Source organism: Podarcis filfolensis, assembly GCF_964270895.1.
Source record: "Podarcis filfolensis genome assembly, chromosome: 2".
In the NCBI taxonomy this organism is placed as follows: domain Eukaryota; kingdom Metazoa; phylum Chordata; class Lepidosauria; order Squamata; family Lacertidae; genus Podarcis; species Podarcis filfolensis.
This window is the reverse complement of record NC_139605.1, coordinates 118,082,901-118,340,113: the sequence shown is the minus strand read 5'-3', so window position 1 is coordinate 118,340,113 and position 257,213 is coordinate 118,082,901. Positions and strand designations below refer to the sequence as shown.

The 257,213-nt window shown below is 45.0% G+C and overlaps 4 protein-coding genes and 2 long non-coding RNA genes across 8 annotated transcripts; 2 read left to right on the top strand and 4 right to left on the bottom strand.

The window, feature by feature from the left end:
* Positions 1–4,076: 4,076 nt before the first annotated feature.
* LOC310758143 (keratin, type II cuticular Hb6-like) lies at positions 4,077–14,389 on the top strand (the record flags this gene model as incomplete). Its single annotated transcript, XM_083604074.1, has 9 exons — positions 4,077–4,349; positions 6,466–6,674; positions 7,690–7,750; positions 7,899–7,994; positions 8,929–9,093; positions 9,786–9,911; positions 11,344–11,564; positions 12,987–13,018; positions 14,097–14,389. The coding sequence occupies 9 exons, from the start codon at positions 4,077–4,079 to the stop codon at positions 14,387–14,389; spliced, it is 1,476 nt and encodes a 491-aa protein (XP_083460200.1).
* Positions 14,390–24,260: 9,871 nt separating this feature from the next.
* On the bottom strand, positions 24,261–47,421 carry LOC310755894 (keratin, type II cytoskeletal cochleal-like). Its single transcript, XM_083599308.1, has 9 exons — positions 46,438–47,421; positions 44,794–45,002; positions 36,687–36,747; positions 33,715–33,810; positions 31,481–31,645; positions 30,561–30,686; positions 27,584–27,804; positions 26,641–26,675; positions 24,261–25,381 (listed from the first exon to the last, which is right to left on the bottom strand). The coding sequence occupies exons 1-9, from the start codon at positions 46,843–46,845 to the stop codon at positions 25,194–25,196; spliced, it is 1,509 nt and encodes a 502-aa protein (XP_083455434.1). The 5' UTR covers positions 46,846–47,421; the 3' UTR covers positions 24,261–25,193.
* A 4,471-nt stretch (positions 47,422–51,892) lies between these two features.
* Positions 51,893–96,128, bottom strand: LOC310756004. Its single transcript, XR_014544631.1, has 2 exons — positions 94,750–96,128; positions 51,893–52,007 (listed from the first exon to the last, which is right to left on the bottom strand). It is a non-coding gene; the product is annotated as an uncharacterized lncRNA (long non-coding RNA).
* LOC310755842 (uncharacterized protein) lies at positions 90,587–142,270 on the top strand. The gene is made up of 9 exons (XM_083599179.1): positions 90,587–91,591; positions 105,234–105,448; positions 118,540–118,600; positions 121,518–121,613; positions 130,027–130,194; positions 131,293–131,418; positions 134,465–134,685; positions 135,947–136,002; positions 136,994–142,270. The coding sequence occupies exons 1-9, from the start codon at positions 91,253–91,255 to the stop codon at positions 139,402–139,404; spliced, it is 3,693 nt and encodes a 1,230-aa protein (XP_083455305.1). The 5' UTR covers positions 90,587–91,252; the 3' UTR covers positions 139,405–142,270.
* A 5,248-nt stretch (positions 142,271–147,518) lies between these two features.
* On the bottom strand, positions 147,519–176,699 carry LOC310756026. 2 transcript variants are annotated; one of them, XR_014544659.1, is made up of 4 exons: positions 176,571–176,699; positions 153,949–154,086; positions 151,128–151,251; positions 147,519–148,294 (listed from the first exon to the last, which is right to left on the bottom strand). It is a non-coding gene; the product is annotated as an uncharacterized lncRNA (long non-coding RNA). The 2 variants fall into 2 exon arrangements; XR_014544660.1 differs by lacking the exon at positions 147,519–148,294 and having other exon boundaries at positions 150,123–151,251.
* Positions 176,700–194,782: 18,083 nt separating this feature from the next.
* Positions 194,783–234,680, bottom strand: FAIM2 (Fas apoptotic inhibitory molecule 2). 2 transcript variants are annotated; one of them, XM_083599471.1, is made up of 12 exons: positions 234,274–234,680; positions 229,993–230,182; positions 220,735–220,835; positions 219,874–219,938; positions 216,725–216,778; positions 213,653–213,703; positions 212,197–212,236; positions 210,489–210,526; positions 208,616–208,703; positions 207,480–207,575; positions 202,422–202,475; positions 194,783–197,343 (listed from the first exon to the last, which is right to left on the bottom strand). In XM_083599471.1, the coding sequence occupies exons 1-12, from the start codon at positions 234,286–234,288 to the stop codon at positions 197,194–197,196; spliced, it is 942 nt and encodes a 313-aa protein (XP_083455597.1). In that variant the 5' UTR covers positions 234,289–234,680; the 3' UTR covers positions 194,783–197,193. The 2 variants fall into 2 exon arrangements, with proteins under 2 accessions (XP_083455597.1, XP_083455598.1); XM_083599472.1 differs by lacking the exons at positions 229,993–230,182; positions 234,274–234,680 and adding an exon at positions 228,206–228,341.
* Between the last annotated feature and the right edge of the window lie 22,533 nt (positions 234,681–257,213).

Sequence of the window (257,213 nt, the reverse complement as noted above, 5' to 3'; positions counted from 1 at the left end):
AAAGAATTATTCTTCAGAAACATCTGGAGGACCAGATGTTCCCATCCCTGATCCGAAGAGGTGGGGTGGGGAGCTTGTATACTCCTCCCCAGTAATCATTGTATATTTTGAGTACACACACACGCACACGCACACACGCGCGCGCACACACACACACACACACACACAATCAACAGAAACCCAACTCTGATTGTAAGGGCACCTTTTGGACTGCCCTGAGAAATAAATGATAGGCTGTATAGATTTTTATGGTGAATGTGTCATATCACAATTGCACTTGAATGGGAGAAGTTAATATCTTGAAATTGTGCAAGTATCATTGCGAAACATTAAGTAGGGCAGTATCATTTGCAACATCAACACCTCTAGCCATTGTTAGCAACTTGCTTGCTAGCCCAGCAGTACTAAATTTCTGTGATGTGTGAAGCATTCAGAGAAGTGCAGCTTCGCATTACTGTCCTCCAAGATGGAGAAAAAACAATGGAAACTAAGAGGGTATGCTCAAGATCACATGCATTAATAGATAGGAGAGAGGTGCTACTATTATGCTTACGACTACATGAAAAATATAGGCACACAAGACCCTTATAAATTTTGCTGATGTTTAGGGATGGGAGACAGATTTGATTTTGTTTGCATTTTGATGAAAAACTACCCAATTCATGCTTCTCGGACCAATACACGAACCGAAACACAGCTACCCATCGAAATGCACACTTCTCTGAGTTTTACAAAGCAGTTCTCCAATGAAACAATGTGCATATATGTTAAGGAAAAGTGCACACAAGCATTGATGTAATTAGTAAAAATGGCATACAAAAATGCATTGCATTAGGGAACTTGCTTGAAAAAATACGTGGATTAGGAGAAATGTGCTCTAGAGTGATGCCAATTTTTCACGAGCATTAAAATAAATAAATAAATCCAAAGATGACTGTGGAAACAGAGAGAAGGAGAGAATTTAAGATTGGAAAAGGGAGATCCATCTGTCTCTAATAATGTTTCTTCCTTTGCCTTGAAATCCCCGTAAAGCTTTCGTGTGCTTGAGTTTTGCTTTACCTGAAATTCAATGGCAATATTATTGAAACATTTTAAAGCTTTTTTGGAATTTCCTGTGGATGTCTTACTTTCTCAAACTGCCCATTACATGAAATTCGCAGGCAACTCTAGCCCCTTGACCAATGATAGCCATAGATGCAGTCCATGCACAGAGCAAAGAATGGGGCAGTTGCAGTGGCGTAGCGTGGAGGGTGCAGGGGGGGCCGGCCGCACCGGGCGCAACATCTGGGGTTAGGGCAAATCCATGGGTTAGGGGGCGCAAATCCACGGGTTAGGGGGCGCAAATTACTTGCCTTGCCCCGGGTGCTGACAACCCACGCTACGCCACTGGGCAGTTGCACTAACCCCAACCCTGATGCAACGTAGCTGGCTCAGCGTCAATACCTGGCCTCTGTGCTCTATGCATGTACAATTACTCATGTAGAGGGGCTTCACACTATCAGGAGGGCTGTGCAAACGGGGGGGTCCCAACCACAGAAACATGTGAAGGGGCTTCTCTTCCCAACTAATCTAGAGATTAAAACACGGACGTCATTAGCGACTGCTCAGATAAAAACAGATGCAAGTGAATATATTATTTGATAATATATTAGTATTTGATATACAAATAAGGAGAGACCTGAAAGCATCTTCCAGATGAAGGGACAGAATTGGCTTCGGGATGTGTGCATCTTTCAAGGTCAATCTGACTTGGCATCCTTTAAACGGTGATGGGCTATTCCCTCTTGCAATTTAAAGGCTCTAATGCAATTAGATTAGGCACATAGGAAGCAACCTTCTACGACGTCGTGCTGTTAGTCCATCTAGACCTGTATTGTCATGGCTCTCCAGGACCTAGGACTGAAAGGTCTTTCCCATAAGCTGAAACCTTATTCTTTTAACTGAAGATGCCAGGGATGGAACCTGAGACCTTCTGCATGCAAAGCAGGTGTTCTACTATGCTATGAAGACTGGGTCTTGAGAGTACACATACACAAACACAACCCAAGACGTTTTGCTGCTTGGAGTGAGGATGAAAAGGCACCCACCCTATTCTACACACACACGCAGACTGACCGACCGACCGTCATATCATACTTCAACACTGATGGCAGGGCAGGGCCCTTCAGCACCTGAGGGCAGCAGCCTAGCTTGTGGGGACAGAGGGCAGGCTGAATGTCATACTCTTCCAGCAGTGGAGTATGGCCAGAGGGCTTAGGAGTAGGGCAGGCGGGCTGCTACCACTTTACTACACACACAGAGAGAGAGAGAGAGAGAGAGAGAGAGAGAGAGAGAGAGAGATCTGTTGGGACACAGAGATCACATGTACCCTCTGAGACAGTCCTACCCCACATCACCCTTTAGCCTGGGAAGAAGTAACTCCAATAACTGGGCCTGGAGCCCACATGCTAGAGACCTCCTATGCCCCTTTCTGAAAGGCAAGTTCCCCTCACAGCTTAAATAATCCTGAAGGGGTAGGAGAATTTGGCTTCAGTGAAGCAGAGCAAAAAGGTAAAGGTAAACATACCCCTGACCATTAGGTCCAGCCGTGGACGACTCTGAAGTTGCGGCGCTCATCTCACTTTACTGGCCGAGGGAGCCGACGTTTGTCCGCAGACAGTTTTACCGGGTCATGTGGCCAGCATGACTAAGCCGCTTCTGGAGAACCAGAGCAGCGCATGGAAACGCCGTTTACCTTCCCGCCAGAGTGGTACCTATTTATCTACTTGCACTTTGGTGTGCTTTCGAACTGCTAGGTGGGCAGGAGCTGGGACCGAGCAATGGGAGCTCACTGCATTGTGGGGATTTGAACCGCCAACCTTCTGATCGGCAAGCCCTAGGCTCTGTGATTTAGAGCACAGCGCCACCCGCGTCCCTGAAGCAGAGCATAGGGTGGCCCATATTTAGACCCCAGGCTGAAGAGGAATGAGAGACAGGGGGGAGTTAAATGCTACATACAGTAAGAGATGATACTAATACAGTGAAGGCAACATCTGTCAGCTACTTATTGGGGGTGAAGAGGGGTCTCCACTGAGAGTGACCCTATAAATCTGCGGCATGATGTGTTGATGGCCGCAGTTTTCAGGGAGACTGTGTGAAATCCATGCCTGTCATTGCATTCCTAATCCTGTTTCCACTTCACAAAGACTCTGCTTCTTCAGCAGCTTAGAGGGATTTTGCAAAAGGTCCCATTATGTTGCACAGCAATGACTTTGCTACATCAAAGCAACCTTTCATCTCCAGGCAGCACATCTGATAATTAAGCCTCCCAACATTTTTGGGTGTGTGTGTGTGTGTGTGTGTGTGTGAAGATCATAGAACCTTAGAGCTGGAAGGGACCCAAGGGTCATCTAGTCTAACCCCCTCATTATCTTTGCTAAGAGGTCTATAAACTGAGATGCAGAGGTCACACAGCCAACTGCTGACAAAACCAGGAAGGGGTGTCAACTTCAAATCCCAACTTCTTGATATCCGTGTCATAATTACAAGTCTAGTTTCCTCCATGTATAAAAAGGGGAAGGTGGAATCAGCCCTTTTAATACAGCATTGTAGGTGCTGTAAAAAAAAAAAGGCCTTTGTGAAATCCCTAAAACTCTTTTTCATCTACCAGGTGATCAGCCATCAAACAGTGTGGATGAGGACATGGGGAGTTGGTTCCCTAAATGTCCCAAGCTAATAAATGTCAGAGAAGTTGCTTTCTCTTCCATTTCAATGCTGGCCAAACCCAGCTGTCCCAAACAGATATAAAGGGAGCGTTTCCCCGCAGTAAACCACACTACCTCTGCCTCTTTTGCTTTGCAGTTTCGCTTCCCCCTTTCTTCTTCCAACTTCTGCTCTCCTACGAAACCATGTCTTGCCACTCAAACTCTGCATGTGGCCCCAGGAATTTCAGCTCCTGCTCAGCTGTCCTGCATCCTGCAGGTTATGCTTCCCGGATGAGCACTTCCTGCTCTGCTAAGGTCACTGAGATCAGCTATGGAGGAGAGGGTCATTTTAGTAGCAGGAGCCTGGGTGGCGCCGGTTCATGTGGCCCCAGGATGGCTGCCAACAGTTGCCTGCCTCCGCGGTGTGGATATAGCTGTCATGGTGCCGGCATTGGATACGGCTATTGTGGCACTGGATACGGCTACGGTTTCAGGCGCTCTGGAGTCTGCCCACCCTGTTCACCTGGCATCACCCCCGTCACTTGCAACGAGACGCTGCTTCAACCTCTCAACCTGGGGATCGATGCCACAGCCCAAGCAGCAAAATGCCAAGAGAAGAATGAGCTCCAGTTCCTCAACAGCAAGTTTGCCTGTTTCATTGACAAGGTGAGTCATGGAAGGGCTATAGCTCAGTGGTAGAGCTCCTGAATTGCATGCAGAAGGTCCATCCTAGCTTCAATCCCTGGCATCTCCACATAGCACAGGAATGTCCATTACCTTGGAGAGAGACACTGCAATACTGACCTAGCTGTACCAATGGTGTCACGGTCCGGGTTATAGGCAGTCGGAGTCCCGGCTTGGTACGTCGGGACTGGGGTAGAGGTCGGGAAGCAGGAATCAGCAGTCCAGGGGTCAGGAAGCCAAGAGTCCACAAATCAGGAAACCAGGAGTCAGGAAGCCAAGGGTCCAAGAGCCAGGATGCCAGGAAGCCAAAGCACAGCTAGGTGGGTAGCGTGTTGCTGTGGCAAAGAGCCAGAGGGAAATGCTGGTCTTATTACCCCTCCTGGCCCTTGACACCAGGTGCTACGCGTCTTCTGTCAAGCCTCACCTGTGTGGCAGCGCCTTGCCCTTCCAGGCCAAACTCAGGAAGGCCCCAGTCCTGCGAGGCCCTACCAGTCACAGGGCCTGGCTCCTGCACGCACTCCTGACAAATGTTCTGACTCTGCATAAGGCTGGTATGTTCAAAGAGTTTGGCAGGGAATGTATACAGAATGCTTGTACCTGCGATTGGAATATCCAGCATCACTCTTTGGATATATTTCAGAAGCAGCCAAAGTCACATCACGGATGATCTGAATCTAAGCTGGCCTGTTACTTGCAGCAGGGTGGAGGAGGCAGGTGGCATCTCATCAGCTTCCTCTGTGTGTTGTGAAGACAGTGCCACAAAACGCGCTGTTGGAGATTGATCAATATGTCTTTTCAAAAGGAGGAGAGAAAATAGAGTGCCGTTGCACTCATGTAGGTTTCCCAGAGGCATCCAGCTGGTCATCAGGAAGCAAAATGTTGGACCAAAAAGGCCTTTGTTCTGATCATCCACATGGCACTTCTGACATTCTTCTGCATATAGTAGGGCTGGAGAGCCTGATGTCCTCCAGATGCTGGACTACACCTCCCATCATCCCTGACTATTGAGCAGGCTGGCTGGAACTGATAGGAGCTGGAGTACAACATCTGGAGGGCTACAGGCTCCCCTTTCCTGATACAGGGGATAATGGTAGCTAAATTAAGCCTGCTAGATTAGACAGGCCTTTGATCTGACCCAGGTTGCTCTTCAGCAATTAGCACTGGGATAGCAGATTGAGCAGACCCACAAGTCAGCTGGGCACAGTCTTCCTCTCTATGGGAAGACCCGTTGTATAGCTAATAAAATGTTAGTCATTGTTTCTCAGTTTGCATCTATACCTATAACTCAGCACATGCACATTTTATGCAAATGGGTGTCCCTTATTTAGTGATGCATTTCATCTTGTTTGGCAATGAGCATGTAGTCATTCTGCACCAGCAGGGCTTTTCTTATGCTTTCAATGGTGAGGTGAATGTGTTGTTGTTGCTTAGTCGTTTAGTCGTGTCCGACTCTTCGTGACCCCATGGAGCAGAGCACGCCAGGCACTCCTGTCTTCCACTGCCTCCCGCAGTTTGGTCAAACTCATGCTGGTAGCTTCGAGAACACTGTCCAACCATCTCGTCCTCTGTCGTCCCCTTCTCCTTGTGCCCCCAATCTTTCCCAGTATCAGGGTCTTTTCCAGGGAGTCTTCTCTTTTCATGAGGTGGCCAAAGTATTGGAGCCTCAGCTTCAGGATCTATCCTTCCAGTGAGCACTCAGGGCTGATTTCCTTAAGCATGGATAGGTTTGATCTTCTTGCAGTCCATGGGACTCTCAAGAGTCTCCTCCAGCACCAGAATTCAAAAGCATCCATTCTTCGGCGATCAGCCTTCTTTATGGTCCAGCTCTCACTTCCATACATCACTACTGGGAAAACCATAGCTTTTACTATACGGACCTTTGTTGGCAAGGTGACGTCTCTACTTTTTAAGATGCTGTCTAGGTTTGTCATTGCTTTACAGTTCTGCAAAACCCACTGAGCTTAACGGGACTCAGACCTGCACCTGGACCCCTGGAATGACCCTCTTTGCCTTTCATATTGGAATCAGTTCTGATTCAGCCCTAAAATTAAACACTCCTGTCCTGGTGGGGAGAAATATTGTTTCCTTTGATTGACAGGTTCGATTCTTAGAGCAGCAGAATCTGATGCTGAAGACGAAATGGGACTTCTTGCAAGAGAGGAAGTGCTGCAAAAGTAACATGGAGCCCATGTTTAATGAGTACATTGCCAACCTGAAGAAAGAGCTGGAGTGCTTGGAATGTGAGAGGGCACAGCTGCAGGCGGAAATGAAAAACTGGAGCGACACCCTTGAGTGCAACAGGAAGAAGTGAGTGAGATCCATCATCTCAGCCTGCTAGCAGAAGGACATGCTGAAATGCAGAGCCCAAACCAGACCTGTGCAGTCCAAATGCAGTCATAAGTTACGTATGGTGGCCCACCAGCAGATCAGTAAATGGTGGCTACCTCTGGTCATGCCTCTTTTGGCCTTGTGTGAAATCTTCCTTGCCAGCTGTGTGACACATCTGGAGTCCTGTTCATTACAGAAGACATGGGGGGATGGAAGGCAGAATGGGCAAGAGAAGCCACAACTCTGCCTCATGTGCCAATGCTCTGGGGCAGAGACAGAGAGCCTGTAGCTCTCCAGATGTTGTTGGAATCCAACTCCCACTTGTCCCAGTCAGGGATGATGGGAGCTGTAGCCCATCAGCATCTGCAGGGTATTACATTGACTAACCCTATAGGCCAGCTCTCTCTTTTGTCATTTGTCAAGCCTAGAGTTCACTCAGCATTAAGCAAAGTCAGTCTTCAAAGGTCATCCCAAAATGAACATGAGCAGAATAATTTTGGATGAGATATGCACAAGTACCTGATAAGCACCACCTGTAAATACCATATTTTTCCATGTATAAGACTAGGATTTTTTCCTTAAAAATAATGTAAAAAATTAGGGGGCGTCTTATACATGGGGCCATCTCCCCCAATTTTCTTAAATATGAGTCCCCCAAAATAGGGGGCATCTTATACATGGGGGGGCGTCTTATAGAGGGAAAAATACAGTGTTTCACTCTTTGCCTGGGTTGCCCCTTTACTTTAACGATCTTGTTTCAGATGCCCAAATCCCCTGAATTTTTGTTACATTTCTTTTTCATGCATCTACTTGTTTTTATGCTGCTATTTTATTGATTTTTGGTTTTCTTTTTGTTTTAATGACATTGCTTGTTTTATTTTATACTGTAAATGGTTTACAGGTTTTTAAAATATCAAGCAGTCTGTAAATGGTTTTATAATAAATAAAATAAACATTCAGGTGTGAGGCTAAATTGTTTCACTTACCTCATCAGGTTCGAAGAGGAGTGTCACCGCCGCACATGTGCTGAAAATGAGTATGTGACTATTAAAAAGGCAAGTGGCAAGTCTTCCAAAATATGGCATTTGTTTCTAGACCTGAGTGGGTTTTAGCACTATTCTTGTCCTAGCACCTTGAATGGTAATTGTTAAGAGTCATGGCTTCTTATCAATATTTCTTCATTTCATTCTCATGTTCCTGTAGGAGGTGGATTGTGTTTTCATGGACAAGTCAGAAAAGGAGACTAAAGTGGACGCCTTGAGGAAAGACATCTCCTTTTTCAGAGCTACCTTTGAGGAGGTAAGGCACTTTCCCATTCCATACAGAGATGGAAAACCCGTGGGGTTTTTGAACCACAGCTTCTATCCCTTGTAACAGGTTGTAGCCCAAAAGGCAAACACAAAGATTTTTGAATTGGGGTAAGAGCTGAGAAAGAAAACCATGTTAGAACTAGATCAGACAGACATATTCTTGACCTCTCAGGCAGAAAGCAGAAGCTTTGGTGTGAGCCTCGATGTAGCTGAGAGAACATTTGGATTCTTTTTGATGCCAAGACCATCAACTGCTATTACTGCCCATGATATTCAACCAGCTCAAGGCAAATCAAACATTTCTTCAGCTGTGTGGAGGCCCCAACTATTCAGATGCAGCAGTGGGTGATAACAGCATGGTGGGTGTGGGTGACTTAGGCCCAGGGTCTTCTGTTGAGGTTCATGGGACAACTTCATAATCTTGCGTGGAATAAAATGTGATTGATTAGAGGAGACTATAAGGTAAAGAGGAGCAGGAGCAGGAGGGGGCATTCTAGACTGGGTTGAGCTCATGACATTAAGGCCATTTTAGTGCAAATCCCCCACACCTTAAATCATGCTCACAGAATAATAGGAAGGTAGTATGGGTGGTTGACCTTTAGCACCATCAACTCTTATCAGGGCAGCTGAAGATTCAAAACCAGCCTGGTTCTGGCCGGTTGTTCTTGACCTCCCATCATCCCAGGCCTTGCTAGCTAGGGCTGAGTCCAGGAACATCTGGAAGATGTTGGCTACCTCTGTCCCAAACAGGCCACCAAAGGCATCCTCCCACATTGGCTAGAGAACATGAAGTGGGGTGTGGAATCAGGTATATTCAAAGGAATTCTTCCATCTTCTCTGAAAAGCGCAGGCCACATCTGGAGGCAATTTCATGAAAGTAAAACTCCATAATATTGACAAGCAGTGTTCTGTCCCTCTGACAGGAAATCCGCGAGCTGCAGTCTTGCATTTCGGACACCTGTGTCACAGTGCAGATGGACAACAGCCGAGGCCTGAATATGGACTGTGTCATTGAGGAATTCCGGCGTCGGTATGAAGATATTGCCTCTCGGAGCCGGGCTGAGGCTGAAGCTTGGTGCCATTGCCAGGTGAACCCTGTGGTGGAAATATCTAGCATGCCTTAAGGCAGGAATGGGAAACTTCTCTCATTCCATACGGTGGACATACAGCTTCCACATTTCTGTCTTCAGCAGTGGAGAGTTGTGCCTTTGCATTTTGCTGGGTTTAAGACAGAACTGTGTTTCCCACATGCAAAGATGTGTACAGTGTCAATAAACTGGAGAAGGAGGGGGAGGGAGAACAACTGGTGGCTGGGAGGAATCACTGGGCATTGGGACCTGGCAGAATGAGGCACTGCAGGGAGAGCAGATTCTCCTGTGGCTGGGAAGCACGAGATAAGACAAGGAAAATGAGTGATGGTATAAATAGAAGTGGCTCGTGGTATGGGAAGCAATCTAGAGAAGGGAGTTCCCTCAAGGATGGGTGGATGTCAAAGGATGCTATAGGGCTGCTGTTCAGTTTCCATTGTTTTGAAGTATCTCCCTTTGCTAGAGCTATTTGCCCTGATATTCATTCACAGCCTCCTCTCTAGATTGCTTTGAGGTGGGGCCTTTCCATCCACTTCTCCTTGGCCTCTATCTCTTCCCACTGAGGCCACATACATTGGCTAGAACTGCGCAGTAAGAGCTGGGCTTCTGAAGAGGAAACAGGGGGATGATTGTGTGACTTCCCCCACCACACCCGGCTTTCAGTGGTTCCAACGTCTTCTCTTTCGCCTTAGTATCAAGAGTTGAAAACGACTGCGGCCAAACACTGTGACAACCTGCGTAGCGTCAAGGAAGAACTTAGTGAGCTGACCCGGATGGTCCACAGGCTGGAGGCAGAAGTTTCAAATGTCAAAGCCCAGGTAAGACGGGACAGTGTTGACTTTTGGAAGTCACAATTGTGAGGTTAGCTGCAGATTAGAAACGTGTAATTGAAGTACCACAGCTGATTACCAAGGAACCAAGTGACTTCAAGTTCAGTCGAGCAGGAATTTTCTTTGATCACAACAGATCACTACTGGGTATGGAGTTCAGCATGTGGAATAAATGATACTCTCATCTTTTTTTAAAAAAAAAAGTTCCAATTTTTTAGTCCTTAATACTGCTTGAAAACAATTCCAGGTAAAATTGTAGGAGATCTGATATGAATAAATAGTACGGAGGTAGGGGTGGGAATTCTCTTAAATGAAACTAAGAGTGTTAAGCTTAGTTAAGCAGACTGTCTCATCAGAGTGGTGCATGCTCTAGTTATCTCCTGCTTGGACTACTGCAATGCGCTCTATGTGGGGCTACCTTTGAAGGTGACCCGGAAACTACAACTAATCCAGAATGCGGCAGCTAGACTGGTGACTGGGATTGGCTGCCGGGACTACATAACACCGGTCCTGAGATATCTGCATTGGCTCCCAGTACGTTTCCGAGCACAATTCAAAGTGTTGGTGCTGACCTTTAAAGCCCTAAATGGCCTCGGTCCAGTATACCTGAAGGAGCGTCTCCACCCCCATCGTTCAGCCTGGACACTGAGGTCCAGCGCCAAGGACCTTCTGGAGGTTCCCTAACTGTGAGAAGTGAGGTTACAGGGAACCAGACAGAGGGCCTTCTCGGTAGTGGCACCCGCCCTGTGGAACGCCCTCCCATCAGATGTCAAGGAAATAAGCAGCTATCCTATTTTTAAAAGACATCTGAAGGCAGCCCTATTTAGGGAAGTTTTTAATATTTAATGCTGTATTATATTTAACACTTGATTGGGAGCCGCCCAGAATGGCTGGGAAACTCAGCCAGATTATTATTATTATTATTATTATTATTATTATTATTATTATCATCATCATCATCATCATCATCATCAACATCATTATTATTATAGTTAGGAAACATAGATCTGAATTAGGCCATTGTTCTTTGATGAGAGGCTGAGCAAGGGGTGGGAGATTTATTCAGTTTTTATGCATACCAAAGAATAGGACATTAGAATTGATGGACCAATGGCCTGATCCAGCAAAGCTCCGCCCCCCTTGAGTTTAACCATTTTGAAAAGGAATGATCACAGTGTGGGAAAGAATATACAAAGCAATAATTAACCTATCACTTCATCAGCTCACAAAATCTCCAGGGGAACTCCTGAATTGTTGTGGAATATGCAGAGAAATTATTGGTGTCCCTCAAAACCACTCCTTCTAGTTCTTTAGAGTTTGCAACTAATAAGGCATTACATTAACTAGGCAAACCACAGTCCAGGGACCAATATAGCTGAGTTCATGTGCTGTTATGATGCTGTTGCCTTTGCCACCACAGAAAGCAAAACTGGAAGAGGAGGTGGCTGCAGCTGAGGAGCGTGGGGAGATAGCCGTGAAAGATGCCAAATGCAAGTTGGCTGAGCTGGAAGATGCCTTGCACAAGGCCAAGCAGGATATGGCCTGCCAGCTGCGAGAGTACCAGGAGCTGATGAACGTCAAGCTGGCCCTGGATATTGAGATTGCCACCTACAGGAAGCTGCTGGAAGGAGAGGAATGCAGGTGAGCACCATAGGACTGGGTGAATTAGCACACCGGCTGCACTGCAGCACAGTCTAGAGCCCACCAAGCACAAAGTAGCACACTAGCTATGTATTGTGTACATGAGGCTGGATAAATGCATTGTGTGTGTTTTTTGTGCCCGCCCACAACTGCAAAAAGGAGGATATCAAGCACCTGGAAGAGCGTAATGCATGGTGCTCAAAGAGCTGATATAAGTACAGTAAATAAATAGGTAAAGGGGGTAAAGGGGACCCCTGACCGTTAGGTCCAGTCGTGACCAACTCTGGGGTTGCGGCGCTCATCCCGCTTTATTGGCCGAGGGAGCCGGCGTACAGCTTCCGGGTCATGTGGCAAGCAGGACTAAGCCGCTTCTGGCAAACCAGAGCAGCGCACGGAAACGCCGTTTACCTTCCCGCCGGAGCGGTACCTATTTATCTACCTGCACTTTGATGTGCTTTTGAACTGCTAGGTTGGCAGGAGCAGGGACTGAGCAACGGGAGCTCACCCCGTCGCGGGGACTCGAACCGCCGACCTTCTGATCGGCAAGTCCTAGGCTCTGTGGTTTAACCCACAGCGCCACCCGCGTCCACAGTAAATAAATACATATCATCAATAAAGAATAGCTGTATGGGGCATGCTTGACTCAATGGGACAGAAGTTGTTCGATATCACTGTTAAGTCTCCATAGGAGAAGGAAACAGATGAAATCACTAAACCATTATTGAATCCTTGTGGATTTGTCTAAATAGTTGCAGGCTTTTAAAAGTTGTTTGAGTTCCTTTAACAGCAATCTGCAATGCAGAAGTACAGTAGGCTACGTTTTCCTATCACTTCACTGGCCAAAAGTGGAGGCTGGCCCATTAGCCTTGTAGAAATGGATTTAGACACTAGGAGAGGATACATTGTTCAGTTATTATCCTTCCTTGCTGGTGGAACCAGCAAGGAAGAGTGACAGTGGCACTTAGCAGCTGCCTTACACCAGATCAGACTGTTTGTCTGCTCAAGTCTAGCATTGCCTACTGGCAGCAGCTCTTGAGAGCCTCAGGAGGAGGATATCTTCCCCATTATCTGCTACTCAATTTAAAAAAAAGAAAAAGAAAGGCAAGCTGGAGATGACAGGATTCGAACCTGGGGCCTTTTGCAAGCAAAGCAAGCTCCCTGCCATTGAGCTACAAGACTCCTTGCTCTGCCCCATGGTGCCTTGGAGGGTATAGGAAGAAGCTATGGGTGAATCATTGGTGGCCATTGTCAGAAAGCCCCATAGAGAGGTCATGAGATGAGAAACAAGCTGGCAGGGCCATTCTACATCCTTCATGTGTGATATCAGGCCAAGATTTTTCAGCTGATGAATGATGCATAGCAGTGATGGTGATTTCCTAGCAAAGAACCCATTTATTTACCATTTACTGATTTGCTTTTTAGGTTGGGTGAGGGAGAATGTGCTGTGAACATCTGTAAGTATTATGATGACCCCCTTCTTGGGTGATATTGGGGGTGATGGTTATTAGAGAAGTGAGATATGATCGTGTTTTCATCATGAGTATGGTGGGGGGCCCAAGGAAAAGTGACAGGGGCCCAAGCTATGAGACAATGACTTCTGTGAGGCCAGAGAGTTGAAGGCCAGACAGTGGTGCAATTAGAAAAGTTTAGACTCTGGAAAAGTGGTTTTATGGGGGGCTCTTTACTTGGTACTTAGGAGGATTCCCCTCATTAGGGGAAATGTGCATATTTTTTAATTTTACTGTCATTATGACATTTCTGTGTCCCACTTCATAAGAAAACCCTAGAGCGGTTCAGAAATATGAAGATACAAAATACACGCCCTTAAATATCAAATTCATTAGATGTTACTCCAAAATGTGGGGGCCCTGACCTCTGCCCTAACGTCCCCTCCCCCTGGTCTCCTAGAACCAGTAGAGGTATGAAGAGGACAGAGCTAACACAGGCAAAGTCTCAGATTGCTTGGGAAGCACCGAGGGGAGCAGGAGGCTTAAGGAACTGTAGGAAGGTGGGGACCTCAGTCCTCACAACTACCCCATTGGGGTAAGATCTACCAGGGAGAGTTGCTCTGCTCACTGGGCCTGGTCTCTCGAGCTGTCTTGCTTCTTTGAATGAAGAGTTAACTTCACTGAGGCCGTGTGATTTATTGCTGACCTGCTCCCGACAGTTTTGTGAGTTCACACAGTTATGGAACTCACTCCACGGAAGAGAGTGATGGACACCAACTTGGAAAGCTTCAAAAGAGGATTGGACAAATTCATAGATAGGGCTAGCAATGACTACTAGCTATACGAGTTATGCTCTGCCTCAACAGTTTTAGGCAGTAATGTTTCTGAATACCAACAGCTGGAAGCCAAAGGGGGGGATAGGGCTCCTGTGCTCAGATCCTGCATGAGGTCAGGTTTATGGCTGGCCACTGTGAGAACAGGATTCTGCCTAGATAGGCCATCAGCCTGATTCAGCAGGCTATTCTTATGTTCTTGTGACTTGACCTCTAACCACCATGTTGCTTTTCTCCCTCTTCCACACCAGCTGTGCGAAGGAGCCAGGGTGCAGTTGTGTGCGACACCGACCCACGACCTGTGTGTGGGCCCCGCGGCAAGATCACGACAACCTGTGGCCCTCGAGTGACAACCTGTGGGCCAGGCAGAGATTTGTGTGTGGATGCCATGCATCCTTGCAGGGATGGGGTGACATCTGTTCCTCCCTGTGGCCCACCTTGCGGAGAACCATGCCCCCCTCCACGGGGTTTCAGTTGTGGGAGTGGCAGGGGCTCCAGCGTTAAGTTCGTAGCCCCTTCTGGCTACTGCGGACGAAGATACTAGGAAGGTCAATAGGCAGCTGGCACCGCGGATGACCAATAATGGCAACCTCCCCCTATTACTGCCTACCAATAGCAAATACTCAAAACAGCAGATTTGCCAAACAAACCCCTTTGCAGATGTTACAAATGCCCTGCTGTCAATCTGGTATTTATTCAGAAATACTAAAGTGATGGCTCCCACCATACATTTCTACAAGCTGTATGAACTACCAATCTTGCTTAATGACTTGGCTGTTGCAGCACAAATGTGTCTTCTTGGTAGCTATAGTAAATTGGCTTAGGGCCACAGAACACAGCTGTACCATCTATGGATACTGGGAGCTATTTTGCAATTTTCACCCTCCTCTTGCTGTTGGATGGCAGGGTCTCCCTCCGTTAACCTGTCAGTTTGGCTGTGTGGTTTCAGTCTTTGCACTCCTACCAGCCAAAATAATCACTTGAAGCCCAAACCTGATCAAAGAGCTTGTCTTCCCAGGACGTAATACTTGTGATTAAGTATAAAGATGGCCAGAAACTCCTGTGTGGGTGAAAACATACATGTTGTTGTTGTTGTTTAGTCTTTTAGTCATGTCCGACTCTTCATGACCCCATGAACCAGAGCACGCCAGGCACTCCTGTCTTCCGCTGCCTCCTGCTGTTTGGTCAAACTCATGTTGGTAGCTTCGAGAACACTGTCCAACCATCTCGTCCTCTGTCGTCCCCTTCTCCTTGTGCCCTCAATCTTTCCCAGTATCAGGGTCTTTTCCAGGGAGTCTTCTCTTCTCATGATGTGGCCAAAGTATTGGAGTCTCAGCTTCTGGATCTGTCCTTCCAGTGAGCACTCAGGGCTGATTTCCTTAAGAATGGATAGGTTTGATCTTCTTGCAGTCCATGGGACTCTCAAGAGTCTCCTCCAGCACCATAACTCAAAAGCATCAATTCTTCGGAGATCAGCCTTCTTTATGGTCCAGCTCTCACTTCCATACATCATCCATACATCACTACTGGGAAAACCATAGCTTTAACAAAAAAAACTCCATGGACAAAAACAACAGAAAACATACATGTTCTTTTCTAAATATTCCAACTGGCATTAACATAGAAGAATGATCAATTTTCATTCCCTGTAACAAGGATGGATAAACTTATGGCCTTCCAGATGTTGCTGGACTACAGCTCCCATTGTCTTTGCCCCCTGGGGCTGATGGGAATTGGCGTCCAATAACAATTCAAGGGCTACAGGTTCTCCATCTCTGCCCTCCAATGTGCATAATGAGACAAGTGTGCCATTCTACCTCCAACTGGCTGCCCTAAGTGCTTCTGTATAATACATTTCTGCATGCATTTCGTTTCCCATCCTATTTTGGAATTCTGTTTCTAATAAATGGATTGTGCTGAGCATAAAAAAAAATAAAAAATAAAAAAATGGTTTGAGGGATTCCATGTTTTCCCCCTCTTCATTATTGCCAGACTATTGTCCCTATAAAGGGAAGGATAAAGCACTTAAGTGTAAGTGTGTGTGTGCGCACGTGTGCACAGAGCCGTCTTTCCCATTGGTCTTAGTGGTTCGTTGCGCCAGGTCGCCTGCCTCTCAGGGGCGCCCTAGCAAGTGGGGGAGCTGTGCAGCTTTGCCAGCAGCCTCCCCTTTCCCTGTACGCCCGCCAGCTGCGCCCCACCAACTATATGGCTGGTGGGCGCACAGCTTCCCTCCCAAGCCTCTGCATCTGCTAAAGACAGCTCTGTTCCCAGTCGTTGTCCTCCTGCTTCCTGGAGAAAGGCGGCACGCAGCCTTCCCAGGCTGCCTTCTCGGGTGCCCCAATGCTGGAGAGCATGTTCGCCAGCATGTTTTCCTGCTTGATCACCACCACCACGCCGGGGATCAGGGCAGTAAAGGAGGCAGAGGACATTTTTCACCACCACTCCCTTGTTTTAGAGTTGTCGGGGGGGGGGGGTGGAGGGATCTTTGCACTACGGTGCCGGATGTGCTTAAGATGGCCCTCTGTGTGTGTGTGTTATTTGTTTAGAAAAAAAGATGACTAAGGGCCCTAAGGTATGCTTGTGGACCTGGATAAAAAGGACTGCCAAAAACTCCCATTGATGTGATGAAATTCTTTTTTTGGCTTGGGGTTTTACTAGCAAGCAAGCAAGCATGAATTTCTGCATGAGTAGAATGTGGTAAAATGAGGATTTTGATGCTATTGCAGAGGGGAGAAATAATGCAAAGATATGACGGCCAGATACAAAATGTGATGGCTATGTAAGTTACATCTGCTGAAATACAGCTATTGAAGGTGCAGAATCCCACCTGAGAAGCAAGCAAACACTGTGGCAAACCACACATGCATCAGTTCCTGAATTATTTTAAGAATTCTTTCCGGTTAAATCTGAATTTACAGGACATAGTGAAGAATTCAACAAAGAAAGAGAAGCAGAATAGAGGGAAATCTAATCCAGAGTTGTAAAACCTATGGACTTCCACATGTGACTGAAATTGAGATCCCATCAGCCCCAGCCAACATAACTAAGATCTGGGAAGCTACAGGCTGCCCCGATCCTTGCTAATTTTCTTTAGCAGTTCCTGAAATATGCTGGCTTTGAGCAAATAATAGTTTCACTAGACCCAACTGACCTCTCAGGGTTCTTGTGTTGATGCCTCCTATGTATGCTGCCTGACCTCGCAGGAGAAAAGGTCAGATTAGAAGCAAATGGAAACTAAATGCAATATATCCTTTTCTAAATATTGTACATGGTTTTATGTTCTGGAGCCGATCCAGAGCAGTTTGTCCTGGGAGCAAAATATTTCATGACTGTCAGAGGAAATATCTGGGGGTTTTTTTTAACCCCTTGTCGAAATGAGATTCTAGGGCAGACACCATTTTATCAGACATTGGCTGAAGTCTGTAGATGAATATCACAAAACACCTGTGTGTTCTGAAGCCTGGCCAAATTTAGAGGTGTGACCTCTAGTGGTTGTACTAGAGTGGAGCAGGCAGGAGGGGTAGCCCCTAACATGTAAATATAATGATACATCCCAAAGACGCCACAGTCTCTGTTGACTTCCATTCCAAGGAAAGGGAACCCTGGGTAAAAGCTGGAGACCCTGGAGCTTTTCATCGCTTGGAGACTGTGATGTGTGGAACAATTTGTTGTGTACAATATCTACCAGTCCCAGACTCAAAATACTGAAGCCAAAATGACTGGCTGAGTGATAGTTAATTTGTAGACATTTCTAATTACACAGTTGGATGAAATCAGGATCTCTTATGCTAAAATCATGGGAATGAAACTGGCTGAGGGGAAGAAGAACACGTCTGGTCCATGAAGCAGCTTTCCAAGGGATTTTCTCATTTTCTTTTGACTCCAGTGCCTTGCAGATTTTCTTGGCAAGAACACAAAGGAAACAAGTAAGGACAACGCTATGATGCTAAGTAGAGAGTTATGCTGGCACATACAGCAATTAGGAACTTTTCTCACCCAAATCTCACACACAGTCTTGGAACAGAGATTGTCATATATGGGTGGGAAAGGCAAGCACAGAACAAGCAGAGTTAACACAAAGAAGGCGGCAGGTTCTAGACATAAGAGCGCTGCTAATAGGACCAAAGACACATCTGGCCCTAAAAATGATCTTTCAGCAACTCCTGACACTGCTGAAACCTATGATCCATGCTATCTCTCCTGGGTTCCCTCCCCAAGACCAGAGACACCAAAGTAATTTGCTGTCCCTGAATGTCCAACCTTTGTTCAAGAGTACAGTGGTATCTTGGGTTAAGAACTTAATTCATTCTGGAAGTCCGTTCTTAACCTGACACTGTTCTTAACCTGAAGTGCCACTTTAGCTAATGGGGCCTCCTGCTGCCGCCATGCCGCCAGAGCACGATTTCTGTTCTCATGCTGAAGCAAAGTTCTCAAACCGAGCTACTATTTCTGGGTTAGTGGGGTCTGTAACCTGAAGCGTCTGTAACCTGAAGCGTATGTAACCCAAGGAACCACTGTAAAAAGGTAAAGGGACCCCTGACCATTAGGTCCAGTCGTGACCGACTCTGGGGTTGCGGCGCTCATCTCGCTTTATTGGCCGAGGGAGCCGGCGTACAGCTTCCGGGTCATGTGGCCAGCATGACTAAGACACTTCTGGCGAACCAGAGCAGTGCATGGAAACGCCGTTTACCTTCCCGCTGGAGCGGTACCTATTTATCTACTTGCAGTTTGACATGCTTTCGAACTGCTAGGTTGGCAGGAGCAGGGACCGAGCAACAGGAGCTCACCCCGTCGTGGGAATTTGAACCGCCGACCTTCTGATCGGCAAGTCCTAGGCTCTGTGGTTTAGCCCACAGCGCCACCCGCGTCCCTTGAAGCGCCTGTAACCTGAAGCGTCTGTAACCCTTGAACCTGAAGCATCTGTAACCTGAAGCATATGTAACCCGAGGTACCACTGTAGTTTGCTGCTAAATCATAGTTGGGTGAGACCTAGCCAGTTCTCTGATGGGCATTTACAGTGGTCATGCAACCAGTGGCAGAGCAACATGCTGCAGCCCCTGGAACAGAGAACAGGTGGGGGCATGGCTGGCGCATGTCCCAGGGGTGTGGCGTGTGGCAAGCGGTGCAGGGCGTGGCACCCACGGGGGCATGGCGAGCAGCGGAGGGGCGTGGTGCATAACCTGCGGGGGTGTGGTGCACATCCAGGGTTGTGGAGTGTGTGCCGTGCATCCCGGGGTGTGTGTGGCCGCGATGGCACCCTTTCCCCAAATGGTGCCCAGGGCAGTGTGCTCCCCTGCCCCCCTTTGTACGCCAGTGCATACAACAAGGACTGGGAGGGGGAGAGCCAGTCCTTGTTGCATGACCACTGTAAATAGGCCCAATTGGACTACAATTCCCATCAGCCCCAGATAGCATGGCTAGAGCAGACCTACCCGTGAGACAGAAGCAACCGTTTTGCTTCTATAGCCTCTCTCTGTAAATATCAAATTAAAAAGGATGGTAAGAAACCTTCCCTTGTCTATATACTTTCCTGGGCAACCAGCCGGGAGTTGCTTACAGCATCCTGGCGTACAGCTTTGTTGGGGCTACTTCTGCTTCCATATGTGCCACTAGCACTAGTGGTGCTGCAGTAAAACTGCTGGCACATTTGCAAAGCTAAGCAGGGTCCAGTATGGTTTCAAATTGGATGGGGGACTGTGTGTTTGGATGGGGTTGGACTAGAGGACTCCAACTCTGTGATTGTATGATCCTTCTATAATTATTCAAGAAGGGTGTGGGGGCAGCAGAAGCAGGATGACAACAAAAATTATCTCATTTGCCTTTCCCAGCTTTCCCACAAGTTTTAAATGTAATAATTGCATTGTCATTAGTATCAGCACGATTCTCCCCACATCCCCAGGCCCCCAGGTAGAGGCAAGAGGCATAGGTAAGGATGGTGAAGTAATCCTAGCATGTTAGAGCCTGCAAAGCAAAGTTCTGAATTTACAAGTTTAATAAACATAATAGCTGATGTGCTCCGGCCTGAAATCCTTCTCACACCATGTAGCAAGTTTGATATTACAGTGGCACCTTGGTTCTCAAACGCCTTGGTACTCAAACAACATGGAACCCAAACACTGCAAACCAGGAAGTAAGTGTTCCGGTTTGTGAACTTTTTTCAGAAGCCGAACATGCTCCATTTTTATTGCCACACTTCTGGTTTGAGTGTTACGCTGAGGTCTATCTGTTTTTGCTATTCATTTTGCGTTTTTGCTTCTGCGGCTCTTTTTGTTTTGTTTTTGTGACTGTGTGGAACCCCAGTTCAGCTACAGATTGATTGTGTGATGGCAGTACATTGATTATTGCTTTCATTTTATGGATCAATGGTCTCGTTAGATGTTAAAATTCATGTTAAATGGCTATTTCTGGGGTTGTTTTCAAAAGTCTGGAACAGATTAATCCGTTTTGCATTACTTTCTATGGAAAAGAGCGCCTTGGTTTTGGAACGCTTTGGTTTTGGAACAGATTTCCGGAACGGATTAAGTTTGAGAGCCAAGGTACCACTGTAATTGGCTCCCAACTTGCCAAACAAAGGCTTGTAATTAGATTCCCAGATATGAGCCACAAGCTCATAAACAGACCATTGGGCAGTCACTGTTGGTGGGGTAGGGTTGGCAGTGGTGCTGAGTGCCTGGCTTCCTGATGCTGAGCATCACTGAATCTAATGGAAAAGGAGAGGGGTGAGGAGTTCAGCGTGGTGCGGACACAGTGGCAGGAGCATCAGACTGGCTCTAACACCGCACCGACACCATGCAGGGCTTACTGTGCCTTGCCCTCCCCACCCCACCCCACCCCAGTAAGTGGGTGTGAGGCGGATTTGCAGTAGACAATGCAACCTTAATTCATTTCTTTACCCTTCACTTTATACGAGGGGTCAGCAAACTTTTTCAGCAGGGGGCCGGTCCACTGTCCCTCAGACCCTGTGGGGGGCCGGACTATATTTTGAAAAAAATAATGAACAAATTCCTATGCCCCACAAATAACCCAGAGATGCATTTTAAATAAAAGCACACATTCTACTCATGTAAAAACACACTGATTCCCAGACCGTCCGTGGGCCGGATTTAGAAGGCGATTGGGCCGGATCCGGCCCCCAGGCCTTAGTTTGCCTACCCCTCCTTTATACTGCTCTTTATTATTATGGGTACCTCCATAGTCCACTTACTCTTTCTCCACAAAACAGGCTCAAACAGCCCCACAGGTCTCAACTCTAATACAGATAAAATTCCATTTCACCCCTACTATTCCTACAAAGACCTTTTAGGTGCTTTAATAATATTATCATGCCTCCTCTTCCTAACTCTTTTTTTACCAAATCTTCTAGGAGACCCGGAAAACTTCTCCCCTGCAAACCCCCAGTTACCCCACCACATATTAAACTTACGCAATCCTTCGCTCAATCCCTAATAAACTAGGTGGCGTTCTAGCCCTTCTATTCTCAATCCTTATCCTATTAATTATACCCATAACCCACCTATCAAAACAACGTACTTTATCCTATCGCCCGCTATCCCAAGCACTATTTTGACTTTTAATCAAGCCACTACCTTCTTATCTCAATCCTCCTTCTGAAATATGGGAATAATAATATTGGCCTATTTCGCAGGGGGGTTGCAAGGATTCCTGCAATGATATGCTGTTGGAATGGAATACACAGGATGAAACAGTTAAATCAGCTATGATCAAGTGGGCACAAGATATTGGTCATAACATTATGTTTGAGGACTGGGAACGGTTGTGGACCACCGGTATAAAATTTACGGCATGTAATGCCTTAAAAGAAAATATTATGAAAATGATTTATAGGTGGTACATGACTCCAGTCAAGCTCGCAAAAATTTACCACTTGCCTGATAATAAGTGTTGGAAATGTAAAGAGTCTGAAGGTACATTCTTTCACCTTTGGTGGACATGCCCAAGGATTAAGGCTTTCTGGGAAGTGATTTATAATGAAATGAAAAAGGTATTTAAATATACCTTTCTGAAGAAACCAGAGGCCTTTCTCCTGGGCATGGTCGGCCAATTGGTGTTAAAGAAGGACAGAACATTTTTTATGTATGCTACAACAGCAGCAAGAATACTCATTGCAAAGTATTGGAAGACAGAAGATCTACCCACCGTGGAAGAATGGCAGATGAAGGTTATAGATTATATGGGACTGGCAGAAATGACCGGCAGAATCTGAGACCAGGGAATAGAGACAGCGGAAGAAGATTGGAAGAAATTTAAGGACTATCTTAGGAAACATTGTAAAATTATTGAAGGTTAGAACGATGTTGATTCAGAAATTAAGTGGTTATAAGCTGTAATGATTATGTGATCAAGAAAAGAAAGGTTAAAAATTATATAGAAATTAGGGGAAGGATTTGCTGAATTGAATTAATTAGAGATTGGAATACAGAAAGGGGAGGTATGAGGAGGTCGGGAAAGTAAGTTTTATGAATATAAGGGATTGAAATTATACTTGTTGTTGTATGTGTTTTGTATGTATTTTTACTGTTTCTGTTTTTTGTTTTCTCTATTTTATATAAACTTTTAAAACTTTAATAAATATCTTAAAAAAAAAAGAAAGAAAGGGGGAAAAAAAGGATTCCTGCAATGATATATATGAAATGTCACAAGTAGGCCAGGTATCCTCAGTGGTCCTGTTTAACTGGAGATATTAAGCATGCAAACCAATAATTCTTTCTTGCTTGGACTTCTTTGAATGTTTGGTGTAAAATAAGAATAGAAGTGTTTGCAGTTAGTGAACATGGTATGCCCATAGCTGTCAACCGTCCCTTATTTGGTGGGAAACTCCCTTATCCCAGCGCCGTGTCCCGCTGCTGTCCCTTATTGATGATGTCCCTTAAATTTCCCGGGTTTCAAAGGAAGCAGCTCCTCTCCCTCCCTCCCTGCCGGCCAGGGAGGAGGGAGGCTCCAACTGTGTTGCTTGGCTGCCCGCCCCCCCCCCCACTCTGGCCTCCTCTCACCAACCTCGGCCCCTGGGAGCCCCTCCCTGCTGGGACTGGTGGGAGCCTCGGGCCCTGCCGCCGCCATCTGCCTCGCAGCCGCCGAACAGAGCGTCCCTGCCTGGGGCCTCCCCTCTGCCCGCTGCCGCTACCGCTCCTGCTGGGCCGTATTGCGGCTGTGCCACCGAAGGACCCGAATGAGTTGGGCAGCCTGGCGCGGCCTATGAATTGCTGAGGAGCCTTGAGAGGAGAACGAGGGCAACCATAGAGAAAGCAGTTCAGAGAGAGGAGGAGGAGGCAGAGGCGCGGGCAGGTGTCCCTAGGGCTAACCATAGAGGGGGAAAGCAGAGGAAGAACCGCAAGCGCTTTCCCCATAGATTTGTAGTGGTAGACTAGCATAGATGGTCTGATCTGCGGGTTTACTTTGGGCACTATTCCCCCCCCCCTCTTCCTCCCACCCCACCTGATGGAACTGAGAGCTGCAGATGGAGCACGAGAGAAAAGATACAGAACTGCAGCAGCATCTTCGTAGCTTGGACTTCGTTTTGCGCGAAAAGCGGTTGCTGCTTGTAGTTATTTAATTGCAGTGTTTCATCAGCTGGTGTCTTGAGCAGCAACCTCTGGAAACGAAGGGCTAAAAACCGGCGCTGCTCTCCAAAATTATCTGGTCCCTTTTAACTTCGTATTTCAGCTGGTTGCCGAAAATCCCTTATTTTGGCTGCTGATCCCTTATTTTCGAGGCTGCTGGTCCCTTATTTTCAAATCTGTAAGTTGACAGCTATGGGTATGCCACAGATGTTTGGGACTTGCATGAGCCCTAAGCAGCTTGCCCAGGGGTCAGGGATGCTGGGAGTCTGAATTTTCCCTGACATTTTTGTAATTTCCACCCGGACACTGCCAGAGACAGCAGTATTCTGGATATGTTTGGGAAATTCTGGAAGTAATGCAACCCTATGCTGTGTGAATCATCTTGTAATGAATTTCAGAAATAGACCTTTCTGTTGTTTTCTCAGTGAAGTCATTGCTCCAGCTCTCCAATCCTAGATTTCTGAATAAGTTACCGTATTTTTCCATCTATAAGACGCCCCCTATTTTGGGAGACTCAAATTTAAGTTGACGGGGGGAGATGGCCCAGAGTATAAGACGCCCCCCTAATTTTTGACATTATTTTTTAGGGAGAAAACCTAGTCTTATACGCAGGAAAATATGGTAATTTATTGCTCACTTACCCCCCTTCCCACTACAAGCACTCACTAAAGTTATAGCTCAACTGTGACATATAAAGAGTTAAAATGGTGTCTTGAAATCCATGATTTTTTAAAAAAGCAGAATGTGAGAACATGTGGCCCCATCTGAGATCTGGATACTCTTAAGTGGTTGTGACTACAATGTGGAGTAGAAGGAAAAAGCCATCACGAAACAGAATATAATTCAGAGAAGAATTTTATTTTTTGTGACTTCCACATTTTCTCCCCCAAGAAAATTGGGAGGGGGTGGTAATCGATTTCTGCATCCAAAACAGAGGACATGGAAATTGCCTGTATAGTTTGGAATTTCATTTTCCAATTATACTTCGCTCTCAGTTAAACCAACAGTGAAACTCCCCTTGATCTCAATGGGAGCAGCACCACAATTTAAGCCAGGGATGGGGAACCTGTGGAGCCACCCCATAATAGCAGTGCACTATAAGTATACTTGTTTCAAAAGTGCCGGAATGGGGAACTCTTTAGAATTCATTGGCTATACTTGCTGGGGCTGATGGGAGCTGTAGTCCACAACACCTAGAGGACTGGAGAACCATTTTGGTTCAACAGGCCAGATCTTTATCTCCCACCATCCTACAGGCCAACTTTGACAGGTGGGTGTTCCCTGTCAAAGTTAGTCCGTGGAACTTTGGGGTAAGCTATAGCAACAGAGCAGGATTGAACTCCCTGGACATCAGCTGATGAGCAGGCAATCCAGTCCTGATTTATGCAGGTTCAGATGCCCATGAGACCCTTTCCAGCATGAGCAGCTGAGCCAGCCATGTTGCTACCTGGGCCAAACCTGACATCACATACGATGTCTGATGTAGGGCAGGTGGACATGGTTTTGGGGAAAGGGTCTCATGGGCCAATTCTGGCTGGGGGTTCCCCATTCCTGAATTAGGCTGTTGATGTGGGAGGTGGGATAATGCACTTGCAGAATATGGCACCATCATTTCATTCATTACTGCTGGATTTAGTAGTCAGTTTGGTTCTTGGGAGATAATGATCTCATCTTCCCTGTCTCTTCTTTACTTTATCTACCTCTGTTCTGGGGGAAGGGGTGGGAGGAATGGAGATGTGTTCAGGCAGTGATGACCTTGGTTTTCTGAGCTTAGTTTCTGACACTTCGTCTGGATGTGCTTGTTGTCACACTGTACGATGATTTCATGGCACCTGAGCCACCTCCAGAGGAGAAGCTGAGGCCGCCGCTGCCCATTCCACTTCCCAAGCCGATTCCTCCTCCGAAACCATAGCCACCTCCGCTGCCATAGGAGCCACCAGAACTGGAGTTGAGCACAGCTGTAGGACACCAGGGAAACCGCGTATTAAGCTTTGATACAGTAACAGTGTGGCCTCTTTTTGGGGAAATGAATTTCCAACAACAAGGGACTGTTTCCAATAACATGGAATGGGTTTATTAACTAGGGCTCAGCAGAAACTGCCCATTACCTTTTCTATGAGCTTTTGGGCACTCTTTGCAAAAACATTTCAATTGTCCCACCTTCCTCCCACATCCAGCTAATATTCCTTTTTCTAAGAGATGACATCATCTTGTCAAATCTGACTGGCTACATAGCGCTGCAGTTGTTATCCAGCTCACTGAGTGATCCCTGAGGGACTAGGGTTACCCATGTGACCAATCCAGGAAGCAGCCACCAAGCGAAAAACATTTCTGATTGTGGTTATATGCTATTCATTTCAATAGCAATCTAGGCCCCAACTGGCACTCCTAAAGGTAAAGGTACCCCTGACAGTAAGGTCCAGTTGTGGACAACTCTGGGGTTGTGGCACTCATTTCACTTTAGTGTCCGAGGGAGCTGGTGTTTGTCCACGGACAGCTTCCGTGTCATGTGGCCAGCATGACTAAGCCGCTTCTGGCGAACCAGAGCAGCACATGGAAATGCCGTTTACCTTCCTGCCGGAGTGGTACCTATTTATCTACTTGTACTTTGACGTGCTTTCGAACTGCTAGGTTGGCAGGAGCAGGGACCGAGCAACGGAAGCTCACCCCGTTGCAGGGATTCAAACCGCCGACCTTCTGTTTGGCAAGCCCTAGGATCTGTGGTTTAGACCACAATGCCACCAGCGTCCAACTGACAGTCCTACCAGGTAGCAAAGAAGGGTATCTCCCCTACAACTGCAGAACCTCTAATGATGAAGGAGGAATATATTTTAAATAGTTTTATACACAGAATTTGGTGGTTCTGACCAGATCAAGCTTTGCTCACATTGAGTCAATTCTTATATTGAGCAACCGCTTATATCCAAACAGCTTGTGCATTTTTGGTTTGGTTTGGCCAACTTAATTATACACAAAATAATTTGCATTAAAATTATATGGTTATATGTATAAAAGAGTCAGACCTGATGCTGCATTATATTTGTGTATATTCATATTAATACACACATATAGCATATGTATTAAGATTCTACCTCTTCTCTATCTGCTAAGCAGTGCTTACAGTAGGCTGTGCTTGCCAAATAGTCCGGATGTATTATGAACAATTGTGGTAGAACGGGAAAGGAAGGGAGAGAAGAGGTGGGAAAAACAAACTTACTCATGCTCATAGAACCAGCTCCATCACCAGCCAGCCTATTGAGAAAAGAAATCAAGAGCTCCAGTTAGTTCTTAGCTTTTAATGCCTGAAGGATTATAGATCTTGGCAACAGAAAGGGAACACAAAATAAATGGTTGACTATATAAAATATTCAAAAGAGACAGCTGTGTGCCTGTAAATAGCGACCGATAATTAATGGACACGTTCCAGTCCTGGGGGGAACCATTTGGAACCGCCCTGCTGGACCAGGCTACAAGTCCACTTAGCCCTCCAATCTTCTCTTTCCAGTGCCAACCAGCTTGGTCAAATGGCCTGCAAGTGGAAAGGCAAAATTGAAGTAATAACAAGCCTTGCACAAGCCTTAGTGGCATGTGAACTGTGGAAGCACAGGGGGTAAAGAACAGTCTTGTCCCAAATCAAGAGATCTCAGCCAGGCAACTTTATGACTTTTCGTGGATCAATTGATCAGTCACATTTGTGTGAATTTGCAAATGGGTAAAACCAGCAGTTTGAACGCAAGAAGCAAAATTTGCTTTTGGATGATGTGTGCATGCACTAGAGCAGACAGCAGATTAGAAAGGCTACGCAAGACATTAAAACAGAGTGATGCCCCTCCTAAGATCTTACAGGGCACACCACCTGCACTGCTTTAAAAGTACATGTCTTTAAAAGCAATTATCTATTTTAAAATTTTGCTGCTTGGGAACACCTCTTTAGCTTATTGCTTTTAAAATAAACAGTGGGTTTTATCCCATAACAGTAATACCCAGAGGAGACACATTAACATGAATGATCGTGACTAACTGAGATCCATTCATTTGACTGGGTCTGCTGAGCAGGACCTAGCTGGATGCAGCCCAGTTGAGGCTAACCAATTGATGGATCAAACATTGCAGCCCTAGTGAAGAGGTTAGATGATTTGAGCATGGCATCTGGCACTCACCGGCTCTCCTCTCCTTCCAGCAGCTTCCTGTAGGTGGCAATCTCAATATCCAGGGCCAGCTTGACATTCATCAGCTCCTGGTACTCCCTCAGCTGGCGGGCCATCTCTTGTTTGGCTTTGTTGAGAGCAGCCTCCAGCTCTGCTAGCTTGGCCTTGGCATCTTTGATAGCCATCTCCCCACGTTCCTCTGCCTCAGCAATGGCAGCCTCAAGTTTAGCACGCTGGAGGAAAAAACCAAGGCATAAGAAGTCCTGCCTCTCCATCTCTCTGCCCCAAAGGAAAAAGAGCAGCCCAAATGGCAGAGGGTATGAATTGCATGCAGAAGGTTCCAGGTTCAACCCCCAGTGACATCTCCAGTCAAAATGGTCAATAATCAGGTAACCAGAAGGACCCTCTGCCTGAGAGCATGGAAAACCACTGCCAGTAGGGTGGGCTCACAAGCCTCTCCATAGAGCGAGGAGAAAAGAGGGCATCAATTGGCATAACCTTTGCATGTGCTAATTGGTATGCATAGCTCACCATTGTAGGGACGACTGTGGCTGGGTTACCAGTGTGTGCCCGCTCAGCCTGCTGTCCTGGCACTAACTGTGGGTGGGCAACTTCGTGTCCCCTCCCTGTTCAGGGCTCTTTCTCTTCCAACTTGACTTGGGTTGTACAGTTCTCCAAACACAAGACTGCCTTCTGCAACTTGGGACATACTAACCCACCAGACAGAATGGAAAGCACTGGCCTAGATGGGCCTGTCGTATGACAATGCAAAGTGGCCTCCTATTGCTACATGCCACCTGTTCCAGTCTCCACAGCAGTGAGCAGCTAACAGGACCAGTGGTCAGGGATTATGGGAACTGTAGTCCCCAAACATCTGGATGGCCAAGTTTGCCTGTGCCTGCCCTAAGCTACTGAAGGTAATGGGGCCTTTTGTCCAGCTGTCCTTTGTCAACAACAAATTGTCGCTGTTTTTTTGTGTTGAATATATGCTACATGGTAATTTATGGACCTAATAGGTATCTAAAGCCATTTGCACATAACAAAATATGTACATCATAGGAGCCTCCACAACACAAAACACTGTCGCTGTATGTAGGTTTTATTTTATTTGTTTTTTATCTTATATTTTGGAAATGTACATCCAGGTTTTTTCCCTTTAATTTTTTTTTGGGGGGGGGCAAGAGAGTGGGGCCCTAAGCTACAGCTTGTTTAGCTTATATGTAAATCTGGCACTGCCAATCCATTGATCTTGGCTTTATCTGTGATAAATAGGTCCCACCTATTGTTGCCTGCTAAAATTTCCCTTTGTTGTGCTAATAATAATATAATAATAATTTATTATTTATACCCCGCCCATCTGGCTGGGCTTCCCCAGCCACTCTGGGCGGCTTCCAAAAAATATTAAAATACTAAAATACATCAAACATTAAAAGCTTCCCTAAACAGGGCTGCCTTCAGATGTCTTCTAAAAGTCTGGTAGCTGTTCTTCTCTTTGACATCTGGTGGGAGGGCATTCCACAGGGAGGGTGCCACTACCAAGAAGGCCCTCTGCCTGGTTCCCTGTAACTTGGCTTCTAGCAGTGAGGGAACTGCCAGAAGGCCCTCGGTGCTGGACCTCAGTGTCTGGGTAGAACGATGGGGGTGGAGACGCTTCTTCAGATATACTGGACCAAGGCTGTTTGGCTCATTACCGTAATGGCTCATTACCCCAGGCTAACACCTCATACAGTCCTGACTTAATTGACTTTTGATACTTGGATACTTGGTTCATAACAATATATATTGCAACAGGGGAGTGCATGTCCATGCTGCAACAACTGCTTACAGTCAGATTGCTGCTTGTAGGAGGCAAAGATGACTGAGACTAAGATGACTAGCCAACTGCATTGCTGCCAATGACTCATTTATTTCTTGCACTCCCATTGCTCTGTTATCAGTACTAGACTCTCCTGTAATGCAATGTAAAGCGTGCAATGCAAATATAAAGGAGAGGAAGGGCGTACTGCTGAGCATCTGGGCTTCCATTCATTATTCAGAGGTGGTGAATTGGGTCTCACTGTTTGCTTCGGTGTGGATGTTTGCTGGAGCCACCCTGCCCTAAAGCCAAACAAACACTATGGGGAGTGATTCACAATGGCTTATCTCCCCAGCTTTTGAGCAAGCAAGCTTTCTGGTTAATTCATCATGAAATATCCAGTCCTTGAGGGTACTCAGCAGCACAATTACTGTACTTTTAAAAAAAATACAAAAAACCAACATGTCATTCACTCAGCGAACTGCCAATGATTGACAGAAGACAGAAGGAAAGAGTAGTAAACTTCCTGGCCAGAACTGTCATGGAACCAACATTCATAGGAGACCTGCAGGATCAGGCCAAAAGGCTACCTTATATAGTGGCCAATGCAATGCCTGTTAATGAGAAACCCACAACTTTAAACTGAAATTACAGTTCTTGAGCACGGGTAGGCAAACAAAGGCCCGGGGGCTGGATCTGGCCCAATCGCCTTCTAAATCTGGCCCGTGGACAGTCCAGGAATCAGCATGTTTTTACATGAGTGGAATGTGTACTTTTATTTAAAATGCATCTCTGGGTTACTTGTGGGGCATAGGAATTCATTCTTCTTCTTTTTTCAAAATACAGTCCTGCCCCGCACAAGGTCTGAGGGACGGTGGACTGGCCCCCTGCTGAAAACATTTGCTGACCCCTGTTCTTGAGGGGGGCATCAGTTTCTTCCAGGGGTGGAGGAAAGGGAACTCTCTCTCTCTCTCTCTCTCTCTCTCTCTCTCTCTCACACACACACACACACACACACACACACACACACACACACACACCAAGTTGGCAATTATAGAAGCACAAAGTCACAAGAGGTGTGGGGAGTGGGGCCTGTTTGGCCTATGCAGGGACATCCCCATAATTCATTTAAGTCAGTGTGTGTGTGTGTTGTATCACGGAAAACCCCACAAAGAGTTCTTTCCAGCTACTCACATGATTTTTCATATTCTCAATCTCAGCCTGCAGTCTCAGCATAGTGCGGTTAATCTCAGCAATCTCGTTCTTCGTGTTCCGCAGGTCATCGCCATGCTTCCCAGCACTGGCTTGCAGGGCTTCATACTGAGATTAACAGAGAGGAGAGATGCTGCTGAAGGTGCAGGTGGGATTTGTTGCAGCAAAACAGTCTCCCTTCCTCACCACAGGCTCTTCTTTCTGGTGACAGGGCCAGTGCCAAAGACACATGGTACCTATAGGGCGGCATTTAACTAAATAATGTGCTAGTGCAAGAGGATATCTCCTGGCACCATTGCCAAGTCTAGGGGGTGGGCACAGGGAGAGGAGAGGAAGAGAGCATTCTGTTGCACAAGGATAAATTTGCACTGATGGAAATTTTTTGCTTATTACTGCAGTGAATTCAACCCATTGTATGCACTCAGGAAGAGTTAATGTGTTTGTGGAAAGAGGAAAATGAGTACAGAGAGAGATTACAAAAAGGACGTTACCCTTCCATTGTTACAAAGATCAGCTCATCTGTCTCTTTGATTATTTGTGTGAAGTATCCTGAGTGCGTTAGCCAACAGGCATCACACAATAACACAATGCAGAGGAGGATGAGGAACAATTGGTTAAGGTGGAAATTATGACATCACAATGGGCAGATCAGAGAGCTTGCAACTATACACTTCCATTACAGAAGTCCTGGAGGCTTTAAAAGGTAGGTGTGATCATTGGGGGGTGGAGTCTCCTTTGCGGATAAGGCAGCTCCTCAACAAGATCAAATCAGGGAATGCAGCAAATGTGAAATGTCATTGACTTCTCATTAGTCAAGACTGTAATTGGTAACCAACTCATTATGGGAGGATATTATTCATATCCCCAAACAGTTGTTTCCTTCCTTTGCCACTATGGCTCACCTTGCTTTGATACCAACTTTCTGCCTCAATCCTGCTCTTATTGGCAATCTCCTCATATTGAGCTTTGACTTCAGCAATGATGCTATCCAAGTCCAGGTTTCGGTTGTTGTCCATCTGAAGCACCACGGAAGTATCGGAGATCTGGTTCTGCAGCTCACGCAGTTCCTGGAAAATGAAAGAGATGTGCATTCATGGTCTGTTATCCTTCTTAACATCCTGCCTTTCCTTCAGATCAGGAACCATTAGTAACAAAATTAAAGTCTGGCGGGTAGAGGGAGAGACACCCCCCCCCCGGCAATTTCAGCAGGCATGCAGTGGGAGGGGAGAAGCCCTGTTGTGCAAGCAGAAGACCTTACACAAAGCTTCTGCTGACAGGACTTGTTAAGGGAATCCCATCCTCTATCATTTTCATCTCCCTTGGCTTATTTTCAATTTGCATTTAAAGTCTTAAGGGCATTTCTTCTTAGTGGCCGTATTGCAAGGGAGGAAGGGCACTCTGCTACTACATTTTCCTTGCCCCTGCAAATCACTGAATAGTTCCCCACTTTTGCCGGAATTAATGGCCATGTGAAAGTGTGTGCCAATTTAACCCAGGTTCCATTGACACAGAATGATATCAGGAGCAGATTTGGAGCCCAACATTTTTCAGGGTAATCCTGATTCCACCTGGGGGAGAATCTGGAACCAACTCTTAAAGCACAGGTGGGTCCTCCAAATGTTGCTAGACTACAACTCCCATCATCCCTGACCATTAACCATGCTGACTGAGGTTGATGGGAGATGAAGTCCAACAACACCATGAACACCCTCTCGTTCAAATTATAACTCAAAATGTGCCAATTTCAGCACACCAACTTTAACTTCCCTTTTGGGGTGCCTGTGGTGATAACTGACTGATTCATCTGTTCAGTTCACCACAAGGTTAACATAGCTGCTTGCACGCAGCATTTTAAAGTTGTTGCAAAATGGTGGACATAATATCCAGATAAACCATTATTGCATCTTTATTGGTTATGTGGCTTAGCATGCACAGAGAATAATGGGGACAAATGTCCCACTGAAGCCCAGACACCAGTTTCAATTATCAACTGGTACAGGCTCAGAGGTATTATCTCCCCCTGTTCCTGCAATGTGGCCTATACTGAGTTCATCCTGCCACAAGAATATCAATATTAAGTCATTAAACCAACAAGATCTGCAAACTTCTCTTGACTTTCATCTGCTGCAGATGAGAAACATGTGAGGAAACCAACCGGATATGCTAAGCAAGGGCTAATTGTCTTCTTCGCTACAATACATTACTTAACAATACTTTTTTGTTGTGAACACAACAAAAAGTAAATACAGATGACTAGAATGATATGCCTTCAATGTTTGTTGCTTTCATCACAGAGAACAAATAACCATCATTTGCATTCAGTGGCTTATATAGCAACATATATTGCACCTGGATTTTCCAGTCTAAATTTCTTTAGACTTGATCATTCTCATTTTGAACAAAGTGCTGCTGTTCACAAAAGCCTTTTAATCCTAACCCTTCATGTGTCTTTGCATGCAGCCCCATTGGGGCTCCTATCCATTGGGGCTCCTATCCAAATGGCAGGATCAACCATGATCCTGCGAAACATGGCCCCTAACCACAAGTCTAAAAGAGTTTTCTGCTGTTTGAAGAACAAGCAAAACTTCTGCTGAAAATTTCTACCCACCCACCTGGGGCATTTAGGTTTTAGCTTCTTGGTTCAAAAAGGAAACAATGTCTGCTTGTTACATTTTCATTTGGCCTTTAAGAGCATTGATCGTCTTCATCATCAAAGTCTTCAAACATTCTTTCATGCCTTGATGGGTATATTTAGTGCCTTGAAAGGACGCATGCAAACATAACCATGTTCTTGTCTTTTTCCTAACCAATGTTAGAATATTTAAGTCAGGGCTGAGCAAAAATATTCCCTCCCATTTTAAGAGCTCAATTTGAGAAGGCTTCATCTGCAGAAGCTTCCAGCATTCAATCCATGGCATCTCCAGGTAGGGCTAGGAAAGGCTACAGTGTGAAACTCTGGAGAACTGCAGAGACCTTCACCATCCTAGTGCCCTCCAGCTATTTTGATTTACAACTCCTGTCACCCCTGACCATTGGCCATGCTAGCTGGGAGGCTGATGTGAGTTGGAATCCAACAACATCTGGAGGGCACCAGATTGGAAAAGGATATCCTAAATGGTGGAAAGAGCATACTTACATTTTCATAGAGTGCCCTCAGGAAGTTTATCTCATCAGTCATTCCATCCACCCTGGCCTCCAACTCCACCTTGTTCATGTAGGATGCGTCAACATCCTAAAAACACAATCAGAAAACCAAGTTTGATAACATAAAGGCACATATTTACATGTATGGTGGGAGTGTCACTGATTGGCAGTTTGAGAGAGATGGTGTTCCTAGCACTTAATCTAATAACAAAGCAAGAATTGATACCAACCCCTTTGTTAGCATTACTGGGGATATGGGATGGGGCCAAATGCAGATGGTTTGAATAAAGAATAGATTCTCTAATTATTGTCAGGATGGTTATTGCAAGAAAATATTTAGAGGGATCAAATAAGGATTTATGGTACAGTCAAATCTGGTCCATAGCTATTGCTGAAAAATAGGAAATAGGAAATTTTCAGTTTTAAGTGAGACTGTCGTAATACATCAAGGAAAATATCCTGATATTTATAAATAAAATAATTATGGTTTTTCACAGGGACTGTGAACAAAATTACCCACATTTGTATTGTGTGTGTTTTTAATTTTAATTCTGCTTGTCTTTCATTATTCTTGTGTATTATTGAAGTATATGGTCTTCCTTAAATACATAAAGAAAACCAAGTACAGTGAATGAGATTTCACTGGAGTGAGGACTACGATGAAGAGAAAACTATTGTCAACTTGTGCAACTGATGGAGAATTCCACCTCCATGTACCAAGAGTTAATCACCCTCGGAATGAAAACCATTGTGCCCTGCTCTTAATATGAACTGTCCTAGTCCATCATCATCATCAACATTATCATCCTTTTATTTGTATGCCGCCTTTCCATAGTTGAAACTATGCTTAGGGCGGCTTACAACATGACAAGATCTACATAATTACAAACATAACAGAAGTCATGAACAATAAAACACGTCAAAAAATCCACAACCTAATGGAAACAATTTCCACACAAATCATAAAATCTAAAACTAAAGATACCAACAATAATATCAATAACAGCAATAGCTCTCTAACCCCCCGTAAACAATACTCCAGCCCCGGAATCTGCTCAACAGCCACAGCTTTTGTAGCTGGAGTCAGTCAGCACTCCACTCTCCCAGGCCAGATGGGAAAAGGCCAATAAGGCAGGGTGCAGGTCTTCCAGGGCTCACAGCCAAGATGGTCTCATTTAAAACAACAAAGATAAAAATTAAAAACAGTTTAAAAGAGGAGCTCTCGGTGCTAAGCCGCAGCCGCAGTCCTTGTGAAGCCTGTCAAGCCCCGCCCCAAGACAGGTGGAAAGAGGCAAGGGCGGGGCCCTTCAGGCCCTCAGCAGGCAGTCCAGGGGTTGCCAACCTTTTTTGGGTCTGTAGGTGCATTTCCAACCTGGATAAATTCTCCTAGGCACCACACCACACATCAACCAAGCACACAACAGTTACCATATTTTTCGCCCTATAAGACACACTTTCCCCCCTCCAAAAATGAAGGGGAAATATGTGTGCGTCCTATGGGGTGAATGCAGGCTTTCGCTGAAGCCTGGAGAGTGAGAGGGGTCTGTGCGCACCGACCCCTCTCGCTCTCCAGGCTTCAGGAAGCTATCCACAAACCTTGGGAGCCTTGGACAGCAGCCTGCAGCCCGAAACCTGGGGAGCACAGTGGAGCGCACCCCGGGCTTCGGGCAGCTCTCCGCAAGCCTTGGGAGCCCGGCACGACTTCCCGCTGGGCTCCCAAGGCTTGTGGACAGCAGCCTGCAGCCCGAAGCCTGGGGCGCCCTGAGCAGCATGCCCCGGGCTTTGGGCAGATATCCGCAAGCCTGGGGAGACCGGCGGGAGTTCCCGCCAGGCTCCCCAGGCTTGTGGATAGCAGCCTGTTCTGGGGGCTGGGGTTGGGGGAAGCTCGGGCTTCCCCCGCCCCAGCCCCGTGCTTGGGGGGGGGATAATTTTTTTCTTTATTCCCCCCCAAAAAAAACCTAGGTGCACCCTATGGGCCGGTGTGCCCTATGGGGCGTAAAATACGGTAATTTCAAGACTAACTTCAGTGGGAGGAGGAGACACTGTGGGCTCCAGGGAAGGCTCTGGGGGCACATTTGTGCCCACCGTCACCACGTTGGCTGCCTTTACCCTAGTTTGTTTCCAACATTGCCAACGGCCAGTTTGACTTTGGGTAAGTCACCTTCCCTCTTTGTGTGTCTTTTATTATTCTCCTTGTCTATCTTGTCTGTTTGATTTGTAAACAAAGGGAAGAGAAAGGCCATGTCTACACAATGGAAAATGTACTTTGGGTGTCCAGCCCAAATAATAAGGAAGTGAGTGCAATATTCAGTGTGATTCAGTGCATCAGAGGTGCCCAACAATTCTTTCTTTACTGAAAATGATCTTCAAAGGTGTTAGAGCATCCTTCCCCCAGTAGAAGTCGAAGTCTGCAGCACACTGATCACTCTGAGAAACGATTCTCTGGCCTTCCCATCTCCCCCACCTTCCATGAACGTAAGCCTGATCTTTGTTAAGGTTGTTTTTTCAGAATCTTTGCTGCATTCAGTTCTAGCTCCTACAAAGAGCAAGTGGAGCAGTGATACAAAAACTCTACTACTTAATATTGCAGGTGGGGAGAACATCACTGAATGCTTCTCATGGGGCAAGAGGAAGACCCTATGTATGGGAAGCTAGCATATCAGGGAGAAGGCAAGTCTAATTTTCTATGTGCATTGTGGGTTTTTCCAATATGGACCAACACTTAGCTATGTGACCCCTCAGCTCCACTTTGTAGTGCACTGTCTCAAAACAGTTTTGCCACCTCCTTCACTTTAGCAGATCTCAATTCATAGAGAGCTGCATAAATACTACTGGAAAAGCTTGCAGCATTAGCATCTTGAGTGTGACCATCAAGGCACACAACCAGCCAGCCATAGGTTTTGAGTCAGAACACATATGATTACCAGTGACGCTGTGAGTAAAAAAACAGTTATGGTTTCTCACCTTCTTGAGCACAACAAAGTCATTTTCTGCTGTTGTGCGCTTGTTGATTTCATCTTCGTATCTGTTAGAAAAAGGGAATTAAAATACATCATTTAAATGTACGTGTAGGTTAGTAGAATCATAGAACTCTAGAGTTGGAAGGGACCCTGGGGGGTCATCTAGTCCAGCCCTTGCAATGCAGGAATATGCAGCTCTTGCATACATGGATCGAACCTGCAACCTTGTCGTTATCAGCACCACAGTCTAACCAACTGAACTAACAAGGTAAAAATCATGGCACACAAACTCCAGATTGCAGTTCTGTTCTCAAGCAAATCATGACCATTAACCGTATTTCATCCCCCTTCCCTTTCAGTGACAACCAACTTTCTCTCTTTCCCTCTCCTCCCTTTGCAGAAAAACAACTGTACTTTGTAAAATATTCCTTCATACCAGATTCATCAATCCTGAAAGCTACTAATTAAGTTGGGCTGCAGAGTTTAAAGGGTGCAATCCTGTGGCTCCTGGGAGAGCATTCTTTTCCACCTTTTCAAACTTGGAGATGGAGCCCTGGATGTTTGATCCAGCCTCCCTGCCACCAGGGAAAGTGGCAACAACCTGGCCCAAATAAACGTAAGATTTCTGACACTGGTATGGCCAGAATGGATGTGTGCTAGGTGTGGTTCAGGGATGTGTTGGTGTGTTCCCACTAAGTTGGTTGTTCCCACTAAGTTGGTCCAAAGCTCTCTTGGGAATTTCCCTCCTGGTATCCCCAATGAAACAAAAAAGAAAAGAAAACCCCTGAGAAATGGATAGAGAATTGCAGGAGCACCTCCAGCCTGCTTGTGAGAGTCCAGCAAGGCTGAGGGTGAAACCACCTTTGAATTTCTCTGCCCACCAGTCTTGGCACTTTGTCAAATCAAATAAATTCTAGGCACCAATTACCTGCAATATGCAACATCAATATAGCATTCTGGTTTAGCCTTTGTTACTTGGCTGTCAAAATCATTCAGTGGAGCCCCTATTTTCTCTGGTTCTACAATTTGAGCCAACTTGACAAATACGAACACAACAAACATCTGTACTTTTCATTTTCAGGAGCAAAACTGATCTGTTCATAATTGCAAAGGTGTGCCCTAAATCTAGGAAGCCAGTTATTTTGGATTTGGAAGCGGGGGGGAGATTGAGGGAGAGAAAGATGTTGCTCTAAGAAATACTTTTGCATAGCTAGACCAATTTCACAGCGTGGGGGGAAATGCAAAAGATGGAAGAGCAAGATGGATGGAAAAAGTGTGATGATGAACAATAAAAAAAAAAACCTTTGTGAAAATTAGATACCCTAAGTTTCCTGACATGGGCAAAAGAACATGAAAATAGTGCTGTGGTTTGCAGTGGCCACAATTTATTCTGCTCTTAGCCAAGAAGAAACACTATTCAGACTCCACACTGACAAACACAAGATTGAGCAGGTACAAAATGGATGATAACTAATCAGGCAACCATCCTCCTGAGAAGCATCTAAGGATTAGAGTTGACCTTCAACTATGTAAGAGTCAAGAATGTGGCACTGTTTCAAAGAGAGAGGAAGAAACAGTCGTCCCCTCCCTCCTCTCCACTCTTGAAGACGGATAACTGGTTTGGCAATGGCCCTTGAGCATAAATACCAGAGGACTGGAATGGATTTCAGTTTCCATAATTGGTCAATACTGTTGCAAAACCCCAAAGGCAAAAGATAGAACAATAATATTCTCTGCCCCTTCAGTGCAGCCAGAGCTGCATTTGTGGGGCTGTTCCTATTTGCATTTCAGATGCCCACCAGTGTCTTTTCATGAGGTTATTGGCAAGAGAGAGAGAGAGAGAGTTCAAAGGCCTTTGTGCAAAGATAGTGCAGTTAAGGGCAGGCCTTCCTCTGTGTCGTTTACAGCATTCATGTAAACGGACTTTGCTTTTATTCCACAGCCATCATGACTTCAAAGTACTTCATATCCCCCTCTCTATTGTCTTGTTGGTGCTTGTTGAACAGTTTCCTCTTTCAACAAGCCTTCCCAGTGGAGATTGCTATCCTATCTGGCCTCTTGCAAATAACCGATTTTATATATGCAATATTTTAACTTTTTATATGTATGTTTTTAGTGTCTTGTAAGTCACTTTGAGATGCACTACAGGAAGCAATTCATAAATTGCTACTACTACTACTACTACTACTACTTTTGTTTTTGGGAAATTATTTCCACAATATATATAATATCAAATCTAACCTAGAACCCTTGGCTATTGAGCCAGCATAGATCGCATAGATTCCCACCACCCTTTTGATTTTAAAATACCTTGCCCTTCCCTGAAGGAGCTTGTGTGGCACATATTAGTCTCAAGAACAACTCTTCAACATTGCTTAGAATGTAAAAGGAGCTTCAGGCTGAAGACCCTTCTCGTCCAGCACCCTGATCTCACAGTGGCCAACTAGATGTCTATGAGAAGTCCACAAGAGGCACATGGTCACAACACCTCTCTCCCCACTGGTGCTCCTCAGCAACTGATATTCGGAGGCAAAGGGGTCTCTGGTGGTGGAGGAAGAACACAGGCAGCATGGCTAGTAGTCTTCTCCTCCATGAATTGGTCTGACCCCACTTTAAAGCTATCCAAGATTGTGGCTATCACGGGAAGAACACCCTCTTGGGCCACAGGCTGACAGATGCTGCATGCACACAAGTGATCTGGTGAACAGGATTTCTTTGAAATACGAAGCAGCACTTTCACAACTAAATGTTCTTCCATGTGGTCACTGATCAGCTGAGCACAGGTCCTGCTCAGGTATCAAAATTTGGCAACCTTTATATGCATTCTGTGAATAAGACATGAATGGAGTTCAGAGATCAAGGGTGGGATTGGGGGGGCAGAAGGTAGACTAGGGGCTTACTGGTAGATCTCTGAGTGATTTCCAGCAGATCACTAAGAGTTTCTACTACCAACTGCTAAAACAGTAGCAACTCCCTCACTCTCATACCTACGTTCTTCTGAATTAGGCTGCTGAAATGAAAAAAGGTTAAGGGGAAAACCAGGAGTGGATTTGTGAGTCATCAGACTGTACACCCAGTTCTGGCCCTGAAAACATATTTCTGGATGGATCATGTGCTTAGGGGCACCCTGTTCTTTAATTCTATGTTTGCTCCTTATCCCTCTAGCAAATAACAGAGTGGATCTCACTCACTATCTTGCGCTCTGCCCACCCCTGAAAGTAAAGAAAGGCTACCCTGAGCAACTTCAGTATAAGGCGTGATAAAATTGTACTAAACTAAATGGATTGAATCTTGGCTTGACTCTCAGTGGAAGCAGCAGCCCCTGAGTTCTCCTCAGGGCACATCCCACCGGTGAATAGGATAAGGTGATTTTTGTCTATTCCTCCTTCCCCACACCATGTGGACTAAGGTGCTGAACGCTGCAGGGGAGACGAAGAGCAAAAGGTACTTCCCTTTGAAAAACCTAGGTCTCCCACATCTACAGATGGACAAATCTGTCAATTTTGGTTTCTCCACATTTCCAAAGAAAATCGTCACAAAAATTCACCAGCATTTCCATGAGAATTTCTCCAAAGAGGCACCTTTCTGCAGAGCAGTTTTCCCAAATGCAAGACATTTCTGCATGTTATTTTCACAAATGCATTCATTTTTATGCACACTTGTATGTGCATTTTTGAACATGTAACTTGGCAGGGGAACAGCATTGCCTGATTCGGAGAAGTGTGAGTTTTGTCTTTCGGTTTGCATTGTATTTCGTAAACAACACATATGGGAAGTTCACCTTAAACTGATTCAAATTACTCCCCTGTCTTTTTAGATATTACCCATGTCTGTTTCCCCAAGAATATTGTTGGCAGCCTGAGCGCAGCTAAAGTTGTCTTCACACAACTTTATCCCTGTTTGAAATCATCCCTGTTTGAAATCACAAGGCAAGAAATATGAGACTGTTTCAAATTCACTTATCTCAGGAAAAAAACAAACTACTCCACAAATCTATATCACTTTTATATGATGTTCATTGTCATGGGTCTCTCTTCCTTCCCCCAAAACATTGTGGGAGCTGTAGTTTTGCTGAGAATTCTCTACATTGCATATCTTCAAGTACACCCTTCTCACAGAACTATGTATCCCAGGGCTGACTGTTGAAAAAGAATGACTTTTATACCAGTTTAAATATGCATTATAGATATGCCCTTGGTTCAGGAAAACGCCCTTTGATTATAAAGCATTGGCAGCTGTTTCAAAGGGGTAATTCAGATGATTAATAATATAGCAACCCTAACCAAGCCCTGCCCAGGGTCACTGTCTCTCTGCACCCCCCCCCCAGTTATCCTAGCTATGCATAATACGGCTGCACCTGGAGAAGGATTACTAGTTATTGACTTTTCTCCTCTATGGGTCACACCCTGGGGGTTTATCAGTACTGTTTGCTTTCCGTTCCGGTCTGAGCCAGTTTGCCAACTCATATATATTTTAAAGCACTATAGGTGGGGCGGGGGTTAGGGTGAGGAATTGGTTCCCATTGAGACTTCCTCTAGGAGCATGAAGGACCTCTTGTACAAGATCAAACTGCCAACCTTTGCTCCGCTCGTCTCCATGGAACTCTTTTTAATAACACCAGGTGTGTTCCTTTGTGAACTGCAAAGTTTGTCGACAGATACAACGTTTAAACTCCCCCCGCCCCCCAGCCTTGCAGCAATTCTTTGCCAAGGGAGAGGGAAAGCCAGGGAGGGGGGGGAGAGCTACCTTTCACTCACTCGAATTTTCCTCTTTGAATTAATTGCACAAAGCAGCTAATCTCAATTGTTAGAGGACACGAAATGCACACACATTGCTTTTTAAGTGCGTGGCCGTGCAAGAACACAGCATATGGGTACACAGTGAAAGCGTAACAGCTGAAACTTGATTTACTAAAGCTTTAAAACACTGGATATGTGATAGAGCAGGAGCTTGGTTTAAGTTCTGTAGATTCATGGTGCGGCATAGTAGTTAAGAGGGCTGGGGAGTGGTCTGGGGAAAGCTGAGCGAAAATCCTCACTCAACCTTGAAGCTGGCTGGGCAAGCTGGGACCAGTTTCTCTCTCTTGGCTTAGCCCACCTTGAGGGGACAAATAATGGGGGCGGCTACAGATGGAATAAAACAACCAAGCTGGAAGGGCAGGGGTAAAAAGCTATCTAACCCAACTCTGTGTTGTGACTGTGTGGGGAAAACTTTTGATCCACAACCTCACAGATGACACCTGACCCTCCTAATCCAAACCAGAGAGAGGGAGAGGGAGGGAGGGAGGGAGAGAGAGAGAGAGAGAGAGAGAGAGAGAGAGAGAGAGAGAGAGAGACTGTGACAACAGCCCCAGAAGAGTCGTGCAACTAATCCAAAGGCACATAATGCAAAAGGAAGTAAAACACCCTCACAACCACAACCACACACACAACAATCTGCAGACCACAACGGAATCCAGAAGCCAAATCTTGTTAAAACTGCTGCTAGGGTAGACGTGAGCAAGCTTTTAACCTTAAGGTCACTGCACCTCTCTAATAAGTTATGTATACCAGGAAATTATTAGAAGATGGAGGTGTTTAAGCCCATAAACCCGCTGGAAATTCCTTCTCCTGCCATATGCCAAAAAAGCTAGCAGGATCAGAGAAGAAGACTTTAACCTAGTCCAGCAGGACTGCTTTTCATGCGCAGAGAGCTACAGGTGTGGGTAAGGGTAGCATATGGGTGAGGGCAGGATTCAGACATGTGATTTCCCCTCTGCAGCCTGAAATGTTGAAGTCCATAGTGGGCTGTGCCACACCCAGGTACTATTTCGGCATGAGGAAATCAGCCCTAAGGCTTGATATTTAAAAGGCAAATCAGGAGAGCTTAATGATGCTCATATGACATGCATGCAGGCCCATTGGGATTAAACCATATATTCTTTCTAAATTTTTGACACATACCCACACCATTTCCACTGCTGTTTAATGTTCTTGCACTTTAACAAAAGAGTAAGCCTGAATCTGAAGTCTCTCCTCTAATATGTTATTGCTTCTTATGTGGCTCTAGAGTCCTCTCATGTCTCCTTATAAGAAATACCTCTCAATTTGATATCACAAATCTGTTTTTATCAGTACAGTCCTGCTGCCCATCCCAGATCGACTCCAGAAGATTTCCACGACTAGTTTCTAGCAAGGTAACAGCCTGCTTTTTAACCAACCAATACCTGCTATACCACCGTCGGAGAGCCGGTGACCTTCCAGATGTGGTTGGACTCCCAACTCAGCAACATCAGCCCCAGGAAGTATAGCCATTGGCCAATGATAAGGTTTGATGGGAATTGTAGTCCAGCAATACTTGAATGATTGCAGATTTCCTAGCCTTGCGTTTTCCTTGGGCTTTTTGTGGTAATTGCCAATGTATTACATTACTGCATTCTAATACTTTTCTTTTTAAAAAAATAAATAAATAAATTGCTTTTGTAAACTAAACTGCTTTGATACATTTTGATGGTAGAGTGGTATATAAGTATTTTTATAGTAAAATAAATAAATAAAATTCAACTAGGGTGGGGACAAGTTTGTTCAATCATTCTTCCTTGAACTAATGTAGATAAAAACTGTGGATGCAGCCACCATGGATTTCCATGAACACAGAAACACTGGGGTGCAAACCTTTCGAAACTCCAAATGTTGATGAACCATAACTCTGGCCAACAAGATCTATGGTCAGGGATGATGTAGTTCAGAAACCCTGAAGTCCTGCAAGTACCCAACACTGGCTGAAGCAAAGTCATTCTGCTGCTATCCTGTTCCATACCTTTAAGTATATGACATTTATTTAACACCCTTATCTTAAGCAAAATATGTGTCCACATGAATGCACTCTGAGGTCCTGCCCCAAGGATGGGGAGCAGGAGCAGGTACAATAAGGGACCGTGCAGTGTGTGGCTTCCAATGAGAAGAGTCTAACAAGGTTACAATCAAACCATTGCATCAATATTCAGTTTGGGACACTCAGTGCCAGGCAGGCAGGCTTCTGGCATCCATGCAAGAAGGAAAGGGATCACAACGAGACACTAAAAGGCTACCAGATCTTGGATGCTTTCAATCAAGGGTGATGAACCTGTGGCCCTCCAGATGTTGCAGGACTCCAGCTTCCATCAGCCCCAGCCAGCATGGCCAATAGACAGGGATTATGGGAGCTGTAGTCCAGGAACAACTGATAGCCCAAAGGTTCCCCACCCCTGCACTTACCTGGGCCCTTGAAAACACTCCAGGATTATGAATGCCTGATGTTGCCTGTGATAGGTTTATTGAATACCCAGTGCAGTTTCTTAAAAAGTTTATGCATCTTTTGCATGCTTCGGAAGATGCAGCAAACCCTCATACTGAGGTTGCAATTCTCCACTCATTTACCTGGGAGGAAGTCCCACTGAACTCAATAGTTTGTAGTTTTGAGCAGACACTTGCATGCTCACACTGTGAACAGCATGAGAATCATCTCAGGGTATCTCTGCATACACCTGCTTAGAAGTAACCCCTAGCAAGCTCAGTGGGGCTTGCAGCAGTCAGGGGGGAAAGAGGACATGGCTTCTACACCTTTGCAGGTTGCATTAGGTCACATCCACACCACAGATATAATGCACATTTAATGCATGTGGCTTCCTCCAAGGAATCCTGGGAACTGTGGTTTGTTAAGAGTGATGGGAACTGTAGCTCTGTGGGATAAATTACAGTCCCCAAGATTCTCTGGGGAAAGCCATGTGCTTTAAATGTATGTTGTGTATGTGCCCTTAGAATAGGGGTATTCAACAGGTGTAGCTTGCCTTGCCAGCTAAATCTGCCGAAATTCTTTCTTTGGTATTAACTATTAAAAGTGCAGGAATCCTGACCTCTCTTTTTGCACCTGACAAGCCTAGTGGGACTTACTTTGGAATATACGTGCAGAGGCTCACAGTGCACAATTACGGTTGCTTGGGAGTTGTTCCCACTGAAATCAATGGGATTTGCTCTCAAAAGAAATGTGCATAGGATCGAAGCTTTAAGCTCTCCCATTTAGAGCAAGGTGATGCTTTGTGAATGGGCACCTGAACCTGCTCATCTCTGCAAAAACCGTTATGAATACATTACTTGTTCTTGAAATCCTCAACAAGATCCTGCATGTTCTTCAGCTCTCCCTCCAGGCGTCCCTTGTCGTTCACCAGGGTATCCAGCTGCCTCCGCAGGTTGCTGATGTAGGCTTCAAAGAAGGCAGGGATGTTGCTCCGTGTGGTCTTCTGCTCCTGCAGGAGGTTCCACTTGGTCTCCAGCATCTTGTTTTGCTGCTCAAGGAATCGGACCTGAAAAAAGCCCCCGAGGCAAATTCCATAAAGCCTGTCATTCTGCCAGCAGGACTCGAAATACCACAAAACAGTAGAAGATTATGGCCCTTCATGGCTCTCAGCTCTTAGATGTGGGGGTAGATGGGGCTGGGGGAAGGAGTCCTCCAAGGAATGTAGATAGATGAGGGCGTGGGAGGAAGGATTATTTGTGGGAGAGGAACAGCTAAAACTGCAACACTCTGGGTAAAACTATGCTGAAAATGGAGATTTTTCATATCAAGTATTTGCATTTATCAGGTGAGTGAGATCCAGAGCACAGTGTAAATAGTAGAATCTTGGATTCAGGTACATGTCTTGCAGAACTTTTGACTTCCGATATTTATTTAGATTTCTTTTGATCTACATCAAGATTGATTAACTATACCTTTTACTGCATTTCCCCCTCAAAACAACCCAGTTAAGGCTGTGACTGATCACTGATTCTACCCCCTGCCCCAGGACCATCGTGCCTAAGCTCACAGTCTGCTGACTGCATCACACTTGCGATGGGGGAGGGATATGAATACACAAAGTTACTGGGGCTCATTGTGTGTGCGTGTGGACATAATACTTCACAGGGAGTCAGTGTGGGCTGACTATTAAACTCAACACATTTCCTTTTGGGTAAGTAATGCAAACTCTATTGCAATGTGCCATGAAGGTTACAGGTAATGAATGCTTGTGATATACCACAGGGTAACAAATAAGATACTCCCAGGTATCTGAGAGAACTTAAAAAGAAAAAAAAATGGTCCAGGAGCTAGAAGCAGATGTAATAAAACATTTATTAAAAATAAATAAATGGATGATAGGCTATATCTCCATGGGGTTGCAGTCTGCCCTCTTTTACCTTATAAAGTGTGGTGCACTTTAACAGAGGTTTATTGATCAATCATTAAAAGAGGTGAAGCTTCAGATTCATTGACATTTTTTAAAAAAATAATTATTTAACCTATCAAATCCTTTAACCACCTTAATTTCAGACGTCAGGTTCAGAGAACTGAAGCTGTAGCAAGCAAAAGATCATTGTATGTATGTTTTACTTTGGATCCCCTTCTCACTCCACTTTCCCCAGTGTGGGGTGTGCTGGTCACCGTCTTCACATGAGAGAGTAAAAGCCATCATGTTGAAGCTGTGACTCCAACACACCCTGCTATTAACCAGGCAGTGAATAAGGAATATCACCAAGAAAGCAATGGCAGGTCATGTTGGTCATCGAGTTACAAATCAAAAGCAGAGAACAAAGACCAGATGCTGCTTCAAATAAAACATCTAGCAGAGCCACACTTGAGCTTACAACAAAAGACCACACTTCTAAGCAGAGCACAGCCATGACCGCATGAGGCCTATAGAGAAGCTCCTATGGATTGCTGGGACACTAGAGAAGGATCAGAATAAGCTACGTATAGCTCACCTTATCGATGAAGGATGCAAACTTGTTGTTGAGGGTCTTGATCTGTTCCTTCTCCTCCTTGCGCACCTTCTGGATGGTGGGGTCGATTTCCAGGTTGAGGGGCGACAAGAGGTTCTGGTTGATGGTGACCTCTTGAATGCCTGCGGGCGAGAACCCTCCACCATACATCCCTCCATGTCTGCTGGAACCGAGGGCACCGTAGGATGACTGGACGCTGTAGGAGCTGGCGGGAGCAATCCTCCTGACGCCAGAACCCAAGTTGTAGAGGCTGGAGCTGCCAAAGCCCCCCGGCTTGCTAAAACTGCCGCCGCCTCCGATTCCACGAGATGAAGAGACGGAGCTGACTCTGACCTGGGTGAACCCACCGGACCCGGCCGCTGAGCGGGAGCTGTAACCAAATTTCGACATGGCCTATTCAAGCAGGGCTTTCCTTATTTTGGAGAGAGAGAGGGGGTGGGAAGAAACAGCAAGTGAGGCTCGGAGGAGTTAAAGAGAGAAGCGTCCCTCTGAACCTGCAGGCTGGCACTTCCTCTCCTTTTATCCGTTAGAAAGAGCTTGGGGGCAGAGCAGGGATCGTTTTACTGCCTGGACTGGGTGTGTCTGGCGGCCGTCCCACTCCTTGCCTTCAACCTGCTGAGCGTACACAGGAGAAACACAGCCACAGAAACCCTATCGGCTCCACTCCCTGCACCTTGCACTCGCCCCACCTTTGCTCAGAGGCGGCTTTCGCCCTTTGTTGCTGCACAGAGAGAGCAGCTTGCACTTTGAATACTTCCATAGCCTTAGGACATTCTCCCTTCCCTCCTCGACTTGTCCATGTTCGTGTGGGAGTCAGGGAAGGGTGCCGCAGTTATCGCACATTTTTTCCAACCTCTTGCTGCGAGCAAAAAAATTAAAAGGCAGACAAAGCCAGGGTGGGTGAGGGAGACTAGAAAATCAGGTGAACAAAATGTGATGGGAGAGTTGTATTTCAAATGTTGCTTCACATTTGACATTTCACTTCTGCGCTATTTTTCTGAGGCTTTATTATTATTATTTTTAAAAAGAGGATTCACTTATCTTGTAGAGTTCATATCAAGGTTACCATTCCAAGCACAATTACCAGGAAGTAAGAGGCAATGTCCACACCGAAGCAGAAGGAAGCTGGCTGAAGGGTGTGGGAGGGCGTGGGGAATTCTGGAATGTCCCTCTTTGGCCAGCAAGTAGGGAGAGGGTATCTTCCCAAATGCCTCCTCCCACTGGAAACAAGCAAGGTAGAAAATCAGCAAATCGGGGAGACATTTTCTCTGTCTGCTGTCTCCCTGCTGCATTATTTTTCTAAGCACAAGGAGTCCATTGTTTGCTTGTTTTCATGTTGGGGAACGTCCAGGGAATGCAAATTCTTATCTCTCCACTCTGACATGATAAAGCCTTCCACCTTTGGATTTTTATCACCTTGTTCTGTTGCCTGGGCCCAGACATGCTGCACATCCCCACGCAGGGGTATTCCCTGCTATGTTCAATAGGATTCAGCAAGTCAGCTTAGAATTTCAGACTTAGTGCCATTGAACTCATTGGGTTCTGCTTCTAAGCAGGGCTGATCCAAGACATTTTGCTGCCTGAAAAAGAGCAAGCAACTGACCCAAGACAAGGTGCTAACAGTACCTTGTCTAGCTGGGAATATTAGAAAGCAGCCAAGTAAAAATTAAGTGATAATTTGCATACATGGGGCGACAATAGGTGCATTCTGAGTACACGTGGCATCCCAGCCAGGGTGGGTTTTCTTTAGCTCATCAACTCTTTTATCTACCACCTTCACAGTTAACCATTTGGATGCTGTTACTAAGGAAGTCAGATTATCCTCCACCGGGGCCAGGGCCTTCTCAGTGATGGCTCCGACCTGGTGGAATGCTCTGTCCCACAAGACCAGGGCCCTGCAGGATTTAACTTCCTGTAAGAAAGAGCTATTCCGCCTGGCTTTCAGTTTGAACTTAGCCTGATCTTTTATTCCCCTTCCTTCCCTCCCCTTCCCTTTTTATGAAGATTACCCACTCTGGGATCCCACAGCTAATTCTCCCCTGGTCTCCTCGCTGGCCCAAATAGGACTAATTTAGCCAGCTAGCCCTGGTGATCATCTAATGTTTATGGGATGGATTTCCCCCCTAAATTGATTTTTGAATTCTGAATTTATTGTTAGTCACGTTTTATACTGTATTTTATGCTTTTTTTTTGTTGGATCAATTAAAGTGTTTTAAATTTGTTGTTAGCCAACCTGAGCCCGGTTTTCTGAACCAGGAAGGGCAGGGTATAAATAAAATATTATTATTATTATTATTATTATTATTATTATTATTATTATTATTATTCCTACTCCTACTACTACTATTACTGCTATATCCCATGGGCAGGTGTCAATATGTCTTTATTTCATTTTGCTTGCTGCAGGCTAGGCTGAGAGATTCCCACTTTTCCACAGCCACCAAGTCAGACTGGAACTTAGATTCCCAAATGTAAACACCCGGTCTACTATAGTACACTGGCTGTGAGAGCCAACATGAACAATGAAGTTCTTTGTATCTGATCTACACTGAGACGGAAGGAACAGACAAACTGCTCTAGTGCAGCTGAACTGGGGGCCTTGCATCCTTTCATGTCTGGGCTTTCAACCTTGCAGGAGGCTTTCTGAGGCTTACATCCCAGAAATGTGTCCCAGATATCCCATTTGCAACATGTAAATAAGTGTCCCAACCTCCAAGCTGTATTTGAAGCGCTGTGCCAGGAAGAGTAAAGGAATTACTGGTCACAATCTGTTCTCATTGAAACCTAATGTTCGCAAATGATCACTCTAATAATACAGTAATCACCACCATGTGCTCAAACATCTCACTTTGTGTTATTAGGGCAGATTCATGCCATACCTTTGAAGGACACCCAATACACATTTAAAGCATGTGTCTTCCCCCAAAGATTCCAATCTTTAGCATTTAATCAGAATAAACAGCAAGTGGGTGTTCTGTGGATTGTCGTTTGTTCCGATGTAGCACTAAAGAACAGATTTTTTTTTTTTTGAGAAAGCAGTGGAACAAAGGCAGAACTGCTTGGACCCATGGCTAGAAAGCACAGGTCAAGTGGAAAAGCGCTTGGACTCATGATTTCTAGGCACAAATTAAGCGGAAATATGGATGAGTCCTTAGACTGTAAAAATGACAGCAAAAAAAGACAACAAAAAAAACAAAATTCAAAATTTGGCTCTGTAATTCGGAATTTATGTGATGTGATTTAATTTGATGTGATTGGCCAGTTAATAAAAATTATTAAAAAAAAATAGACTGTAAAAATGGGACAAGGGGGAATTGTGATGCACTTAGGGTTGCCAGCTTCTTTTGATACAAGTCTTTGTTTCTGTGCTTTTAAGCAAAGGAGTTGTGGGAGCATGTTTAACCCTGCCCCTCATCTTGCACAGCTCCTTTCCCACCCCCTGGTGTGCAAAGGGACATCATTCATTATGTGCTATGCTGGAAGTTATATGAAATTCCAAGGGCAAACTGTTTAAAGAAAACTCTAGAGCTGGCTGATTTGACAAGGATAGCTCAGTTGTTTGGAGAGTGGTGCTGATAGTGCCAAGGTTGCAAGTTTGATCCCCGTGAGGGACAGCTGCATATCCCTGCATTGCACGAGGCTGGACTACATGATCCTCAGTGTCCCTTCCAACTCTAGGATTCTAAGATTTGATTTGATTAATAATAATAATAATAATAATAATAATAATAATAATAATAATTATTATTATTATTATTTCTCACAGTGGCTGACCAGATGCCTGTGGCAAGCAGAACCTGGGCACAAGAACATTCTCCTCTCCTGTATTTTTGAGAAACTAGGATTCAGAAGCATTAATTCCCCCCATCCATGGAGGCAGAGCTTAGCCATCATGGTTTGTAGCTATTGATCATCCTCTGTGAATTTGTCTAATCCTCTCTAAAAGACACCCAAGTTTGCGCCATCAGTGCTCCTTGTAGGGGTGGCTGAATAACTTAACTATGTGCTATATGAAGACGTGCTTTCTATTTGTCCTGAAGCTTCCATCATTTTACTTGATGGGATGTTCACAAATTCTAGCGTTGTGAGGGAAACGTTTCTCCATTTACTTTCTATAAACTTCCATCATCATGTTACCTCTTACTCACATTTTATCTAAACGAAGAAGTCCCAAATGCTGCAACTTTTCCACACATACTTATCATGGCTTGCCTTTGCCTTGATAAGGGTCCCTCCAGACAGAGACAGTGGCAGAGCATATGTCTGCACTGCCCAGGGCAAGCGCGCTCCCAAGGGGGGCAGAGTGTGCTCCCAAGGGGCGTGGGACATGGAGGGTGCCCTCCCAGGCACGGAATGGCTGCTCAGGTGCACAGAGTGGTGCGTGCGCCCTGCAGCCAGGGGCGGAGTGAGTCACCGATGGCGGACATTCAGCGCACCGCCCGCCCCTGACTCCCAAGCCTCCCCTGAGCTGTCAAAACCAAGGGGGGAGGAAGGGATGCCACTGGCAAAGTGGCGCAGCTCCCCCACCTTCCCCAGATGGCTCAGGGTAGGCTTGGGAGTCGTTGGCGAGTGGCGTGCCAAATGTCACTCCCCCCCCTCAGCGAAGACACCCGGGGGGCGGCCTGTCCCCACTGCACCCCCTGCACCCTCTGCCCCTGCCTCCAGATGACCTGTTTATTGAGTAGTCATCTTGATTTACTTGACCATCGCACAGGCGGAGATGAGATTATACCTGGTCTTTATTGTGCATTCATTCTGATTTGTTTCTGGGGAGGTTATATGACAATGAGCATTTGTCTGTATTCATCCCAATTTGCTTGCACAGAAATTCACAAGCCTTCCTGCTTGTAATTGGTTTATTCCATACTTTTCAATGCATTTCCCTGTCACTTTCCAAACTGCAAAAATAGCTCTTTTCCAATGAGCCCTATAATCTATTTTAACTGTGCAAACCTAACTTTCAGGTACCGTATTTTTTGCTCTATAGAGTGCACCGGACCATAGGGCACACCTAGTTTTTTTTTGGGGGGGGAAATAAAGGAAACCAATTTTATTGCGGATATCTGCCCGAAGCCCGGGGTGCGCTGCGCTGCGCTCCCTGGCTTCAGGCTGCAGGCTGCTGTCCGCAAGCCTTGGGAGCCCGGCGGGAACTCCCGCCAAGTTCCCAAGGCTTGCAGATAGCTTCAGCGAAAACCTGCATTCGCTCCATAGGACGCACACACATTTCCCCTTCATTTTTGGAGGGGGAAAAGTGTGTCCTATAGAGCGAAAAATACAGTATATGCTTGAATCCCACCCACAAAACAGTGACCATCTGGAGACATGTCGAGCTGATGTGTGCCTGCTTTAGGTGGAATGTGGTAGCGATGCATTCCTCTCATAAATCAAGCCAGCCTCACTTGGGTAGGTTAAAAAATCAGACAGGAATTTGCCCTGGGAAGTCTCAGGCCAATGCCATTATCAGAAGCAATGTTTCTCTGTGTTGTTTATAAGCCATGGTAACTCGGCTGTGTAGAGCACCCCACAGATGTGACCTTGCAGGCCTCTTCCTCCTGCAAGACAGAGAGTAATGCTTAGAAAAGATATCAAAGCTACAGGAGCAGCTTTTTGAACAAAGGTGTGCTTTTCTCTACAGTGTGTTATCTTCATACATAACCAAGCAGCAGCACTGTCTCCTAGGGACCATGTTCTTTTGCCCCCCCCCCATATTTTTGGGATAGGGGCCAGTGGCCCCCAATGTCCTAAAAGCACAAGCCATAGTGTGGAGCCAAGCTCAGCATTCTTCCAGTGGCTGTTGGCCATTGAGCCATGTGGCCGTCACGTTCAGCTCCACCCCGAGCTCCTCCTGGTGTCCTGATATCACGTTCATGACATTGGGACGTTGCAACGTCACACGTACATCTCCCCCAATCACCCTGGTGCCTCTGTAGTCCTAGTTCCTTCTTAGGGACGTGGGTGGCGCTGTGGTCTAAACCACTGAGCCTCTTTGGCTTGCCAATCGGAAGGTCAGCGGTTCGAATCCCCATGACGGGGTGAGCTCCTGTTGCTCTGTCCCAGCTCCTGCCAACCTAGCAGTTCGAAAGCATGCCAGTGGAAGTAGATAAATAGGTACCACTATGGCTGGAAGGTAAACAGCATTTCTGTGTGCTGCTCTGGTTTCCATTACTGTGTTCCGTTGTGCCAGAAGTGGTTTAGTCATGCTGGCCACATGACCCGGAAAGCTGTCTGTGGACAAACACTGGCTCTCTTTGCCGGAAAGTGAGATGAGCGCCGTAACCCCATAGTCACCTTTGACTGGACTTAACTGTCCAGGGGTTCTTTACCTTTACCTTTACCTAGTTCCTTCCATGAACATAAGGGTTTGGGAGGGGAGGATGGAAGAGAACAGGAACCCTTTCTGAGACTAAGCAAACACCAAGGCATGCAAGCTGAAGTCTGGTCCCTGAAGATCTCTGCATTAACACAGCCCAGTGCAAGACAGCCCAAATTTTGTTATGCTCCACTGCAAAACAAGAGTTTTATCTGGAGGCAAAATCTGGTTAGGCAGTAGGTGTAGCCCTTTGGCATGCGCTAAATCCCTAAGCTTCTTTGCACACCTGCTTTGTTGTATTGTGTTTTCCCTAAGAAAGGCAGTGTAAGGTGTTGAGAACAAAGGAAGGAAGGTGCCTGAGCAAAAACTGTTGGTAGTAAATCAATGTCCAACAGTGAAATAGCCAAGCGTCATCTGCAACAGTGCCCAAAGTTTACAACCTTGTAAAAACAAGGCATATGCGTGGCCCTTGGTTTACGGCAGAAAGCCACTGAATATTTTCTATTGGCCATACATGAGCAAACACTCCAAGATATTCCTATGATTAACCAGTAACAAGGCCTTTAGCTAGAGAAATTCCTGTGTCTCAGAACCACACCTCTTAAGGGGAACTCTGAAAGCTTATCATAGGTCCAGGGTTCCTCAATGAGAAGCCCAGTAATAGCAGATAATCATCTGTAGATAGATAGCTTTTCCATACTATGACGTATCCCTCTGAAATGCAGACGCTCCAAATGTTCCTATTTTCCAGGGACATTTCTGATTTAGAGAAGCCTTCCTGGTTTCTGATTTGATCCTGGTATGTCCCACTTTTCCTTAGGATGTCCCTATTTTCATTGGAGAAATGTTGGAGAAATGTCCTGTATACCTGAAGGAGCGTCTCCACCCCCAGAATTCAGCCAGGACACTGAGGTCCAGCGCCGAGGGCCTTCTGGCAGTTCCCTCATTGCAAGAAGTAAGGTTACAGGAAACCAGACAGAGGACCTTCTCAGTAGTGGCGCCCACCCTGTGGAACACCCTCCCTTCAGATGTGAAGGAAATAAGCAGCTATCCTATTTTTAAAAGACATCTGAAGGCAGCCCTGTTCAGGGAAGTTTTTAATATTTAACGCTGGATTGTTTTTAACACTTGATTGGGAGCTGCCCAGAGTGGCTGGGGAAACTCAGCCAGATGGGCGGGGTATAAATAATAAATTATTATTATTATTATTATTATTATTATTATTATTATTATTATTATTAGACGGTATGGAATTATCCGGCCCCTGAGCCATCTGAAGGCAAACCTGTATAGGGAAGTTTTTAAAAAATGTTTAATGTTTTAGTATGTTTTTATATGTGTTGGAAGCTGTCCAGAGTAGCTGAGGCAACCCAGTCAGATGTGTAGGGTATAAATAGTAAAATTATCATTATGGAATGGGATGTCCCTATTTTCACTGGAGAAATGTTGGGCGGTATGGAAATGAGAAAAGGGTGTGCCTGAGGCCTTGCTTTCACTTCACATGGATCACTTGTGAAGCCCCACATGCCTAGACTGTGCCAGGCATGCACTGAGTGTGTACCCTAAAATATGTCCCAGAATCCTCTGTAACGCTGACAGGTTACATAGCAGACACTGAAAGGTTATGGGCAGACCTGTTGGTGTAGAAAATGTTCCCTGAAGGCACCAAACTTTGTAAAGGACTGTTCTATGCAATTTTCATTCATGACTCAGGCAACACTACGCAGGAGTCATACCAAATAGGCACAGTCTCTTTCGAACCATTTATTTCCTTTGTCACACCCACAACATACATTTAAAGCACTCTTATAGACCTTAAACAGTCATGGCTAACACTCAAGAATTCTGGGAACTGTAGTTTGCTATGCATGCTGAGAGGTATTAGAAGTCACCACCCAGAACTACAGTTCCCAGCATCCTTCACAGACTGTACTTTCCAGGATACTTTGAGGCAAACGTGTGGTGTAGGCATGACCTCCCTCCATCTCTCCCTTCTTTAGCACTAGGGCAAGACTAGAGAGTAAAGATTCAGTGCCCATGCAACCCAGAGTATCCATCTTAGGCCAGCTTCTCCCCTAACTGCCCCAAAGATATCTCACCACCACCACAGTGCATCAGGAGTCACATGTGAGGAACTGAATGCTCTGGCTGCCCACTATTTTAGGTTTTAAAATTATCTTACCCCAAAATGAGAGTGACAGTGAACTAAGCCAATATGACTCTAGTTTGGGGGTCACAGAGCCAATGAAAGAAGTTAGGATGTGGGCTGAGGGAGAATGGCCTTCCCCTTGTTATTTAAATTGCCTTATTGGCCCTGCAACTTCCAAGCTAGTGTCTGCTTGACACAGCTCACTGCCAATTTTGCCCTGGAGTTAGCAAAAGTTTCATTCTTATACACAGTCATACCTCTTGTTACGTTCGGTTCAGGTTACGTCTTTTCAGGTTGCGTTCCGTGGTGACCCGAAAGTCCCAGAAAGAGTTACTTCTGAGTTTCGCCACTCACACATGCGCAAACGCGCAAAATGACGTCACGCGCATGTGCAGAAGTGGCAAATCACGACCCGCGCATGCGCAGACCCGGGTTGCGTTCCTTTCAGGTTGCGAACAGGGCTCCAGAATGGATCCCATTCGTAACCAGAGGTACCACTGTACATAGAACTCTAAGGCTGCCATTGCACAGCCCCCATTGGAGGATTCATGGTGCTGCATCACAATACAGTGGAACCTCGGAAGCCGAACGCCTTGAAACTCGTACGTTTCGGCTCCTGAGCGATCAAAAACTGGGAGTGAGTGTTCCGGTTTTCGAACGACTGTCGGAAGCCGAACGTCCAGCTTCCTCACTGCGAGAAGTGAGGTTACAGGGAACCAGGCAGCGGGCCTTCAGGGCCTTCTCCAGGCAAAATTCTGTGGACACTCGAACACTTACAATCCCTGCCAAATATCTATTCAAACTTGTGTACATAAAGTGAGAAACGATATGTTGGATGTGGTTAAGAAATACATGCCCGGAAATGCTAAAGCATGCTTCTCCTCTATTTCCAAGCTTTCCTCCACATCTATAACAACAAATGTTTTCCTTTTGAAATGAAAGCCAAGACTTTAACATGAACTTAAAAGCCAAAGATGACTAGCAGATATGTGACCCCAGAGTGCTGTGGAAAACTGCTGGGGAAAATACAATACGTTAGATAAGTTATCTTGGATAGCAGCCAGTCTTGGGCTTTGGGAATCCTTTCTAACATGATTTGCTTTAAAAAGGAATAAAAGAAAAAAGATAATGGATTAAAAAACAGGCAATAAAGGGGAATGGGAAAGGAATGAAGATGAAGTAAGAAATAATTTATTTAGGCTGTAATTCTGCATTCTGAATAAGCAGAGTCTTTTCAGGTCTCACTGGGACCTAGAGTTGACAAACATTTTGGGGTATATTTTGAGTCTCCCATTTTGGAGAGAGACACCGTTTCCTAGCCATTGCAGGTTCTTGTTCGATATGCATACCAAATTTCTGATCTCTAGCTGACGTGCAAGTACTCTAACATTGTCTATTTATGATAAACTGAGAGCGTTTGCAGATGACCTAGTATTAACTTTACAAGAGCCAGACACTAGTACGAAAAGAGTTTTAGAGCTAATACAAGTATTTGGTCAAGTAGCAGGTTTTAAGCTGAATAAACAGAAAACGAAAGTACTGGAGAAAAATCTAACAGTTGCTGAAAGAGAGAGGTTTCATAGTGAAACTGGATTAATGGTAGCAAAGAAAGTGAAATACCTGGGGATTAATTTGACATCTAAGAATGTGAACTTATTTAAAGACAATTATGAGAAATGCTGGACAGAAGTTAAGAAAGATTTAGAAATATGGTCAAATTTGAGACTTTCCTTGTTAGGCCGAATTGCTGTTATTAAGATGAATGTTTTGCCGAGAATGTTGTTTTTGTTTCAAACATTGCAGATTGTGGATAAAATGGACTGTTTCAAGAGGTGGCAGAAAGACATATCTAGATTTGTCTGGCAGGGCAAAAAGCCCAGAATAAAATTTAAGATATTAACTGATGCAAAAGAAAGAGGGGGGTTTGCCCTGCCAGATTTAAAACTGTATTATGAATCAGCGGCTTTTTGCTGGCTGAAAAACTGGCTACTTCTTGAAAACACAGACATTTTGGATCTGGAAGGGTTTAATAACAGGTTTGGTTGGCATGCATATATATGGTATGACAAGGTAAAAATTCACAAAGGCTTCAAAAACCATATTGTTAGGAAAGCACTATATAATGTTTGGATTCGGTATAAAGATCTGTTGGAAAACAAAACCCCCACGTGGCTGTCACCAATGGAAGCTAAGGAAGTGAAAAAACTTAATATGGAATCTAAATGGCCAAAATATTGGGAAATTATAGAACAAGAGGAGGGAAAAGTGAAACTACAGAGTTATGAGAAATTGAAGTCTAAAGTAAGAGACTGGCTTCATTATTACCAGATAAATGAAGTATTCAAACAGGACAGGAAAATTGGCTTCCAGGTGGAGAGATCAAAATTAGAAACAGAACTGTTGGAACCCAATACTAAGAATTTGTCAAGAATGTACAACTTGCTGTTGAAATGGAATACACAGGATGAGACGGTTAAATCAGCTATGATTAAATGGGCACAAGACATTGGTCATGATATTATGTTTGCTGACTGGGAACAGTTATGGACCACCGGTATAAAGTTTACGGCATGTAATGCCTTAAGAGAGAATATTATGAAAATGATTTATAGGTGGTACATGACCCCAGTCAAGCTTGCAAAAATCTATCATTTGCCCAATAATAATTGCTGGAAATGCAATGAAACTGAAGGCACCTTTTACCACCTTTGGTGGACGTGCCCAAGGATCAAGGTCTTCTGGGAAATGATCTATAATGAAATTTTAAGAAGGTACTTAAGTGTACCTTTCATAAGAAACCAGAGGCCTTTCTCCTGGGCATGGCAGGCCAATTGGTGTCAAGGAAAGATAGGACGTTCTTTATGTATGCTACAACAGCAGCAAGAGTTCTTTTAGCAAAGTATTGGAAGACACAAGAACTACCCACGCTGGAAGAGTGGCAGACGAAGGTGATAGACTATATGGGATTGGCCGAGATGACTGGCAGAATCCGCGACCAAGGAAAAGAGACGGTGGAAGAAGATTGGAAGAAATTTAAAGTTTATCTTAAGAACTGTTGTAAAATTAATGAGTGCTAAAATGTCATGGGTAATGTAAAACAGAATTGCAGCGATAAACAATTGGGTAAGAGAAAAAGGATTAAAGAAAGTGAATTATAAGTAATTGAAATTAGGGGTTGCTGGAAAGGTTTAAAACAGGGATGCAGAAAAGGGAGGTATGGGGAAGTCGTTGAAACAAGGTTTAAGGAAAAGAGGTTATGAAATTATACGTGTTTTTATAGAATCATAGAATCATAGAATCATAGAGTTGGAAGAGACCACAAGGGCCATCGAGTCCAACCCCCTGCCAAGCAGGAAACACCATCAGAGCACTCCTGACATATGGTTGTCAAGCCTCTGCTTAAAGACCTCCAAAGAAGGAGACTCCACCACACTCCTTGGCAGCAAATTCCACTGTCGAACAGCTCTTACTGTCAGGAAGTTCTTCCTAATGTTTAGGTGGAATCTTCTTTCTTGTAGTTTGGATCCATTGCTCCGTGTCCGCTTCTCTGGAGCAGCAGAAAACAACCTTTCTCCCTCCTCTATGTGACATCCTTTTATATATTTGAACATGGCTATCATATCACCCCTTAACCTCCTCTTCTCCAGGCTAAACATGCCCAGCTCCCTTAGCCGTTCCTCATAAGGCATCGTTTCCAGGCCTTTGACCATTTTGGTTGCCCTCCTCTGGACACATTCCAGTTTGTCAGTGTCCTTCTTGAACTGTGGTGCCCAGAACTGGACACAGTACTCCAGGTGAGGTCTGACCAGAGCAGAATACAGTGGCACTATTACTTGCCTTGATCTAGATGCTATACTCCTATTGATGCAGCCCAGAATTGCATTGGCTTTTTTAGCTGCCGCGTCACACTGTTGGCTCATGTCAAGTTTGTGGTCAACCAAGACTCCTAGATCCTTTTCACATGTACTGCTCTCAAGCCAGGTGTCACCCATCTTGTATTTGTGCCTCTCATTTTTTTTGCCCAAGTACAATACTTTACATTTCTCCCTGTTAAAATTCATCTTGTTTGTTTTGGCCCAGTTCTCTAATCTGTCAAGGTCGTTTTGAAGTGTGATCCTGTCCTCTGGGGTGTTAGCCACCCCTCCCAGTTTGGTGTCATCTGCAAATTTGATCAGGATGCCCTTGAGTCCATCATCCAAGTCGTTGATAAAGATGTTGAATAAGACCGGGCCCAAGACAGAACCCTGTGGCACCCCACTAGTCACTCTTCTCCAGGATGAAGAGGAACCATTGATGAGCACCCTTTGGGTTCGGTCAGTCAGCCAGTTACAAATCCACTGAGTGGTAGCATAGTCAAGACCACATTTTACCAGCTTCTTTACAAGAATATCATGGGGCACCTTGTCAAATGCCTTGCTGAAATCAAGGTAGGCTACATCCACTGCATTCCCTTCATCTACCAGGCTTGTAATTCTGTTAAAAAACGAGATCAGGTTAGTCTGACATGACTTATTTTTCAGAAATCCATGCTGACTATTAGTGATCACAGCATTCCTTTCTAGGTGCTCACAGACTGTTTGCTTAATGATCTGCTCCAGAATCTTCCCTGGTACTGATGTCAGACTGACTGGGCGGTAATTATTTGGGTCCTCTCTTTCCCCCTTTTTGAAAATAGGGACAACATTTGCCCTCCTCCAGTCTGCCGGGACTTCGCCTGTTCTCCAGGAATTCTCAAAGATGACTGCCAGTGGTTCTGAAATCACATCTGCCAGTTCTTTTAATACTCTTGGATGCAGTTCATCTGGCCCTGGAGACTTGAATACATCTAGACTAGCCAAGTATTCTTGTACTATCTCCTTAGTTATTCTGGGCTGTTTCTCCTCTGCTGAATCATTTGCTCCAAATGTTTGTTTGTTTATGTATTGTCATCTGTATTGTGTTTTAATATATGTTGGAAAATTAATAAAAATTTATATATATAAAAAATAACATTGTCTATTTATGGCCCAGGTGAGCCCACCTCCTTAGCTGTGTTCAGTGGCAAACTTTGTCCCTTTAATTTTGCGGTGTCTGTAGGTGGAGCTGCAGTGTCTCAATGCTATGGCAGGGGAGCCTGAAGATCACACCTGAGCACTGCTGCTATGGAGTAATGACTGCAGAGCCTAAGTAGAAGATGTTGCAAGACTGTTCTAGTCCTCTGCATTATAACCGGCTTTACAGTGATGGTACTATACTGCTGAGTGGGTGCTGTGCTGCAGTTAGGGTTGCCAACCTTCTGGGCACCATGTCTCTGAATGCTTCTCTTATCCCTTTCCAGGGTCAATTTCCCCCCATTCTCAATAGGCAAAGTGCACATATGTCCACACATGCATACACACACACAGAGAGAGCTCCATTATTTGCCTTTCCAAAGGGCCTGGGTGTCAGGAACGTCCCTTCCCAAAGCGACAGCAAAAACTCCGGAGAAGAAGGGGGGCAGGCTGAGGGGAGTAGAGGGTTGATTCCTCCCCACATTGAGAGTGATGCCTGCTCCTCCCATTTGGGAAAGCAGGCTATAAATCCTCAAGACAGCACAGAGCAGACAGAGCCTGCTTCAGAGGAACAGCCGCTGTTAGATTTGGCTCAAGAGGAGGAGGAGGAGCAGCCTGCCCCTGAGTCTCCTCCTAGTAGGCGGAAGAGTAGAGTAAAGCCACAAGGCCAGCCTAGCAGGAGGTGGGGCAACTGGTGGAGGATATCCTGCTGGCATCGACAGTGTCAACCAGTGGGTCCAACTGCCTCATCAGGGGAGGATTGAGCCAGGAGAGCTTGGACTGAAACTGCTATGTAATTACTAAATAAATCTAAGAGTAATAAACCTGCCAGCTTGCCATGTCTTGGTGTGTGAGAGACATCGTAAATCTGGACACTGGGTAAAAGCCCTATCTGGGAGCATTAAGATTTACAGTGGTGGACTGCACAGTAAAAACCCCAGCAACACAAATACATTGATCCAAGCATGAAGCTTTACAGTGTTACATAGGATGGCAACATAATCACCAGCAGAGGCCCATGATTTGATGGTAGTTTTGTGGGGACCCATAAAAGTTATGAGGAACCATAAGAATCAAGGCCTTGGATCCATACTTTTGTGCTACCACTATCTTCAAATGCACCTGGCTAGTTCAGTCAATGGAGACAGGTGTGATTTGTGATTTGATCGTAGATTATTGTTGTAGGCCTCTGCAATCTCTGCCATCAGTAGCAAGATTCCAGGGCTGTGTTTCCGTGGGGAAACCAAGGCACAGCGGAGACTATTGTCTTTAAGAGATATGGTTTCTTTTACACATATTAACACCTGGACCTTAGTATGGAGCAGCGGCGTAGCGTGGGTTGTCAGCACCCGGGGCAAGGCAAGTAATTTGTGCCCCCTTACCCGGGGCAAGGCAAGTAATTTGAGCCCCCTAACCCCTAACCTGCCGCCGCTGCCAGCTTCTTCTTGCTGCTGCCTGGGCTGGGCTGGTGTGGTTCTCTCCCGCGCTCAGCGCTGCGCTGGGCGGCCGCTGCACTGTCCCTCCCCCAGATAGTCCCTCGCTCTCTCTCCGCACCGCACGCCTGGCACCCACCCCCTCCACAGTGGGCAGCGACCCGGCGGCTCAGCTCGGATTCGCACAGCCAGCACTGCAGTGAGAGAGAGTGAGTGAGCCAGGTAGGGGCAGAGAGCTGCGAGTGCGAGCGCGCCCCCCCCCAGATGTTGCGCCCGGTGCGGCCGGGCCCCCCTGCACCCCCACGCTACGCCACTGGTATGGAGAGCATCACATCCTAAGAATGACTCTGGTTGCTCCTCTCATAGCATGGCGTTCTGCCCACTTCCTGCTCCTCCTTCTCAGAAACCAGTGCTCCCAAAACCTTTGTTGTATAAGGACACCTTATTTTCCTGTGCTGACAGTCACACTCACACTCACACTATTATCCTGGCAACCTCCTCTCAGCTTTGCTATTGTCTTCTGCTAACTATCACTGTCTGACGCTGAATGTCTCACCTTTCATCAGGATAAGGGCACTGCCTTTGTTCTTTGATAGCACCTCTCTAAGCCAATCTCCTGAGGAAGCTGGCTTGGCTTCAAACCCCACATTAACAAATTTCAGAAATTATGGGGAGAAACTGGCACCCAGGAATTTTAGAGGATCCTTAACCCCCCTGCAAACCCATAATATATAACTTGTATATGTAGAATCATAGAATCATAGAGTTGGAAGAGACCACAAGGGCCATCGAGTCCAACCCCCTGCCAAGCAGGAAACACCATCAGAGCACTCCTGACATATGGTTGTCAAGCCTCTGCTTAAAGACCTCCAAAGAAGGAGACTCCACCACACTCCTTGGCAGCAAATTCCACTGTCGAACAGCTCTTACTGTCAGGAAGTTCTTCCTAATGTTTAGGTGGAATCTTCTTTCTTGTAGTTTGGATCCATTGCTCCATGTCAGCTTCTCTGGAGCAGCAGAAAACAACCTTTCTCCCTCCTCTATGTGACATCCTTTTATATATTTGAACATGGCTATCATATCACCCCTTAACCTCATCTTCTCCAGGCTAAACATGCCCAGCTCCCTTAGCCGTTCCTCATAAGGCATCGTTTCCAGGCCTTTGACCATTTTGGTTGCCCTCCTCTGGACACATTCCAGTTTGTCAGTGTCCTTCTTGAACTGTGGTGCCCAGAACTGGACACAGTACTCCAGGTGAGGTCTGACCAGAGCAGAATACAGTGGCACTATTACTTGCCTTGATCTAGATGCTATACTCCTATTGATGCAGCCCAGAATTGCATTGGCTTTTTTAGCTGCCGCGTCACACTGTTGGCTCATGTCAAGTTTGTGGTCAACCAAGACTCCTAGATCCTTTTCACATGTATTGCTCTCAAGCCAGGTGTCACCCATCTTGTATTTGTGCCTCTCATTTTTTTTGCCCAAGTGCAATACTTTACATTTCTCCCTGTTAAAATTCATCTTGTTTGTTTTTGCCCAGTTCTCTAATCTGTCAAGGTCGTTTTGAAGTGTGATCCTGTCCTCTGGGGTGTTAGCCACCCATCCCAGTTTGGTGTCATCTGCAAATTTGATCAGGATGCCCTTGAGTCCATCATCCAAGTCATTGATAAAGATGTTGAATAAGACCGGTACTTTCTCTTTGGCACACCATCTCTCATCACTGCATCTCTCCACCCCATATTTATTTCTCTAACATTTCATTCTCTCTTCCAAGTCAACACCCCTGCCTGGCAGCTTCTCAAGTGCCAATCTGAGCCTTGACAAACCCACAGAGCTGAAAGAGGAGGTTGGGAAGAGCATCACTCTGCCAGCTTCCTTCTTCAACAAAAGGTGACCACCCTCAATGCCTGATGTAAAGGAGTGAGAGGCCTTGTGGGTACATTGTGGATACATTGCGCATTGTTCCCATGAAAACCACACTGGAAACCCCAGGATAAAAAAACAAAACAGCCCTGGTGCATTAGATCAAAGGTTGTACAAATCTTTCTGTTTTCATTCCTGGCTGTGAAACTGATGCCCCTCCTTCACTTTTTGCCTGTGGAATCTGGCATTCACTGGTATACTGCCTATAAATAAAGAGATTGCATTAACTTTTATGGTTAGTTGTTGATGATAGCCCTGTCTTCTGCAAGTTTCTCAAACTCTTTTCTAACCACTGCAGATCATGGTCATTATCTCCATATCCATTGCAGAAGTCTATTAGCTAATTATGTGTCATGGGGAAAATCTGGTTTGGTGTCTATCCAGGGCAATTTGTGAGATTATCCAGGTGGATCCCTGCAGGATTCTTCACAGGAATGACATTTCTCCCTGGACAAGGTGGGTGTGATATTCCTTCACACAAGGTGAACTATGGCAGAGAAGGAAACTCTGTGTGTGTGGTTACTATTAAGATAGCGAGGGCAGTAATTAGAGATAATTGATTCTAATATATGGATGTACAGGCCTCCGGGACTCTAGATGTCTCAACTAAGAGGAAAACCATCATTACCTGTACAGCAAATTCTGAAAACAGAAGCTAATGACGTCCACAGAGGAAACTCCCCTCCCAGAAGCATATCCAGAGATGGGCAACAAATGGAGTCTTCCTTGCTTGAAAGGGAACCACAGATGGTTAGACAATAATATATATGGTATAGTGTTGTCATTCTACTTTGACCATCTCTGAAGAGGTTTCCCTGCCTCGCAAGCAGGAAAAATGTCTAGTCTCTAGTACCAACGTCTTTCATTTACCCATAGAGTACAAATGAATCTTTAAAAATACAAATGGGACCTGAAACAAAACAATGCAATATGACTTGCTCCTGATCAGAGTTCCAGGATACTCCATTCCATCCTCCTCCTCTTGGTTATCTGTTCTCCACCTGCTCTCCCTAAGTAAAAAAATCAGTCAGCACTGTGTGTCAAGTGTGCATGCTTAATTCTTATTGGACTGGTAGGGGTGGAGGGTTTGGCATGTAGGGTTTTTTCTAAATAGTTCTCTTTTAATGCTGTTTAAAACACCTTAGGGGTCCCACAAGCCTGCTGATATCTCCCCTCTCGGAAGTGGATGGTGGGATTTTGTGACACAAGAATCTGCACTTGAATACAGTCATACTCAGGTTGAATGTGCTTCGGGATGAGCGCGTTCGAGTTGCGCTCTGCGGCAACCCGGAAGTAATGGAGCACGTTATTTCCTGGTTTCGCCACTTGCACATGCACAGACGCTCAAAATGACGTAATGCGCATGCACAGAAGCGCCAAAACGTGACCCGCGCACGCGCAGACACAGGTTCCGTTTGCTTCTAGATGCGACCGGAGCTCCGGAACGGATCCCATTCGCATCTAGAGGTACCACTGTAATGAGTTTGCTAGGGGACAAGATAATACCCTGTTGCCCCCCTTCCCCCCGCCAGCAGAACTGCCAAGGGACCAAAAAATAGCCTTACAATGTTGTTCTCTGACACTGGCCCCAGAAATAGGATTGGAACCATTGTTAAACAGTATTCCCAAATGTCCATCTCAACAAGTCTGTGCAGCAGGATACCATGGCACATAGGAGCTAACTCCTAGGGGTCATGGTCCCTTCACACACACCCATAAAATATTTGAGGGGGCTGCCCTCCAAAGTTGAGGACCATTGCCATTCAAATGGTGTGCATGCACCACATCATGTGTTCGATTATGTAAGGTGGGGCTTACCTGCCCCCCTATATTTTATTCAAGTTAACACCTCTGCCATCGCAAATGGTCTCAGAGACCACTGAGAGATCAGAGAAGAATAGTGTTCCCCCATGAGTACATGACATCAGCAAAGGACTTCACAAAGCATGTTGATGCAGATACACGTGTGATACATCAGGGTTCGTTTTTGTGCCAAGTTTTAATGTGTTTAGCTAAAACATGGATGGTGGAAAATCCAGATCTTAGGGTTCAAAAGCCACCCCTAAATGTGTGCGCTGCCATGCCAGAATTAATTTCAGAAAGTCTCCTAATTAGAGGAAAGAATTGTTGGGCAGAGCAAACCGAGAGAATAATAAAGGAATGAAACAGGGGGAATCCCTTCGTCTCTCATTTCAGTTCAGTAGAATATGCAGACAGGAACAATGTGTTTCCCCACACAATTCTATCATCCATGTTTTCTCCACAATCCTTTTCTGTTTGCAAAAACATCGAGGGCTGCATTGTATTAAATTCTGTTCAGAGTAGAGCTATTGAAATTAATGGACCCAAGTTAGCCATGTCTATTAACTTGACCAGGTCTACCCTGAGTCGGATTAGCACTGAATACAACTCCAAGGCTCCTTGACAGGAGGGATCAAGCGGTTTTGAGCCAGAACTCTAGGCAACCGCTCCTTTGTTGGTTATTACTTTGGCAGAATAAGGAAACAGAACACAATGCAGTCACCCCAGGAATCTCTCTCCTGTTCACTCGAGCCAGTATTTTTACATTTCAAGGACCAAGAGGATCCATGATGATGGTGTTGCCTTTGTGCTTGCCCCGGCACTCCCTTTAATATCTTCTTGATCTGTAAATACCCAATTAGAGAAATATCAGAAGATTGTACTACCCTTTCCTCCAAGGTAAACTCCAAATGTGGGAATGCTGCACCCAGGTCCGTGCCATACCCTGCCCCCATGCTGCTCTTATTGACCCAGTGTTCATTTTTATTTTAGAGGAGTGTGCTTGTTTCTTTTCCTTGGAGTTGGAAGTACAGCTATTTGGGTGCTGCAAGTTTCCACTGTGGATTTTCCTGTGCAAATGGGTAGATGCAGAGGCGTTTGGATCTCAGAATGTTTTCCCAGGTATTGTAGGGACATAACAAACACAGTGTGTGGTACAGCGGGAGAGGCTCTGGAATGCAATAAACCAGAAGATCTGGTGCCTGTTTACAGCTCTGCTTGTTTGACCTGGGATCAGTTGTTTCCCTTCAGTGTAGAATAAGAACAGAAGTCTTCTTTATTTACATAATCAGCCTCCTCTTAGGCTTCTGTAGCAGTAGTTGAGGTGGCTAAACCCTCAGTTGGTAGAGCATGAGACTCTTAATCCCAGGTTCAAGGGTAAGAGCCCTGTGTCAGACAACAAGATTCCTGCATTGCAGAAGTTTGGACTAGATGACCCTTATGGTTCCTTCCAACTCTACAATTCTATGATCTCTTCATCTCCTTGGGAGTAAGCCTTGTCACAAATACACTGTTACGGGTTTGGTTTTCCAGATTATTGTGAATTAGCTTATCAGATATGCAGATGACACAACCTTGATGGCAGAAAGTGAGGAGGAATTAAAGAACCTTTGAATGAGGGTGAAAGACGAGAGCGCAAAATATGGTCTGAAGCTCAACATCAAAAAAATTAAGATCATGGCCACTGGTCCCATCACCTCCTGGCAAATAGAAATGGAGGCAGTGAGAGATTTTACTTTCTTGGGCTCCGTGATCACTGCAGATGGTGACAGCAGCCACGAAATTAAAAGACACCTGCTTCTTGGGAGAATGACCGCTCCCCGCTTAAAACGGGGGGCGCCCTTTGCGTGGACGCGTGCAGCCCCTAGATCTGGAGCGGCTCCATCAGCATAGGCTTGGCTTTGCCTTCCCTCAGGTGGGATACCTGGAGGTCTCCGCCTACCTCAGTCAGTTGTCCAATCCCACCTGGGGGAAGCGTTGCCAAGGAGACCAGGCCAGGTAGGAGAGGGACTACCTGCCCACACAATAGAGGGAGGATCTTACCTGGGAATCCTCACTTGGCTCCAGAGCTTCTCCCACCCTACCCACCCTCAGTTAATGTCCTATTTTGCAGGTTAACTTTTCTTACAGGTTTTGCAGGTTAACTTTTCTTCACAGGTATGCGGGCGCTGCTACGTTAAGGTCGCTGTTAAAGGGCCGGAAAGGAATTTCCCTGCATTGGCAGGTTTCGCCTTTCCCGTAGCAAAACGTCACAACTTTGGCGGTATCAGGCCTTGGGCGGAATCCTTTTGTCCATCTTCCTCTTTGCAGCGGCGATACCAGGGTTCCCCGTTAAAGGGGTTTTCTGAAGGGAGGCTTTGACCGTACGCCGAAAGGTCGTCATTGCTCTCCCCTGCGGCGGCGGCGTTACGGGGGCGGCTATCTCTGCTTCAACATATGTTCTCCAGAGCCGGCCCATCCCCCCCACACACACTGGATAACCCTGATGCTCCCTAGGTCCCCGGCTGGGGACTGGGGAGGGAGAACGCCCAATGCCTGAGCCAAGGTCTACCCACATTTGAAATTTAATAAAGTTGTGGCCAATTTAATCCCATAGCACGTTGTCTTGAGTCGTTATTCCACATGACGGGGGGACCGCGCGGGATCTGGGGACTCCGCCTGTCCACGCAAAAGCAATGACAAACCTAGACATGACTAAACGACTAAACAACAACAACAACAATGTTATTGCAAAACCTTGCAGCTGATGGTAAACATTAGGAGCATAATGGTCCTTCCACTTTCTCTCCAGCCTTTGTAATAACACGCCCATCAGATATTAGAGAGGACCCCGTGAGACAGCTGGAAGCAGCTTGAATTTACATAGACAATAATATATATATATATATATGCTAAGTCCATAATTGCCAAGGATTGCAGTTTACATATACAGGTTTGGCAAGGTGGAGATTGTGATGTATGCAACATGAAATGATGGAATTCATAATTGCCAGAAGATGTTATTGTTTTGCACTCTTATTTCTCAGAGTGAGGGAATTTTTGCAGGGTGAGTTTCCTTTTTAGAAAAACAAAACAAGCTTCTTCTGTAGAAAAATACCACTAGAGATTTCTAGCATTTTTATAGTCAAGTAGTATACTAGAAGCAGGTAATATAAGTCCCCTGCAACCCCCAAAGCCGCAAAAAGTTTGGCTTTGGACATTACAAAAAAGGTTGGGAGAAAAGCAGGAAGTTTGAGGCACTTACATTTTCTGTTTTCTGAACATTTCAAAGTATCTTAGCAAAGACAAAGAACAGTATAACGATCCTTTAGACTATCAAGGGTCAAGATGCCGACTGATGTGTGGGATGCTCCTCCTATGAAGCTCTACTAAAAAATTCCAATTTTTATTGAAGGAGAAACCCTAAAAGTTACCTCTGATTTCACTTTATGCAGAATTTCAGTGTCAATTCTCTGCACCAAGCCTAGAGAGAGCACCTTTTAACACACTGAAGCAGTATGTCTGCAATGCACCAGTGAAAAAAAGGCTTTTGATGAAGAGGATTAGGTGAGTGCATAAATAACACAGGTGTATGAATGTGGGACGCGGGTGGCGCTGTGGTCTAAACCACTGAGCCTCTTGGGCTTGCTGATCAGAAGCTCGGTGCTTTGAATCCCCGTGATGGGGTGAGCTCCCGTTGCTCAGTCCCAGCTCCTGCCAACCTAGCAGTTCGAAAGCGTGTCAGAGTGCAAGTAGATAAATAGGTACCACTCTGGCAGGACGGTAAACGGTGTTTCCGTGTGCTGCTCTGGTTCGCCAGAAGTGGCTTAGTCATGCTGGCCACATGACCTGGAAGCTGCCTGCGGACAAACACCGGCTTCCTTGGCCACTAAAGCAAGATGAGCACCGCAACCCCAGAGTCGTTCGCGACTGGACTTAACTGTCAGGGATCCTTTACCTTTTTTATGAATGTGATAGCCAAAAGCACCACCTCCACTTGCAGAGACAGGCAGTATATCACTGATCACCTGATGGCAGTGCTTGATGAACGAGAAGGATGCATGCCCTGTTTGGACCCTACCTGAGAAATCTAGATGTTGATTGTTAGAAAACAGCACTGGACGGCACAGAACATTAGAATGGCACATGGCAATGTTTTTGATATTGTGTAACATTAAAGCCCCTGTTACTAATCTTTAAGAGAGCTACTCCATTTTCCACCAGCTGAAGAGCTGCACCATAGATTGCTACAGAGAAAATGATGAATGAAAAACAAGAGAATCAACAGCAACCTCCCTTCCTCTGCACGCTCTCCAGTCCAGCACCACAACTGCAACAACTCAAGCAGAATGCTTGGAAGTATCTCTGCAAACATGCGTGAGTAAAGCACTTCTGTTGAAAAGGCAGACTTCACTTAAACACATATGGGACTGATTTACTTGTGTACCTTACAAATATGGTGAATTTGTTATAAAGACTGTTGTGACATTCCTGAACCAATGAGGACTCAACCCACCAACAAATACGTATGATGGCCACCAGGTGGTTGGTCAATTCCCTATCTTGGTTGTCAACTTTAGGTTGCAGAATGGAGAGATCACTGGATGCTCACATTTAGCCTGAGGCAATGTGCTCCTCTGATCCTATCTCCCATCAAGATCTAGTCAGTCAGTTGAGAAAGTACATGTTGACAACTCAGCTGTTCTTTGTGGTTGACCCACAATGGTGAAACTCCCTTCTCCTCTGGACTCACCCATGGCTGAGCCTGAAGGCAGAACAATATGTTCAGGTGTAGCTCTGTGACTCCTTTGAGAGTATTTCCCCCTTGAATTAAGACTCAGGGGTGCCCAAACTTTTTTCAAAGAGGACCAGATTTGATGATCTGAACATGCGTGAGGGCCAACCAGAGTTGTTGAGCTTTTTTCAGATTTAACCCCAGAGTTTTTGAGCTTTTGAGCTTTTTTATGTGACATATACTGCCACAGAGGCCAGATTAAATCGACCGTCGGGCCGAATTAGGCCCCCCGAAACGGTCTTTGGACATGCCTGAATTAAGCGGAAGTGATAAGGCTGCAGTCGGAAGTAGAAGACCAACATAGTGGAAGATGTGTGCTAAAACTCTTTCCCTTTGCAATGTGTTTCCTGTGAGAAAGCACACATACCCAGCTGCTTTCCCCCCTAATAGGGAAAAGAAATGTATACTTCTATATTTCCCCCACATGGGTAAAAAAGCAGCTTTCAGATGTGGTTTTTCAGCAAGAAATAAACATAGGAAGACATTTTTAAAAGCCCGCTTTGTTGTCTCCTATTTCAAACTGGAACCTCAGAGGCTGCGTTGTGGGGTGGGAGTTTAAAGTCCAGCAACACACCTCCATCACAGAAATACACACCACATCACCTCCCTTCTGATAGTGAAAATTGGCTGGTTCTAATCTTCATGTTCAAGTGGCTACAAATGTAAACTGCCACCAAGGCCTTTTATTTGTCCTGGTTGCCCACAAAGACCTGTAGGAATCCACAAGGAAATAATGTCAGGTTACAAAGGATTCTCTGATAGCTTTTAGAATCCAGACAACTTGTTAACTGAGCAATCGTCCCAATTTCTTTGCAGAAAGGTTGTGGGGATCTTAGAGAACTTTGACTACACATTGAGCATTTATTGTGAATTGTATATGGGGAGTTTAGATGAGTCAAGCAAATGTTACTCCATACTTGCCAGTGCATTCCCACCACTTTCCTTATTGCAAATCGTCCTGTTTTCGGGTGTAGGTGGTTGGGTGGCTTGTTGTTCAAGAGTTTCAAATCACCCTTAACTGTTCAACTTGAATATGCCAGTATTTGATTGAATCCTAATTGAAAATCACAACTGTCTGGAAGCATCCATCTGTTTGAGATAGTTACGTACCACAATTCCCAGGGTTCATGTAGCATAGTTAGGGATGTTGCTATCATTGCTATATTATTCTAAGGTATTAAAAAGTAACAAATGTTCTTAAAAATATACTGTTCCTTCCCTTCTTCCTTTTAATCTGGAATATATTAAATTGTAGGCTTAGAAACTTTTCTCTATTGGAAGTTCTTTCCTTCCCAACCCCTTCTTTGAAATCTGAAATGGCGCCCTTGAGAGTCAACAGGCCTTTGTATTCTGCAGAGTTGCTCAAGGCATAAATTGCTAGCCAAGAATTAATTTGGCCCCAGGGCTTGAAAACTGTATAAAGATTATGAATCAGATTATGGAAATGAATTGAAATGGATTAGATAATCTTATGAAGGCTTTTCTGTGGTTATAAACTGGTGATGAACACATCCATTCGCACATACAGACACTGACGAAGCAAAATTCTTGCTAAAATCCTCAGAGGTATTAACCTATCAAAGACTTTTTGAATTTTGTGGGACTTTTATTACTGCAGAACTTTCACAAAACCTTTTTTGCTTCATTTGGAAGTTCTCAGATGTATTGCATAAGGAGAAATCTCTGATTTGCCTCTAAAATGCTTTTTAGGTGAAAAAGGGTGATACAAAAAAAAGGGGCTCTATCTGCCAACGTTATCTTCCCTGGCCCACAAAAATTCATTAGTTTTATCAGGGAATGATTTGAGTACTTGATATTTCTATGGATGATGCAAGAATTGGCATTGCTTTTGAGACCCTTTCTACTGTTTTCCATGAACACTTACTAAACTACACACAGGTCCCACTTTATGAACATTTGCTATGCAAAAATTCATTTATCCGAACACGAGGAATTAGTACCCAAACCTCGCTATACACAGCACAGTTTCAGATAGCCAATCAGGGAGCATTTGTTACTTCCTTGTTTGAGGAACAGAGGGAGGAAGGGAAGGGAAATGATCAGACAAATCAGAGAGCATTTTTTTCTGGGATTTTGTGTGGGGTGATGGCTTGGGGTGGTGGCGTCAAAATTCCATGGTCAGGAATGCATTAGAAAATTTTCAATAGGAATCAATGGAAATAGTCAACTCATTATGCGAACACTCATCTAATGAACAATTTCTAGGGAACAAATTGTGTTTGGTAGGTGGGAACTGAGTGTACTGGAAATCCTGCCATCCTCTGCACTGCCTTGATACCAAGATATATATTTACTTATTCTAAGTAAGTCTCCATTCTCCCTCTTATGAATTCATTTCAAGCAAGAGTGCTCTCTCAACCAAACTGTCATTCATTTTAAGGAGATAAAGGTAAAGGTAAAGGGACCCCTGATCATTAGGTCCAGTAATGGCTGACTCCAAGGTTGCTGCGCTCATCTCTCTTTATTGGCCGAGTGAGCCAGCGTGCAGCTTCTGGTTCATGTGGCCAGCATGACTAAGCTGCTTCTGGCAAACCAGAGCAGTGTATGGAAACACCGTTTACCTTCCCGCCGGAGTGGTACCTATTTATCTATTTGCACTTTGAGGTGCTTTCAAACTGCTAGGTTGGCAGGAGCTGGGACCGAGCAACGGGAGCTCACCCCGTCACGGGGATTCGAACTGCCAACATTCTGATTGGCAAGCCCTAGGCTCAGTGGTTTAACCCACAGCGCCACCCGCATCCCTTTAAGGAGATGTTGTTGTTGTTTAGTCGTTTAGTCATGTCTGACTCTTCGTGACCCCATGCCCTTAAAACATTTTTCCTTTTGAAGATCTCTGCCTCTTAAGCCTCTTTCAAATGTTAACTTGACAGATAATAAACACAACTCTGATTTGTGCCTCTCTCTTACAGCTGCTTAACTCATGAACCTTCAAGCCAAACATGCCCACCTGTCCTATTTAGCAGCCCACTGGGGGCTTATTAAACCTCCTGGTTTGCTGCCTGCCTGGGACTGCAAAACAGGAAAGTTGTCAAATGCTTAGCATGGCACGATACATGGCTGGTGGACAGTGCTGGTCTTCTTGAGCCACAAACTGTTTAGTCCTGGTGTGTAGCAATAAACTGTCTTTCACACACTTCATTCACAACAGATTACATGCATCCTCAATCTGCCCTGATCCTCTCCTAGCTCCCAGCCAAGGAAATGACTCTCCTTTAGCCACATCCATCCTTCTGCATGTGTCATCAGTTCCTCCCTAACTATCTAAAGAACAATTATAGCAGTAATTAGAAAGAATGAGGTGGAGAAGGCTGCTCCTTGAATGGGTGGTCTGCCAGGGACTGAAAAAAAGGGGGCCAGAACTGATGCAAATAAGGAATAGGTAGGACTATCCCTGTTCAGACTTGCATGTTTGCTGGAAAGATCCTACTGATATGGACACACCAGTGTAAACACTTGGAGGAGAAGGTTATCAGTACCTATTAGACTCAGGGTGTGGTGTGTGAGAAAATAAATAATTGGATGAAATGGACTGGGGAGGGGTCTGGCTCCTTCTGAGAAAAGATGGTAGGGGGAGTTTTGGCAGGGAGATGGGATCAGGGCAAGGATGGAGTGGAACTGTGTTCACTCTGGATTCTAAAGCAACCCAGTTCACAGTTGCTGGACTTAAACATGGATCAGAACACAGCTAATAGTTTGATTATATGGCTCCACAAACTTTGTGATGCAGATTCCATTTCTAAAAAATGTATACAAAAATGCATTATTTATGGTGGAAATGCCTTTATTAATTTTGTCTTTTTGTGCTGTAAACTGCCCTGTGATCTCTGGGTGAAGGGTGGTATATTTAAACAACAACAACGTGATCCCTCCCTCCCTCTGGAACCTGAAAATTCATTTTATCCCATATTTCACAAAACTGCATTGTGTCAGAACTCCTCAATCCTAGGGAACACTGAACACTGCAGTCAGCAAAGCTTCCCTAGAGGTTGTGCTCCCCTATAGGCTGTCCACCCCTATAATAGTCTTCAAGCCTAGAACAGTCTTCATTTCCCTATATTGTTTTCTCTCATCCTTGCCCCCACCCTATTCAAAATGATTTGAGGAAGTGTGATTTGTCTGAACAGAACAAAGTATGAAACACTATTTGAATTGCTAGATGTGTGCCATGTATTTTTTCACTGTAGAATTTTGCTCATATCACTCTAAAGGTAAAGGTAAAGAGACCCCTGACCGTTAAGTCCAGTCGTGGACGACTCTGGAGTCGCAGCACTCATCTCGCTTTACTGGCCAAGGGAGCCAGCGTACAGCTTCTGGGTCATGTGGCCAGCATGACTAAGCCGCTTCTGGCGAACCAGAGCAGCGCACGGAAACACCATTTGCCTTCCTGCCAGAGCAGTACCTATTTATCTACTTGCACTTTGACGTGCTTTCGAACTGTTAGGTTGGCAGGAGCAGGGACCGAGCAACAGGAGCTCAACCCATCGCGGGGATTCGAACTGCCGACCTTCTGATCAGCAAGCCCTAGGCTCTGTGGTTTAGACCACAGCACCACCTGCGTCCCCATATCACTCTAGACCCAATTTATTTTGGCTCATATGCACATTTGTAACTGGACAAATGACTCCTGTTCATCTCCATCCAGGATGGTGGTTCTGCTTCTTGACTCTGAGCAATGGCTGTAAAGAGACTGCAGTACTTCAGTGTGCTAATCATGAACCAAATACAGCCTGGTGCCTGTGACAGACTTGGACAGCAGGTGGCACCAGATGTGGCTGCAGTGAATTGTACCACTGCAGGAAGTCATCGCAGGTGTGTTGTGATTCAGCACACCAGACAATATCTCCAGGTTCTTAGAGCAGGAGGCAATTCGAGAGAGTTCATTTTATTTTATTTTTTATTAAAAGAGCTTGGCAGTGGTAAGCTGGGAAGCAAACACAGCACTCTCGATCTCCCATTCTTTCTCCAGTGACCTCAGGAAAGGAACATGGTGTTCTCTTTCTATCTAATTTTCATTCAACCCTTCTTTCAAAAGGTTCAGGGCAGCACACATGGCTCCAGTCGTAAATCTTCACAATGACTCCTTGACCAGTGATTGACACAAGAAAACCTGGTGACTTGAATGGGGATGTGACTCCAAGTCTCCCTGGTTGAAGACCAACACTCTAACACAGGCATAGGCAACCTTTGGCCCTCCAGATGTTTTCGCCTACAACTCCCATGATCCCTAGCTAACAGGACCAGCAGTCAGGGATGATGGGAATTGTAGTCCAAAACATCAGGAGGCCCGAAGGTTGCCTATGCCTGCTCTAACAAGTGCACTACACTGGCTTTCTAATGGCTGCTTTTTCTGGTAAGCTGGGTTGTCCCACTTTATTCTCACAACAAGAGAGAGGCTCTTCTGAAGTCACCCTGTGCACTTCAGGGCTCGGTGGAGATTTAAACTGAGCTCGCCTAAGTCCAACATTCTGACAACTACATCACCCTGATAATAGTCTCACATCCTGGTCCACGTAGGTAATCTGGAGGCAAGAAAAAACCAATATACAGTAAGTCCCTTTAGTCATGGAAAAGTAGTCTTCAGTATACCATTTCATCAGGCTGCCTTGGTGGGAGAGATAGGAAGCAGGGTTCATTGCCTCCGCTTTGCTGGAGGACCAGCTCCATCAGGGACCTCCTGCCTCTGAACTGTGCCAGCTGATCATAGAATTGTGGCGCTGGAAGGGACCACGAGGGTCATCAAGTCCAACTCTCTGAAATGCAGGTATCGATTTAAGAACAACTGTCTAGAAATTGGTTCCTGAGTTTTGAGCTTTATTTTCACCTTCCCTCCTTGTCCCCTTTCTCTTAAGTGTTGTATTATTATTGTTATTATTATTATTATTATTTATTTGAGTATAAGCCTGCAGGTATGGAGTGCCTTGTTTTGATTTCATATAAGCCACTCTGGGAGCCTCTTTGGCTGAAGACCAGGGTAAGATAAAGGTAAAGGGACCCTTGACCATTAGGTCCAGTTGTGGCCGACTCAGGGTTGCGGCACTCATCTATCTTTATTGGCCGAGGGAGCCGGCATACAGCTTCCGGGTCATGTGGCCAGCATGAGTAAGCCTCTTCTGGCGAACCAGAGCAGTGCACGGAAACGCCGTTTACCTTCCCGCCGGAGCGGTACCTATTTATCTACTTGCACGTTACCATGCTTTCGAACTGCTAGGTTGGCAGGAGCAGGGACCGAGCAACGGGAGCTCACCCCGTCGCAGGGATTCGAACCGCCGACCTTCTGATCAGCAAGTTCTAGGCTCTGTGGTTTAACCCACAGCGCCACCTGTGTACAACTGCTCTAATTAAATAATAATACATTAATACTCCAAAATCCCCAGAGTGGACCAACCAAAACATCAGAAAAGTGAAGCAAGCTTTTGAGTTCTCCAGAACTCTTCATCAGGCAAGAAGTCACACAAAGCAGGGGGTGACATGAAACATATTGTGTAACACCTTGCCTGATGAAGAGTTCAGGAGAACTCGAAAGCTGGCACTCCTACACATACTTAGCTGAACAATGGTGCTTACTTATGAGTAGTCATGCATAGGATTCCACTATTAACTTATTAATTTAATATAAATTGGATTCTTAAGATGCAGGTAGCCACCTAGGCCCATGATTCCTCAGTGAGCACTGAATGATGTTCCATTCAAAACCACGTAGTTATGTCTACTGCTGTATCAACAGTTTTATACTTTGCAAACATAAAACCACAACCTCATTCTTGGCAATAATGTTTCACCCTGCTACGTGCTAGGTAGCTGAGAGGCCAGTAAAACAGCCCGAGGAGTGTCCGTGATGCAGAAGTGGAAACGTACTATCCTTTGTAAAAGCAACATCTCAGGTGCAGCTTCAGTTTTCAATTGATGGACGGGAAAGATGAAAGTGGTACCAGAACCTATCACCCAGTGCCTACAACTTAGCAATACAAAATCAACACAGTGCATTATATACAAGTACAGTGGTACCTCAGGTTAAGAACTTAATTCGTTAGGAGGTCCGTTCGTAACCTGAAACTGTTCTTAACCTGAAGCACCACTTTAGCTAATGGGGCCTCCTGCTGCTGTCACACCGCCAAAGCATGATTTCTGTTCTCATCCTGAAGCTAAGTTCTTAACCCGAGGTATTATTTCTGGGTTAGTGGAGTCTGTAACCTGAAGTGTCTGTAACCTCAAGCATATGTAACCCAAGGTACCACTGTATAACAATACTTCTAGCATTGCTCTTTAGAGACATGTCCCTCTGCCTTAGGCTCTATTGACATTGCATGACAACCAACCACAATGTGAAAACCTTGTATGAATTAAGGCAGGGGTCGGCAAGGTTTTACTTGCCTGGGCAGGTCTGGGCCGGATCGCGTGCGCACAAGCAATTTCCAGCGTCTGGACATGCGCAGACATGATTTCCGACGTCTTGGGCATGCGCAGATGCGATTTCCGGTGCCACGGAAGTGAGTTCCCACACCACACCGCGTCAGTTTAGCACAGCACGCGGGGACTCGCCAAGCGGGCGGCTCAGTTTGGGGGCAGCTCGTGGGCTGGTTAAACTGCCCCCGTGGGCCGCTTGTGGCCCATGGGCCACAGGTTGCTGACCCCTGAATTAAAGCAAACCAATTAAATTCAAAGGAACCACGAAAGATGTCAGATGCTCATCACATCACACGGGTGCTCTCCTTTCAAAGAAATTGAGACTTTTCAGTTCTACTGTGGCCCTTATCCACACATGTAGGGGGTATGGGGCCAGCCCCACCCCAAACAGTTATATATGTACTGGCCCCACCCTCTGAAGGAGCCTGTCTACCTGTATGCAGAGCCTTTCACAGAAATTGAGCCCTTGAAAAAGGCTTCTATTTGTGTTCAAGCTAACATGGGAAGGAATCCCCTTTAGAAATGGTTGAAAGCGGAACATAAGAAAGTTGTGGTCTGAGCAGTTAGTGACTGGGATGTTAGAGGAACGGGAGCATGCATGGATTTTAATTACTGTTCTGGCATAACATCTGAACAGGGCTTGTTGGATCACTGCACAAATTATGAGCTCATATTTTTGGTCTGTGTGCAGCAAGTTTCAAGATGGATACCTTGAAACACATATGATCTGCAAGCAGGTACAACCCAGAGCCTCATAAATATCTATGTATTCTCATAAACGAGAGACTTCTCAGAGACTTATCCACTGTAAAGTAAAGCAACTGTTCGTAGTATCTGCTATAACATGTAAGACCATGGCAGGGGGAAAAAAGCCACAATAAAGTATATCGTTAGCAAACAAGGTGATGTAATGTTGGCAAGATGAATCCCACGTTCAGTTACATCATGTGAAACCGGCGGGTGTAGATGTTTTGAGGTTTGGCCAGATTCAATATAGGATTCTTCCAAGAGAGACACAGTGGGGGGAGGGAAGACTGTGATTCATTAGTCCTGTCTGATGGCCTATGAGCAATGCAGGTTGGATGCTTGAGTAGTTTAAGAAAATGAAGTCAAACAGATTTAAAAGAAGCAACGCTTGATCCCGTTCATTATGATTTGGAAGAAGAAGAGAAGAAGAAGAGTTTGGATTTGATATCCCGCTTTATCACTACCCTAAGGAGTCTCAAAGCGGCTAACAATCTCCTTTCCCTTCCTCCCCCACAACAAACACTCTGTGAGGTGAGTGAGGCTGAGAGACTTCAGAGAAGTGTGACTGGCCCAAGGTCACCCAGCAGCTGCATGTGGAGGAGCAGGGAATCAAACCCGGTTCACCAGATTACGAGTCCCCCACTCTTAACCACTACACCACGCTAGCAAGTCACCCTGAATTCAATGGGACAAAGGCCAGTAATAGTCATTACATGATCTTTGGGGCTGCTGATACAAGTGGCAGTCTCTCTCCCTCTCCGCCCCCCAGCCTCTTTCTAGTAGCATATAGTAAAATGAATTATATGGAATGTGACATGATGACATCACCACATTTGGAGTTTCCCCACCTCCTCCACAGCAACCAAGGAAGTGATGAAAGAGAAACTTGAAAATGCAATGATGTCACCATCACACATTATTATTATTATTATTATTATTATTGCCAATTCTATACCACTTTATATTTTGAAGGGGAAAAAATCTCAAAGCGGTTTACAACACAATAAAACAGCAAATAATGCAATCCAGAATAAAAGATTACCGAAGACAGCCAAATATAAAGTTTACATTCAAAGCAACCTAATTAACAGGAAACGAAAATATTATCTTAAAGATTTCAAAAGAAAACATTACAAAGGAGGTCAACTACAGAATGCACATTTAAAACTGCATAATCAACAAGAGAATAAAAAAAATTATCCTAGGCACAAAGCATGGGTAGGCAACCTAAGGCCCGGGGGCCGGATCCGGCCCAATCGCCTTCTCAATCCGGCCCACGGTCGGTCCAGGAATCAGCATGTTTTTACATGAGTAGAATGTGCCCTTTTATTTAAAATGCATCTCTGGGTTATTTGTAGGGCCTGCCTGGTGTTTTTACATGAGTAGAATGTGTGCTTTTATTTAAAATGCATCTCTGGGTTATTTGTGGGGCATAGGAATTCATTCATTATTATTATTTTCAAAATATAGTCCGGCCCCCCACAAGGTCTGAGGGACAGTGGACTGGACCCCTGCTGAAAAAGTTTGCTGACCCCTGGCATAGAGCATACCTACTGCTGTTGCTGCCAATCCTGCCAACGATGGTTCAATGGGGGAATGTCTATGGAAGCGCAGGCTCAGAGATCTGGGTCTGTACTAAGAGATAGCCAAGATGGAGATTTTGCTTCACATTGGTGGGGGAGGAGACAGGATGAGATGTGGTGGTCCTGTTTTCAGTGGCACTTGTGTGTTTCCCAAAATATCCCGTTCTGGCCATGCATCCCCCTCCTACACTGATGTCTGGAGGAAGTGACAAGCCATGGGGGTTAACCTGTGTGCGCACACAACAAAACTTCATTCAGATGACACGGAGAGACAGTTAGGTGAGAGTTCAGTCTTTCTAGAGTTATATTTTAAACCCTGTTTGGGAGGAACAGCTCCTGGCTGTTCATGTGGTTTTTGCAGGTTTAGGCTGGCATGCTTGCAGCCTCTTCTTGGATAATACAGCAATTCATGCTGTAGTAACATTCGATTTGAACCACTATAATGACTGTGTTTTATGTGAGGCTGCCTCCAGTGCCGGTGTGAGGCTATTTTGCACCCTGAGCAAAGCTAATTACTTGCACCCCCACAAAAACGCCTGTTAACTTTAATTTTCAAAAGCAGATGAAAAGCACAAATTTGAAATTGCTGAATTTATCTGAAATTGCAATAATACATTATGCAACAATATTTGACTATCTTTCTCAAATACAAACAAAAATGTTTTAGCTCACAAATCATTTTGAATAATCTTGTGAATTGTGATGTTGAAATTAAAATTTTCAATTTCAGGCACGTCAAAATCTCACTTTGCATGCCTTTTCCCTTGCAAATTTTGTCACTGGTTCCTTCAGGTCAACTACTTATACTTGAGCATGTTCAGCTGATACAGTTGCCAAGCCCACTAGTCGTTTTTGCAACATTTGTTGAGCATAGGTTTTTATGTCTGAGCTTTGAGAAACTGTGTTCTTCACTTCCCACTGAAAATTAAGGGTGTCTCTAAAGTTCACAGGACAAATATTCAGCATCAATATCTTTGTTTCCAGTGTGCACCAATTATTATTTTTTTAATTGTTGCAGGGCTTAAGTATTTCTGTTGTTGTTGATACTGTATGCAAGGAAGTCAGTTAGGAAATTATCTTGTTGTAGTTGTTGAACTCTCCCTTCAACAGCATAGCAGAAACCTACTTTGAATTTCTGTTTTGCATCTTGCAGTGACTCTTCTTGGGCCTCAAACTGTTTCTTTCTCCTTTTTATAACTTGCTCTGTCGCATCAACCCAAACTTGCTGAAAATCCTTCTCACACTTCTTGCAAGAAGTTTTGTAAGGAGAACTACATGAATTATTGTGAAAAAGCACGAAGAAGGAGTTTATTTAGGATTGGGATTTTATAGCAATAACCATTAAAATAAAATGCAAAATCAGAAAGGAAGTTAAAAAAACCATTAGTTTTGGATGATGGAAGTCCTGAGCTGTGATAGCCAAAGGTTTGTTATATTGTATAACATGGGATGTTATGTTTGGAAAGCATGTGCAAAAACACATAAAAATTATATATTACATAATCCTTATCACACATGCAGCCGAGCTAATTATTAGTCACTTGCAATTGGCTTGTAGCTGACTTTAAATCACCTTCTTTATTTTTGCTTGTAAACCTTTTAGGCTTGTGTTATTAAAGATCTCTAAACCATCATATATACTATCAAGAGGATATCTTAATGGTTTCAAAGCATTGATCGGACTCTCCCATCTTATTTTGTTATGCCTAGAACTGATACATCACAAGTTAGAATTTTCCAATGTTGAGTTGATGCTGAGAAATAATTATTGATCTGTTGGACCTAACTGAAGAAACTAGTTGCTTCCTCTGTGTGTTTTCCAGAAATATCTCCAAACAAGTTGAAATCCTCCCGGAATGTGAAACCTGCCACCAGCAATAGAATCCAATAATGGAGCACAAGAATGTGAGAAAATTATCTTTAAATAGAGGACGGGCTGCCTTTGGTGACAGGTTTCATATTCTGGGAGGATTTCAACTTGTTTGTGGTAGTTTAGCCCATATAATCTCCCAAAGAAATTGGAAAGCAATAATGACACCAATTAGACAGGGATGAAGTATTTAATCTCATCAGTCTATTCACATTCATAATATAATGCATTTTTGCATGTTATTTCCACTGCCATTTAATGCACACTTTTCTCATAATACCTGCATGTTTTGTTTTAGTTGAAGAACCACATAGCAGAATTAAGAGAAGGAAGGATTTTGAAGGATAGGTGCATTTTGGTTCGTGTATTGATCTCAGAAGTGTGAATTAAAATATTTTCTCTTTAAAATTCAAACAAAAAATGAATTTCTTCCCCATTTTCATTAACCATGTTATCTCGGTTGCACTGAGGGGTATTTGAAGAATTTGATCTTTGTGAATTGCAATGAATTCCAAATCTGTTATTGAGAGGGAAATATGATCCATCTATAAATATTATTATTCAACCACTGTGGTTGAAAAGCAGTATACTAGATATACCCGGAAACTACAACTAATCCAGAACGCGGCAGCCAGACTGGTGACTGGGAGTGGCCGCCGAGACCATATAACACCAGTCTTGAAAGACCTATATTGGCTCCCAGTAATTTTCCGAGCACAATTCAAAGTGTTGGTGCTGACCTTTAAAGCCCTAAACGGCCTCGGTCCAGTATATCTGAAGGAGCATCTCCACCCCCATCGTTCTACCCGGACACTGAGGTCCAGCTCCAAGGGCCTTCTGGCGGTTCCCTCACTGCGAGAAGCCAAGTTACAGGGAACCAGGCAGAGGGCCTTCTCGATAGTGGTGCCGTCCCTGTGGAATGCCCTCCCACCAGATGTCAAAGAGAACAACTACCAGACTTTTAGAAGACATCTGAAGGCAGCCCTGTTTAGGGAAGCTTTTAATGTTTGATGTATTACAGTATTTTAATGTTTTTTTGGAAGCCGGCCAGAGTGGCTGGGGAAGCCCAGCCAGATGGGCGTGGTATAAATAATAATAATAATAATAATAATAATAATAATAATTAATTAATAAATAAATAAATAAATAAAATCATATTGAGATGCGCACACACATTGCACAATAGTTCTGAGACAGCTCCATTGCAGTCAGGGCACTTAGGTTCCCCGGTTGTTTTAGATGGTAGTTCCAGATTTCCACACACAATGACGCTACGCCAGTTTTCCTTCCTGGCTTCTTCCTGGGTTCTGACTCTCCCATCCTTTTACCAAATGTCGCCAATTAGGGCTAGGACATTCATGCCTTTGCAAATTGCACTGAATATCTGACACAGATAGATAGGGGTGGCGGTGTAAACAGGAAAGGTGGGGGAACACCCTTTTAAGAAGTTATCACTCCCAAAGCATCAGGGCTGAAAACAATTAAAAACAAAGCAAAACAGGAAATTCCATGTCTCTAACATATTGCCCTGCCTTTCCCCCTACCACAAAACACCTTGAGAAGTTATAGGACAGGCTAGGTTTGCCATAAGGTATGAGTCAATATCTTCCTGCCATAAAACATTTTCTGAAATTTGAAGTACAGCCCAGCCTTGAAGAGAGAATGGGAAGGCTTGAAGGGAACTCAAGGGAAACGGAAGAGAAAATCATGCATACAGTATATCTGGAGCAATTTGAATGAATGAATTAAATTTTAAAAACAGAGACTTTGTGGGAGTTTGGACCCACAAAGGATTGCTCCCATTTTGCCTACTTACCAAGGGTAGCCCCAATATTTTGATAATTGTGCTTGCAATCATTATAGTGAGTTTATGGTGGTGTCCACACATTATATCCAGCAAGTATAGAGTCTGCATACCTGTGAACACAATGACCGCTCCCCGCATAAAACGGGGGGCGCCCTTTCTGTGGACGCGCACAGCCCCTAGATTTGGAATGGCTTCATCAACACAGGCTTGGCTTTGCCTTCCCCCAGGTGGGATACCTGGAGGTCTCCACCTACCTCAGTCAGTTGTCCAATCCTGCCTGGGGAAGCGTTGCAAAGGAGACCAGGCCAGATAGGGGAGGGACTACCTGCCCACACAATAGAGGGAGGATCTTACCTGTGAATCCTCACTTGGCTCCAGAGCTTCTCCCACCCTACCCACGCTCCGTTAAGTCTTATTTTGCAGGTTAACTTTTCTTCACAGGTATGCAGGCGCTGCTACGTCAAGGTCGCTGTTAAAGGGCCGGAAAGGAATTCCTCTGCATTGGCAGGTTTTGCCTTTCCCGTAGCAAAACGTCACAACTTTGGCGGTATCAGGCCTTGGGTGGAATCCTTTAGTCTATCTTCCTCTTTGCAGCAGCGATACCAGGGTTCCCCGTTAAAGGGGTTTCTGAAGGGAGGCTTTGACCGTACGCCGAGAGGTCGTCGTTGCGGCGGCGGCGGCATAACGGGGGCGGCTATCTCTGCTTCAACATATGTTCTCCAGAGCCGGCCCATCCCCCACACACACACACTGGATAACCCTGATGCTCCCTAGGTCCCCGGCTGGGGACTGGGGAGGGAGAACGCCCAATGCCTGAGCCAAGGTCTACCCACATTTGAAATTTAATAAAGTTGCGGCCAATTTAATCCCATAGCATGTTGTCTTGAGTTGTTATTCCACATGACGAGGGGGGGCCACCTGGGATCTGTGGGACTCTGACTGTCCAAGCAAATAGCTGAGGTACATACTCAAAGTTATTCAAATATAACATTCAATAAATGTGCAGATAATGTACCTGTGTACGCAGCAGCTGAGCTGCATAAATCAATGAATATTCTTTCACACAAACAGATATGCATGTGTAGCTTGTACCTGTCAGCAGCGAACTTTGTTTGTCTTGCCAAAGTGGTACATGCTCTAGTTATCTCCCGCTTGGACTACTGCAGTGTGCTCTACGTGGCGCTACCTTTGAATGTGACCTGGGAACTACAACTAATCCAGAATGTGGCAGCTACACTGGTGACTGGGACTGACTGCCGAGACCATACAACCCTGGTCCTGAAAGACCTACATTGGCTCCCGGTACATTTCCAAGCACAATTCAAAGTGTTGGTGCTGACCTTTAAAGCCCTAAACGGTCTTGGCTCAGTATACCTGAAGGAGTGTCTCCACCCCATCACTCAGCCCGGACACTGAGGTCCAGCTCTGAGGGCCTTCTGGTGGTTCCCTCACTGTGAGAAGTGAGGTTACAGAGAACCAGGCAGAGGGCCTTCTTGGTAGTGGCACCCGCCCTGTGGAAGGCCCTTCCATCAGATGTCAAGGAAATAAACAACTATATGACTTTTAGAAGACATCTGAAGGTATCCCTGTTTAGGGACGTTTTAAATGTTTGATGTTTTATCGTGTTTTTACTATTCTGCTGGGAGCCACCCAGAGTGGCTGGGAAAACCCAGCCAGATGGGCGGGATATAAATCATAAATCATGATTATGATTATGTTCAGTGTAACCAGTGAAATAGCACCCATTTTATGATACCCTCAGCCCTCTCTTAAAATCCCAAATGTGCCCAATGGTCCAAAGAGGTTGGTAACTCCTGTTGTAGGACACATGCATGTAAAAGCACACATGCAGCTCTCTTGGTTTGGTCATGGTGCGGATAATGCCAAGTTTGCAAGTTCAGTCCCCATATGTGACAGCTGCATATTCCTGCATTGCAGAGAGTTAGATTAGATCAGGCATAGGCAAACTCCGGCCCTCCAGATGTTTGGGACTACAATTCCCATCATCCCTGAACACTGTTAGCTAGGGATGATGGGAATTGTAGTCCTAAACATCTGGAGGGCCGGAGTTTGCCTATGCCTGGATTAGGTGATCCTCAGGTTCCCTTCCAACCCTATGATATGAACACAAACACACATAGTACAGCGACTACCTTTTCATATGCTGCATCTGGTAAGATTTGTTTTGAACTGCTGATACCATTTTGTAGGACAACTGTGTGTTTTCTATCATATCTGTAACAAAACGCCCCGTTTGCTTTTAAAATCAATGCAGGTGATTGATTTACAGCTGCCAGCAAAGACCTTCAACAATCCGTAAGCAGTTGTGAGGTGAAAATTCTGGTAGTGATCCAGTGTGAAAATAGGCATGTTACAAGTGTGATTTTCATCTGTGAAATTTCAGAAGGTATTATACAAAGTGTGGGAAATAGAACGCATAAGATCGAAAAGTATAGAGTATTGGCTGCAACAATGAAGCTTATGGAAATGGAGCAAGTTGAGAAAAGGCCTATGGGAGTCATCTTGGTCACCCTACAAGGATCCTAGAATGAAAAACCTAACTTCATTCCTATCTCGATATTATATGCTGAGGGTAACAAACCTCACCCTGATCATTATGGCCAGGAATGGAATGGGAAGAGCATCATGAGAACATTTCAAAAGAACGAGAGGAATGAAGAGTATTTTTAATGCTCCTATCCACAAAGCAAGAGTCAAAGAGAAAACTCACGTATGAGGGTCATGAATTGAAGAAAGATTGGATTAGAGACAAAGGAGGTAATGGAGACTTGAAAGATTTGTTGTAGAAGTTGGAAAGGAGTAAATTTACCCCATGTTGGTTCCCTACAGAAAGCCCCTTCTGCCCAGAGGAGAAGCTAAAGAAGAACGAGAATTTTGGAGTGAGGAAACTGAGAGGAGAAACGGAGAGATTTAGACTAAGAAGAAAAATCCCAAAAGGAGCAGACTCATAGAACAGAACGAAGGAGGCAACAGTGGCATTCTCACCCACCTCCAGCCAGCCTAGCCTCCAGGGGTAGCTCATCCTGTTTTGCCACCTGAGGCGAAACAGGAACATGCTGCCTCCTGCCCCTGCACCACCATGATCCACCATCCCCTTCTGCCACTGCTGGAATGTTCCAGTTCTTGCCCAAACTCAATGAGAGCCAGGGCATTCTGCAAGGCATTGCCACTCACTGGAATGCCGCCCTCTTGGAAGTAGTGGATCAGGCTGGGCACCACCTCTTGCACTTCTACTGCCTGAAGTGGGTGCCTCACCCCACCTCATGGTTCGGCAGGCTCTACTAGCAGCTCAATACTGGTGACTCCCCACTTGCACGGGTGTTATGTTCCAGGAACCCACACAGATTAGTGAAATGGGCGTAAGTGGGGAATCCTCAGGCTCACGAAGAGACCCTTCCCAGAGCCCAAAGAGGACATCCTCTTCAAACTCCAGGGAGGGTCTCCTTGTGAGCTGGAGGGGCAGTGGGTTTTTCTTGAGGGAAAACTAAAAATCAATATTGTTTATGAACATATTGTTGGAGCTATCAGTTTGAAGGACCCATTATGGGACAAGAGGCCTGGCCACTTTGGCCTACTGACCTTGTTTCATAAGTGCTGCTTTGCAGGGCTTCTGCTGGTGCCAAGCCACAAATGGCTAACCATTCTTGCCTTTGGAAAGCTATCGGTCTGCCAAACTTCAGTCAGATCTTTACAATGAGTATTAATTATAATTGGTTCAAGACAGCTTTGGGCCATAGTTTTGCAAAAAGAGAGATAATCCCCTCCTTTCTCTGCAAGTTCAAACTGGCAAGACAAAAAAAATAATAATGTGCCCAGTTTTGAAAGGGCGTTTTCACAGGGAAGAGTTGTGCCAATTTCTTTTCCTTCTCATTCTGCTTTAATCAGAATCTGGGATAGGGGGAGAAGCTTCCACACTTCTGAATTTTATGGGAGGAATTCAACGTGGTGCTATGGTGGAATCATCAGCACAAGAATTTCCACTTGCCAGAAGGAATGAATGCCCCTTTCCTCTCCCTGCAAGCAGTTCTGTTGGTTCTCCAGACACCCATCCCAAGTTAGTTTGGGGAAATATGTGAAAGCCATGGGGGAAGAGTGGGGTGGGGAGCCTGGCTGTGCTATTGGAAGTCCTTGTTCTGGCTTCCACCACAATGACCCATGAGTTGAATTTGGCCCTAAGGATTAACATCCTCTGTATCTCATTCAGACCACTGGGTGGTAAATGACTGAAATGTGCTTACTTTGTATATGCAAAGACCCTTCTATTTCTCCACCTGCTTCACCTCACTGAGCATGCACAGAAATCACAAAGTGCAGCTTTTGGAATTGTACACCCACAGAAAATGTAGTGTTGTGCAATTGCCGCCATCTGTCCACATGTCTAATTCCTGCAGCACCTGTGGATGGTGGGATGACAGCACCTGAAATTTTGTTTTCATAGTGTAACAGGGCTTGTGCTCCTTAAAAAAAGCTGACATACATCTACGATCTGTTGTACAGATTGGCTGTACAATAACTCTTGCAGAACTTCACTTGAGGGTTGTATTCAAAGTAGTGCGAGCACCCTGTTCTGTCAGCGCAAGGATTTCTGCTTGCACAATGGAACTAACCCACCTCCCCCAATGAGCTCCCTAAATCTCTTCTCAGGGTTCCCCCAAGCTTCCAGAGTAGATGTGGGGAGGGTGTGGGGCAGGTGTGGGGCGGGAGAAGAAAACAGGGCAAGTTCTGTTGTACAAATGGAAATCCTTGCACTGATAGGATGTGCTAGTTGGATGCTGCCGTTATTGTTGTTGTTTTGTTATGTCATAGTAGAAAAGGCAATAAAATCGTAAACTGGTAAGATTGGTTTTTCAGTTGTGTGGGAGACCTGGCTTGCTAGTAAGATTTTTTAAAAGAAGCTTTGGTAACTGTGAGGGTTTGCATACTTTTCCAATGCAATGAACAAACGTTAGGGCAGCAGTACTGAAATCTGATAGGTTTGGCTTTTCAGTCTTGCAGGAGACCTGCACTCTCTCTCTCTCACTGTCTCTCTATATCATGGGTAGGCAAACTAAGGCCCGAGGGCCAGATCCGGCCCATTCGCCTTCTAAATCCAGCCCACAGATGGTCTGGGAATCAGCGGGTTTTACATGAGTAGAATGTGTCATTTTATTTCAAATGCATCTCTGGGTTATTTGTGGGGCATAGGAATTCATTCTTTTTCTTCTCCTTTTTTCAAAATATAGTCTGGCCCCCACAAGGTCTAAAGGGCAGAGGATCGGCCCCCTGCTGAAAAAATTTGCTAACCCCTGCTCTATATGTATGGTAACTGAGGATCAAGCTGGATTGTGCCCTTCTGTAGACATCTCTTGATGCTCAAAACAATCAAATACTTATGTGCCTACTTTTTTGTCATTCCCCCCGCCATAACAAAGAAATCAAAGCTCTCTTATTGTCCCCATGATGAAACTCCTCGATCACTGCTTGCAGCAGTATTTTCAGTGACCCTTGGGCTAAAGTGAAAGCAAAAAAGGCAACTTGCTATGGTTGCCCGTGAAAATAAAATGGTGATGAACCAAACTGGGGCACAGGAGGCATGATAGTAAGCCACACTGCCGAGAAGCATCACATAAAGGTAAAGGGACCCCTGACCGTTAGGTCCAGTCGCGGATGACTCTGGGGTTGCAGCACTCATCTCGCTTTACTGGCTGAGGGAGCTGGTGTACAGCTCCCGGGTCATGTGGCCAACATGACTAAGCCGCTTCTGGCAAACCAGAGCAGCACACGGAAATGCCATTTACCTTCCCGCCGGAGTGGTACCCATTTATCTACTTGCACTTTGACGTGCTTTCGAACTGCTAGGTTGGCAGGAGCAGGGACCGAGCAATGGGAGCTCACCCCCATCGCGAGGATTCGAATCGCCAACCTTACTGATGAGTTTTGCTTTGAACCAGATTTGAAACAGCCAATTTTTGTGACCATGCTGGTCATTACTATACTTTCTTCCCACTTGAGGGGAAACTCATGTAATGCTAGGCCTGGGTGGGGGGCACTGGGATATGTTCAACTCCAGCAGGATGTTGTGATGATACACAAAAACAAATGCCCAAAACACTGTAAATATGAAATAAATGGCTGGAATGGCATTGCCCAGAGGAATAAGCAGTGCAAATAATATTTGTCCTGTGTCATAAGAATTTACCAAACTAATTTGGAACATCCCAAACTGAGGCCAGTCCAACTGAGGAACCAGTTCACACTCCTCCTCAGCAATACGCCTAATAGTTGTTTTCCTCTTAAATATTTCCTAGCCACTTCATAAGTGTTGGCAGACATTTCCCCTTAAATACCACAGCAGTGAAGTGAATGTAAACAGATAATTACATCTATTTCTTTACTACAAAGGGCTAGACGGAATGAGATTAGCTTCTCCAACAAAGTGTAGCTCTGGTTGGGCCTACCCTTCGTGTAATTGGCTGTCCCCCTTAATAATCTCCAAGCACTTAACGGTGTCTCTATTTTCCTGGGACAATGCTGAATTTACAGAAGCTGTCCTGGTTTCTGTTTTAATCCCAGAATGTCCCACTTTCCCCTATTTTCATCTGAGAAAAGTTGGAGGGTATGGAATAGGATTTCCCCAGGGCTTTTTTTTCATCTGGAACTCACAGAAACACAATTCTGGCCCCTCTCAGGTGGGTGCCATTATAAGAGAACAAGAGTGCGCCAGATTGTGGCCATTGAAATCACATGCATGAGATGGAAATGGCATCTTCATCCAGAAAAATCAGCACCTTCTAATTGTGGCAAGTGCGCCACACAAGCCAAAGAATTACATAGAATATGTACTCTTGGTTTGCCTTTGCATTTTGCTATGTGCATTTTATATCTATATAGCTAATATATATTTCTCATATTTCTATTTTTAAAAAATGCCTTTTGACACTTTAATTGAACCACAAATACATCACAATATTTGGAAAAGTGCAAAATCTGCACATTAGCCCAAGAGGTGCGACTCAGGCCAGTTTATACTGGCATTTGAATTCCCCAAGCACCCCTAGTGTATGTTGGCTTGTGGCCGTGTGTTAGTACCAGTGCTATTCCCCCCTTAAAAATGTTTAGGGGTACTCTCATTTCCTACTCATAATGAAATACTGCCCCTCAATGAAGCCAAACTTAGATTCACAAAATGTTTAGGGGTATGCGTAACCCTCCATCCCCCCCCCCGGGGGGGAAGCACTGGTTAGTATCCATACCCTTGCATGGAATGATTCTTTACTTTTCACTTTGCTGCATTTAAAATGAACTCACAACCGCCTTGTTTTAACTACGAGACAAAAGGAGATAGAAGGCCCTTGTGATTATCTCTTAGCATTCAAACAGCCTGAAAAGGAATGAACTGGAAATGCTAAATCACTCCTTAATCAGTGCATAGTTTTACCACATGTTTCTTTTGATTCACTCGGGATTTGGGTCATAATTGAGAAAACATCCTGGCATGTTCTACTCTCGGCCAGTTGCTCTTGTGTGATCTTTCAGCCAACCTTCCAAAACTCTCTTTTTCCATTTAAGACTGAGGAAGCCTCTCCACCCTCACCGTGTGTGCATCTAGATGGTTGCAAAGTGAGTAATTTTTGCTTTGAGTTGTTGTTTTTTCCCCCTTTTTCAACTACAAGTGCCTGTGCATGTGCGCTCACCTCACAAACAAAACTACAAAAGGCAGGCGGGAAGGAGGAAGGGAGGAGGAGAGAGAAAGCCAACAGGTTGATCTGGATTACATCAACAGTCACACCCTCCTTACTTTATGAACATAGCAGAACAGGTGTTTGTAATTCATTAGCTAAACTGAGCTCAGCGCAGACAGGAATTGAAATCTGCTCTGCTCCCTGGTGTGCTTCTTCTCTTTCTCAGTAGTACCTACTGCTTCATCCGGCCTCCTTGTAGCCGCAATGACTAGCCACTCGAGGGACTTCCGGAGCCGTAGCAACAGCAGCTCTTTCGCTTCGCCAGGAGGCTCTTTTAGCATGCGGAGAGAGCGTTCTTGCTCCCCTTCTTCAAGGTATGGGGCCTGCAGCAGCCCCACCATGGGGGTGAGCACCAGCAGGAACAACTTCAGCTCTTCGAGCCTCACCGGACACAGCCGCTGCTCTTACCCAAAGGTTTCGGTCAACAAACGGCTCCTGACTCCGCTACACCTGGATATAGATCCCTCCTTGCAGGAGATAAAGACCAAGGAGAAAGATGAGATCAGGACGCTCAATAACCAATTCGCCGCCTTAATTGGAAAGGTAAGATTGTATACTATTATTTGAATGGGAAGGTAAGATGACGCCTCTCTTTGTATTGACCAGTGTGCAAGACAGTGTGAGAGAGCTGCTTTAGGTGGTTGATTCAGGTGGCTGCTTCAGGTGGCAGCTTTAGGGTACCATTGTAGGGTGGCAAGTTATCACCTGTGTATGTTGCTGTAATTTCAGGCCTCTGCTTCAGGTACCAGGACAGCTCTGGCACAGTCCAAAAACTATCAGTATCTAATGCCACACAATATAACTTCCAAGATTTTATTTCTAGTCTTACTAGTCCAAAGCCAACAGCAGTTGTGAAGTACTGTTGTCAGTCCTCAGGTGTAATAGGTGGGGGTAGCCTTGCTCTGTGTGTTTATGGGGGATGGATAGTTGCTGTTTACAGGTTTTTAAATAACTGAATAAGAACAAATAGGTTCTCCAGCTTAGGAGACTAAAAGCGTATAGCGTCAAACGAATATAATTAGATTTGTAATAATGGCTAGGCATCAATAAGAGCCCTGCTGGTTCAGGCTGAAGGTCCATCTAGTCTAGCATCTGTTCTCACAGCAGCCAATCAGAGGCCTGTGGGAGACTCATAAGCAGAACATGAGTGCAACAGTACCCTGCCTACTTGTGATCCCTGGCAACTGGTATTCAGAGGCAAACTGCCTCTGATAGTGGAGGTACAACATAGCCAACATAAGTAGCCACTGATAGCCTTTCTCTCCATGCCTTTGATTTCCTTGTATTCCTCTTCCGAAGCTGTCAAAGTTGGTGGCCTTTGACACTTCATGTGGCAGTGGATTCCATCGTTTAACTATAGACTCTGTGCAAAAGTACTTCCTTTTGCCTGTGCTCCCACCATTGACCTGCACCAGATCCCGTGCTTCTAATGTTATGAGAGAGGGGTGATAGACTTCTCTCTATCCACTTCCTTCATAGCATGCATAATTTTTATGATAATGTGCCTTTACTTGCCTTTTCCCTGCCCCTCCCCCCAGGACTAAGGAAGGCCCAATCATCATAACCTTTCCTCATAGGGGGGTTGCTCCAGTCCTTCCATAGCCTTAAAAGTGGCCCACAATTTTTTAAAGAGCTACATAAACACACCCACAGTGGGATGGTACAGAAGAGGAAGCATGGGGTGGGAGGGAATATTTGCAAACAGAACAAAAGGTCACAAACCTTCAGACACATGGGGAGAGTGGCTATGTCACTCACTATTCACAAGTAACGTTGCAGGCATTATGTAATACGTGACCAGAGTCACATAAACATTTAAAGCACATTTATACCATGGCTTCCATTGAAGAATCCTGAGAGCTGTGTTTTTCCCCTTTAAATATATGTTTTGGATATGATTCATGTTGCATAGAGTAAAATTTCAGTCAGAGCGGAGATGAAAGGTGATGCAACCACCATTTTCCTTAAAAGGAGATGACTAGGTGTTATGTGACGAATGATAACAACTGTCTATTAGTGCATTCAAAATAGTCGCATGAAAGGCCCCCAGGGTGACAAAAATGCACTTCTGAGGATCTCTGTTGAGCAGCTTCCCAGGGAGTTATGGGGATTGTAGTTTCAGGAGAATTCTGTTAAAGATCCTAACCATCCCACTCACAGAGATGCAGCAACTACATACCCTCCAACATGCAGCTATGCAACTATGGGTACTTGGGAAGGTAATGTCTATTAAACAAGTTTTCAGTCAGCAGGATAGATTCAGCTTCTTAGTTTGTACCTTGTCAGCTGCTCTATTAGCATCTGAACGATTTGAAGAGAAGAGCAAAGAGGACTCAAAAGTTGCCATTCAGGCATCCCTTCCTACCCTCTAGCTAGCCCTTCATCCCTCACTGTTGCCACTGGAAATAAAAGAGGCATGAGGATAGAGGCATGAAGATATAAGATAACAGAATTCTAGACTGTACCACTTCAGAATGTGGTGGGGTGCCATGTTCTCAAATGCATTCCAAAATTAAAAGTTCCAAACATGTAATAAACTAACAAATCCTAGAGAATATTCCTGATGTCCTAGTTTACTTCATGGAGGGAGCTATTTATTTGTGTTGCTGGGGGGAGCATTCAAAAACATGTCCCCTACATACCACCCTACTGTCTGAAGTGGATTAAAGAAAAGGTTTCATTCATTCATTCATTCATTCATTCATCATGCTTTTCTGCAGCCTGTTCTAGGCACCTAACAAAATCGTCAGGACTATAATACAGTCAAACCTCGGGTTAAAGACGCTTCAGGTTAAATCTTTTCAGGTTGCGTCCCGTGGCGACCCGGAAGTACTGGAAAGGGTTACTTCTGGGTTTCGCTGCTCGCACATGCGCAGACACTCAAAATGACGTCACGCGCATGTGCAGAAGTGGTGAATCGCGACCTGCGCACGCGCTGACATGGGTTGCATTCTGCTCATGTTGCGAACGGGGCTCCGGAGCAGATCCCATTCGCAACCAGAGGTACCACTGTAATTATAATAGTACAAACATGATACAAACAGTAGAAGCAGCAAATTAATAAAGTCCATGCACTAATAATGAGAAAAAAAGGCAGTGGGTGAATAAAACCCATGAGCTCCCAAAAAACCATTCAATCAAAATGCTGAATATTTATTTATTGCATGTATATTCCATTTTTCCTCCAAGAAGCACAAGGGTGGCATATATAGGTCCCTCCCCCCTCACAACAGCCCTATGAGATAGGTTAGTCGAACAGCTGATAGCTGGCCCAAGGTCACCTTAGAAGCTTCATGGCTGAACGTAGAATCTGGTTTCCCAGGTTCTAGTACTTGAGAGTATGGAACAGCCATTATCTGATGCCAAAATATAGTAAGTACCTAGGAAAGGAGTTCCACAATATTGGTGCTATCACCCAGAAGGCACCTTCTCTCTCTGTTAGCCATGATTTGCCTAATGTCAGAGGGCAACAGCATCTGGAACAGAAGGGCCTGTGACAATCTTTGTTGAGGGGCAGCTTCATGGAGGTGAAGATGGTATTTCAGATACTCAAACCTATGCCGTTTCAGGCTTTAAAGGCCCAAACCAGGACCTTAACTGGGGATGGAAATGAACTGGCAAGCGCAGAAGGTCTTTCGATGCAAACACCTCTATCTTCCAGCACATTCTGCTCAAGGTGTACAATAGGTATAAGGCCTTACCTCTGATGACAGGAAGGTCCTTTGCCAGGCACCACATATAGCCTTATGAAGTTAGGAAAACACCAAGTGATCTTCCTTGGTACTTTCAGCAGGGAAAAGCACATGGGTACTTTTCATAGATCACAGGAGAGGTCCTTTAGATTTGACCAGAATGAAAGCCTTTAGAAGTTTGAAGAAGAAATGTTACTGCAGCAGCATACAATTACCTCCCCACCACCTCTCTCCTGTGGTATACTAAGACCTCATAGGCAAGACAGAAGGTTGTTTTCAAAGCGAAATAGTTGAACTACCCAAGGCAGGTTCCTGCAAAGCCCTCATGTTCCGTAAACAGATGGTAATCTCCTCAAGGATTGCTTCACTGAAGTGTCTAATGTAGGCAGCAAGTGCCAATCTTAAAACCAAGAAAATCACACACACACACACACACACACACACACACACACACACTGGCACCACTGTGATTTCATTTTAAGAGACACTGTTTATTCCTCAGTTATGTGAATACTACACCCAGTGTTTATGACATGCAAATGGATAAATGTGCAGGCATGTTCTCTGTTGTGTGAGCTATTGGAGACAAATGCAACTGAACTTTGATCTGGCTTTTTGACCATATATGGATTTTTAAACTCATTCCTGAAGAAACAGGAGGCACACTGGGAGCCAAAGTGATCGCCCTCAATGGTGTCAAATTGTGTTGGTCCTTAGTTCCATGGAGATGTATCTGGGATTACTCCATGAAGAAAGAACAATGGTTGACAGCTGTCCTTGAAAGGCAGCTTGCCCGCCGCTGCAGATCTTTCCCTGGAATATAAAGCTACAAGGGAGGGTGCTGGGAATGTTTGAGGGTACAATCACAGCTCATCAGGGGCAGGTCTGGACACCAGCCTGCATGTACAACCCTCACCAGAATCCTCTGCAACACACATTGTTTTTGTGGGTCTGGAAGTCAAAGTACATGTTAATAAGGACTGAAAGGCAGCTGCCAATCAAAGTCTTTCCTCCCATGCCTCTCTACTACAACTTTCGTTAACCTGGTGCCCTCCAGATGTTTTGGGCTAAGGCTGATGGGAGTTGTAACCCAAAATTTCTGGAGGAAACCATGTTGGAAAAGGGTGATTGGCTGTAATCTTTAGAAAATGCATAACACAATAGATGATGCTCAGAGATTCCATGCAACAGCGTCCCTTCATCAGGTGCTGCCTTTTTTGCAGGGGGGGGGGGGCGTGGATAGGAAAACAGAGCATGACACCATCGAGTCAGGCATCTTCTTTAAATGTTACAGGCAGTATAAGAGGAAACAGATGTGTAGCTGTAGCTCTCACTGGCAGAAGATGCACATTCTGTCTAACATGTAGTTTGGGGTCCTTAAATTCAGATTGTAGCAGCTCCTTCCCTGGAGGCCACTTCCTATAATCATTTCTCACATGGAGAACAGAAACAAATCAGCAGAACCAGCCAATCACTGATTTAGTGGACAGCTATTTCTATGATTGGAGAAGTCACCCTGCCCACTTTCCACCTCTTGCGATCAAGATTTGTGTGCTATATCTGAGATCAGCCAGTTCATACGTCTTTACGCAAAAGTGCCTGGCTGGAATTCTTTAAGTTTCGGGAAGTGGGAGGGATGAGCACTGAGTTATCTTGGCAAGCCAGTCTTTCTCAATCTCTGTTCGCCGTGTATAAAATGAGTATGCCTGCCACCAGGAGTTGTTGGAGGAGATAAAAGAGTTGTAACGCATTTTGGACATTTAAATTACCATAGAAACTATTCAGTCTAATACTGCCCCACCACCACCAAATGGGCATGATACAAATGACTTTGTAATCCAACGCTCAGCACTGCTGCACCAGCAAAACTGTACATGATGCCCTTCAGCTACATTGCAGTATCACAGTGCTAGGCAGAATCGCTCTGGGGTTGGCACTTAAGCCCAGTCTCAGCATGTCAGTGTTGAAAAAATTCTCCTGTCTCCAGTGTGGCATCAAGCAACTTCACTTCTGCAGCCGTAATAGGGCTGGGCACTAGCTATGCTATGAGATAGTCCAGCTTCATAGGAAAGAAATGGTTGGTGAAATTCTGCCAGCCTGATGTAACAGTAGCAGGGTTATAAGTATAGAGGCAAATTTTCAAATAATTACTTACATTTCAGAGAAAGTAAGCCGATTGTGTTGTTGTTTAGTCGTTAATCATGTCCGACTCTTCATGATCCCATGGACCAGAGCACGCCAGGCACTTCTGTCTTCCACTGCCTCCCGCAGTTTGGTCAAACTCATGCTGGTAGCTTCGAGAACACTGTCCAACCATCTTGTCCTCTGTCGTCCCCTTCTCCTTGTGCCCTCCATCTTTCCGAACATCAGGGTCTTTTCCAGGGAGTCTTCTCTTCTCATGAGGTGGCCAAAGGATTGGAGTCTCAGCTTCAGGATCTGTCCTTCCAGTGAGCACTCAGGGCTGATTTCCTTCCGAATGGAGAGGTTTGATCTTCTTGCAGTCCATGGGACTCTCAAGAGTCTCCTCCAGCACCATAATTCAAAGGAATCAATTCTTTGGCGATCAGCCTTCTTTATGGTCCAGCTCTCACTTCCATACATCACTACTGGGAAAACCATGGCTTTAACTATATGGACCTTTGTTGGTAAGGTGATGTCTCTGCTTTTTAAGATGCTGTCTAGGTTTGTCATTGCTTTTATCCCAAGAAGCAGGCATCTTTTAATTTCGTGGCTGCTGTCACCGTCTGAAGTGATCATGGAACCCAAGAAAGTAAAATCTCTCACTGCCTCCATTTCTTCCCCTTCTATTTGCCAAGAGGTGATGGGCCCAGTGGCCATGATCTTCGTTTTTTTGATGTTGAGCTTCAAATCATATTTTGTGCTCTCCTCTTTCACCCTCATTAAAAGGTTCTTTAATTCCTCCTCACTTTCTGCCATCAATGTTGTGTCATCTGCATATCTGAGGTTGTTGATATTTCTTCCGGCAATCTTAATTCCGGCTAGGGATTCATCCAGCCCAGCCTTTCGCATGATGAATTCTGCATATAAGTTAAATAAGCAGGGAGACAATATACAGCCTTGTCGTACACTTTTCCCAACTTTGAACCAAATCAGTTGTTCCATATCTAGTTCTAACTGTAGCTTCTTGTCCCACATAGAGATTTCTCAGGAGACAGATGAGGTGATCAGGAACTCCCATTTCTTTAAGAACTTGCCATAGTTTGCTGTGGTCAACACAGTCAAAGGCTTTTGCATAGTCAATGAAGCAGAAGTAGATGTCTTTCTGGAACTTTCTAGCTTTCTCCATAACCCAGCACATGTTTGCAATTTGGTCTCTGGTTCCTCTGCCTCTTCTAAATCCAGCTTGCACTTCTGGGAGTTCTCGGTCCACATACTGCTTGAGCCTTCCTTGTAGAATTTTAAGCATAACCTTGCTAGCGTGTGAAATGAGTGCAGTTGTGAGGTAGTTGGCGCATTCCAGCTAAATCTCCCCAAATAAATTATTCCGTTAATTTCCTTTTCCAGATTACCCAAATCTCCTTTAATTAATTAAAATCGCAGTTAGTTCCCCACCCTGCTCCAAAATCACTTTCCCTTTTACTTTGTACCCCTATTCATTGTCAGTCATCTCACTGTTATCCCTTCTGCTGCTTTAAAAATTGAATTAAGAAGAAATAAGTTGCATGATTCCTTTCAGGTGGCGGGAGGAATCGTACTATGAGGCAAGTTGGCTGGTGGGTGTCTGTCTATCTTTTTAAACTTAATTAAGCAAAAGGAAAGCCTTCAGCCAGGGACCAGCCAACCATTAGACAGAGCGAGGGAGCTGCCTCAGGTAGCAGATGCTGGAGAACAGGGAGCACCAGGGAGCTGCTGGAGACCAGAGACATGTAGGTCAAGTAGTCTGTAAGATAAGCTGCTGCTCTCAGGAACAGACTGCCCTGCCCTGATGCCAGTGTTGAAATTGGATTCTGGCGGTAGCCGTATTGGTTTTTGTATGTGGAGTGTGGGGGGGCTTCTTGTTCTTTGCCAAGAGCATCAAAATGCATTGGGGCAGCATTGCCACTGTCAACTGTGTGAATTGTCATAGAATTCTAGAGTTGGAAGAAGACCCTGAGGGTTATCTAGTCCAACCCCCTGAAATGCAGGGTTCTCAACTAAAGCATCCATGACAGATGGCCACCCAACCTCTGCCCAAGAACCTCCAGTGAAAGAGACCCCAGCACCTTCTGAGCCAGTCCCTTCCACTGTCTAGCAGCTCTTGCCAACAGAAAATTCCTCCTTTCAGATTGTAACCTCAAAGGTGGAATCTCCTTCCTGATTGAAACCTCAGACACTCCCAAGAAACAATGCTGCCTCCTTTTCCATCCCTTGACCCTGGAAATGGAACTGAAATGGGGTTGTTTCCCACCCAGGGCACTTTGAGGATTCATTTGTGGCTTGCCTTTAAATTAAGGTGACCACTTATCTTCTCATCTTTTCTCATCCTGTTTTTCCAGTATTGGCCACATGGAAAGAGGGCATCTCCCTGGGCGCCCCTCGAAATACAGGGCTGTTTGGTATGAAAAGAGACTGCTTGGCCATACTGGGTGGCAACACTCAAAGCATCCTTCTCTGAAGCGCTGGAGAGCCTTGTAGATTGACTACCAGCAAGCTAGACAGGCCAGCAGCCTGAGTCATACAAGGCAGCTATGTGTATTCAGAGAAGCATTTGGGGAGAGTTTTTCATGCCAGAATCAGGCATATATTAAGGCTGTTAAACCCAAAGCATAACAGATCAGTGATGCATCAAGTTTGGGCAAGGGTTAGAATGTCACACTGCCTATGTAAGGGCATGTCACTGCTCAGTAGTCATCACAGAATGTACTACTCTTTGGCTAGAAACTCAGAAAATCTGAATTTTATCTTCTATAAATCAGCTAGCTGTATGATAATGATCCTAGGCTGGATTCACAAAGCAGAGATTAATTAACTCTGGAATTGGAGGTGTCTCCTTTTTCTTTCTCTTGGTCTATATGCGTACTCCATTTCCTTCCAAGTTTGTGTCTCTCTTTAACTGGAGCTGTTTTTGAACTTGTGCTCCTTTTATGCCTGTACAAGAGATTGCTCAATAGGACAACCATCTTCTTTGGAGCCTCTAGGTGCTGTATAATAATGCTATCAGACATCTCTCCTTGGTTGTTCATTGGCAGTTCCAAACAAACATTGGAAGCAGGAACCAATGGTGGTAATTAAATAAGGAAGAGGTTGCCAAAAGAGGGGGTGAATTCTCTATCATGTGCAATCTTTGGATAAAGAGAAGCAGATGCTCTTTAGAAAGATAATACTCTCTAAACACAGGTTGACAGGCTTGTTAGCACAGCAGCTTGAGCTAAAGCCAATAATCAAGAAATGCAGACATGCTTTGATGAAAACTTAACATGTGAGGCTTGCACTGAAGTTTATAGGAGCTGCCATTTTCCTTCTTGACTCATTGCAAACTTGTTCAAATCTTCATCTGTTGAACTCAATGCAAGAACTGCCAGTGGGTTGTTATTTATAGAGGCTTGTTTAATACATTTTTATTGTTTGCTGTGTAGCAATATGTTCACAAACTAGGGGCTTCGTTTTCTCCCTGAAGAAGAAAGGGGGAAGCTAGGTGGAGGATGTTTGGTGAAGTAGAACTGCAACTCTTTGAGGAGACCCAGTGAATGGATTTTGATTTAGCTATGCGCAGTCATGGCTACCTAAGCCCATGTCACCTCTGCTGATTTCCTTTCACTTCAGTTTGTGGAGTCACGTCACTGATACAGATGGGGAGAACATAGTTTGAGTTTGCATGTGAGTCCACCTAATTGAAACTACCTGAACTGAAATAAAACAATACTTCAAATTCTCACTTTTCTGAATTTTACGACTTAGTTCTCCAACTGAGAAATGTATACATTTTTTCTGGATCAGGTTAAAAGGTGTATACAGGAATGCATTATATTGGGAGAAATTGCATGCAAAAAAGTGTATATTAGAAGAAATGTACTCTAAAACGCTGGTGAATTTTCACGAGGATCTTTCATTTAAAAAACTTTCAAACTGATGTGGAAATGTGGGGAACTGAAGACTGGATACATGAGAAACCGAGATAAACCAACATTGACAGATCCACCCTCTGCTAGTCACTGATCTGTGCTGAAATCAGCCTGGATTCTGCTTATCTAATGCTACCAGTGAACCCCATTTAGGTTGTTTTGCAGTGGTGGGTTTCAAAATCTGAAGCCAGATTAAGTAATACTGTAGACTGAAGCAGCTGTAAAACGTCAGCATGGGATTACTGAAAACCGCAGTTGTGTGGCAGCGGTAAGAAAACTTGCACAGCTGGAATGAAATTGTGCCCCCACCCCAAAGAAGAGAGGCATCTTATTTGCATAAGATAAGATGCAGAAAGTGACACTCCTGCTGTACCTTATCTGATACACGCAAGAGATAAACATCCTTACCTCTCCACCAAGCCCTTTGCACAGAAGTTGGGAGAAGGAAGAAACAGCAAGTGTTCCTCAGCCTCATGCCAATTCCTTATCTCATCCAAACTTGGATGTAAGACTCTTCTTCCTGCTCAAGCTTTGAGCAAGTACAGAGCGAAGGCTAAGTTGCCCTTCCCTTGCAATGCAATTGGGAGAAAGGAAGAAACAGTAAGACAAACACCTGTATCGTTTTCTTCCCTTCAACAAACAGTCTTTGGGTGTCTGCTGGGTGTTGTTCCTCCTTGCCAGAGACCAAGGGGCACTCGCCTCTGGTACTCTGGCCAGTGAAATTGTGGGTGCCTGTCCATAACTTCTTCTTTGACATGCACAAGTTGATATTGGTTCATGGCTTTTATATTCTCTAGCCCAACCAGCAATTATGGGTTGCATCCAACTGTAATTCTATAAATACGGGAGCACAGGAAGCTGGTCCATCAAGCTGAGTATTGTCTACACTGACTGGCAGTGCCTCTCCAAGATTTCAGACAGGGTTCTCTCCCAGCCTCACCTGGAGATGATGGGGATTGAACCTGAACCTTCTGCTTGCAAAGCAGATGCTCTACCTTTTCATTTTAATAAATGGGCCTAAGTAAGCCGTGCTTGTTAATTTCAGTGGGTCTGTTCTAAACAGGATGAGCACCGGATACAGTCTTATGTAATTTGCATTGCAGAGCCAGTTGTGATAACCCAATGGATCACTAGGAAGCATGGATCTTTTTTCTTTTCTTTTTTTGGAATAATTTTTATTAATTTTTAACATATAAATTATAATACATATCACAAAACTTCACATCTTATACAATCTATTTTTGTTTTTTGTTTTTTTAAATAAATTTTTATTAGAGTTTTACAAGAGAAAAAAAATAAAGATTTACAGAATAAAAAAAAGAAAAACCACAAATAAAAATGGACAATACAAAATAGAAAACGCACAAAATACACAAAAAACAGCTAAATAAGAAAAAAAAGAAATTAAAAAGATAAAACAAATCCATTTTTCTCAATATCCTCAAAGTCATATGCTTGTATCCTTGACCTCCTCACACCTCCCCCCTTTTGTGTTCCCATTTACATACTTAATTCAGCAAATTCTTACCCTTTTTCAAATATCTTAACTTTGTGTCATAACATATTATACCTCAATATTTTCAACCATTTATCAATACATTTTTTACATAATCTTATTAACTTTTGTCACTAGTTACCACTTATTACCAATCCAAGCATAATTTTAACATTCATTAATTTTACAGTATTTCCAAAGATAGTCTTGCAAAAATCTATCATTTGCCCGATAATAAATGTTGGAAGTGTAAAGAAAATGAAGGAACATTTTTTCACCTTTGGTGGACGTGCCCAAAGATTAAGGCTTTCTGGGAGATGATCTATAACGAAATGAAAAAAATATTTAAATATACATTCCTTAAGAAGCCAGAGGCCTTTCTCTTGGGCATGGTCGGCCAATTGGTGCCAAAGAAGGACAGAACTTTCTTTATGTATGCAACAACAGCAGCAAGAATTCTCATCGCAAAGTATTGGAAGACACAAGAGCTACCCACCCTGGAAGAGTGGCAGATGAAGCTGATGGACTATATGGAATTGGCGGAAATGACTGGCAGAATCCGAGACCTGGGAGAAGAGTTGGTGGAAGAAGACTGGAAGAAATATACAATCTATTTTTGGACTTCCATCAGCACCTCTGATGATCCACCATTCTTACCACTTCTTCTGCATTTCTTAAATTCATATTGCCTTTAAATACCTTAGCTAACCATCCTCCCCTTTATCTATTTTTGCAATAATTCAAATAATTCACCTCACAAAACTTCTTGCAAACCTACAAACGTAATCTGATCATCACAATTACTTTTAAAATAGTCCGTAAATTTACTCCAGTCTTCTGTGAATCTCTGGTCCCACAGATTTTGAATTCTTTCTGTTAATTTATCTAATTCTGCATAGTTCATCAATTTCATCCTCCATTCTTCTTTCGTCGGTAATTCTTCTTGCCTCCATTTTTGTGCCAATAATATTCTTGCTGCCGTCGTTGCATATGAAAACAGCTTAAAATCTTTTCTATTTACATCACCTCCTACAATGCCCAGTAGAAAAGCTTCTGGTTTCCTTATAAATGTATATTTCAACATTTTTTTCATCTCATTATATATCATTTCCCATAAGTTTTTCACCTAGGAAGCATGGATGTAATGTTTGTATTTACCCCCTCACATTGTACTATTGAAAAGTTGAGTTTCGGATGAGGTTCAAAGGATGAGAAAGTTGTTTTTTTCCCTGTCCATGAACTATCCATTATTTTGTATTTCAGGATTCAGATTATTATCATTGTGCACTTTGGAAGGGCTTAGGACACCTATTTGTGGTGTGGCAGTCATGTAAAAGTTCATTGTAGGTTGTCTACAGTCACCTATAATACCCTGTTGTACAGTGAGGCATGCTTTACTATACCATCAAGGTTACCACACATTTCAGCTTGGTTGCAAGGTACAGTAAAGTTCAGGTGGCTGTGTGGCCAGAGGCCAGAAGTGATTGGCTCTCTCACACAAATTATCAACTGGGTTGATCTCTGGTCTCTCCTCCTTTCTGGTTCCTTTCCATTCTGTACAGTTCTAGAATAAGATGAGGGGTTTTTTTAAAAAAAAAAAAACACAAGAGAAAGGGCTTTTGCTCTTGGCATAGTTCTCATACCTGTGGAGGAAAGTGTGCCTACACCTTCAAAAGATATCGATCCAGAAACTTGCCCAGAGGCTTCTGGTACTACCCTCTTGGGTAAGATGCTCGCTACATCTTTTGAAACGAAACCTCAGTGATGGAGGCTTTGGCAGTTCTCAGCTGTAGGATTTGTGTGGAGAGAGCTGCACTACGGAAGGAGCAGCTGTTAATTAGTGCTTTTGAAAAATCTGAAAAATGCTTTAAAGTTTCTTGGAAGTGCTTCATGAAGCACAAAGCCAAGCTGCCTTTATCTTTACTTTAAAGAGTATTTGGTGCAGATACTGAAGAGACTTTTGAGGCAAGTAACACTGTACCGAAACAGACAAATGGTCCTGGAAATATTCACAGTGTGGTGTGCTAGGCAGAGATCTAGATAAATGCACAAATGTTAATCAGTCTGAGTGTTCCTTATCTTGAATATTGTCAGGTATGGGAGGGAGGGAGGGAGGTATCAGATCCCCAAGGCCATGGAAGTGGCTGAAAGTGATTGGATCTGTAAGGGACTGGAGAGTGGAAAGCATATCTTGCAGTTCCTAAGCAACACTGAAAGTTGTTGTCTTCATTTCTCCTCATCTCTGCACCCCCAAAAGGCTTTCAAACAGATGGCTTTCCATTCAAGGGCAACTACAGAAAGTACGAAGGCAACAGTGGCAGCACATATAGCTCTATTTGTAAGTTAGGGTCGTGCCTCCATTTTGTGTGATGGGTGAGCCATACCAAGATTGGGGCAATTAAAACAAAACAAAAAATGAAAATATCATGCCATTCTATAATGGACGTACATTACGTGTACGCAATGGGGGTTTATCTAGAAAAATAGGTGCCACACTTTTTAACAAAAACAACAACCCCCATAAAGTGCCGGTACTGTGTAACCTTGAGTACCCCCTGAAAAGAAAAGGAAAAAACACTGCCTGTACAGTACAATGCAATATACTTAAATGAAATAGTTACATTACAGGTAGGAGACTATTTGGTCCTGGATGGCATCCAAAAGTTTACACATAAACAAACCCACACAGTAAAAGGGTGTTAATTTCAGATGTCTTCATATGTTTGTTACTGATATAATTTGGGGTAATGGTTTTGCACTGTGCAACAAAACTTAGGTGTAATGTGGGTTGGCGGGGTTGCTGTTGCTGCTTTATCAAAAGGCTGGATAAGAATTTTGAGGACTTATTTTGGATATAGTAACTCCTGTATTAGTGATGAAAGGTAGACAAGAGGATCACCGTCGTCTAATCTTTCCGTTTATTGACAACCTCACAGGTCCAGAGCCTAGAACAGCACAACCAAGTCCTTCTCACGAGATGGAACTTTTTGAAAGAACAAGACAACTCCCTTTCTGAGTTGGATATCAAACTCCTCTACGACCAGTACATGAACAGGCTGAACCTAGAGGTTCGATCAATTGATGCAGAAAAAGAACAGCTGGATTCAGAACTTGATGAAGTGTTGGATGCCATGGACGCCTTCCGTAACAAGTAAGTCTTCTCTTCTTTCTCTGGTATTGGGAGCTTGTGGCCCTCCAGATATTACTGGACTACAACTCCCATCATCCCAGTCCATGGGCCACGATCAGGTTCCCCACTCCTGTTCTAGGTCTTTCACATGTTTTGTGGGCAGATTTATAAAGCATCTCTCTCCTCCTTGTCTCTTAATTCATATCTTTCTGCATATTCTGTGCACCCCTCAAAGATTACACCTTCATACTTCACATCTGTATCCACTCCAGATAGTTCTGTATTGAGATGAGATGTCATAACAGAGAGAGAGTGTTTCTAGAGGGCTTGTAAAATGAAAGATAACCATTCTGTCCTGTGCTCGAGAGGCAAGAATTCTCCAACAGACCTTTGGTTGACGTACAGAAGACTGCTTCCACCACTGCCCCTAATACATATTTTTATTCTCTAAAGTAAAAACCATGCACTTGCATGGTTGCACAACATAGGAGTTGAGGAGAAAATGTGGTGAGAGTTCAGCAGTGCCAGTGTTGTTGAAGCACTGCAGAAGACTTCTTCCTCTTCTTCTTCTTCTTCTTCTTCTTCTTCTTCTTCTTCTTCTTCTTCTTCTTCTTCTTCGCCAATCACTTTGCCTTGACAGTGAGTCCATAAGTGACTGTGGAGGCCAATTCTGGATCCACACGTCCTTCCACAGTGGGGACAGGTTTCCAGACTGGTGTTCATCATGGTGAGGGTTTGCCAAATGTGCCTTCCTCTTAGCACATTTCTCCCTTTGGTCCTGAGTTTGAGCATCTTCAAAGTCCATGACACCTTTGGTAAAGGCTGTTCTCCAATTGGAGCGCTCGCAGGCCAGTGTTTCCCAATTGTTGGTGTTTATACTACATTTTTAAAGATTTGTCTTAAAACTCTTTTGTTGACCACCAGGATTACGCTTTCCATTTTTAAGTTCAGAATAGAGCAGTTGCTTTGGAAGACAATAATTGGGCATCCAAACAAGGTGACCAGTCCAACACAGTTGATGTTGAAGAATCATTGCTTTGACACTGGTGATCTTTGCTTCTTCCAGTACACTGGCATAGTTTGCCTGTCTTCCCAAGTGATATGTAAACAATTCTGGAGACACCATTGATGGACTCTTTTGAGGAGTTGGAGATGGTGTTTATAAGTGGTCCATGTTTCACAAGCATACAGTAAGGTTGGTAGTACAATAGCTTTGTAAATACGGCATAGTAGGGTCCTAGCACAACAGCAATGGCCACAAGCTCATTGCGCCAGCATTGAGCCTCCTCTTTTGTTGAGATCTGCTCAGCTGGGCACCCAATATCAGATTGCCAATGCATGAAGAGATTTGTTCTCTTTTGAGAAACAAACAAAACCCCTAATTTTAGACTTGGCTTTGTGAACCGTATTTTAATGTCCTGTTCCAATTGTTGGCTTGATTGCTAGATAATGCATGTTGGCTGAATGTGCAAAGTTCAGCCAAATGAAAAGGAAACATGAGAAGCAAAGAGAGCTTAATGCGTAATTAATTATGTGTAAATGTAGTCTACTTACCCTTCAGTCTCACTCCTCCTACAACATTCAGCTATTCTTTCTCTCTGTTCCTTCCTGGAGTCTGCACTCTTCTGATACCAGCCTGATATTAGTACTTCTATTTCCTGCCCAAATTCCTTTTCCTTGGCAGCTTCCTGATTCTAGGACTCCCCACCCAACAGTCAGTTTTTCCTATTCTGTTAGTATATTCACAAGTGACTTAAGGATGCACTTATTTAGTCAGTCATTGTTTTACTTTCATTTCATTTCCCTCCTTATCTTGTCCTGTTATAATTAGATTGTAAGGCTTCAGGCAGGGTTTGAGACAGACAGATAGATAGATAGATGATAGATAGATGATAGAGATAGATGATAGAGATAGATAGATGGATAGATAGATGATAGATGATCTAGCAGTTATAGGAGTTGTAAATAAAAATGGATAAATAATAATATACCTACCTGTGAATAGTCTTAAAAATAAAAAGATACATAGATGCAGCCATCTCTGTCATAAGCCCTATTTGCAAGCAAGTATTCTCAAGGTCACACCAACCTAGATAAAAGAGGAATTGGATTGCCAGATGGAATAGTGGGTGATTTGATGCTGCAGAATGAGGCCGGTAGGATTTTTGACACCATATCTTTCACATCCATTTGGCAGAGCAGACACAAATCGTGGAACAAAGATCTTGAGAATGGGGATGTAGATCTGGGAGATCATCCAGGTGACCCTATGATCCCAACAATCCAGATGTTCAGGGTCATTTAGGTTAAACCATTGGTATGAGAAGACATTCCCAGTTCCTAAAGATAAAGCCATCTGGATGTTTTCCTAGATCTGCTTTCCCGCTCCTAAGATCTTTATTTTTATTACTCTTGAGCAGGTTGGAATATTTATTACTTTTACTTTCACTGAAGCAAGAGAAACATGCCAGGATCCAGTTTGAGAACTTTGAAAAGATATCCCCTGACACCATCAGTCATTAAGCAAAGTAATGAGGCTGTCGTTATTACACAATGGCAATGTTTCCCAAGGGAAACAACAACCAAAAAAAAAAAAAACAGAATATGCCAGCAACATATTTAACTGTAGAGTTAAAACCTGTGAAATTTCCTTTTAAAGATATTATTGTTGTTCTTTTCATAACAACATCTGAGAGTGAATTAAATGTTTCTGTCCGAGGGCCATGCATTTCAAATTGATTCTTAGGGCTTCTGATCACTTTTCCAATTGACTATAGGTTTCTCTCAGTTTTGGACCAGCAAGTTTTATTTAGAGATGTCATGAAAATCATGATTTTCTTTTTCTTTTCTTTTTTTTAAATAATATTTATTACTTTTAAAAGTTACAAAAAAGGAGAAGAAAGAAAAAGAAAGACAAAAAAGAAGAAAAACACAGAAGAGAAGAAAAGCAAAAACAATACAATACAATATATAAACAATACAAAACCCAACCTGAACCCGTTAAACTAAACACATAAATAAAGCAAAACAAAAACAATTTAAAAACATCCCTCTTTTTCCATACTCTATCCTTCATTCCCTTGTTTCCTCGACTTCCTCACACCTCCCTTTTTGTATCCCACTTCTAGTACTTGTTTCAGCAAATCCTTTCCATCTTTCTCTATTTTCTATCATATTATAGATAACATATTTTTTAACCTTATTTCCCATTAAGGCTAAATTACTTATATGTACTTAACTTCTTATAGCATTTCTGCTAAATCCATAAAATATCATTCCACCATTTTTCTAGCAGTCATTATTTTTACAATATTTCTAAATATACACTTTAAATTTTCCAGTCTTCTTCCACCATCTCCTCTCCCTGGTTTCGGATTCTGCCAGTCCTTTCCGTCAGTTCCATATAGTCCATCAACCTGGAGATCTTATGTCCGAGGCTCTTAAATCTATTCCAAGTCCCTTCTGCAGATCTTCTTCATATTCTTTAATGCTCAGGAGCAAATCTCGGGAAAACTCCAACCTAGCAGTACTTTTATTCCTTCTGGACAATTCAGCCAAATTTCCATGGTTAAAACTAAAGTCCATAAAGAGTTTCAAGACGTATTTCAGGATTCCTCCAAATCTAGAGGCCCCCAAAACTTCAGGCTCCTCCAAACCGAAGCCCATGTCCCAAAAGTCAGTCAATCCCTGGATAAAGGGATCTTTCCAACTTTCCTTTTTCAGTCCAAGCCGGGGTCCAAACCTCAAAATCTGACTTTTGCTAGATTCAATCATGAAAGACCTCAATTTATAATCCTCAATTTGCTTCTGAGAAACCAAGGATCCCGCTTGTACTACTTTAGGTTTCACAACAACAGCATTCTCCTTTTCCTCCACCATTTGTCCTACCAAGGTATACTCCTGTGTCAAGTCCTGAATTGTTTCTTTGTTAGTACTCGCTTTTTGACTCAAATTAGTCACTTTCTGATCCAAGTTATCGATTTTAAAAATCGTGTCATCTGTCTTTTTATGAAGCTGTTCCAGCAAGTAGTTTATCTTATATAATACAGTCACAATAGTTTCTCCTATCAACATTTTGAATAGTCCAAGGTCAATCTCTGGTTCTCAGAATCCTTATCTTGCAGCTGGAGATCTCCCTGTTACACTCCTGTAACAGTTTCACATGCTCCCTCTAGAGGGAAACAGTATCCACTTGTATCAATTCTTTCTAGCACAACTCGAGCAAATAAAAATAGTTTCGATTTTCAGTTACTCTTTCCTCCTTTTTTAAACGCAGAAGAGGACAATGAAAACAGTATCTTTCTTATTTAGCTAGCTGTCAAATACGTTCTGTCAATGAACATTCCCCAAACGTCATCTGGCAGCCCTTTTCCAGGTTCAGAGCAGTGGTAATTTGATTTTCACTCTCTCCTGCAGGCTCACTAGATCCAAGACTTCCCCCCTCTTCTCCTGCTTCCAAGGGGGGTTTTGTATTTTTGACCGATGGAAATTTAATCCTTTGTCAAAAACTTTCAGAGACTTTAGCTTGTAGCGTCTTTGCTTCAATCTATTTACAAAAGCGGAAGGCGGACTTCCTGTTTAGAACCTTCCCGCTTCAGTGCCAAATTAAAGCATTTCAAAATCCAATTTTCTGTTCTACTCACGGGTAGTTGTTTAATATCCAATTGTCCACAGGAAAAAGTCAGCGCTCTCCGGCAGCAGCAATGCGGCTTCAATCCGTGAAAGAAGCGGTCGATTCAAAGCACCACGCCACTCACCCCACGTCACTCCGGATCCCCAAAATAGGGTTTCCCCGCGAGTAGGGGAGGCGCAAAGGGTGCCAGCCGAATCCCAAGTTCACAGGCTTCTCCTGCCTGTGATTTCCATGGGTCTCCGCCTTCGCCGTGGCGGTCAGACCCTACCTTTCACGGAGCAAGTTCCTCCCGATCGGAGGAGCTCCGCCATTGCCGGAGGCGCCAACCCGGAAGTGAAAATCATGATTTTCTGCTTGGAAAACATTATAGGTAGAAAATATGTGGGTGCTGGTGGCGGGCTGGGACTAGATGCGTAAAGTGTTGCACAGTTAAACCAATTGCCAATAATATGCATGCAACAATCATTTTCAGACAGTCCTCTCCTCTTTTCTACTTCTTTTCTTCCTTTATTCCTTGCATAATATTGATTCCAAGCTGCATTACATGTAGGGCTGCACCAATTACTGTATTTTTTGCTCTATAAGATGCACTTTTCCCTTCCTAAAAAGTAAGGGGAAATGTGTGTGCATCTTTTGGAGTGAATGCAGGCTGCGCAGCTATCCCTGAAGCCAGGAGAGCAAGAGGGATTGGTGCGCACCGATTCCTCTTGCTCTCCTGGCTTCAGGGATAGCCACGTGAAGCCTCTTCAGGGCAATGGGAGGAATGTTGCCCCTCCCCTGAAGAGGCTTGGCATGGCTATCCCTGAAGCCAGGGAGGGGCGCTGCGCAGCTCTCGCTCTCTGTGCAGCGCCCCTTCTGTGAAGCAGGAGGAGAAACGGAAAGGGCTCCATTTCTCCTGCCGCTTCACTGAAGGGGCGCTGTGCAGAGAGGGAGAGAAGTTTTTTCTTGTTCTCCTCCTCTAAAACTAGGCGCGTCTTATGGTTGGGTGCATCTTATAGAGCGAAAAATACGGTATGCTCCTGTTTTGGTTTTTGGTCTAGAAATAGTGCTTTCAGTAGAAATAGCCCCCCAAAAAACACTTTACTTGTAAGAAATATACACCTTTTCTAAACAGAGCTGAACTAAAACGGAGGCTTTTTGTGCAAAAAGACTTGGAAAATGTGCGGTTTCCCATTTTGGCAATTGTTCAGCCCTGTGAAATGGATTTAAACTGTTCATCTCAGAGGGATGGCAGGAAGCTTTTCTCTTGCTCTGATTTCGTTTTTTGCGATCAGCATAGAGCCAGATTTGGTTGGCTTTGGTATCATCTGGAAGCCTGTATGTAACAAGAGATGCCACTGTAGGTAGATATCTGTTGGATCAGTCTCCAGCTATTGCAGTTGGTGCCAACATATTCCAAGTTTACCAAATCCATATACAGTAGTACCTTGGTTCTCAAACTTAATCCATTCTGGAAGTCCATTGCAAAACCAGAGCGTTCCAAAACCAAGGCACGCTTTCCCATAGAAAGTAATGCAAAATGGATTAATCCATTCCAGACTTTTAAAAGCAACCCCCAAAACAGCAATTTAACATGAATTTTACTAACAAGACCATTGATACACAAAATTAAAGCAATAATGTACTGCAGTCACTCACTCACTCACTCAGTCAGTAGCTGAACTGGGTTCCACAAAGTCACAAAAATGAAAAAGAGCCACAAAAACAAAAATGCAAAATAAATAGCAAAAACAGAAGACAGACCTCAGCGTAACACTCAAAACGGAAGTGTGGCACTCATAACGGAGCACGTTCGGCTTCTGAAAAAAGTTCGCAAACTGGAACACCTGCTTCTAGGTTTGCAGTGTTTGGGTTCCAAGTTGTTTGAGTACCAAGGAGTTTGAGAACCAAAGTGCCACTGTATTCAAATATAATGTGTTAACTCTGAAAGCTGTGCTTTTGCTTTTACACATTTATTAATGTTGTTGTAAAAAATTATCTCAAAAACCTGAAGCCATGCTAAAGGGACTTTCTCCTAATATAGCACTGCACTTCAGCTCAAACCAGCTTGACTTGTTACTGGATTGTTCAAAGGCCCCAGTCTACTGTCACAAAAGAAAGCATATTCTGAGTCTCCATAGTAATCTGGATACCATTTTAGATTTTAGTAAAGTGGGGCCGATTTCAGTAGTGGAGCAATATTTTATTGTGGTCTCCTTGTTGCAGTCAAAGGTAGATTGCAAAAGGTAGATTGCAAAATTGTATTCCAAGTACATTTGTTAAGGTATTTTGAAGCAAAGGATATTTCAGACCCTCCAAGAGTCCCTATTTTCCAGGGACAGTCCCAGATTTACAGAAGCTGTCCTGGTTTTTGACATAATCCCAGAATGTCCCGCTTTTCCTTAAGAAGCCCCTATTTTCATCAGAGAAATGTTGGAGGGTATGGCGTTATCCAGCTCCCCAAGCCATCTGAAGGTAGTCCTGTATAGGGAAGTTTTTTTAATGTTTAGTGTTTTATTATGTTTTTCTATAATATAATAAATCTTTCTTGCGGTCCAAAGACCCATAACATAGATTCAGAATAAAATATAGATTCATACAGAAAACCCCCTGGGAGAGGAAGACCAAGACGATATTTGTTTAGTCTTGAGTATGATGATCTGTGATATGTATGACTACTGAAAAAAACTTTGCCACGGCCACTGTGATATCATTAGACTTGTCGTCCAGAAGATATTCAGTATAGTAGGCTTCAGATTTACCCGGCCGATTTGCCAGTCGGGGTTTAATCAATAGATCCCTAGCTTGCTCATATTGTCTGCAATGCAGTAGGATATGCCTCATACAATCAACGTCCTGAGAGCATGCGCAGAGCCTATTCTGATAAGATATGCCTCTCAGTCTGCCATTTAGCACTTCTGATGGAAATACATTTAATCTGGCTTTGGTAAAAAGATGCCGATAAGTTGGTATAGACAGATTTCTAAGATATGTAGGTGTCTGAAAATCAAGCCCATAGTGAATTCCTACTGCTATTGGGCCACAGATAGCATGAGACTGAGATCGGAGATCACTGTGTGATATGTCCCAGAGCCTTTGCCTCAGAGATGTTTTTATATATGTTGGAAGCTGCTGCCCAGAGGCCTTGGGGCATCCCAGTCAGATGGGTGGAGTATAAATATGATGATGATGATGATGATGATGATGATGATGATGGAGGAATAGGACGTCCCTATTTTCATTGGAGAAATGTTGGAGGGTATGATATTTGTGTCTTTGGCACACACTTACACCAAGTACACAAGCCTTTTGAATTGTGTCAAATACTTTTACCAATTATTGTATAAAATCAGTAAGTTGGATATGGCTGCTTCTGCAGAATCACATATACGTAACATTGCAAATTTTATACTGCTTACATATGTCACGGTTTCCCATCTTCTAGTGAAAGAGAATCCAAACTCTTGTTAGGAGGATATGTTCGATGCTCTATTTCTCTGTGGCAATGCAAAACTGTGATAATGTCCTCATGATTGCATCCCACTTGATCACTTGAATTTCCAGGAACTATCAGATCAGTGGGCTTCAAAACCTTCTTCCCTTAAGGAATCCTTGACATGAATTTGCCTTTCAAGGAGTGGATGCACATGGCAAAGGTTTGGGGAGCATGTTGTTAGGTGCATTCCACAATTTGTGCAAAGCATCAACGCACCTGACCTATTATATTAGCTATGTGTTCCACAAGAACTGAGAGTATAGCCAAAATGTCTGGCACATCATCATCATAATTTTATTATTTATACCCCACCCATCTGTCTGGGTTTCCCTAGCCACTCTTGGTGGCTTACACATTGCAAGGATATATTGTTAAAGGTGCACAAGCTGTTGTCCACCATTGCTACTCTTCTCATTAATAAACCTCTTAGCCCCCAGGGTTCCTTGGAACACAGTCTGAAAACTTCAGTCTTGGACTGAAAATGGCTGCTTCTGTCTTGTGTGTTGATTTGATCATTATATTCACTATCTTTGGTTGTTTAATTTTAAATGTGTTAGAGGTTGCTCTGGGCATCCTTCATGACATGGGTGGGGAACCACCAGATGTTCCTGGACTGCAACACCATTATCCCTGACTATTGACCATGCAGAAGGTCAATGGAGTTGATGGGAGCTGCAGTTTAAAACATCTGGAGGGCCACAGCTTTCCCACCCCTTCTTTCTGACAACACAAATGAGCCCATGCTGAGAAAATAAGAAAAGGCAGCAGACAGGAAGTGCTAACATCCTCTTGTTGTTGTTGTTTAGTCGTTTAGTCGTGTCCGACTCTTCGTGACCCCATGGACCAGAGCACGCCAGGTCCACTAGGCCAACAACCACTAGGCTATGCCTAATGTCACCACACTTGTGTGCAGACACTAACATGAGAGCCACTGTGGTGTACAGTGGTACCTCGGGTTACATGCGCTTCAGGTTACAGACGCTTCAGGTTACAGACTCTGCTAACCCAGAAATAGTACCTTGGGTCAAGAACTTTGCTTCAGGATGAGAACAGAAATCGTGCGGCGGCGGCGCGGCAGCAGAGGGAGGCCCCAATAGCTAAAGTGGTGCTTCAGGTTAAGAACAGTTTCAGGTTAAGAATGGACCTCCGGAACAAATTAAGGACGTAACCAGAGGTACCACTGTACTGGTTAGAGTGCTGTACTGGTGCCTGGGCAGCCAGGGTTCAAAACCCCACTCAGCCACAAAACTCACTCAGCGATCTTGGGCTGGTTACTGTCTTGAAGCCTAAGCTACCTCACAAAGCTGTTGTTAGCATGAAATGAGGTGTGGCAGAACCATATATGCTGCCTTGAGTCCTTTGGATGAAAGATGGGATAGAAATGTTATAACAAATAAAATAAAATATTTTAAAATAAGGTATACAATATGGGTTTTACCTAGTGGGCACTTTATAATTAATCCCCACCACCACCCTCCTTGCCCTGCACTTGTGATTCTCAGTGAGGATCTCCAGCTGTTGTAGTTGGGAATGAACCTTCCATGTCCATATGAGTCAACTCCTGGATGCAACTCCTTGATACCAGGGACTCCTACGCAATCAGCCCTGGTTAAAGGAACGTGGATGGTTTGGCAGGCTTTGATCAGGTTGCTCTGCAACCCCATCAAGACCGACATGCCTCCTGCTTGCTCCTCTCCTACCTCCCTCGGGTAAAGTATGTCAGGGCCTTGCAATACATAAAGCCTTCTCTCAGGGTGGGCTGAAGGCAGGAGGTATCAGAAGGAGTTGCAAAAGAGACTGAAGAGGGATCAGGGTTGTATGCATGAGGCAGGCTGTAATTAAGCGTAGCGTGTGTGCTCTGGCAACAAGCCAAGCATTCCAGCCAAAGGGCAGAAGAACCAGAAGAACCAACATTTCTGCCACTATCCTTGTAATGGGGCTTATGAAAGAGGTAGCTCCCAGGGTGGGGAGGAGGTTCTGTCATCACCCATTCTGAATTGGAAGAGCTCTCTTCCCTCAGCCTCAGGCTCTTTCTGTTCGTTGGGGCTTTTTCATACAGAGTCATGGTGTCTGCGTTGACTGCGCTGCTGGTTCAGGGGCTTTAGGGTTTGACTTAGCCCAGCAAGTCACCTTGCATGTCCACTTCAAGCACAGTAGAGTTATGGAACGTGTAACCACCAAATGTTCTTGGACTCCAGCTCCTATCAACCCCAGCCTGCCTGGCCAGTGGTCAGTAATGAAGGGAGCTCTGGTCCAAGAACATCTGCAGGGCCACAGTTTCCCCATCTCTGGAACAGAGGTTTGCAAGACCAGCTTCTATTATGGGTAGCTGTATGAAACTTCTGAATGGCCAGGCCTGTCCTTCTGTCCTTGCCTGGATTTCTGCTTGTTGAATTTGTTCCCTTACCCCTGCTTGAAGGCTCCTACGCCAGATCTGAAAACGGCCAAACATTTCCATGGCCCCGGCCTAATTCTGTGAAAGCACTTCATTGTGAAATACCTCGGGTTACAAACACCTCAGATTACAAACACTTCGGGTTACAGACTCCACTAACCCAGTAGTAGTACCTTGGGTTAAGAATTTTACCTCAGGATGAGAACAGAAATCGTGCGGCGGCGGCACAGCAGCAGTAGGAGGCCCCATTAGCTAAAGTGATACCTCAGTTTAAGAATGGTTTCAGGTTAAGAACGGACCTCTGGAACGAATTAAGTTCATAACCAGAGGTACCACTGTAATGAGTAGCGAAGATCATTGTGAAATAGTAAGTACTTCTGTGGTGATAGGCTCTGATATGTCACTGCCAGGGCTTTTTTTCAGCCAGATTTCACTGGAGCTCAGCTCTGGCACCTCTCAGATGGGCACCGTTACCATTCTAAAAGAACAAGGGAGATGTTTGTACTGAGCTCCAGCACCTCTTCCAGAAAAATAGCACTGGTCACTGCACACATTAGAAAAACAGCCTTTTAATGAAGGGCACGAAAGAACTGCTAAGGTGACCAGACCTGTGGAGATTGTTCCACTACCCTACCCAAATTTTCTGTGTTCTGCAAGAAATGAGAGAAGCGTGAGGGAAACTGAAGAATACAATAGTGTGATGTTGATGGTGTCCTGCAAATGCCCTGGGAAACATCAGTGAACAAAGTGTGGCTATTACTGTGAGGTACTGTGCAATGCTAAGGCACAAGGTGCAAACTGAAACCAACATCTTAAGGTAATTTAAAGAGCAGAGGGGGAAAGAATTAAATGCAGTTTCCTGGTTCTGTCTAGAAACCTAAAGGCGGGGGGCAGGAGTAAAATGTATCACAGTCGTATCGATAACACACAACATCTGGAGCCCTCCAGCCATGCCTCAACACCACTCTCATTTGATCTCAGGAAAGGCTTGCTTTTTATTACTTAGACAATAACAAGCTATTGCATTACTGAAGAGAAAGCATTCTAAGTTGTTAGGGGATATTAATGCAGTCCATTGTGTTCAAAGCTTGCCTCAGGGGCCCCTGTGGGACCTGCATGCCACCCAAGGCTACATTCCACTACTTCCTGTTGAGAAGAAAATGGATCACAAGTGTCTTTATGACTGCAGGCTGCCAGCATCACAAAATGGAGTTGCCTCACTCCCATCCCATCATCTTTAGCTCCTTAACAAACCTGTTTAAAACACCTACAGTGATGGGGCCTCTTCTGGGAACTTAGATACAAGGGGGCACCACCCTGTCCATCCAGTTCTGTTAAGCCTGGAGATGTTGGCATTGTCATCCTTTGGCAAAGCTGTATGCAAGTTGAGCAGATGAAATTGGAGATATAGGGCTTTGAGACCTTAGTCATTGTAGTTCTAACGTTTGCTGCTGCACACTGTAGAAAGGATGGAAGCAGCAGGTGGTGGTGGTGAACATCAGTCAACACCATGCAACTCTTCCCATCACAATAATGTAAAATGGCAGCAGCTGCCCTAGGTGTCCGCTCTGTATTTGGAGTTCTCTAGAAAGGGTTCCATTAGTTGAGCCCCTTGGTTCACATTTTGAGACACTATAATTATTGTTCCATGCAGGGGGTGGTGGTAGATGCTGTTTCTTATACCATAGGATATAATATAAACATTCTTGATGCAGATAAGGTAAGAGAGAAGCACTGTCATGGGAAGTAACCATATGAAATGGGCATTTGATGCAGTGTTTTCCAAACTCGGGTCTCCAGCTGTTTTTGGACTACAGTTTCCATCATCCCTGACCCTTGGTCCTGCTAGCTTGGGATGATGGGAGCTGTAGTCCAAAAACAACTGGAGACCCAAGTTTGCGAAACCCTGATCTGATGTGATAAGGAACTGTGGTGTGGTGTTGGAGAGGACCACAAAGGACCTACAGCCACCAGCCACCATGCCACAATCGTTTTGAACTGTGCTTGGGAAGAAGGAAATGGGATGGTGCAGATGAAGGAAATCTCTTTTGTTCTTTGAGGCAGTGGGATGGCGTGATTAGCCACACGCTAATTAGAGATTATTTTCCTACATCTTCTGCACTCGCCCAGTGCCCTTATTTCATCTGCTATTATTTCTCACGTTATTTCTCCTCCCAAACATTTTCTAGTCATTCTACAGACTCTTTAGGGCAGGGACAATCTCTTATTGCAGCATTATCTGTACAGGATCCAGCAGAATGGGCCCATCATTCAAAATTATGTCTCTAAGAGGTATGATAATTCACAAGTTAATGAGATGATAGCTCAGGCGTGACTTTTTGTGTGGCGTGTGAGTGGGATAGGATGGATGTGAGGGAAACACCGGTTCTGTTTCCTAAACAGAAAATGGAAATCAATCTAGAGCAGCTAAATTATATGCACTGTTTAAATTATACCTTCTGCCATTCCGTTCATACCAGTCATCCCTCTTTTCCTTTAGATATGCGGAAGAAATAAACAAACAGATCTTGAGAGCCTAAATTATATACACTGCTTAAATTATACCTTTTGCCATTTCATTCATACCAGCCATCCTTCCTTTCCTTTAGATATGAGGAAGAAATAAACAAACGCACTGGGATGGAATTCACCTTCATGACACTCAAAAAGGTAAAGTAGACCCAAAACTCTTCAGTTTCACATCCATGCAGTGTTAGTGCTGGTTCCCAGCCCTATACCCATCTCCCTCGATGACAGCTGCATCACTGGCAGGTTTACATAAAATCTCTTATGGAAGAGAGAGAAAACTTTTAAAGGCTTTTCCATTTGGGGGGGTTTGGGCCACTTCTTTTGTTTAAACCAGGAACTCCTAGATTGTCCCTTGATGAGATTATCTGCTTTGGAATGGACACAGACAGGCATGAGAGAGAGACAAAAAGAGAGAAAATGGACTGGTTTCAAAGAGGGAGAAAAATGGAAACAGTGTGGTTAGACCTGACTAAGTTGTGTCTGCCTGAAAAGGGTGGTTATAGGTCCATTTGGACCACTAGGAATAAATGAAAAACAAAGAAAGTGCTTATTTAAACCAAAAGGGTTGAAGTTCAAAAAGGTGTCAACTATCTCTTTTTTAATATAGTTTATACGCTGAAAAAAATATTACTGAAATGAATAAAGTGAAAGAGGGGTTCAAAATGGAGTTCTCAAAATTAGACATTTTGGCTTTTTAATTTTTAAAATTGATTTGCACTCTTTCTAATCCAACTTGTTAGCTTTGTCAACGTCCTGGCTGCCACTTACAGGACAAGCGAAACTTGGACTGCGATAATTGTCAAATCCTTACAGCATTTGTTATTTCTAGATACTGCTGTAAATGAATCATGATTTTGGGCAGCAGCCATATTATTGTATCGAATAATTTTGGCCTCTGACCTTGATTATAATTATTCTTCTGAAAAGGAGGTTTTAAAAACATTGGAACCAAGACAACCTGTAATTGCTCATTGTCATCTGGCAGTCAGACAAGCATGTCTGGGACAAACCTGTATGATTATAAGAAACTTGTTCAAGATTTCCATGATGTTTTAAGTGCAAACAGAAATTTCCAGCCTTTCCTGTTCTTAAGGCATAACGACGCTCTTGTGTTACCTCTAAGTTGCCTCACTCCACCTCTTGATGGACAGCCTTGAATGTTCATTGAAGGTGATTGCTATGGGGACCTTTAAGTACGAAACAAAGCTGGGCGTCAAAAAATATTCCCTGTGATATACTGCTGCTGCTGCTATGAATTACGAATTCCTTTTACATGTGTTCATCCTGCATTGAAACCAGCTTGCAACTACCTTTCTGTTTACTCTGCTGGTGCCATTCAACAGCCTAATTTTTTCTTCTAATTCAAGGAGTAATTTGTGGACCAGCCCAACTTCCTTCCTTCTGTGATCCACCTAATTTCCAACAGAACGAAGAGTTATATGCAACAATGTCATACCATTTGGGCAAGGACTGCTCCTTGTGCAACAAAAATTTTCCTCCCTCTCCCCCCCCCCCACCCCTCCCAAATCTGTTTATGGGGTTCTCCTAACCAGAGGCACCATCTTTGCAAGTTGATTGAGGGGCCTGATCGACATCCTGATGTCACATGTGCAATGTCCTGAGGGCCGGGGGCAGAGCCGAACATCCTCTGAACATTGAGGGGGTCTGGGCTCATCAAAAATACATTGAGGGGGACTGCCTTAGCCCCTAGGAGTTGGTGTAAAGGTTAAGGTGAAGGGACCCCTGACCATTAGGTCCAGTTGCAGACGACTCTGGGGTTGCGACGCTCATCTCGCTTTACTGGCCGAGGGAGCCTGCGTTTGTCCGCAGTTTTTCTGGGACATGTGGCCAGCATGCCTAAGCTGCTTCTGGCAAAACAAGAGCAGCACACCATTTACCTTCCCGCCGGAGCGGTACCTATTTATCTACTTGCAGTTTGACGTGCTTTCGAACTGCTAGGTTGGCAGGAGCAGGGACCGAGCAACGGGAGCTCACCCACATCGCAGGGATTCGAACCGCCAACCTTCTGATCGGCAAGTCCTAGGCTCTGTGGTTTAGACCACAGCTCCACCCGCGTCCCAGGAGTTGGTGTGCATGCCCCTAACCCTCCAGAGCAAATGGCAGCATAAGGAAAAGGAGAGGGAAGGGAAGTTTGTTGCAGATGCCCTTGTACAAATGGAACAACTTTGTTTGATGCAACCCTAAAGGAGTGATAAAATCTTACATGTATTTTGGGACATGGAGCGAAAAGGGAAGTGTATAACCCAAGCCTAAATGAGAGCAGGTACACATACCAGAACTCCCTCAATCTGTGATTTTGGTTTCCAAACAGGAAATTTGGAGTTCCTCTAAAGTAGGGATATGGAACCTGTGGCCCTCTGGATGCCGTTGGACTCCAACTCCCATCAGCCCCATTCAACATGGTTAATGATCAGGGATGATGGGGATTGTGGTCCATCAGCATCTGGGTGGCCTCCTCAAAAGCTTCCGAAAAGTTTTCCAACAAGGAGGAGGTGGAGGAGGAAAAGCAAACCTGGAAAGTAGATTGTACACATGTTGTGATCTTCCATGTGCAGCTTCAGAAGAAGGCTGGGTGAGTTTTGGACGCAGCTCAAACGTGGCAGCAGTGAGACTGAATATGCTTGCCATCACCTTATACAAATTGAGCATGCCCCGGAATAATCTGTACTGCCTGGAGATGCAGTAGTAAATGTGTAAGAGGGTTCATTAACAAAGAAGTCAACATGGAAAGTGTTCCTGAAAAGCAGAAGGTTTTTTTAAAACCACTCTTGACATGGGTGTATGTTTTTAAGCACCTTGCATTTTGTAACTGCACATATGGAAGTAGGAGAATCGGTGTATGATTATTCAATCCCTGTGGCTCTGAATGGGGAAGGTCAGAGTTATGGTGGGAATGTTTAGAGAGCATCTAAGCATTGGTCAGCAGAGGGTACTTCTCCCCTCCTCAACAATATGTTGTGGCACTCTTAACTTTTGGTCAAAAGTTCCAACTCAAATGAAAAAACACAAACTCTTCTTCTCTTGCTGTTCTACACAGGATCTGGACAACGGCTTCCTGCACAAAACTGAACTTGAAGCGAAACTGAGTGGACTTCTTGCTGTAGCAGAGTTGATGAAAAATATCTATGAACAGGTAAGAGGAAGCATGAAAGAGCAAGATGGGCTACAGGTGTGTTTTGCTTGCGTAAAGATTGGACTGTTGGTCTATGGTGAATTTCCAGAGAGAATTCAGTTTTCTGTATGTTCCTAATTCAGCGAAGGTTCTCCTTAATGCTTGTTCAGTTTTTAAGCAAAACACAGAGACACCTGTGGGTTACAGCTCATTCTCCATACAAAATCAGTGCAAAGCAAACAATGCTGCCACATAGCAATTGGTGGGAACCATGTAATTTGATCTTACAACAACACTGTCTGAGGCGTCAGAGCACACCAAGTGACACTTTCTCAGCCAAGGCTGATCCCTTAAGAACAGCCTTGCAAGACAAGGCAAACTCTTTTTTCAAAACAACAACAGCACAGTAGCTTCAATGATGGCCAGAGACAAATTAGGAAGACAACTGCAAATTATATTTTTTTAAAAAAATAAAAATCAGGGTTTATTTACTTTGACAAAATGCATAGAGCATGTAGCTGTGACATGTGCCCACCATTCCAAAACATATTACACCAGTTACGACCCAAGCTGTGAAGCAAGACCTCTAATCTCCCCCAGGCGCAGGATCTGCAACGAGGGTGCAATGACAGCCCTACTTGTTTGAGACACAAACATCTTCAGCTGCTTCAGGAAGGAATTCCCCAGCAGCACTCACTCTCCTGCCCACATCGCCCTCATTGCATTTGGCCTAGATACATAATCAGACGGTGACTTTTCCTTAGGAATTCAAGATATGCTGTCCGCAAGGAGAGAGTCTGCTGAACTGCTTGGCTCAATCTAGCATGACGGTTCCTCTCCGTTGTGGAGACTGGCCCAGCCTTGCCAGTTGCTTTGGAAAGCCAATTCTGTTGAGGACAATCTTTCTCACTCTTGTTTGCCAACCCATTTCTCTTTTGCTCTTGGAATCCTGCTCTAGTACCTCTTTCTTAAACCAAGCTTTTCTGCAATCACTCCGACCCCATCTACCACCTTCTACCTGTGCCAGATATAGCACCTTTGCCCTGCCCTGCAGTGGCGTAGCGTGGGTTGTCAGCACCCGGGGCAAGGCAAGTAATTTGCACCCCCTAACCCGTGGATTTGCGCCCCCTAACCTGTGGATTTGCCCTAACCCCAGATGTTGCGCCCGGTGCGGCCGGCCCCCCCCTGCACCCCCCATGCTACGCCACTGCTGCCCTGTCTTGAAATGCAGACTCACTTCAAGCCACTTGGCCTTCCCTGCTTTGTCTGATGCCAAATAAATTAAAGAAGAGGTGTTTCAAAGCTTTCCTGAGCCTTATCGTGCACACTGAGGTTTAGAACTCCCATTTATTGCTCCCATTTCACAGACAGTGCTCCAGCGATCAGCATAAAATGACTCCAAGGTTATTACATTAATGGAGTGGCCTGTTAATTAAAGTAGAGCTAGTTTGTCACCAGGGACGCGGGTGGCGCTGTGGGTAAAACCTCAGTGCCTAGGACTTGCCGATTGTATGGTCGGCGGTTCGAATCCCCACGGCGGGGTGAGCTCCCATCTTTCGGTCCCAGCTCCTGCCCACCTAGCAGTTCGAAAGCACCCCTAAGTGCGAGTAGATAAATAGGTACCACTTTATAGCGGGAAGGTAAACGGTGTTTCCGTGTGCTGCGCTGGTGCTGGCTCACCAAGCATCTTCGTCACGCTGGCCACGTGACCCGGAAGTGTCTCCGGACAGCGCTGGCCCCCGGCCTCTTAAGTGAGATGGGCGCACAACCCTAGAGTCGGACACGACTGGCCCGTATGGGCAGGGGTACCTTACCTTAGTTTGTCACCATGTCTCCTTTGCTTCCATTTTTCTTGTGCATTGGTTGCTTTGGCCAGAAGGTAGAGACTGTAATGATTGCCAGGACTGGCAGAGATTACTTTTCTTAGGCTCTTTCCATGGTTGTCTTGTACCTTCCTGTGCCTCTGGTCCTTTTCCTCCCTACTTTCTATTTCACAAGCAGTCTTGGTAGGCAGAGAGCCCACAGAAGTTTCCATATACAAATGCAAATGTCACCAGCAGTAGGAGATCATAACAGCAGCAGTGGATTCCCCTACCCCAAGCCCACCTGCTTTTCCCTCAGATTGCACCATACACATTTTAGCACCCTCTGATCCTCAGCTTCAGGATGCTTCACTTATTTCAAGCAGGTTACTAGATCTTAAGGTTACGAAAGTAAATTTGAAAATGTGTGGGCGGTGTCTAGGACAAAAATTCAGAAGACAAAGTAGAGACTGAATAGGATTTCCGGTGTCCAAGACACATAGCTAAATATTTTGGGTAAACACTGGGAGGGAAAAATGGCTATCAGAAGCAATGTGTGAACAGTCATGTGCACAGTTCTTTGACCTGCTTCATTAATAACCGCTGTGAGATCTACAGATGTAGGGTGGCATACAAATTTAGTAAAAAATTATGGCCAGCTTTACATGGCACTGAAATCTAGACATTTTAAATGCAAACAGCCCCATCTCTGTTCTGCATGAACAGAGAAGTCAGAGTTATAACCAAGCCTAGACTGCAGTAGTGTTAGTAGTAGGAATGTACGAATGTGTCCAGGGCCGGATTTAGGTTTGATGAGGCCCTAAGCTACTGAAGGTAAGGGGGCCCTTTATATTCCCAGCTGTCCTTTGTCAACAACAAATTGCCGCTGTTTTTTTGTGTTGAATGTATGCTGTATGGTAATTTATGGACCTAATAGGTTTCTAAAGCCATTTGCACATAACAAAATATGTATTTTAGCAAAGTAATTGATATAGAAATGAGCAAACCAATGATATTTTGGGAAGCATGCTAGCAGGCGGGGCCAATTACTTACATCATAGGAGTCAACACAAAACAAAACACCGTTGCTGTATGTGGGTTTTATTTTATTTGTTTTTTATCTTATATTTTGGAAATGTACATCCAGGTGTTTTTTTCCTTTAAATTTTTTTGGGGCCCCCAAGAGAGTGGGACCCTAAGCCAGTGGCAGAGCTTCATGTTCTGGGGCCGGAGGGCGGAGAGCAGATGGGGGCGCGGCTGGCATGTGTCCCAAGGCATGACGCGCCACCCAAATGGGCGTGGCGCCCAGCATTAGCGGGAGGCAGCTGCGATGGCACCCCACTGCGATCATGCTGCCGGGGGCGCTGCGTTCCCCCCTCACTCCTCTTCCTCCGCCAGTGCCCTAAGCTATAGGCTGTTTAGCTTATACATAAATCGAGTACTGGGTGTGTCTCAATCCACTTCCCTTTAGTATTTTCCGTTTCACGGTTATTGGTTAATTTTGCACAAGCCTTTCTTCTGTTTCTCTGTCCAACATTATGAAAATAACTTTTCTAAACATATCAGCGCTTGAGGTGAGAGAGAAATTCCATCCAGTTCATTCTATAGGCAAATCTACCAAATTTGCACTTCCCAGACCAATATGCAAATCGATGGCCTGCGGTGAAATTTTTCCTAGGGGAACAGTTAGGGCCAGAGGCGCCAGGTTGTGAGGGTGATGGGGGGGTGACGTCACGTGTGTGAGCTTCCTAGGCTTTGGGAAGAAGGCACCAGGAGAACATTTAGGGCTCTAGCGTAGTTCCCCTAGTCCACTGACTGCACCCCACTGATGCAAACCAAAATACAGCTATCTTTCAGCATTTGCAGTTATCCAAATTTTGTGATGCAGTTATCTAACCAAACAATGTCTACCAAAAATATATATGTGCATATATTAGGGAAAATGGTATCAAGGTGGCATTGTTTGTGCTTCAAGTATCTAGATTGAAGATTCTGGGCCATGAAAAACAGGGTATGAATGAAAAGGGTCAAGCAAGTGCAGTTGTTTAAATTTTTGTTGAGTAGCCAGTCATTTTAATTATTGTTATCTGCTGTTTTAATGGGGTTTAAAGCGTGTACACTGCCCTGATATTTTATCAGAAGGTGGTGTATATAAATAAAAATGTGCACACATGTCTACCTGATTTGCTCATATAGGTTTATATATTGTGTTCTGATAGCCATTTGCCCCTCCCAATCTTTAAACAGAGCCTTCAGCTATGTGTCTAGAAAACTGGATATTCTGTTCAGCCTTCACTTTGTCAGAGTTCATGAATTTACAGAGGGGGAGCCCTGTTGGTCTTTAGCAGCAAAATCAACTACTAAACGAAGCGGCTAACGGCTCATCATAAAGCCATCTGCCTGGCTCCGCCTTCTGCCATGACTCTGCCTCTTGGCCCCTCCCCAAAGTTGCCAACCTTAATTGCTGTAGAGTTAACATATCCTGGTTGTTGCCATTCTTCTGTGAATGCTTCAGAACTGTGCACACATACTTCTCTCTGCATCTATACCTCTAGGCTTTAGTTCCTTTTAAAATGAGGGCGTAAAGGTAAAGGGACCCCTGACCATTAGGTCCAGTCATGGCCGACTCTGGGGTTGTGGCGCTCATCTCGCTTTATTGGCCGAGGGAGCCAGCGTACAGCCTCTGGGTCATGTGGCCAGCATGACTAAGCTGCTTCTGGCGAACCAGAGCAGCGCACGGAAACGCCGTTTACCTTCCCGCCAGAGCGGTACCTATTGATCTACTTGCACTTTGACGTGCTTTCAAACTGCTAGGTTGGCAAGAGCAGGGACCGAGCAACGGGAGCTCACCCCGTGGCAGGGATTCAAACCGCTGACCTTCTGATCGGCAAGTCCTAGCCTCTATGGTTTAACCCACAGTGCCACCCAAGTGCAAAAATTCTTGTTTACTTTACTCAGGAAATAGGTATATATGGAAGAGACAGTACTTTGAGAACTCTGCTTGGTGGCAAGCAGTTTTTTGCTACAGGTGGGCAAACCATGGATTCCAGCCTCTGCCTTTGTTCCTTCCCAGTGAGGCAAGAGTCAGGGCAAGCAAAACTGCAACCCTCCATGTGGAAACAGTTTTAAACTTCCCATAAAAGTGAGGAAAAACAAAAGGGCTAAGACTGGTGGAGTGAATCCATTTGCCCAATGGAGATTGGCTGTCACAAACCAAGGTTGTTTGGAGAAAGGCATAGGTTGGAGGAGGAGGAAGCTGGACAAAAACACCCAAAGTGTTCTGGCTTCGGAATCCTTCAAGTTAGATCTTGCCTGCCCTTCAGCCACGCAGGCATGTGTGTGTGGTTTGCTAGCTGGGATTATGATGCCTTTGAGAGTTACTGAGCTGAATCCCGCCTTTATTAGGTGCAGTCTGGGCACCCTTCCTCTGTATCATGACAGCATCAGTCATGCTGTGGGTATGTGCCAGAGGTCAGGGAGCTGCTACATGTTGAGAGAGAGAGAGAGAAAGAGAGGGAAAGAAAAAAGGAAGGAAGGAAGGAAGGTTTTGGATCTAGGTGGAAATAGGGAACAGTTCATGGGCAGAGCTCATATTTTCATGCAAAAGGTCTCGGGTTCATTTCCAGATGGGATGTTAGGATTTCACCCCTCCCTGCACTGCAGTTATAGGATTGTTGGATCACGTGTCTGTATGTAATGCATTTCAGCTGCTGATTGTTCGAGCTATATAAGCAGAAAGGGAGATACGCTGTTAGCTCCCTACCTCCCACTGTACTCTCACAGTGATGTTTTGTTTCAGCGTTCTCTCTGAGGAAGAGAGAGAAAGAGGAGCCATGTTTATTTTATACTGTTTGTACTGTTATGTTTGATTTCATTACCCTAATAAGGATTAGATGTTACACCTCAAGGCTAATGCTTCTATTTTGGACTCTGCTGGTCATGTGCTCATGTCCCAGGAGGCTTTGGGTCGCATCAGTGTGACGGGAGACCAGAGTGAAGAATCCCGGGCGACACTGCATTGGGGAAAGGCACAAGGCCTCGGCGTTATCTCCCAACAGGAAACACCCCTTCTTGACACCCCAGTGTCCTGATGTTGGTTAGCATAGACATTTCTGAGCAAGATGGACCAATGGGGGTGGTATGATACTAACATGCCTTGCAGAGTTGTTGTAGGGGTTACTGAGGTGTAGGGACATATTTTCCACCTTACACCATCTTCCCCACTGTGGTAAGATGTATCATATTTCTGTTTATATTTTTTTTAATGATATTTATTAGAATTTTCAAAATGTTACAAAATAAAATATAGACAAAAACAAATGCAAATTCAAACCAAAAAAAGAAAAAAAAGAGGGAAAAAATACAATACATCACAAACAATTAAAAACATTTAAAAAAACAAATTCATTATTTCCAAATCCTCAACTGTTATTACCTTCTTTCTTAGACCTCCTCCTCCTCCCTTTCTTTGTATCCTAGTTGTTAATTATCCCAGCAAATCCTTTCCATATTTCATAATATTCTGTCATTACATTACCCTAATCTGTTTTAGTCTTATCTTTCTATAATAAGATAAATCTTAAAGCTTAAAACTTAAATCTTGTCCTTACCAGCTTCTCATAACCATAACATTCTTTCATAATTCTTTAAACATTTTTGCTAAAGCCAAGTAATTTCATTCCAACATTTTCCTAATGTTCATCAATTTTATAAAACAGTTCTAATGGTAGAGAAAAGAAATACAAACAAGTCCAATCTTCATCCAGCGTCCCTTCCTCCTGGTTCCGGGTTTTGTCAGTCCTTATTATCACGTCGATCTAGCTCATTAACCTGGCAACCTTATATCCGAGGCCCTCAAGTCTCTTCCATGTCCCTTCCGCAGCTCTTCTTCATATTTGTAGCTGTATTTTCCTTTGTCTCCTGCTCGTGGTAGCTCCAGCTTGGCAATATTTTTAACCCTTCTCAACAGATCAGCCCCTTTTCCATATTCAACACTAAATTCCATATGGTATTTAACAGCATGTTTCAAAAACCCTCCAAGATTAGGAGCCCCCACAATCCCAAACATCTCACGGCCCATTGCCATATTTGAAAAGTCCAGACATTTCAGCATAGGGGGGTCAATCCAGCCCCCCATTTCCAAGCCAAACCAAACTTTTTCTTTCCAAATGTGGCTTTTTCCAAGTTCATTTGTCAAGTCCGAAAGCTCATATTCCTGTTGGGCCTGTTCTGTCAAGACACACTCCTGATTTAATTCCTGAGTGGGCTCCACATATTTTCCCACCGCCTGTTCAAAGTTTCCCACTGCCTGTTCCAAATTTCTAGCCGAGGTCGCCATCCAATTCACCTTTTCGTGTAATTGTTCCAGTAGGGCATTTGTTTTATAAAAGACACACAACAAGGTTTCTGAATACATTGTCCTGCAACGTCAAATGTCTGTTCCCATGATTGTAATCTATAACAGCTGCCGACTCCCTGGAGTTGGTTACAGTTTCACAGTCTCCCTCTAGGGGGAAAACTTCTGTTTGTTCTTGCAACAGAGTTTCCCCTTTTAAGATACTTTGTCAATATTTATTCCTTTCAAATGCGAAGAGGAACATTGGAATCACTATGTTTCTCTTCTTTTCACTATCTGTCAAAAACACTTATTTCTGGTCAGTGAACTTCAAACGTCGGTCCTGACACCCCCGCTCCAGTATCAGGACGGAGGAAAGCTACTTTACTTTAAATTCACTTTAAACAGTCTAAAAATGATCCTCCCCCTTCTCCTGCTGTCAAAGGGGGGTTCCACAATTATAAATGATGAAATCCAGTCCTTTAGAGACGATTTTCTTAGCTCTAGTTTATATTGTCTTTGCTTTATTCTGTTTACAAAAGAACGGAAGGCTGACTTCCTGTTTAGACCTTCCCGTTCCGTACCAAATTAAAATAGGTATTTTAAAATCCAATTCTTTTCTGCTCGCTAGTCCTTGTTTGATGTCCAATTGTTCAAAATCTAAGTACTCACGGGTGCTTATTTTAAAGTCCAGATTGTCCCAGGAAAAAGGCAGCGCTCTCCGGCAATGGCTATGTGGCTTCGCTCCACGGAAATAGCCGTTGACTCTCAGCACCGCGCCACTTCCCCCTCTTCACTTCGGAGCCCGTTGGTGGGTTCCTTAGCGAGTTGGGGGGGGCGCTAAAGGTGCCCGCCGAGTCCCATGTTCACAGGCTTCATCCGCCTGTGATTTTTGAAAGGGTCCCCACTTCGCCGTAGCGGAGAAGACCCGTTTCCCGCAGAGCTCTTCCCTCCAGTTCAGAGGGAGTCCGCCATTGCCGGTGGCGCCACCCCGGAAGTCTCTATTTCTGTTTAAATTATAGTCATTATTTCTAAACTTGCTTCTGCACATATAATGTGTGTGTGCACATTTTATGCAAAGCTGTGACCTCCTTTGCACTGTCTCTGGGCATTGTGCTAGGGTTACCTTATGCTAAGATAATGTCGGTGAAAAGTTTTGTATAAGTGATAAGTAATGTTAACTAATATTATATCCATGCACAGCTGAACTTCTAGTCCTTTGTTGCGAGTGGTAATTACATGACTCTGCATATGCGTGGCAACAACTCAAGCCCGGTCTTCTTTCTGCTGTACCTAGGAACTTGAAGAGGTGATGTCACAAATCAAGGACATCTCTGTCGTGGTGGGAATTGATAACAACCGATACAACCCTGACCCTCACCGGATCGTGGAGGATGTGAGAGCTCAGTATGAAGACCTGGCTATCAGGAGCTGGGAAGAATTAGAGGCCCTCACACGAAGCAAGGTACACACCAAGTCTGAGAGCTGGTGTGGTGTAGTGGTTAAGAGCGGTAGACTCATAATCTGGTGAACCGGGTTCGTGTCTCTGCTCCTCCACATGCAGCTGCTGGGTGACTTTGGACTTGTCACACTTCTCTGAAGCCTCTCAGCCTCATTCACCTCACAGAGTGTTTGTTGTGGGGGAGGAAGGGAAAGGAGATTGTTAGCCGCTTTGAGACTCCTTCGGGTAGTGATAAAGAGGGATATCAAATCCAAACTCCTCTTTTTCTTCTACTAATACATACATATCTGATGTAGACCAGAGAGTGGGGGATTTTAGTCTAATTCCCACAAAATGATTATCTGCTCTGAAATATTAACCCACAGAGGAGTTTGCTGGATGCTTTACAGCTGGCCTGACTATATTTCTCCCAATATTTCTCTCTTCGTAAAACATACATATATGGTATGTTTCTTAAAAGCCTGGAAAAGTAGCATGAATTTAGGCTGTGTTGAATCACAACCCAAATAGCCCATGGACAGGGCTATTCTTTTAGTATATGCCCCGCACTTAGGAAAATGACAGCTGCTTGATTTCCACCATGGCACTGCATAGCCTGCAAAAATATACAGATAGGACAAGTAGCAACAACAGATAAATGGAATGGGGTAGACCTGATTCGTCCTTGGTGGGCAGAATTGATTGTCATCTCCCAGTGATGGGAAGGAAGTAAAGAGACCTCAGGAATTTGGCATGAATGGCGATACCCAGATCAAGCATGCTGAAGCAGCAAGGAAAGGGGAAGAAAATAAGGATGAATAATGGGAAAGGGGATGTACAAGAAGAAAACAGATTTATCATTCAGTTGGGAAATATTAGATGCTGCCACTTTGGTCAAAAGGGTAATTCTATATGTGTGTGCTAATCCCCAGGGCTCAAGAGTTCTTAGAAAGGAAGGAAGTTTTACACGGAAAGTCCCAGCAGTAATGAGTACAATCATTGTTGCAGGTTTTCTCAGAAAGGTGTCTTGTTTGTGGCCCCTCCATTCCTTGATCCTCTTACTTGGTGCCCATGCGTTGCTTTGTTAACAGGAGGGTAATATATTTTCATTTTCTCCTCCAGCTGAATGAAAGAGAGGTGCTGTCTGCTAAGTATGGTGACCATCTACTTCAAGACCGGAGGGTGATTGCCGAGTTAAACATACAGATCCAGAAAATGAGGTCCTGCATTGTGTCCTTGAAAAGCCAAGTAAGATGTGGCTGGTGGAAGGTGGGAAAACAAGAATGAGAGGGGGGAAACTCAAGACATATGCCAAATCAAGATTTCACATAGATGTTGTACACACACACAATGTAAAAGTGCATGCTTTTTGCTATTCTAATATTATATTCTAATTAGGTGTATATATGGCTGTAGCACTGTGGGTTAAACCACAGAGCCTAGGACTTGCTGATCAGAAGGTCGGCGGTTCGAATCCCCGCAACAGGGTGAGCTCCCGTTGCTCAGTCCCTGCTCCTGCCAACCTAGCAATTCATCAAAGTGCAAGTAGATAAATAGGTACCACTCCGGCGGGAAGGTAAATGACATTTCCGTGTGCTGCTCTGGTTCACCAGAAGCGGCTTAGTCATGCTGGCCACATGACCCGGAAGCTGTACGCTGGCTCCCTCGGCCAATAAAGCGAGATGAGCGCCGCAACCCCAGAGTCGGTCACGACTGGACCTAATGGTCAGGGGTCCCTTTACCTTTACCTATGGCTGCAGTGCTTGACCTGTCCACATTCATGATGAAATTAATGCAATAGGAACAGCTGAATGTTACAGCAACTATGAAGAAAGACGGCAGGCAAAACAGGGGTGTGGTCTTGGCAGTATTCATGCTAGAGGAGCCATAGCTTACAGCACATCTTTTACATACAGAATGTCCCTGGTTCAATCCAAGGCTTCTCAAAAACTTGAGTCAAGGATGAGTAACTGTGATCTTCCTGGTGTTGTTGATCAAGAACTCCCACCGTCCCTTGACCATTGGCCTTGATGGCTAGGGCTGATGGGAGTTGAAATCCAACAGTATCTGGATACCCTGGCTTAAACATTATTCCCCATTCCTGGCTTTAACTAACTTATACACTACAGCAGGACTGGCCCGCCCCTGAGGTAGACCAAGGCAAGATGCCTTGGACTATGGAATTCAAAGGGGAGGCACCCCTGCAGGCATCCCACCCACCTCTACCACTGCCGGAGAAGCAGTGGTGGTTCTTGCAAAATCTCACTGCTACTTCTCCCAAGGTGGGGGACACCTCCAGCCCCCACTGCTGCAAGGGGAAGCAGCTGTGGCTTCCAGGTTCCACCAAGATATTGTGGGCTTCTTGCAAGATCTCAATGAAAGCCACAGCTGTGTGACCCCAGGAAGTGAAGCTTTGATGGGAGAGGGGATAGTGGCAGTTGTGTTTCACCTTCCTGGTTGCCTCAGGTGGCGAAACAGGACGGGACAACCCTGCACTACAGGAATGTGGGGCTTTTGTCTCATAGGACAGGGAAAGTGTGTGGTGTGGAGGAACATTAGTAAAATTAGTTACAATAGGCTCAAAGGACAGCATTTTGCCTGCTATGTTTTGTTAACCTACTTCGCATATCTGATTTATTGCAAACAGGCTCTTCCTGACGATCCATTCTGATCTGCATGCACAAAGTTTACATGGCGGTTAGACTATATTTGGTCTTTATTAAGAATTCATTCTAATTAGTTTGCAGGCAATTACACGCTTATGAGGATTCACCCTGCATTTGCCTTAATTTTCTTGTTTACACTTCTTCCTGTTAGTCATTCCTTCACCTCACACATTTCAATGCATCTCTCCATTACTTTCCAACCTTATTAAACTCTGAAGTTTTTCCAAAGTGGGTTCGTTGTGACAGGATGACAGAGACCTTTAATCCACTTTAAATGCATAAACCCAAAGTTCTGGTTTGCACTTGAATCCCTCCTGCAAAATACTGGCAGTCTGGAGGGACCCAGAGCCTGACAAATTTGTTATTGTTAATAAATGAAATTATATATGGGTGTATCCAGACTGTCTCTCTATTGCTGGAGGGATTCAAGTGCATACTTGAAATTTAGGTTTGTGCAATTAAGGTAGATTCAAGCGCTCTGTCACCCTGGTGCAAGAAATTCACTAAAAACAACCAGGAATGTTTTTTGCAGTTAGGAAAGCAGCAGAAGAAATACATTGAAAAGTGTGGTATGAATGCATCATTAATGGATGGCATGCAAACAAACCTTCACGCAAATGAGGATGAATGCTCAATAAAGTCTAGCTACAGTCTAACCTCCACAGAAGCTCTGAGCAAGCAAACCAGGATGAATGCTGAATGAACAGTTTATCTGGAACTCAATAGTGTTGCCTTCCAGCATGGTTTGGGAGTAGTAGTTCTCAAATTTCACAGCATAATTTGTTACTGACAGAATACCATATTTTTTGCCCTATAGGACGCACTTTTTCCCCTCCAAAAATGAAGGGGAAATGTGTGTGCGTCCTATGGGGCGAATGCAGGCTTTTGCTCTCCAGGCTTCAGGAAGCTATCCGCAAGCCTGCGGAGCCCGGCGGGAACTCCCATGGGCTCCGAAGGCTTGCGGATAGCTGCCCTTAGCCCAGGGTGCACAGCGGGCTACAGCGCCGCACTCCCCGGGCTTCGGGTAGCAGCAAGGTCCGGGAGCGATGGCGAGGTTGAGCGCAACCTCACCATTGCTCCCAGACCCATTTTGGGGGTTGGGGTCGGGGGAAGCTCGGGCTTCCCCCGCCCCCAGCCCCGCAAGCTCCGGGAGCGATGGCGAGGTTGAGCACAACCTCGCCTTCGCTCCTGGACCCCCAGCCCCGAGGCTAAAAACGAAGCCAAGACAGCGAGCGGGATCCATCCCGCTCGCTGTCATGGCTTCTTTTGCTCTTTGGGGCTTGGGGGGGCAAAAAAATAAGTGCGCCCTATGGGCCGGTGCACCCTATAGGGCGAAAAATATGGTACTTCAAGTGGTAGAGCAGACTGGTAAGTCCATCTCTTCCCACCCTCCTCTATCTCTCCATCCCTCTCATGGGAAGTGTTGTAACTTCAGACCCTAGTCTTGCAAGGGACCTAACATCCCCCGGGAGTGCCCATCTTCAGAGAGAACATACCCATGGGTGAGTGACCCATTCAGCATTTCACTTGGGTCAAATGGAAGGCAGTGAGCAAGAGGAGAGCATGGAGAACTCCCAAGCCATGTGCTGTGATTCATCACCTTCCATGTTTACTTCTGTCCATTCTAGTGCCTGCGTCTCGAGGAAAACATCAAAGAGGTTGGAGCGCAAGGTGAATCTGCACTCAATGATGCCAAAGCCAAACTGGCTAAGTTGGAGGAGGCTCTTCACAGTGCCAGGCAGGACTTGGCTCAGCTTGTCAAGGAGTATCAAGAGCTGATGAATATCAAGCTGGCCCTGGACATAGAGATTCTTACCTACCGGAAGCTGATGGAAGGGGAAGAAATCAGGTGTGTAAACTGATTGGAAGCCACTACAGTGGTACCTCGGGTTAAGTACTTAATTCGTTCCGGAGGTCCGTTCTTAACCTGAAACTGTTCTTAACCTGAAGCACCACTTTAGCTAATGGGGCTTCCCGCTGCTGCCGCACCGCTGGAGCACGATTTCTGTTCTCATCCTGAAGCAAAGTTCTTAACCCAAGGTACTATTTCTAGGTTAGCGGAGTCTGTAACCTGAAGCGTATGTAACCGGAAGTGTATGTAACCTGACGTACCACTGTGTGTGTGTGATTTGAACAGAGGCCAGAGCTGAAAACCATTTCTGTTCAAAATTCTCCTCTGGGAACTTTGAGACTGAATGTCCTGCAGATAGTATTTGTATATACAGCTGTTTGACATCTTATGACATTTCATGCTTGATGTTTTTTCAAGAAGGGAAACAATCAAGAAATGTCTACAGCTGCACTCTAGGGAAAGACCTGGAGTTTGTAGCTTTTGCCTAAGGAGTGGGCCCATTGAAATGAAAAAAAAAATTGACTAAGTTCATTCCATTAATTTCAGTGGGTCTGCTCTGAGTAAACCTTAATTAAATGCCACCCCACTGCTCCTAAGGAGCTAAGGGACTTAGATAATAGGTTCCAGTTTCTGGCAGATGACAGACATCCTGGTCTGAGATCCAGCCATGCTGGGCTACTTACCTAAAATCATACCTCTGAAAAAGTATGTTGTAAAACATCAAACCAAATGCAAGGCCTGGTTCAGAGATTAATTCCAACACAGAGAGAAGAAATGCATTAACCATATGGAGGGATGTGTATCTTTGCTGCAGGGCACTGGGGCTGTGCTGATGCCCCCAACCCTGATATTATATCTTTTCCTTACTCAACTTCCAAGTGTCAAGATGAAGCCTACATGTGTAGACCTTTACCTGGCTTGGAACCCTGATGGAACAGGCTTCACCTATCAGATATCCTTGCTCAAATGCATGAACACTGGGGGCCCAGTGAAGGCACTGGGTGACCTTAAGGGCGGGCCAACTTTGCAGCCCAGTTTTGCAGCCCTTGTACACCTGAAGCCCCTTCACATGAGTAACATATGAAACAAGCTTCTAAGTGTCTGGAACTCTGAGGGTTCCTAATCCACCAGCATTCTACACATGTAGCAATGATGACTCCTATTCAGATCCCAGACTTTTTAACCAAACTGTTGAACTCTACTTCTTTAGATGTTTTTCTTCTCCTGTAGCTTACCTCATTACCTTTTCCCTTCACAGCATGGAGTCCCCACAGCCTGCTGTCATTAGCAGAATCTACTCCATGCCAAAGCACTGTAAGTTTATTTTTGTTGTTGTCTGATTATCAGCTATGCTCATTATTCTGAAGAGCATCCTACATTTGACCATGTCTTTCTAAAAGCTGAAAAGGAGATTGAGCTGAGAAGCAGCAGCAAGAAGGACTTTGGGCACCTGCCCAAGGTCCAGGTCCTTGCAGGAGGCCCACTATCAACACCTAAGGCATTCAGGCCCTGTTGCTCCTCCCGCTCGCTGTCACTGCTTGTTTACCTGCCCTCTAGATGCATGCAATTATTGACAAGACAGAGCAGACAGAGCAGCACCCTCCAGTTGCCTTGCTCTCTCCACCTGAGTGGGTGATTAGACTGGGCCCAAATGGAAAAAGAACAGCAGTTAAGAAAGTGGGGACAGTAACAAGGAGGTGGTGAGCCCACTCAGGGAGGTCCTACTAAGGTCTTCTTGCCCAAGCACCCTCCCCCCCCCCAAAATAAAAACCCTGGAGCCAGCACTAGAGGGATGCTTTAGACTCAAATACGTAAGTGGAATGTCCTTCAAAATGAGAAACACTACAGTAAAAGTGCGGGAACGTAGGTGGTGCTATGGTCTAAATCACTGAGCCTTGGGCTTGCCAATCAAAAGGTTGGCAGTTCAAATTCCCGTGGCGGGGTGAGCTCCCGTTGATCAGTCCCTGCTCCTGCCAACCTAGCAGTTTGAAAGCACGCCAAAATGTGCAAGTAGATAAATAGGTACCACTCCGGCGGGAAGGTAAACGGCATTTCCATGTGCTGCTCTGGTGTCGGTGTTCCATTGCACCAGAAGTGGCTTAGTCCTGCTGGCCACATGACCCGGAAAAACTGCCTGTGGAGCAGACAAACGCCGGCTCCCTCGGCTTGTAAAGCAAGATGAGCACCGCACCTCCAGAGTTGTTCGTGACTGGACTTAACTGTCAGGGGTCCCTTTACCTTTACAGTAAAAGTATAAGAGAAACCTCCCAAAACTGCAACCATCCTCTCTGTTTTTCCTTCACAGCTTCATCAAACACCAACATCACAACCACCTCAAATGTGGCAAGCATAGCAAATGAAGTTTCAACAGATAACATGAACCGTAGCAGAAGCAGTTTGGAAAGTGGACTTTCTAGAAGTCACAGTGGTGGAAGCAGAGGGTTTTCCAATGATGATTTCTCTAGAAGCCCTAGCAATAGAAGTGGAGGTCCTTCAGAGGGTATCTCAGAGGCTTCAAGAAGTCACAGCAGTATCCGCAAAGGTACCTTGGAGAGTAGTACTTCTAGAAGCAGTAGCAGAAGTGGAAATTTTGCAGACATTGAAGACACCATGAATAGCAGTGTTTCTAGAAGTCAGGGTCATGGAAGTGGGAGTTATAGAAGCCACAGTAACAGGAGTGGAGATAACGTAGAAGGCAGCCTCTCTAGAAGCCAAAGCAACAGAAGTGTTGGTTTGACTGACAGTGTATTCGCTAGAACCAACAGTGGCGCAAGTGAAGGTGTCCAAGTGGGCAACTATTCTAGAAGCCAAAGCAACAGAAGTGGAGACTTAGCAGATAAAGTTTTTGCTAGAACTCATAGTGGTGAGAGTGAAGGTGTCTCAGGGGGCAGCCTTTCTAGAAGCTATAGTGGTACCAGTGCATCCTATGTGGAAGGTGGCCTTTCTAGAAGCGAAAGTAATGAAAATGAAATCCATGGAAACTATGGAAGTGAAGCATGTGTTGAGCCTAGTGCTTACAGAATGAACAGTGCTGAAGATGGTGGGGTCCCAGTGGGTGGCATGTCTAGAAGCAATAGCAGGGCAAGCAGCTATGTCTCAGGTGGTAGCCATTCTAGAATCCAGAATGATAGTAGCTATGGAAATGAAGGGTATGCTGAGCCTATTGTTTCTAGAACCAACAGTGCAGAAGATGGTGGGGTCCCAGTGGGTGGCACATCTAGAAGCAATAGCAGGGAAAGCAGCTATGCCTCTGGTGGTAGCCTTTCTAGAAACGAGAGTGATGTTAGCCATGGAAGTGAAGGATATGCTGAGCCTATTGTTTCTAGAACCAACAGTGCTGAAGATGGTGGAGTCCCAGTGGGTGGCACATCTAGAAGCAATAGCAGGGCAAGCAGCTATGCCTCTGGTGGTAGCCTTTCTAGAAACGAGAGTGATGTTAGCCATGGAAGTGAAGGATATGCTGAGCCTACTGTTTCTAGAACCAACAGTGCTGAAGATAGTGGAGTCCCGGTGGGTAGCATATCTAGAAGTCATAGTGGGGCAAGCAGCTACATCTCAGTTAACAGCCCTTCTAGAAGCTACAGTGATGAAAAGGAAGCCCATGACAGCGAAGGCTCTGCTGAGTCTGCGGTTTCCAGAACCAACAGCGCTGAAGATGGTGGCGTTCCAGTTGGTGGAGTTTCTAGAAGCAGCAGCAAGGCCAGCAGAGATGGCTCACAGGGTGGTTCTTTTAGAAGCAGAAGTGGAGGCTTTGCAGACACTGTCTTTACTAGAGCCCGCACTGAAGGTACACAAGAGGGCAACCTTTCTAGATGCTCCAGTGGTACTAATGCAACCTTTATAGAACGTAGTGCTTCTGGAAGTCATAGCAGTGGAGGCAAAGGCACCTCAGAGGGTAGTCTTTCCAGAAGCCAAAGCAGCAACAGTGGAAGATTTGTAGGTGGTGGCCTTTCAAGAGACCACAGCAGTGAAAGCAAAGAAAGTCATAGTGATAGAAGTGGAAGGTTGGTAGATGATCACAGTTATAGTGAGGCCCATAACATTATCTTAGAGTCTGGTCTTTGTAGAAGTACAGAAGCCAAAGGCGATAGTTTTGCTAGAAGTCACAGCGGCGAGAGTGGAGGCCCTGTGGAGACATCTACTCCTATTTGGATTCACAGAAGAAGTGGAGATGCTATAGAGCCAAGCTTTTCTAGAAGCCACAGTGGAGAAAGTGGGAGCTTTAAACCAGCTGATTTTTACAGAAGCTCTAGTGAAGTTAGCAGAGGTGCCTCAGAGGCTAGTCTATCTAGAAGCAGCAGCAAGGAAACTGAAAATATCCCAGAGGGTACAGTTTCTAGAAGCTACAGCTATAGATGTGCAGTTATTTCACCCCCTAATTTGTCCAGAACTGAAAGCGAAGATGCTCCAGAAAGCAGTTTGTCTCGAAGCCACAGCTCTGAAAAAGAAAATGTGCCAGAAGTTGGTCTCTCTAGAAGCTACAGCGGCAGAAGTGAAGAGGCCCTAGTAGATAACCTGTGCATAAGCCACAGTGGTGGACATGAAGGCTTCCCAGAGAGTGGACCTTTGGTGGACAGAGGCCTTTCCAGATCCCAGAGTGATGAGCCAGCAATTGGAATCCCTGTCTGTATGGTCTATGAATTTAGCACTGATGAGCACCACCACCTTCCAGCTGGTGAAATATGCTACTATGTTGAGTCTGGCTCTATGGAGTAAGTTTCCCAGGAGCACATGACTGGGATCCAGATACCTTCTTCTAGAAGCCTCATTCCATCCATTGACTCATGGTCCACAGATGGAAATCCACATTAAGCCTTAAATTACTGAGGTTAACCGTTGGAAATCGGACTCCTACAGGTGGCAACGACCTTTTCTCTTAGGGTTAGTGGGGGTCAAGTTCACAGAGTAGTATTCTCTGTGGTGAGGGAAAACTAGTATTGGAGTTATAATACTAGCATTACCTATTAGAAGAACCTAGAAGCCAACAGAATAGTCTTTTGACTTGTATTATAAACAGTGCCCTTTCTACCTTCTTTCTTTTACTTATACTCAAAAAAATTAATATGTAGATTAAATTATTTCTGGGCTTTTTGAAATACAAGTGGTGGTCAGCAAGGGATTTTTTTTGTGTGTGAAATGCAACCAGTGGGGACATTTCACTGCTCCTCTTCTGGCTGCTTTTAGGGACACCATTAGGCTCTGGCAAACTAAAATATGTATCTCACAAGTCAGGTCATGGTTGGGCCTCGTCTTGCTAAATCTGTGTTAAACACTTGCTTTTTTAATAGGCCCATGTTACACTTCATATACTTCAGCTGCCAAAGTTTTTTGCATGTGAGCTGTTCCACGACTCTTGCATACAGATAAGCACATGTCACATGGGGTCTTAACTTGTCCCCATCTGGACAAGACCCAGTCTATAATGAATGTAGAATTTAGTTCTTCCATCCCAGTTCTTCAGAGTACCTGCCAGTTGCCTGAGACAATAGCACAAACTCTTATTCCCTTATGCTCCTGAAGCAGAATGTGAGCATATACATTCTCCAGGTTAGATGCCATGAAACTCCTGGTGCAAAATAGATGCAAAATGATGCAAAATTAGTGTTTGTAACCATGCTACCATTAGGAATACAGTGGTACCTCTGGTTATGAACTTAATTCGTTCCAGAGGTCCGTTCTTAACCTGAAACCATTCTTAACCTGAGGTACCACTTTTGCTAATGGGGCCTCTAGTTGCCGCCTCACCGCCGGCACGCGATTTCTGTTCTCACCCTGGGGCAAAGTTCTTAACCCGAGGTACTACTTCCAGGTTAGTGGAGTCTGTAACCCGAAGTGTTTGTAACCCGAGGTACCACTGTAGCTGGTAAGGAATTGCCTGTTTGTATTTGCTTTGAGAGAGTACCATAAGAGCCAGACAAGAAGAAAGTGAAGCAAAGCAAAGTAGGTGCACCTCAGTGATTTTTAGCATAAATTCTGGGCTAACTGCCTACCCAAACATAGTCATATGCTAGCATGTTGTAGATTCAGGGAACAATGGAGTAGGTAGGTGGGCAGAACTCTACATGTCTATATGAGCTTAGATAGGTGTTGGTGTAGTGTTTCTTTTCTGTATCAGCAAGTTGTAGAGCTGAACATGTGTACTCAGATCCAGGGACTGTGGAGTCCAGTGATTAGAGACTGAGCAATTAACTTAATCCTCATTGTGTACTTCAGCTGCACTGCTGCTACAATGGCGCCATTCCATTGCCCCTCTATTTCTGCTTATGGATTAGACAAAGTGATGGAAGCTGATCGTAACTAAGCCTGGAATCCTGTGCACCCTTACCTGGCAGTAAGACCCAGTGGGACTTACTCATGAGTAGGCATGCATAGGATTGCACTTGCAAATAGAGAAGAATAAGAAAAAACCCAGACAAATTAAAAACAATATGCACATGATAGTTAAGCCTAGTTGGTCAAGGAGGAAAATATTTAGGCAGTGATTACTAACTCAGAAGAGTAAGGCCAAGAAAACTGAGAACAATGTGGAAAGTTACAAGGGAGAGAGAGAGAAAGAGAGAGAGAGAGAGAGAGAGAGAGAGAGAGAGAGAGAGAGAGGGCAGGGGACTGACTGTGGAATGTGAAGTGAGGATTGTCTCCAAATAAAGAGAAAATGGGACCTTTCAAGTCTGCCTTGATCACAGGTCAAGGACATGAGCCCTGAATTGTATTGGCCTATTTCTCAGGTGAGGATTTTGCTACAGGTGTACACATTGCATATGGAAGTCAGCTCTTAAAGTAAAAGACAAATAGCAGATCTGAGGTTAGGTGCTATTCTCGTAGGATATTTATTAGTATTTGCTGAGATGATACCATTAGCATTACTCATATATTTGTATAACTTATTTTGGTTCTTCTTAACTTAATGCTTAGTTTTTCCTTTGTTTGCAACTAAATATATAACCTATAAGGGGAGCATTTCTACACATTGGGGTCAAACTTTGCCATCAACCTGCACTCCTGCAACCTTATTGGTACTGGAGCTTGATAGGCTTTGTGCCACAGCCCATAATGGGAATATATAGGTGAACAGGCCAATGAGACCACAATTGATTTTCCCCAATGGAAAATTTCTAGGTCAGTGAAGACACCAATCTTACGCCATGTTGCGGAAGGGAAACATAGTTAATACATTCGTTGCCTATTTTCTGCTCTAAGAGGAGTTGGATGAATGCAACAGCTTACTAAAAAGAGGATGTTGACCTCCAGTGCTTGGCAGTTTTTAAAGCACACGGGGGAGTTCAAATTTCACAGCCACTGACCCGTGCAGTGAAATCTGTTCATCTACAGCCAGATTGGGGTTTATCAAAATTTTATATTCAAGAACCATCACAATGGCAACTTAAAGCAGATGAGATTTCCAATTCTTTGCCCATTGTTCTCACTTGCATAAATTTCTGTGGGCAAGGTATTAGTTACTTGGGAAGCCTGGTCCATAAGGTTGCATGATGCTGTTGAAGAAAAGATCCTCTTTGTTTATTTCTGTTGCATTGTATTAAAACATGGCTGTGTTAATAAAAGTACTGAGCTATTTAAAAACAAAGTATGAGAAGTGTCATTCATTCCTCAAAAAATACCTGATTCCTATACCAAACATCTGCTCTTACATTTTAGCAGCAAAATTCCAGGCCCACTGACTGCTCCATAGAACCCACACTTTGGATATCTAAAGCGAGTTATCATTAAGCTTTTATGTTCAGCTCACAAAGTACTTCAGCACTACCTAATACAAAAGATCCTTGTGTGTTGGGTTTGCCAAATATCCCCTTTTTAATTTTTTAAAGAAAAAAACAGATACTTTAAAATTAGGGAGGGTCATATAAAGTGTGTGTGTGTGTTCCACGGAAGACAATATACAATGTTTTTGCATAAGACTCTGAAAAGATCACATGCCTACTTCTCTGGAAGGAACTAATATCAGTTACAGAGGCTCATGACCCTCACCTACTTGAATTATATTTAGTACTCTATTTATTGCAATCAAATATCTCAACACCATATAAAGTCCACATAAAAGTCCTAGCTTCCTAGCCAGTTGTCGAAGGGTGAAAGCAAGGATAAGAAGCATGGGAAAGGCAGCACAATATCACCACTTGGTATGTTTGCTAAAACGCACACAATTCAAAATGTATGTTCAATATCATCTTCTTCTTTGGCGATCCCTCATAGCCGAGTAAGATTGTCTTCCATAAACACAGTTTTAACAGTGAGTCCGTAAGTGACTATGGAGGCCAATTCTGGATCCACACATCCTTCCACAGGAGGTTTCTGGGCAGGAGTTGATCACGGTGAGGGTTTGCCAAGCATGCCGTCCTCTTAGCAAGTTTCTCCCTTTCATCCTGAGTTCTAGCATCTTCAAAGCCCATGATATCTTTGGTAAAGGCTGTTCTCCCATTGGAGCACTCACAGGCCAGTGTTTCCCAGTTGTCGGTGTTTATACTACATTTTTCTTAGATTTGCCTTGAGAGAGTCTTTAAACCTCTTTTGTTAACCACCAGCATTACGCTTTCCATTTTTAAGTTCAGAATAGAGTACAGTGGTACCTCGGGTTAAGTACTTAATTTGTTCCGGAGGTCCGTTCTTAACCTGAAACTGTTCTTAACCCGAAGCACCACTTTAGCTAATGGGGCCTCCCGCTGCCGCTGCGCCACTGGAGCACGATTTCTTTTCTCATCCTGAAGCAAAGTTCTTAACCTGAGGTACTATTTCGGGGTTAGCGGAGTCTGTAACCTGAAGCGTATGTAACCTGAAGCATATGTAACCCGAGGTACCACTGTAGTTGCTTTGGAAGACGATAATCAGGCATCTACACAACAGGACACCCAATAGGGCGTTTCTGTCCATGACACTGCCCTCTACCTTTTTATTGTATTTAGGATATAATTTACCCCCTGACAGTTCAATCCACTGAGGTGGGGGGAAATGTTACCACTTCCCATATACAATTCTATTCACTCCTATGGAGTGCACTTGGGGGGGGGGGCAAAGGGGTGCTGCCATCCTCTTAGGATCATAGGAAGATTTCTTATGCTGAATTGGAAGTCAGCCCATTGGTCCATGTACAGTGGTACCTCAGGTTACAGACGCTTCAGGTTACAGACTGCGCTAACCCAGAAATATTACCTCAGGTTAAGTACTTTGCTTCAGGATGAGAACGGAAATCAGGCTCCGGGGGCACAGCAGCAGCAGGAGGCCCCATTAGCTAAAGTGGTGCTTCACGTTAAGAACAGTTTCAGGTTAAGAATGGACCTCCGGAACGAATTAAGTATTCAACCCGAGGTACCACTGTACTGTCTACAGTTAACAGGCAGGGTTTCAGGCCAGGAACACTCCCAGCCATACTTGGAGGTGATGAGGATCGATATTGAGACTTTCTGCATTCACAGGAGATTCTCTACTATTTGACCTACAGCCCTTCCACCCATTCTTGACACAGGGTGATCTACTCTCTCTGGCAGTGATGTTCCTGGGATGCAGAACAAATATCCACACAGAACACTATAAATTCCCAGAAGTCCTTGCTAAACGAAAACCCTTCCATTGTGCATATTTAACCACCCTGCAGAATAATGGCCATTTTGCATGTTCAATAGTTTCTTCAAGCAGGTAGCAAGCAAAACATCTCATTCCCTTGCTTCCCTAGTTCATCCCACGTAAACTGAGAAAAGTCAAAATGTCAAGTTTTTGGCTGTCTTTAGAAAACAAACACCATCATCATCCAGGGATCAGGCTTTAGTTATTCGACCGCAATGTGTATTCTTAGTCACCTTAAAATGCAGATACTCATCTGCAGGGCAAACAACTTTTGACAGATTAACATTGTGATAGGAGTATTTCCAAATGGAAATAGCGAGGAAATAAGGTGAGTCAAAACAGCAGTAAGAGGCTCTCCAGATGTGACTCACCAAAGAATTGCCTTCATGCTTCTAGTCACTATGGGGAAAGTTTTGAGGCAGCCCTGGATGGTTTGCATTCTGTTCAGGGAGGGTAAATGAGCCTTTAAGCATTCTGGGAAGAGATCTTGTAGCCCCTTTTGGAAGAGAGCCATGCAGTGGTTCAAATACATAGGAGGACACCTAGACCTTTCATTATCTATTTTTTGCTTGAGATTTGGGCCATCTGCTTGCAGGAAAGGAACTTTCTGTTGTTCAAGAAAGGAGGTGAAATATTGCTGGTACCTCATAGCAAACATCAGGGTTTTTTATACTGGCAAATAATAATAATAATAATAATAATAATAATAATAATAATAATAATAATAATTTATTTGTACCCCGCCCATCTGGCTGGTTTTCCCCAGCCACTCTGGGCGGCTTCCACAGAGACCAAAAATACACTAAAATGTCACACATTAAAAACTTCCCTAACCAGGGCTGCCTTAAAATGTCTTCTGAATATCAGGTAATTGTTTATCGCTTTGACATCTGATGGGAGGGCGTTCCACAGGGCGGGTGCCACTACCGAGAAAACCCTCTGCCTGGTTCCCTGTGGCTTTGCTTCTCACAATGAGGGAACCGCCAGAAGGCCCTTGGTGCTGGACCTCAGTGTCCGGGCAGAACGATGGGGGTGGAGGCGCTCCTTCAGGTATACTGGGCCGAGGCCGTTTAGGGCTTTAAAGGTCAACACCAACACTTTGAATTGTGCTCGGAAAAGTACTGGGTACATCGATGGAGAGCAGCAAATGTAAAAACAATTGTGTTGTTTAGATGAGCAGTGAAATTACCCTAAACTGATACTGGGGACATCAGATGATGGAGAAAGGGGCAGGTTTAAACATACTCACAAGCACACTCAATTCTGCCCCTTACTGTCTCCTACATAAATCAATAGTTGCCACTGATCTGTAAGGAGTAACGTATATGGCAGCCTTTCTCAAACTTGGGTCCCCAGATGCTGTTGGACTACAACTCCCATCATCCTTAGCTGCCAGGACCAGTAGCCAGGGATGATGGGAGTAGTAGTCCAACAACATCTGGGGAACCAAGTTTGAGAGAGGCTTGTGTGTGGGTAACAATAGTTGACTGAGGGGAGCCTTAGTCATGCAGTGGATCCCACCAGACATTGACTTAGCTATATCTCTTTACTTTCCTCCAATAGAATGGGTACCATTTACTTCTAGGAAAAAATAAAGCATTATGCCTGGAGGTAGCAGTTGTGGTCGGATCAGAAACACCCCTCTACCCCTGGGTAGTCTGGCCTGTACACAAGGGGCAGGGTCTTGCACACAAAAGAGAGAGAAAATTGAATACAGGCTTTTCCCTGACCCTAATCGCCTTCTTGACAGGGTTACAATCTACCGTATTTTTTGCTCTATAAGATGCACCAGACCACAAGACGCACCTAGTTTTTGGAGGAGGAAAACAAGGAAAAAAATATTCTGAATCTCAGAAGCCAGAACAGCAAGAGGGATCGCTACGCAGTGAAAGCAGCAATCCCTCTTGCTGTTCTGGCTTCTAGGATAGCTGTGCAGCCTGCATTCGCTCCATAAGACGCACACACATTTCCCCTTACTTTTTAGGAGGGAAAAGGTGAGTCTTATAGAGCAAAAAATACAGTATCTGTTTCTAGGCCAGCTGAATGTGGAAGTTTCTGGATGGAAGTTGAACAACGCAGGCAGGTTGCTGAAATATCACAAATGGTTCATTGGCAATGGGAGGTGGGCCTTGCGGGGGTTTTTTTAAGTAAAACTGAAATGTAGTGAATTTTCCCCAGAAAGGGAAAATCTGAATTAAAGGGGGGGGGGGTACTGTTCAGCACTTTGAAGCCAATAATGTATAAATGTTGCAATAATAATAATAATAATGTGAGCATAAGGAGCTCCCTTCTCATAATAAATACTTGTCCAGAAGCACTCTAGGAGGAATGCATAATAAGAGTAGCACACATAAATAGCCCAATCCCATCCATACATTTTCCCTAATAGAGCAAACAGCAGCTGGGGGAAGAGAGGTGATTTTCATCAGGAAGCCAGTATGGGTCTCTTAAAAAAGCCTTCCCTATTGCTGTGCGCCCGATTTGAATGGAGTATTTGTGCACGTGTGTGTGCGTGCATGTGTGCGTGCGTGCGCGCGTGTGTGTGAGCCAGTGAGGTGTAGTGGTTAAGAGCGGTAGACTCGTAATCCGGGGAACCAGGTTCGCGTCTCCGCTCCTCCACATGCAGCTGCTGGGTGACCTTGGGCCAGTCACACTTCTCTGAAGTCTCTCAGCCCCACTCACCTCACAGAGTGTTTGTTGTGGGGGAGGAAGGGAAAGGAGAATGTTATCCGCTTTGAGACTCCTGAAGGGGAGTGATAAAGCGGGATATCAAATCCAAACTCCTCCTCTTCTTCTTCTAGCCTAGCCACAAAACGAATGAAAGGGTGATGAGGCCCAGCTGAGAATGTCTCCCCAACACACTTTTCATTCATTCATTCATTATGCAAGAGCAGGCAGATCAAACAAACAAAGGGAGGAGCCTATGGGCTCATATTTTCCTTGAGGAATATTGCAAGGAAGAAGACCACCCTAAAGATAAAGGTAATGGGACCCCTGACTGTTAGGTCCAGTTGCCAACGACTCCGGGGTTGCGGCGCTCATCTCGCTTTACTGGCCGAGGGAGCCAGTGTACAGCTTCCAGGTCATGTGGCCACCATGACTAAGCCGCTTCTGGCGAACCAGAGCAGCCCACCAGAGCGGTACCTATTTATCTACTTGCACTTTGAAGTGCTTTCAAATGCTAGGTTGGCAGGAGCAGGGACTGAGCAATGGGAGCTCACCCAATCGCAGGGATTCGAACCGCCCATCTTCTGATCGGCAAGCCCTAGGCTCTGTGGTTTAGACCACCCTACCCCTTCATAAAATTAAAAAAAATGTGGATCTCTGGACACTCAGAAGCATCAGTCAGCAGAAGAAACTTCTCCTGGGCTCCCTGTGCCTGGCTTGTTTCCCCCTTGCTGTACACAACTAAGTCCAGAGAGGTGCACAGTAGGGATGCCAGGTACAAAAGAGGGCAAAGCTTTTTCACCTTTAATGGTTGTAGAGTTGGGGAAGATTTGCCATGCTAACATACACAGAAAATATTAGAAGGGAGGGCAGAGGAGGAGTCTGTGCTCATCAAAGTAACCACTTGCTGCTCCCTTTACCACAGGTTCACACACACCACACGTTATACAGTGGTACCTCGGGTTACATACGCTTCAGGTTACATATGCTTCAGGTTACATACGCTTCAGGTTACAGACTCTGCTAACCCAGAAATAGTACCTCAGGTTAAGAACTTTGCTTCAGGATGAGAACAGAAATCGTGCTCCGGCGGTGCAGCGGCAGCAGGAGGCCCTGTTAGCTAAAGTGGTGCTTCAGGTTAAGAACAGTTTCAGGTTAAGTACAGACCTCCGGAATGAATTAAGTACTTAACCCGAGGTACCACTGTATAAAGTGTGCCAGTCCTCTCCTCACCCACCCTGCCATACACCTCAGCCTATGGGAATGAAAATTCGCACGTATCTACAGTGCCCTCTAGCCTTGAGAAGTGGGCATTCGCTCCCTTCCAACGGCGAACAATGCAGGACTTGTCTTGTCGAGACACTTCCTGAAATGAAAAGGGGCGTGAAAGCAAGAGGATTAGAGGCTAAGCTCTGAATAGCATCTCTGTAGACTGAGAGGTGGGGCTGAAGAACGAGTGAGAGGAGGGGAGGGCTGGTGATGCTTCCACAAATCAAACAGTGAATTATTGGGAAGCTGGGAAGCAGGGGGGAAGCAGGGGACATGTTTTAATTCGGCACCAGATAGACAAGCTAAATATTTGAACTAGTTTAGCAGAGCAGGACTGGGGCCAATATTGAAATAAAAAATAGCAGTTAGCTGTAGCCAAGGGGGACAGGTAGCTAGCAAGGCACGCAGGGCTGCTTCTCATAGCATTGCTGTGAGCTGTCCAGGTATGTTCTCCTCATTCCAGCTCCCAGCAGTCCTTGAGGCCTGTATGAGTCACTGTTTACCTCCTAGCTGTTACCACACAGAGAAGCAGGGAAGGCCATAGCAACCTGGCAGCTAGGACGGAACTGAGATGCGAGCATGCACTGTGTTAACTCGTTGCCCTGCATGCGATTAAAATGGTGTGGAGCAAAGAGGTGCCATCGCTGCTATCATATTCCTTGCTGGCTCAGCATGGGCACGAGGAATAACCAAAGCAAAGAGCTTGTTCTACATCTGTAGTGCAACGTGAAGGGGTTCAAATCATAGGTGGAACCTTCACATAGAGAGCAAGGGATGCAGGTGGCGCTGTGCGTTAAACCACAGAGCCTAGGACTTGCCGATCAGAAGGTCGGCAGTTCGAATCCCCACGACGGGGTGAGCTCCCGTTGCTCGGTCCCTGCTCCTGCCAACCTAGTAGTTCAAAAGCACACCAAAAAGTGCAAGTAGATAAATATGTACCACTCCGGGGGGAAGGTAAACGGCGTTTCTGTGCGCTGCTTTGGTTTGCCAGAAGCGGCTTAGTCATGCTGGCCACATGACCCAGAAGCTGTCTGCGGACAAACGCCAGCTCCCTCGGCCTATAGAGCGAGATGAGCCCGCAACCCCAGAGTCGGTCACGACTGGACCTAATGGTCAGGGGTCCCTTTACCTTTACACGTAGAGAGCAGGGCTGCAGGGCTCCATTTGCAAAGCAGTTCGTTTTAAGCAGGGCGGGGAGACTGCAGGAGCCACGGTGCTCTCAGTCCTGAAGTTGGCTAATGAAGGAGAGAAAGGGTCCATTGGCAAGGAGAAATTGGGGGACAAATTGAACGCCAGAGCTTTTCTCTGCCAGCCAAGTCCCATTAAACACACACACACATTCTTCCCAATCTACTCCCCAGTGCCCCAATGCTCCAAGACCAGAAATAAACGCAGCCGGGAGGCAAAAAATCCTTCTGCTCACCAAGTCTGCCTTAAAAAGGCCCTCCAGCTCATTACTGTTGAGAAGCACCAGAAAAAAACTGACTTCTACCAGGTCCCACTTATTTCTCCATCTGGCCCAGTATTGTCGGCTCTGAAAGGCTCTCCAAGGCCTGTCTCATCAGCTGAACCCTTATTCTTTTATATGGAGATGGCATGGATTAAACCTAGGGGTTTGGGCATGCACTCCACCACTTAGAGTGGTGAGAGACAGTGTGGTGCAGTGGTTAAGAGCGGTAGACTCGTAATCTGGTGAACCGGGTTTGATTCCCTGCTCCTCCACATGCAGCTGCTGGGTGACCTTGGGCTAGTCGCACTTCTCTGAAGTCTCTCAGCCTCACTCACTTCACAGAGTGTTTGTTGTGGGGGAGGAAGGGATAGGAGAATGTTAGCCGCTTTGAGACTCCTTAGGGTAGTGATAAAGTCCAAACTCCTCCTCCTCCTCCTCTTCTTCTTCTTCTTCTTCTTCTTCTTCTTCTTCTTCTTCTTCTTCTTCACTAGAAAATAATAATATTTCAGATAAACTGACTTCTGTGGGAGAAGAGAAGGCAGCAGTACTCAAACTGCCCCCTTCAGGACAGGAGGGTGAAGAAGAAGATATGATATATGGAAGCTGGAGAATTCTGTCAAGAACAGGAATTCCTGCAATTTGCATGTTTGTCTGAGGTCAGAAGCAGCAATCATGCAAGCATTTTTTTAGTCCACAAACATTATAATTATATTGTGCATTGTTTTGTTTTTATGTCTCCCTCCTATTGGAATGCATTTAATTACACAATTAATTATGTGCATTTTGGCCATCCCGGAAAGCAAAATGAACAAAGTAGGTTTTAGAGGAAGACAAGGGAGGAAATTGGTTCCTGCTTACATTCCTAGGATGAAGCTATGCGCTCCTTAATTTTGCTCCCAGCGCTGTGAGAAGAATGAGGCCAAGTGAGGAATCATTAAGGGAAATGATCATTACTGATCACCATCTACTAGAGAATTATCCGGAAGGGACGCCGTGTTGTTGCGAAGAGCTCAGAAGAGGCCCACAATTCCAGCTATGTTGCTGGGGGAGTCAACACTCCAGTTGAACTCATCATGCCTGAATTCCATGGCCCAAGAGCTGTGTGCTTTTTCTTCCTTCCCTGCCCCCTCCTTCTGCTTCTAAGCATGCACTCAGGGTGCCATCTAGAGTTTTCCAAGGTTACTGTCATGCATCAACGTTTGGTCTTTGCATTGCTCACACTGGGGATAGAGACATTTCCAAGCTGATTCTGTCTATCATCTCAAGTTGCCAAATGTGCATGCTGGAAAACGTAGCAGGATTATGCTTTCATAGCACAGGGGATAGGGAGAGAGAGCTTTGTCATCTCTCTTTCCTCATGGAGCTGGTTAAAGGATTCAGGACACATTTCCTCCTCTATAAGCCATGTTGTCTCCCAGTCCACAACACGGGACCCACTTTTATTTTCTTCTTTACATATTGTTTGTCTTTCTCACCGTACCTTGGAAGCAAAGCTTTGCTGAGGAGCCGAGCCAAGCTGAGAGCTAAGATTTAATGTGTGGGAAGAGAGAGGGTTGAGGTTGAGGCCAAGCCTTGAGAAGAGAGCTTCTAGTTCTTCTACCATCCTGTAATATTGTTGTTGTTGTTGTTTATTAAATCTGTATACAGGCCTTCATCCAAAGATCCCAGGGCTATTCTCAACAGAAAAAATATATAAAATGAGAGAACAAAATACATAATAAAACAAAAGCAAGGCAATAAACCCCACACACATACACACAATATTCATGACCAGTGTCTTTTTCGGAACCAGCTGGGATTCCTTTTGAATTAATTTTCAAATTTAATATTGGACTGCCTTGACCTCATCTGTAGAACCACCTTCAAAACACATTATTGTTAACCTGCAATGATTACTTCCACACCACACATTTAAAGCACATTTATGGCATTTGAATAGTCACGCGTGTTAACAGGAAGGAACAGGGTGGGGAACCTGAGACCCTCTGCAAGTTGTTGGGCCATGTGACCACTGTCATCCCGGTCCATTGTCCATGGTGGCTGGGCCTGACTGGAGCTGGAGTCCAACAAGATCTGCAGGGCCAAAGATTCCCAACCTTGGAATAAAATATCCTCAGCATGTTACACACTGAATAATGTGGTAGAATCCTGAAATGCTCTACTTCAGATTGGGGGTGGCAAGGGGTCATACTCTGAAGATAAGGAGCATGCCATGGAGATGGGTTCTAACTTTAATTTTCTCCCAGACATGCTAATGTTCTAAATCCTTGAAGGAATATTCACATGTGCAATATTATTTATTATTATTATTCATTTAACTTCTATACCGCTTTATCATGGAATCGTAAAACTGAAAAGCTGGAAGGTAACCCAAGTGTCATCTAGTCCAATCTCATTTTTAAAACATCAAATAAAACATTATAGAAGAAAGCCAAATATATACGTTCAAAGCATTCAATGCAATACTACCCCCCATTGCCCTTCAAGGAGGTTGTAAAGTCTGGGAAAATCTTTGCCACTTGATTCTAGTAATGATAAATTAGTCCTTTGTAAAGATGTGGTTAGCATTTGACCTGTTGGCAGAAGGAATGAGTCAATTAAGGAGCTTTCCCCATCTATTGGGTTTGGTCAGCAATCTAAACAATCCTAGCTCTTCACGGGAATCCACTCCAGTCACACCTGGTTGCATCTGAACACAAAGATGGAGTTGTCTGGAGCTGACTCTGAATGATTCATTTCTGGAGAAATTGTCTTGCATTCTGTGGATTCCAATCAGGAAGACTTGTTGCCTTCTCAGTGAGACAGGAAGCTGGTGCACTTTAGTGGCAAAGAGGGCGATCTGGTTTCAAATCACACCTCAGCCATAAGCTATCTAGGTGGGCCAAGATAAAACACTTCCATCCTGCCTCAGCATCTCATCTGCAAAATGGGGAGAATAACACTGACCTTCCTTAGGAGGTTGATGGCTGATAGATGACTGTAAGACTGTAAAATGCTTTGAAGACCAATAATGCTACTGATTTATTTGATTAAAAGATTGGCTCTGCAGGGTTTGGGAGAACCCCCAACATCACTACAACATTCTCTTAGAAATTACTTAAAACTAGATTTTAAAAACCTAGATGAACAAGTGGTGAAAACAAAACACCACAAATAAAACAGTTTTAATGGGGAGTGACAAAAGTTCTTGGTGGTCCAGATCAAAAGACAGAATATGCGCCAAGCAGAAAGCTAAAGCAATTTCACAGAGTTTCCAGCAATCAGAAACAATTTGACAGCATCTCGGTGACTTCAGAATAAGTGCAATCGCATTCTCGTGTAAGCGAAGGGGTAGTAAAGGTCAGGCTATGTGGATTTTTCTTGCAGTGAATGTTAAAGTCTTAACTTGATGTACTTTTAAACTCCCCGTGTAGATGTATCTCCTGGCCCAATCAGATAAATCAACATATATTATTTTCACATTTCACATGGTTGCTGCAGGAAACAGTGGGATAATGCTAGGAGTATGTGACTATGTCAGTTCTGATTTCTCTCTTTCTCACTTTTCCCTCCTAAATTCAATTCTCCACATCTCTACATCAGAAAAATCTTCATGAAAATTCATCAGCATTTCATTGCAAATTTCTCCTAATAGAGAAACTTTAATGAATGTTTTCCTAACATGCAAATTTTGCAAAACTAATATAATGCATTTTTGTATGTTATTTTTGCTAATATATGCAATTATAGCCACACTTTCACCTAATATATGCATTTTTGGTACATACTATTTGGCTGGCGAACTGCACTTCAAAATTCAGAGAAATGTGAACTTTGAAGGCTGTCTATATTTCACTTTGTGGATTGGTTCAGAAAGCATGGATTGGGTATGTTTGCCTTTAAATTAGAACTGGGTCAAATTTCTCCCCCCAACCCTAATATTTATATTGCTAATATTTATGCATCACTGCAGAAATCAGAACAGGAGAAGAGGTGGGATTCCTGCAGTGTGCAGGGGTTCAATGTCCTGGGGACAGGGGGAAAGCAGAGATCTTTATTTAACACGGTAAAGCATAAATGTTTCATATCAGATTTCTCTGGCGTGTGCCGTGATTTCCCCTGCATGCATATGATCTTTTCCCCCTAGAAAGGAAGGAAGGAAGGAAGGAAGGAAGGAAGGAAGGAAGGAAGAAAGAAAGAAAGAAAGAAAGAAAGAAAGAAAGAAAGAAAGAAAGAAAGATCTTTTTAGAAGAGACAGAGAAAGCAGCTCCACCCAACAGAGGAAATGTTCACCATTTTTCCAGACAAGTCCAGTCTCTTACATAGGTGTGGCAAAGTACGGCAAGTGTTCTTGTTTACCTTATAAGGCCATCTCTTGTTCTTCTCGCTGATCGGCTGGCCAATCAGGAGAGGAATGCCAGCATTCCAACCTCAACCGAGTCTTGCAACATCTGCCAGGACTTAAAAGAAAAAATATTCTTTGAGCTCACCAGGTGCATTGGCAGCAGCGCACACAGGCTTGGAGGTGGTGAGGTAGCCAAAACCACTCCCAACAGCTCAGTCCGTGGCTTTCGAGCAAGGCTGAAATTCAGCACACAAGGCCTGGTGCCTATTTTTCTTTTTCTTTTTTGAATCCCACCGAAAACAATTCCTTGAGTAACAGATTGCCCAGGCATTTTACTATGTTACTGGGCAATGTTACTGAGAACTGAAGTGTCTTATTCAGGTGTGTGGAATACATGATATCCTGAGTGCCTATGAACTGGTGCTCGCATCAGAGCCACAACGTGGAGACTGCTTCCATTTCTTCCATGTATCAAAGGATGAGTCCTTCCTGAGAAATGGCTTGCCACAATCACCACATCAATTAGGCAATTCCCCACCACCACCACTCTGTAAAGGTAAAGGTAAAGGACCCCTGACAGTTAAGTCCAGTCGCAAATGACTCTGGGGTTGTGGCGCTCATCTACCTTTACTGGCCGAGGGAGCCGACGTTTGTCCACAGACAGTTTTCCCAGGTCATGTGGCCAGCATGACTAAGCCACTTCTGGCAAAACCAGAGTAGTACACGGAAACACCGTTTACCTTCCTGCCGAAGTGGTACCTATTTATCTACTTGCACTTTGACGTGCTTTCAAACTGCTAGGTTGGCAGGAGCAGGGACAGAGCAACGGGAGCTCACCCCGTCGTGGAGATTAGAACCACTGACCTTCCGATCGGCAAGACCTAGGCTCAGTGGTTTAGACCACAGCACCACCCATGCTATGCCACACCAATTTTGTGTTGTGTGTGATGATGTGCAGAATATTCATATAATCCATGCGTGAGCCACTTCACACAGCTGACCCCCACAGGGAGTGTGTCAGTCACACCATGTGCAGCGGCCCTAATGCACAATCATAAAATAACATGATTGAGCATTCTGCTCTCTTTTTAAATGCTTATGTACATATTTTAATGCCCTGAGTGTTTGGAAGGTCATCTTTGCAGTGTTCTTAGCTACTACCCATGAAAGCTGTGTCTTTACATATGAACATTAGAAGAGTCTGCTGGAACAGGCCAATGGCTTGTCTAATCCACCATCCCGGTTCTCACAGTGGCCAACCAGATGCAAATGGGAAACTCACAAGCAGCAAATATCTAATGGACATACCACCCCTTTCAAAAGTTCTGTGCACTGGCCGAGGCTGATGGGAATTGAAGTCCAAGAACCTATGCAGAGCCACAAATTCCTCACCCCTACACTAGAGGCAGGGAGGAGGGGAAAGCAATACTATAACAGTGCTCAGTGAGAGGGGACAGAATGGTAGGCGTCCCCTAGATGAAATCTGCAAGCCTTCCCTTTCTCCTAATGTATGCCCTCCTTTAGCTTTCTGGAAACAGTAGCTCTAGGAGACTGCACAAAAGGTAATGGGTTTCTCACACACCAAATTAGAGCACGGTGTCAATAATTCTACATCCCTTTTAAAGCTCCAAAATGTTGCAGATTTCCTGGTGGCTGCTTCCACTTCCTGATCCACAAATCAGCCGAGTGGCTCTCTGGGGAAATGAGCTGGCAGCCGTTATATTTCCATTCCATTTCCACGCAACCCTTCGCACAAAGGAAACTGAGGTTGACCTATAGCGACTTGCCCAAGCCCATGCAATGAGTCCGTGGCAGAAATGAGATTTGAAACCAGGTCTGCAAAATCCAACTCCAGCTCTGTCTGCTTCTATCATGGAGTCTTGCTTTTGGGGCTGTGTGTATACTCTTGTCTTACATTTGAGAAATGTATGTGTGCACATGCAGAGCTGAAAGGCATGTGCCTGAACAAACATGACCGGGAATTTCCAGGCAGCTAATAACTTCCCTGCTAAACTTCCAAGTTACAAAGCTATCTAGCCTTGGTTGGATCAGAAGGAACGTGTGTCTGCCAACCTAGGAAGGATGGAAGGAAGGAAGGAGAGGTTCTTAAATGTTCCTTTTAGTTTGCGAATCTGTGGGCAGGGACTTGTGTGTTTTATAGAAAATGCCTAGTGCATATTACGCCATGGAATATCACTTCCTGGAGGGAAATCTGCCTGCCTACCTTTCTCTCAAACACACACATCATGTATCTCAATTCATACAGAAAGGCATTCTGCAAGGCCCCAAAGAACTTTGCGCCTAGTGTCAGATGGTAACAGGCCCTTCTAGGATGGCCAAATGAAAAAGAGGGCTTGCACCTATAAGAATTGTGTAGAAAAGGGAATTTCAGCAAATCCAACTTGTTATGCGAGAGGTGAGGGGTTCTTATTTGCCTTCGGTACTACAGTGGTACCTCGGGTTAAGTACTTAATTCGTTCCGGAGGTCCGTTCTTAACCTGAAACTGTTCTTAACCTGAAGCACCACTTTAGCTAACGGGGCCTCCTGCTGCCGCCGCACCGCCGGAGCACGATTTCTGTTCTTATCCTGAAGCAAAGTTCTTAACCTGAGGTACTATTTCTGTGTTAGCGGAGTCTGTAACCTGAAGCGTATGTAACCTGAAGCGTATGTAACCCGAGGTACCACTGTACTGGCAAAAGTCTACCGGTAACCAAGGATCGCCACCAGCCCCTTCAGAAAAGGTGGGTGGCTAAGTTTCGTTTCACTCTATGCAATAATAAAACAGATTGGACAAGCTGTTCTCACAAGGGTGGAGTCCTTTTAATTGCATACTTCACGTCCTCCTCAGAGCTTCAAGTGATCTAGAACAACAGCGCCACCAAGTGGCCTGCTGAAAATTGTGGACAGGCAGCAAAGGAACACTCAGGCAAGTTAAAGGAGTGCTGTGTCTCTGGGACACTATGCTCCAAGGACAGATGTGCAGCCATATTGCCTTTCCCCTTTTCTCCCACTGCCACCCATTCATGAGAACCTGATTTTAATTCCTTTTTGGTTTTAAAGTTTCAAGCCCTCGTGATGTTGTTGACAACGCACTGAGAAACACGAGGACAGTAACAGGAAGAAGAAGGGGGGGAACCTCACTTTAGTTGTTTTTTTAAAAAAGATATTTATTGAAGTTTTACAAAAACATAAGTTTACAAAATGAAAAAAGGTCATATAAAAAGAAAAAGATACAAAAAAGAGAAGATAGAAAAATACATGAAAAAGAAAAAAGAGGAATAAAGATACAAAATACAAAAGACAAATAGCTAAAAAAGAATTAAAAACAAATCCATTTTTTGTAACTTTGAACTCATTAGCTTATTTCCTTGGCCTCCTCACACCTCCCCTTTTTGTATTCCCATTTAAATAATCAAATCAGCAAATCCTTACCCTCTTTCGTTTATCTTAACTCTGTATCTTAACATATTATAACTCTATATTTTCATCCATTATCTAATTCATTTTTGCATATTCTTATTCACTTTGCTGCTAATGCCACTTATTTTCAATCCAACATCATTTTAACATTCATTAATTTTACAGTATTTCTGAAGATAGTCTTTAAATTTCTTCCAGTCTTCTTCCACCAACTCTTCTCCCAAGTCTCGGATTCTGCCAGTCATTTCCGCCAATTCCATATAATCCATCACCTTCATCTGCCACTCTTCCAGGGTGGGTAAATCTTGTGTCTTCCATTACTTTGCAATAAGTATTCTTGCTGCTGCTGTTGCATACATAAAGAAAGTTCTGTCCTTCTTTGGCACCAATTGGCCGACTATGCCCAGGAAACCTCACATTTAGATGGTAAGGTGAGGTCATATGGTGCTCTCTTACTGCTCCCTCATGTTCCCCTGAAGACACTGAATGATTCTGTCCCTCCTGCAGCCACACAATGTCTTTGCAGGATGTGGCGGGACCCCAACCTATACAAACCAAAAAATCAAATGCCTGGGCATCGAAGTAAAAAGCAAAGTCTGTGCAAAATAAGCAGCTTAGCACACAGTGCTGTGGCTTGCATGGGTCATTCTGCGTGCAAATGTTGAGGTTTCTTGGTACAAAGTATGGATTTCTTAGACACAGACTTTAAATTTAGTTTGCTGCAGCGCATACAATGGAATGAAAGCCGCCTCGGGTTCCTAAGCAGGTCAGTTTCTTAGGCCCCATCTGCCCTGTACATTTAAAGTGGGATGATGCTACTTTAGACAGCCACGACTTCCCCCAAAGAATCATGGGAAGTGTAGTTCATTAAGGGAGCTGAGAGCTGCTAGGAGACAGCTGTTGCCCTCACAGAGCTACAGTTCCTGGAGTTCCCTGGGAAGAAGGATTGACCATTAAACCACTCTGAAAATTGTAGCTCTATGAGGGGACTAATGGTCTCCTGACAACTCTCTGTACCCTTAACAAATTCCTAGGATTCTTTAAGTGCAGGTGGGGCTTAGATGCTTCATTTTTATTATTATTGAAGCAAGCTGAAGTTTCCCCTGCTGAGTGGCAGCCTCGCAGGTATCCAAGAGAGAGATTAATTCTTTCTTTAAGTGACTTTGGGCCTTCAAACCAATGGAGCCTCTCACTATTTTACGGAGGGATTCAATCACATACTGGCAGATTCAAGGCTATGCTCCAACCGCCTGCCCACTGGACTTCTTGTGGCAAGGAAAGTGACAGGAAAGTATGGAACAACACTTGCTTGGTGCAACTTTCTCTAAACCGCCCACAAACAAATCTGAATGAACGCTCATTAATTAGCCAATTCTGTCTAACCTCGCTGCAAACAAATCAGGATAAACGCTCAGTAAAGAGCTTGTCTAGAAGCAGACTGAGCTGGAGAAAAGAAGAAAGCACTGTTTCATTGTATGCATTTCAAGCCAAAGGAGGTGCACACAGCCAGCTAAAGGCTTCCGTGATGATTTTGAGAATGCCTATAATTACTGGAGACTTTGTGTTTAAGTTTCTTACATGGATTTATATATGATGACTGTATCTGGTTGTTCTAATCCTTGTTGTACAACGCCCTGAGCTCAGGTTAGGTATAAGAATGCAGCTGGTAGATAAATAAAGTTAAAAATACCACCAAGCGGCTATTTTGCAGGGTGAGCTGGGAGCTGAGTCTAGTGTCCAGTTCCCTCTCCCACACAGCTGATGTGCAGGATATTAACCTTTCGTAAGTGGCTCTGTGGGTTTGTCAGCGAATGGTAGGAGTGCTGGCAATAGGAAATGCAGCCCTATCCATGTTGAATCGTGTTTGTGTTGAGGTTGAGTGGATTGTTAACTTCCCCATGGACCACTCCTCTCGCCATGGGCATCTTCGGTGCTTTGCCAGTCTATGCCTGAGAGGCTGGTTCTGCAACTGTGCTGAAAGGCGGAAAAACCACTGCAAACCAGTTCTTTGAGAAGGCAGAGGGGCAAGAGGGGGGAATGAATAGAATGCACTGGTTTGGTAGCTTTGTAGCTTGGCTTCCCTGTAATAAGTTGCGGGGGGCGGGGGATAACTGAGCTCACTGCAAGAGCACCCACAGAGTCAAAAATCCAGTCTGTGATGGCCTGGTTCACTTAACATAAAACCAGTGAGCCTCCTGCCACCACCAGCAGCGCTAGGAATGGGAAAATCTGTCCATTTAGGTTTCTCATTTTTACCGTCTCAAGTTCAGCTCTCACTGCTTCCACATCAGTTTGCAATGTTTTGTGTTTGTTTGTTTGTTTTAAAAAAGTCCTCATAAAAATCCATTTTCATTTCTCCTAATTACTCATTTCTGCAAAGCAGTTCCCCATAACATAATGCTTTTCGTTGTTGTTGCTTTCTTTTTTTTAATAAGATATTTATTAGAATTTTCCATTTTATACAAACAAAGAAAAATTAAAAAGAAAAAATAATAAAAAGACATAAAATTCATAACTTATTTTTCAATAACATATTTCCCTGACCTCCTCATGCCTCCCCTTCTTGTATTCCAGTTCAAATTGTTTATCCAGCAAATCCTTATCTCCTAGCATTACAATTAAACCCCTTATTTTCTATCCATCTTCTTAAATTATTGTAGCTTAAACTCTTACTTATATACAAAGAAAAAAAGGACCATTTTTTCATATTCTTGTGTACCATTCCAGCTAGAAACCACTTAATTTCAACCCAACATCACTCAACATTCATTAATATGTTGTTGTTGCTTTCAGGTATATGCACATTTTAAAAATGCATGCTTAACCCTAGAATATGCATTTTGGGACACACTACTTGACTGGAGAAACACATTGCAAAATTCTGAGAACTGAGAACTTTGGAGGGTTGCTGAGTTTTGGATGGCATATTGTTAAAGAAACGGTAAATTAGGTACATTCACCTTTAAATGTGAACTGAATCAAACTTCCTACCCCCCCACCCCGCAACTTTGTTAAATACTAGGCCTTGTGTGAGCAATTGTGCATGACTGTGGTATTTCATAGTCCAGGGTGGAGGAGCACTGTTGAGGGCCGAAGGACAGGTAAAAGGGTGAGTCACTCCCAAGGGCAGGGCAGGCGAGACGGAAGGAGAGAGAAATGGCACACTCAAAAGCTTTCTGCCCCATTTCCCCCCACCTTCTGCAGCTGGTTGTGGGAAATAAGGCTGCAATTGTGAGACTCTAAGAAGGGGATTAAAAGGAACTCTGCTATCAAAAGGGGTGGAACAAAGAACCAGCACTTCAGAGTTGGCTGCTTGGTCTGGCAAGGGCCTAGGTGGCAGGAGGCCAGTTGTAGGCTACCTCTGCTGTGTAGCAATGGGAAAGACTCTGCCCTCTTCCTGCTGGAGCCTGCAAGTATTTGTGAGCCTAGTAGACACACCCTCTGATTCAGGGATTTGGAAGAGAGAGAAAACATATCTGAAAGGAGCCACCTCATTGCTGAGGAATCCCAGGGTGGGGAGCTGCCCGCAGGAGCTGGGATGGGGGGGGGGTGAGGGAAGGCCCATGGAGAAAATCGGTCTAGGCAGCTCTAGCGCAAAGGACAGTTTTTCCTCTCCAACCAGTGCAAAGAGAATGTGCAACAGGAAAGGGAATTCGGTCTCTTAGATCGCATGCCCCATCCAGTTCTTATGCAAGACAACCGGCGGGCAAACGTTGTATGCATGCGCATAGGATAGCAACAGGCAGTGCAAAGAAGGGTGCAGACAAGTGATCAGGGAGCACAGAAGCTCGTGCAGTAAAGAGCTCAAAATGGCTCGGGCAAGCAAGACAAGCCGCAGGAAATTCCTTCCACTGCCAAGTGCAGGGAGGCCCAGAGTTCATGTGCTTTCATGTGCTAATGGTCTGATCTCTGGCAGCTGCAGTTTAAAGGCTCTGAGGTCCCATAGCTTCAGTGGAGCACATTTTTAAAATCATGTGCTCCTTGTCTAGCTCGACCCTCAATATAAGGTATGTCCACCCCAACTACCAAAACATGAACACCTCTAGCACATCGTGTTCAAGGAAATGTGCTGGAGAAAGTCGCTGCCTTTTAGTGCAGAGGTGGGGAGCCTCAGGACCCAGGGATGGCCCCCCAAGCCTCTCTATTTGCCCAGGGGACTCTCCGCAAGCCACACACATTTGCCAGCCGCTGCCGCTCCCAGTTACTGCAAATTCCAATCAAGTGTTTTTGGCTGCCTAGGATGTGTCCTTCAGTGATGATGATGCCTCTTGCTTGCCTCACTGGAAGACAGAGAGGGGTGTACAAGCATATGTGGTACAAGCATATGTGGAAGCAAAGGTGGAGCATATGGGGTGTTAGGTAGTACCTCTGGTGTGGGACATGTCATGCTTCTTCTAGGGTAGTTGTCCACCTTGGGTCCCCACCCTGCACTCAGCTCTCCCCTGTCAGCATGTGACAGCTGCCACACACCAGGAATGGCTTCAGCTCGTCAACAAATTGCAACCCCTACCTGTTGATTTAGGGATGCGGGTGGCGCTGTGGGTTAAACCACAGAGCCTAGGACTTGCCGATCAGAAGGTTGGCAGTTCGAATCCCCACAACGGGGTGAGCTCCAGTTGCTCGGTCCCTGCTCTGGCCAACCTAGCAGTTTGAAAGCACATCAAAGTGCAAGTAGATAAATAGGTACCGCTCTGGTGGGAAGGTAAATGGCGTTTCCGTGCGCTGCTCTGGTTCGCCAGAAGTGGCTTAGTCATGCTGGCCACATGACCCGGAAGCTGTACACTGGCTCCCTTGGTCAATAAAGCAAGATGAGCGCCGCAACCTCAGAGTCAGCCATGACTGGACCTAATGGTCAGGGGTCCCTTCACCTTTACCTGTTGATTTGCTTAATCCAGTGCAAGAAAAGCCAGTTTTTAAAGAGTGAAATATGCCTCTTTTGATATTAATAGGGGGAGGCCCCCATCCTAGGGCTTGCATGCGTGTGCACACCTATTCAGAGGAGCTTGCTCAAGACCTTTGGGTATCTAAGGTGAAAAATCCCCCAAGATGGCCCTAGGTTCTCCCTACAATGAGTGCCCCATATTTTGCTGCAAGTTGACAGCGTTCACTGTGCAAGTTATTTGCTGATGCAGATCGGATAGGTTGAACAAGCTGAGGCAGACAAGCTACACCCCCACACAGTCACACACATATACAGGAGGACACCTGTTCTTCACATTGCACAGGGCTTTCAAATTCCCCTGCGCACGTGGACAGGCCAAAGCACTCATCCAGCTGCATCCGGACAGCGGAGCCTGCAGTGCAAATTCTCACGTTGGCCAACTCGGTATACTGAGGTAGCCAGCTTGCTGCCCTGCAGGGGTGGTTGCTTCTGATCTGAAGTAGTGAGTATGGAAGAAGAAGTGGCACCAAGTTGAGTAAGCACCAGTCAAATTTGTCTTGGCCACCTCTGCAATCCTACACACTTGTTCCCTGGCCAGCAAAGTGGATAGGATTCCCTTCTTGGATGGAGAGAGAGATGAAGCTGGGAAGCTCTTCATGTGTGCGTCTATGTATGTATATACATAATTTCCTATGCATGCCTCACACTCATTAGTGGCATCAAACAACTAAGGAGCATGTCTAAACCTGAAGAGAAGGTTCCATGGTTTCACCAGCGCCTTTACCCACATAGAGCCGCACTCCCAGTTATTATGCAACCCGTCTTGCTGTACGGGACACTGGCATGCACTCCCCATCCAAATTATAGCCTACCAGGAAAAGGCACTGGGTAGTGCAAGAATCTGAGAGACAACCCTGGGTTTCCATGGAAGAGCTCAGAGTCTCCCCAGAAACTTTTTGCTGTGTAGGATCGAAGGCTAGATGATTAAAGCTGCATTTCCTGTAGCCTGTGTCTTAACAAATATGTGGTCTTTATATAAATGTTGGACCCATTTGGGGCCCTTAGGCACATCTGGATTTTTTTAAAGTGTTATGGGTGCAACCACAACATGGCTGCCATGAGGACACATCTAGTCACAAAATGGCTGCTGTGGGGTGTGGCCAGTCTCAAAATATTGGGAGCACCCCCAGACTCCAGCATCTGTTTGTGTTCTTTCTCTCTCTGTTCTTCCCCATGCAACTCAGTGAGGACATTGCTCCATTGACTTGCATAGTGAGAGGCAGGTAAAACCTAGAAGGTTCTTCTGTATGGCCTCACACCCATGATGCCAAGGGCAGAGGGGGGTGTAAATGTGTGTGTAGTTGTATAGTGTGACACCCACCCACGCCCAATATCCCTTCCATTGAGAGCTCAGCCATCCAGTGCAAGGGATGCAGGGCAATTTTTTCACCTTCGTTGCAACAGTGACCCAAATGCACCAGTTTTTCTATGCCTTCCCTATAGAAGTGAATGACAGCCATTCACTGATAGGGGGGAAGTAAAGGGCAAACAAGACTGGTCTCATGGTATCTTATGAGTCAAAACATGTATCTTCCCCGAGAACCCAAACTGTTCAAAATCGAATCTGTTGTCATTGCATAGTCCCACATCTTCATCTGCAAAGCCTCAAACCAGGATCTGTTTCTTGGTCACACTGGTGTGTGACAGAATGCTGGAGACTTGTTTATTTACATATCTAGGTAAACTCTAGATGGCTTACAAGTAAAGTGGAGCCCACTCCCAAATCTAATTAAAACTATAAACAATCGTGAAAAAGTAATAAATCTTAAGTATTGTTGTAGCTGGACCGTGGCAAATCTGAACTCAGTTTCCTCCTAACCTCTGTACCACAAAATGGCGAGGGCAATTATTTGCCCTATAGAGGCCACCTAAATGAGTTGATCACTCATGTACTTCAGTGCCATGTAATTTTTTAATATATATATTTACAAAATCTTAATATACTTTACACCCAAATAATTTAGGAATACAGAGCCTTTTGCGAAGATTAAGAGACATGTGTCATTTCCTTTTTTCTTTTTTTGTCATGTACAGTTTAGTGTTTCTGAGTGGACTGCTTTTCAACAGCTACTAAGATTACCTGAGAATACAGATAATAACTAGCATAAATCATACACATAAAAGAGCTCCCGAGTAATCAATTGTTACATTATTAAATACTGGTCTCAATCCCATTTCATTTCAAGAAGAATATTATTCATGTTAAAAATAAATGCAATCTCTTCCATCTCCTGAAACTGCTAGATCTTTTTCAAACACATTGCATTGCTAGCTTACACCCATTTGTAACTTCTCTAAATCTTTTTTCATTTCTAATTGTGGCAGTTAATTTTACAGCATTCCCACCACTAAAAGAGAACATGGACATCATGTACTTAGGACTTGCAGCAGAGTCGCCATGCTTCCTCCTTGACCTGACAGCTGTATGAGAGGCACTGATTCAACAGGTGTAGCCTTGCTACCTTACCTGCCTAAGTGAAACAGCCACTGCAGGCCCAGACAGATTTTTTAAAGCACCTCTTATCATCTCACACACAATTATTTTCCACAGAGACAGTTCACTTTCACACTCAGCTATGAGTCAGTGGTAGCTCAGGCCTATGCATGCTTGCTCAAAATTAATTCTCACACCACAATATGGGGTCTACTCCCAAGTAAGCACTGTTGGGAATACAGAATGACTATTCTGTTGCTTATTGTTGAGACATAGCAATATACCTATCTGTGTGAATCCTGCACCCAGACATTTTTATTCTCTTGCAGCCTTCCCCATCCTGGTGCTCTCCAGATGTTCTATTTATTTACAATTATATTCCACCTTTCCTCCAAGGTAGTCAAGGTGGTGAACGTAGTTCTGTGCCTCACAACAACCCAGTGAAATAGGTTACGCTGAGAGACCAGCTCAAGTACAGTTCATAGCTGAGCAGGAATTTGAACCCTGGGCACCCAGGTCTAGTCCAACAGCCCAGCCACTACATCACACTAGCTCTCGTATTTTGGACTACACCTCCCACCATCCCCAGCCAGCACCGTTGTTTGTTCTGGCACAGCTGTCAGGAACTGTAGTTCAAAATATCTGGACAACACCCGGTTTTTGAATGTGTGAGTCACTTCTTTCTGCTCCCACTCCTGGCGGCTGCTGAGCTTTGTAAAGTCCTTCCTTAGGTATCCTAGTTGAACAAGGGAGGGGATTCCTATAAACCCTTTGTACCATCACTGTACACTTTTGGAAACAGGGTGTTGGATTCAGCAAAACATTCCTCTCCTCCCAGGCCTTTGACTAATTAAACAAGATATGGCCTTTTAAGCTCTTGAGCAGTGGCGGAGGGCGGGCACAAATATTGTTTAGTTTGTTATTGTGTATTTGGGGAGGGGGAAGATGTGGTAATGCACCATGATGTTTGTTTGTTTATTGTCGATCCAGTCACATTGCTGCCACCCCCCGGGCAGCGGCTAAATATAAAATGTGGTTAATAAACTCAAGCAGACAATGATCTGGATTAGAAATGGCCACAACTTTATTGATTACGGATACAGGTGGATTTTTGGCTCAGGCATTGAATGTATATCCTTCCAGGGGGGCCCTGAGAAAAAATAATTATTATTTAATTTAAAGCAGGTAAGAGAACTCAGATCTCCTAAGTTCGTGCTCAAAAAAACCCCACCTGTGTATTTGTGTGTTTTTATGATGTAAACCACCCTCAGATGAAGGATGGCATATAATTGTAGTAAATAAATAAATTGTTCCGCTGAGAGCTTTTGAGGTGCATCTTACTTTTTTTAAAAAAATGAATAAATACATTTGGTTTCATGGATTAGGACATGAGACTCTAAGCCTGGGCTGAGTGTGGTAGAAGTTGGAAGCAACTTCAGGTAAAAATGCACACAAGTTCTGAGAGAGGTCAAACAGGTCATAACCATATTAAATGGAACCACCATATGACAAAATGAACTCATGTGAAACTGACGTGAGCTGTTGCATCCTCTCTCTCTCTCTCTGCCTTTGTGTGTCATTGTTTGTAGCCTTTGCATGGATCACTGAGATGTGCAAAGAAAGCAGCATTTCTAAGCTACGCCAAGTCATGCAAGGAATGAGGTGGAGAAACTTGTGGCACATCAGAGCAGGCGATGTATGGACTCCCGCCCCACCATCTCTCACAAAGCAATGCTTTCCTAAACACTTTTTCTTTCATGATAGCATCAGGGAGTGTGTGATTCCAACAGCCCCATACCAGTAATTAAAACAGAGCCAGTGCTTAAGAAATACAAAAAGAAAAAAGTGAAGGGAGAGAAGGAGAGATTAAGAGGTGCTGAGTAAGACACTTTGGTATTGCAAACATCCTGTCTCCCTTGTGTGGTAGCGAAGGAGTGTGCTTCTGTCCTCTCCTCCTACCAATAAGGAAAGAATTGTATGTGTATAAGTTTTGAGCTGAAGTTTCTATACTTTGCAGCTTTAAATCACTAGTTCTCTCCTATGGAGTTTTGAGCAAACATTCAGATACCTTTAAGGCAGGAGAACGTAATGAAATTGGAGAACTTGTGACAGTTCAGGAAGAGCTATCATTGCTTTAGAAGACATCTGAAGGCAGCCCTATTTAGGGAAGCTTTTAATGTTTTACGGACTACTGTATTTTAATATTTTGTTGGAAGCCGCCCAGAGTGGCTGGGGAAACTGAGCCAGATGGGCAGGGTATAAATAATAAATTATTATTATTATTATAAATTATTATTTCAGTGATCATTAGAGGTTTTGCAGGGATTGGGAAGGAATTTGATCTGGTTCGCATTTTCAACTACACCTATCTCATCTGCACTTCTGGAAAGATTATGCACATCAGAACATGCTTATCTTTCGAAATTTGCACATGTCTGAATTTTCTGATGCAGTTCTCCAGCTTGGAAATGTGAACAAAACTGCATATGTTGGAGCAAAGTGTACATAAAAACACATATATAAGTGAAAATAACATGCAGACATCCATTATATTAAGGAAGCAGCCATACAAAAATGTCAATAATAATTAGGAGGAGGAGGAGGAGAAATTTCCACTAAAATGCTTATGAATTTTTATGAGGACTTAAAAGCTATGTTGAAGGTAGGGTTGTAGTCCATATTACCTCTACTCAGAGCAGACCCATGGGAAATGATGGTCATGGCTAATATAGGTTCATTAATTTCAGTGGCTCTACTCTAAATATAATTTCTTTGGATATGACCACTAATATTAGCTGGTAGAGATAGGGTGGGGGAACTAAATTCATTTCCCATTTAAAAACAAACTTACCTAATTCACATTTTCTGGAACAATAGACAAATCAAAACATAACCCTCATTCAAAATTCACAGTTCTCTGAATTTTCCAGTGCAAAATTGTATGAACAAGTAGTTTGTACAAAAATGCATATACTACTGTAAAGTGTACATATACATATAGTGAAAACAGCATACAAAAATGCATTATATTATGGGAAATGGCTTTGCAAATATATGTATATTAAAGTAAAGGTAAAGGACCCCTTACGGTTAAGTCCAGTCGCAAACGACTCTGGGGTTGCAGCGCTCATCTTGCTTTACAGGCCAAGGCTTTTGTCCGCTCCACAGACAGTTTTTCCAAGTCATGTGGCCAGCATGACTAAGCTGCTTCTGGTGCAACGGAACACCGAAGCCAGTGTAGTGCATGGAAACGCCGTTTACCTTCCCGCCAGAGCGGTACCTATTTATCTACTTGCACTTTGACGTGCTTTCGAACTGCTAGGTTGGCAGGAGCTGGGACCGAGCAACGGGAGCTCACCCCATCATGGGGATTTGAACCGCCGACCTTCTGATCAGGAAGCCCAAGAGGCTCAGTGGTTTAGACCACAGCACCACCCGTGTAGTATGTATATTAGGCACACACAAAAACCAGCAAACTGTTGTGGAAATGTGGAGGACTGAACTTATGTCTGGAAAAATTAGAAATGGAGAGAAACTGAAAACAACAGACTCACCCATCCCTATTGACTGGTGGCAGTTGGAATACTACAAAAGGCCTACAGTGACTTGGGCCTGGTCTGCTATTCATGCAGCAGAATGAAGTGGTAATGAGGGAGAGACATCCAGGAAGGCAGAATGGACTGTATCATTCCAGACAGCAGGAAAGGCATCACATCGTAGCACAATTCCCTAGGTGAAAATGCTCCGCAGTCAGAAAATTAACAGAGAAAAGAATGGGCTTGAATAGACACTCTCCTCAAAGTGGTAAGCTCCCCCAACTCCCAACAAGCCAACCTGGAGGAGGAGGAGGAGGAAGAAGAAGAAGAAGAAGAAGAAGAAGAAGAAGAAGAAGAAGAAGAAGAAGAAGAGTAGTTTGAACTTGATACCCCGCTTTATCACTACCCTAAAGGTAAAGGTAAAGGTGAAGGGACCCCTGACCATTAGGTCCAGCCGTGGCTGACTCTGGGGTTGCGGCGCTCATCTCGCTTTATTGGCCGAGGAAGCCAGCGTACAGCTTCTGGGTCATGTGGCCAGCATGACAAAGCTGCTTCTGGCAAACCAGAGCAGCGCATGGAAACGCAGTTTACCTTCCCGCCAGAGTGGTACCTATTTATCTACTTGCACTTCGTGCTTTTGAACTGCTAGGTTGGCAGGAGCAGGGACTGAGCAACGGGAGCTCACCCCGTCGCAGGGATCTGAACCGCCAACCTTCTGATCGGCAAGTTCTAGGCTCTGTGGTTTAACCCACAGCGCCACCCGCGTCCCACTAAGGAGTCTCAAAGCGGTTACCAATCTCCTTTCCCTTCCTCCTGCACAACAAACACTCTGTGAGTTGAGTGAGGCTGAAAGGCTTCAGAGAAGGTCACCCAGCAGCTGCATGTGGAGGAGCGGGGAATCGAACCCAGTTCGCCAGATTACGAGTCTACCGCTCTTAACCACTGCACCACACATGGGAGAGCAATACAGGAATCGACATCGGCCACCTCTGCCACCTTAGGACTCTTCCACAGCATTCTGCTGCTTGGGTAGACTGGGCCTTACTACTCAATGCCTCGGAGGTCAATTTGTGTTAATGTGAACTGCTTCAAGGGGAAGGAGTCACGTTTCAGGTGAACTGAGGTGGTGATGTGGAGGCTCTTCCAGGCAAGTCTTATCACTTCATTGTTGCAGTCAGGCAACAAACATTTGTGTGCCAATCATTGGCTTTTGACTAGCCATTTAGGGAAGGGCAAACTTTTAATTATTTTTAATTTCCAGTCATTTTTTATAAATAAAAATAAAATTAAAATAGCAGCAGAGTGGTGACCGTGCTACGTTGCATAAACTTGGGGTGAGGATAGCTGCACAGCTGCTGAAAAATCCTGCTGGGAAAACAGTGGCTGAGTGAACATCCATCAAGCTATGACAGGTTCACCCTCCATTCCCTGAGGGAAAAACCTGCGCATGACACATCAAAAGGCCAAGGCAGACCTTCAGTGTTCTCCTCATAAATGAAAAGAAAAAAAGGGTGTCACTTGCTTTGGCTCAGAGATGGAAACACCCTAACTCTACTCTTTCTCCCTGAGTGCATTCCCCACAATGCAGGATTCCATTCCCAGTGTTGACGCTCTGCTCTGTCTTCCTTGAGTAAAGGTAAAGGTAAAGGTAAAGGTAATGGGACCCCTGACCATTAGGTCCAGTCGTGACCGACTCTGGGGTTGCAGCGCTCATCTCGCTTTATTGGCCGAGGGAGCCAGTGTACAGCTTCCGGGTCATGTGGCCAGCATGACTAAGCCGCTTCTGGCGAACCAGAGCAGCGCACGGAAACACCGTTTACCTTCCCGCCAGAGCGGTACCTATTTATCTACTTGCACTTTGACGTGCTTTCGAACTGCTAGGTTGGCAGGAGCAGGGACCGAGCAACGGGAGCTCACCCCGTCACGGGGATTCAAACCGCTGACCTTCTGATCAGCAAGTCCTAGGCTCTGTGGTTTAACCCACAGCGCCACCCGCGTCTTCCTTGAGTACCACAGGCTAAAGTCTTCTTCACCTCTCCTGCATGGGAGGCACCAGTAGCCTCAGATGATGTCAGGTCATATTGCGAGTGTTTTTGACCTAAAGTTACATGGGGTATCAAGCCCTCACTAATTTAAATCAGTAGTAAACAATATGGGGTCTTCAAGATGTTGATGGACTACAGATCCCTGCCTATTGGCTGTGCTGATGTAAGCTGGAGTCCAGTATCATCAGGGGAGGGCGGGGACACACACCACATTGCCTCCCCATTATTTAAATAGTCTCATAGTAGAGCCTGCATATATGGAAGCTGCCCTTTGGTATTCTCCAGAGATCAGATCGAATATGAAGAAAGGGAAATGGTTCCATGTAAGAAGGGAGGGGAGAGAAGGTGTTCTCCTTGGTGCTCAGTGTCTGGGAAGGTTCTGGCAAGGCCAGTTCAAGAGTTCCACATAAGTCTGGCCAATTGGCAGCTCAAGAACCAGACACAGCTCAATTTTCACCTCTGGTGACCCTGTGACTTTTTAATCAAGGTGTGGTTTTTTTAAAAAAAAAGCTTGTTCAGTTTCACTCATGGGGGGGGAGGACTGTTTTCATCAGTTGCAGAAGCCAAAATATTTCATGCATGAATGTTGACACCAGTCTCTGGGGTTTGTACATAATGCCCCACCTGGAGTTGTTCACTCAGGATTTTGGAATTGCAAATTAAGTGGAACTAATTTAGTGGGAATCCTTTGCTGCTGTTGCTTTTGCTGTTCTGTTTGTTTGGTTTTTTACAGGGCATGGGCAGTTTGATGCAGCTTTCAACCTCTTTAGTTCATTCATCTCTTCCTCTCTGGTGTACCTCATCTGAGGTCAGGAGATAAATAAGGTTCAAAGGCAGTAGAACAGGAGTGGGGGAACTTTTTCAGCCTAAAAACTGCATACCCTCTGCCCAGAGTTCCTCACTTCTGTACCAGAAGGTTAGTGTAGAAGAGACACATTTTTCCAACTAAGGCTGAACCCAGCAGTTCAGGGAGGTGGGGGGACCTTGTCTTGTGGTTAAGGCAGGCTCCTTGCTGCTCCCTGTTCTCTCTTGCTTGGAATTTCTGAGCCATGTTGTCACTGGGAAAGGTTGTGCTTTCCATGCCAAGGTGACAGGCCCTGGCTGGTAGCTGCTCGGCTTTGTGTGTGTGTTTGCATTTTTTTCCTCCAAGGACTTGCCTTGGCTGGTTCTGTAAGATGTGCTGACTTCAGCTGCCCTAGGAAGATTGGGGGGGGGGATGCGAGAAAGCAATTCTGAAGAGAGTTACTATAGGTTACTATAGGAAATATTTGTAAAAGTTTCTTAGTTTGTGTGCTGAAAGAAAATGAACAAATGGGATTTAAAGGGAAAACCCAAGAAAGGACAGAAAACATTGGTGCTGGGAGTGTCAAATATTTCAGAAATGCTTCACTGAGGCCAGCGCGTCTTCCAACAATTCTTAGTGTTGACTTTCAATCACAATCTGCAACACAGGCCCCACTTAAACTTCCAGCTTCCTGCTTTCTCTCTCATTTATTCTTTTGCCATCTATTCACCTTCCTCAAAAAGAAAAGAAAAGAAAAACTGTAAATGTGGTGATCTCCCTGGTGCGATGCAATTTTAATTCAAGAGTAGGACCCAGCTGTACATCATGGCCCACCAGCTGATAAACGAATGATTTATAACATAGGCATTTTGTGTGTGCACAAGTGCATGCGAAATCTTTGGGTAAAAATCTGTGTGACGCTGTATAGTGTGCTGGGCGCATGTGTGTGCGTTGTTGTCATTGTTGTTGAAGAATATAGGAAGCCAGGGTGGGACATAATATTGCAGAGTAAATGAGTATTTCTTCACTATTTATTTATTTATTAAAATCATTTCTATGCCAACATTGAACTTAAAGTTACCAAGGCAGTGTACTCCTCAGTTACTTTAAGACAATCCACTGAAACATACCCAACATCATTAAGAGTATCCAAATTTATATCTGTCCTTCTAAGGAACAATAAAAACTGGTATAGAACTGGTACAGATCAATATAATACATTGCAAACAAAGAGCCTTCAGCAATGTAGAGTTGCAGGGGGGGATGACTTAGGGCGAGGTCCTTGGGGTGAAGATAGGGATGTTACACGTTCACAGCAATGCCCTTATTTTTTATGTCGCAGAAATGCAAAATGGCAAACTCAATTCTTATCCACTCACTTGAAATTTCAGTCCATTTTCAAGGTAATTCTGAACTGGTACCTGGTTGTGGCAATACATTTAAAGCGTCTGGATTCCAGCAAGGAATCATGGGAACTGTAGTTTGTTAATGGTGCTGTGAATTGCAGCTGCGTGAGGAGTAAATTCCAGTTCCCATGATTCCTTGGGGGAAGCAATGGCTGTTAAAAGTGTTTGGGTGTACAGTTTGGTTGTGATCGTACCTGCTTACCTAGGTAGAGTCTGTACAATAGGGTGAAAGGGGCATTTTGGATTTATCCAATCTGAATAGATTAATGGTCCCACTTGCGGATAGAGTCCTGTTTTTTCTTGAAAGCCCCAAAGAGACTTTGGCCTGTGAACAAAAAGTAGGGGATGGGTGGACTGGAGTACAGAAGAAGGCTGGAGCCGCCACTGCCCCCTCATTTTTATAATTCCTCATCCCAAGACACTGTGGATGCTGCGAGCACAAAGGAGAAGCACTGGGCGGTGCCTTTTTCAGGGAACAATGCTGACATCAGAAAGGCCCCAGGCCAGGGCAGATCTGTCAGCCTCAACCAAGGGCAAGTTTTCTCTTCCCAGTGAGGTGGAAAAAATTAGCCAAAGGACTGTTTCGTACTGAAGGAGAACCCTAGAGATTTTAACAATGGAATCCAACACTGGATTCTGCAACGTGTCTTAGTTGGTCTTTAAGGTGCTACTGGAAGGAAAAAAAAAATTTTGTTGTGTCTTCCTTGGTTTTGCTACTCTGGTGCCTAGATGGGCAAGTTCAAGCTTGCGCCTTTCGGTCCTTCCCCATATTGCATATAGCATTGCATATGGCCCTAAGCATTGTGGGTAATTAGAATGCTTGCCCACAAGAATGCTGTCACTGCCAACACCCACCTCTTCCTCAGATGTGCCCACCCACTTTAACCCGATATCCAGCAGGCATAAATAAGAAGGAAGAGACTTTCCATGGATGGGGAGACAGTCATCTCCCATTCTAAGCGCCCTTTCAGACTTGGAGCTGGCCCTGAGGAAAGCCCTTCCCATTTGTGGTGTTCCTGATAAAATGTCCCTCCAAGCTCAGAGGTGGCCACCAGCTCAGCCATGAAACAAAATGGAAGAGTTGTGGCTCGGTGGTAGAACACATTTTCTACATGTAGAAGAGCTCAGATTCAATCCCTGGCATCTTCGGTCGGAAAACCTAGAGAGCCTTTGCCAGCCAGCATTTAGACAATATTGTAAGATGAACCAATGGTTTGACTTGCAGTTTCCTATCCTGAAGTAGTCCTATATTGAAGAGTGCCTCCTGGCGTGCTCTGGTCCATGAGGTCATGAAGAGTCGGACACGACTAAACAACAACAACATTTTGAAGTGAAGCAACTGCCTCAGCTGACAAATTTGGGACGCTGTGAATGGTGGCGTTGTGGCAGATGGGCAGATTTAAGCCATGGGACACAATCCCTGAGCATGTTCCCCTGTTCTAACCTCAGTGAAAAGGAGCAGTGAACGGAGTGATGCTTTTATGCAGATCCTGGCTTCCAAAGGAAGACTACCCAGTTTATCTAGGAAGGTGTTCCATCTAGATATCCTATCTCAGGCACCAAAATGCAATAGGCCAGCCAAGCTAAGGCTGACATAGCATCATGTGTTCTGAGGAAGAATGAACGGCTGGTATATAAGTGGGCGGCTTTTGCATTTGATTTCTCATACAAAGAGAAAGATGATGGGGCACTAGGAATGTTGGAATTTGTGGCGCTCATGGGCATAAGCTGTTGCAAAGGCCAGCTGCACAAGCAGGACAGTCTAGCAAGCTGCACAGTTGTTGTGAAAGCACCACAAACTGTGATGTGTACCCTGTCCTGGTACACCCATGTTCTGCTAGGACTGTTGTGCAGATACGACTTGTAGTGATTGCAGTAAGTTGTGGACATTTCCTTACAAAGAAACATTGGAGTGGGAGTCTGGAGATGATCCCTGGGGAATGGTGTGAGGGGGTGGAGTCTGGCTTGCTAATAGAGCTCCAGCAGAAAACTAGTGTTTGTTGTAAATCCTACTTAATAAAACCATCACGTTATCTATTGTCTCAATATATTGAACCCCAACTTATTACAGGACTTGTGTGCCCACACACTGCCAGATGTCAGCCCTGGCTAGCCAGCTACTTTGTAGTTTGAATTTGGAGAAGGAAGCGATTGGAACAGCATAGTATGTTTCCTGTTTCTAGAACATTCAGCCCCTTGGCTTGTTTCCATAGAAACATGTGCCTCCAGCTCGATAGGAAGGGCAAATGATGTCACACGAGGCCTCATCATGTACTTGGTAATGTGGTTCATGGTCCAAGAAAGTTTAGGAGGGAACATACCTGAGGAATGGGGAACCTGTGAATGTTGCTGGACTACAACTCCCATCACCCGCCTATTGAGCATATTGGCTGGGGCTTATGGAAGTTGGAGTCCAACACTGTGGACCACAGCTTCCCTGGACTATGAAAAAGCCCAGCAATCCCCAATTGGCCTTGAGGGCAGTTGGTTGCCTCAACCATCCTCTGCCTTGGTTTTTCCCCCATCTCTTAAAAGAAAAAGAAAAAATGCAAGCTGGTAATTACATGCCACACAGTGCGTGGTGTGAGGCTTAATTACCTTAAATGCATGGTAGGTGCAAATAGTCTTTAACCCAAATGACCGCAAATGTCAATAGCTAAGCACTTAATGAAACTCCCTGTGCCTTTCATCTGAGTTCCCCCCAAAGGGCTTTGCAACCATCCTGGGGTCAATCTGCCAAACTGCACTCCCTGTGGGAGAATAGGGCTGAGTCACAACTCTATCATCAGTGGTAAGAGGCACTCGGAGATGATTGCTGGTGTTTTTAAACCTTGCTATACCTTGGCAAAAGTGCATGCTCGAGAAGGACTACACCCATGGCTAGGGTGGAATCGGATTGTAGCAACACCACAGGACAGTTCTGAGGAAGCAAGCTGGTCATCTCTTATACTGTGGTTCCCACTGAAGAAATTGAGGAGCAAGACTATCTGGGGAGATGTGCTGCTGTTCTAGGAACATAGGAAACCACCTTATACCAAATCAGACTGTGGGCCCATTTGGCTGAGTATGGTCTACACCGACTGGCCATGGCTCTCCAGGATTTTTTCGAAGTTGCCTTTTGTGAAAGCCACTTGCTGATTAGGGTGCAGTAATTGCACAAGAGGGAAAGATTACAGCTTTTTGCTCCACACCCATGATAATTAAATTCCACTGGGCCCAGTGCTTGTTCTGGACTCAGCAGAGGCCCTGTATGTTATCCTCCTACTGCCCAGGTCAGCCACCATTTCTCAGGAGGCTGCCTATATGAATGGAGTCATGGGTGGAAGGTCTTCTTGTCTGCTATTGTTGAATGAGATGTTTATGTCCCACTTTTTCCTCCAAGGAGCTACATACATACATAAATACATACATACAAAGACAGACAGTAAGTACAGTGGTGCCTCAGGTTACAGTCGCTTCAGGTTACAGATGCTTCAGGTTACAGACTCCGCTAACCCAGAAATAGTACCTCGGGTTAAGAACTTTGCTTCAGGATGAGAACAGAAATTGCGCAGCAGCGGCACTGCAGCAGCAGGAGGCCCCATTAGCTAAAGTGGTGCTTCAGGTTAAGGACAGTTTCAGGTTAAGAACAGACCTCTGGAACGAATTAAGTTCTTAACCTGAGGTACCACTGTACTCTCCACATTTTATCCTCACAACAACCTTGTGAGGTGGTCTATGTTGAGGGAAGGAGAGAGTCACTGGCCTAAGCTGTCTCCATGAGGGAGCATGAACCTGGATTTCCCCACTCCTCGTCTGACATGCTAGCCATGTCACCAAACTGGTTCTTTGTTGCCACAGATGCTCCTTCTCTCACTCCCTTCACACACCTCTCACATCTCAGGGTTGGCCACAGGAAGCACCTTCAGCAGGCTTGATTTGGCTCAGATTCATTGCCTGTCCCCCTTCCCACCAAAGTTCTGCATCTCCTGCACCACCGTTTTTCAGCCTTGGGCCCCCGCCAAGGATGTCGAACGACAAGCTTCCCTTACCTGGCCCAGAGGGCATTAGGAGCATAACAAATAGTGGTAGCTAGAGAGCAGCTGAGGTCTGGTGTACTGGACAGCATGCTGTACTTGGACAGGGGAAACCTCAGTTCAGATCCTCTCTCAGCCATGAAATGCAATGAGTGATCTTGCGCCTGTCAACATTTCTAACCCTAATATATCAAACGCACAAAACAGGGTTGCTGTGAAGATCAAAGTGGACAACTCCACCTATATTTATATTGCCCCAAGGAAGGGATGTGATAATGAATAAAATAATGCACTTGGATCTTGACCAGGTTTGGATATGAGAATCTATGCCATCTGATTTTGGATTTTTCCAGCCTTAGGAAATGAACCAACATGTCTCCCACCAACGCCTCTCCCACTGGGAAATATTGGTTGTATTTTCTATCTCCTTTCTCCTGCCGTTTATACTGACCACACAGGCAGCTTTCCTGGCTTCCATCAATGTGTTGAGGGGTATCTGGGCATGGCTGATCCTCCCCCTGAACAAAGTTTTGGCCAAGGTGGCATTTTTAGTTTTTTGAACTTCTAGGATTTGGCAGCAGCCAGGAGAGAGTATGGAGAGAGAGTGGTGTATCCCTTCCCTGGACCTCTGTCCCAACCTTGCACAGTGCATTCAAGAAAGCAGAGCTTGTCTAACACTTTTTTGCCATTTTGGTACATGTTACTTGGCTTAAGGGACATGGGTGGCACTGTGGGTTAAACCACAGAGCCTAGGACTTGCCGATCAGAAGGTTGGTGGTTCGAATCCCCGCGACGGGGTGAGCTCCCGTTGCTCGGTCCCTGCTCCTGCCAACCTAGCAGTTTGAAAGCACGTCAAAGTGCAAGTAGATAAATAGGTACCGCTCTGGCGAGAAGGTAAACGGCATTTCCGTGCACTGCTCTGCTTCGCCAGAAGTGGCTTAGTCATGCTTAGTCAAGTGGCTCCCTCGGCCAATAAAGCAAGATGAGCGCCGCAACCCCAGAGTCGGCCACAACTGGACCTAATGGTCAGGGGTCCCTTTACCTTTTACTTGGCTGAAGGGCTGCACTGCAAAATCCAGAGAAGTGCAAATTTCAAAGGATGGCTGCATTTTGCTTGACATATTGGAAAGCGTGAAATAGGTAGGTCAGTGAACTGATTCAAATCCCCTTCTGCTTCCGATGCTTGCTACACTTTATTTTATGCTCCACATGGTACCCTGAGCACTGTCCGGCCAGACAAGTGCTGATGTGGAATAGTGGTGGTGGCAGCCTGTGTTATGGCTGCTGGAGTGTGTGATCTGGGCTGCCTGCCTCTCTGCCTGCTTGCTCAGTACAGGGTTTTCTCCTGTGGTGCTGTCTGTGACTTGTTGGGAGCAGGCAACAAAGCAAAACAGAATGACTAGCAACAAGCAAACAACATTGCAGGGGAAGTTGCTGCCTCCATCTGCCTAATGGCTGGCCCCAACTTTTCCAAATCCCAGGGCCCTGGTATGTACAAGCCTCCAAATCCTGAAACCTGCATTAACTGCAGTTCTGCACTAAGAAAGGAATCTTGGTGCTTCAAAAAGTTCTTGCATCAGGAGTTAAACCAGCCACCTCACTGCAAAAATTCTCTGGATGATTCTCAGAAAGCGAAGTGCATGGATGCAAAATGGCTTCTCTCCTCTCCTTTGATATTTTTCTTAGATGAAATAATTTCCAGCACCTTTCTTCTGCAGTGTGCTACTGCCACCATCTGGAAATTTGAGTAGGAAAGGAAAATACCGTACTTTTCGCACCATTACACTCAGTTTTTTTCGCCTAAAAGGTAAAGGGAAATGTGTGTGCGTGTTATGGAGCGAATGCAGGCAGGAGGAACCGCTCTTGCTGGCTGTTCGGCAGCCTCTCTTCCTCCGCTTGGCTGGCTGAGAAGCCGGCAACAGCTGAGCAACAGCTGAGTGTCGGGAGACAGCCTCTCTTCCTCCTGTCTGCCTGCTCTATGGCTTTTTGGCGAGGTGGGAGAAGGGAAGCAGCTCGGAAGCCAGCAAGAGCTGCACGCAGTGTGTAAAAGCCAAGGTGGGGAAAGGGAGACACCCTCTCTTCCTCCTGTCTGCCTCCTCTATGGCTTTTTGGCGAGGTGGGCGCTCGGAAGCTGGCAAGAGCTGCGCGCAGCGTGTAAAAGCCAAGGTGGGGAAAGGGAGACAGCCTCTCTTTCTCAGTGTCTGCCTGCTCTATGGTTCTCCCTTACACAAATGTAAGCGGCTCTTACTCTGCTTTTTTTACAATGAGCCGGAAGGAGGGACAAAGAGGGCATCCCCTTCCGTCCCTCCCCCAGCACCTCACCGGTAAATTCAAACAAAGCAGCTTACAAGGCTCGTGTCCCTGAGTCTCCTCCTCCTCTTTTTGCTCCGGTTCAAGGCAAGGCAGCTCCACAAATGTGAGTTCCCCCTCTCTCTTCCTTCCCTCCCTCCCTCTTCCAACTTCAAAAAATATTGGGGGGACAGCCAGGTAAGCCCCACTCACATGCCACAATGGGGGATGGGGGATGACTCCCTCAAATATTTAATGGGGTGAAGGCACCTAGGCCTATAGGAGTTGGCTGCTTTGCCTAGGACAAGTGTGAGCTTCCCCCCCCCCTCTTCCTTCATCACTGTATTGGAGATATCATACATTACTGACAGTTCCTTCATTCACGTGGTTACAAAACACGGATCCACATGGATCCTCAGGATTTTTGCACTGGGTCACCCCAAATTCACCATCAGATCACATAGCATGTCCATGGCTACAGCATGCACCAAAAAAATCACGCACCCACTGTTGCCTGGGGCCGCAGTGGTGCAAAAACGTGGTTACAAAGTACGGATCCACGTGGATCCTCAGGATTTTTGCATTGGGCTACCCCAAACTCACCGTCAGATCACATGTCTGTGGCCACAGCATGAACCACAAAAATCATACATCCACTGTTTCGTTTAGAATATTTTTTTTTCTTGTCTTCCTCCTCTAAAAACTATGTGCGTGTTATGGTTGGGAGCGTGTTATAGAGCGAAAAATACGGTAAGAAGAGAGACATATATTGTGCTTTATCCAATACCATAAATCCATTGGGTGCTGGGACTGATACGGAGTGGAAAGGCAAAACTGAGATAATATCAATTCAGGCAGGTTAGATAAGAAAAAAAGGGGGAGATTATAGAGGTGTACGAAATTATTCATGGTGTTGAGAAAAACAAACAGAGAGAAGTCCAGGCCCCACTCCCACAATAATAATATTGCAACCTAGGGCATGGGTAGGAAAACTAAGGCCCGGGGGCAGGATCCGGCCCAATCACCTTCAAACAAACAAACAAACAAACAAACAAACAAACAAATAAATAAATTTTTATTTATACCCTGCCCTTGTCAATTCAAAAAACAATCTGGGGGAAATACATCCAATAAACATTAGATAGTCACCAGGGCTACCTGGCTGAATTAGTCCTACTTGGGCCACTGAGGAGGCCAGGGGAGAATTAGCTGTGGGGTCCCAGAGCCAGTAATCTTCATAAAAGGGGAGGGGGAGGAAAGAGAAGGGAAATAAAAGATCAGGTCACCCAGTGCATCGGGGACGCGGGTGGTGCTGTGGTCTAAACCACTGAGCCTCTTGGGCTTACCGATCAGAAGATCGGCGGTTCGAATCCCCATGATGGGGTGAGCTCCCGTTGCTCAGTCCCAGCTTCTGCCCACCTAGCAGTTCGAAAGCACACCAAAAAAAGTGCAAGTAGATAAATAGGTACCGCTCCGGCGGGAAGGTAAACGCCGTTTCCATACACTGCTCTGGTTCGCCAGAAGCGGCTTAGTCATGCTGGCCACAGGATCCGGAAAAACTGTTTGCGGAGTGGACAAACGCCAGCTCCCTCGGCCTGTAAAGCGAGATGAGCGCTGCAACCCCATGTCATCTGCGACTGGACTTAACTGTCAGGGGTCCTTTACCTTTACCTTTTAAGATTATTTTGTGGCCTGCTCCTGAAACAGTAATATTTGTATGCATGTTTTAATTGTGATGTAGGTTGACCAATGGGATGTGGGTGGTGTTGTGGGTTAAACCACAGAACCTAGAGCTTGCTGATCAGAAGGTCGGCGGTTCGAATCCCCGCAACGGGGTGAGCTCCCGTTGCTCGGTCCCTGCTCCTGCCAACCTAGCAGTTCGAAAGCACGTCAAAGTGCAAGTAGATAAATAGGTACTGCTCCAGCGGGAAGGTGAACAGCGTTTCTGTGCGCCGCTCTGGTTTGCCAGAAGCGGCTTAGTCATGCTGGCCACATGACCCGGAAGCTGTACGCCGGCTCCCTTGGCCAATAAAGCGAGATGAGCGCCGCAACACCAGAGTCGGTCACAACTGGACCTAATGGTCAGGGGTCCCTTTACCTTTAAGTTGACCAAGAGGCTCCATGTGAACTTTGTCTGTCTTAGAATATGCCCCAGAATTACCTGCAATGGGCAGAGGTTCCTTGGCAGATGCCCAGAGGTTCTCTGGTAGATGAGTCAAAGGCTGAAAGTGCAGGTATCACTACTTCCACAGCGCTTGATACGATTGTGCAAAAGGTAATACAAGACAGCCTCCTAGTGGAGAACTGAATTGCTGCAATTTCCTTGATAAGATCCTGAGCACTGATAGTTATCCCCAGTGCTTTTTTTTTCTTTAAAAAAATGTTTAGGGGTACTCTCATTTTGACTCACGAAAACCACCATTTTATAATTCAAATCGGGGGAAATAAATACAGTAAATGGACAAAAGTACAAAGATTCACAAAATGTTTAGGCGTATGCGTCCCCCTCCCCAAAAAAGCACTGATAGTTATCCCACTTGGTGCAAATCAAGCACCAAACTGTTCCAGATGATTTATTTCAAATGTTTAGTCAAAGAGATTGAATATTCATTGAGATGGATGGATGGAAGTGGCACAAGATAAATTTTCTCCAAGGATAAAAAGGTCTGCATTGCCATATTATGCATTTTGCAAGTCTATGCAAGGACATAATTTGCCATTTAATATAATGGGACGCGGGTGGCACTGTGGGTTAAACCACTGAGACTAGGGCATGCTGATCAGAAGGTCAGCAGTTCGAATCCCCGCGACGGGGTGAGCTCCTGTCGCTCGGTCCCTGCTCCTGCCAACCTAGCAGTTTGAAAGCACATCAAAGTGCATGTAGATAAATAGGTACCATTCTGGTGGGAAGGTAAATGGTGTTTCTGTGTGCTGATCTGGCTCTCCAGAAGCGACTTAGTCATGCTGGCCACATGACCCGGGAGCTGTATGCCGGCTCCCTCGGCCAATAAAGCGAGATGAGGGCCGCAACCCCAGAGTCGGCCACGACTGGACCTAATGGTCAGGGGCCCTTTACCTATAATGGAGAGGAGGATGTTGGAGCCAGTTTCTCTTCCTCAAACTCATAGGATTTTTTTTTTGGGAAGTTGTCTATGGGTGGGGAATCAATACAGACAGACAGAACCTAAATGTAGGCAGCTTCGTATCTTTGTCTTTCTTTAATATTAATAATTAATTAATTAATTAACAAAAGCATGCTTAGTAGTTGTCAGTTATCTCAATATATGTAACGTATTGAAAATGTACAGGATACTGAAGAAGAAGGGCAAAGCGGCTCTGCAAGGGAAAAACCCCACAGAAGTGTGGGGGGGTCTGGGAGGAGAGGAAAGGTTGTTCAGTCTTACCAACAGAAATTATCGTGCTGATGAATGATCACCTTGGTGCAATGTTGAATTCCATCCACGCATTTCATTTTCTTTAAAGTCCACAAAATAACCCCTAATAACAGCAGCAAAAAAGCTTCAGCAGCACAATTTGCCACATCATCTTAGCCTGGAGAAAGTGGCAAATTTTGACTTTATGCTGGCTGAAGATGCCAGTGATGTTAACCTCTTTCTGCTCCATTTCTGTCTCTTTCCCTTCTCCCTGCCATACTTGTCTCTTTTATTCATTCAAGGATTCAAATGAAAGAAAGGACAGTCACAAACACCCCTGATATTGTCACCAGTTCTCGTTAACTGATGAAGAATGTTATGAAGAAAACACAAGGGAAATTTTTGGTACAGCAATAATTCAAATTAGCTCTGTGGGGTGGAACTACAGTTCCCAGGATTCATTGCAGGGGGAGTCATGTGCATTAAACTGCCTGTGCTTTAAATGTCACTGGCATCACTGCAGATTACCTTAGTGGAGCTGGAGTAGAGCAGTTGCGAGGCTGAGATTGTGCAGAAGTACCAGAGGAGCTAACACAAAAAAGGCCTTCTGTCTTCTGCCCACCCTGCTTTGTCTGATGACTGGGGAACCCACATCAGGAACCCAGAGGTACATCAGAAGATGTTGCTAGTGGTCTATTTAGCCCAGCAAGCCTGTTCTCACAGTGACCAGTCCAGATGCCCATGAAGTCACTGAGAAGTGCCGTATTTTGCGCCCCATAGGACGCACTTTTTCCCCTCCAAAAATGAAGGGGAAATTTGTGTGCGTCCTATTGGGCGAATGCAGGCTTTTGCTGAAGCCTGGAGAGCGAGAGGGGTTGGTGCGCACCGACCCCTCTCACTCTCCAGGCTTCGCGCAGCTCTCCGCAAGCCGCGGGAGCCCTGTGCCGGGCTCCCATGGCTTGCGGAGAGTTGCCTGTTCTGGGGGCTGGGGTTGGGGGAAGCTCGGGCTTCCCCCGCCCCAGCCCCATGCCTGGGGGGGGGGGGAATAAATTCCCCCCCTTTATTTCCCCCCCCAAAAAAAACTAGGTGCACCTTATGGGACGGTGTGTCCAAAGGGCTAAAAATACGGTAGATCTCAGTTTCTTCATTGGCAGAAGACACCTACAAGATTGGACTGCACGTTGCTGTAGGGATTTCTTTGTTTAGACATCATACATTGAGAAGATCATGACCTCAGACCACAGTCCATCTAGATTTTGAATTTCATAAACAGGAAGCAACCATTCTGTGTATCTGCAGGGTACATGACGGTGTGTTGAATATCTGTTTTGTTTGCTTCGTACGTTAGTCACAAGCGGTGAAGATGCAGATAGACTGCAGGTCACTGCCTGTGAATGGGCTGGCAGGTGGACCGGAAATATAAACAGTTAATTTTCATCAGTGTGGAATTATTATATTAGTCATGAATGCAGTGAAGGAGATAGGAGCCAAAATACAGTGTTGATGAAACCCTTAGGCAATGTCACATTTCCTCTAGCATGGAAAGGGGCTTTTTAGGTGATGATGGAGTAGAAAATGGAATGTACAATTGACGGGAGTTGACATGCCTCCATGGATACTTAACACTAACATTACAGTCAGTCACTTATTTGTTTAAAACTTCCTTACAGTGGAGGGGCAAGCAAGGGGGGGGTGGCACGTGAGCAAGCTGGGATTCCAGTGGGGGGATTGAAGAGGGTGAGTGAGCTGGGCATCTGGTGCTGAGTGGGTTGTGTGTCCGTGGTGGGAGGGTGACATGGGTGAGCATCCTGGGCTTGGAGCAGCGCAGCAGCTTGAGCGAGGGGACAGCATTGTGACACAGATGAGCTGTGGAGGTTTAGCAAGGAGTAAGGAGATGAGCAGGGACGTGGGTGGCACTGTGGGTTAAACCACAGAGCCTAGGACTTGCCGATCAGGTTCGAATCCCTGCAACAGGGTGAGCTCCCGTTGCTCGGTCCCTGCTCCTGCCAACCTAGCAGTTCGAAAGCACGTCAAAGCGGAAGTAGGTAAATAGGTACCGCTCTGGCGGGAAGGTAAATGGCATTTCCGTGCACTGCTCTGGTTCACCAGAAGCGGCTTAGTCATGCTGCCCACATGACCCAGAAGCTGTACACCGGCTCCCTCGGCCAATAAAGCGAGATGAGCGCAGCAACCCCAGAGTTGGCCATGACTGGACCTAATGGTCAGGGATCCCTTTACCTTTACCTTTAAGGAGACGAGCTTCGGGAGGAGGCATGCATAAAGAGTAAGGGGGCTTTAGAAAAGAGTAAGGAGCAAGGGAAAGGGAAAGGGGTTGGTGGAAGTGGGGATGGTGATCAAAGTGGGCATGGGGAACGGCTTCTAGTATTTTATACATATGGTATTGTACAAAAACAGAGGAGAGACTTTATAAACTTGGTATTGCATGTTTTGACTTATGCTTTGGATTGTATGCGACGCAATTGAAATGGATAATAAAATATAAAAACACAGGACAAGCAACAGAAACTCAATCCGATTTGGAACCCAATTCAACAATCCTGATCTGACCCCAATTAAGACTAGATCATTCTGGGCCCTCCTGAATGTGATCTGGATCCTGCACTAAATCGGGGTCCTTGCACAGCCTATGGGTCAGGAAGTGAGGCTGGAGGAGAGGATGTAAGCAGAGAGTCTCAGCTACATCGCCTCCTTCTCTCCCTGCTCTCCTCTGGACTGCATGTTTACTACCTCTCCCCCCCCCCACACACACACCATTTTGACAGCTTCTGAATGCTCACTGTGGACCTCATCTGTGGCAATGCAGAGCTGTCTTGACCTGACCTTGATAAAACCAACCAAATTGGTTCTGGATCTGGGATTTGTCTAGACAGGATGCACAACCCTCGTGCAAGTTATTTTGACACCTAAGGCACAAAATCCTGCAATTGCCTCACATTTCAATGGCAGTGAAAATGGTGCAACAAGAAGCTTTCTGCTTCCCTTTCATGAGGCCCAAAACTAGCTATTTTGAGGCAGTTGCCTCATTCTACCTAAAGGTAGAACTGGCGCTTGGACCATAAGGCTCCAACAGGCAAGTGTGTTGCTAAGCACTTAAAAGAGTTAGGGTACAGTGGTACCTGCAGTTGCAGACGGCATCCATTCTGGAGCTTCGGTCAGATCCCAAAGTTTTCGCAACCAGAGGTGCCTGTTCTGTGCATGCACGCGGCGCGGTAGAGCGCTTCTGCGCATGCATGCATGTGCGGCGAAACCCGGAAAAATACTTCTGGGTTTGCCGCGTGCGTATCCCGAAGGAACCAGAGGTGCGTGCAAGTACTGTATTTGCTAATTTATATGTGTACATAGGGCTGCCATACATCTGGGTTTTCCATACTTCCAGGAATTCAACTGGAAAAATTGGATTTTCACCAAATCGGGAAAATGTCTGGGAAAACCTGGATGTATGACGGGTGTGTGTGTGTGTAATCAGTTAAAAAAAATGAAGGCCAAAAACCTTGATTTTGGGGGGAGATGTTTTCCCAAAATGCTCAACAATTTTGTCCACATTTTCACTTTGGGGAATATGGCAACCCTATGTATACAGTAGATGCAAATCTAGGCCTCTGGTGGTGGGTGGCTGTGATCTCACCAGCTCTGTGTTTTCATATATATATGTTAAGTTGTGGGTGAACATATCAGACGACACAGTTATTCTTCAGACAGCTCTTGTTTATTCACAGGCCAGAACAGAACTGAACTGAAGGGTTCAGCCAGCCTGCTTATATAGAGCTCCACTACAACGCAACAGTAACCACTTTCTGTAACTATCCAATCACTGAACGTCACTTTCAATCCCTTATTTGCATATGTGGACCTGAGTGAAAACTATCTACAGTATCCCCCTGCTGGCCCACAGTGAAAACTTCAGTACATAACAATGTGTGTGTGTGTGTGTGTGTGTGTGTGTGTAGAACCCCGAGCTCTACCAACCAGAGCCAAGGTGCAAAAGACAGTAAGTTGAAATGAAAGAGCAGGGTGGTTCTGAGAATCTTTGTTGTTGTTGTTGTTTAGTCGTGTCCAACTCTTCGTGACCCCATGGACCAGAGCACGCCAGGCACTCCTGTCTTCCACTGCCTCCCGCAGTTTGATCAAACTCATGCTGGTAGCTTCGAGAACACTGTCCAACCATCTCATCCTCTGCCGTCCCCTCTCCTTGTGCCCTCCATCTTTCCCAACATCAGGGTCTTTTCCAGGGAGTCTTCTCTTCTCATGAGATGGCCAAAGTATTGGAGCCTCAGCTTCAGGATCTGTCCTTCCAGTGAGCACTCAGGGCTGATTTCCTTCAGAATGGAGAGGTTTGATCTTCTTGCAGTCCTGAGCATCTTTAGAGACTGGGAATTTGATGTCAGTATCAGAACTGAACTGCGCTCAAAAGCCTTTCACAGGAAAGTCTATTCCTGATTGGCTTTCCTTCATTTCAGCAGCCTAATTAGGTGAGGAAGGTTGCTTTGTATTGCTACAATTATACAGTTGGGAGTCAGAAACCCTTGGTGATCTACTGCAAGTCACAAAGAGATCTACCTAGAGGTCCAAATCTGCTGCTTCTTCCTACCCCTCAGTTAAACCATCCCCACTGTCTCTTCTCAACACAGTGATAGCTGAGCACTTGGACCTTTTACTACTGACTCCATTGAAAACAACATCAAGACTCTGGCCAGCCACCAGACCAATACAAGCTAATGCAGATGGAGCAAATATGGGAACAATCAAAGGATGGATGCGGGCAAAAGTATATGGTGCCCTGCAGTTTCATGAAAAAACACAAGGGGGCAATAAATTATCATATACATTTAGCTAACTGGATTTTTTACACACACACAAACACCTGCTTCATGAAGAAATAAGAGCCGGTGATAAATGTTGAAATACCCCCGCTCCATTTCTGCTCTCCAAATCAGAAGAGGGTTCGTATGGCCAGCATTTCAGACACTGGAGAGAAAAATGAGTAGGGGAAAAAGAGGATGCTGGAGGGGACCAAATGCTGCTGCTGCTTCTCGGAGCTCTGGTTCCTTCTGCCCCCTCCCCATTTGCTCATTACAGAAGCCAAAAAGTAGAAGTAACTGTTTGATTCACACCTGCCTACTGTCCACTAGGCTCCTCTCCCACCCAAACTTCTGCAGCACACCAGATGCTGCAATCTCCTCAAACCAACAGTTGCACAAGGAGATGAGCATGATAATAGGCAAGGGCAAGAATGGGCACTGGACAAAGTGTGAGTCAATGGGACTCGGGCTACCATAGTCACTTAAGTGATTTACTGTTGAATGGACACTTTCAGGAGTGCTGAGGCAAGAGTCCTGAGTAGTAGGACAGCTCTTCCTCTTGGTTACCTAGGTCAACGTCACATGTAAGTGAAGGGAGGCATTTGTTTTGACTCCTAGACCTATAGGCCATGCAGGTCTCCTGGGAAAAGGCCCCAATCCCTACAATGAATGCTGAACTAATATATAACAAGAACTCCCATCATAGTCTTCTGGGCCCTACAGGGTGACCATTTATTTAATACATTTATATCCACTACTGGCTTCAAGGACCTCAAAGTGTACACAGTTCTCCTACCCTACGTGTCAAGTCCAGGAGTTCCCCTCTCCTTTCTGGTAGCTCACCAATAAGAATTAATGAGCACAGACCAGCAAATCTCTGCAAGGATAGCAGTTGCTCACTCTGACTCCCCCCCCCCCCCATTTCTGCAGCAAGAAGCGCGCCAACGGGATGTCCCTCCCCAGCGTCTCCTTTGTTCTCTGACATGCTCAGACCTCCGAGTTTGGGGGGAGGGAGGGTGTTTTCCCCCCGGGAGGGTGTTTCCCCCCCACACACACACACACACTCTCTCGATTGATGTATCACCCAGCTGCTCCCTCCCTTCTGGTTGCTTAGCTACTATCTCAAAGCTGGGTAGCTCCCCTCTCAACTATGCAGTTTCTGTGTCTGCCTGTCTCCCTGCTTCTAGAGACGCTGGAAGCAAAGTGGGTGGCAAATATTCCTCCTCCTCTTCTCTTAGGATCTGATCTTCCTAAGATTGCATCCCCCAATCTTCCGATCTGGGAAACACTGTTCTAACCACTACACTGCACTGGCTCTCTAACATCTGTATGACTCTGGTAACAGTCTTAATGGGAAGAAGAAATATCTGTCTCACACACATGTAGACTGGTTCAATATGGTTCCTACTCCTAAGGCATCCACCTCGCTGGCCAGTGAATACCAGTACCAAGCAAAGAATTTGCTCAGACAAAAGTTTTCATAATCTCAAAGAAAGTCATTTGGGCTGCCTTAAACCAGCTGCAAATCTGAATGTTGCTAAAGGTAGCCTGTGTCCATTTGACTGAAAGCTTTCTTGCTGAGCCATGCCACCATTGTGCTCAATGCTGTAGCAATATGTTCCACCTTTATAAACCCTGCAAAAGAGCCCTCTATTCCCCGCTCCCCTAGATGAATAGACTGACATCCATCATGACCATCGGCAGGCAAGATAATTTTCTAGAGTGGCATTTCTATGGCGCCAACTATCATCACCACTAGGGTTATTGGAAAGTGAGATTGATGGCCTCTCTGGCCTTGAAAAAGAAGTTGTCAAGGCTTTTCGGAGAGATTTTGTGTAGAACCTCATCTTTGGGCAAGACAGAAGCATCCTTCACAATCTTTGTTAGGTGAGACTCATGGTCTTCCAGAACTTTGAATCCAGATCTTATATTCTCACTCATAAAAGGTAGGTCTTGTCATCCCATGCATCAAAGAATTCAAGAATTTCAGAGTGTTTTGATTATCATGCTTGCAAATGCTCGGCTCCTTTTAGGGGCAGGGAGAAGCAGTAAAAAGCTCCTGCACCCTGCCTTTGAAATGCCAAATGAGCCATAAGCACCCCTGGCCACCTCTGTAAACACTCTTGTTGTCAGACGTGCCTCCTGGCACAAGCAAAACAATGCTGATTCCAGCCTGTTGGGTGAATTGACAGTGCTAGATAATGCTTCAGGGAGATCTACAAACTCTGTATGGCTGCTGGCTGCTGCCATGAAATGAAACATTCCAATTCCAAAATGTCATTTCCACATTCTCCAGCTGAAGCATTTCACATCTAAATTTGTTTGCACGTTCCCAGTCATCTTGGGTGCTGTAAAGCAAAAGTTTGGTAAACCCTAGAGCAGGGTGAGGTCCAGAGAAACTGGTTTGATAGCCCCTATCTCCAAGTGTGATGGCTGAGGAGATAAAGATGTGCTTAGAGGGGCATTTGACTTTCCTTGATTCTCAGAATCTGCTCCCGGAGGACATCCTCATCCCGGAGGCATCTCCTCTGGGGATTGTCCCCAGCACCCAGTTTGGTTTCTCCCTGTTCCCTATCCATACAGTGTGACAATCTGACATGGGATCACACATAACTGGTTTTTTCCGTCTGCATCCCGAATACAAGGGGATGTTGTTTGCTAGAGGTGTGGCTCTTTCTGATGGACTTGGAGAATTGCCCTTTGGGTTTGGAGCTCTTGAATCTTGAATCTTTGGAGCTCTTGAATCTTGGCTTCAACCTACCCAATTATCCTGTTTGGGTATATGCTCTTCTTTTCTCTGGGTAGATACTCCTCTTTCCCTCCAGGCATGGCCTTCTTTTCTCGTGAGATGGAAGAGTGACTCACACAGTAGGGCACAGCTGTTGCAACAGCCTTCCAACGTGGCATCACTATCCCATATTGGGAATGACAAGGTGGTAGTGGGGTCTGGGCTGGGCTGGTGCCAATTCAGTGCCCCTGCTTATGTCCCCTTATAACACGCAATTCACTCTTCCTGTTGCCGTGTCTCTACAATAAGTGGCAGTGACTAGGGATGAGCAAATCTATCAGTTTTGGATTGCTATTTTCCAATCTTAAATCCAGTGCCCCACATTTCCGTGCCTTTAGTTTTTCTCAATATAAAAAACCTGAAAATTTATTTGCGCTTATTGAGAATTTCTCCCATTATGCACCTACTTGTAGAATCATAGAATTGTAGAGTTGGAAGGGACCATGAGGGTCCAGCCCCCTGCAATATAGGAATCCTTTTCCCCAATGTGGGGCTCAAACCCGCACCCTTGAGATTAAGAGTCTCATGCTCTACCCACTGAATTTTGCCTAAAATATACATTTCTGCAAAGCAACTTTCCCTAATACACATTTGTAATGATTTTGCCGATGGGCACATTTTTATGGGCACTGCATGCTTTTTTCCCTACACATTGCTTGGCTGAGGAACTCTGTTGCAAAATTCGGGAAAATGCCAATTTTGATGGATGGCTGTGTTTCAGGTTCATGTATTGTTTTGAAAAGTGTGAATTTAAATGTTTGCCTTTAAATTGTGATGTGGAGTGAATTTCTCCTTCATCCTTAGCAGTGATGCCCCGATGGGAGGCTATTGCCATGACTCTGCCCCACCAGGTGAGTCACTCCTACTGAAACGGCATGCCAGGAGTCCCCCCCCCCCAAAAAAAAAAATGGAACCCGTGAATTAAAGTGTGGCTGAAAGGATTGGGAACATGGGCCCACCTCCCATGCCATGTCCCCCTGATACACGATACATGGAAGAAAATGGTGCAAAGTTCAGGGGGAAATGCTGTGGGTAAAGTTTTGTGTTGGGTAGGGGGCTGTTAATTGATAAATTGCCCTGAACTTCTTCCTGGTGACATGGTTTGTGTCACAGAGTGATGATCATGGAAGGGGGTGGGGTGAGCAAAGTATGGGAATCGAAAGCTGACCACGGGCTCCTCTTGTTCTCAGAAGAGACTAGCAGTCAAAAACCATATCTATTAAAATGAAGTCCCTAAGATGATGCTGGAAAGGGGAAGGGAGATCCCCCACGTTATTCTTTCGACACCTTTTTGAAGTGACATCGCACAGCTCAGCTATGATCTGCTGCTAATCAAAGAGACTTAAGGAGATTTCATTTGCAAATGACCCTGACTTGCAGACAAGGGGAGGAGCTCTTCCATGAGTCAAGACAGCCTGACCCTCGCATGGAGTTTTAAAGATGTGTGAGGAAGAAAGGATTCCCTTCGTATGTTTCTTTCCCTTCCTGGCCTTCCCCAAAGCACTAGCGTTTCTTTCCTCATCCTCCCACACACAAATATACCATTGCCCTGGGCAAAGCAGCACGCAGGTCACTGTAGTACCAGGTAGGGAAAGCTTTTCCACCTTCTGTGGCAACACCCAAAAAATAATAACGCTGCCTGAGTCAGCCTTGTGGATTCACTTGCTTGTGTTCCTTCTAGGGTAAGATTACCAGATGTCCCTGTTTCCCAGGGACAGTCCCCAGATTTACAAATCAGTCCCCATACAAAATCCATTGAAGTTGAAAAGTGTGTCCGGATTCATTGGAAAAAATCTGGTAACCTTATTCTAGGGTTGTCAGACTTCTAGGTCTGATGTGAAGTCTCCAGGTTTGCCTGACCCTCTCCAGGTAGGTAAGAGTGTTTATTTGATGATGATGATGATGATGATGATGATGATGATGCCTGTGCACGCTGCTTGTAAGCTTCAACCCACTAGGAGCTAGCTGCAAATTTTAGCATAGACACTTGGTGGGGGGTCTGTTCTCCTTCACTCCCCTCTCCCAATTGTCCTCAAGTCTCCAGGACTTGCCCCCGTGATATCACCAGCCCCCTCATGCCTCGGGTCAGGCCCTGAAATCTCAGGAACTGGGATGTTCCTGACCTGGCAACTAGCTCCTTCATGTGGAACTAGCATTCCCTTCTGTTACTATTTCAGTGTGTCTCTGTGAGGTTCCTCCTGCTCACTAAACATCCTTTGATTCTGACAGTTGTCCCATCTCATGTAAGGGCACTCTCTCAGTTTATGGCTGCACAGATATGTAACCTTCCTGCTTGCTGTGGACTGCAAAGCATTCACCGGTGGTATAAATAAAAGCCGTCTGCTGCACAGGGATGGGAAACTTGCAGTCATCCAGATGCTGTTGGAAAGGGGTAGCCAATGTAGTGTTGAATTATACCTCCATCAGCCCCAGCCAGCATGACCAATGGTCAGGATGATGGGATTTGGAGTCTCAACATCTGGAAGGTTTTGGATATCTTCTTTTGCAGGTACTGCTGGTCTTGTAGCCTCCTCTCACCACATCCACTTTCAACATCACCCATTAAGTAGGTTTATGACATTCATTGGACTCCCCAAGGAACTCAACAAACCTTGGAACTGGGTATGGAGAGTGCAGCTGAATGGGACAAAGCTGAAGTGAGAGACTAGGGTGGTGTCTGCTGTTTCCAGGAACTCTTGTTGTTGTGAGACTTTTGTGCATGAACTGAAAGTTTGTAGGGACCCTGCATGAGAACCTGGGGGCTGAGGGGGAGGGTGTAGGTCAGAAGGAAAATGAATTGATATTAGTACCTTTGTATTAATGTAACATTTTTATATGTAACTGTGTATTTTTGTAATGTTATGTTTCTGTTGTTTGCTGTTGCTTCTGTCTTTTGTACACCACTTGGAGATTTTTTTAATGCATTAAGCAGTATAGAAATTAAATAATCAATCAAAGAATCAATTCATTCAGTGAGCATACACTGTGATCACACTACATGAAAAGGCCAATTTTCCAACATTCCCTCCCTCTATAGTGTGACCAATAAACATTACTCAGAATGGACTTGTGCAGATGAAGTGGGTGGAATAATGCAGGAAGGAACGATCTCAGTTCTCAGGAGCAAGGAGCTCCTTGGTGGTGCAAGAGATGGGCCTCATATCAGAAGCAGCTCACCAGAAAGGGCCGATTTGCTATGCTAGCTTTCTGGCAGGTGGGTCACTGTTTTTTAGTGGGAGAAAGGGGAGAAGTGGCAAAGAGGCAGGGATATCGACACAGTGAAAATGCACCAGCACGAGTGCTGGGTTGACTGTGCCAGTGTGCTTCCACCATGTCAACCTTTCTTGCCCTTTCTAGCAGTGACCCACTTCTTGGGAAGTTAGCTCCCCACCACCTGGTGAGCTTTTTTCTGCCTCAGATTTCCCTCTGCATTGAGAAAATGGCAGCTAGTCATTTCTAGGAAGCAGATCACAGCTTCTGGGTTCTTGCGCTTGGTGCATGCCCTGCCTCCATCTAAAGGCTTTGCAGCAATGTTTGGCTTGCGGATCTGGGGTGGGACCAGCTTTTGAAAAAGCAACTTGCCTGGCCGCCATCTGCAACAGTTGACTTAGACAGGCATCCCACCAACACCACAGCAACATGTCCAACCTGATGGGCCATTTATTTGCTTAATCAATACATTAATTTATTGTATCCTCACCTCTCACAGTTGCTAGATATGTGACAATGAAAAATAGGGTGGCATTTCCTGTCCGTCCAGGCCCATTTGCTTTCACCAGGGGTATCCCTCCATCTTCTATCTGTCCCCTCTTACAGGCCTGTTTTCCTCTTCTACATTACAGCCTGGGTACAAAACCAGTGAGTTCACTGCATAAATCAGGCACCAGGGAGAGCAAAACTCTTCTGATAGAAGAAACAGGGAGGGAAGGAGGCAGGTGCTTTGCACAGGACACTGCTACTCCACATGTGCACAGTAACTTTCCTCTCACTCGCTCAGGGGCACCACCAGCTTGTAAACTGAATCTGTGTGCAATGACTGTGCAAACATCTGAGTGCTAAGAGGGGAGGACAGCAGCAAGAGGAGGAAGAGGAGGATAACATACAGAGCAAAGGGCTTGGCACCGGCCTGCTCAGATCCCCTCCCCTTTCTCCACTGGTCAGAAATGCCACAGGCAACAGAGTGACGCAGACTCCTCAGCATTCCCAGGCAGGTTTCAGATAAGCCGCCCGTATCGGGCGGAAGGATCATCTTTTAAATAAGAGTTAGAGGCTGTTGCAGCCTGGGGGCCACCATTAGAAAATAACTGGTTGATTTCCACATGGGGACCATTAATACCACACGTGCAATGATGGAAAGATACTCGGGTATGCTCTGGAGTTCATGTAAGCTGCAGCCTGAGGAGGAGGTGGGCATGGGGCAGGAGACAATCTGTCTGCCCTTTCCAGGCTGAGATCACGCTCTGAGGAAATGTGATCGCTGGTCAACAAATAAAAGCTTCTCAAAAACACCCTGACCCCAGTCTGTCAAGAAACTGCCATCCTGCCTGTAGGCTCTTTGGACAACACTGACAAATGACTGTGAGGAGACAACAGACTTGGCCCAGTCCAGGGAGTGGGTGCCAGTTGCTGACCTCAAATCCAGTTCCTCTGCCCTCTCCTGCCCTCTTCAGGAACCTAGAGAGATTTCCAGTGGAGAAAGCAGATTGCCCTGGAATGCTTCCCCTGTCAGTGTGGAAAGAAGCTTCCCATGGAAACCGTGAAGACAAGAGATTTTTCCTGGTCTCAGAATCAGCCTTTAGGCCAAACAGGCCTGAGTGGGCTGGAGCCCCTTCATTATATGTCCACGTAATCCAAAAATCGGATGGACTAAAGCAATAGAGTCCATCTAAGGGTGTTGGTGATCTATCTACACCTCTGGCTGTGCCTTTGCTGTAACAGAACAAAATCACCCTGGGACAGAATACACTTGTTTTAATAACTGAATCATCTGATGACATAGAATGCTGTTACGCTGTAAATCTAAGCAGGTCTCAGCTTGTTGATTGGCTGGATGGTAGACTGGCTGGGAGCTGCATGTAAGGTGCTCTGAGCTTCTAGGAATCAAAATAAGGAAAACAGCACCACAAACCAATAAAGAGATAAACACACAAAGCATCATATGACATAGCATCACTATCTACAGATCCAGTCTGGGGTAGTGGACAGAGTGCGGGACCATGAAGACCTGGGTTTCAGTTCTTTATCAGCTGTGAAACTCCCTGGGTGACCCTGAGTAAATAGTTGTCATCTCAGTCCTACCAAACGTTCCCTAACGTGGTGCCCTGCAGATGTTTTGACCAGTACTCCCACCAGCTCCAGAGAGCACATCCAATCTAGCTGGCTGGGCTGATAGGCGTATTAGAGGGTGCCAGGTTTCAGAAGATCGCTCTAATATATCCCATGTGGGAACAGCCTCACAAAGAGTTCATGTTGACACACACACACATGCACCACTGAGTTCAGGAGAGGAAGGGTATCAATGCCATGAATGCACAAATAATAATGTAAAAGTTCATTAGATCACACAGGTGAACAAATACCTACATCATGGTTGTGCCAGCAGTTTTATATATATGCAAAGAATGCAGGGCACACTCTGAATTACACAGGGTGATTGTATGTTATCATCTGATGCAGAAATACACCATTGGTTAGGCAGGGGTTAGATATGACCTCATTGCCTTAACACACACACACACAATCTGGTCAATTTGGGATTTTAGAATTTATTCACGTTCTTTGTCCAGTGGTGCTGAAGCTTTTTCATTCTTGAACCCTTTAACCCAACCTCAGCACTCTTTTTATGACCCATCCACTTCTGGCAGCAGAGGGATGACCTCAAACTCCAATCAGGAATTTAGGCTTAATTTAGGCAGCTATTCTAGCCGAGATGGTGAAGGGATCTAGCTAAGAGGCTGGAATGTCTCCACTTGCAAGGATCTATCTATATATGAGATTTAGAGGAGACATAGGGCCTCCATTCATGCAACCAATATTTCTAAACAGATGCAGTGTCATAATGCAAAGGTGATCTGAATACAAATGAGAATGGTAGGCTCCTGTCTACATTTCTGGAATCTCCTACACGTGGATTTCTCAGTGCTGGGGTGTGTTTCTCTACATCTTTCTGTCTGTAACAATTGGCAAAGAAATGCTAGGCCATGAGAAATGCCGTAGCCATCCTCTCTAGATCTGAGAAGACTTGCTTAGCTAGACATATGAAAGCAGAAAGCATTCCTCTGTCGCTCGCCTCTCTGTCTCATCTTTCAAGCCCTGATCCACTCATGGGAAGAAGTCTTAATGTCATCCATATCCCAAGAAAGGGATGAAGAGACAAGTGAAGTCATTGGTGCATGGGAGCGCAGCATTAAAGTGGCGGCAAAAGGTATTATCCCAGATCTAAGGACATGTTTGCTCTTGTTAGTGGCTGGGAATAGAAATGCCATCACTGACTGAGCAGGAACACAGTGGCCATTTATTCTGGATGTTTGCCCTCCCCTGCTCCTCTTGCAATGCTGGAAATAGTGCTGAAACAAACAAACAAGAAAATGGCCAAAAGAACTGAAACTGAACCCTGCAACTTCAAATCAGCAAATTAAAACTCAAAGCCAAGCAGAAGAGGCTCAGAGTCTGGAACCGCCACCACCCCCAAAACATCCTAGTGAGCACAAGGGCATATGAATAAGTTCTACCATTGAAGCTAAGCGAGATGGACCTTGTAAGCTGCTCTGAGCTCTTCGGAGGAAAAGCATCTAGTGGCTAGAAAGCAAATGAACAGATTGGCCCTAAATGTGTGCCAGGACTTGGAATTTGAGGCTTGCACAACAATTGCCATGAGGAACACCAATAAATAAATAAATAAATAAATCAGCCATTCTGAAGATTTGCACAAACATTTGTGACCACCTTGATTAAGATCGTTTCTGAATTCCCAATTGCTTTGCTTCAGCAATTGAAACCACACACATAAAAAAATGGTCCCCCTCCCCTTCACTCTAGTGCCCATTCTGGTCCTGCAACTCCAGGTTCAATTTACAGCTTGAAGGCAGTTGCCAGAGCAAGTACATTTACACCCCAGTTTGCTTTTTGAGTCACAAAAGTTTTAACAGCATCTATATGTATATATGTACAGCCTGCAGGAGCTCAACGAGGCCGGTGGGTGGACAGGGGCCCATCTGATGGAATGGAGCTTGCTAAAGGGCTAGAGAGGTTGGATAACTTTTTCCTCTCTCCTTTCTTTCTTGTTGTGTCATCCGATGTATATTCCTTTTTTTTTTTTTTTAATAATAATAATAAACCAGACACAAGCCCTAGCAGCTTTGCCAAGCTCACTCTCGGCTAGACCCAAAGATCTGCAGGAAAAAGGAGAATATGTAGATGATGTCTAGGTAGATGTTGAGAGCCCCAAAGATGTATTCCTCTGGGCTCATAGCGTAGCGTCGGTTTCCCATCAGGAGCTGTGTGTCAAAGGCCAGGAACTGAGGAGAGAAAACCAAACACAGGCCAAGGTCAGTGCTGCCATTTTATACATGTCTGCTCTGCGCTGAGTCCCCCTAAGTTCAGTGAGACTTGCTCCAGGGGGAGCGAGTATAGGATTGCAGTATAGGATTGCTAAGTGTGCCGGTAACCTCTCTGGAGAAATCTGTCAAATCAGTTTCGCTTGTTTTCTCTGTTACAATTCCAATTTGCCACATTTCCACGTCTGTTTACATTTCAATGAAAAAAGTCCTGAGCATTTTAGTGTGCCCACACTTCCCCCTTAATACACATTTATTTATTATTTTTGTATGTAACTTTTGCCCATTAAACATATAAGATAAAGCATTTGGGAGGAATGGAGGGCTAAAAATATAACGACTCCTCCTCCTACTAATACACACACTTTTATGTGCATATTCTCCTGATGTATGCATTTTGTACACAATTCTAGGTTGGAGAATGGCAATATCTGAAAGCTGGTGGTGTTTTGGTTTGTATATTGATTTGGAAAGGGCGAATGAGGTAGGGCCAGATGAAGATGGGACTGAACTGAGTTTCATCCCATCCTTCCTGACCTCCAGAGCTTATGGTGATAACAGTATTGGCATGATACTTCAGCCACCTCCCTTGCTGCTGGTAGGTCAAGTCCACACCCATACCCAGCCTCGACCTCCTTCGCTCTGCTCCTCACCCGGAAAGCTCAGGCAGCTCCCATGGCTGGGATTAAGAGGGAGGATCCTCGCTGGGTGGGTGCCAGCCTGACTCGGGGTACTTGATTTCTAATAATGCCTCTTCCTTGCCTGGATGGAAGATGGAAGATAGATACGAGTGCATAGCTGTCAAGCGTCCCTTATTTGGCGGGACAGTCCCTTATCCCAGCACCATGTCCTGCTGCTGTCCCTTATTGATGATGTCCCTTAAATTTCCAGGGTTTCAAAGGAAGCAGCTCCTCTCCCTCCCTGCCTGCCGGCCAGGGAGGAGGGAGGCTCCAACTGTGTTGCTTGGCTGCGTTGCTCACCCAATAAGGGGTCTAAGAACGACTGGGGGGTGGAGCTTGCATGCCTTGTGCCAATCAAATCGACTGCTTTGCCTGGGGACTCGCCTTTGCTCAGCGCTTCCCAGTGGAGAGGTGACGGTGGTTTTCCTTGCTGTATCCCCTTTGCTGGGTTTCTGCGCGATGGGAACCACCGCTTGAGGCTTCGTTTGGCTGCTGGCTGAGCTTTCTGCCTTTGGCTCGGAGGGGCTCAGAAGTTGAACATACCTGTATTCTGAAAATCCCTTATTTTGGCTGCTGATCCCTTATTTTCGAGGCTGCTGGTCCCTTATTTTCAAATCTGTAAGTTGACAGCTATGTACCAACATGGCCTACTGCATTCATCCCAAAGGAGGAACACAAGGAACATCACACAACCCTCCTCTATGCTACATGTTTGGTTTTTAATTCAAGGGTGGGGGAAAATTTTGCATTTGTTCCCCCTCCTGCTTTTGCTTCTGGCTTTTCCCACCTGTGGCCCCTGGAAAAGGATGCTCAGAAAGGAATGTGACCTTCAGCCCAAAATTGTCTACTCTAATGTAAACAGTGTTTTGCGTCCCACTTTTTCTTGCGTCACAGAGCCCGGTTAAAATGCTTGCTGAGGACTGCAGTTCAGATTTGTGGTTTAGTTTCATGATAAGTTGTGGGTTATCCAAGGTCCAAAGGGCAGTTGTTAGAAAGCTCCAGGAGAACAACCCTCTTTTGTTGGGAACCGGAACCTCCAGGCAGGTTTGTTCCACTAAGGTTAACATGGTTACAGAAACACTAGCAGGATCACCTGGTTAACCAAGGGCACTGGGCCATTCCCTTAGACTGGCCCATATCTTAACCTATATTCCCTACCAGTGGGCAAATACCGCATTTTTTGCTCTATAAGACTCACTTTTTCCCTCCTAAAAAGTAAGGGGAAATGTGTGTGCGTCTTATGGAGCAAATGCAGGCTGCACACCTATCCCAGAAGCCAGAACAGCAAGAGGGATTGCTGCTTTCACTGCGTAGCAATCCCTCTGAGATTCAGAATATTTTTTTTCTTGTTTTTCTCCTCCAAAAACTAGGTGCTTCTTGTGGTCTGGTGCGTCTTATAGAGCAAAAAATACGGTACCTAAGTACAGGCTTCAAATATCCCAAAGTTAGACAGTGTAAATGGCAAACTTCTTCAGAGGTTGGTGTTTGAAGGAACATGTTGGCATCCCTGAAAGCACACCTTTTTGGTTAAAAGCAGGATGGGAGAACATTCAGCACTGCATTAGAAATAGGCATATTTGGGGTGATGCTCTCTGATGTTGGAAAGGTAACATGGTGGCTGAATAAAAATGGTTTGGGGGAAGGCCTGACCTGGCCTGCAGGTTCAGCCACACAGAGTGACATCCAAAACCGACTTTTCCATGTTCAGGGAATAAGCCTTTCTGACATGTCAATGATAGGGAGGTTTAAGGGAAATACTACAGTGCACGGGGACATTCTTCCTGTATGCTGAATTGTTGTATGCACTGAGCTAAGGACCGGCTGAACTCTGCCTGCAGTTTGAGAAGGTGGCACACAGTTTGATTGATGGGACACATTTATAACATGGGAAAACACATGTAGCAATGTTCTGAGGATATATGCTAAGACTTCATGCTGCAGCTCAAGCAAGAAGAACCACATGATTAGTTTTAACACACAGGTACATGCAGTTGCACCATTCAGTCTACCAAAGTTTAAAGGTGCTGACCTTTAAGGCCCTAAACAGCCTCAACCCAGTATACCTGAAGGAGGGTCTCCACCCCCATCGTTCAGCCCGGACACTGAGGTCCAGTGCCGAGGACCTTCTGGCGGTTCCCTCACTGCGAGAAGCGAAATTACAGGGAACCAGGCAGAGGGCCTTCTCAGTAGTGGTACCCGCCCTGTGGAACGCCCTCCCATCAGATGTCAAAGAGATAAACAACTATATGACATTTAGAAGACATCTGAAGGCAGCCCTGTTTAGGGAAGTTTTTAATGACTGATGTTTTAATGTATTTTTAATCTTTTGTTGGAAGCTGCCCAGAGTGGCTGAGTAGAAATAATAAATTATTATTATTATTATTATTATTATTATTATTATTATTATTATTATTACCTTGCTGTGAGATACATATGTCTGCGGGAAAGAGGGGAGGCAAGATGATGAGCTGCTGGTGACGGTGGCAGAGGTAAGCAGCCATGCTGTGTTGCAGCTCTGGTAGTGGGGAGGGTCCAAATGGTGGTGGGCTTGGCAGGATCAGTGATGAGCCTTTCCAAGCCCCTGTGCCCTCAATAGATGCCCAGCCTTGCCAACTTCAGGTGCAGGTGCTGGTGCCCTTGTGCACCAGGACAAATGTCCCTACTTGCTAGTATCTCTTTGAGTTTCCCCTCACTGATGGATGGCTGTCGCCTCTTACCAGCTTCCACCATATAGTTAGAGCCTGGCGACATTCACAGATGTTGTATAAAATGAAGACATTCTCATGTGCGTGCATATATATATATATATATATATATATATATATATATAACAGGCGTCAGACTCTGAGACTCCTGCAGCTTCCTGGGAGACTGGCGGAAAAGGCTGCAGGGAATGCTATGCAAGCCCAAGGGAATGTAGGCCGAGCCCATTGCTTATCTCTGCTTCTTAACTTATATAGTGGCCAATTGCTCCCCTCAAGCCCTGAGGACAATTAGCTGTGAAAAGGGAGAGAGCAAAGATAGCAAGAGACAGATAAACAACACGCTCAGCTGATGCAATCCTTTTTTTAAAAAAAAGTATATTCAGGGAAACGGTGCAAAAAATGTGTCTAATAATGAAAGTAACATACAAACCGAAGATTGGAAACATGAGGACCTCAGTAAAAGCAAAATTGACAGATTTATCTGTCCCTATCTTTCCACTCCCACACTCTGATGGTGAGGCAGCAATAGCAAGGGCTGCATAAACACAATTAAGTTTAAAGCGCATATACAGCACCTAGCACCCCTCTCGGGAACTGTAGTTTGTTAAGGGAGTTAGAGATTGCAGCTCTTTAGGAGTAAATTTCAGTTTCCATGATTCTTTGGGGGGAAACCATCTGCATTAAATCTATGCTCTGTCCACAGCCAAGGTCTCTAAGGGGATAGCTTGGTTTTCCCATTCTGAACTGAGACAAGTGGGTGTGTTGCCCATCATGGCTGAGACCGAATCCTGAACAGTGAAGACTTGAACACATGGATTGCAGATTGGATTGTATAAAGCAGAGATTCGTGAAATACAAAGAGAGGCTCAGCTTGCGTATTTGAAGGAGTGGGGTTAGAGAAGGCTTCTTCTCCCACTAAATCAAAGGAAGCAAAGGATTAAAATGGGCCTGGGGTGGTGGTGGTTCTGTATAAAACAATAAGAATCTTTAGGAGACCAAAAAATAAATAAATGACCCAATGCCTTTTGGCTGATGACATCCTTCTTCTAGGGCGCAGCAAGAGAAACTGAACACATTGGACCTTTAATTGTTTTAGGTAAAGGTAAAGGTACCCCTGCCCGTACGGGCCAGTCGTGTCCGACTCTAGGGTTGCACGCTCATCTCGTTCAAGAGCCGGTGCTGTCCGGAGACACTTCCGGGTCACGTGGCCAGCGTGACTAAGCGGCATCCGGCGAGCCAGCACCAGCGCAGCACACGGAAACGCCGTTTACCTTCCCGCTAGAAAGCGGTACCTATTCATCTACTTGCACTTAAGGGTGCTTTCGAACTGCTAGGTGGGCAGGAGCTGGGACCGAATGATGGGAGCTCACCCCGCCGCGGGGATTTGAACCGCTGACCTTGCGATCAGCAAGTCCTAGGCACTGAGGTTTTACCCACAGCGCCACCCGCGTCCCCCTTAATTGTTTTATATGGACTCAATTGGTGGTGGCGGCTTTGAAAGATGCACTTTCTCCCCAGTACCATTCCTCCACATCTTTTGCATCCTCTGCATGGCTACAAGTGAAAAGCACAGCTGATATTTTAACCTCTGTGAATTCTCACTTCTGGTTGCAGTGAGTCAAGGAAAGAATTGTCTTGAGCTCAGCTTACTTACCATAGTAAATACAATTGCACCCAGCACAGCATAAATGGCCTGGAGCCACGGCACCTACATGGAAAGAGGCAAGAGAGATTGGTCAGCCTCATAGGACAGAAGGATGTAAACATTGCAATCCATGTGGGAGGATGAATGGCTGAATGTTTGTGCATAGTAAGATGCTCTACTGGGTTCCATTTCCAGCCTTTCCTGGAGATGCCAGGTATTGAAACCTGAGAACTGTTAGAATTCCTGCTCCGTGATTGCAGTCATGGGATTGTTGTCTTTCACATGACGGTGTATGTTTTGACTCCACAGAGTGGGAAGTGACGGAGACTGGATGTTTGTGTTACTGTGTTCTGTGAAGTGGGACTATTGTCCTTTGTTTTTTCTCTTTGCTGTCTGATGCTAGAGAGGGAGAGAGTCATGCTGCAGTGCTCCGTGTGTGTTTATATGTAAATAAAGTAGATTAGCCAAAATGCTGAGTTGCTGAGGTCTGTTATGTGAACTGCGAAGACTCTGCGGATCTCTAAGTGTGCCAATGTCTGTTGGCATCGTTCGCTGTGATGTTCGGGCTGAAGAAAGCTTTTGAAGCTCCCAAACGATCGACCAGGAGGGAGAGAACATGCCAGTCGGGCATGTGTCTCTGCCAGGGTCCTACTCGAGTGTAGGACAAGCTCCTGCCTTGTACTGACTGAAACCATCAGTTTTGATTCCACTGGCTGGCAGCAGCTCTACTGGGTTCCATTTCCAGCCTTCCCTAGAGACACCAGGTCTTGAACCAGAGATCTTCTATATGGGCATCAGATGTTCTAACCACTGAGCTATGGCCCTTCTCTTAGTAGAGGCTCAAGGTACAGGTTAGCTCAAAGTAAAATAATAACAATAATAATAGACACCTCCAGAAAGAAGATGAAAAAGGAACCAACAAGGTGTAAGGAAGAGAAATTACTTTTGCATTGTTCTCATTTCATTAAATGGGCTCCCAAGCACAGGCTGAGGACCAAACATCACTTGATAATGGTTTGAAGGGTGTTGGATGATAACTGGAAGCTGAATAAAGCTCTCTTTTTTGGCAGAGACTCCTGCAGTGTGTCAGCAGCAGAATCGTAACCATGTCTACTCTGAAGTAAGTCCTACTGAATTCAATGGGACTTAGACCCAAGAAATGAGGGTTAGGACTGCAGTCTATGGGGCGGGGGACAGACAGACAGACAGAAACAGTTAACTTGAACTACATAGAAGCATTATTCTCTACTCCCTGTTAATATTTAAGATAAATGTATGACAGGAATGTGTTATACATTTCCTACCCAGCTTGATAATATCTTGGGTTGTATTCAATGTAGCGCTAAGGAGAATGTTCTGTCAATATAAGGATTTCTCCTTGCACAAAACAGAACATTCCCTCCATTCCACCCCACCTCAAAAAAACAAACAAAAAAAAAACCTGTTCTGGGGTTTTCCCTAATCATCTGGAGCAGATTTGGGTAGGGTTGCCATACGTCTGGATTTTCCCGGGGTTCCAACAGCAAAATCAGTGTCCAGGGAAAATTTCAAAAAAAATCAGCAAGATATCCAGGTTTTTGCCAACAGAACCAGGAAGTGTGTGTTTGAGTAGTAACAACGACTGCCCCGCCTCCACCCCCAAAAAAGATTTCTACTTTTTGAAATATAGCAACCATAGATTTGGGGATGGTGTGGGGTACATGCAGGGAAAAAAGAAGTGGAAAAATTCCATTGTACTAATGTCAATCCTTGTACAAGCACAGCTATTTAGTTGAATAAAGGTAAAGGACCCCTGGATGGTTAAGTCCAGTCAAAGGCGACTATGGGGTTGTGGTGCTCATCTCACTTTCAGGCCAAGGGAGCCCGCATTTGTCCACAGACAGCTTTCTGGGTCATGTGGCCAGCATGACTAACCACTTCTGGTGCAATGGAACACCATGACGGAAACCAGAGCGCATGGAAACACCGTTTACCTTCCTGCCGCAGCGGTACCTATTTATCTACTTGCACTGGTGTGCTTTCGAACTGCTAGGTGGGCAGGAGCTGGGACAGAGCACCCCATCAGGGGGATTCAAACCTCCGAACTTTCAATTTGCAAGCCCAAGAGGCTCAGTGGTTTACACCACAGCGCCACACGCTGAATATCACCTGGTGAAGATGATGGAAGCATGTATTCACCTGGGTCAGGTTTTAGATAACCATCCAGCACTATGCCAAATTAAAATAGCAACATCAAAGCAAGGCCACGACGGACCTGTTTGGTGTTTGCCATCGAGAAGTACATAGTGTCACATAGAACCTGCTTCAGGGATGAGAAATCTCTATTGCAAAGCACAACATTCTCACACGCGTTGACGTTCAGCTTATTCAGGCCTGAATCATGGAAGGGTGTGAATCAAAGGACAGATTGTTCTTTTAAGGCAAGATAATCAGGTACTCGGTATGGTTCCAGCCACTTAAGGTCATGGAAAGCCCAGCCCACCCTGGAAATCAAGCAAACAAGCCAAGTCCGCAGTGATTAATGGGGGCTTCAAAACCCAGGCTAACACTCCTTCTTTTGTCAATATCTAGCAGGCTCTCATGATAACTGCAGAACGAAAACTCCCTGATGGAGAATGATTGAGAGATTCTGGCATCTTTGCCCTCTTTCCCATTTCTCCTCCTCCCTGTCATAATCAGCCTTTGCTTCATGAGCAACTGCTGGTCAGGAACAGTAAACACAAGGCGGTGCCAAACCTTGCAGTTGTGTGTGTGTGTCGGGGGGGTTGGGAATGGAAATGGAGACCACAGCGCCACAATAGAAATGGAGATAAGGGTTAGGAAATTAGCAGGAGGGAACGTGTTTGTTTGGAATAGAATAGTGAGGGCAAAAATGAAGACTTTTGAGCCAGTCTAGCTTAGTGGTCTTGCAGGTAGGATTCCATAGGCTGCAAAAGGAAAGGGGACTGGCCAGAGCCACCTCAGACACAATTTTGCCTAAGAATAAAGGTAAAGGTAAAGGCACCCCTGCCCGTACGGGCCAGTCGTGTCCGACTCTGGGGTTGCGTGCTCATCTCACTTAAGAGGCTGGGAGCCAGCGCTGTCCAAAGACACTTCCGGGTCATGTGGCCAGCATGACGAAGCTGCTCTGGTGAGCCAGCACCAGCGCAGCACACGGAAATGCCGTTACCTTCCCGCTAGAAAGCGGTACCTATTTATCTACTTGCACTTAGGGGTGCTTTCGAACTGCTAGGTGGGCAGGAGCTGGGACCGAACGACGGGAGCTCACCCCGCCACGGGGATTCGAACCGCCGACCATACGATCGGCAAGTCCTAGGCACTGAGGTTTTACCCACAGCGCCACCCGTGTCCCTTGCCTAAGAATAGAGATGGATAAATCTGTCAATTTTTGTTTCTCTTAGTTTCTCATTTTCCCAGTCTTACGTTCAGCTTTTCAATGTCTGCATCAGTTTCTGAGGTGTGTTTTTAAAAATTGTCTGCATGTAAATTCATATGCATTCTCATTCACAATTTTGCCTGATATAATGCACCTTGGTGCAGTATTTTCTCATACGGCCCATGTTATCTTGGGGAGGCGGTGAATACCATTTGGTTTTTCCATCCCATGTGCAGATGGAGGAGAAATTCTTTTTGGTTTGCATTTTAAAGCAAACCTACCTAATTTGCACTTCCCCTCTTTGAATCTGGAACCCCCAAAATGGGTGCATTAGTGTGCATAAAACACACTAAGTACTGAAAACAACATGTTAAAAATGCACTAAAGTAGAGACAATAGCTAGGGAAAACATGTGAATTAGGCAAAATTGCATACAAAAATACGCATGCTAGGAAACGTTTAGGCTAGAATGCCAATGAATTTCCACGATTTCTTCTTCTTTTTCATTGCACACTGATGCAGAAATGTGGAGAAGTGAACTTAACATTGGAAAAATGAGAAGCAGAGAGAAACCAAAATGGACAGATTCACCTATCCCTTTTCACTTTCTTGAAACAGGCCCAAGCAACTTTCTCCTGTTTTTGCTTTGTAGTTTAGGTTCTGAAGGTTGGGCAGCAGAGAACTGGTAGCAAGCAGAGGGTTGACTTAAAAGCCCATTTCACTCCTGTTCCAATGCTGTGATTCCATGCAGATTAAGATTTAAACCAGGGGCAACCAACATTGTGTTCACCAGATACCGTATTTTTCGCCCTATAGGGTGCACTGGCCCATAGGGCGCACCTAGTTTTTTTGGGGGGGAAATAAATAATAAAAAAAATTATTTTCCCCCCCCCCAGCCGTGGGGCTGGTGCGGAGGAAGCCCGAGCTTCCCCCGACCCCAGCCCCCAGAACAGGCTGCTATCCCCAAGCCTTTGGAGCCCGGCAGGAACTCCCGCCGCGCTCAGAAGCCTTGCGCATAGTTGCCCGAAGCCCAGGGTGCTGCTGCTCACAAGGCTTGCGGATAGCTTCCTGAAGCCTGGAGAGCGAGAGGGGTCGGTGCGCACCGACCCCTCTCGCTCTCCAGGCTTCAGCGAAAGCCTGCATTGGCCCCATAGGATGCACACACATTTCCCCTTCATTTTTGGAGGGGGAAAAGTGCATCCTATAGGGCGAAAAATACAGTAATGTTGGGCTATAATTTCCATCAGCCCCAGCTAGCATGGCCAGTGGTCAGGGATGATGGGAGTTCTAGTACAGCATCATCTGGTTGGGTAACATGTTGACTACTTCTGTTTTCAGCAATTTTGAGTGCTCTGGCCCTGAACCTCACTGTCCCAGTGAAATGACACATTCCCATGTGCGTATATTTTTGCTAGTAGAAGAAGAAGAAGAAGAGTTTGGATTTGATATCCCGCCTTTCACTCCCCTTCAGGAGTCTCAAAGCGGCTAACATTCTCCTTTCCCTTCCTCCCCCACAACAAACACTCTGTGAGGTGAGTGGGGCTGAGAGACTTCAGAGAAGTGTGACTGGCCCAAGGTCACCCAGCAGCTGCATGTGGAGGAGCGGGGAAGCGAACCCGGTTCCCCAGATTACGAGTCCACCGCTCTTAACCACTACACCACACTGGCTCTAGAAACAAGATGAGACTTACATATTTGAAAGGAAGCAGAATGGCCAGGATGATCCCGCTAAAAAACAGCACCATCAGCATCACGAACAGCACGCCCTGGCAGGAGGTGAAATCATACTGTGGGAGGAAAGAAAAAGGTCATCACTATATCTGTGTACCCCAAATGAGTATATTCAATGGCACCCAACCAATGGCACGAGGTACTCACATAACCAAACACATACAGCCTTTGCCAGGCAATTGCTACTGAATCTTGTATGCAGATGGACGCTCATCCTTCTCAAGTTATATCTCATGCCTTGGGATCCCTTCACTTACCCTGTCTTAGACTCAGACAAGCTCTCCATCACATCTAGCTTTTTGACTATATGAGCCACAATATCCACCTCGGCATGTGTTGGGGAGATTTCAAGAGATTTCAGGAAGCCTTGTCCCAATACAATCCAAACTTAAACCCTTCCAAATTAGAACATAATGTATCTCATATTGGTGTTTGCCCCGGTCACTTCAGTTTATAGAAAATTCAGAGTTACAATGGGCTGTTCGTGTTTTATGGAGATTGATTGATTGACTGACTGATTTAAGTTGCATACTGCCCTATACTCATAGATCTCAGGGCGGTTCACAGCATACAATTCTGTTCTTCAACCATTAAGATTCCCAGAGTGACTTGCAGATTACGAATGAAAAAAGGCAGTCCTCAGTAATGTCTAAAAAGGCTTAATGCAATAGCAAAATGGATTGAAAGGAAGGAACAAATAAGCAAACTCGGAGGCTGAAGGTGCCCCCATACCACCTCAGCTCCCTTTTTAAACATTTCATTTTGCTGCATCTTGCTGGTGGTGGCCCTCTCCTCAGTAGAAATGGCAATGGTGCTTCTTCCAGTGACAGGTGGCTGCCATTATTTATATCCAGATGTCTCCTTGAACAATACTATGTTAACATGTGGTGTTATTCTAGGAATACATCTGAGGTGGGGAATGAAAGCTACCTGCTCCTGGCTCTAGACTTACTAATTGTAACTGTAGCTTATTTTTGCCGTGTTTTGCCCCCACCCACCTGAAAATTGCCAGAATGACCCTCCCAACTTCTCCTTCACCTATAAACGGAGTGACAAAATTTAGGATGCCCAACCCTACTAAGACACATTCACTCACCTTGGTTTGGAAGCTGAATAAGGTGACAGAGAGGCATACCAGAGCTGTTATCCCCAGGCACAGAAGGACTGACTTGGTGTTGTAGTAGCTGCAAAATGGAAAATGGAATGGAATGGTTTTAGAGATCCAAACTAAGACATCCGCCTTCGGAAAGGACATGTGCTATAGTTCTCAGAAGCCTGGGACACATTTGGTTTAGAAACTAACTCGAAACTTTGGATTCTGATAAAGTCATTAAGTAGGAAGAGGGAATCCAGCTTGTATATGTTGCTCAGGAGCACAAGGAACAGATGTTGTCAAAATATCTGAATTCTCCGCATTCTGAGGAATAGGGCCTCATAATGATACCTAATAATGATGTTAGAATTCCTGATCCATGATTGCAGTCATGGGGTTTTTGTCTATCACATGATGGTGTGTGTTTTGACTCCACAGAGTAGAAAGTGATGGAGACAATATGTTTGTGTTACTGTGTTCTGTGAAGTGGGACTATTGTCCTTTGTTTATTTCTCTTTGCTGCCTGATGCTAGAGAGAGAGGGAGCCATGTTGCAGTGCTCCGTGTGTGTTTACATGTAAATAAAGTAGATTAGCCGAAATGCTGAGTTGCTGAGGACTGTTATGCGAACTGCGAAGACTCTGCGGATCCCTAAGTGTGCCGATGTCTGTTGGCATCGGTCGCTGTGATGTTCGGGCTGAAGAAAGCTTTTGAAGCTCCCGAACGATCGACCAGGAGAGAGAAAACATGCCAGTCAGGCATGTGTTGCTACCAGGGTCCTACTCGAGTGTAGGAAGAGCTCCTGACAACCTCCATATATGCAATTATGAGGCTACCTTATACCAAGTCAGACAATTGGTCCATCTAAACCTGCCTTGTACATGGCAGCCAGTGGTGCTTATTCAAGGACTTGGGTCTTCCCCAGATCTGGCACCCATGCTTTTCTAACTGGAGAGGTCAAGAAGGGATCCTAGCATCCCTCTGCATGCAAAGGCAGGTGCTATGTCACTGAGCCACAGTTGCTGACCTCAGAGGAATCTCATTGGACAGGGACTCTGAGAACCACATGCTGGAAATAACATAACAGGGATGCCCAACATCACCTTCCCACCTGCCTTGTGAACTTTCCAAAGACACAGATATAACTATTGATAATAAAGTTGGTCATGGCTGGACAAATGGAGCTGAGCTAAGTGAATCTTTAGCCTGCACCCAGCAAAGCAAAAGTATTTCCCCATCTTCAAGTGTGGTGATAAAAACTAAGAAGAATAGAAGAATGCACCCATTGAAATCTAATCCTAAACATGACTACTCAGAAGAAGAAAGTCCTATTTAATTCAGTGCTTACTCCCAGGTAATTGGGGTTAGGACTGCAGCCTTAATCAAGAACAGCCCAAATTGGCATACTATGCTTTTCTTTTGTATTTACAACAGCAGAATATCTTGCTGCAATATGTTGATTGCTCTACTTGATACTGTGACCAGCTAATGCCTTTGTTTTGTCCTTCCAGTACCACTGACAGGCCATCAGACAAAAATAAAACAATGAAAATTCATGATGCACCTCTGCATGAGATTGTTACAGCATGGTGGCAGAGAATGACAAATGTACATGACTTGGGCCACAAGTAGGGATGGAGGGGGAAAATGATTCAGTTCATGCTTGAAGCTGAATCTATCAAATCTGCACTATCCAAAACAATATGAGAACCTCAAGCAGCAAAATGGAACGTGCCAACTTTGGGATAGAGAGTGGTGTGTGTAAATAAGCATGCTCTGACTTTCTAATGAAACATCAGAGGGTGAGGCCAAAGAATGAAATCTCCCGCATAGAAGAAATATGGCAAGTATGCAGTCTCTTCTTGTGACCAACCTACCTGGAGAGCATCCCAGTCAGATAGGCCATGGAAAGAGTCTGTGGAAGGAAAGACACTTAGTTAACTTCAGAAGCTGGAGCTGAGTGTTAGGGAAAGAGGCTCAACCAGATGTCACCAGAAGCGCATGCTCTTTGTCCTTTCTGAGGACAAACTCAAAGAACCTGTGACCCACCAAGCAATAATAGTACATAAAGGATGGATTTACATTGGGTAGTTTCTTCCTCTGTGGTGTCATAAACAGGCCAAAAGCCAAAGAGAACTATTCATTTAATAGTTGCACTGCAGGGGGAATTTCAGATGGTGCAATTTTTTCCTCACCCCTGCATGGCAAGCTGTGCTGCCAAAATCCTTCAATCTATTCAACTCTTGAAGGTGCACGACCCCCAGCCTTCTTTGCTGCTGGGCACTCTAACTAAGGCACTGTTTTACCCCAAAAAATTACAGTACCCTTTGTCTACACCAGGGGTTGTCATCCTGGTCCCTACTGCCCACTAGTGGGTGTTTCAGGATTCTAGGTGGGCGGTGGGGGGTTCTATGGCACAAGCTGAATCCTCCTTCCATCGAGCACTGGTGGGCAGTAAGGAAATTTCACCATCAAGAAAGATGCATTAGTGGGTGGTAGGTATAAAAAGGTTGACTACCCCTGGTCTACACCTTTCTGATTTGGGGGCTTCCTGGTGTTGTTGGACTCCAACTCCCAGCAGCCCAGAAAGCACGGTCAATGGTCAGGGATGATGGGATTTGTGCTTAATCAACCAAAGATATTGCTGGACTACAGCTCCCATCATTCCTGACCATTGGTGGGGGCCGATGGGAGTTGGGAGTCCAAAACATTTGGAGGGTTCCAGGTTGGCCAAGGCTGCTTCACAGAGTCAATGGTTTCAGACTTTGGCTTTCAGCCACTGGAAATGGACAGACAACTTTAAGAACATGACGTGAGAACATAGGAAGAGTCTTGCAGGATCAGGCCAATGGTGTATCATCATCGTGTTCTCACAGTGGCCAGCCAGATGCCTGTGGAAAACCTTCAAGCAGGAATATAGCACAAGAACATTTCCCCTCCATTGGGTTTCCAGCAACTGGCAATCAGAGGCATAATATGGAGGCAGATCACAGCCATCATGGCTAATAGCTCCATGAATTTGTCCAATCCTCTTTTAAAGCCATTTGTGTTGGTGTCTATCATTGCCTCCTGTGGGATTGTGTTCCATAGTTTAACTATGTGCTGCATCAGTAAACACTTTCCTTTTCTGCCCTTATTCTTCCTTTGGCTTCCTGTTGAACATGCGGTCCGATGCTCCTGTAAAATCCCCCTTAAAGGTAAAGGTAAAGGGACCCCTGACCATTAGGTCCAGTCGTGGACGACTCTGGGGTTGTGGCCGAGGGAGCCAGCGTACAGATTCTGGGTCATGTGGCCAGCATGACTAAGCCGCTTCTGGCAAACCAGAGCAGCACACAGAAACGCCGTTTACCTTCCCGCCGGAGTGGTACCTATTTATCTACTTGCACTTTGACATGCTTTCGAACTGCTAGGTTGGCAGGAGCAGGGACCGAGCAACAGGAGCTCACCCCATCATGGGGATTCGAATCACTGACCTTCTGATCGGCAAGTTCTAGGCTCTGTGGTTATTTAACCCACAGCGCCACCTGCATCCCTAAAATTCCCCCTTAGCTTAGCACAAATCACAGCACCAGGTAGACTACTTACAAAGATGCTCAGGAGGATCAGGTTCCATGGGAAGTACCTCCTATGAGTTAAGTGAAAGGGAGCCAAGAAAACACTGTCGTTACTCAAAGAGCATAACCACTAGAAGGAAAATTGCACAACAGCATCTTGCATAATCAGATAATTAAAGCAGGGCGGATAGAGCAGCAGGGCAATAACATGCGTACAATTCTGCTGGGTAACTATCGCTCAAGAGATGCTCTGGAGCACTAATGCTTCTCTTGCTGATTCAACTTAACTAAGGGTTATGCCACCTATTCAGATGTGCCTTTTCAACAGTGGCTTGCAAGCAGCAGTGGCTTGCAAGGTGTGGTCTATATCAAGCAAGCATTTCTTGGCATGGAAATGAACAATGTCACTCCTTTGCTGCTGCGAGTATAAAAAGGTAAAGGACCCCTGACAGTTAAGTCCAGTCGCAGACGACTCTGGGGTTGTGCCACTCATCTTGCTTTACTGGCTGAGGGAGCTGGCGTACAGCTTCCTGATCATGTGGACAGCATGACTAAGCTGCTTCTGGCGAACCAGAGCAGCGCACGGAAACGCCATTTACCTTCCCGCCGGAGTGGTACCTATTTATCTACTTGCACTTTGATGTGCTTTCGAACTGCTAGGTAGGCAGAAGCAGGGACCGAACAACGGAGGCTCACCCCATCGTGGGGATTTGAACCGCCGACCTTCTGATTGGCAAGCCCTAGGCTCTGTGGTTTAGACCACAATGCCACCCGTGTCCCTTGTGAGTATAGTATCTGCTAAAAGGGCAAAGCAGCTAGGATCTGGATGGAAAGAGGGATTTGGAGGGCATAATACCCAAGGACATCAGTATACTGAAAAGCATTGGCATGTTCAGTGGGGAAAATGAGATCTTCCTCCCTTCCTCTTCTTTCCAATGCATAACTATAACAGAGCATTTTCCTCATTGTGGCATCATTCAGAAAAGAAGGTCTATTCTCCCTGTGCAATGCAAAACCAGAATCCAGGCCAGTGATGCCTAGTTCACTACATGCACCACAAGCCAAACTGATGAGCCATTATCTCCGACTTGCATCAGCACCAACCACCCCTGCCAGGGAAGAAGGGGTGAGTGAAGATCTACATCAAAGTGACAGCTAGAAGACCAGCTAATAATAATAATAATAATAATAACAATAACAACAATAATAATTATTATTTATTTATTTATACCCCACCCATCTGTCTGGGTTTCCCCAGCCACTCTGGGCGGCTTCCAATGAAGTATTAAAATACAGTAGTCCGTCAAACATTAAAAGCTTCCCTAAACAGGGCTGCCTTCAGATGTCTTCTAAAAGTTTGTACTGATATGAGAATACCCAAATGTCCAAGGTGACACAGATCTCTCCCACAAACAAGACAGAAAAGGAGAGGCACAGAGAACCCAAATCCCCTTTCTCTAGCAAATGCACTAAAAGTAGGGTTTTACCTGGGTCCAGAGCAGCAAGCCAGGATCAAGTAGGTAATAAAGAAGACGGCACTGTAATGAGAGGGGTGGGGAGGAAGAGAGAGAGAGAGAGAGAGAGAGAGAGAGAGAGAGGTGAACCAAGTGGGGTGGGATTGCAGATTCCCCATTCAGGGCATCTGGTTGGCCACTGTGAGAACAGGATGCTGGACAAGATGGGCCAGTGGCCTGATCCAGCAGGCTCTTCTTATGTTAGCTTTCCTGGTCTTACCTGGAGATACCAGGGTATTGAACTTGGGACCATTTGTTCTACCACTGAGCTATAGCCCTTCTTGATGTTTGGTCAATGCAGGGATGGGAAACCCTTGTAGATGTTGGACTACAACTGCCTCCCACCCCCGACCATTGGGCCATGCTGCCTGGGGTTGATGGGAGTTGCAGTCCAACAACATCTGGAGAGCCACAGGCTCCCCATCTGTGGTCTAATAGGGAGAAAGAAGAGGATCTATGACTTACTTGGCACTTTAGCTCAAGCCTCTCAAGTTCCACCTTGAACCCCAGCCTACATCCCAGAGGGCTAAAGGCTACAACAGAAACAGAAAACACCCTTCTTAATGGGCTGGGGGGTGAATGGTCTACACAATCAACCAGTTCAACCTGGTGGAGAATTATTAGTGACTCCAGACAACTGATTGAATAGGGAACAGGAGGTCAACCTTCAGAGAGTCTGTGCGAGAGGAAAACTTCTCCAGGTATTTTTCCACTATGTGAAGGGCTGTGGAGTGTAACCCTAAACTGTTTGCCGTACTGTCACCTTCTCCCTGGTGGAGAGAAGGCTTGTGACTGAGAAGACAGGTTCCACTTACATTTGCAACAGTGAGGCTGAGGCATGTGGTCAGGCTGGGAAATAAAAACAGCCATGGGGGGTGGGGGGGTGGAAGTACTTGAGTTGCCATGTCCCACCCCTTAAAACTGGTTCTTTTTAAATGAAAGTGTATTTTATTTATTTTGCAAACCTAAGCAGATTTGCATAGCAGCAACAAGAACAAATAAGACTCCCTCCAACCCTCCACTCCCAGAGGGCAGATTTGCACCTAGGTAAGATATGGCTTCGGTCCAGCTCTAGATTTTCACAAGCATCAATAAAGTAATGGATTGAAAGTGTCGCTCCCCAGTGTTCCGTGTGTTCTTGGTGGGCGAAAGCCATGTTCAATGGATTGTGCGTATTGAATAAAACCAAACCATGTTGCATAGAAGCGGGGTACTCCTCTTTCCTGTATGATGCTCATGTTCTAAGGTGGTTAACCCTAAACTTTACCTCTGAGCTACATGGCCCTCCCCCCAGATTTTTTCTTCAGTGCTTTCCAACTACCCATCCTTGGTTACACCTTGCCTGTTGCTTCTCTAGTGCTGTGCCAAGAAAAGCCAGGCTGGCATTAACTGCACACACTGGCATAGTGGCGAAGCTACCTGCTTCGGCACTGGGAGGGGCATACATCCAGGGGCATGGCTGGCGTGCATCCCAGAGGGCGTGGCGTGCATCCCAGGGGGCATGGCACATGTTGGGGGTGTGAGCGGCAAGCGCCGAGCATCCCAGGGTGCTTGGCAAGCACTGAGCGTCCCAGGGGCAGGGGTGGCCATGGCCATGATGTCACCCCCCAGAAGGCACCCGGGGCAGACCACCACCCCGCCCACACCTTAGTCCGCCAATGCACCTGCGCCATCTCCTTTACTTTGTCTCACTGATTCTGCATTTCTCTGCTATTTTGCATTGTTTGCTGATCGTGGAGAGGGAGAAGGGAATGATGAACCCCTCTGCCTTCTGAGGTGTCAATAAACCATTGTTTATTGTAGGTCCAAACCAGCCGGTCAGGGGTCTGCTTCTAGGTCCGCTGTCTCCCAACTCTTTCCCCCCAGGGACTCAGTCATAGAGGGAAAGATGTCTAGGGTCCTCCTCTCCCTGTACTCTTTCCCACTGCACACTAAGGGGGTTCCTTCCTCCTCATCTCCAGTGCTCAACTAAAATGGGATGGGGCTTAATGAAAGCTCCACCCCTGACTCTGCCCACTTTTGGCCAAAAAGTGCTGAAAGTGTTTGCCTCTTTCTTTTTCCTCTTTATTTTATTTCTCCAAAGACCTCCTAAAACAGTCCCATACATACACCACAACTAATAAGAGTATACATCTGTAACATATGTTCCCAATTAAATGATCCACAAGTTAGTATAAACCTTTGGAATGGGTCTTTGGTTTTCTAGAGTATTTGTAAATGAAATGAACCTCCATTTTCTCCTGCCTAGCATTACATTCACTGGGTGAGCCCCAGCTGTGTGACTATTCACAGTGCCACTGAAGCCATAGGGTCCATAGCTGTCAACTTACAGATTTGAAAATAAGGGACCCGCAGCATCGAAAATAAGGGATCAGCAGCCAAAATAAGGGATTTTCAGAGCACAGGTATGTTCAACTTCTGAGCCCCTCCGAGCCAAAGGCAGAAAGCCCAGCCAGCAGCCAAACGAAGCCTCAAGTGGTGGTTCCCACAGCGCAGCAACCCGGCAAAGGGGATGCAGCAAGGAAAACCACTGTCACCTCTCCGCCGGGAAGCGCTGAGCAAAGGCGAGTCCCCAGGCAACACGGCCGATTTGATCAGCACAAGGCATGCAAGCTCCACCCCCCAGTCGTTCTTAGACTCCATATTGGGTGAGCAACGCAGCCAAGCAACACAGTTGGAGCCTCATTCCTCCCTGGCCGGCAGGGAGGGAGGGAGGGAGAGGAGCTGCTTCCTTTGAAACCCTGGAAATTTAAGGGACATCATCAATAAGGGACAGCAGCGGGACACAGCGCTGGGATAAGGGACTTTCCCACCAAATAAGGGATGGTTGACAGCTATGATAGGGTCATTTTGAGCAGGATTATTATGGGTTGGAGCTCAGACTCTACCCTTTAGCTTGTTCTTAAGGTTGCTTTTGTTTTCCTATGTTAGCCTGTCCATCAATAACTCTTGTACTGGGCCTACAAAATAACTAAACTTGCCTTATGTATTAAATAAGAATGTAATCAGAGATGAAGCTTATTTCTGAGATAAGCCAGTACTTACTAGGAAGCCCAGTACCAGGCTGGATTTGCTTGGATATATGTTTGGACTGGTTCACTGCAGTAAAGAAAGAGAAAGTCAAGGCACATGAGAGCAATTCAAAGAGAGCAGAGCATCTGTGATCCTGGCATCTCAACTGCTTGTCGATGGCCTGTAGGAGGCACACCAAGCCAAACACTCTCCACCCAACCATTGCCTCTTGCCTCCCTCTCCTCCCCATCCACACTGTGGCTGTAACATTGTGTCCTCTGCTGCTAAATCTTGACACTGGTGTATAATACGGACAACTAGAGGGAGCCTGATCCACACCCTCTTCCCAGCAATTTTTTTGGCTCTCCCAAGGCCCCACCAATTTTAGTATCAGATTTTTAAAGTTGCTGTTGTTAGATGTATTATCCATCCTTCACCAGGAGATCTCAGGGCAGGTTACAAAAATTTAGAATTCAGTATTAGAAAGTTAAAACGAAACAAAAAGAAAAGTAGACACAATGCTGGGCTGGGTGGAGCCCAGCACCCTGATGGGAACGAAAAGTATCCCCTTTCCAGTCATCAGATCGATCATCTGATGAGCAGAGAGGTTGCAGTATCAGGTGATCTGGATGGTTTACCCGAAAAGGGGTCCTGGGTGTGCATCTGACTGTGTGTACATGCATCTAAGCAGTTTGCATGAGAATATGATTAGCCACACCCACTGCTGCCATGTGACCTCAGGAAGGTTGGCCAACAAAACAACAAAAAAAGCAAGCCACTCTGTTGTTGAGTCTAGTTACAGGGCCGTATCAGATCTGGGTCTAGTCAGAATGTTCTTAGTATCTTGTGTAACAGGCTGCTGCTGTGTTAGCACTGGAGAACTGGGTCACTCACCCCAGCATCAGTGCAAAGGAATGGTCTATCGACAGTGCTAGGAGGGGCTTGTTCTGAGGCATTTTTTCTGTGCAGCTATACACCGATTTGTGGGAAATAAATGCTTCATGTACTTACTGAGCAAGACCCTGCAAACAGCAAGCACCGCTGAAACCACCCAGTGTTTTAGGAAAGGGGTGGGGTGGTGTCAATGCTCTCAGTTTCCACACAGCCTCAAAAATAATTGAAGAGGGCATCACAATCAGCATAATGCCATCAATTTATTTGCTTTATTCTACTCCAGGGAAATGTCTGTTGGCTTTGTAGCCAGGTGATTAAGTGGCTTGAAAAGTCTCAAGCGATACCAATGTATTATTCATGTGACATGCAATTTGATGCAGGTAAGCCTTTGCATCCACCACCTCTGCTATTTGAGCATCAGACAGGTGGCCGCTGAAAACCGAGGCTATGAATAAAAGTGCACCAAACGGTGTTGCAGAGTCCTAATGCTTTCTTCTTCAAGATACAGCTGCTAGGGACAAAGAGAGGGTAATCTCCAATGTATCTCACCCAGGGAGGGGGTTTCGCTGCCTGAGACGAAACGGGAATGTGCCACTGTGCTGTCACTCCGCCCCACCACTGAAGCCTCCCTTACCAGGGTGGTATAGCAGTGCCTGTGAAGCAGTGGCAGCAGTTTCCAGGGGGATCTCATGCACTCAACGAGATCTCGTGAGATTTCAGCAAGGTCTCACCGGAAGCCAGTGGCAGAGGCAAGGAAGCACTCATGGAGGCACCACCTCTTGGGTTTTGGCCACCTGAGGCAGTTGCTTCACCCCACCTCATGGGCCCTGAACAGTGTGGTATGAAGGCCAGGGGTGCTCCCTTCACAAAAGCACAAAGGACATCCACCCATCTTTCTTTTTTGATTTTATCTTAGTTTTGTGAGCCAGCTTGAGCATGCAGAAAGACAGGCTATGAATGTTTTCAACAAATTTCACTGATTCCACAGACTCTAATGTATGAGATTCCCGTCATTCTTGATACATATTGGTGGAACATATAGCTGTTGAACAGAGCTGCCACTAAGGATGGAGGAGCAATTCAATTCAGTTTGCATATAAAGCTGAATTGATCAAATCCACACTTTCTGAAACAATACGAGAAGCGAAACACAAGTCGCCCTTTGAAATTTGCACTTAGGCAAAATTTGCAGTGCAGGTCTCCAAGCACCCAATGTTTACAAAAGAAGGCATATATTATGGGGAAATGTACATAAAAAATGAATATGTTCGTAAAAGTAACATACAAAAATGCATTATATTAGGAGAAATTGCCTGCAGAAAATATGTACCTTAGTCAAAACTGCATACAAAAATATATTTGTTAGGAATAATGTGAATTTATGATTGGAGAAATGAGAAACTGAGAGAACCAGAAACTGACAGATCCATCCATCCCTAGGTGCTACCAATTCTCACCTAGAGCAGGGGTAGCCAAGATGGTACCCTCCAAATGTGAACTGCAACTCCCATCATCCTTTGCAATTAGTCATGCTGTATGGGGCCAATGGGAGTTGGAGTCTGACAGCATCTGGTGGGTACCACACTAGCTGCTCCTGAAAGCAATGTTCAAGGCCATTGTGGATGCTCCTCTTTGGTTAACATATCCCAGAAATTTTGAGGGAAGCTATTAATATCTTCCTGTAGTCTGCTATCATTCTGTTTAATAATAATAATAATAACAATAATAATAATAATAACAATAACAATAATAATTTATTTATATCCCGCCCTCCCCAGTCAAAGCTGGGCTCAGGGCAGCTAACAACAATAAAATAATACAACATTCTAAAATCATTTCATTATAAAATTAATTCAAATCAAATTAATGGCAACCATTGGCCTAGAGTTCTGTGAAGATTGCCGAAGGAGGGAGTCAGGCTGTGCCCTGGCCAAAGGCCTGGTGGAACAGCTCTGTCTTGCAGGCCCTGAGGAAAGATGTCAAGTCCCAAGGGCCCTAGTCACTTGTGACAGAGCGTTCCACCAGATCAGGGCCACAGGCTCCAGACACAAAGTAAAACAAACAAACAAATAATATATCATCAATCAAGTGTGTCAGCTTGAATGCAAGTCCACGGACTTAGACGTTTGCAGGATAGTCCACAAGTCAGAAAGTCGTGCATAGTTTGCTCCTTTTATTCCCCATGCACAGGAAGAAATAATACGGGAGCAGTACTACCATTAGGAGACATTAGCCAAAGCAGAAAAGGCACCTAAAGCAAAAGGCTTCTTGGTGGGCCAGAGACTTACCAGAAGGTGAAGAGGGCCACAATGGCAACTGTAACAAGAAGCTGAAGCAAAAGGATGCTGTAAACCTAAAATTGGGGGGAAAGGATCAAATCAGCATGGTTGATGCTTAGAAACAAAAGGTAGAATTCAACACTGTGCTAAGGTAATTGTTCCATCAGTGCAAAAATTATTCTCCCTCTTCCTCCTCCCGCTCATTGTGGAGGTTCTCCCGAACCTCCTGAGCAACTGCACAGGGAGGGGGCAAATCCTGCTGCAGCAGTGGGCCTAATTGTGCTGGTTTCCAATAGTGCAACAACTTAGTTGAATTCAGCCCATAGTTTGACACAGTCCTTCCTTGTGGGGTGTGAGCCATTGAGAATCAAAGCAATCTGCATAGTCCTGTCCATCAGCTATGTTTCTTGAAGGGGGTTCACATGACACACATACACACACCAGTGGCACAAACCACACACCTGTGGCCTATATGGGATCATACCCATAGGTCTCCACCCCCACCCACATGTAACTGGATAGGGAGGCAAACTGGATAAGAGCCAGCATGGTGTAGTGGTTAAGAGCGGTGGACTCGTAATCTGGTGAACCGGGTTCGCTTCCCCACTCCTCCACATGCAGCTGCTGGGTGACCTTGGGCCAGTCACACTTCTCTGAAGTCTCTCAGCCCCACTCACCTCACAGAGTGTTTGTTGTGGGGGAGGAAGGGAAAGGAGATTGTTAGCCGCTTTGAGACTCCTTAAGGGGAGTGAAAGGTGGGATATCAAGTCCAAACTCCTCTTCTTCTTATAAGTGAGCCTAGAGCAAGAAGCATGTTGGACACCCTTGTTCCGTACAGTATGGAGGAAGGTTGACTGTTTCAGACATTACCTTCCTAATGAACACCCTGCGTACACTGCGGTCATCCCAGCTGAAAGTTGTGAGTGTCTCAGTGTCCCCCGAAAATCCACTGCCATAGTTGGGACTGGAGCCTGAAAAGGATGGAAAGTAAGACAAGTCAAGTTTTGACCCACTGCTCTCCTGGGGGCAAGTAGGGCCCATGACTCTTCAAACCAGCACAAATTCTTCCAGGCATTTTAACACCACTATGACACTCTGTCACTGGTTTCCCTAAAGTTTGCAGCATGTCAGATGATGTTTTCTATGTCAGTATCTGCAAATTCAACTGCCATTAACAAAAACACAATGCCAGCTCCTGCCAACCTAGCAGTTCAAAAGCACGTCAAAGTGCAAGTAGATAAATAGGTACCACTCTGGCAGGAAGGTAAACAGTGTTTCCATGCGCTGCTCTGGTTTCGCCAGAAGCGGCTTAGTCATGCTGGCCACATGACCCGGAAAAACTGTATGCGGACAAACATCGGCTCCCTCGGCCAGTAAAGCGAGATGAGCGCCACAACCCCAGAGTCGTTCACGACTGGACTTAACTGTCAGGGGTCCTTTACCTTTTTTTAATGTTCTACCACACAAAAAGGATCAGGTATGAATGAACTTTATGGCATAAAACCAAAGGCCTTTGCAAAACAAAACAAAAATAGACAAAACCCCCAAACTTACTTACATCTTGTTGATACATAAGCTTTCTTAAGACATTATAAAATAGTTAATATTAACCATTATAAAATGGTTAACTTTTATGCTCCCTGGATTTAGCCAGCAACATTGAATGAGACTTGTATATTTCATTGATTCTGTATCAGTAGATCAGATAAAGATCCACCCGCGTTTTGCCAAATTTGTCTCTGAGAAGACAATACTTTGTTCTTCATTGAGCAAAACAAGTCAAATCTCTAGCTTTAGATGTGATGCTAAGCTAGAGATCATGGTTTGTCTCTCCCATGTGCTAGCAGGGATAAGAGTGGCCTAGGTGAGCATGTTAATAGAAAACATGTATGATGTGTGAACTGCGCCAGTGTATTAAACTGGAGTATTTGGTTAGATTGTGGCTTTGGTTAATGGGGAACAAAACAAATTCTTTGCAGGCTGGGGGAAAAGGCCAACATTTAATTCCCTTTTGAGGGTGAAGTGAATGGAAAGTTACCATCTTCAAGATGAACAGTTTAAAAGATGTCACAGGTGACAGTATCATAGATCAAAGATATAAGGGGGAGGGGAGAGTAGCAAACCCAGCAAAACAATGAAAATTGCACGTTCCAGTTCTTACCAAAGAAACAAAAAATAGGATCAAAAGGCCACAGGGCCTGGGGAGCCCAGGTAGACTTTATACTCTCAGGATCATGTGAATGTCTCAAGAAAGAGGACATTTCACAGGACTTTCCAGTTCTGAACAAAATGTGCTTGGTGTGTGTGTGTGTAAACTTTACACTAGTGTATGCCTTTTTGTACACATTACTTAGCTGGACAACTGCACTGCAAAATTCAGAGAAGTGCAAATTTTGAAGGCAGGCTCTGCTTTAGTTTGTGTGTTGCTTTCAGAAAGTGTGAATTAGCTAAGTGTGCTTTTTAATGTGAACTGGATTAGATTTCCCCCCTATCCTTTGTGGGAATGGTCTCAGGAGATCATTAGCTCAAATCTCATTTGTCGCAGACTTTGATTTAATGTGAATTTTCCATTGTTCCTTGAATAAACATTCTGATTTGCTGTTATCCCTGGATAATTGTTAATGAAACCCACATTTAAAGAGTTGGTAGTTGGTAACTACAAGATACCAACACCTATTCAGTGTTGCTACACTGTGAAAAACCTCTACCATGTACCCCTTGTGATTTTTTCCCCTCTAAACTAAAAACAATACACACTTTAGTCTTTTTTTTTTCATAAGGAAGGTCCTTTGCCCCTTTCCAACTTTACAATAATCCTTTCTGAGATGGAATGACCAGCACAGTACACTGTATTCCAAAAGTGACTGCACCAAAGATTTATATGATGCCATTATGATAGTGGTTTGTTTTATTTTCAAACCCTTTCCTACTAACATCCAGCATGGAAGTTGCCTTTTTTTATTGCCATCATATATTGAGCTGAGCTGATAGATTCACTGAGCATTGTCATTCACCATGACCCCAATATCTCTTTTGAAAATAATGGTGATTAGAAAAAAATTAAAATACATACTTATTAATTTTAAGAATGTATAAACCATGCCTTCATCCAAAAGTAGATTACAGAGCAGTATAGATAAACACTTGAAATATGCAGTGCAGTATTAAAATAGTGTAAATGAACTCAAAAAAAATTCAACAAAATTATAATAAAATTGAGAGGACCAAAAACTCAACAATATTTAAAAATGTCTTTGATATTTATTTATTTAAGGGTTTTTTTTTTTAAGGTGCCAAACAGAATATAGAACTGATGCTAGGCATACCTCCCACAGGAGAGCATTCCATAGCTGAAGTGCCAGCACAGCAAAGGGCCTATCTTTTAATACAGTGGTACCATGGGACGCGGGTGGCGCTGTGCGTTAAACCTCAGTGCCTAGGACTTGCTGATTGTAAGGTCGGCAGTTCGAATCCCCGCGGCGGGGTGAGCTCCCGTCGTTCGGTCCCAGCTCCTGCCCACCTAGCAGTTCGAAAGCACCCTTAAGTCCAAGTAGATAAATAGGTACCGCTTTCTAGCGGGAAGGTAAACGGCGTTTCCGTGTGCAGCGCTAGTGCCGGTTCGCCAGAGCAGCTTCGTCACGCTGGCCATGTGACCCGGAAGTGTCTTCGGACGGCGCTGGCTCCCGGCCTCTTAAGCGAGATGAGCGCGCAACCCTAGAGTCGGACACGACTGGCCCATACGGACAGGCGTACCTTTACCTTTACTTACCTTGGGTTATATACGCTTCAGGTTACAGACTCTACTAACCCAGAAATAGTACCTCGGGTTAAGAACTTTGCTACAGGATGAGAACAGAAATTGTGCAGCAGCGGCGCAGCGGAAGGCTCCATTAGCTAAAGTGGTGCTTCAGGTTAAGGACAGTTTCAGGTTAAGAACGGACCCCCAGAATGAATTAACTACTTAACCCGAGGTACCACTGTATACATATTGTATTCCGCCTATAACTGGAGAAGAACCTGCTTTAAAGATCTTAATACATGGGCGGGTTCATAAAATTAAAGGCATTCCAGTGATTGTACCTTTGAAATCCCTTCTCCTGTCACTGAGTGATAGCGGGTAATAATACATATATGTGTGCAGAAAATGCAGAGATACATTTTACTGCCTCCAGGAAATACTGCAGTACAGTTGCCTCTTCTCCACCATAGCCAATCATGGCAGACATTTTGCTACAAAATGATATGTGTCTATACATTTCATAGGCTATATAGATATTGCAATTAGGGCTCAGGTTAGCCCTTTATCTTTCAGCTGTGGGGCCGAGGCTTTTCCTATTACCGAGCATCAAGTCTTCTTGTGAGCATATGAGGTGGGTCTCCCAGGGAATATTTCTCCTTTACGCCTAATGCAGAAGAAATCCCTCCGCTTGGTTTAATTGTCTCAGACTATACCGTCTTGACATCACCTATTATGACAACTCTATCCACGCCAGGGACAAATTTGGCCAAGATACAACAGCCTGCTTCATTTACAGAGTTCGTACTTTACCCAAGGCACCACTACACATTGAAAACATTGAATTCAAGATGCTGCATTGGCTAACTTCAAATGTTACCCGGTTTAACATGGTGAAAGATTTGCTTGTTTGGTGCAAGGCTCACTGTGTTTTCTAGTGCTGTGTTGCACAGAAGTTATGTATTTGAACCAGGTAGCTACACTATAGCCGAAGCAGCCAGTATGATGCTCTCCAGTTTTTGTTGGACTATAGGTCTCATCATTCCTGACCATTGACTATGCTGGCCTCAAACACTTGGAGGGCACCACACTAGCCCTCCCTGCTCTGCAGCTTAGCCAAATTATTTTACCCCATGTTTTCATCCATACAGGACTCCAAGATGGCTAACAAGCCATCATTTGAAAACAACAACAATTCAGATTCAAGCACTACAAATAAAACAGCCACCAGCAAACTCCAATGTGATTCAGCAAGAGTAACACAACACTATCAAACCGATAGTTACGTAAATTCAACTAACAAATATGTGCATACAACCCACAATGTGCATACAACAACCTTACTTTGCAAAGGCAGATGTGGAACATTACAAAGAAAAGTTCATCTTTTGCAAGTACTGCTCCTTAAAGTTGTTACGTTTGACACTTGTATTCGCTAAGACATACGTGGAACACAAAAAGCTTTTGTTTGGACATTACATTTTTAAAAAACTGTATTTGTGCATACAGTGGTACCTCGGGTTAAGAACTTAATTTGTTCCGGAGGCCCATTCTCTCTGTTCTTGGGCAACCCAAATCAAGGAGCAAAAACAGGAGATTTATTGAGCCTCTGGTGCACCACCATACTGGTTGACTGCATTCATCTTGGTAGATCGCAAATTGTGTCTAGGGGTGGTTCAAGTTCTTTCCACATGATTGTTCTGGGTGTGGCTCACAGGAGCACTCCTGCAAGCTAGCATTCCACACTGAGGTCACTCTAAAACTACACCATTTGTGTAATTTATTATCCTGCTGGAAAGGAAGTGGGATGGGGTGAGGAAGAACTCCCTGTCCCAAACATATGAGATCTCCCAGGCATCGCCCAAGCTTCTATTTGAAGCATAGAGTCTTGCTTTACATAGAAATACAGTGGTACCTCGGGTTAAGAACTTAATTCGTTCTGGAGGTCCGTTCTTAACCTGAAACTGTTCTTAACCTGAAGCACCACTTTAGCTAATGGGGCCTCCTGCTGCCGCCGCGCCGCCGAAGCACAATTTCTGTTCTCATCCTGAAGCAAAGTTCTTACCCCGAGGTACTATTTCTGGGTTAGCGGAGTCTGTAACCTGAAGCGTCTGTAACCTGAAGCGTATGTAACCCAAGGTACCACTGTACGTGGTACACAAAAGCTTCTATTTGGATGTTACTTATATAAAAACTGATCTATTTGTATTTCCTGTTCTAAATGTCGGTCCTTAATTGCTTCTACTCAATTAGATAATGTGAAAAGAGTTATGTTTATATGATGTATAAAGAATTTATATAGTTAAACACAGCCAGTTACGTTATGGGTATATTTGTCAGCAAGAGTAACAGCAAAACCAAATCAATAATTAGTTTTGACTCTGGTTTTTATAAAGTACTGTAATAGTAACCGGCAGATAGAGAGGAAGGTAAATGGATAGTCCTAAGCCATGGATTTCCACAAGTTGGTATTATCCAAAGGTAACACCTCTCAGCCAGAGGTGCGAGATAAAGTGCTGGACAGCTTAGGAGTCAGGTGGAGTCATAACAGAAGCAGCAGCCCTTACGATATCCAGCCCCCTTAAGGCATTCACCATCACCAACAGGACTTTGAACTGGACTTAGAAATGGATCAGCAGATAATGCAAATGATATTAGGCAGAGTGAGGCCCCTGTAGTTCCCCACCACCACACCATTTCCTCTGAGCCCCCTATGGGAGTAGGAAACCCTTGCCCATCTACTGCAAGCCATCCAGAAATAATACCAGCAGTAGTATTATACCATACATCTTGTATACCATAAGCCATGCCAGTAGTTTGCAATCTACTTTTTGCTCAGCCCTGCTCTACGCTACCTTGTAGTTTTGCCGGCATGATGCTGTTACCTGGAGCTACATCTTTCTGTGGTTCACTTGCTGTCTGGACCAAGCTTTCCATATGAATCATTTGGTCCAGAATTTCTATCAGGAATCTTAAATTGCAAGGAACCTTCAAACATGCAGTCCTCAACCACCTACAGTCTAAAGTGGTAGTGACCTAGAAACTATTGGCCATATGGTTTTATTTCATGTGTAGGTTGCCTTTATGCTTGTAGTACATTATGATCTGCTCTGCACAGCATAAGTTGACTTGCAAAAGTAGGTAGGGGAGGGTGTGGCTGGGCCTCCTACTTTTGGCAGGGAGGTAACTGGACATTTGGTCCCTTCTCTTCCATAAAAGATGCTAGATTTTTGAGAGAGGGAGCCTGGATTGTCAAGCATGTAAAATTGTAAAAATTTAATTGCACAGGCTTTCAGTGGTCAACAACCCATGATGCAATCCCTCTGTGAATTTATATAGGCTATTGCAACTTGCTGCTCTTTGTTACTAAGCCCAACTTCATTTCCAGATGCACTTAACTGTTGTGAAGCAGCAGGCTGAAAGCAAAGATGAACAAGGTTTAAGTGTCTTAAGGGAGCTGCAGATAAGGAGCTTAGGGACTTATTAATTCTAAACCACCCTTTCAAGCTTGTGGGCAGTCTCTCTCTAAGGATGTTTCACCAACGTCACAGAGGTTCAAGAGATGCAGTTTTTGAGGAAGTATCATACAGAATTCCCTCCCATTAATACCCCCTTCCTAGATTTGCCGTACATTCCTAATTCTAAGGGACTTCAAAAAACGATAGGATACTTTGGTTACGGTTAATCAAGCCACAAAATAGGGTTCATTTCGGTCAGAATCAATTTGGGGGAATATTGAAACTAGGCCTCTTGGCCTCTTGCAATAGTTCAGGAAGAAGATTAGAACATGTCAAATGAAAAAGAATTATGTCCATTAGATTTCTAACCCACCGCAGCAAAACAAAATATTCATTAATCACAATGCTACTCAAAGCCACCCCTAGCATTAGGCAGAGTGAGGCAGTCCATCTCAGTCACCTGATTTGGGGATACCAAAAATAGCAGCAACATTTGGATTATTCGGATTATTAACATTATGATTGTTCTACATCATTTTACAGCCATTGGGATTGCTGTTTGGTTGCTTGCCCCCAGTACCCAAATGCCTTGTTCCAGCTCTGTGTATATTGGAATCGTTGGAGTGGTTTAATGCTGGTCACCCAGAATGAGTGCTTTGAGAGGGGGAGCCCGGATTGTGAGACATGTGATAAAGGTGAATAATATACCTTTGCTTTTCTGAATTATCACCCGCTATTCAACCCTAAACCCAGGTTTGCTGGTAACTAGATTCCACCACTGTGTTGCAAGCTTTATGCAGCAAACTCCTGTGGAATCAGGGCATTCATATTAAGAACAATCAAATGACACTGCCCCCCGGGGGACACTTAAGGTGTATATTTTTAGGACCCACCTTATTTATGTGACTGTAAATTGTTTAAAACTGATTTTAATATTGTGCTTTACTGTTATGTTACGTAACCCAGCCTGGGACCTTAGGGTGATGGGAGGGGAATGAATCAATGAATGAATAAGCGCCTGAACCAAAGCCAACGTTCACTGAGACCTTTTCATAGTCACTCAGTTGGACCTTGTATTAAACTCCCAAAACCCATTGGAACATTAAGATCTAAGCTATAAATTAAGTAGCTGAAAATTCGCATTTACTGTATTTCTCTAGCGTATTCTTCTTATTGCTGCTTTTACGTAGCAAAAACATGTCCATTGTCCTCTGAAGGCTCCAGCACCCAGAAGCAGATGTGAAGATCAGTGAGAGAGTAACCATTCTGAAAGGCTGCATGCCCCTCCTTGGTGACATCATTGTGATGGCACAGGACTGGAACCTTCAGGTGGCAGATGAACTCACCCATCCCTCTGGGGCCTTTGGTTCCTCACTGAGGATTTCCTGGGGCATGGTTAGGGATGTCCAAGGAATCCATTGAAAATGAACTATCAAACAGATTTTCTTCTGTCCACCCATTCAAGCCCTATTGCAGCATGGACTCTTGCTATTAATCAGGCTTCCTCAACCTCGGCCCTCCAAATGTTTTGAGACTACAATTCCCATCATCCCTGACCACTGGTCCTGCTAGCTAGGGATCATGGGAGTTGTAGGGAAAACATCTGGAGGGCCGAGGTTGAGGAAAGCTGCTATAAATGCTTTTCATCTTAGCTCATGAAACTGAAAATATTTTTTAAACATGCTCACATGATACATATATAGATGCATAAATTGTTTTGCAATATACATTATTTACATATCACTGATGTAGAATCGCCAGTGTCCCAATAGATGCCTCTCTGCTTTTTAAATTTCTGAAGTGTTTGTTGCTAGACGGAGCCTATATGCATTGATTGCAATCCTAACCATGTTCTACTCAGAAGTAAATCCCAACACTTCAATGAGGCATACTCCCAGGTAAGTGGGGGTTAGGATTTCAACCTTAATCTGTTTCCTATTGTGAATTTCAAAAACCAGTGGAATGAATCACTCATTCTTGCTTTTTTACATGGAAAGAAATGATCTCTTGTTACCTGTGGATTTTATCTGTGCTCTACAGTTAGTCAGTGTCCCTTTGTCAAACTGGGGGAAACCATCTGGATTTGACTGCTCATTTTTACTTATAATCTATCCCCTAAATCTTTATTTTCAAACCAAAATTTAATTTAAATGTACTTTTCTCCCCCACTACCACCACCAAGTTTTGTTGATTTATAGCTTGTTGTACTTTCCTAGATACTACTCAATTCCCTTTGTACTGTGCAGGGAATTTTAAAACTGGACATTATTTTTATTTTCATTGCAGGAATACATTCACACAATGAGGATTTCAAGCTTTCAAACACAAAGTCATGTTCACTGTAAACATTTAAAACATTTAAAACCTAAATTGGTTTGAGTGTAATGTTTCAGCAAGCACATGACCACAACCATTTTCCATATAAATACGCATTTATGAAATAAATGATGCAATAAAAAGAACATATATGTTAACTGAGCAAAGAAGAGTGTCTGTAGAATTTAGAAAATCCAGCTAACAAAGAGCAAAATATCAAGAAGATATTAAACTGTCCCTTCTTGACTCCTCAGTCAGGGAAACAAGAGAGAATGGCAAGTTTATACGGACCTGTGAGAAATCGAATCTCCCAGTTCTCTTAACAACTAGTATATAATTTATAGAGTTTCCATAAAGGTAGCAGTGGAGGAGCTCCCAACTTATCCACAAAGCTATGAATTAATGCAGACATTTTAATTAAATATAAATAGATATGGATATTTTTAAAAAATAAATAATTGCATATAACTGCATAATGACACCACAAATGCTCAAATACTCATGCAGGGTAAGAAGTCAATAGCAGTGCAAGACTGTGTGTATCTACTCAAAAGTAAGTTTCATAGGGTTGTATTCTAATGTATGTATATGAGAGAGAAAGAGAGCACACAAACTCACTGGGATCCACATACGCCCAAGCTGGATGGAGAGGAACGTTCAGAGGCGGAGGGAATGCCCCTGACTTCAATCCTTCTGCTGAGGTCGCCTCTTCATACGTTGGAGGAGCTGACGGGACGTTTGTGTTGTCCTTTTTGTCTGCATCTGCCTGCTGCCCTTCAGAGTTTGCAGGCTTGTTATTCACGGAGAGCTGCAGAGCAAAATAGGAAATGGAACATTCATTTTTTGTTTTTGTTTTTTTAAAAAATAAATAAATAACCCTCATGTGTTTTATATGGGACAAAGAGAAGGCAACCAAAACAAGTTCCAGTTCCAGTATTTTTTTAAGGGGACACATGGCCAGTCCTCTAAGCCTAGAAGATGTGGGGCATATATACAGAGAATGGTCTGACCTTCTCAGCTTTCCCATGCCCAATAAGAATGGCAATACTGTTTAACCAATGGATCTGAGGTGAACCTTGGTTGAACTAAATGCTGAGTCTTTCCACCCTGAGTAAACTAAATTGACTATCGCCCAGATTTAGGACATGCTCATTTCTCATATACACCAAGTAAGGTCTTGGAAACTGATTTTTTCCTAAGACCTCTTGTCAATGATGACATGTTAGCCAACAGTCGTAAGAGGGAACCTTAATGCCAGAGGTGGTTCATATGCAGGTCAGCACGGAGATTCACAGACCTGAAGTAAAGTTAGCTTTTTACTAGGATAAACAGCATACAGTACAACCAGAGAGCACCACAGGGCATGGCTTGCCTCCAGGAGCACAGTGGCCAAGACTGCCTGTCTGCACCTCCTAAGGTAAAGGTAAAGGGACCCCTGACCATTAGGTCCAGTCGTGACCGACTCTGGGGTTGTGCGCTCTTCTCGCTCTATAGGCTGAGGGAGCCAGCGTTTGTCCGCAGACAGCTTCCGGGTCATGTGGCCAGCATGACTAAGCCGCTTCGGGCGAACCAGAGCAGCACACGGAAATGCCATTTACCTTCCCGTCAGAGTGATACCTATTTATCTACTTGCACTTTGTGCTTACGAACTGCTAGGTTGGCAGGAGCAGGGACCAAGCAATGGAAGCTCACTCCATCGCGGGGATTCGAACCGCCAACCTTCTGATTGGCAAGCCCAAATCTCTTCATTAGCTGTATGTCTTCCAAACAACCTTAACCTCTTGTTCTCTGTGTGCTCTTTGTTTGGCTACATGCAAAGCTCTGTGTGTCCTTGGAGACAAGGGTGGGAGGGGAGATTAATACAGTGGGACCTGTCAGTTCCTGTGAAGCTGCCATAGCTCCTGTCCCCTTCCTCCTCTGCTTCAGGACCCGAACCTGAATTTCTTCCCTCTGCTTCCTGCCCTGCCCTTGAATGGCTTTCTTCCTGTGGCTCCTCTCTCTCCCTCAAGCCTGTTGCTTCTTTATCACCCCACCCTCCTCCTTCCTCTGACCCATCTTCCATGTCCCACCACAAGTTCCCTGGTTCACAGCCTTCCTCCTCTGAGGTTTCCTGTGGAGGTTCTTCCAGAGCCTCCCACCACTCTTCTTCATCCAGCCAGTCCCTGACCCAGAAGCTCAAATTTGTGGTGCTTTTAAAGAAGCAAGAGAGGAACTAGTAGGGTTATAGCAAGAGGCTCCTCATTACGTTTTCCATGAAAGCCATTGTTTCCTCATGTATATCAAGTGAGTATATCAACATCCTCCAGATGTTGGTGGACAACAACTCCCACCATCCCTGGCTGTGGCTGATGGAAGTTGTAGTCCAATGACATCTCGAAGGCCTCAGTGGGTTCCCCACAGTTGTTGTATTCCATTTTGTTTTGTAGATGTGTCCATTTCCCTAGACCAGGGGTCAGCAGGGGGCCGGTCCCCTGTCCCTCAGACCCTGTGGGGGCCCAGACTATATTTTGGGGGGGGATTAATGAATTCCTATGCCCCACAAATTTTACTTTCTTGGGCTCCATGATCACTGCAGATGGTGACAGCAGCCACAAAATTAAAAGACGCCTGCTTCTTGAGAGAAAAGCAATGACAAACCTAGACAGCATCTTAAAAAGTAGAGACATCACCTTGCCAACAAAGGGCCATATAGTTAAAGCTATGGTTTTCCCAGTAGTGATGTATGGAAGTGAAAGCTGGACCATAAAGAAGGCTGATCGCCGAAGAATTGATGCTTTTGAATTATGGTGCTGGAGGAGACTCTTGAGAGTCCCATGGACTGCAAGAAGATCAAACCTATCCATTCTGAAGGAAATCAGCCCTGAGTGCTCACTGGAAGGACAGATCGTGAAGCTGAGGCTCCAATACTTTGGCCCCCTCATGAGAAGAGAAGACTCCCTGGAAAAGGCCCTGATGTTGGGAAAGATGGAGGGCACAAGGAGAAGGGGACGACAGAGGACAAGATGGTTGGATAGTGATCTCGAAGCTACCAGCATGAGTTTGACCAAACTGTGGGAGGCAGTGGAAGACAGGAGTGCCTGGCGTGCTCTGGTCCATGGGGTCACGAAGAGTCGGACACGACTAAACGACTAAACAACAACAACAACATGCCCCACAAATAACCCAGAGGTGCATTTTAAATAAAAGGACACATTCTACTCATGTAAAAACATGCTGATTCCTGGATGGTGCACGGGCCGGATTTAGAGACTATTGGGCTGGATCCGGCCCCCGGGCCTTAGTTTGCCTACCCTTGCCCCTAGACTGATCCACTGGCTTTTTGTGAGACTGTAAGCTCAGTGTTGCCATCTAGGAGGTTCAATCTGTAGACCAGAGGTGGGGAACCTATGGCCCTCCAGATGTTGCCAAACTGCAGCTCCCATCATCCCTTTCCATTGGCCACGTTGGCTGGGTCTGATGGAGTTGTAGTTCAGCAGCATCTGGTAGGCCTAAGCTTCCGCACCCCTCCTGTAGACTGCAGGATAATCCAGCCTGCTGCTCCCATAGCATTTCAAATTATGCCTCTGCTTCTGTGGCTTGAACAAAAAACACATGTCCTCCCTAATGTCTCATAGCAGTTAAAAATACTTAAAACAACAGAAGCAACACACTCTGTGATCCAGCATCACTTGACACCACTATCTTGAATAACAGATTCAAAATAAGCCCTATTGACCTCAGAAGGATTTAGGTCCTAGTGCAGCCTGACACTCAATTTGGTGTCCCCAACTCCAACCCTGTACAATCAACAGCACAGCTCCATAAAAACAATGCTAATGAAACCCCCCCGGTTGTTTCACAGCAGCAAGAGCTGCCTTGCAGTGCAGCCACCTCACAAAAGCTTTCTATAATTATAACAACTCAACACATGGCAGCTGAACAATCTGAGCCAATCAGCAGCAGTGCCAAAATGAATCAGAGGTGTGTGGAGTTGTCCAGGAGTTGCGTCAGTCTGGTGCCATCTGGATTGAGGTGACCTAATTCAAAGGGAGCAAGTGCCTAGAAGGTGAGGGGGGGCAGAAGAGAAGGGAGGGACCTTTGCAAAGGAGATTTCTTAGGTCCAGCTTCATGCAAGAAATTTAGCATTTCATACGTATCCACTAGTATAGGCATGGGAGTAGACTCTCATTGCATGACATCAACACCCTGCTGGCCACATTCCAGTTCCACAAGCAAGGGAGCATTTGGGATAACTCATCCCTATTACATAACTTCCTTTGCGCACAGGTGAGACCCATAATTATGGAACACACAACATAAGCGATTGCAGCAGCATCCAAAATTGAACCGCCATAGATTTGTTGCTTACATCATAGCCAGCAGTCCAGGGTTCTAACACCTACAGGAGGCTAAAAACTAAAACATGCATTTAATGCCCCTCTGATGCTGCTTTTACATGGCAACTGATTTCTTACAGGGGGGTTGGAGAGGCCAGGGTCAGGGGGGTGTGATGGATGAAATTTAATCTCCTTCAGTTCAACCTCCTGCAATGGGTAAGAACAGGATTTTTTATTCTTGCAAGGGTTCAAGAGCACTTTTTAAGGGCTGGCAGGAACACAAATCCCAGGGGAGATGATAGGGGATAAGTGGAGGTGATTGACAGCAATCCTGTCACTAGCCCTGCGGTGACATGCAATAAACCTCTTCCCACATCCCCCCCTTTTTTCTCTTTCGCAACAGGGATTTGGTGCAAAGAACAAGCAGATGGATGATTTGCTCTCGTACACAAACACACAAAGATGGTGAGGTTGCATTAATTCAGCACCACAATTGCATTTGTCCTTAATTATGCCAAGCATCTACAAGCCAGCTTGATTATTAGAATTAAGCAAGGTTTATTTGGTCCTGATCCCCACCTACCTTTCCCTGCGTCATGTTTTCCTATGGACTGATGCTCCTCTGCTTGAGAGAATGGCACTTCGCAGGAAGCGAGAGCGAGGAAAGCTATTTCCCCCCCCCCCCTCTGCTCAGCAGCTGACTAGCTACGTATTATTTGCTGGCTCTTTCCCTGGTGTGTCGCTTCAACCTCTGCAGCCTGGTCTGGTGATGCTCTTACATTCCAGCAACATCTAGATCTCATCTCCCTTCTGGTGGTGGAGGTGGGAATCTACCATTCCCGAGCTGCTGAACAGGGGGGGATGCTGAGGAAAGCAGATGCACGAAAGAAAGGTGGGGGTGCTGAGGAAGGACAGTGCAAGCTTTTGACGTAGCCTCTTCCAGAGTGTGATGCAGTGTCACACACAGAGAGAAAAACCCAGCAAACGCCAGAATGCAGCTTAACGGCGGAGGACCAGAATCGCAGAGTGAACAAACAAAAGGGAAGGTGAAAGAGAAAAGGTGATGCAGAGGAGACCTGGGAAGGATGCTCTTCTAAGACTTAAATGCACCACTTTGCTGCGTTAGTAACAGCAGCCCAGGGAGCGATTAGCAGCAGAGCAGCTTGGGGAACCACAGTGTTGCACATCAGAAGGGAAAGACGCCCTTGCTTCCACTCTGACTTTCACATAGTCAGCTAGATAGTTTATCAGGTATGCATATATCACTCCATGCATCCAAAGACATCCCAAAGATATTTGCAATGATAAAATGCAGAATACCTTTTAAAAATAAATTGATAGGACAATTCAAAACACTAAAAGTGCTCGTCTGATGAAAATCATTTAAAACAACACAGTGCCTTTGCGCATATTTAATCCTCTCTGAACAGCTGGCTGTGGACACACCACATATTTAAATCAATTCCCCTCCAAAGAATCCTGAGAACTGTGGTTTGGTGAAGCTGCTGGGAAATGTAGCTCTCCTGGGGAAAACTACACTTCCCAGGATTTGGGGTGTGTGCTTTAAATGTAGGTTTCACGCAGAACCTTCATTATTCTTTGCACTTTCTTGTCAGATTCTCCTTTAAAATACGCACACATTTATATGTTGTGTGCATTATGGCCTAGATGCCTTGCAGGACTATTTTCATCCCTCTTAAAACTTTAATGGGTCATGCATTTTATTTGCCTTAATTACTGAGCCCTGAAGACAGTACTGTTTCATTGTCATGCTCTTAAAAAAACAATCACAAGCCACATGCACATCAGCAAGAACACTAGCAGGAGATTTACCCAGTTTCATCGAGGTGCAAGGTTTAACAACTTAACTCTTAGGTTTCGGGCATTGTCAAAGATTCATATAACTGTACAGTTGGAAGGTATCCCAAGGATCATCTAGTCCAACCCCCTGCCATGTAGAACTCTCAACTAAAGCATCCATGACAGATCTTTCTCCTCTGTTCCTCCCCCACAGGGAAGCCACATGTCACTTTTATGTAGCAACAACAAGTCTTGCAGCACCTTAAAGTAAAGGTAAAGGTACCCCTGCCCGTACGGGCCAGTCATGACCGACTCTGGGGTTGCGCGCCCATCTCGCTTAAGAGGCCAGGGGCCAGCGCTGTCTGAAGACACTTCTGGGTCACGTGGCCAGCGTGACGAAGCTGCTCTGGCGAGCCTGCACCAGCGCAGCACACGGAAACGCCGTTTAACTTCCTGCTATAAAGCGGTTCCTATTTATCTACTTGCACTTAGGGGTGCTTTCGAACTGCTAGGTGGGCAGGAGCTGGGACCGAACGACGGGAGCTCACCCCGCTGCGGGGATTTGAACCGCCGACCATGTGATCAGCAAGTCCTAGGCGCTGAGGTTTTACCCACAGCGCCACCCGCGTTCCTGTAGCAGCACCTTAAATATTAGCAAATTTGTAAGAGCACAAGCTTTTGCGGAACACCCACAAATTTTCATTGTGGTAGAATTCATGTGATGTAGTCTACAAATCTTGTGCCCATGATAAGTTGGCCTTCAAAGTGCTGCAAGACTCGCACTCTTGGCCTTCCCCTTGGTGTGCCTTATATTCTGCATGCAAACCAGAGCTCTGAGTGTGCCCCACTGGCATTCCTAGATGGTGCTTGACAGTGGCATTGCAGAGGTAAAGGTAAAGGTACCCCTGACCGTTAGGTCCAGTCGTGGATGACTCTGGGGTTGCGGCACTCATCTCGCTCTATAGGCCGAGGGAGCCGGCGTACAGCTTCCGGGTCATGTGGCCAGCATGACTAAGCCGCTTCTGGCGAACCAGAGCAGTGCACGGAAACACCATTTACCTTCCCGCCGGAGAGGTACCTATTTATCTACTTGCACTGGCGTGCTTTCGAACTGCTTTCGAACAGCAAGAGCTGGGACAAAGCAATGGGAGCTCACCCCATCGCGGGGATTTGAACTGCCGACCTTCTGATCAGCAAGCCCTAGGCTCTGTGGTTTAGACCACAACGACACCCACATCCCTATGTGGCATTGCATACTGAATTTTAATTACTGGGAGTCCATTTTCACCTAAAACATGGGACAAAAATGTAATAAATATAATTATAACATAATATAATATAATAACAACATAAAATTAAATTGAAGCATTATGGCTATGGTGCCCACTTGCAGGGCCAGCCTGCAGAATTTTTCCAGGTTGCAGAGAGGACCTAAGTACTGAAAGGATGGAGCAGATGAAAGATAAGAGACAGAGAGAAAGAGAAAAGATGAATAGCTCCTGTACATTTTGCCTCATATCCCAGGTTCTACAAATGCTGGGGGAGATTCTTTAAAGAAAATGAAAGCTGGGAATCTGGGGGTTGTTCCATTGGAAGTGTAATCTTACTTTGACACTGGTGATAGCATAGCCCATTTCTCCCTTGCATCTGAGGGCAGCAGACTAGCTTAGAAGAGACAAGAACAACCTTCGAGCCACACAGCTCTGTCCTCCAACAGAGGGGAATAGTCGGGACAGATGGCCACCACTTCCCCCTAACATCTTCTGCCTGAGGCAGTTGCCACAGTATTTGCCTAACAGTAGGGCCAGTCCTATAGGGACACAGGTGGCGCTGTGGGTTAAACCACAGAGCCTAGGATTTGCCAATCAGAAGGTCTGCGGTTCGAATCCCCGCCACGGGGTGAGCTCCCATTGCTCAGTCCCAGCTCCTGCCAACCTAGCAGTTCGAAAGCACGTCAAAGTGCAAGTAGATAAATAGGTACCGCTCTAGCGGGAAGGTAAACAGCGTTTCCGTGCGCTGCTCTGGTTCGCCAGAAGCGGCTTAGTCATGCCGGCCACATGACCCGGAAGCTGTACACCGGCTCCCTCGGCCAATAAAGCGAGATGAGCACCGCAACCCCAGAGTCGGCCACGACTAGACCTAATGGTCAGGGGTCCCTTTACCTTTACCTTTAGGGCTGGTCCTGGCCATTTGTTAGGATACTGTAAAAAGTACTACTGATGTTGCGACAAGATTTGCTTTACTTATTTACTTACTTATTTCAACAATTAACCTGCAGTTTATAGTTTTAACCTGCTAATTAGTTATACAGTCCAGAAAACATTTTGCTCTTGAATGCTGCCAGAACAAAGTTGGAAATTTAGGAGTTTGTTTTATTAAAGCTATAGGCACAGTGCATTATAACTTAGCTACTGTTGTGTCGAAAAAAATACTACTATTGCATTCTATTTCATCCCTGTAAATTGTTGTCTATTTCTGAGTCATTCAGAGTGATGCAGCAGTTTCACCCTCAGACTTTAGCGATAAAGTAAACTCCTTATACAAGATGAATATTTACCTGTCAGGATGGCAATGGTTTAACAAGTTCTATTATTTATACGTTCAGTTCAATACAGTTTGTTTCTCCCCCTTGAGCCCAAGACGGGGTTTGGTCTTCTTGCTCCAGAAGCGCACTCTCATCCTCTCCAACATTTCTCAGATGAAAATAGGGACATCCCATTCCATACTGATAATGTTACTATTTATACCCCACCCATCTTACTGCAGTGGCGTAGCGTGGGGGGTGCAGGGGGGGGGCGGCCGCACTGGGCGCAACATCTGGGGGTTAGGGTTAGGGGGCGCAAATCCACGGGTTAGGGGTGCAAATTACTTGCCTTGCCCCGGGTTCTGACAACCCACGCTACGCCACTGTCTTACTGGGTTGCTCCAGCCACTCTGGGCAGCTTCCAACATATATAAAAACATAAGAAAACATTAAACATTCCTTTTTTAAAAATAAAAAACCCTCCCTATACAGTGGTACCTCGGGTTATAGATGCTTCAGGTTACAGACGCTTCAGGTTACAGACTCTGCTAACCCAGAAATAGTACCTTGCGTTAAGAACTTTGCTTCAGGATGAGAACAGAAATCGTGCAGCGGCAGTGGGAGGCCCCATTAGCGAAAGTGGTACCTCAGGTTAAGAACAGTTTCAGGTTAAGAACGGACTTCCAGAACGAATTAAGTTCTTAACCCGAGGTACCACTGTACAGGATGCCTTCAGACCAATCAGGGATCGAATAACTCCATACCCTCCAAGATTTCTCTAAAGAAAATAGGGACATCTTAAGGAAAAGTGGAACATTCTGGGATCAAATCAGAAACTGGGGTGGCTTCTCTAAATCCGGGACATCCCTGGAAAATAGGGACACTTGGAGGGTCTGTAACCTTTCGTAGTAATGCATAAATCATTAGTCCATAGCTTGCCTGTCTTCATAAATTCTTCCAGTGCACTGGCGGAGGAAGAGGGGGCAGCGGGAGCACACCGCCCCCAGCACCATGATCCCAGTGGGGTGCCATCACAGATGCCCCCTCCCGTGCTGGGCGCCATGCCCCTGCAGGCGCCACACCATGCCCCCAGAACGCGCACCAGCCACGCTACGCCTGCTCTCCGCCCCCAGTGCAGGAGCATGAAGCTCCGCCACTGTTCCAATCTGCTTGAAGTCTTCACATTCCCATGTTCTCAGTCAATGGCAAGAAAACTCCCACCCTATGTTCTAAGACGCCCACGCCCACATTTTTAAAGATGGTTAACAAGGTAATAAGGCCATGATTCAGCAATTCTGTGGCCTGAGTTGGCAGCTGCCACAAGTTCCCCATCTCTGCTCCATGCTTTTCGCAAATACCATTCCTAAGAACTATTTTATGGTTAGGTAGCAGTGGTTTGGTCCCTCCTTCCCGCAGGCCGCAGTCAGCACAACTAATTTCTTCGAGGAAGTTTGCCATGTGGAGATGCCTCTAGGTAAAAACCACAAGCCACAGTAATCTACGCTAAATTACAAAGCACTATGTAAGGGGAAGAAAGCCAGCAGTTAATTAACCGCAAAACCCAAGATACATACTTCACTTACAAGACAACATCTATAATCACTTACAGTAATCAGCAGCTGGAAAGACAATTTATTTAATTATGTAACCAATGCGGTATGTTCTGTAGGAAGATCAGCATTACTCTGTTTACATATATAACTAATGCCTTGCAAAAAGGTTTTTATTTGTCTAGAATCATGATTGTCAATCAAATTATGGATGTATGCAAACAAAGCAAAACAGACAAATGCCATTCTATAAACATGAAAGGTAAAAGAGATATCTACTGTTGTGAGGACCTAGCAATAAAAGGAGAGAAAACTTAACTTGGGTTCGGGATACCCAGAGCAGCCAAGCCTGGGCTGCAAACTCGCTTTCTTGAAGAGCACATTAAGGCTAAATTGTAGACCGTGTTTGAAGATTGTTAGGCAAAGAACTCTTTGGATTTGCTCAAGCCAAGCAGAATTCTGGATAGTTCCTTTTTATGGTTTATGGTAAGCAGCAGAGACTCACCAATTGGGAGGTCAGGTAACCCTCCACCCCACTGTCTGTTACTGATGGTAAAGTATCTGCTTTTCTCAGAGGACTTAGAATAATTCAGTTTCAAAAACTAGAGGAGGAGGAGGGTGTATGCACTTTTATAGTCACCCTTTCCCCTAATATAGCATTTTTTTGTTTTGAGATCTGCATCAGAAAATTCAGAAAACTTTCTGAATTTTTGAAGGTTTTTGAAAATTTTGAAGGTTAGCTGTCTTTTGGTTTGTGTGTTATTTTTTAAGTGTGAATTGGTTTCAAATGAAAATGTGAACTGAACAGAGTTTCTCTGCCTGTCCCCCAGCTTTGTGTCTTTAAAAGTGTTTGGATTATTGCAACATTTTAAAAAAAAATCCTTCCAGTAGCACCTTAGAGACCACTGGAAGAAATATTATTATTATTATTATTATTATTATTATTATTATTATTATTATTATTATTATTTTACTATGGCAGACCAACACGGCTAGCTACCTGTAACTGGATTATTGCAGTTATTAGTATTAGCTTCATCCCAGGAATTGATTCATACCATGTCAATCTCCTTCTTTACGGCATTGACAGTCACGTGTCTTAGAGTCACATGTCTTAGAGTCTCTAACAAAATATTATTGCACACCAACCCAATATCTGAGCGGCAGAAGATTCTAGAGGTTCAAGCCTGCTCTTTAGGATGTCCCTGCTCTATTATTTTAATAGTACCTGAGAAAGCAGCTGCTACAAACAGCCCAGCTAAACTAAGGGCCCATCCATACCTCCGCTTAATGTGGATTGGGATCCCCTTGTTCCTCTTTTGATTCCCCCTCATTCATATGGTGTTCTCCCCCAAACTGCTGCTGCCCCACATTTTCCGCCGGCTAAATCCAGAGATTCCCTATGCAATCGATGTAGCCTTGCTGTTCAGATTTTCAAACCATAGGGAATCTTTTGCTTTACATGGGAGAAAGTGTGGGACAACTGCAGTTGGAGGAGAAGGCTGCACAGGTGAGGGGGAATTAAAGGAGGCACAAGATATTTGTGACCGAAATTTTATTATAATTATTATTATTATCATCATCATCATTATTATTTCAATTTTATGCATTTCAATAATTTTATAATCATTTTAACATTTCAAAACTTGACTTTCTTCCCCTTCTTTCTGCGGTTCCTTAAATTTATTTTTAATATTTTCTGCATATCCAAATTAACTTAATTTGCTCATTTATTCATCTACTTTAAGTATACACTTCTATAAAACTTCAGCTTAATTACAATAATCCTGCCAGTGTTCTTATCTGTTTACAAATTTATTATTCGATAAACCACTTCCATTCTTTTATAAAAAGTTTGTTATCTTGATTTCTTATTTTTCTGGTAAGTAAAGGTAAAAGGTAAAGGGACCCCTGACCATTAGGTCCAGTCGTGACTGACTCTGGGGTTGCGGCACTCATCTCGCTTTATTGGCTGAGGGAGCCAGCATACAGCTTCCGGGTCATGTGGCCAGCATGACTAAGGCGCTTCTGGGGAACCAGAGCAGCGCACGGAAACGCGGTTTACCTTCCCGCCGGAGCGGTACCTATTTATCTACTTGCACTTTGACGTGCTTTCGAACTGCTAGGTTGGCAGGAGCAGGGACCCAGCAACGGGAGCTCACCCCGTCAAGGGGATTCGAACTGCCGACCTTCTGGCAAGCCCTAGGCTCTGTGGTTTAACCCACAGCGCCACCCAGGTCCCTTTTTCTGGTAAGTTTAGCCATTTCTGCAAATTCCATAAGTTTTTGTATCCATTCTTCTTTTGCTGGGACTTCGACTTCTTCCCATTTTGGGGCAAGTAACATTCTTGCCGCTGTCGTCGCATACACGAATAAATTTCTATTCAGTTTGGGTAGTTCTGTCCCTATAATTCCCAAAAGGAATTATATCACCACTTAAATTAAGCTGTGGTATGAATGGGCCCTAACAACCTATATTAACATTTTCTGCAAATCTTGGATAAGCAGAACCAGCTGAAATTTTACTGGTCTTATCCAATCTCTTTTTTGACCAACATTCCTCAGCTCTTTTCCCCAAGCAGGAGACGTTTGCTCTGCCTTGAAATTTCACTTGACAGGTGCGTTTCAGTGTCAAATCTACTGTGGGTTAAAATCGCACCTGTAATATTAATTTAAAATCAACGGTCCCAGAAGATATGGAGCTAAACATGAAACCGTTCTTTCTTCCAGCAGGTGAAACACAAACACCAAAACTCTGGGGTGTGGCAATGAAAGCAAAAAGTGAGCCACTCCCTGGGATTAAATTATTCTGCCATCTAGGAGAATGATTGGGTCACCACCCCTTGAAGTACATGTTCCTGCCATTATGGCATGGATTTAGGTGTGTGCCAGGTATGTGGAGCGGTGCCACTGAGGCTAGAGGGGCCTAGCAGGGGAAGACAGTGTTGGAGAGCTCAACAGAGTGAAGATGTATTTCAGAGGATGGTGATATTCCCATGATATGGGGAACTCCCTCTTATATAAGGAGATCTGAGCAGAGTATAATTTATTCTTGCTGTTTCAACCAAGAGATGACCAGAGGCTTTAAAGAGACAGCAATCAGAAAGGCAAAATGAAGCTAAGTCACTTGGTGTTGCCATTTTTATTTTTATTACAATGTCAATGCTGTTTTACTGCATAAACACGTTTTGTTTTTAAAAAAATAATTTTTATTGAATGATTTTATGTTACAAAAAACAATACAGCCATACTACCACTAAATATAATTAAGAAATAAAAATTACATACATCAATATTTAGTTTGTTATGTGTTATTTACCGTCTTATTTCCTCCCAGACATTGCATACAACACACATATGTGCAGACACCCACACACCCACACCCGCACACAAAATGATAATAATGAAAGTAAATATTTTTCCCCTTTTATTTTCCGAAATCTTTTCAACTTTGACTTCCTGTCAAGTCCCTTTGCATATATTTTATCTTACGTTTGAATGTACACAAAACAATAAACCTTTCTATATAATTTTTCTAATACATTCTGAAAACATAATAAAAAATCCTTAATTGTTGTCCACCTCCTTTTAGTTCCTTTATCACTCGAATGCTAGCATGGAGTCAAAACTATTATTGTATTTTTGAACATATCTTCTATAACCATCCCATTTTCCCGCAAATTTTTGCTTTGAGTTTCCTCTGAGTTTACTAGTCAGTTGAGCCGTCTCCACCGATTCGTGTAATTTGATTTGCCAATCTGTTATTTTTGGAGCCTCGTGATCTTTCCATCCCTTGGCCACAAGTATATGAGCCGCTGCGGTTGCATACAAGAATACCTCTCTTAGATTTTTTGGGATCTCTTTATCTAAAATACTTAATAGAAATGCCGCATAAACACATGTTTTAATGGTTTTACAGTGGGAGCCAGCAGTTCTTGCCAATGGCCCCCCTGAAGCATCTCATCAGGCAGGGCTCTCACCTTGCATGGAGCCACACGTTCCTCACCAAGAAGGTTTTCACCCTCTCTGCTTGCAGTTGCTCCATCTCTTGCTTGCTTTGCTGCTAAAGCATTAACTTGCACTGCTCTACGAGTGTTGCTGCTCCTCTTTCCATTTTCGCTCGGGCATATCTTGCTAACAGGTCCTCCTAGAGGAAACATGTACCCCACTTCTAACACCAGTGTTGCACACCACCCCAATCTCTAAGCGGTGTGAGATTCCAGGGGTTCCAGGCATTTACCCAGGGTTCAGTTTCCTTGGAATGAGGGACAGCAAAGACTGTGGTCTAATTGTAATATATAGTTTATTTGCATACATACACAACCTGAGACTATGATGTACGGGTTCACAGCATTAACACCCCAGGAAGGTCTTAAGTAAAGGTAAAGGGACCATTTGCATGTTATTTTCATTAATATATACATTTATATGTGCATAAGTAAAGGTAAAGGGACCCCTGACCATTTGGTCCAGTCGTGACCGACTCTGGGGTTTCGGCGCTCATCTCGCTTTATTGGCCGAGGGAGCCAGCATACAGCTTCCGAGTCATGTGGCCAGCATGACAAAGCCGCTTCTGGCGAACCAGAGCAGCACACGAAAACGCCGTTTACCTTCCCGCCATAGCGGTACCTATTTATCTGCTTGCACTTTGACGTGCTTTCGAACTGCTAGGTTGGCAGGAGCAGGGACCCAGCAACGGGAGCTCAACCCGTCGCGGGGATTCGAACCGCCGACCTTCTGATGGGCAAGTCCTAGGCTCTGTGGTTTAACCCACAGTGCCACCAGGAAGGTCTTACTTCTCCCATAGCCATAGCTTTGGAATCAAGTAGAAATTAAGCACGGCTCTGACTCTCTGGCTTCTACCTGCTTCTGGCTTCCAGCTCACACACCTCAACTCAGCGTTTGACTTTTGCTCTTCTAACTTCTAGACAGTTGAGGGAGGGGGGGAGTCCACACATTTGCTCTCTGGCCCAGAGCCACTTCCTTTGTTACCTTAGCAACCCACACTTAGGGGGTCCTTACCAAGGAGATTGTCTGGCTATTCAAGTAATTGAATCATCCATTTGATTTTGACGCTTGTTGGATCCAGGATTAGGCATGCAGCCAACTCCCCTACCCACACACACCTGTGAGCAACTCACAACAATATTAAGCTGAGGGAGGAACTAGGCTTTATGAGAGAAACCAGTCTATGAAAGCAAACATCAAAGGTTAATCAAGAATTAAATGAAGCCTAACTGTAGAGTTGGCAGCTTTTCCTGTTATGGCTCTGTGCCAGGTGTGGCCAGCCTTGCTTTGGCTTGATGGCCACATTCATCCATGACAGCAGTGGGCATGGCCACCTCACACTGTCACATGCACAGATACGGGGGACACAGGGAAGCAGGCAGCCCCCTCCTTTGATGATTTGTCCGTCTGATGTCCAAGGAGAAAGAAACTTGCACCCCCATCAGAATGCTGGGCACTGGCGGAGAAAGAGGAGTGCAGGGGGAGATCACTGCCCCCGACAGCGCAATCCCGGTGGGGTGCCATCGTGGCTGCCCCCCACCCCCGCTGGGCACCACGTCTCGGCCCCAGGATGCGTGCCAGCCCTGCCCCCACCTGCTCTCTGCCTCCTGGTGCCAGAGCATGAAGCTCCGCCACTGATGCTGGACTCTACTTTTTAAAAAATGTTGCTTTTGTCACAGCTGCAAAATGATCTGTGGGATCTTGGAGGAGCAGTTGTGGCATGGAATAAACTGAACACTGTAGGGGGGACACTGAAGGGGCAAAGTATATTTCCAGGTGGGTGAGTTGTTAAGATAATGGAAAGAAATATAGTGGTACCTCGGGTTACATACGCATCAGGTTACATACGTTTCAGGTTACAGACTCCGCTAACCCAGAAATAGTGCTTCAGGTTAAGAACTTTGCTTCAGGATGAGAACCGAAATTGTGCTCCGGCGGCGTGGTGGCAGTGGAGGCCCCATTAGCTAAAGTGGTGCTTCAGGTTAAGAACAGTTTCAGGTTAAGTACAGACCTCCGGAACAAATTAAGTACTTAACCCGAGGTACCACTGTATAACAGTATATGACTATATCTCCAGGTTGGAAAACCCTGCATCTGCTAAATTTCTTCCTGTCAAAAAATTGACAGGATTGGGGGGGGTGACAATTTTGCTATATCTTTACAGACAATTAAAGATGATTACTTTCCTCATTTTAAAATCACAGGGTTGGGAGTTAGGTTCCAGAATCTTTGGGTGTGCCTCTCGTGCAGAAGTCTTGAACATTTGCTTCAGGTAAAATTTAGTGGCATTTGTAACCTCAGCTTTGCCCAGTAAATGGAAAAGCAGCTGCTACAAACATCACAGCTAAACTAAAGGCCCATCCATACTTCGGCTTAATGTGGATTGGGAACCCCTTGTTCCTGTTTTGATTCCCCTTCATTCATGTGGAGTTCTCCTCCAAACTGCTGCTGCCCCACATTTTCTGCCCCCTAAATCCAGAGGTTCCCTGTGCAATTGATGTAGATTTGCTGTTCGGATTTTCAAACCATAGGGAATCTCCTGCGGAGGAGAAGGCTGCATAGATGAGAAGGAATTAAAGCAGGCACAAGAAATTCACAATCTACATTAAGACAAGGTATAAATAGGCCCTAGCATTTTCAACATGTCTCAGACAGGCAGAACTTCTCCATTCCCTAAATTTTACTGTTCTTTATCTAATCTCTTCTTCCACCAACATTCCACATCTCTTTTCCCCCAGCAGGAGCTGCTTGCTATGCCCTGAAATTTCACTTTACAGGTGCAATTCAGTGTCAAATCTACTGCAGGTTTAAAACGCACCTGTAATATTAATTCCAAATCAACGGTCCCAGCAGACCTGGAGCTAAGCACAAAGCTATTATTTGCTCCAGCGGGTAAAAAACAACAACACCCAAACTCTGTGGTGTGGCAATGAATGGGGTAGGAGGATCAGAGCGTATCAGCTCATTGCAAAAACTGAACCACTCCCTGGGATTAAATTATTCTGCCATCTAGGAGAATGATTGGGTCACCACCCCTTGAAGAACATGTTCCTGCCATTATGGCACGGATTTAGGTGCATTTAGTGAAAGGCTGGTGCACAGGTATGCAAAGGTGTGCCATTGAAGCTAGAGGGGGCTGGAGGGGGGGAGGTGGTGGTGGAGAGCTCAACAGAGTCAAGATGCATTTCAAAGGAAGGTGATATTCCCATGCTATGAGACACTCCCTCTTGCATAAGGAGATCTGAGCAGATTATGCTTTATTCTTGCTATTTCAACCAAGAGCTGACCGGAGGCTTTAAGGAGACAGCAGTCAGAAAGGCAAAACTGAAGCTAAGCCGTCTCTGTTATTATTATTTTTTACAATGACAAAGCCACTTCATAGGATAAGCATGTGTTTTAATGCCTTTACCGTGGGAGCCAGAGGTTTTTGCCCATGGCCCCATGAAGAGTTCAGAGGTGATTTTGAGACAATAGATTTGGATTGTTTACTCCCACTTCCCCCTCTTGTTAAAGAGCAGCGCTAGGATTGCTGGCTTTTGTTTGCATGGTCACTAGTCTAGGTTGCTATCTGGAGCTGGGCACTGCAAACATATTACTCCAGAGCTTCTCGAATGTTTTATGCTTAGGACTCTAGGAGGAAAGATGAGAAGGGTGAATCCCATTCTTAGTCAGGCTTGAATTGAAAGGAGAATAAGTCCATCTTGAGAAGGAGTGGTGCTTTTTGAACTGACAGGGGTTGTACACTTACGGCAAGTCCACTCTTTGGGATTCCTCCCCATCACTGTCCATGAGTGGACCTGCCTCAAAAAGAGTGCCAGGACAGTGATTTAGGAGTCTTATTCCAGCAGTGGGTCTCCTAGCTAAGCAGCATTCAAGCCTGTCCTGCGTTTCTCACTGTACTTGTGCCAGTCCTGGTTTATTTGTCCCAGTGGTGTTTAAACACTGGCACTGTAAACACAGAAAGAGAAGAGCAGGGGCAATGAGGGGCAAATTGAAACACAGCACAATGGGAAAGGAAGGGAGCAAAGATCCAGGCACAATGTGAAGGCTCACTCATTTGTTTATTTATTGAATTATATCCCTTCCTCCCAAAGGAGCCCAGGATGGCAAATATTACAAGCGTTAAAACAACCAAAGCATCTCAAAACATCAATCCCAGAACAGGTGCAGGCTGGGAAAGATTTCTACTCTGGAAGACTTGTTGAAAGAGGAAAGTCTTCAGTAGGTGCTGAAGGGCCAACAGAGACAGAGCCTGACTCATATTCAAGGGGAGGGAATTCCTAAGGGTAGGTGCCGCAAACGGACATCCTGATCAGGTGGTATTTGCAGGCATTTTTGTCCCTTGGTTACCCAACACTTGGTGACTCACAGCTCAATGACTCCATGGAATCATATTGTGGGGTGAAGTAAGGTGACAGCACAGTTCTGTCTGTGGAGCTTGACCAATGGAGTTTCAATCTCACATGGAAATGATCACTTGTTGCCCCTGCAGACTGTAAAACTTAGCCATACTTAAGGAAAACAAAATGATTAAATTTTACAGTGACCCGGAAACTACAACTAATCCAGAATGTGCCAGCTAGATTGGTGAGTGGGAGTGGCAGAGGCCATATAACACCAGTCCTGAAATACCTACATTGGCTCTCAATACATTTCCGGGCACAATTCAACATGTTGGTGTTGACCTTTAAAGCCCTAAATGGCCTCGGCCCAGTATACCTGAAGGAGCGTCTCCACCCTCATCGTTCTGCCCGCACACTGAGGTCCAGCTCCGAGGGCCTTCTGGCAGTTCCCTCACTGTGAGAAGTGAGGTTACAGGGAACCAGGCAGAGGGCTTTCTTGGTAGTGGCGCCCACCCTGTGGAACACCCTCCCATCAGATGTCAAGGAAATAAACAACTATCTGACTTTTAGAAGACATCTGAAGACAGCCCTGTTTAGGGAAGTTTTTAATGTTTGATGTTTTACCATGTTTTAAATACTCTGTTGGGAGCTGTCCAGAGTAGCTGGGGAAACGCAGCGAGATGGGCGGGGTATAAATAAATTATTATTATTATTATTATTATTATTATTATTATTATTATTATTTATTTCATAGGGCCACAGAGGATCAATCTCACTGCCATGTTCTTGTGAAGTTCTCCACGGCACCTTGCTGTCCACTGGCTGGAGGCTAATCATAGGTCTGGGACAGAATAATCTTCTTACTTTCTCTTTAAATCTAGTGTGGGAAATTTTTTCAGTTTGATGACCATGGCCATCAGACGGAAAATGTTCCCCCATGCTTGCTTGAAGTTGGTGGAGCAACGAATAATTTTTTTTACTTTATACAGGGCAGTTCATGACCTCCATACACACTGCCCAGCCTTGCGCCTCAGGGAAGTCACTAACACAGCAATTTGACTTTGCCCCTGGAGGCACACTCCATTTTCTTTCAAGACAGACAGGTGCCAAGAACAGTGGGCTAGTTTCTACACAAACTCACATACCCGTCTCCCTCTATCCTCCATGAAAGCCAGCAGAAGGCATGATCAGAGTTCAAGTACACAGTCTAGCCAGGCCAAAACATTCAGGGTGAAAAGCAGGACCAGTTAGCAGTGTGACTTGGGGAGATCCAGAGAGGCATGGAGGGCCACATTTGCCACCCAGACCTGAGATTACCCACCCACATTTGAAATCCTATGCTTTAAGGCAGATAATTGTGGTCAGTATTGGGGGTATGGGACGCGGGTGGCGCTATGGGTTAAACCACAGAGCCTAGGACTTGATGATCAGAAGGTCGGCAGTTCGAATCCCCGTGACGGGGTGAGCTCCCATTGCTCGGTCCCTGCTCCTGCCAACCTAGCAGTTCGAAAGCATGGCAAAGTGGAAGTAGATAAATAGGTACCGCTCCAGTGGGAAGGTAAACGGCATTTCCATGCCCTGCTCTGGTTCGCCCGAAACGGCTTAGTCATGCTGGCCATATGACGCGGAAGCTGTACACCAGCTCCCTCATCCAATAAAGCGAGATGAGTGCCGCAACCCCAGAGTCGGTCACGACTGGACCTAATGGTCAGAGGTCCCTTTACCTTTACCTTTATTGGGGGTATGTGTGTGTAAGAGCCCAGTTCTGGTAGGTAGAAAGATAAAACGTTCAGCTTTCAGTTGTTATCGAAATTCTGGTTTCTCCCCACATCAGTGTTATGTTCTCTGCGCCCTTGCTACAAGGTGCACTATGCAATATAGCAGCTGGCGGCTTATCATCTCTTAAAACATATCTGACAGGAGGGAGATTCTGGTGTAAATCTACAATAGCCTTTCCCTCCAACCTGGTGCCCACAAATGCTCCTGGATTCCAGGTTCCAGCATCCCTAACCTCAGATGGGCTTGAGAGCTGAACAGCACTCAGAGTCTAGCAACACCAGGTTGGGTAGGCGTCAAATCAAATCAAATAACTTTATTGGCATCACAGCGTACGTGCCTGTACAGTTCGGCCTACCCCGGCCAAAAAAAAGGTACTGTACATTGCGTGCTAGCCTTCTGGGCTATGTACTAAAAGCTTTATTTGGTAAATTGCCTTAGGAAACTTCCCCTTAGGCAAAAGATGTGATGTGCTTCGGACACCTCCCTGCTTGGGGTCATGTTGAAACTGAGCATTTTGCACAAAAGGAAAATCTTTTTCTGTTGCCATTTCTCAGGTGACATTGATCAGGATGGAGATAGTGACAACATTTGGGGTTAATTGTTTGCTTTGAGGGAAGATGAGTAATTTCTTACCTGTTTCCCTCTTGTGGATTCGCATTACAGAACTCTGCATGAGCCAGAGATGCCCTTTGGTTATCCCATCATCTTCTGCCGTCATGTATCACGTTCTCCAGCAGTAAGGTGTGCCTGCCCTCCAGACTGAAATAAGGTGGCACTGTGGGTAAAACCTCAGCGCCTAGGACTTGCCGATCGTCAGGTCAGCAGTTCGAATCCCCGTGGTGGGGTGCACTCCCGTTGCTCGGTCCCAGCGCCTGCCAAACTAGCAGTTTGAAAGCACCCCCGGGTGCAAGTAGATAAATAGGGACCGCTTACTAGCGGGAAGGTAAACGGCGTTTCCGTGTGCTGTGCTGGCTCGCCAGATGCAGCTTGTCACGCTGGCCACATGACCCGGAAGTGTCTTCAGACAGCGCTGGCCCCCGGCCTCTTAAGTGAGATGGGCGCATAACCCTATTGTCGGACACGACTGGCCCATACGGGCAGGGGTACCTTTACCTTTACCTTAGTACATGGTGATGGGTTACCCAAGTCCTGCTCATGAGCAGATCTACATACAGTGGTATCTGGGGTTACAGATGCTTCAGGTTACAGACTCCGCTAACCCAGGAATAGTACCTCGGGTTAAGAACTTTGCTTCAGCATGAGAACAGAAATCGTGCTCCAGTGGCGTGGTGGCAGCAGGAGGCCACATTAGCTAAAGTGGTAGCTCAGGTTAAGAACAGTTTCAGGTTAAGAATGGACCTCCAGAACCAATTAAGTTCTTAACCCGAGGTACCACTGTATACACCTCATGAGAAGAGAAGACTCCCTGGAAAAGACCCTGATGTTGGGAAAGATGGAGGGCACAAGGAGAAGGGGATGATAGAGGACGAGATGGTTGGACAGTGTTCTCGAAGCTACCAGCATGAGTTTGACCAAACTGCAGGAGGCAGTGGAAGACAGGAGTGCCTGGCGTGCTCTGGTCCAGGGGGTCACGAAGAGTCGGACACGACTAAACGACTAAACAACAACAACAAACCACTGTATAACTTTTGCTAAAATAGATTATGTTAGCCAGGAATATCTAATTTTTATATAATGAAAATTAACCAGACTTCCAGTTGATCAGCACTGTCAGTGAGCCCCAATTGCTAAGGAACAACCTGAAGTCCACTATAAGCTCCTCATCCCTGCTTTGTAGCAATATCCCTGCGTGCCCCACACTTCCCCCCTGGGCAGGTCAGACCTTCACTGATCGTGATTCTTCAGCCTTTTAATTTTATTTTTATACAGAATCATAATACTGAGTGGTGGTTGTTACAGAAGCTAGAGAATCATTAAACCACTATTCACGTATTGAATAATTATTTACCGTCCTGTTAATGGCTTGTCAATACTGTTCTTCCTTTCTCATTGTTAAGTTCTATTTAGAGTAACAATAGGAAAGTAAGTGCAGTACTGACCATCCATTAACAGAACAGTAACTAATTAAGCAATTAACGATTAGCAGCTTAATGATTTTCCAGTTTCTGTTACAATGGCTACCATGTATTATGATTTCTATATTTCAGGTGGGGATTGAAACTGGTGGAAAGAGCCCAGTCTGCTAAGAAGCTCACTGGAGTGTCTTTGGGCCAGTCACTGTCTCGCCGCCTAACCTACCTCACAGGGCTGTTGTCCTGATAAAATGAAGAGGCAGAAAGAGCTGTGTACATCACATTGGGCTCCTTCAAGGAAAGGTGGAATGGAAATGTAATAATAATGATGATAATGTGGGATGCAGGTGGTGCTGTGGTCTAAACCACAGAGTCTAGGGCTTGCCGATCAGAAGGTCAGCAGTTCGAATCCCTGCAACGGGGTGAACTCCCATTGCTCGGTCCCTGCTCCTGCCAACCTAGCAGTTTGAAAGTATGTCAAAGTGCAAGTAGATAAATAGGTACCGCTCTGGCGGGAAGGTAAACAGTGTTTCCGTGCGCTGCTCTAGTTCGCCAGAAGCGGCTTAGTCATGCTGGCCGCATGACCCGGAAGCTGTACGCCGGCTCCCTCGGCCAATAAAGTGAGATGAGCACCACAACCCTAGAGTCGTCCACGACTGGACCTAATGGTCAGGGGTCCCTTTACCTTTACCTAATGTGGTTTACAACAACTGTCTAGTTGTTACAGCTGCCTTGATTTTCTTTTGCAACTAGTATTCAATAAATGCGTTATCCCTAAATAGAGAAAAGGAACGGCCAACATACAGAGAGCTGTTTGAGGAGAAAGAAGGAAAATTGAAACTTAAGGATTTTGATGAAATTAGAGAATGTGTTCAAGACTGGCTGCAATATCAACAATTAAATGAGTTGTTTAAAGTAGATAATAAGAAAGGTTTTAGTTTTACAGTATCCAGATTCCAAAAAGAAATTGTGGATGAAATTTCAAAGCATTAAAAAAGATGTATAATATTTTATTAGAATGGGAGATCAAAGACAAGGAGGTGAAATCCGCAATGATTAAGTGGGCACAAGATATAGGACATAATATACAAATGGAGGACTGGGAGAAATTATGGAAAGTGAATTTGAAATTTGCTGATTGTATTTTCTTAAAAGAGAATTATATGAAAATGATGTACTGTTGGTATATTACACCTATGAAAATGGCTAAAATGTACAGAACAGGCTCCAATAAGTGTTGGAAGTATAAAGAGGAGGAAGGCACTTTTTATCATTTATGGTGGAATTGTAAAATAGTAAAAAAAGTATTGGGAAATGATATATAATGAAATGAAAAAAATGTTCAAGATAACCCTTGTTAAAAACCCAGAAGTATTCTGTTAGGAATTTTAGGTTAAGATTTACCAAAAAGCAAACAAAAACTTTTCACATATGCTAGAACCTCAGCAAGGATGCTACTGGCACAAAGATGGAAAAGCGATAAAATACCGACCAAAGAAGAATGGCAAGAGAAACTTATAGAATATCCCGAAATGGCAAAACTAACTGAAAGACTTTGAAATAAGGACAAAAAAAATCCTTTAAGAAAGACTGGGAACCATTTTCGCCCTATTTACAGAATCAATGCAAAGAATTGGACTCGTTGGTAGGTTTTGAATAATCATTTACAATTAGCAAGATTTATACAATTTATAAGCTAAAATATAAAACAGGAGTGAAAAGGGAAACATGCAGGAAATGATATTATCTTGAAATAAACTAGAGAAGGAGGTTGAGGGAAGTCTGAGGGGGGATGGGGAAATTTTGGAATTGTGAATTATGTTATTGAATATTGAAAAAAATTGGAAAACTAAATAAATAAATGTGTTATCCCAAAATTGGAATTCTAACCCCTCACCCTTTCCAGTTAGCATGTTCTCTGCTGTTCCATCAAATGAAAGCACACACACACGCGCGCGCGCGCGCGCGCGCGCGCGCCTCAGAAAGGGCTTGGCAGAGAGAGTGGTGGTGGTAGCATTGTGGGAAATTTAAATGGCCACCCATTGATGCCACCAGCTAAGCACAAGAGGGCACTTTGCCAAGCGATGGCTGTGTTTAAAAGACAAGTTCATGTGTTGTTTTGGAAAGGTAGGTTCAACTTCATATGAGAAGATAATCCAATTTCTCCCTCATCCTTAGTTAGTAGGTCAACAGATATCTAACTGGATATCTGCTCTGAATTTAGAAATAGTTCACCACAGCGCTGCCTGCAGAGTCAGAATTTTTTATGAGCATGAATTACTGAATTACTGTGCTCAGCTTGCATTTGACCACGATTCCCATCAGACATCCAACACAGGCTTTTTTCCTTTTCGTTTTTAATATTTATGCTGCTAATGTTAATGAGGGGATTAACCTATAGATAGCATAGGTTTCATGACTGGCGTTAAACATATCAGACTCCCACATACATCTGAGAAGGAATTCCCTATCCATTCATTCTTCAAAAGTGGACAGCTCCTGGTTGCAACTTGACATTCTGTTTATAAGTCGTCACTTTTTCCAATGCGGAGCTAAAATTGACTGTGGTATATCAGGTCCAGACATCCAACAGCACAACAGCAATTTACATATTTTGTTGGATCAAGTTTGGGGGTGGGGAATCTTATAGCTTTGTTATTTCTGGCTGCCCAACAGGGCATCTCTGATCAGATCACTTCAAAGGACCCTTTGTTCAACGTGGTAAAAATCGCTGCTCATTTAGGTACTGAATTTGGTACTTTTCGACCAAGGGTGGTAATAGTGTAGAGGAGCAGCTTTGAAACTCTCCATCTTCAGGCAGACCTCTCCAAATCTGCCTGGTTCACATCATGGTTGAGCTGCTATATTTTAAATGATGATTTGCTGAGACAAGCCAACTTCTAATTAAAGAAGGTGGCTTCCAGCAAACCATTGTTATGATTAACCAGCTTAGGGTTTGGTATAAAGCAGAGACATCACCTTGCCAACAAAGGTCCGTATAGTTAAAGCTATGGTTTTCCCAGTAGTGATGTATGGAAGTGAGAGCTGGACCATAAAGAAGGCTGATCGCCGAAGAATTGATGCTTTTGAATTATGGTGCTGGAGGAGACTCTTGAGAGTCCCATGGACTGCAAGAAGATCAAACCTATCCATTCTGAAGGTAATCAGCCCTGAGTGCTCACTGGAAGGACAAATCCTGAAGCTGAGACTCCAAGACTTTGGCCACCTCATGAGAAGAGAAGACTCCCTGGAAAAGACCCTGATGTTGGGAAAGCTGGAGGGCACAAGGAGAAGGGGACGACAGAGGACGAGATGGTTGGATAGTGTTCTCGAAGCTACCAGCATGAGTTTGACTAAACTGCGAGAGGCAGTGGAAGACAGAAGTGCCTGGCATGCTCTGGTCCAGGGGGTCACGAAGAGTCAGACACGACTAAAGGACTAAACAACAACAACATAAAGCAGGGGTAGGCAACCCAAGGTCCGCGGGCTGGATGCGGCCCAATCGCCTTCTAAATCCAGCCCACGGACGGTCCAGGAATCAGCATCTTTTTACATGAGTAGAATGTGTCCTTTTGTTTAAAATGCATCTCTGGGTTATTTGTGGGGCATCGGAATTTGTTCATTTCCCCCCGGCCCACCACATGGTCTGAGGGACGGTGGACCAGCCCACAGCTGAAAAAAGTTGCTGAGCCCCGGTATAAAGTTATGCTGGGGTTAATATAACATGGTTTAATAATAATAATAACAACAACAACAACAACAACAACAACAACTTTTTATTTATACCCCGCCCTCCCCAGCCAAGGCCAGGCTCAGGGCGGCTAACAAGCAATAATAAAAACAAGATGAATGAATACAACTTAAAAACAAGATTAAAATACAACATTAAAATATTGAAACATTAAAATATTAAAATGCAGCCTCATCACAGGAGGAGAAAGAAAAAAGAGGGGGAGGGAATTAAATTGGCTCCAAGCCAAAGGCCAGGCAGAACAACTCTGTCTTGCAGGCCCTGCGGAAAGAAATCAGATCCTGCAGGACCCTGGTCTCATGAGGCAGAGCGTTCCACCAGGCTGGAGCCAGAGTTGAAAAGGCCCTGGCTCTGCTTGAAGCTAATCTAATTTCCTTAGGGCCCCGGACCACTAGGATGTTGCTATTTATGGACCTTGAGGCTCTCCATGGGGCATACCAGGAGAGGTGGTCCCGTAGGTACGAGGGCCCTAGGCCATGAAGGACACCTTATAGGCACACTGGAGGAGGAGAGTGGGGAGCTCAAGTTTGAGGCTCACTGAGACACAACCTCTTGGGACATTTCAGCATGAAAAGTGAATGCTCTACTACTGAGCTCCACCCCTTCCCCAAATTGGTGCTAATTGTAGACAGACAGTTTCAACACCCGCCATGCTATCTCCCTTCTGGGTCCTTTATGTTTACGCTGTAAAGCAGCCCCAAGGGCACTTAACCTTTCAGACAAGCGAAAGGGGGAAAAAAGACTCTGATTGATGCACAGTGTGAGCACGCCAACTCATTCCCCTCCCACACAGATCTGACAGATAACAGGCATGCTGCCTTGCAACTTTAGAAATCCCTTTAACAACCGTAAGGTTCACAGAAGAAGTCACACGCAGAAGATGGATAGGTGTGACTTATTGCATCTGTGCCCTGTAGCAACAACCGCCTCTCTGCACCTCTTCAGATGATGACTCGGCAACATGCAAAGGGAAATAGGTGCTGTACCAGATGCAGTTGTTCTTCACCTGGCTAGGAAGAAGCAGCTAGAACAAAAACAGAAATGACACAGACACACATGGAGAACATTTGCTCCTACCTTTTCTTGCATGATAAGTTAATGAGTGAGTTGACATGCTAATGTCAGCTGTGTGTGGTGCCTTGCGCATGGAGGCCAAAGCTGTCAATGGCTGCGAGCCACAGTTGGAGGCAGTATGGCTCTGAATACCAATTGCCAGGAGTCAGGTGTGAGGAGAATGCTATTGCCCTCAGGTTCTGCTTGTGGTAAAGGTGAAAGGTAAAGGTAAAGGACCCCTGGATGGTTAAGTCCAGTCAATGGCAACTATGGGGTTGCTCATCTTGCTTTCAGGCCAAGGGAGCCAGCGTTTGTCCACAGAGAGCTTTCCAGGTCATGGTGGACAGCAAGACTACACTGCTTCTGGCGCAATGGAACACCATGATGGAAACCAGAGTGGATGGAAACACCGTTTACCTTCCCGCTGCAGCGGTATCTATCTACTCACATCAGCGTGCTTTTGAACTGCTAGGTTGGCAGAAGCTGGGACAGAGCAATGGGAGCTCACCCCATCACGGGGATTCAAACCACCAACCTTCTGATCAGGAAGCCCAAGAGGCTCAGTGGTTTAGACCACGGCGCCACCCACATCCCTCTGTTTGTGGACTTCCCACAAGCATTTGTTTGGCCACTGTGAAAATAGGACACAGAGCTAGATGTGCCTTGGGCCTGACCCAGCAGAC

Bases quoted from the DNA above. Each gene is read 5' to 3' on its own strand.
- LOC310755894 (XM_083599308.1), bottom strand. From the start codon at position 46,845: ATGTCGAAATTTGGTTACAGCTCCCGCTCAGCGGCCGGGTCCGGTGGG. The intron at 30,687-31,480 runs GTGAGCCATAGT...TGTTAATCTCAG, and splicing joins AAAGTTGGTATCAAAGCAAG to TATGAAGCCCTGCAAGCCAG. The intron at 27,805-30,560 runs GTGAGTAGCTGG...TTTTTCCTCCAG, and splicing joins TTGAGAATATGAAAAATCAT to CGTGCTAAACTTGAGGCTGC.
- LOC310755842 (XM_083599179.1), top strand. From the start codon at position 91,253: ATGACTAGCCACTCGAGGGACTTCCGGAGCCGTAGCAACAGCAGCTCT. The intron at 118,601-121,517 runs GTAAAGTAGACC...TGTTCTACACAG, and splicing joins CCTTCATGACACTCAAAAAG to GATCTGGACAACGGCTTCCT. The intron at 121,614-130,026 runs GTAAGAGGAAGC...TGCTGTACCTAG, and splicing joins TGAAAAATATCTATGAACAG to GAACTTGAAGAGGTGATGTC.
- FAIM2 (XM_083599471.1), bottom strand. The intron at 219,939-220,734 runs GTAATGTCTGAA...CCCCAATTTTAG, and splicing joins GCAGGGTGTTCATTAGGAAG to GTTTACAGCATCCTTTTGCT. The intron at 202,476-207,479 runs GTAAGTCTCATC...CTTTCCATGTAG, and splicing joins TTCTGCTTCCTTTCAAATAT to GTGCCGTGGCTCCAGGCCAT.